The following is a 288,358-nucleotide window of genomic DNA, read 5'->3' on the forward strand; positions in this document are numbered from 1 at the left end:
ACAAGTTTCGGCAATCTAATGTCAGTAGTTCATTCAGCAGTTGCTGAATCCATAGCATCTTCCCAAACTTGGGTAGATAACTGGAAGCAGTGTGGCAGGCCGTTGGTCAGAAGGAGAGCTCTTCACTGTTAGTGTTAGACTTACATCATGCCCACAAGCTGGCAGCTTAAAGGGTGGGAGAAAGAATGTTTCAACATTTCAAAGTATAGTGAAAAAAGCAGCGAAATACAGTAATGTTAACTACCAAAATTTGTGAAATGATACCATACTGTTTCAAATGTCAAATTTACTGGAAACAGTAAAGTACCGGTAACTGGAGCGACCCTATCCCACATCCACATAATGCAAACTGGGTCTCAGCAAAAATGTGAATAAGACTTATAAACTCATTTTACCAAAAGAGATGACAGATGACTGTAAGAGTAAAACTGATTATGGTTCACAGTTAAAATATACTGATTATACAACCCCAAATAAAAAAAATTGAAACAATATACAAAATGGAAGTTAAAAAAAGATAGCCATGATTTCTAAATGTACTTTGACTTGTATTTCATTGCAGACAGTATGAACCCAAGATATTTCATGTTTTGTCTGGTCAACTTCATTTCGTTTGTTATACATCAATTCTTCTGTTTCAGGCCTGTAACACATTCTAAAGAAAGGTGGGACGAGGACAATTTAGGGTTAGTAATGAGGTAAAACAATTAAATAATGATGTGATGTCAACAGGTGACTGTAATCATGATTTGGTACAAAATCAGTATCGAGGAAAGGCCATGTCTTTGAGGAGCAAAGATCGGCTGAGGATTTCCAGTTTGTCAACAAATGCGTGAGAAAATAATTGAAATGTTTAAAAACAATGTTCCACAAAGAAAGATTGGAAGGGATTCGGATATTTCACCCTCTACGGTGTATAATATAATTAAACGATTCAAAGAATCTGGAAGAATTTTGGTGCATAAGGGGCAAGGGCACAAGCCTAAGCTGAACACCCGTTATCTTCGATCCCTCAGACAGCACTGCATCAAGAACCATCATTCATCTATAGTTGACACAACCACATGGGCTCGGGATTACTTTGGCAAACCTTTGTCACGTACTACAACATGGAGTTACATCCACAAATGCCGGTTAAAACTTTACTGTGCAAAAAGGAAGCCTTATGTTAACTGTGTCCAGAAGCACCATCAACTTCTCTGGGCTCAGAGGCATCTGGGATGGACCATCACACAGTGGAAACGTGTATTGTGGTCACACGAATCAGTATCACGTCTTTTTTTTGGTAAGAAATGGATGCCATGTGCTCCAAACCAAAGATGAAATGGACCATCCAGACTGTTACCAGGAACAAGTCCAAAAGCCAGGGTCTGTCATGGTATGGGGTTGTGTCAGTGCCCTTGGCAAAGGTAACTTACACTTCTGTGATGGCAGCATTAATGCAGAAATGTCCATTGAGATTTTGGAGCAACATATGCTGCCTTCAAGATGACATCTTTTCCAAGGATATTTCAACAAGACAATTCAAAACCACATTCTACACACAGTACAAAAGCATGGCTGCGGAAGAAGAGGGTGTTTGTTCCCTTTGTTCACATTTAGAGAATGTGTACGGTTTCACACCTTGAGAGAAGTGTTGTGAGATGGAATCAATCACAAGGTAAAACATCAAATAATGTGCTGTTGTATTGCTTTGAGTGCAGACTTTTGATAGAAGCAATAAAAATGGGGGTTCCATGGGGTCACAATAGCTGAAAAATTGTTGCAACATTCATATAATATAATGGGCAAAATATATATTTTGGTTTTTCTTTATAATAGTCTCCTTAATTCCTTATCTTATTTACAGTGTTTTGTTGTCATTTGCTTTTAAAGATAATATTAGTAACGTTGACGACAAATTGGAACCCAAGAACAGAATTTCTGCATATAGAGGCCCTGGCTAACACCACATTTACATAGTTGATATTACCTTTCATTTCCCATTTCTACTGTTACTCTAAAAAGCTTCTAGCAGTAATTCCTGAGGTCAGTTCTTTGATTATTTCTATTCTTTCATTTTATGAGATTATACTATTACTCTCAGTGTTTTATTCAGATATTCGAGAAATCAGTCAGTAGTGTAATCATGTGTAATAAGTCAGTTATTGTGGCACGTGGGCTATAAGTCATCAGGATTTTCCTATGAATCCCTTTCCTCTGATTCATTTCCTGTACCTCTGTTGCTTAGAAATCCTTGACTATAACCGTAACTTGACTGTGACCATTTTCAGGCAGTTACAAAGTCAGTGACAGATCACAGGTTGAGAATGTTTATTGTGTTTGCACAGATCTAATCTGATCAAGAAGGTGATTGGAGGAATTACATCTCACAGAGGTGTGGATTTTTTTTTTTTACAGTAACTCACATGGGAGGTTGAACAAATGACTAAAATACTCATTCATGCTTACGATCAGGTATGAGATGAAATATCTCAAGCAAACAATTCATACATGTCAACCTATACGGAATGTCCGTATTTTATACGGATTTGATTCAATAAACGTAGTATACGGGCGTACAAATAAAGTTATACGGATTCTTTAAAAAAACTTCAATATTTATTTAGAGCTATAATCAATTCCCACGATGATAAAAGAGCGCATAACATTTACAAACGTACTGTACACCACATAAAGCACAGACAGCCAGTAAAGAGTCTTATGAAATTGCGCGTTATCTTGTGGTAGCGAGACTTCCTTCCACTTTTGATCATGCGCACACCGCATTGCGAGAATCCCGCCAACCGGGAAGTAACATTTTGTTTGAAACGCGTATTTCCACCTGAGCGACTTTCACTAGCGACTGAAAAGATTCTGAATGGGCACTCCGGCAAGATCAACACAGACACTTGCTGTGACATGCAGCCTAGTGAGGTATTGGTGCAGTGTGCTAAAAAAGCTGTCATGGAGTACAATTCAGAACATTAGAGTGACACTTTGTGTTTTTGTCAAACATTGGAGCTTTGTATTCATTCTGAAGGTTTATTGTTATTAATATTGAATAAAAAGTAACTTGGATATATCATTGTTAATTATCATTCAAATTTTAGGTAAATTATTTTAATTTGCATCTTATAAGGATTTTATAAGGGAAATACGGATTTTGGAGGTTGGTTATACAGGTTTGATTGACCAAAGGTTGACATGTATGATAATTCAGTCTAACAAGTAAACAGACTCTGTGAAGCTTTAATTTGTTTCTGTTGGCTCTTTTACAAATAGCCAATGCTTCACAATATTAAGGTGTGTCCCAGATAGTACACAATCTCAGGAACACAACCATAAGGTGTGTACAAGTTATCATTTTTATCATTGTTACATATCTAACTTAAATGACCTCCAAAAACTGTTGAATACTCACACATTTCAGATAAAAGAGAGGCGTTTCATTCTGTGTAGTTTGTTTGTTTGGACATTTTTGAAATTGTTGCAGATTAATTGAAATAATACAAGTACAGATTCTGTGCATATGTCGTAAACACAATGGCAAGAGCAAGCCTTTATATTATGTGAAACAACATCTTTTGGAGTGCGTGTTTTAAACTAATATGAGGACTGGGGAAGAAAAGAAGGAGTTCAAATCAAACCTATAACATGGCATTTGGCAATCGGAAAATGATTGTACTTGTTAATATTTACTTGAGAAGTAAAGAAGGCATGTGTGCATGATAACCATTAAACATCAGGGTCAAAAAGTAGACTATTCTACGGCGTTTGCTTTGGCTTGCATATATGCGGAATTCAGAAGCATTGCTTTAAACACAAGAACCTTATTGGCGATTATTATACATACAGGACACTTTTTCCATGGAATAAAAACATTTATTTTTTTCGCAGTCCGGTTTCCATCAAATCCTGTGCTCTGATTGGCTGGTGAGCGGGTCTGTATCCTACGATACGGACCCCAGTTACGGACCTCTGGCAACTCGCTCGTTCACAACAACAGACATAGTAGCATTTTTTCTCAAAAATCTTTTTTTACAAGATTTATTTATAAGATTATCAGAAATCTTATAAATTTTTGCCAGCATCTCTCAGTATAATAGCATTAATTTTACAGCATGGATAGCGATAATGACAGTGTTCACAGCGAAAGCGAGTTTTACTACCCTGAGGAAGAAGAAATAAAAGAAAGCATTTCAGGAGAAAGCTAAAAGCCTGTAACTGTTGCTAATGCTGAGCAAAAACATGGCTGAATCCTGAATAACTCAATTTTGTATAAATAGGGGACTACATAGGCGGCAAAATGTAGTTTTTTTCCTGCCATGGAAGTGCACTTGTATACCGAGGAGGAAGCCATTTGCATTACAGCCGTGAATGAGGATTCAAAATGGCGGCTCGGCTTGGTTTTCCCTTACGGGCGCTCTCGTTTTCTGTTAGAATTTGGTAAAGAAAAAAATATATATATTATTTACCAGCTTAAGGTCAGTCCGTATGGTGAAATACCGTGACCTCGGCCCAGAGGGCCTCGCTCAGTACTTTCAAGACCTCGGTCACGGTATTTCACCATACAGACCTCCCAGCTGGTAAATAACATTTTTTTTTTTTGCGGTCCAGTTTCCATCAAATCCTGTGCTCTGATTGTCTGGCGAGCGGGTCTGTATCCTACGGTACGGACCCTGGTTACGGACCTCTGGCGACTCGCTCGTTCACAACAACAACAAACGTAGTAGAATTTTTTGTCAACATTTATCTTTTTTTTTTACAATATTTATTTATAAGATTATCAAAAATCTTATAAATTTTTGCCAGCATTTCTCAGGAGAATAGCATTAATTTTACAGCATGGATAGCGATAACGACAGTGTTCACAGTGAAAGCGAGTTTTACTACCCTGAGGAAGAAGAAATAAAAGAAAACATTTCAGGAGAAAGCTAAAAACCTGTAATTTGCTAACGCCAAGCAAAAACATGGCTGAATCCTGAATGACTCCTATTAGTATAAATAGGGGATGACATAGGTGGCAAAATGTAGTTTTTTTCCTGCCATGGAAGTGCACTTGTATACCGAGGAGGAAGCAATTTGCATTACAGCCGTGAATGAGGATTCAAGACCTCGGTCACGGTATTTCACCATACGGACCTCTCAGCTGGTAAATAACATATATGTATTCTATTACCTTTAAGCGGGTTTCATTCATTTGGCTTGACTGCATGCGATATTGTTAGCATATCGCTTATCCTACGTGTATTACGGCAATCTACCCAGTGGAGAATGAGTATTGAATATGGTTTTACGATATTGCATGGTTGTCAAGACATGACGTCATGTGTCAGACATAAAACTTTCACGTTAGTAAGCGACTGTGACAATTTGTAAACAAAAATGGCTGCCAGGTTTGCTTCATTAAATATGCAAGATTTCGAAAGAGAGATGCATTGAACACCGAAAGGAACGTATAATAATAATAACAATAATAATAATATTGGATGGCTTTTTTGTGGTATATCAGATATATTCCATTCAGCGAGCATGATATTGAACTCATCTTCAACTTGTTCAGTATCATGCTAGCTGAATGAAAATATTCGATATACCACTCAACAGCAGCCAATATTATTTAAATATTTGATTAATACAGTAATAGGCACCTCATATTTGTCCTTTAGTCTTTTAATCCTAGCTGCTGGTGTTGAAGGCTGTAAAAAAAAAAAAAAACATGGACAATGTAAGGTCTTAAAAAACTGAGACCTTTAACGCCCCTGCTGGCTGGCTGCAGTATAATGTGTAGCACCATTCCCCCCCTCATGTTTTGGTGACAAAATAGTCTATTTTCCATGCTCCCTTTCTTGTCATTCTATCTACAGCATCTAATTTGAACAGTTAGTTTTCCCTGTGCTGATATTTGCACTTTTTTTTTAAAATTTTGCCCAAGAAATTACGTTTTAAGGCGGCACGGTAGTGTAGTGGTTAGCGCTGTTGCCTCACAGCAAGAAGGTCCGGGTTCGAGCCCCGTGGCCGGCAAGGGCCTTTCTGTGTGGAGTTTGCATGTTCTCCCCGTGTCTGCGTGGGTTTCCTCTGGGTGCTCCGGTTTCCCCCACAGTCCAAAGACATGCAGGTTAGGTTAACTGGTGACTCTAAAATTGACCGTAGGTGTGAATGTGAGTGTGAATAGTTGTCTGTGTCTATCAGTGCGTTTACATGCACATAGAGAAAATCGAATTTCTGCCGTAGCTCGACTGAAATCGAAGTTCTAAATGCCATGGAAACACCTTAGCTCGGCTGAAATCGAACCGAACTGGATTTCTCGTAATCAAGCTACGGGACCTAGATTATGCAATTGTAGCCGAGCTACTTAGTGCATGTAAACCCTATCGAGCTACGTAGTCGAGCTACTTACTTCAGCACTGCCCCTTCCGGAAGTGACGAGTGACGAGACCACAAGCGGGAAACACAACAGCCTCGGTCGGCATGACAACAGTAGTAGTAGCGAGCAGCAGAAGAGGTCAGGAGGAACAACATCTCTCGATGTTGCTGTCCTCGTCGTCGTTCTTCTTGTGAACACGGAACTGATAACTTTGTTTATACTCTTGAATAGCTCTTCTTCATGACGACAACCAGAAGTGTACCAACACGATGGGGCGGGTAGCGCCACCTGTGGCTCGGGTGCACAATGTACCTCACACAATAGCTCGATTTCCTTGTGTGCATGTAGGATTGGATTTCTCTGGCACCCCTGCTGGGACCCTTAGCTCGATTACCAACAGTAGCTCGATTTGGATGTGCATGTAAACGCACTGTATGTGTCAGCCCTGTGATGACCTGGCGACCTGTCCAGGGTGTACCCCGCCTTTGGCCCGTAGTCAGCTGGGATAGGCTCCAGCTTGCCTGCAACCCTGTAGAACAGGATAAAGCGGCTACAGATAATGAGATGAATGACTTACGTTTTAAAATGTTACTCTACTATATCGTAAGAAGGTGTGGATACATTTGGGAATTACATGATTGGCAGCCTTGGTGACACACTGGATCTTGCTATTGGGAGAAGGGGGCGGACTTACCAAATAATTCATTGTACCTGACTTCAAGTCTCATCTCGACTGCGCAGACTCTGGCTCCAGATAGCAGCAGAAAGTCCCTAATGCGTAAACTCTGGCTACAACTTTGACAACATGGCAGAGGAACTGTGGCTTCATTTCTATAGAATGGAAGGGCATGGAGCCACACCGTCATGTTTTTTTGCAGTCATTGGGTGAGGTACCTAGCAGGACTATAAATATAACTTGGGATTTTCAACAAACACAGGCAATACACAAACCTTAGTTGTAATTTAAAGTAAAGTAAAAACAAAATGGGGAAAAGATTTGTACAACAGTTAACAGTAGTAGCCAGTGGTCTTGTACAATATTTGTCAATCATTAATTATTGAAGAATTACTTCCATAATTTAAATTGAAAAAAATTATTTCACAAAGGATAGCTTCAGTTATCATGGATTGTTATGAGGGAAAGAAATAATCTGCACATGCTGATTGACAAGGCAGAAGCTATGTGTCTGTCTGCTGCCAAAACAGACCCACTGGCTGACCGGTAGACATTTCCTGCTCCTGTCCTAATTTACACAATTAATCAAATAAAGTCAAATGATCCATCAACTACTTTTTAAACCAAGGTCTAATAAGCAACATAGACACACAGATCATATACCTACATGTGGTAAAATCTCTATTTTCTCATCGCTATCCATGTTTGAAGACTGATAGTCCAACAAGTAGATTAGATAATTGCAAAGTCAGGGTGAACCAATTTGCCCCTTGAGATAGGATTTAGAGGGATTTAAGGAATGGCACTTACATAATCAAACCATGACTGTAGCACTATTCTGAGCGAAGCTGTGTAATATCTGCAGACACATGTATGACAATGAAATTTCGGAATGAAAGCTGGTATTGTTGCTCAGTAACAAAGCAAGCACAATGCAAAGTATTCTCCATTGGCTGCAGCTCAAAATAAGGAGAAAGCTGATTAATAAAAAGTCAAATAATGCATATTGTCTACCTGTTAGAGTGCAACAGCAGATGGGAATATCTGAACAGTGTCATGTGAAGAGATTAATGTAGCTTTATGAAGGAGTTCCCTTCCAGAACACGTATAGTACAGGCACCATGAGCACTGAAGAACAGATGAGCGTGTTATAAGGACTATTAAAATCAACAGCTGATTAAACGATCACAGCTAAATCGAACTGTTTTATTGACCATGGAAACCTTTTAATTTAACGAACGCAAGATTATACTGTCCGAGATTTCATGATGCATCATAAAGATGGTTCATAAAAATATTGCAATAGCTGTGTGTATGTGTGTCCGTCTCAGCAGGAGCTCAGGTGTGTGTGTATGTACTGTATGTATGCTAAATAGACTGTATGTTCAGTTGCCTCTTAGTAAAAGAAATTGGTTAGCATTACCAAAGAGGATTAACATGAGTAGTTTTCCACTTATTAGACCTGACCTGACTGAAGTCTTATATCTGTATAATCCGACTGAAGTTCAGTTTAGTCCACTGTTTCTCAACCACTGGACTGCGGCCCATTAGTGGGGCACGATTTTTTCAAGTTCGAAGCCAAATACTAAATAGTTCAAGTTGTCGTAGTGTCTGAAATCCGGTAGCTGGTTTGATGTACACCTTTCAAGTGGAATAAATATATTTATGGGTAAATTAAGAATAGGTCTTTTATTATTGTCACATTCCTCCTTTTGCATTTAACCCCTGTGCGCACACGCGCGCAAACACACACAGAGCATGCACACACAGTGGACAGAATAAATAAATACATTTGTGGGTAAATTATATGGATCTGTGATGCCTGCTGGTTGAGAAGAGCAGGGAGGATTGAGAATCGAGCGGCTGTGGTTTGTTTACACCTGATATTAAAACTTGTAGCGTCTTAGCAACCATCACAAAGACGTGTACAAAGCCCAGAAATTCCTCCTTAAGCTGGGCATACACTGTGCGATTTTTTCAATCGCGGTATTCAGCTGCTGCTCACACTGTACGAGTGAATCGCAGGGGTAAACAGCACGCAGCTTACGATTCCTGTTCTCACACTATACGATCCGATGCTTGGATGCGATGCTCGGATCCGATGCTCAGGATTTCAAACAGGTTTGATTTTCATCCGATCGATCGGGAGGAGGTCGTGAGGTGTTAATCACTTGTCGTTACCCCATGTATACTACACGATCCGAGACACACGATTGAGCCAAAACTCGGCCCGATCTCCAAAATAGTCGCACGAGTGAAAATCGTGTCAAAATCGGGCCAAAAATCGCACAGTGTATGCCCAGCATTACCTGGACATAAATGATAAATCCTGTATCTTGTAGTGTTTTGATCCCCAGATCTTTAACCCAGCCATGTATAAAAAGGTGTACTGTGTCCATGTAGAACGATGTCTGCAGCACCAGGTAGTTTGGGTGGATGATTTTTCAGCTCATAATGAATGAATGAATGAATGACTTTATTTAAACATAAGTTGATCAGCAGAGCTGGTGGAGTCGTGCATGTACAGATACAAATAATTACAAATACAAAAGACTAAAAATAAACACAATCTTAAAAAAAACCCTTAATCTGTTGATTATGTTAATTATCTTCACATTAAGTTCATTAATAGTATGCATAACTATTGTCTTTGTATTTAGTTCCGGCTACAACTGAAACAAAATTTATTCTACTAATGTCAAATTTAACTAGTAAATCTTTCATAGGAAAAATCCTTCTTTGTTAGCGCGTAAGGATCTAATCCCATTGAGCGGTTTCTATATCCGCTTCTTCTGAGTGTAGTTCTTGGTTTTAATAACTTGCTTGTTTGCTGAACACAAACATGGCAATAAGTTCTTGTGTTAATGGACCAGACTCCACTTTTGGATCATTAATCCCTTTTGACTGAGAATGCCCTGCATGCATGGTTTTATGTCGGCTTCTGGCACATCCATACAGTTTTAAATACATTACCGAAAATTAAAAAGTTTGTTTTTATTGAATTTATTTAATTCCTGGGCTCCCATTTGTAACAGGAAGTGATGTCGCATCCCATTTAATATACTTTACAATAGATTATTAGATTCTAATTGAATAGATGACCTAAAATAATTGATCATCTTTTTTTAATGGGCCCCGACTCGTTAAAAGTATGAATAGGTGGGTTTCAAAGCAGAAAAGGTTGAGAACCCCTGGTTTAGTTGATATACAGTGATAAATTTGTGTTCACAACACCATGTGGATTTTTTTTCTTTAACATTATCAGCAGCTATCAGAAGTATTTGGTAACACAATTTTAGCCTAATTTGTAATAATCTTTCAACTGCCAATGGAGTAAGATTAATATATTTAATGTCATTTTAAATAAGTCAACAATGCTGATTATTGTAGGAATCAAACAAATATTTGACAATTTAGAATTTTTAAAAAAGGTACAGTGGTGCTTGAAAGTTTGTGAGCCCTTTAGAATTTTCTATATTTCTGCATAAATATGACCTAAAACATCATCAGGTTTTCACACAAGTCCTAAAAGTAGATAAAGAGAACCCAGTTAAACAAATGAGACAAAAATATTATACTTGGTCATTTATTTATTGAGGAAAATGATCCAATATTACATATCTGTGAGTGGCAAAAGTATGTGAACCTCTAGGATTAGCAGTTAATTTGAAGGTGAAATTAGTCAGGTGTTTTTGATCAATGGGATGACAATCAGGTGTGAGTGGGCACCCTGTTTTATTTAAAGAACAGGGATCTATCAAAGTCTGATCTTCACAACACATGTTTATGCAAGTATATCATGGCACAAACAAAGGAGATTTCTGAGGATCTCAATAAAAGCGTTGTTGATGCTCATCAGGCTGGAAAAGGTTACAAAACCATCTCGAAAGAGTTTGGACTCCACCAATCCACAGTCAGACAGATTGTGTACAAATGGAGGAAATTCAAGACCAGTGTTACCCTCCCCAGGAGTGGTCGACCAACAAAGATCACGCCAAGAGCAAGGCGTGTAATAGTTGGCGAGGTCACAAAGGACCCCAGGGTAACTTCTAAGCAACTGAAGGCCCCTCTCACATTGGCTAATGTTAATGTTCATGAGTCCACCATCAGGAGAACACTGAACAACAATGGTGTGCATGGCAGGGTTGCAAGGAGAAAGCCACTGCTCTCCAAAAAGAACATTGCTGCTCATCTGCAGTTTGCTAAAGATCATGTGGAGAAGCCAGAAGGCTACTGGATGAATGTTTTGTGGATGGATGAGACCAAAATAGAACTTTTTGGTTTAAACGAGAAGCAGTATGTTTGGAGAAAGGAAAACACTGCATTCCGGCATAAGAACCTTATCCCATCTGTGAAACGTGGTGGTGGTAGTATCATGGTTTGGGCTTGTTTTGCTGCATCTGGGCCAGGACGGCTTGCCATCATTGATGGAACAATGAATTCTGAATTATGGCAGCGAAGTCTAAAAGAAAATGTCAGGACATCTGTCCATGAACTGAATCTCAAGAGAAAGTGGGTCATGCAGCAAGACAACGACCCTAAGTGCACAAGTCGTTCTACTAAAGAATGGTTAAAGAAGAATAAAGTTAATGTTTTGGAATGGCCAAGTCAAAGTCCTGACCTTAATCCAATTGAAATGTTGTGGAAGGACCTGAAGCGAGCAGTTCATGTGAGGAAACCCACCAACATCCCAGAGTTGAAGCTGTTCTGTATGGAGGAATGGGCTAAAATTCCTCCAAGCCGGTGTGCAGGACTGATCAACCGTTACCGCAAACGTTTAGTTGCAGTTATTGCTGCACAAGGGGGTCACACCAGATACTGAAAGCTAAGGTTCACATACTTTTGCCAGTCACAGATATGCAATATTGGATCATTTTCCTCAATAAATAAATGACCAAGTATAATATTTTTGTCTCATTTGTTTAACTGGGTTCTCTTTATCTACTTTTAGGACTTGTGTGAAAATCTGATGATGTTTTAGGTCATATTTATGCAGAAATATAGAAAATTCTAAAGGGTTCACAAACTTTCAAGCACCACTGTAAATGAAATGCTATACATGAACTGTCTTCACAACACTCTGGACAAGAAATTCCAGCTGATTATTAACAGATGTTTTGTGGTTTTGTTTTGTTGCTGTTAACTCACTGGACACCTTGTGGATGAGAGACTGTTCATAGCTAACCTAAATATACTTGTGACATTCCAGTATCCAAAGCCACTTTATGCTCGAGTTGAGACTTATCTGTGCTATTCTCCCTGCCTGCCCATGCAAACCTGCTCGCTCACATGAGAAAAAGGGAAGGGTGGGGGTTGTGAAAGGGGCAGCAGTGAAACTAGCTGCACATGACAACCTGAGATAAAATCGTAAAAAGTAAAACCGTCAATCTGTAATGGTCCGAATGACTATTCTGCAGACAGAGGGTTAACAGCTTCTGTTTTATATATTCTGGTTCATACGAGGTTATAAATCATGAAAATGAGACACAGGCAAAATAAACAAACAGGAACATTCTAATGAAAAGTCTTTTCTAGCCAGTGAATCCAGTTTCTAAGATATAGAAACTGTTTTTGCTTCTTGATGAGGTGCCTATAGTCCTTTATTTATTTATATGTTTTTAAAAATATGCAGTTGAATAGCTTCCAGGTGCCTTTGCTGTTAACTTCCAGCTACAGATACAGTGGATATAAAGTGTACACACCCTGTTAAAATGACAGGTTTTTCTGATGTTAAAAATCAATAAATAAATGAGACCACAATAAATAATTTCAAAACTTTTCCCACCTTTAATGTGACCTATAACCTGTACAACTCCAATTGAAAAACAAAGAATACAAAACATACAATAAGCTGGTTGCATAAGTGTGCACAGCCTTAAACTAATACTTTATTGAAACACCTTTTGATTTAATTACAGCATTCAGTCTTTTTGGGTCAGAGTCTGTCAGCCTGCCACATCTAGACTTCCCACAGATTTTCGATTGGATTTAGGTCTGGGCTCTGGCTGGGCCATTCCAAAACTTTAATTTTCTTCTGGTGAAGCCATTCTTTTGTTGATGTTGGTGTATGCTTGGGGTCATTGTCATGCTGAAAGATGAAATTCATCTTCGGCTTTCTAGCAAGGGCGGCACGGTGGTGTAGTGGTTAGCGCTGTCGCCTCACAGCAAGAAGGTCTGGGTTCGAGCCCCGTGGCCGGCGAGGGCCTTTCTGTGCGGAGTTTGCATGTTCTCCCCGTGTCCGCGTGGGTTTCCTCCGGGTGCTCCGGTTTCCCCCACAGTCCAAAGACATGCAGGTTAGGTTAACTGGTGACTCTAAATTAACCGTAGGTGTGAATGTGAGTGTGAATGGTTGCCTGTGTCTATGTGTCAGCCCTGTGATGACCTGGCGACTTGTCCAGGGTGTACCCCGCCTTTCGCCCGTAGTCAGCTGGGATAGGCTCCAGCTTGCCTGCGACCCTGTAGAACAGGATAAAGCGGCTCCAGATAATGAGATGAGATGAGATGAGCTTTCTAGCAGACACCTGAAGGTTTTGGGCCAAAACTGACTGGTATTTAGAACTGTTCATAATTCCCTCCACCTTGACTAAAGCCCCCGTTCCAGCTGAAGAAAAACAACCCCAAAACATGATGCTGCCACCACCATGCTTCACCGTGGGTATGGTGTTCTTTTGGTGATGTGCAGTGGTGTTTTTGCACCAAACATACCTTTTGGAATTGTGGCCAAAAAGTTCAACCTTGGTTTCATCAGACCAGAACACATTTTCCCCGCATGCTTTTGGGAGTTTTTTTTTCTTCTTCAAAATTTAGCTGGGTCTGGATGTTTTTCTTTGTAAGAAAAGGCTTCCACCCCATAGTCCAGACATATGGAGAATACGGGAGATTGTTGTCACATGTAGTACACAACCAGTATTTGCCAGAAATTCCTGCAGCTCCTTCAGTGTTGCTGTCGGCCTCTCGGCAGCCTCCCTGACCAGTTTTTGTCTTGTCTTTTCATCAATTTTGGAGGGACGTCCATTTCTTGGTAATGTCACTGTTGTCCCATATTTTCTCCACTTCTTGATGACTATCTTCACTGTGCTTCATGATATATCTAATGCCATGGAAATTTTTTGTACCCTTCTCCTTTCAACAATGAGATCCCCTTGATGCTTTGTAAGCTCTCTGTGAACCCTGGCTTTTGCTGGAGGATGCAACTGAGTCAATGTCTAAACTTTAAACTGTAATCAAAGTCATTTTAATTGATGGTAGGCCTGTACCTAAAAAGACTGACTGCTGTAATTTAAATCAAAAGGTGCTTCAACAAAGTATTAGTTTAAGGGTGTGCACACTTATGCAACCAGCTTATTGTACTTTGAAAAAAATATATTGTTCCCTCTAACAGATTTGTTTGTTTTTCAATTAAATTGTACAGGTTATAGGTCACATTAAAGGTGGGGAAAAGTTTTGAAATTATTTATCATGGTCTCAGGTTTTTCTGATGTAAAAAATAATAATAATAATAATAATAAATTATTTTAACGAGGTGTGTACACTTTTTTCTATATCCACTGTACAACCCTGATTCCAAAAAAGTTGGGACAAAGTACAAATTGTAAATAAAAATGGAATGCAATGATGTGGAAGTTTCAAAATTCCATATTTTATTCAGAATAGAACATAGATGACATATCAAATGTTTAAACTGAGAAAATGTATCATTTAAAGAGAAAAATTAGGTGATTTTAAATTTCATGACAACAACACATCTCAAAAAAGTTGGGACAAGGCCATGTTTACCACTGTGAGACATCCCCTTTTCTCTTTACAACAGTCTGTAAACGTCTGGGGACTGAGGAGACAAGTTGCTCAAGTTTAGGGAAAGGAATGTTAACCCATTCTTGTCTAATGTAGGATTCTAGTTGCTCAACTGTCTTAGGTCTTTTTTGTCGTATCTTCCGTTTTATGATGCGCCAAATGTTTTCTATGGGTGAAAGATCTGGACTGCAGGCTGGCCAGTTCAGTACCCGGACCCTTCTTCTACGCAGCCATGATGCTGTAATTGATGCAGTATGTGGTTTGGCATTGTCATGTTGGAAAATGCAAGGTCTTCCCTGAAAGAGACGTCATCTGGATGGGAGCATATGTTGCTCTAGAACCTGGATATACCTTTCAGCATTGATGGTGTCTTTCCAGATGTGTAAGCTGCCCATGCCACACGCACTAATGCAACCCCATACCATCAGAGATGCAGGCTTCTGAACTGAGCGCTGATAACAACTTGGGTCGTCCTTCTCCTCTTTAGTCCGAATGACACGGCGTCCCTGATTTTCATAAAGAACTTCAAATTTTGATTCGTCTGACCACAGAACAGTTTTCCACTTTGCCACAGTCCATTTTAAATGAGCCTTGGCCCAGAGAAGACGTCTGCGCTTCTGGATCATGTTTAGATATGGCTTCTTCTTTGAACTATAGAGTTTTAGCTGGCAACGGCGGATGGCACGGTGAATTGTGTTCACAGATAATGTTCTCTGGAAATATTCCTGAGCCCATTTTGTGATTTCCAATACAGAAGCATGCCTGTATGTGATGCAGTGCCGTCTAAGGGCCCGAAGGTCACGGGCACCCAGTATGGTTTTCCAGCCTTGACCCTTACGCACAGAGATTCTTCCAGATTCTCTGAATCTTTTGATGATATTATGCACTGTAGATGATGATATGTTCAAACTCTTTGCAATTTTACACTGTCAAACTCCTTTCTGATATTGCTCCACTATTTGTCGGCGCAGAATTAGGGGGATTGGTGATCCTCTTCCCATCTTTACTTCTGAGAGCCGCTGCCACTCCAAGATGCTCTTTTTATACCCAGTCATGTTAATGACCTATTGCCAATTGACCTAATGAGTTGCAATTTGGTCCTCCAGCTGTTCCTTTTTTGTACCTTGAACTTTTCCAGCCTCTTATTGCCCCTGTCCCAACTTTTTTGAGATGTGTTGCTGTCATGAAATTTCAAATGAGCCAGTATTTGGCATGAAATTTCAAAATGTCTCACTGTTGACATTTGATATGTTGTCTATGTTCTATTGTGAATACAATATCAGTTTTTGAGATTTGTAAATTATTGCATTCCGTTTTTATTTACAATTTGTACTTTGTCCCAACTTTTTTGGAATCGGGGTTGTATATAGCATCTCCCAGTACGGTGTATATAATCTGCCGGAAAAAGAACACAATGCACTTCATGGTATGGTTATGGCTTTTTACAATACTGACGAGCCACAGCTGTAATAAGTGCTGCTCCCTTCCCACTGCCATCCTCAGACAGGATGAAATCCACCTCGCACTTGGGAGCAAGTTCTTTCACAGTGTCTTTCACAATTCTCGAGAAGCTGCAGAGAGAGAGAAAGAAAGAAAGAAAGAAAGAAAGAAAGAAAGAAAGAAAGAAAGAAAGAAAGAAAGAAAGAAAGAAAGAAAGAAAGAAGACACTTTTAATACACACACACACCACTGAAGAGCTCTGAAAACCAAAAACTAATGATCAGATGTAGGGAAAAATCAGAAACCTGTACAGTGACTGATATTGTCCCACATTTTACTCACTGTGGATGGAGTTTGTAGAGCGTCCCATCCACCCCCACAGTGATGTCCAGATGGTCCAGTCCTCGGTTCTCCCTGATTTTGTCAACAATAGCAGCCATTCCTGCACCGCAGAGCTGTGCAGCTCGGTGTGACACAACACCACACACTTCCTTAACGATGATACTGTCATTGCACGTGCTGTTCAGGCCCAAATGCTGCAGAATAGATCTGACTTGCAGTAGTGCCAAACGATCACTAGAAGAGGCCATCAGTAAATTACAGAACAGAATAGCGTATCAAAATAACCGTGATAATGTTGGCTCTATAACAAAGTTCATAAGATGTCTGAGCAAGCTAAGAGCGATTCTTATACATCTGAAATTGCCTTTTCACTCTGGTCATAACTGAAACAACAGTTTCATACAGCTCGTCTATATGACTACAGTTATCAAAATTTTACCTTTCAATCTGTGAGAGAAACTTGGTCTCAAAGATGCCTCTTGTTTTAAGAGGCTCTGTAATGTGGCCACGAAACAAAAGACCCCGCTTGGTGAGATCTATGAGAATCTGCCTGACAATTTCTCCCAGGTACATTCCACTGGTCATCTTCTCAAACCTGTGTGCACAAAATAACATGTTCAGGTTCACATTTCCTGTTTGCTGTATTTGGTAGAAAGGGGATTTATTCAGTATTTGCAGTAAAATAGAGACATCAACGACTTCCAAACCAGCATATAAATAGTGTAGGCTCTCATACATATGTCATATGACTTGTCTTGCAACAAGTCCAAGAGGGCCAATACTCTTATGATACAGTGCCTCCTTGTGGGCACACAACACTCACCACCGCAAATTAGGCACACTATATGGCCAAAAGTTTGTGCACAAAGCGAGGTCCATGAATACATGGTTTGCCAAGGTTAGAATGGAGAACGCAAGTGGCCTGCACGCAGCCCTGACCTCAACCCCACTGAACACCTTTGGGATGAATTGGAATATTGATTACATGCCAGGCCTCCTTGCCTAACATGCGTGCCTGACCTCACTAATGCTCTAGTAGCTGAATGAGAACAAATCCACAGCTATACTCCAAAAATTAGTAGAAAGCCTCCTCAAAATTGCGGAGGTTATTATAAGAGCAAAAGGAGACTAAATCCGGAAGGGGATATATAGGTGTGAATGTCGGTGTCCACATACTTTTGGCTAAACAGTGTATGTTTAAAAAAAAAAAACTTCTTCTGAATTGGGAACATAATTGAAAGTATTGATTTTATTTCTGACAACCCCAATTCCAAAAAAGTTTGGACACTGTGTAAAACAAATAAAAACAGAATGTGAAGATTTGCAAATCATGGAAACCCTAGATTTAATTGAAAATAGTACAAAGACAACATATCAAATTTTGAAACTGAGAAATTTTACTGAAATATATCCTCATTTTGAATTTGATGTCAGCAACACGTTTCAGAAAAGTTGGAACGGGGACAACAAAAGAATGAAAAAGTTGTCATGCTAAAAAAAAACAACAACCCTAATTTGGTTAATTGGTAACAGGTCAGTAACTTGATTGGGTATAAAAAGAACATCTCGGAGAGGCGGAGTCTCTTAGAAGTAAACATGGAGAGGGGTTCAGTGCTCTGTGAAAGACTGTGTAGGCAAACAGTGCAACAATTTAAGAATAACATTCCTCAATGTAAAATTGCAAAGAATTTAGGGATCACATCATCTCTGGTACATAATATCATTAAAAGATTCAGAGAATCTGGAGAAATCTCTGTATGCAAGAGACAAGGCTGAAAACTGACATTGGATGCCTGTGATCTTCAGGCCCTCAGGAGACACTGCATTAAAAGCAGACGTGTCTGTAGTGGAAATCACTGTATGGGCTCAGGAACACTTCAGAAGACCATCGTCTGTGAAAACAGTTCATTACTGCATCTACAGATGCAAGTTAAAACCATATATAAAGAATATCCAGAAACACCGCCTCCTTCTCTGGGCCCGAGCTCTCTTATGATGGACTGAGGCAAAGTGGAAAATTGTCCTGAGGTCTGACGAATCAAAAGTAGAAATTCTTTTTAGAAATCATGGACACCACGTCCTTCAGGCTAAAGAGGAGAGGGACCATCCGGCTTGTTATCAGTGCACAGTTCAAAAGCCAGCATCTGTGATGGTATGAGATTGCATTAGTGCACATGACATGGGTAGTTTGTACATCTGGGAAGGCATCATTAATGCTGAATGATATATACACGTTTCAGAGCAATATGCTGCCATCCAGACAAAATCTTTTTTAGGAAAGACCTTTCTTCTTTCAGCAAGACAATGCCAAACCGCTTTCTGCACATATTAAAAATGCATGGTTCCGTAGTATAAGAGTCCGGGCGCTAAACTGGCCTGCCTGCAGTCCACACCTGTCTCCTATTTAAAACATTCGGTGCATTATGAAGCACAAAATACGACAAAGGAGACCCTGAACTGTTGAGCAACTGAAAATGTATATCAGCCAAGAATGGGACAACATTTCTCTTTCAAAATTAGAGCAATTGTTCTCCTCAGTTCCCAAACATTTAGAGTCTTGTTAAAAGTAGAGGTGATGCAACACAGTGGTAACCATGCCCCGTCCCAACTTTTTTGAAATGTGTTGCTGACATCAAATTCAAAATGAGCATATATTTTTCAAAAAACAATAAAATTTCTCAGTTTCAACATTTGATATGTTGTCTATGTACTATTTTCAATGAAATATTGGGTTTCCATGATTTGAAAATTATCGCATTCTGTTTTTATGTACAGTTTACACAGCGTCTCAACTTTTTTGGAATTGGGGTTGTATAATGAATTGGACCAATTGATATAATAAAATTACAGAGAACATAAATATCCAATGTGGATGAATAAGCCAGCATGGCCACTCTTACCTCTGTTTTCCCGCATTTAGGGAGCCGCAGTCTACCTCACGGTCAAACCGTGTCCGGATATCCTCAATGTTGTCATTATCCCCAAAACCACCCCACTCAGTGTTCACACACATGTGCCCCTCATCCCCTTCCACTGTTTCAATGTTTTTCATGTGTTCCATGTAGCAAACATTGCTGCCAGTTCCTGCATAGTCAAGGAAAACCCAGACAAAATCCAAAAGTGTTTTAGATATTTTTTCAATAACATACTCTTCCAAAAGCCCATGATTGCTTATGTCCATATAATGTGATAATCTTCTCTTTTGATATTAACATAACAACAATGTCAATTTTGTCTTGTGCCTGCATGACTATAAAAAACTAGACAACATTGTGAACATTAAGAGCTGTTCTGAACTGACATAAGATTGAAGTCGTGCATGAGAGAGGACGACTTATTTTTTGGACAGGACGAGATAAAAACCATACCAGCAATTAGTCCAATTTCACAATTAGGATCTTCATATGCACATGTCATCATTGTGCCAACTGTATCGTTTACCACAGCAACAATATCAAGGTCAAATTCCTACAGGAACAGAATATGACAGAGTAACTCTGTGCAATGGCTTTACAAATAAGGATAGAAACACGTTTTTTAATGTACATAATAATGTATACATTTCACATCTTGTCTTACATTTCGTCTCTTAATGGCCTCTCTCAACATGTCCACCACATCATTCCCCTCACAGTGAGTAGCTTTGAAGCCCTTTGTCCAGCTCACCAAGATTCCCTGAAATATTTTGTACAGCTAATGACACTGTTTGATGCAACCATCAATAATCATCTGTTTTCATAGTGGTTCAGAGATGTTTTCATAGCTGAGATTAAGGCTCTGATAAGCATTGGTAATGCCTCTGTTACCTTATCTATTCCAGTCTGACTGCATGGAAATGAGAAGGTGAAGCCAAGGGGCAGGCAACTGTTTTTCATCCCCATGTAGTCCAGGAAATCTGAGATACAATGCACTATGTGATCAAAGAGCTGAAAGAAAACAGAACATTTATTAGCTATATACAGTGGCATGCAAAAGTTTGTGCACCCTTACTGAAAATGTCTGTTACTGTGAATAGTTACGTCAGCAGAAGATGAACTGATCACCAAAAGGCATAAAGGTAAAGACAACACATTTCTTTTCAGTGTTTTCTGCAAGATTTGTGTATTATTTTTGTTTTGTACAATTGGAGAGTGAAAAAAGAAAAGGAACACCATGCGAAAGTTTGGGTACCCTAATACATTTGAGTTCTCAGGTAACTTTTACCAAGGTTCCAGACCTTAATTAGCATATTGAGCTGTGGCTTGTTCAAATTCTTCATTAGGAAAGGTCAGATGATGCAGATTTCAAAGCTGTATAAATTCTATGACTCCTCAAACTTGTCCCTAAAATCAACAGCTATGGGCTCCTCTAAGCAACTCCCTCGCATTCTGAATAATAAAATAATTGATGCTCACAAAGCAGGAGAAGGCTACAAGAATGTAGCAAAGTGTTTTCAGGTAGCTGTTTCCTCAGATTGTAATGTTATTAAGAAATGGCAGTTAACAGAAACAGTGGAGATCAAGGTGAGGTCTGGAAGATGAAGAAAACTTTCTGAAAGAACTGCTCATTGGATTGCTAGAAAGGCAAATAAAAACCCGTTTGACTGCAAAAGACCTTCAGAAAGATTTCGCAGACTCTGGAGTGGTGGTGCACTGTTCTACTATGCAGCAACACCTGAACAAATACCGGTATGACCTTCATAGGAGAGTCATCAGAAGAAAACCTTCTGAAGTTTGGGTCTGAAGTTTGCAAATGAACATCTAAATAAGCCTGATGCATTTTGGAAACAAGTCCTGTGGACTGATGAAATCAAAATAGAACTTTTGGGCCACAATGTGCAAAGGTATGTTTGGAGAAAAAAGGGTGCCAAATTCCAGGAAAAGAACACCTCTCCAACTCTGAAGCATGGGTGTGGATCGATCATGCTTTGGGGTTGTGTTGCAGCCAGTGGCACAGGGCACATTTCATTGGTCGAGGGACGCATGGATTCGAATAAATACCAGCAAATTCTGGAAGCAAACATCACACCATCTGTAAAAAACTTGAAGTTAAAAAGAGGATGGGTACTACAATAAGACGATGATCCAAAACACACCTCAAAATCTACAATGGAATACCTCAAGAGGCACAAGCTGAAGGTTTTGCCCTGGCCCTCACAATCCCCCGACCTAAACATCATTGAAAACCTGTGGATAGATCTCAAAAGAGCAGTGCATGCAAGACAGCCCAAGAAACTTGTAGAACCGGAAGGCTTTTGCAAGGCCGAATGTGTGAAAATCCCCCAGGTAAGAACTGAAAGATTATTAGCTGGCTACAAAAAGTGTTTACAAGCTGTGATACTTGCCAAAGGGGGTGTTACTAGGTACTAACCATGCAGGGTGTCCAAACTTTTGCTTTGGGCCCTTTTCCTTTTTTGTAATTTTGAAAATGTAAAAGATGAAAATAAAAAAATGTTTTTGTTTAAAATATAAAGGGAATGAGTCATCTCTAACTTTATGCCTTTTGGAGATCATTTCATCTTCAACTTGCTTAACTATTCACAGTAACAGCAATTTTGACCAGGGGTGCCCAAACTTTTGCATACCACTGTAGCTTAATTTGAATTAACTATCATTTTTTTTATTATAACAAACTAATTCATAATGTTAATGTAATAATAATAATAATAATAATGCAATTTGAAATAGTGAACGTGGAAGCTGATTGCCAGCATTTACGTGAAAGAAGACATAAATTTGCACCTCCTCTCCAGTGCCCTGCATGATTTCCAGAGGGATGGCATAGATCTTGTTATACATGCGGACAGATTTGCGAATTCCGCTACGGATCTTCACCACCAACACTCTGAAGTTTGTTCCGCCCAGATCCAAGGCCAGAAATTTTCCAGTCTCTGGAGTAGGACCACCAATAATGGAATAAATCAGTATACAAATTGTCCATTTTAAATCAACACTCTTATAGCCATTGTAAATGCTCCAGTCAGAATTATCAAAGGGTGGGCCATGTCCTTCCTTAGCTAGCAGGCTTCCTCTGGCCCCAACTCTGTGTGCGCGCAAGCTTGCAGGTGATATGCCATTGTTTTTTTGTTTTTTTTAAAGATATTTTTTTGGGCTTTTTTTCACCTTTATTGGATAGGACAGTGTAGAGACAGGAAATGAGCAGGAGAGAGAAACGGGGAGGGATCGGGAAATGACCTCGGGTCGGAATCGAACCCGGGTCCCCGGATTTATGGTATGGCACCTGAGCCACGACACCCCATGATATGCCATTGTTAGGATGAAAAATATTGCTGTTAGGCAGAGTATGAGAAAAACAGCGAAAAGCGAGTATGTACTGTAGGTGAGGAAGAATTGGTGGCACATCTCTGTTTCAGCCCTCCAACATCTTAAACAAGATGATTTTAGAGGTGGTTTGGTAAATAAATTGTACTTGTAAATGTAGTTTTAGTGAGTGAGTCCTAATCTTACTTGAATAAATACAACCCCAAATCAGAAAAGCTTGGGACGGTTTGTTGAAATTGAAATTAAAACTAAAAAAAACAATGATTTGTAAATAATAATATTTGCCCTATATTGCATTCAAAACAATACAACAGCACATTATTTGACGTTTTACTTCATGAACTGTACAGTTTTTTCAAAATAAACAGCTATTTCAGTTTTCATTCTTGCAACACATTTTTAAAAAATTGGGACAGTAAAGCATTTACTACTTTATAATGTTGCCATTACTTCTCATGACACTTAACCCATTGACGCCTGAAACGCCTGCAAAAAAACATCTGCAAATGCCTAAGACAGTTTTTAGAAAAGGTCCCCATCTGCCTGAGGGTTTTCTGAAATAAAAATAATTAATTGAAAATGCCTATGAAAAATTCAATATCTCAGCCTCTGAAGCACATAGAGACATGAAATAAATTGCATTTAAAAGATAAAATTCTCTGCTTTTATTGGATCATGCTCATTCAGCATTAACACTAACATTTTTATAAAAAAAAACAAATCTCAGAGTCAGATGAGTAAAAATCAGTATTATATGATTCATTCATATAAAGAACGACATATCAACACAGATCAATTGATCTAAAAACATGTCAACACAGATTAATTCATCTAACATGGAACAAGGCACTTTGTCATGGGAGAAAGGTGGGAAAGGAGTGAGGAGAAGTGGTGAAAGTCCTGAGGAGGAACTGGAGGAAATGACCAGGGGAAACGACCGGAGGAACAAATTTCCAAAGACTGACACTGACCTCACACACACCCATCTTTTATACACACACACACACACACACACACACACACACACACTACTGTCGTAGAACGTGGTGCATGAAGCACTCGCGGTGCAGGGGAATATTGCACTGCCTGCATCCCATCAGTGTAGACCCCGGGCGCACATTGGTGCCAGTGTGCTTTTTGGCACAATCCCTGCAGGTCTTTCTCTTGTTGCTGATCTGGGCCAGATCATGCCCAGCTGAAGCTCCAGATAGGCTGGTGGGGAGCATCTGGTGGGGAGCACTTCTCTTGGTTATTGGGAAGCACAGCTCCATCGTTAAGTCCTCCAACCAGGCTTTGTAGCCACTCTTCCTGTACTTCCATTCATCTCCACCAGCAGATCTGGCAGCCACAAATGCATTGTAGCACGCCACAGACAAAAAATAAAAAAACAGCCTCCTCCACCACTTTGAAGACCTGTGATCGATTTGGTAGTACCCCACCATCTGGTCGAGCAGGTCTACACCCTTCATATGTTGCTGGTAGTCAGCAAGGCAGGCTGGCACCTTGACCTCCACCTGACGCTGAGCCTCGATCTTCCTTTTCACTGACCCCAAAGCCATGGGGTCATGGTGGTTGGACAGGACCATTACTGCCTTGGTGTCCTGCCACACGCACAAGGTCAGCTCATCCTGTTGAGCCACCCGATACTGATGCCTGGCCATGCCAGCCTGCTTGCTGAGCTCCTTGGTCTTCGGTAGGCCCCTTCTGTTTGCGCGCACCGTCCCACAAGCCTGAATTCCCCTTGCCTTCAGGTAAACCAGCAAGGGCACGCTTGTGTAGAAGTTATCCATGTAAACAGACAGGTGTGATCCGTAGTATGGGCTGGCCAGGTCGGTGACGATGCAGTGCGCCAGGTTGATCTCCGCCTTGCCCTCTGTGGCCCCCGTATACACCTGAAAGCTGGTGATGTAGCCAGTTGTACTTTCTGCCATCGCCCATACCTTCACTCCCCATTTTACTGGCTTCATGGGGAGGTACTGCCGGAATGCCAGCCGCCCTTTGTACTTGACCATGGACTCGTCCACGGTCACGATACCATTAACTTCATAAAGGGCCTGGTATTGGTTCAGGAGGAGGTCCAAGAAGCACCACAGTTTCCATAGCCTGTCCGATTTGTCCACTTTAGGGTCAGTGTTGTCTTGGAGATGTAGATATCTAAACATGATTCAAGATTCAAAAAGTTTTTGCTGGCTGGATTTCTTTATGATGTTTGATGTCCATGTAAACTTATGACGTGCATGTGTTGGCCATTATTGTTTTTATTTTTGTGTATTGTGCTATGCATATGAATTTATTTATCTATTCCATATGTATTGTTATTTAAGTTATTTATTTATAATTGTATTACTATATATCAATGTTGTACATTTGGGACATTTAGGTATTTGGGACATGTAGTTTTGCTTTATGATTCAGGATAAAGTAAAGTTACTGCCCAATACTGCTATTTATTATACTACTATTACTATTGCTATATACTGTTACTATACTATCACTAAAGCATAATCATCATTATTATTATTATTATTATTATTATTAGTAGTAGTAGTAGGCTTAGTAGAAGGCTCTAACACCACTTCGGGTACATTACTGGCCATGATGGAGACATCACTGCAAAATATTATTATTATTATTTAATAATAATTTATTAATTATTAATTTTATTATTATTAATAATAAATTAATAAAACCCTGCATCGTATGTCTTGCATTATGCAATTATACTGTATACTGCAGTAACACTAGTTTAAAAAAAAATCCTAGTTTTCATACTGCAGTAATTCGCCGAGGTTTTTTTTTTTTCATAAGGGTAACGCCACGCAATAAGACACAGAAGTCGTCAGAAGAGAGCGCAAGAATAAATAATTACCTCCAGATCATGTCGAAGCGATCTCGTGCCATCACTCGGGGGACATTTGTCTGATACAGCCACTTGCTCTGTCTCCAGTAATCCCGGCGAGTTGGTAGTTTCATTATCCCAAAAGTTATGCAGAGACCGATGAACGATTTCATTTCCTGTTTTGAGACGGCGCTCCACTTTAAGTTTGATGGTGTGTGACCGCGCGTCTGATCAGCATATACATTTGTCTGTGTCACCAACATATCCCAAACTTCCTCAGTGAAAATATTCGAAAATACATCTAAAGGGCTTGCATCTTCAGATATCGGCACCTTCAGCCCAGGTGTCCAAGTGAACTTTTGTTGACGTGGGGGGTGAAATCCATCTGACTGCCAGTCCACTTGGAAGCCTTGGAATTCCTCCTCCTCATCATCCTCTCGAAACAAATCCCACTCCTGTTCTCTATCTAAGGGGTCTTCCGGCACATCTCCCTCTATCTCTTCCTCGATTAAAATCTGTTCACCCCCCTCCAACTCCACATCACTTCCATCACTGTCACAGCATGTCTCCGCAGTAACCGCAGCCATTTTCGCCGGTGTTAAATAGCTAAACAAACGCACGTGTGCAGAACAGCGAGTATGGCTGATTGATTGACGTTATTATCGACAAATCACACAACACATTTTTGGTCACATGGTCTTAAAATATCGAAAACACCCACCACATGTGTATTTGAACTAATGATTGTGCATTACATGCTGCATGCGCCTTGAAAAAAATGACAAATCAACAATGCTGCGTTATGCAGCAACCAGCATTTGGGGCAATGTTGCGTTATGCAACAACCGGCGCTAGGGGCAATGTTGCGCGACGCAGCATCCGGCGTCAATGGGACGATGTTTAGGGACTGAAGATACCAAGTGATTAAGTGTTCCAGGTGTTATTTTGTCCCGTTCTTCCTGCTAACAGGTCTTAAGGTGTGCAACAATACAGGGTCGTCTTTGTCATTTCAAAATTCGCCACACATTCTGTATTGGGGACAGAGGGGACAGACATCCTCTTCTTCCACAGCCATGCCTTTATAATATGTGTGTGCAATGTGGTTTTGAATTGTCTTGCATTGTGTTGAAGTAGCCCTGGAAAAGATGTCATCTTGAAGGCAGATTATGTTGCTCCAAAATCTCAATGTACTTTTCTGCATTAATGCTGTCATCACAGAAGTGTAAGTTACCTTTGCCAAGGGCACTGACACAACCCCATACCATGACAGACCCTGACTTTGGGACTTATTGCTGGTAAAAGTCTGGATGGTCCTTTTTGTCTTTGGTTCGGCGCACATGGCATCCATTTCTTACAAAAAAAGACCTGCAATGCTGATTCATCTGACCACAATACACATTTCCACTGTGTGATGGTCCATCCCAGATGCCTCCAAGCCAAGAGACACTGTCTGAGGGATCAGAGATCACAGGTGTTCAGCTTAGGCTTGTGCCCTTGCCCTTTATGCACCAAAATTCCACCAGCTTCCTTGACTCGTTTAATGATATTAGGCCCCATAGAGGGTGAAATATCCAAATTACTTCATATCTTTCTTTGAGGAACATTGTTCTTGAACATTTCAATTGTTAGCTCATCCAGCCGACAGGCAATGAGCTTATCCTATCATGTGTTGTCCATCGTCCATCCGTCGTCTGGTGTCTGTCCGGCATTGTCTCATCTCATCTCATTATCTCTAGCCGCTTTATCCTTCTACAGGGTCGCAGGCAAGCTGGAGCCTATCCCAGCTGACTACGGGCGAAAGGCGGGGTACACCCTGGACAAGTCGCCAGGTCATCACAGGGCTGACACATAGACACAGACAACCATTCACACTCACATTCACACCTACGGTCAATTTAGAGTCACCAGTTAACCTAACCTGCATGTCTTTGGACTGTGGGGGAAACCGGAGCACCCGGAGGAAACCCACGCGGACACGGGGAGAACATGCAAACTCCACACAGAAAGGCCCTCGCCAGCCCCGGGGCTCGAACCCAGGACCTTCTTGCTGTGAGGCGACAGCGCTAACCACTACACCACCGTGCCGCCCCCGGCATTGTCTACATTTCACAAAAATCACTTCTCTCTCAATTCTTCACCAATTTTTATTCTTTTTGTCAGGAAGGTAGGTCTGCCTGGGGTGCATATAGCTTCTAGCCAAATTTGCATAATTGCAATTAATAATGAGGATATGGAGTAATTAAGGCCTAACGAGCAGTTTCCACACAAATCGCTTGTTCTCCCTCAATTCTGCACCAATTTTGATTCTTTCTGGCATGAAGGTAGATATTCCTAGGGTGTATAGAGCTTCTATATATCTTGCATAATGTGTGTATAGCTTGCAACATTTATTGTGCAAGGTGGCCCACTTTAGATTGTTCCTTCTGGACTAGACAGGGCCAGAGTGAGCTACACTAGGGCTTTTCAAAGTGTGGGGCGCGCCTCCCCTAGGGGGTGCCAGAGTTCTTCAGGGGGGGCGCAACGTGAGGAAAAATAAACCAGAATAAGTTACTATTGCGGACATTTAGCGAACTTCAGCTAGCCTTTGCCAGAGACAAAATGGATCGATTTTTAGTACCTAAAGCTACAGTGAGTGAGGAGACAGTCTGGGCCAAGCAAAAAAAGAAGGAAGTATGACCACGAATATTTAAAGTTTGGATTTTCATGGACTGGATCTGAAGATGCTCCACTGCCACAGTGTGTTGTCTGCCAAGAGGTGCTAGCTAACGATGCTATGAGATGTTTAAAAATGTGTAAAACAAGATGTTAAAAATAAAGCACAGATGTTTAAAATGTGTAAAAAAAAAAGAGGTTTTTAAAAAGCACAGATGTTTAAAATGTGTACAACAACCATTTTTTTAAAAAATACGAATGGAACATTAATGGTGCGTTCATGTGCTATGGGAATTATGGTAAATACCAAACGCCGACATGGAAAGCACACATGAACACCCCCTCTTGTGGTATTTTCCACTGGGCAACTCGTAGAAAATTTTGATACACGAGTTGCCGAGATGAGATGAACTTTAACCTTTTCAACATGGCGGCGAGCGGTACAAGACTAGCTTATGAACCAAGAAAGAAGTGGTTTTCACCTACGGAAAGCTGACTCTCACCTTTTAAATGAGTCATGTTATGTATATTATATTATTATAATAATATGTATATTATAGCCTAATACAAAATATTCTGTGGCTGTCCAAAGAACGCCAACAATGATCTAGATACTGGCTACTCTCATTGTGGCTACAGCCAAATTTCCAAAAACTGCGTGGCATTCAATGTGTTAAGAAAATCTCTACTTGTCATGATCAGGAAATATTCAGCATTATTTACCTTTTGACTTTTGATAACTCATATTCCTGCTGCAGCTGATGAACAAGGCAATCTATAATTGTTTTAGCCAAATAACAGGCCTGATTCTGAATCTGGTCCACCATCTTTAATTTGTCAACAACAACAAAAGCATGTGAACACAACACACTGGTAAATACCACTTCCCAACTGGAAAATATCATCTTCCCATAGCACATGAACGCAGCATGAGTATAGCAACAACAAAAATTGTAAAGGGGGGGGGGGGGGGGGGGGGGGGGGGTTGCTGTTGTTTATTTGCTCTCTGAGGGGGGGCTGACTCTCCCACACTTTGAAAACCCCTGAGCTACACTGTCATTAATGGTCTCGTTTTCTCATAGATTTGTTGACAAACTGGAGATCCTTGGCCCATCTTTGCTCCTCAAAGACTAGGCCATTCCTGAATACTGTTTTTGTATCAAATCATGATTACAATCACCTGTTTACATCACCTGTTTCAAATCACATCATTATTTATTTTACCTCATTACTTGCCCTAACTTGTCCCCGTCCCAACTTTTTTTGGAAGGTGTTGCAGGCCTGAAACGCAGGAATGGATGTATATTAACAAATGAAATGAAGTTGACCAGACAAAACATGAAATAGCTTGGGTTCATACCGTCGGAAATAAAATACAAGTCTAAGTAAATTTAGAAATCACTGTTTTCTTTTTTATTTGCATTTTCCATATCGCCACAACTTTTTCTGATTTGAGATTGTATGTAAAGACAGATTTTTAATGCCATTTTTTTGTGGCTAAATATCACATGCACTGCATGTAGTACACTACACAGGGTGTACAAGGCAATGATGTTTACCCCAGCTAGAGTACAAGAAACGGAAGCTTATGTATAATCTTGTTTTTAAGATCAACAATTAAAATTTCTTACCTGTGCCATCTGGAGTCCTGTAAACATATGAAGGCAACATTTTGACTGAGGCGGATCCATGCGAGTCCTTTTTGAGGCCACGCTCCAACTCCACTCGCATCTTATCTTTAACCTGTTGGAGCTGTGCAGGGCTGAGGGTGAATTCTGATAGCGTGTTGTCAATCTCTTTGCGCTGTGATGCTAGGCGTTGGGCAACTGCTGTCACCATGGCTGCCCCTTTCCCACTGCCACTCTCCGACAACACAAAACGGACATGGCACTCAGGCACCAGGCGGCGCACCACTTTATGAAGCCTCTTTGCAAACCTGCAAAATTCATTTACAATCGAGTGACTAAGATATTGTGAGTAATAGTGGTACTTGGGTTTGAGTCAGGTTTATTTGTTTTAAATGACAACAACTACAAGGAGCAAGCAAGCTATCATACTGGGGATGAGTTCGGTAGACTGTTCCATCCACGCCAACGGTGGTCCTTAGCATCTTTAGCTTCTTATTCTCTCGGATGCGTGTGAGGATGGCAGCTAGTGCAGCAGCACACAGGTTCGCTGACCTGAAGGACACAATGGTGCAAACATGCTGGACAGCAACACAGTCGTCCTCTGTGGGATTGAGACCCAGCTCTGTAAGGATATTCTTAGTGTTCTTCAGCCCATCTTTGTACCTGGAAGCAGAAACCAAGGAAACAACTAAAAGCTCCATACATTTTCCTAAAAACCCTTATTGATAACATCCATCCATCCATTATCTGTCACCGCTTATCCTGTGCAGGGTCGCTGGCAAGCTGGAGCCTATCCCAGCTGACTATGGGCGAGAGGCGGGGTACACCCTGGACAACTCGCCAGATCATCGCAGGGCTGACACATCGAGACAAACAACCATTCACATTCACACCTACAGTCAATCTAGAGCCACCAATTAGCCTAACCTGCTTGTCTTTGTGGGAAACCAGAGCACCCAGAGGAAACCCATGCAGACATGGGGAGAACATGCAAACTCCATACAGAAAGGCCCCCGTCGGCCACTGGGCTCGAACCCAGAACCTTCTTGCTGTGAGGCGACAATGCTAACCACTACACCACCGTGCCACCCCTTATTGATAATAGGTTTAATGAATTAATCACATATAATGTAGATTAGCAGAGATGTAAGGTTAGCTGAATTCTTATAGCTGAAACATTACATTACAGGTATTTAGCAGACGCTCTTATCCAGAGCGACATATAACAAACGCAGAGCAGCCTGGGGAGCAGTCGGGGGTTAGGTGCCTTGCCCAAGGGCACTTCAGCCATTCCTGCTGGTTCAGGGAATCAAACCAGCAACTTTTTGGTCCCAAAGCTGCTTCTCTAACCTTTAGGCCATGGCTCTTCCTCTCCATGAAACATAGTGCCAAGTAGAGCAACAAGTTAAAAAGAAATTCTTGGCAAACAACTTACTCTTCTATCATGCAGATGTGTTTAGTTTGAAATCTCCCTTTGATACGAAGAGCATCAGAGACTCTTCCTTTAAACAGCAGGCTTTGTTTAGCCATCTTCAACAGGATGAGCCTCACCAGTTCTCCCATGTACATCCCACTCACCATCTTCTCAAACCTTAGGAGACAAGAGCGTGTGACTTATTAACAATTAGAATCTTGATTGATAGGCTTCTGAAGGCGGGTCAATATTCCCAAATCTGTGTGAACACCACAAATTGTTTGAATCCAGAATTCATTATGAATTCGGTTCTACTTTTTCCAAAGGAAAATTTCGAAGAAACTACGGAGCAAATTGTATTTTGTGGCATTCTAAGTGAATGTATACTGACTGCTGCTACAAAATTGTGACAATCCGTCAAATAATTAATCAAACAGTTCTTTATTTAGTTAATGAAACCTCACAATTGTTTTCCAGGGTTGATGGAGGCTGCATCAATTTCCCGGTCAAAACTTGTAATGAAATCATCAAGTGCCCCATCATCTCCAAACGCTCCCCACTCTGTATTGATGCACATCCTGCCCTCATCTCCTTCCACCAGGTCAATGTGTCTCATCTCCTCCATGTAGCATGCATTAGTACCTGTACCTAAGGAAGACAGAAAACTGCCATCTTGATTGTACATTTATCGCTAGATAATGATATTACATGATTGTTGATCAGACTATACTTCAGGTAATGTTCAGACTTGGTCACTATGGTCTCACCTATGATGACTCCGACCTCACAATGCTGGTCGTCATATCCACAAGTCATCATGGTCCCCACTGTGTCATTGACCAGAGCCAGAACATCCACATCAATCCCCTGTTTTCATACACAACCCTGATTTTTAAAACCTTTTTATCTTTACACACACAAATATCAATCTAAATACTTTTTTAAAAAAGTTTGTCATACCCCAACTCTGTTGATGGCTTGCCTTAGTAACTGTACCACATTGATACCTCGAACACCTCTGGCCTTGTAGTTCTTTGACCATGAGAGCAAGACACCCTACAGTACATCATTTTAAAGACTGTATTAGGATTAAGGTGACTTGAGAGAAATTATCATGATATAGCTCTACAGTTCTGTGTAAAAGTTTTAAGCACGTGTAAAGAAATGCTGTAGACCAAAAATGGCTTAAAAATAATGAAATGAAATGTTTTGACGGGGCGGCACGGTGGTGTAGTGGTTAGCGCTGTCGCCTCACAGCAAGAAGGTCCGGGTTCGAGCCCCGTGGCCAGCGAGGGCCTTTCTGTGCGGAGTTTGCATGTTCTCCCCGTGTCCACGTGGGTTTCCTCCGGGTGCTCCGGTTTCCCCCACAGTCCAAAGACATGCAGGTTAGGTTAACTGGTGACTCTAAATTGACCGTAGGTGTGAATGTGAGTGTGAATGGTTGTCTGTGTCTATGTGTCAGCCCTGTGATGACCTGGCGACTTGTCCAGGGTGTACCCCGCCTTTCACCCGTAGTCAGCTGGGATAGGCTCCAGCTTGCCTGCGACCCTGTAGAACAGGATAAAGCGGCTACAGATAATGAGATGAGATGTTTTGACATTAAAACAATACTATAAACAGCAGTAAGCCATAATAAATGAAACAAAGTCAATATTTGGTGTGAGACAACCCTTTGCTTTAAAAAAAATAGTCTCAGGTCCAGTGAGTGCAGTTTTATAAGGAATGAGCTGTAGGTTTTACTGAGCATCTTACAGAACCAGCCACAGTTCTTCTGGACACTTTGACTGTCAGACTTGCTTCTTAATTTTTCAGCAAAACCCAGCAGCCTTCGTTATGTTTTCTCTTTTCATCTGAAAAGTGGTCTCTTATGTCATATGCTGCTCAGATACAAAAAAAAATTTCTGTAACATTTAATTTTGTGCTGGAAAACGAACATTTGGAAGTCTAAAATGTTGTTGTTGTTGTTGACTCGATAATGTAGAAGTAATAAAAGAGAAATCTATAAAGTTTGTATGAAAATATATGGGGCAGCTTGGTGGTGTAGTGGTTAGCACTGTCGCCTCACAGCAAGAAGGTCCTGGGTCAGGGCCGTAGCCAGGATTTTTCAAATACCGAGGTCAAGCATGGCTGACAGCATCGAAGCACGCGCCCCCCACCACCACCACCGGCAGAACTTAAATAAATAAATAAATGAATAAATAACAAACCAAGGATAGATTTGGTGGTGGACACATTTATTTTAACAATTCTAAAACTGTGGCACCATAACTGTGGTGTTTTATCTGACATAAAAGTAGAAAGGTAGTGAACTCTTGAACTGAGTATACATACCTAAAGTACCAGTTACCTAAAGTATTGGCATTATTTACATTGACGCATACACATGACAGAAAGGGTGTGAACTGCTGAATTGTAAGCTTTAGTATTACACCTTATAATAATAGTGTGATAGTGTGTGTGTGTGTGTGTGTGTGTGTGTGTGTGTGTGTGTGTGTGAGTGAGTGAGAGAGAGAGAGAGAGAGACAGAGTTTGTGTGTTATTTGTGGGTGTCTGTATGTGTAGAGACATTCTGAGCAGTAATGTAAAGGCATCAGTCTATCTGGCTGTCTTGAATTGAGATCCATTTGCATGCATTCTCTGAAACAGTGTTCTCACCGTTGCCTGTAATGTAAGTTTGGCTCACAACACATTTACTTTAACAATTCTAAAACTGTGCCATCAGAACTGTGGAGTTTTGTCTGACATAAAAGTCAAAACTGAACTGAACTGAGTGTATTGCTCAGCTACCTGAAGTATTGGCATTATTTACATTTCATTATCTTAAATTACATTAGAATGTAGAGCTATTAGTTCTGTGTGAAGACTATGTATTAGAGAGAGTGTGAGAGTGTATTATTTGTGTGTATGTGTGTGTGTCTGTATTTGTGAGTGAGTGAGTGAGTGTGAGAGAGAGAGAGAGAGAGAGAGAGAGAGAGAGAGAGAGTTATGTGCGCTCTATAATGCGATGTGACTATTAGCCTACGTTAGGTTAGGTAGGCATATGTGATAGAGCGTAGACTACACCCTGCCTGTTTTATCCAATACCCAACTTCCCCGGCCGACACTAGTATAGGCTACGTCGCGTGACACTGCGTTAGACACGGCAACGATAGAGATAGAGGCTGAGAGATTTCAGATGACATTAGACGAATGTGAATTTTATTGGGGGGAAATACAGATGACGTGGATGTGGACGCTGCATTTTACATTGATCACTGCTCGAATTCAGCGTAGACCAATTTGAAATTTCTGAAAAAAATACCGAGGACATGACCTCGGTGTCCTCGATGGTAGTTACGGCCATGTCCTGGGTTCGAGCTCAGTGGCCGACGAGGGCCTTTCTGTGTGGAGTTTGCATGTTGTCTGCGTGGGTTTCCTCCAGGTGCTCCGGTTTCCCCCACAGTCCAAAGACATGCAGGTTAGGTTAATTGGTGGCTCTAAAGTGACCGTTAGTGTGAATGGTTCTTTGTGTCTGTGTCAGCCCTGTGATGATCTGGCGACTTGTCCAGGGTGTACCCTGCCTCTCACCCATAGTCAGCTGGGATAGGCTCCAGCTTGCCTGCAACCCTGTACAGGATAAGTGGCTACACATGATGGATATATGGTGCCTAAACTTTTTGCACAGCAATTTAGGTACAATTTTCCCAAGGACTGAAATAAATAAAATGTATTTGCGCTTCTCAGGGCTGTATGAGATTCCTATAGGTGTCTGTACTTTGTGCTTTGTACCTCATCAAGTTTAGACTGGAGACAGGGGAAGGAGAAGGTGAAGCCCAGTGGCTTTTTCTTCTGATTGATGTTATTCTTCTGCATGAATGTTTTTAAAGACTCTGCCACATGATCAAAAAGCTGGAAGACAGATAAAGTGACGAGAACAAGGGTCAGCTATTTTGGTTGGTAACAGAAAAAATATTTTACTCTGTCTCATGTCTTTATCAGTATATAATATAATGACACCAGAAATCGTGTCAAAGCAGGTTATAGTTCAGTGGTGATTCAGTTCTTGATTGTTCAACAGCATCAGTTCCTTGTGCCAGGTGGGTAACCTTCCTGCCAACTGCAAACTAGTTATGAATGCATGATCCTTAAGTGCATTCACTTTGGACTTTGCATTGCAATCATGCTTCTTAAACTTATTTGTTCCAAGAGAACAGCCTGTATTTTAACTATACAGTGTCTTGCAAAAGTATTCATCCCCCTTGGTGTTTGTCCGGCTTTGTCACATTACAAGCTGGAATTAAAATAGATTTTTTGGAGGGTTAGCACCATTTGATTTACACAACATGCCTACCACTTTAAAGGTGCACATTTTTTTTTTATTGTGACACAAACAATAATTAAGATGAAAAAACAGAAATCTGGAGTGTGCATAGGTATTCACCCCCTTTCGTATGAAACCCCTAAATAAGAGCTGGTCCAACCAATTCACGTCATAAGTCACATAATTAGTTGATTAAGATCCACCTGTGTGCAATTAAAGTGTCACATGATCTGTCACATGATATCTGTATAAATCAACCTGTTCTGGAAGGACCCTGACTCTGCAACACGACTAAGCAAGCAACATGAAAACCAAGGAGCCTCCAAACAGGTCAGAGACAAAGTTGTGGAGAAGTATAGATCAGGGTTGGGTTATAAAAAAAAAAAAAATCCCAAACTTTGAATATCCCAGGGAGCACCATTAAATCCATTATAGCAAAATGGAAAAAATATGGCACCACTGCAAACCTGACAAGAGAAGGCTGCCTGCCAAAACTCACAGACCAGGTAAGGAGGGCATTAATCAGAGATGCAACAAAGACACCAACGATAACGCTGAGGGAGCTGCAAAGATCCACAGTGGAGTTGGAGTTTTATCGCATCACTCCTGTGGAGGACAGCCCCATGAGGACAGTTGAGGGTTACACCTGGAGGACCCTCTGGACTCTTACAGTAATGCTTTTATGGCTGAGGACTACAGTTGACTTGCTAACTTTAGGACTGCAGTTGTCATGAACAGTTTTGCACTCAAGTTTCCATCAATGAAGAGTTTATAACATCAACAAAACTGACTTCATGTTAAAACTGTTAATGTTGGGGGCGTCGTGGCTCAGGTGGTTAAGGCGCCATACCATGAATGCGGGCGACCCGGGTTCGATTCCGGCCCGAGGTCATTTCCCGATCCCTTCCCGTCTCTCTCTCTCCCGCTCATTTCCTGTCTCTACACTGTCCTATCCAATAAAGGTGCAAAAAGCCCAAAAAAATATCTTTAAAAAAAAAAAAAACTGTTAATGTTATAGTCATGCTGTCTGTTGTTGCCCAAATGAGGATGGGTTCCCTTTTGAGTCTGGTTCCTCTCGAGGTTTCTTCCTCATGTCGTCTGAGGGAGTTTTTCCTTGCCACCGTCGCCACAGGCTTGCTCATTGGGGATAGATTAGGGACAAAATTAGCTCATGTTTTAAGTCGTTCAAATTCTGTGAGGCTGCTTTGCGACAATGTTTATTGTTAAAAGCGCTATACAAATAAACTTGACTTGACTTGAGATGGGAGTATCTGTCCATAGGACCACTTTAAGCTGTACACTCCACAGAGGAGGGCTTCATGGAAGAGTGGCCAGAAAAAAGTCCTTGCTTAAAGAAAAAAATAAGAAAACATGTTTGGAGTTTGCCCAACAGCATGTGGCAGATTCCCCAAACACATGGAAGAAGATTCTCTGGTCAGATGAGACTAAAATTTAACTTTTTGGCCATCATAGGAAATGCCATGTGTGGCACAAACCCAACACTTTCCATCACCCTGAGAACACCATTTCTACAGTGAAGCATTGTGGGGATATTTTTCATCTGCAGGGACAGGAAAGCTGGTCAGGACTGAAGGAAAGATGGATGGCACTAAATACAGGGCAATTCTGGAGGAAAACTTGTTTGAGTCAGCCAGAGGTTTGAGACTGGGACGAAGTTTCACGTTGCAGCAGGACAATGACCATAAACATACTGCTAAAGCTACACTGGAGTGGTTTAAAGGGAAACATTTAAATATCTTGGAATGGCCTAATCAAAGCCCAGACCTCAATCCAACTGAGAATCTGTGGTATAACTTGAAGATTGCTGTACACCAACGCATCCCGTCTAACTTGAAGGAGTTGGAGCAGTTTTGCCTTGAGGAATGAGCAAACATCCCAGTGGCTAGATGTGCTAAGCTAATAGAGACATACTCCAAGAGACTTGTAGTTGTAACTGCAGCAAAAGGTAGCTCTACGAAGTATTGACTTGGGGGGGGATACCTATGATCTGGATACGCTCCCGATTTCTGTTTTTTCATCTTAATTATTATTCGTCACGATTTTAAAAAAAAAATGTGGTGGGCATGTTGTTTAAATCAAATGGTGCTCACCCTCTAAAAATCCATTTTAATTCCAGCTTGTAATGTGACAAAACAGGACAAACACCAAAGGGGATGAATACTTTTGCAAGACACTGTACATTTACCACTTCTTTTCTTTTCAATCACTAAATGATAAGTTTGGAATGAATCACAGTACGCACATCTGTTCCTCTCCCATTGAGAACCTCCCCAGGAACTGGAAATGTCTCGCTCTCCATCTGCACTTTTCTCTTCCCGTCCTCTGATACCTTCACCTGCAGGACTTTGAATTTGGAACCTCCGAGATCTAGTGCCAGGAACTCACCCTTCTCTAAATGTACCAAAATCACATAATGCAGTTGCTTATTTTAAAATCAAAATACATATAAAACACTTTAACATCTCCGTATCCTGTAGAGTATTAGATATGTTTTACCATTATATCTCATCTCATTATCTCTAGCCGCTTTATCCTTCTACAGGGTCGCAGGCAAGCTGGAGCCTATCCCAGCTGACTACGGGCGAAAGGCGGGGTACACCCTGGACAAGTCGCCAGGTCATCACAGGGCTGACACATAGACACAGACAACCATTCACACTCACATTCACACCTACGGTCAATTTAGAGTCACCAGTTAACCTAACCTGCATGTCTTTGGACTGTGGGGGAAACCGGAGCACCCGGAGGAAACCCACATGGACACAGGGAGAACATGCAAACTCCGCACAGAAAGGCCCTCGCCAGCCACGGGGCTCGAACCCAGGACCTTCTTGCTGTGAGGCAACAGCGCTAACCACTACACCACCGTGCCACCCACCATTATATATAATCATATACTATATAGTTTGGGCTTAAGTACTTCAATATGACATTTAACTCATGTGTGATGCGTACCTGAGCCATCAGGAGTGGAGCGGACATGTGTGGGTAGCATTTTGACTGTCGCTGCAGCGTTGCTCTCTTTAGACAGGCCTTTCTTCATCTCCACATGGAATCGAGACTCAATGTCCAAGAGCTGTTCATCAGACAGACGCATGGCATATAGGAAGCGGTCCACCTGTGTAAAACGTTATAAAGAAAGAAATAATTTGTTCAACAGGGCTGTAGGACTTTGGTATTGAACTTGAATCCAGTCACAACACCTTTTCTGTATTGACTTGCATACAGAAAGGTCTCAGACTTATTTGCATTTTGGCTTGGATTTGGGCATTGGTCTTACTAAATACTGTATGTTCTTGATCAGCAGCAAGAATTGCAAAAATAATATTTGGGTAATCTTTTCTTTCTGCATGCACAGAGATTGACAAGAAGTAATTATTTCTTTGAGAAGACATAGTCTAATAATTTGCACAATGCATGAAGGAAGCCAACTGAATGAAGCAAAGGTTTGGCACTGAAATGTGTTTGTTTTCGGCCTTGCTTTCATTTAGAATTGATCACATTCTCTAGTCCAAACATTTAAAGGTAGACTACCTTTTCAGATTTTTCAAGTGTAGGTCATAAAAAGAATTTTCCCTGATACCCAATTATTTTTGTTTAGTGGACTGAAAGCTTGAATTTGAATCACAGACTTCTAATTTTATTTATTTTTAAAATAGAACAATTAATGAATTTAGGGCCACATGGCCCTAAATTCTCCACTATTTTTTCCTGCTTCACTGTGACCCAATTCAAGGTACTACATCATGCATCACATGGTGGGCTTTTCGTGTTCGCACACGGCATTGTGGGATACAAATTTGAAACAGGAGAGAAAAATGGAGGACTTGAGTGTGCGAATGAAACGTGGAAGACCGACTACAGTAATGGAAAGCAAGAAGAAAAGATGTTATGTTGCGAAGGAAAGGAAACGCAGGACCAGACTAATAAATATCGGCGGTCAACGAGCACTTCGGTGTGATCAGCTGTTCGTTTAGCGACTAAATGATGTAACTGTCAATGCACGGTCAAGGTAAACCTGTAGATGGCAGTAATGCAACACTGTGGATGTCAGCTACCGTAAAACCCAAAAGAAGAAGAAGGTAAACCTGCGCATGCGCACACGGACTTCCTCTGTCTGCTTGACTGCGTGAAGCGAATGATTTCATGCACATTTGCTAGGCAATCCCCTCAAATTAAATAACTTCCCAGCCACAGAATGGCCTGTTTTTTGTGAGATGTTACAGAAGTAAACATATCTCACAAAGACCAAATTTCAAAGGAAACTACATTTCACCGATTTTATGAAATTGAAAGACCATGTAGCTTTAAAATGATGTCAAGAGTACCGTAATGCCAAAAATAACTACATTTCCATTACTTATTAACAGTGTTATTCCTGTGTGATGTTGGCACTGCTGCATGCCATTTCCTGGTTATCTACAAAAAGTGAAGGTTGAGTAATAAGAGAGAAACAAAAAAGTAATAATACTAGTGATTTGGACATTATTATTATATGGCATTTCAGTAGATAACATGGGTGTGCCTCTGTCATGAGGATAGCAGAGCAGTCGGAATGTCACATACGAATCAAACAAAGAAAATAAATAGTTATCATCACAGATTGCACATAATACAGCATAATAACTGTCTTATTAGTTCCTAAGAACAAGACGTGAAACTTAAATTGAAACTGATTCAATCTGAAAGCTGACCAAGAGGTCAAGGTCCTTAGTCTATATGGTCTTGGCAGTCTTTCCACACCACTGAGATACGGGACATATGAGGGTTAATGATTCGCCGGAGCACTATGGAACCATACTCACTACCAGCATCAGACGAGTGGCTCAGAACGATGTGAGTGGCCCACAAAACTGGTATGATCATACTAATGCAACCTGCTGTTTGATTTATGCAAGAGAACACAAAAACAGTTTGGAAACCAAGTAAAAAATTCTTGTCAATTTAAGTGTAATCAGGGAACCACAAATGCAAAAGATCACGTATTTGCAAAGTTTACAGCAATAGCATTTCGAATAAAGTTAAGAGAACTCAAAGCTTGCAAGTGAGTAATTTAAAAAAAACCAACCAAACAAAAAAAAAAAACCTTTTTGATCTGATCCTCCTGGAGCTTGGTGAAGTAAAAAGACAACAAGTGCACGGCGAACATCGTGACTTCTTGTGGTATCTTCAGATCACACAGACGCTTTTAGATATTGAAGTAAAAACACAAGAAAACCTCACAAATTAGATTCTCACAAATCCTCCCCAAAACGTGTTTTCTTCCCAGGTCTTGTTCCTTGTGCGTGCGTTTTGTTTTCTCGTGTTGGAGCTGCTGCTCTGTTTTCCTCCCAAGTGTCTTATCTTTTCTCTTGTTCAACCTGCTATTCCTTAGAGAGAGAGAGAGAGAGAGAGAGTATTAGGAGCTCTTCCACTCCTGTCGACCCCTCCCTCCTCAGGCTAAATCATTAATGGCCGAGTCTCCTCGTTCCTAGGTCGCCACTCTTACAGCTCTCCTAGCAGTGTGTTTGGCTCTGTTCCAGTCAGGACATTTTCCTCTGGGATCTGTGCAGTTGCCGTTTCATGCAAACAGACCGAGCACAACAATAGTTTAAAGAGATCTGACCTACACCACCCTATTTGAGCCTGTAAAAACATCCTCAAGGTGCAAAGGAAAAAGTCAGAACAAACAACTTTCAAGTCAGAACAGAGTGTTTATCTCGACTGATTTGGACTGAAGTGATCAGAAAGACGATGGTACTGTATTCCGGATCGTCTTCATTGTTCGTAGATGTCCCCAGATAATCAAAAGCCATTGATTAATGTCCCAGTTACACTTTAACCACCCTACAGTGTTCAAAGCTTTTCTATTCACAAGTTGGGAGGCAGGTTCACTGGCAGCAGTCCTGGGGTGGTGTAGTGGTTAGCGCTGTCACCTCACAGCAAGAAGGTCCGGGTTCGAGCCCCGTGGCCGGCGAGGGCCTTTCTGTGCGGAGTTTGCATGTTGTCCGCGTGGGTTTCCTCCGGGTGCTCCGGTTTCCCCCACAGTCCAAAGACATGCAGGTTAGGTTAACTGGTGACTCTAAATTGACCGTAGGTGTGAATGTGAGTGTGAATGGTTGTCTGTGTCTATGTGTCGGCCCTGTGATGACCTGGCGACTTGTCCAGGGTGTACCCCGCCTTTCGCCCGTAGTCAGCTGGGATAGGCTCCAGCTTGCCTGCGACCCTGTAGAACAGGATAAAGCGGCTAGAGATAATGAGATGAGATGAGTGTGGATGAATATATTCAGTTGTCAGCCATGGTTTAAATGCAGTTTCTATGGTTGCAGTAACTACTGGATTAAATGGCAGGTTCAGCAAACCAAAGCGTGAGAGGGCGATGCACTGAATCACCTCAGTGTTAAGCAATCACAGGGAATCTTTCCTGTGTAATTGGAAAATGATTTTCCCAACAAATATCTCATCTCATCTCATTATCTCTAGCCGCTTTATCCTTCTACAGGGTTGCAGGCAAGCTGGAGCCTATCCCAGCTGACTACGGGTGAAAGGCGGGGTACACCCTGGACAAGTCGCCAGGTCATCACAGGGCTGACAGACACAGACAACCATTCACACTCACATTCACACCTACGGTCAATTTAGAGTCACCAGTTAACCTAACCTGCATGTCTTTGGACTGTGGGGGAAACCGGAGCACCCGGAGGAAACCCACGCGGACACGGGGAGAACATGCAAACTCCACACAGAAAGGCCCTCGCCGGCCACGGGGCTCGAACCCGGACCTTCTTGCTGTGAGGCGACAGCGCTAACCACTACACCACCGTGCCGCCCCCAACAAATATGTATTCTGTAAAAAAAAAAAAAAAAGAGGCAGAAGTCACAGCAAAAATTTATTTTTGTTCTTCCCTTTTATGATAATGTGGGCAATGTGGTGGTGTAGTGGTTAGCACTGCCACCTCACAGTAAGAAGGTTCTGGGTTCGAGCCCAGCAGTCAAAGGGGGCCTTTCTGTGTGGAGTTTGCATGTTCTCCCCGTGTCTGCATGGGTTTCCTCGGGTGGTCTGGTTTTTCTCACAGTCCAAAGACATGCGGTTAGGTTAACATGGCACAGCATTGTGCTGAAGTGCCCTTGAGCAAGGCACCAAACCCTCAGTGCTCCCCGGGCACTGTAGCATAGCTACACACTGCTCTGGGTGTGCATGTGCGTGCGCATACTGTATGTGTTCACTACTTCAGACGGGTTAAATGCAGAGGATGAATTTCACTGTGCTTGAGTGTGCATGTGACAAAGTTTACTTCTTTATTGGATCATTTTCTTTATTCACACTACCCTTACCTCTAGTTTTCCTGACATGGTATTCATAGAATCATTAGGCCCTGCACCATCAGTCTCGTTTCAAATCCAGCATTTTATAAATGATTTGTAAGTACATAACAAGCACTTGGTATATAACAAAAACATGATCTGTAACTTTATTTTTTCATATTAGAGTCTAGATTAAAAAAAATAAAACTAGAGACCTGCACAGGTCTGAGCTCAGCCTTTTTCTGTGGAATCGCGACCTGAGGCTGGCACGCCAATGACCATCTTACGTTCTTAAACACACTCCAACTCGATTAAACATACACATACAGACAGGTGCCTCTGTAAGCTTCAGTCAAAGGCTGTGCCAAAAACACTTTCACCAGCATCGTGCTAAAAGTTTGTAGTGGGTTGATGCAAGATCATCATTTCTTTTTGATTGACAAGTTGTCAAAATTCCTTTCCTCTTTTTGACACAAACATGCTTATATCTGCAAAGAAAAAAAAACCTAGTTTCGGTTTTTGGATCAAAAATAAAGATGCTGGAAGCAGCATGTCGTGTGATTTTATCGTATAGAAATTTAAAATACTAGCAAAAATATTCAGAAGGGACATCACATGACCAGGCAGTAACCTTGAGTAAAGTAAACTTTACATGAGATTGTTCTCACAGAAAGATATGGAAGCTATGGCATAAAGGTTAGAGAAGCAGCTTTGGGACCAAAAGGTCACCGGTTTGATTCCCTGGACCAGCAGGAATGGCTGAAGTGCCCTTAAGCAAGACACCTAACCCCCAACTGCTCCCCAGGCCGCTCTGGGTATGTTGTACGTTACTCTGTATAAGAGCGTCTGCTGAATGCCCGTCATGTAATGGGAGACTCCGAGAGCTGTTTCACAATCAGGGTAAACTTTTCAGGTCCACAATAGTCCCCCCCCCCCAAAAAAAAAAAAATCAAACCTTGGATTTTTGTGTTTCTCTGCTGCCAAAAATGACTTTTTGAAATGGAAATTAACTGTGCAGAATTTCAGAGCTACAGGTCATATCCTGGGTGTGTTACTTGTGGTGAGAAGACAGCATAGAGTGCATTTCTAAAACTCATCTCATTATCTCTAGCCGCTTTATCCTGTTCTACAGGGTCGCAGGCAAGCTGGAGCCTATCCCAGCTGACTACGGGCGAAAGGCGGGGTACACCCTGGACAAGTCGCCAGGTCATCACAGGGCTGACACATAGACACAGACAACCATTCACACTCACATTCACACCTACGCTCAATTTAGAGTCACCAGTTAACCTAACCTGCATGTCTTTGGACTGTGGGGGAAACCGGAGCACCCAGAGGAAACCCACGCGGACACGGGGAGAACATGCAAACTCCGCACAGAAAGGCCCTCGCCGGCCACAGGGCTCGAACCCGAACCTTCTTGCTGTGAGGTGCCGCCCCATTTCTAAAACTGACCCGCTTTTTTGGAGTCCACAAGCGTGAGGTATATAAAGTGAAAAACTGTTGAATGATTTTTAACTACAGATTTTCAGGTACTGTGCAGCAGTGTTTGTATATGGTGGTAACTGTAATAACAACTGAAGCATTTACAATCCTTGTGGGTTTTCCAGAGAAGACACTTTTTTATAGACTCACATTTCAACCACACGTGAAGCTCTGCTGCAAAAGTCTCGCGTCCGTTTCAAATCCTGTCTTTTACTGCGCAACAGCAGAGTATTCTGCTTCAAAAGAGACATATTTTCTCAAAAAATCATTTACAACCTCATCATATAGCGAGTGTTTTCCAGAGAGGACATTTCTGACAGACAAAGGATGCTGTTGGAGGGACTTGGTTTACAACAAAATGTAACTTCCACTGAAATATCTTTCTGTCATGAATGAAAGTGCTGTATACGCCTTAACTTTGGTGACTGACCCCTTGAAAATGGTTCCTCCAGGAACCATGACGTTTCAGTTGTCAAGACAACGGAAAAACTAAAATACAAATACAAATACAAGAGCATTTTGTTTTGTGCACAAGAGCATTGTGACGTATCTTTCTGTTTTTGTATTTTAGTTTTTCCGTTGTCTTGACAACTGAAACGTCATCGTTCCTGGAGGAACCATTTTCAAGGGGTCAGTCACCAAAGGGTTAAAGGCGTCACGCAGTGGCGATAAAAGTCGCATTATTCTGCACCAGAATGCTTTCGAGATTCAAAATAAATTGACCGTCGATTTTTCAAAAGCTTCCCGCGGTTGTAATCGGTCCTTATTTGGTCATGCCCATCACTTGAAATTTCCCGCGTTCGCAGCGCCCCCTCTCGGTCAATGGAACAGCTGCGTGACGTCATACCAGTAACCACTCAGTGCAGTTGCAATGACGGACACACCAGAAAATAGGAGCGATGCTGAGGAAATTAGCTTTGATTTTACCGATACAGAAGAAGAAAATGGCCCACAAGTAGAGATTTTGACAGCTGAATGTCCTGGTGGTATCCAGCCTTACAGATTTGAACCGGAGTGCTCATCTTCAGAAGAAAATGAGGACAGTTCTGAAGACGACAGAAACGAAGACGAGAATGAAGACTGGCGACTTGAAGACTTGTTTTGGTTGGTTTCTCTGACTAAATCACTACTTATGTGTATTTTTAAAGACCATTTTCACTTGAATTAGAATGCTGTGTGATTAATCTATGATTGTGTAATACTGATAGCTGTAGGGGGTGAAAGTATAGCTAGAAAGATTGAATTCTAGCAACTTGACAGCTTGCGATCTCGCGAAATGCAGTGGGCCTTCTGATACAGTAGACCCCTTGATATTCCAGTTTTCATCATTTTCCTTTTATTGCGGTTGATTTTAACTTGATATTCAGTATGTTATAGGCTGGGAGTATTGAGCTTTGTATTGTATTGTTTAGTAAACGTACAATCGTCAGTAATAAGTGATAATTATTAGTTAAAGGCAGCTCTGTGGCATAAATCTATCAATTAATCTTCTGTCATCCATTTGCTAAAATTATGTGCCACATGTGTTAGCAAGACAACACTTCATGTGACAAAGAAAGATATGACAAATACATAAATGTATGAAAATCATTTTGTACAATTAATGATTGATACATAGAAACACTTAAAACATGTGTGGCAGCGGGGGCGTGGTCAAGCGCCGGTCTGTGACAGGAGGGCGGAGCCAGGGAAGGTGAGTGGCAGAATCATTACACCTGACGGTAATTAACCTGTGTTTTGTGTGTTTTCCCAGTCACCGCGCCCTATTTAAGGAGGCAGAGAAGAGCTCATCCCGGGATAAGAACACCGTGTGTGTGTTTCGCTATCAGATTAAAACTGGCGGTTATACTGAAAAGTCTGGCAATAAAAAGCCTATTTGCATCTGAAGCGTTGTCCTGCCGTCCTCTGTGCTCCACCCACACTTCAGAGAGCTCTACAGTGGTGCCAAAACCCGGGACAAGGTGGAGCACCAACCTCGCAGCCCCATGGAATCCTCCCCGTTCGCAGACCTGGCCCACGCCCTCGCCACGGCTCAGCAAAGCCAGCACCAGGCGCTCCGAAAAGAGCAAGAGCGGCGCTTCGAAGCCCTGGTGCTGGCCCAGCAGGAAGATCGCGAGGCGTTCCGGCATCTCCTTGCGTCGGCGGGGTCCACCAGCGCCCCGGCCGCGGGCCCGTCTCCCCTCCCCTCACGGAAGCGCTGGCGCTGTTGTTCTGGCGTGCGCCCCACGCGCTGGAGGACGGCCCGGCGAAGGTCCGCGTAGGCCAGCCGGCGAGGAGCTATAGCGCGGCCAGCTGCGCCTCTCCCGTCAGGAGGGGGAGGAGGCGCGCCGCGCGCTGCTCCATCGGCCACCCCGAGGCTTCGGCGACCTGCTCGAACAATGTGAGAAACGCCTCGGGGTCGTCCTGCGGGCCCATCTTGGTCACGGTGAGGGGAGACGGGCCCGCGGCCGGGGCGCTGGTGGACCCCGCCGACGCAAGAAGATGCCGGAACGCCTCGCGATCTTCCTGCTGGGCCAGCACCAGGGCTTCGAAGCGCCGCTCTTGCTCTTTTCGGAGCGTGACGAGCACCTGGTGCTGGCTTTGCTGAGCCGTGGCGAGGGCGTGGACCAGGTCCGCGAACGGGGAGGATTCCATGGGGCTGCGAGGTTGGTGCTCCACCTTGTCCCGGGTTTTGGCACCACTGTAGAGCTCTCTGAAGTGTGGGTGGAGCACAGAAGACGGCAGGACAACGCTTCAGATGCAAATAGGCTTTTTATTGCCAGACTTTTCAGTATAACCGCCAGTTTTAATCTGATAGCGAAACACACACGGTGTTCTTGTCCCGGGATGAGCTCTTCTCTGCCTCCTTAAATAGGGCGCGGTTACTGGGAAAACACACAAAACACAGGTTAATTACCGTCAGGTGTAATGATTCTGCCACTCACCTTCCCTGGCTCCGCCCTCCTGTCACAGACCGGCGCTTGACCACGCCCCCGCTGCCACAATGTGTTTTTAAAAAAATAATTTTTTTCTATCAATACCTAGCCATGACCTTGAAATCAGATCCATTGATAACAGTCACAAATAGTGTTCAGTGTTCGTTGTTACAGCCAAACACAATACACCAATTAGGCATTTTGTATCACAGAATATTAATATACATCATTTCATAGTGTTTTGAGTGTTCAAAACTATCCACAAACTGAATAAATCCACAAAATCCGCAATGTAAACAACTCTGGTAAACGCACGCTATAGAGAAAACATGGGGACAGGCCAGCATCAACCAAGGGAGGTTACTGGTATGACGTCACACATAAGTTGACCTAGTTAACGGCTGGCTGCCTAAATTTGGCTGTGCGCGTCAACTTTAAATGCTTGTAGCGGGCGCATCGTGACACTGAGATCGTGGGAAACCGAGGGGCTTGAATAACCCACCAAACCCGACATTTTGACACATGATATAGCCTGATTGCTGAAATTACCGCACGACGCCTTTAAAGTAAAACCTAGTTAGTGCTAAAAAAAAAAAATGCAATTCTGAATTTAAGTCGTAAAATCTAAGTGTAATAATTAAAGTAGAATTAAATGAAGTGACCACAAGGTCAAAACTGAGCCTACATTTGACTCAAAAATATATAAGCGCTTATAAGAGACATTAGTGCTGTAGGTAGGGCCGGTGTGTCCCTGTAAAATAAGTAAGTTAGAAGAAACTCCAGCATGTATATACACTGGACTGAATTGCAGGAGTTAGCTCTTAGACGGAAGCCATGGCCTAATGATTGGAGAAGCAGCTTTGGGACCAAAAGGTTGCTGGTTTGATTCCCTGGACCAGCAGGAATGGCTGAAGTGCCCTTAAGCAAGGCACCTAACCCCCAACTGCTCCCCAGGCTGCTCAAGGTATGTTGTACATCACTGTGGATAAGAGCATCTGCTAAATGGCATTAATGTAATATGTAATTGTGGCAGTGGGGGCGTGACCGACCGTCGGTCAGTGAATGGAGGGCGGAGTCAGGGAAGGTGAGTGGTCGTGTCAGTACACCTGTTATCAATTAACGTGTGTTTGTGTGTCTCTTCAGTGACTGCGCCCGATAAAAGGAGAGTGAGAAGGGGAGGACGGCGCCGAGGGCTCGATGATAGCCTGTGTGTGTGTGTGTGTGAGAGAGAGAGTGAGTGAGGTTTTGAGCCCTATGCTGAAAAGCAAAAATAAAAGAAACCCTATAAACGCAAACAAGCGCCTGCCGTGCTTTTGTGCTCCACCCACATCAGGGTCTTGCTACAGTAATGTCTCATCTCATCTCATTATCTGTAGCCGCTTTATCCTGTTCTACAGGGTCGCAGGCAAGCTGGAGCCTATCCCAGCTGACTACGGGCGAAAGGTGGGGTACACCCTGGACAAGTCGCCAGGTCATCACAGGGCTGACACATAGACACAGACAACCATTCACACTCACATTCACACCTACGGTCAATTTAGAGTCACCAGTTAACCTAACCTGCATGTCTTTGGACTGTGGGGGAAACCGGAGCACCCGGAGGAAACCCACGCGGACACGGGGAGAACATGCAAACTCCACACAGAAAGGCCCTCGCCGGCCACGGGGCTCGAACCCGGACCTTCTTGCTGTGAGGCGACAGCGCTAACCACTACACCACCGTGCCGCCTACAGTAATGTAATGTAAAGTAATTCAAAAAGACAACCATGATTGTGAAACAGCTCTTGAATCAAAACGTGTCTGCTTTCCTACAGACTGTTTGTTTTCTGGAGGAAATAAAAAAAGCATTTCATGTCCAAGTCACCACTATAAATTCAATATTATGTTTTAATAATGTCTTATTGAGAAGAAAAATGTCTCTCGTCCTCTTTAGAGGAGCAAATGGATCATGTGTGAATACAAAAACATAGACTCGGACATCCTGAACTACAACAAACCCAGAGTGAATAAAATCTTTTACATCTAAAGGAGGTCCTGGAAGCCCATGAAAAAAATAGTAGCGTGTTTTATTTGGAATCTAGTAGCACTGTTGGCTCACGTTCGCACACACACACACACACCCTCTCACATGTATACTACAATTTGAAGCTCAGGTTTCAGACACACATGTCCACATACAGCTGATAAACAGAACACTATTTGTTAAATAAGCCCCTTTATAAATGTAGAAAAAAAAGTGAGACCGATATCAAATGCCTCATTTCTTTTTCTTATTTTTGCTATTAGTCCCTGTAGGTCCACTGGGGTTCTGCGCTCTTGTCCACTCTTTCTGCAGCTGCTGTAGGAGCTCTGGTGTGAGCAGACCTTCCTGGACCAGACGAGCGCTGAGCGAACTGTCCGCCCCCCTCGGGTCCTGTTTAACATGAACATGGGATTTGGATCCCCGAGCTTTTCTCAGTCTCAGTCCAGGGAACGAGGAAGTTTTTGATTCAGCCGGAGAACCTGCAATGGTGCCTTGAGCTTCTGTGGCACGGATGAGCCGTGTAATGTTTCTCACTCCGACCTGAATGATGCTGTCAAGTTCCTGCTGGATCTCACGGACGAGGCTGGCATCAGGGAACATGTCCATGAAGCGATAGCTAGAAGGAGAATTCAGAAGGAAAATGAACAGACTGAACTGGGGTTTTTAGCCAAGTGGGTTTATGCAAAACTTTCAATTGTATACAAGAACACTGGAATGGAAATTCCATAATAACCAGAACATCAAGGCTGTAGTAGCTCATCTGGCCTGCCATCAAAACAACCATGATGACCAAAACGTCAAGCAGAACTGAAATGTGACGATGTGAGAGAGGACCAACCTCCACGACAAGTAGTTTACAACAGGAAAAACAAACAAACAAACAAAAGGACTAAATTTTGTTCCCCAAGGGAAGATCGACCCAAAACATCGATCAAAACTGAATTCACATGATAAATGAGAGAGGAGATACAATTCTAGTCAGAAGAAAATTTAAGTTGAACTAAATTTGTTAGCAAAAAATTGACAATACAATGGCCGAGTTTTGTCCAGAAGGTCTAGTTCTTTCAAATAAAACAATCAGAACTGAAATCCATTAAGAACGGAGGGAGGGAAGGAGGAGACGTAATTTAACTGAAAATAAAGTTGTCAACAAATGTGGTAAACAAATTGTTTACAAGAAAAATCAACAAAACAACCAACCAACCAAGTTTTGTTCCCTGCTGGAAGATCTACCCAAAACATCGATCAGAACTGAAATTGGGTGAGAACCGTGAGAGGAGATACAATTCTTGTGAGAAGTCGAGCTAATTAGCAATTCGTGAGCACAAATTTGACGATACAGTGACCAAGTGTTGAGCAGAATGACTAGTTCTTTCAAACAAAACAATCAGAACTGAAATCCATTGAGAATAAAAAGGGAGGAGACACGATTTAACTGAGAATAAACAAAGTTGTAAACAAACTGTTTACAACAGGAAAAACAACCAAGTTTTTTTCCTCGTGGGAAGATCTACGGGCGGCACGGTGGCGTAGTGGTTAGCGCTGTCGCCTCACAGCAAGAAGGTCCGGGTTCGAGCCCCGTGGCCGGCGAGGGCCTTTCTGTGTGGAGTTTGCATGTTCTCCCCGTGTCCGCGTGGGTTTCCTCCGGGTGCTCTGGTTTCCCCCACAGTCCAAAGACATGCAGGTTAGGTTAACTGGTGACTCTAAATTGACCGTAGGTGTGAATGTGAGTGTGAATGGTTGTCTGTGTCTATGTGTCAGCCCTGTGATGACCTGGCGACTTGTCCAGGGTGTACCCCGCCTTTCGCCCGTAGTCAGCTGGGATAGGCTCCAGCTTGCCTGCGACCCTGTAGAACAGGATAAAGCAGCTAGAGATAATGAGATGAGAATGGGAAGATCTACCAAAAACGTTGATCAGAACTGAAATTGGATGAGAAATGAGAGAGAAGATACCATACAATTCTAGTGAGAGGCCTGGAAAATTTGTTAATTTGGCCTAATTACTAACTCGTTAGCAAAAAATTTGACAAAACTCACTTTTTTTTTTCCCAGAGTGATAAGTTCTTTCAAACAAAACAATCGGAATGGAAATCTGCGGAGAACTGATGGAGAAGAGACGATTTACCGATGACGGACGCCACACCACGCTATGGCAACAGCTCATCAGTCTTACGGCCAGATGAGCTAATAAAGGGTAACAGTAACAGATTGTTGATTACAGGATTCCAAAGCAAGTCCATGTTTCAGTGTGTTCATGCTCATGCTGCAACTTCCCACTCCCATACTAAATAAGATGACAAGTTTTATGACTTCCAACATTGTCGTTGTTGGCATCCGTCTGTCTCAGGAGACAATGGTATAGCGCTAGGAACTGGAAGAGCACCTTCTAGAGTGACGGTCTCTTCCACACTGTCTACAAAGGTAGATGGTGCTCTTATAGGAGGCTGTCCTTGCATTCCTTCTGGTTCTCTTCTCAGTGAGCTGGACATTTCTGTGGTTCTCTGCCCTCCATTTCTAACTAAAGCTTTCCATTCATCACGACTGTCCGAGATATATTCCCAATAGGCCTGACAGCGCGCCGCTGCACTGATGAACCTCCCATATGTTTGTCTGGTTGAACAGCATGTTTTTGTTTGAGCTTAAGTGTTTAATCTACATAAAACTAGTGTCGATTCAATAATAAATAACATTTACGGAATATACAGTGGTGCTTGAAAGTTTGTGAACCCTTTAGAATTTTCTATATTTCTGCATAAATATGACCTAAAACATCATCAGATTTTCACACAAGTCCTAAAAGTAGATAAAGAGAACCCAGTTAAACAAATGAGACAAAAATATTATACTTGGTCATTTATTTATTGAGGAAAATGATCCAATATTACATATCTGTGAGTGGCAAAAGTATGTGAACCTTTGCTTTCAGTATCTGGTGTGACCCCCTTGTGCAGCAATAACTGCAACTAAACGTTTCCGGTAACTGTTGATCAGTCCTGCACACCGGCTTGGAGGAATTTTAGCCCATTCCTCCGTACAGAACAGCTTCAACTCTGGGATGTTGGTGGGTTTCCTCACATGAACTACTCGCTTCAGGTCCTTCCACAACATTTCCATTGGATTAAGGTCAGGACTTTGACTTGGCCATTCCAAAACATTAACTTTATTCTTCTTTAACCATTCTTTAGTAGAACGACTTGTGTGCTTAGGGTCGTTGTCTTGCTGCATGACCCACCTTCTCTTGAGATTCAGTTCATGGACAGATGTCCTGACATTTTCCTTTAGAATTCGCTGGTATAATTCAGAATTCATTGTTCCATCAATGATGGCAAGCCGTCCTGGCCCAGATGCAGCAAAACAGGCCCAAACCATGATATTAACCACCACCATGTTTCACAGATGGGATAAGGTTCTTATGCTGGAATGCAGTGTTTTCCTTTCTCCAAACATAACGCTTCTCATTTAAACCAAAAAGTTCTATTTTGTTCTCATCCGTCCACAAAATTTTTCCAATAGCCTTCTGGCTTGTCCACATGATCTTTAGCAAACTGCAGACGAGCAGCAATGTTCTTTTTGGAGAGCAGTGGCTTTCTCCTTGCAACCCTGCCATGCACACCATTGTTGTTCAGTGTTCTCCTGATGGTGGACTCACAAATATTAACATTAGCCAATGTGAGAGAGGCTTTCAGTTGCTTAGAAGTTACCCTGGGGTCCTTTGTGACCTCGCCGACTATTACACGCCTTGCTCTTGGAGTGATCTTTGTTGGTCAACCACTCCTGGGGAGGGTAACAATGGTCTTGAATCTCCTCCATTTGTACACAATCTGTCTGACTGTGGATTGGTGGAGTCCAAACTCTTTAGATATGGTTTTGTAACCTTTTCCAGCCTGATGAGCATCAACAACGCTTTTTCTGAGGTCCTCAGAAATCTCCTTTGTTCATGCCATGATACACTTCCACAAACATGTGTTGTGAAGATCAGACTTTGATAGATCCCTGTTCTTTAAATAAAACAGGGTGCCCACTCACACCTGATTGTCATCCCATTGATGGAAAACACCTGACTGTAATTTCACCTTCAAATTAACTGCTAATCCTAGAGGTTCACATACTTTTGCCACTCACAGATACGTAATATTGGATCATTTTCCTCAATAAATAAATGACCAAGTATAATATTTTTGTCTCATTTGTTTAACTGGGTTCTCTTTATCTACTTTTAGGACTTGTGTGAAAATCTGATGATGTTTTAGGTCCTATTTATGCAGAAATATAGAAAATTCTAAAGGGTTCACAAACTTTCAAGCACCACTGTATTGTTAATTTTGTGCGGCGTTGTGATGAGCTTTTACTTTAAGCGTTTTTTTAACGTTCTGTAATGCAACACACCAAATTTACAGGCGCCGCCGCCATCTTGGGTTTTTCAGTGATGATGTTAGTCACCAGTCCGTGTGTGGTGGTGGTGTTTCTAGCTCGCTCACTGTTGGTTCGATCAACTTGAAACTCATGATGGTCGAATCCCCCATACTGACTTGATTTTTCCAATAAAATGGGCTGAACACTTTGCTGTCTAGTGCCTGCGAAAGATCAGATCACTGAAGAAAATGTTGTATCCTTCCTAAAAATCCATGATTTTCCAAATATTTTTTTTCATGGAGAAAAAAAAAATGAGGTGTATAAATATCTGTAATACTGTTTTGAAGAGAATTAACAAAAGTTTGACCCTCTTACGCACAGCACACTCGAGCAGCACCGTCATTAGTCACGCTCGGTGTCCACAGTTTAAACTGAACATACCCGCTCAATTCTGGCTTTTGTTTAAACTAGTGCTGTCAAAAATGTCGCGTTAACTTGACTCAATTTTAACGGTGATAATTTTTTTATCGCGAGATTAACGCTCTGTGACATGATGTAGGTTTTTCATAAGCTTTTGAAACTGCCAGGAACTTGGAACAGAAACTTTGCTTAGAAAAACGATAGCAGCTAGACTGTAATGCCACGCCCCGCACAGCCAGAGTCCTCTGCCCTCCCCCCAAAGAACCAGCGTGGGCAGGGCACGCTAGCCCCACGCCTCGGGACGAAGAGCCACGGTGCTCGGCTTAGGTTTCGTTTTCCCATCGGCGGCTCCAGGCCGACTTTGCAGTGGCTGTGACAAGACGTGTTATGCTCTGCAATTAAAAAAAAAAAAAAACTTTGGTACAACGCAAGCCCATTCACTTTATGCTGAAAAGAGAATTACAATGGTTTTTCATGTGACAAAAATGTGCGATGAAATTGCGATTAATCGCGAGTTAACTATGACAGTCGCGACATTAATCGCGATTAAATATTTTAATTGCTTGACAGCACTAGTTTAAACACAAAGGACGTGTCAATTTCATTGATGTGCTACTTTTAAGCCCTCTCAGTGCATAATTGTGATCTACAAGAAACAGCCTTGATCTGTAATTCTTAAAATTCTAAATCTCTTTATTTTTGGCTTTTTGGTTGATTAATTTCTGATTGAGGTTTTTTTTTCTCCATGAATGGAAAATTAAACCAATAGAAACTGATTGACTGTTTGTGACCAGAGCAACAGACAGAAATGGAAATTTTATAAAAACACTAGATTTTCAAATGTTGATAACTTCGGTTTTTTTAGACATATTTACAAAATTAAATAAGTTTTCAATTCAGATCTTCACGCTCTTTAATTTGATACATTACACAACACTATGACAACTACTTAAAAAAAAAAAAAGGCCCGTCATTGCTACTGACGGGCCATTTTTTTTTACTGACCTTTTCCACCAAATCAGTTCCAGAGCTGGTTCGGGGCCAGTGCTGGTTCACAACTCGTTCAACTTGCGAGCCAGCTGAGAACCAGTTTGCTTTTCCATAGCTCGGGGTGCTAAGGGAAGCCACATCATTACGTCGCTGTATACGTCAGTTACGTCGCTACGTTTGCATAAACCTTGGCGTGAATATCGAAGCAACAACAACACAGAGAAGAAGAAGCAACAACAACAATAATAATGGATGACTTTGCGTTTGTACAGCTGCTGCTTCTCATCGCTTAAAAATGGCGACCTTTCACGGTCTGGCTATTGTTGTTGGTCTTAACAACTCCGCCCCCCCGCTGACGTAAGCGCTTCTTTCCTCTGGCCCAGCAGAGAGTTGGTGCTAGCCTGGAACCGGTTTTTCTGGCTCCAGAGCCAGTTCTTTGTCAGTGGAAACAGAAAACCTGGTTCCAAACTAAGCACTGGCCCCGAACCAGCCCTGGAACTGCTTTGGTGGAAAAGGGGCACCAGTTGTTAGTGTTGATGCCAGGTAGCTGTACTGTATGTCCCTTTTGCGGACATTTTTGTATCAAAGTTTTGGACGCCCAACTGAGCTAGATCCTGCACACAACTCCCTGTAAATTATGTCCCTTGGAATTTGTAATTCAACCTGGCTCCATTCGTCGAACATGACCAAGCCACTCGAGGCGTCTCAGGCTGAGAAGTGCAACCAAGCTAGGCATTCCAGCACGCTTAAGGACCTCCGTGTTAGCCATTTTCTCCTGCTACTTGATCTGGAGGATATGTCTGAGACGGAAGCTGTTGAGTTGCTTCTCTTGTATGGTGTATGTTGTCCAAAAGTCTCGTGTGCCGAGTACACAAGTTTGACAGACGCGTAGCTTGGTTTTCTCGATCAAACGGCAATTGTTCCAAACTCACTTGTTCCATGACCGCTGTAGCTTTGGCGATTCTGGAGCTCACTTTGGCCTCCAAGGAAAGGACGCCGATCTTGAGATGATAGACCCAACATATACTGGCTGATATTAGTTTTGGGATGAACCTTCAACAAACCCAAGTTTAGCGTCTGCCTGTATGTCATTTCCCAAAACTTCAAACAAGAAGAAAAACTTGACAATCTCACAATACCTGAGCCAAAGGTAGAGGTCCAGCACATCGTGCACAGCCTCCAGGTGAACAAGGTCCTTGATGTTTTTAGGAGGGACCAGTGGCCAGCCAATGTGTCGACACACCCAGGCAAAAGTCAATGGCTCATCTCTGCTGAACTGCCTAGCAAACTACAGACAAACACACACCATCAGGGGATTTTCACAGCATGCGCTACCTTAAAGGAGAACTGAAGGCAAATTTCATCAACATCAAAATTCTATTTCTCATTTTATTAAATATAGGAATGCATTTCTGACAGCTATTTTGTCGCTGCTATAGCAAGTTATGAATGTTTGAAATACGCTCTGTAATATATCAGTCCATATGTCAAAGCAATGGCCGTAAACGAGATTCGCTGAGACCTGTGCGAGACATCATAGGACGGAAGTAAAACGTACAGCGGAAATCAAACCGTGTCTGAAATCACTCACTCGTTCACTGCTCCCTATATAGCGAATTACTATATAATGAGCTCATTGGTAAAATGAAAACAAAAAACAAAAAAAACAACCGCTTTCGGACACTAGTCCGTCGCGCTGGTATTTACGTCATTACTGTCGCACGATTAAAACGTGCCAGATCAGTCGGCTGGTGGGTTTTCAAAATAATAAATACATGCATGTATTTTTGTGATAAATACATACAGTATTATACTGAGCGCATTTCCCACATTAAAGGTCTCATTGCATCGTTTTTTCATTAATTGTGCGGTGGTCTCTAGTATGAATGAATGCCCTGTGAGCCGGTTTTGGTGAAAAAAATGCTGTGGTTCTCCTGTTTCAGGCTGTTCTAGTTTGGTGGAGGAGTGGGTGGCGGGAGAACGACAGGATTTCAGCTCTTACTCATTAATATTCATGACATGTAAACGTGTTACCTCTGATTGGCTAACAGCACTGTGACGCTACCTCCAGTGGGTCAGAACAAGCGGATGTGGGTGTCTTTGTAAAAACTGTTTAGATTGGCTATTATGGTCTCGACATCGATGTTTTGACCAATAACAATGTAGATGTGGCAGCGGGGGCGTGGCCGAGCGGCGGTCTGTGAATGGAGGGCGGAGTCAGGGAAGGTAAGTGGCAGAATCACTGCACCTGACGGGAATTAACACGTGTTTGTGTGTCTTCCCCAGTGACCGCGCCCTATAAGAGGAAGGGAGCGCTCTCCCCAACCAGAACGCTTGTGTGCGCGCGCGAGGGAGTCGTTCATTTATTTATTTATTTAATTGAATACTCCCTGCGGCAGTGGCTCTCATCAAGGCACGAGGCACGGAGCGGAGCTCGCCTCGGGGGGTGTGGGGGGGAATAACGTCCCCTGGCTGGGAGCTGACGAGCCCTGGCAGCACTGGTTCGTTCGGGAGAGGGCAGGGATCGCTGGCTGCCAAGCCTGGGGAGGCTGGGACCTAGGGTTAGGGTTAGATGAATTACATCCCAAGGCGCGGAGCTAGCCTGCCCAGGGAGCACTCTTTCGTTCGGGAGAGGGCAGAGGCTGCTGGCTGCCAAGTCTGGGGAGGCTGGGACCTCGCCTGCCTGAGTTACGAGCGTGCAAAGTCGGGCTGGAGCCGCCGTTAGAAACGAAACTGATGCGGAGCACCACGCCGCACCTCGGGGCGAATTACGTCTCTCTCCTCGCGTTTTCTTCCCGTGGGCGAAGCCATGAATACTAATTTTCGAAGTGATGCAACTTCGTATGGCTTTTTCTGATCCGCTCGTTTTTCCCGACTATTTTCTTTCATAAGCTAATACAGGGAATGGGAGTAGAATTACATTTTCACATACAGCATACATATGCAACTCGGAGTGAACTATGGCATTTCAAAAAGAGCCAGTATTAAACGTTTTTGGTGGAAGGGCACCTTTAATCAATACAAAGTCCCTGCATCTTTTTTTTTTTTTAAATCAAGGCTGAATACTTTCTTCTTTGCCGCTGCCTTTTATTAAATCAAATTTGAGACTTCTAATTTGATTTCTTTCAGCGTGACCGCAAGGCATGATGGGATATATTGCTTTGGTTAGTGACCAACGTTGTACACTACTTTTCGTGATGCATTGTGGGATACTTTGAGTGCACTATATAGGGTGTAAATAATCCTCACTAAGGTTTCGGACAGCACTACAAAATGGCGTCCTCACTATATAGTGCCCTATATAGTGAGTAGGGAGCGATTTCGGACACAGAGAAAGTGACCAACATCTGCCAACGTTGTCAAAAGACACGTGCGCCCTCTTTCGAATGCTGACGTAATCAAGCCGGAAGTTTTGTTTGTTTTGATAGCGATCAGGAAAGTTTGAAAAAAGTAGGCAGTAATCGTCACTTAAACTCGTTTTTGTGCAATGTTTCGTTTGGAAAACAGTTTCCAAAATGGCGGCACCGACACCTGGCTGACACTTCACGTTTCGAAGTCTCGCGAAGATCGCGCGGATAAGCGACGCCTGCCGTGGACCAAACGAACTAAATTCAACATGGCTAAAAACCGAATAGGCTGATAAGTATAATATTTAATTGCGATTAGTTGCCAATACGAGTCACGATATAAGGTTACTAAAACCGAAAACGTAATTGAACAACACGTTAATTAAGAAATAAAGAAAGTTTTAAAATGACTTCAGTTCTCCTTCGATACATAAAGCTTAATTGGGACTTCTTGTACTATAAACAAGACCCCAAAGGAATGGCTGCTCTGAGCGACGAGCAGATCTTAGAGGGGTATAAATCAGGTAAACTAAAACATCACTATCCAGGGCAGATCTTCATACCCTGAACCACTGCCATGTCATTGTTCATCAGTACCTTCAGGAAGGACGTGCAAACGAAGGGCTGTTTCTTGTTGATGGGTGCTGTACAGAAGACGTAGCGAGAGCGCAGGTTTAGAGGAATGTGCTGGATCATGTCTGCCAGGAATTTGAAGTCCTCTATGTTGCAGACAAAGTAAAGGCCATCCACTTGTGAGAGACTCACAAATATATCCTGTTACACAGAAGGATCAGGAAGAAAAACGTAAGCCGTTTGCTTAGATTAACGATGCAGAAGTTCTTCAGGTTGTAAACGCTCACAATGAGATTGGAGAGCGTAGCATCGGGAAGGTGATAAGCAAACATCTCGATCTGTTCTGCAGTGGGATGTAGACCTGCAGCCTGAAACCACAAAGGAGAGATGTGTCAGGATCCCGTTCTTTCAGTGCAGAGATCACTGGATGGCTACACGAGGCAAAATTACACCGACAGACTTAAATGGCTTTTTTTTTTCTTTTTACTGGAACTCATTTCACTCTTAGGTCCATTGCTGACGCTGTGATGCAGTTCTGATGCTGTCTTTGCCGTAGTACGCTCAGCAAATTGCCTACTTAGGAATACAGTTTACTCACTTGCAATGTGGGTGGTAAAAGAGAGCAACTGGACTTGCTTGAAGATTCTTGAAGACGTTTCACCTCTCATCCGAAAGGCTTCTTCGAAGCCTTTCGGATGAGAGGTGAAACGTCTTCAAGAATCTTCAAGCAAGTCCAGTTGCTCTCTTTTACCACCCACAGTTTACTATGACCTGGATGACTGAGAATCTTCACACCCATGTTCACTTGCAATGCATGCTCTAGGTAGATGAACAGGAACGAACAGATGTTTCATAAGCACGTCTCACCTCCACTGGGTCAACAGATCTGCTCAGGATCTCTTTCAGCACAGGCAGATCATCGCGATGCATGGTGGTCACCTCTCCTTCTTTAAACATGGAACTAAAGCGACCTGCTCGGCCCGCGATTTGCAGAGCCTGAGAAGTGGAAATGGTGTCCATCTCTTTTTCCCCCTTCTCATTCACACTGGGCTTCACCAAGGAGTTAAATATTATTCTCCTGATGCTCCTGGTAAGGATGGAAACCTGGTGAGATTTCTATATGAAGCAAGAAAACTTGCATTCTAACAAAAAACAGCCCGAGTTCCATGAAATACCAGTACTGGGAAAAAAAAAAAAAAAAAAAGTGTCAAGGCATCAAAATGAAAAGATTACACATTGACAGTACTAGCTCCTGTCAGCATATTCCTTTGTATAGTCTGTGACATAAAATGCAGATGCAAATATAAGGTTCAGTTAGGCATGTAACGATTCATCCAATTCACGATTTTTTTTAATTTGCTATTCTTTATCAACTTGAATGTTCCTTTTGTTTAAAAAAAAAAATACAATAACATTTTACCCACATTTGTAAAGGTTGGAGTAATTTTTTTAAAAATAAAATCAAAAACGTTAATCAACAATTATACACTGAGCCTTAGGCGGCAGTGGCGGCTCCTGAATTTTTTTTCAGGGGGGGCAATTTTCCCCCCGTTACGTCTACACGGACCATAAATGTCCACAGGACTGAAGTAAATTGACCTAGGTAGCAAGTCAACTGTTCTACAGAATGTTCTGTAAATAGATTTTGTACTTCAAACTCCATGACCAGCAAGAATTTTACAGACTGTGCAACTTAAAGGGGTACCGAATATAATATATACAGTTGCTGATGTGACAAAGTAACGCATTCTTAAGTATTCTATCAAATTTATATACTAGAAAACAACGAAATATCTTGGTAATTGTAAATATAATACTTTATACGCTAAACCGCACAAGAGTCGCCATTTTTAAAAGACCGTGACGTCAGCGCTACCCACTGCACTAGCGGAACTCTCCGAAATAGAGGAGATAAGCGTGTAATCATGGCGTCGGGCGCATCAAGTGAAAGCGACAGCTCTGTCGAATCATACGAAGAGATCCCGCAAGACACACTGCAAGCAGGCTATGGCTTAGAAGGGTACCAGTTTGAACCTAGGAGAGGTACTATGTAGTGGAAGTTCATTATGTCTAACTATTAAAGCTATTTTAAGTTCGTTTCTTAAGACAAGGATTTTTTAAGATGTTACCTTGTTGACAGTTTCGGCGAGAATCTTCCGCCTTCTTCAAAACAGTCACCAGATGTCGAGTGGTGACGTGCCTTATCAGCTGATGTTACGCTACGGAGGCGTGAACGTCCCGCCCAATTTGACAGGTAGTTCACGCCTCCTGCTGTCAGGTCGCTCCTCCAGGACACATCTGGTGACTGTTTTGAAGAAGGCGGAAGATTCTCGCCGAAACTGTCAACAAGGTAACATCTTAAAAATCCTTGTCTTAAGAAACGAGCTTAAAATAGCTAGGAGAGGTACTCTCGACTCCGGTGATGAAAGAAGAGAAGAAAGCTTGGATGACGGCGAGGATGAGACCGATGCTGACCATGGGCATGGCGAGCGTGGGGCAGAGCGTCTGCGTGCAGGTGACACGGCGTGGTGCTCGTGCGGAAAATGTAACGTGGAGTTGCTCACGAGTCCAGCAGAATTTATTTGCTGCAATGAGATAGGCGCCACCCGTGGACTTGCGAAATCGTCGCCAGAGGCAGAAACAGGTATTTCACACGTGCTATTCCCAACCTCAATGAGCCAACACAACTGGGCACATACATACGTCATGAGTGTTACGCAGAGAAAATGAACGTGCATTCTGATTGGATAAAATTAATATCATGGCGGGCTGTTCAAACTGCGGAAATAGTTTGCTCGAGCTACTTTCAAAACACTATAACTTTCCAACCTTAGAACAAAAAAACTTTTGTAAGTCTTGAATAAGGTTTGTTAATGTGTGTTTTATTGTTATATTTACTCTATACTGTATATTGCCCTCTGTTCCCCTTTAAGGACAAACAGGAAAGTGCACTTACTGTAACAAAACATTGTAAATAGTTGGCTAACATAACAATAGCAGTTGAATAAATAGATAAGTGGATCTTTAGATCTTGCAATTACTGGTATTTACCAAGGATATTACCAAAGTGCTAACTCTCAGAGCAAAGTGTGGCAAATATAAAAATGCACATTGAAAACATCAAAAGTGAACGGATTGTGTGTGTGTGTGTGTGTGTGTGTGTGTGTGTGTGTGTGTGCGCGCGCGCGTGTCACGAAGTCAACCAAACCCAGAAAAACACCACGGTGACTGGAGCCCTCAGTTTCGTCTTTGCCTCGTAGAGCTAACTCAAACACTCCACAAAATTTCACGCATTGGATGAGCCGGTTTAATATATGCCAGTTCTTGCTCACCTCATCGTTGTGGCGGCGAACTGCTAGCCTGTAGCCCTCATCCGGCTGTGTAGCGATGTTCACTCTCCCAAAAGCCGGAAATTTCACGCAGCTGCCCATGTGAATCTTTGATGACTCGTGTTTTTTTATTTTCTCCGAGAAATGATGCATGTCCGAAACTCCAGTGACCGTCCAAGCAGTGTTGTCTGTGGAGCCACCTCCAGGGTGGGAAAGTAAGCAGGGGGAGCAGAAAACCGCTGAGGCGTCCTTGCAGCCAGCTCGCCAGGATTTGCGCTGGGACCATGTTGAAGTAAAACCTCGAGTATATGATTTCCCCCCCTTGTCGAAATTTGTTTTATGTTTAGATTTGGTCGAGGGGGGTCCAGCTTGTTTTGTTGCCAATTTAGCTCGATTTGATCGCTGACTAAATGGAACTTCTTTTAAGGACCGCGCTGAATTGCTTTCCGCATCCATCTCACCTCAGAAACTGAGCAGATCGAACGCAACTTTGCCGCGCTTCGCAGTGACGTAAGCACGTTAGGGCAAGCCCCCCCGGAACCCATAGAGATTGCATTGAAGTGTCAGTCAGGAGAAAAAAAAAAAAAAAATTAACATGGGACTCTATCAGTGAACTCTTGGGCGATTTTCAGCGTGACTGAAATCGCCCCAAAAGGGGCGGTACTCTAGAAGCAAGACCACCCTGATTAGACAATGATACCCAGAGACAGATTAAAACGGCCTCGAGCAGCGCTGGTGAAAGTTCGTTTTAAAAAAAGAAAAATCTTTTTTTTTTTCGTTTTGGCAGTGCGTCGCCCAATCGCCCTTATGCACCAGCCGCCCTTGTTAGGCGGATAATTGTTTTAGTATAAATATACGGTTGATTAAAAAAAAAAAAAAAATCATATTACGTTGAAAAGTTTCATCTATGCAGCTAATTTGGTAATCATATTCCTGACAAAGACTCTGGGATAGAGTTGAAAGCTTGGGTAAGCAAGCTTTTTATGCAGTACAAAGTATTTTAAAAAAATCACTAATTTTTTAAAATCTTCAAAAGCAACATGCAAATGTAACGCAAGCAGGCTTGTATGACTTATCTATGCCGACTCACAAAATACTTTGCTTTGAAATAGATAAAATAAATCACAAATCCACCTTAGCTTTGAATAGTTTTAGACCAAACTTTGTAGCATCTTTAGTGCTTTTAGGAACACCATTTTCTTTCATAATTTGTAATTCTTCCTCACTTACGGTGACGAAGCGACTGGCCGCCATTTTGCCAAGTCACTCGAGGTGATTATCAAGAAATAGTCCGAATCTCTCGACCGATCACTGCATGCGATTTTCTATAAAATCACCTGCGTATTTATATTAATAACAAATAGGCCTTTTCTTAATCAACTTTTATGAACTACCTGCATTTACTTCTCTTTTCTTTAGTTTTCAGCAGTCTGTAAAAACAGAGCTCCAATTTCCTGTCAAGTCTATTTGTTCAGTCAGTCATACAACAGCTACTTCCCACTTTTTTTTTGGTGGCATTAGAGCTGTGTTACTTCTGCCTACACTGAAGTCAGGTGTATTCCTGCTAACCATCGCCCTCTGCTGGCTAGGAAAAACAGAAGCCCCTTTTTACACAGCCTGTTCAAATCAATCATCAATCTTACGCCTTTATCCCGCCCTGTGGTCTGTGTAAAATGTCCGAATGCGGAACAGGGGCGTGATGATTTTTGGCATTTGATATTTGTTTTTGACATTTTTCTTTCCAAGACCAGCACGAATTCAAACATCTCCATCTATGGCATCTAAGGTCCACACTCCTTTCTGCCTTAAATCACTTCCTACTTCTCTTCACTTTCTCCTCCAAAATATTTCTGATCACACAGCAACTCTGCTTGCATATGAAGAGTTATAATAAGTGTACGGCTCATAAAAGCACCTCAGCACTCACATTGTTTTGAAAGCAAATGTCAGGATGCTTGGGGTATTCACATTTCTGATGCATTAGTATGCTTTACGTTACCCTAGGCACCAACACTCTGTCGTGACGCACGTCATGCCTTTGGTTGCGGAACGCCGTCATGTGTACAAACACACACCGACGTGGCTTTATTTGGTTCAGTGTAAACAATCAAAGCCGGAATATCAAGGAATCTTGATGTTCGTTTATTTGCACCAAAATGAACATTTGGACACACATACACAATGCCACTTTGCACCTGTCTTGGTCTTGTCATTTATGGTGTTTATTGTCCTTAGACAGCTATATGTTTAACTAGCTAAAGGTCTACTTAGACAGCTATAGATAGTTATTTATATACCATATGTTTTCTCTAGGGCGGCACGGTGGTGTAGTGGTTAGCGCTGTCGCCTTACAGCAAGAAGGTCCGGGTTCGAGCCCTGTGGCCGGCGAGGGCCTTTCTGTGCGGAGTTTGCATGTTCTCCCCGTTTCCGCGTGGGTTTCCTCCGGGTGCTCCGGTTTCCCCCACAGTCCAAAGACATGCAGGTTAGGTTAACTGGTGACTCTAAATTGACCGTAGGTGTGAATGTGAGTGTGAATGGTTGTCTGTGTCTACAGTGGTATGCAAAAGTTTGGGCACCCCTGGTCAAAATTGCTGTTACTGTGAATAGTTAAGCAAGTTGAAGATGAAATGATCTCCAAAAGGCATAAAGTTAAAGATGACTCATTCCCTTTATATTTTAAGCAAAAACAAATTTTTGATTTTCTTCTTTTATGTTTTCAAAATTACAAAAAAGGAAAAGGGCCCAAAGCAAAAGTTTGGGCACCCTGCATGGTTAGTACCTAGTAACACCCCCTTTGGCAAGTATCACAGCTTGTAAACACTTTTTGTAGCCAGCTAATAATCTTTCAGTTCTTACCTGGGGGATTTTCACACATTCGTCCTTGCAAAAGGCTTCCAGTTCTACAAGTTTCTTGGGCTGTCTTGCATGCACTGCTCTTCTGAGATCTATCCACAGATTTTCAATGATGTTTGGGTCAGGGGACTGTGAGGGCCATGGCAAAACCTTCAGCTTGTGCCTCTTGAGGTGTTCCATTATAGATTTTGAGGTGTGTTTTGGATCATTGTCTTATTGTAGGACCCATCCTCTTTTTAACTTCAACTTTTTTACAGATGGTGTGATGTTTGCTTCCAGAATTTGCCGGTATTTATTCAAATCCATGCTTCCCTCGACCAATGAAATGTGCCCTGTGCCACTGGCTGCAACACAACCCCAAAGCATGATCGATCCACACCCATGCTTCAGAGTTGGAGAGGTGTTCTTTTCCTGGAATTTGGCACCCTTTTTTCTCCAAACATACCTTTGCACATTGTGGCCAAAAAGTTTTATTTTGATTTCATCAGTCCACAGGACTTGTTTCCAAAATGCATCAGGCTTATTTAAATGTTCATTTCCAAACTTCAGACGCTGAATTTTGTGGCTAGGACACAGGAAAAGTTTTCTTCTGATGATTCTCTAAATAAGGTCATATTTGTTCAGGTGTCGCTGCATAGTAGAACAGTGCACCACCACTCCAGGGTCTGCTAAGTCTTTCTGTAGGTCTTTTGCAGTCAAATGGGGGTTTTTATTTGCCTTTCTAGCAATCCAACGAGCAGTTCTTTCAGAAAGTTTTCTTCATCTTCCAGACCTCACCTTGATCTCCACTGTTTCTGTTAACTACCATTTCTTAATAACATTACAATCTGAGGAAACAGCTACCTGAAAACACTTTGCTACGTTCTTGTAGCCTTCTCCTGTTTTGTGAGCATCAATTATTTTATTATTCAGAATGCGAGAGAGTTGCTTTGAGGAGCCCATGGCTGTTGATTTTAGGGACAAGTTTGAGGAGTCAGAGAATTTATACAGCTTTGAAATCTGCATCATCTGACCTTTCCTAATGAAGAATTTGAACAAGCCACAGCTCAATAAACTAATTAAGGTGTGGAACCTTGGTAAAAGTTACCTGAGAACTCAAATGTATTAGGGTGGCCAAACTTTCGCATGGTGTTCCTTTTCTTTTTTCACTCTCCAATTGTACAAAACAAAAATAATACACAAATATTGCAGAAAACGCTGAAAAGAAATGTATCATCTTTACCTTTATGCCTTTTGGTGATCGGTTCATCTTCTGCTCACTTAACTATTCACAGTAACAGACATTTTCAGTAAGGGTGCCCAAACTTTTGCATGCCACTGTATGTGTCAGCCCTGTGATGACCTGGCGACTTGTCCAGGGTGTACCCCGCCTTTCGCTCGTAGTCAGCTGGGATAGGCTCCAGCTTGCCTGCGACCCTGTAGAACAGGATATAGCGGCTAGAGATAATGAGAGGAGATATTTTCTCTATAAATGCACTATAAGGAACCTGAGGGAAACAGTACATCAGTGCACTGTGTACTTGTATATAGACGTACTGACAAAGCTTTCTTGAATCTTCTTTACGGCAGTATTGTGGAATATCTGTGTAAAAAGGGCTGGAGATTATGCAATTTCATCGAATCCAATTGTCATAAATTTGCATCACAAGTTATCAGCGCACGATATATCGTTACAAGTTTTTCAATATATACCTGTTAAAATACATACAGTATTCTCGGTCGATGCCTTTGAACAACTTGCAAATTTTGTTTCTAGTTCTCCATAATAGGGGTCGACCAATAATCGGCCTGGCCGATATATCGGGCCGATATTCTGCATTTTTAGGGTTATCGGTATCGGCCATAATTTCCACCGATATGCCGATAACATGCCTTTTTGCAGCCATTTCGTTCCTAACGCGACTGTCACTGCATGTCCTTCCCTGCACTCGCCTCTCTGAGTTCAAGAACACGGTCCCGCCCACCACAACATCTGATTTGTTTGGCACAAGAGATATAGCCAATCGACACGTGTAGCTAAACGCTGTGAACTGTTTCAAGGCGGCCGTACGGGCACTCGGGCAGAAGCAGATCCCACTTCAAGGTAAGGACACGCTGCTTTTGCCGCAATAAGTCACAAACACACAAGTTGCAAAAGCACAACATTATATGTTTACATTCTTCATCTACTACTCGTTAAAATTGTCCATTTGCATCTGTGTAGCCAGGCAAACTTAGCTTACGGAAGGAAGCACTTGAATTAGCCTACAACCAACTAGTCTCGCTGAAACTACATGTAATGCTTCCTTCACTACAATATAATCCTCCTAAATTGGGAAGATTAGGCTTGGGCATTAAAAGCATTAGAATGTAGATGGTTACTTGTTAAGTTGTTACATAATAGGGATTTGATTTTACTTTTTAAAAAATGCTGCAGGCAGCTCCCTACACTTGATTTGTTATTTAAAAACTACTTGAAGTTGGTAAGTCTTACTTGGTTCTTAGTGTAAAAGAATCCAGAGTGTATTTTCATTTATTTTCCACTGAAAATGGTGAGCTGTAATATAATAGGGAGTGATTTATTTTTTTATTGGTGAATATTTATTTTATTAATATTTTATTTCTCATTTTATTCTAACTAATGTTTGACTTTATTGTACAAATGCTGCTGGCATCTCCCTGCACAAAATTTCATGTTCAATTTTACAATTAAACATACATTTCATGGATATGAAGGTCTGTGTCAGTGTGCGCTATGTTTAATTTCATGTGAATTATAATGTTTACATTTATCGGTTGCACATATCGGTTATCGGCATCCCAATTCCATAATAATCGGTATCGGTATCGGCCCTGAGAAAAACATATCGGTCGATCCCTACTCCATAAAATCTGAATTTTCCTTATACACCGTTTTTAGTGTTCATTAATGTTCCATTAAAATATATCCACTCTGTTGCATCACATCACACTGAATCTTACCATTATTATTATTATTATTATTATTATTAAATTTCTTTTTTAAAATTTCCTCTCCATTGATCTTGGCCAATTCCTATCCACCATCCAGCTGTCTCCAATCATACAGCAGCCATCAACTGGGGAGGGTGAAGTCTATAACGTACTTCCTCCAACATTCATGAAACCGACCACATCTTTGCTAACTGCTGCTCATGCTACATCACAGGGCAGCATAACACAATTGGAGGAAATGGCTATCCACCCTCTTCGCATGCACTGTATGAGCTCACAGATTGTGATAGGTCATCCTTCCCACCCACACAGCACAGCCAATTCTGTTCTCTTGGACTCCCAGACACAGATGGAAACATTTCCCATTATCAAAATTCGGTCATAAAATTTCCTGCATTTTTTTTTTCCAGTTCTGGTATCACGGTACTTCATGTATCAATAATGAGGTACAAATCATACTACTGTAACACTAGAGGGAAATACTGTGAAAGACCGACACTCCTCAAAGGGAGCATGATTATATACAAGATGGCAGAAAACATACTCACAAGTTCAAACCCATTCCAATTGCATCAGTGGCTACGAGGATCTTACAGGGGTCATCTGGGTCATTGAACTTTTTTGCTTGAGCCAGCTTGGTACCTGTCAGTCAAAGTATTCATGTTGTTAGACCACAGAAAGACTGAATGACACATTGGGAAAACAATACAAAATAAATAAATGAGAATTGTGCAAAAATATACACCGTCAGCCATAACAGTGGCACCTGTCAAGGGGTGGGAGTCAGTTCTTGAAGTTGAGGTGTTGGAAGCAGGAAAAATGGGCAAGTGTAAGGATCTGAGCGACTTTGACAAGGGCCAAGTTGTGACGGCTAGACGACTGCCATTTTGGAGATGCTCAGACCCAGTGATCTCGCCATCACAATTTGGCCCTTGTCATTCAGATCCTTACACTTGCCCACTTTTCCTGCTTCCAACACCTCAACCTCAAGAACTGACTGTTCTCTTGCTGCCTAATGTATCGCACCCCTCTACAGGTGCCATTATAATGAGAGAATCAGTGTTATTCACTTCACCTGTTAGTGGTTTTAATGTTATGGCTGATCTGTGTATAATATATATTCTATCCACATTCACGGGATACGACCAATCGTGCACTCTGATTGGCTACTCTACTACTAGGCTATCAGGTCATATACTGTGAGTAGGGAAGAAGAAGAAAAAAAAAAATGGCAGAGCGTGCTGCTGGACCAACCGAGGACGAAATAAAAACTCTACTTGAAAACAAAACCCCCCAAAAATATAGAAAAAGGCAACAAAATATGGAATGAAAGTATTTGATGCTAAGAGTGTATCTTTTTTTATTTTCAAGAATTATTATTATGATAGAATTTTTCATGAATTGCTACTGTAACTTCGCCCGTTTGTTTACATTCTTCATCTTTAAGCATTAAAATTTGTTGAATTTTTTTTCTTTTAGACTGGTTCAAAAGCTCAAAGAAGTTTGAAAATTACATAACTGAACTGTCGAAGGAAGAATTAAATAAACGTCTAAAGCTATTCTATACCTCGGCAAGACGGCACTTTCTACAAAAAAACAACACTAAAGTCAATTCATGCAGCCATCGATAAGTTTTTAAGAAGTCCACCTAAGCGGAAATGATTTTGGCGGATGTTTTGTATAAAGTTTTTATTTATCAAATTTTCAAAAAATAAAAATGCTCTGTTTCTCAAAATCCAGTGAATGTGGATCGAATACAACAGTTATTCCACTCAATCTTATCATACATGGCTTATAGCCAACTCTGCTATCAGCTCATGTACGGCTCGATTTCGTGGAATAACTTATTTATTTTTTGCGCGGTCCAAATCCTGCGCTCTGATTGGCTGGCGAGCGGGTCCATATCGTACGGTACAGACCCCGGGCGACTCGCTCGTTCACAGCAACAACAAACATAGTAGCATTTTTTGTCAACATTTCTTTTTTTATAAGATTAATTTATAAGATTATCAAAAATCTTATAAATTTTTGCCAGCATTTCTCAGGAGAATAGCATTAATTTTACAGCATGGATAGCGATAACGACAGTGTTCACAGCGAAAGCGAGTTTTACTACCCTGAGGAAGAAGAAATAAAAGAGAACATTTCAGGAGAAAGCTAAAACCTGTAATTTGCTAACACTGAGTAAAAACATGGCTGAATCCTGAATGACTCCTATTAGTATAAATAGGGGACTACATAGGCGGCAAAATGTAGTTTTTTTTCCTGCCATGAAAGTGCACTTGTAAAACCGAGGAGGAAGCAATTTGCATTACAGCCGTGAATGAGGATTCAAAATAGCATTAATTTTACAGCATGGATAGCGACAGTGTTCACAGCGAAAGCGAGTTTTACTACCCTGAGGAATAAGTAGTAAAAGAAAACATTTCAGGAGAAAGCTAAAAACCTCTAACTTGCTAACAGTTTGATCTCATTAGTAAATGAGGCCCATTTTGGACCATGTTATCCTAATACAGAATATTACGCTCGGTAAGAACTTTAAACCAGTACAATCTCTCCTTCAAAGTTTCACCAAATGGCTTTATTTATGCAACATAAAGGTCATAATACTGTATAACTTTGGCCGAGCAAAAACATGGCTGAATCCTGAATGACTCAATTTTGTATAAATAGGGGACTACATAGGCGGCAAAATGTAGTTTTTTCCTGCCATTGAAGTGCACTTGTATACCGAGGAGGAAGCCATTTGCATTACAGCCATGAATGAGGATTCAAAATGGCGGCTCGGCTCGGTTTTCCCTTTCGGGTGCTCTCGTTTTCTGTTAGAATTTGGTAAAGAAAAAGTAAATATATTATTTACCAGCTTAAGGTCGGTCCGTATGGTGAAATACCGTGACCTCGGCCCTGAATACTGACCTCGGCCCAAAGGCTCAGTACTTTCAAGACCTCGGTCACAGTATTTCACCATACGGACCTCCCAGCTGGTAAATAACATATATATACACACACATACGTATATAAAATATATTCTATAGTAAGAGAATAGTTACAATATATTAGTTGGAAAGCACTACTCTGAAGTGAGTATATAACAGGTACAGTATAATAGAGGCTTTATAATAACATACTGGATAATATAATAATATTACTGGAGTTTTGGTGTACAAATTAACGTTCTATTATTTCTGGGACTCTTACCAGGTGGCAAACTGCCGTAAATGACAGCACATTCCAAGCCTCGGATCTCTATCTGCCTGCTCACAGAGTAGATGTCATTTTTGCTGAAACACACTATGCAGTCGCCGGGCTTCAGGTTGTCCAAATTCTCCACGGCATGGTCCGAGACAGAGAACGGAGTAAGCCGATTATAGTTACGCACCTTGAGGGTTAAGAAAAGGCTTTTTATGTTCAGGTTGAAATTAATTAATGGAAGAAAAAATGCATTAACCCTTTTCAACATTATAGATCTACTACTCCTACTACTGATAAATTCCTAAATCAAACATCCAGTGATCTTTTTTTAAAACCACATCCAAATATAAAACTTTTACTCAAACGGTGTGTGTCGTGTGTCTACTTGCAGAAATTTTTTTCTTGTCAAAGCAGATGTCAAACAGTCAAATTTAAACTACTTGTCTGAACATAGCCAAAGAACAGTCTCACCTCCATCTCCTCGCCAGTGGTGAACATGAGTTCAGTGATGAAGCTAATGGCTGCAGGTTCTCCACACACATGGATCTCCTCAGCACACAGACCTAATCATGTGAAAAACATGAGGAGAAAAAAAAATTTTCAGAAATTGAACGGGATACATAGAAAATCAACAATCAAGCATCATTTGAGTGACACATAGTTACAATCAGGCTTATAGTACTCAAGTCCGACTTGTACCCTAATTTTAAGGACTTGTGACTCGACTTGAGCACTGATGACTCGGACTCGTGCATTAACTGCATTTGGACTTGTAAATTGGAGACGAGAACTCGGGTTTTTTTTTCTTTATTTTTTATAAATAAAAATTTGGCATAAGATATTTATATCTACATTAATTTTTGTACTAATTTCGCGGAAGTGTGTCACACCTGCGCGCGTTGGCGCGTGCATCAGATAGACTCTCGGGCACGCTTCGGACAGCGCGCGCGCGCCAAATGGACACTCTTACATGCGCCGTAAACGACTCGCACCTGCACAGGATTAAGGCGCAATGAGCACACTGATATAAGAACTGTGAATACACACTTGCGTTGCGAAGTATTGAGTTGCGTTGCTGACACATTACCGAGCCTTATTTCCTGTTTGGTTTCCTGATCCCTGATTTCCTGTTTCTCGTCTTTGATTCTGCCGAGTCTACGATAGCCTGTTTGTGCCTCGCTCGACCGATTGCCTGTTTCACAGTTTTACGATTTTGCCTGCCGTTCTGGATTGTTTACCCATCTTCACTTGTATTAATAAACACACCTTCTGCACTTACACCCGTCTCCCAACCTCATCTCATCTCATCTCTAGCCGCTTTATCCTGTTCTACAGGGTCGCAGGCAAGCTGGAGCCTATCCCAGCTGACTACGGGCGAAAGGCGGGGTACACCCTGGACAAGTCGCCAGGTCATCACAGGGCTGACAGAGACAGACAACCATTCACACTCACATTCACACCTACGGTCAATTTAGAGTCACCAGTTAACCTAATCTGCATGTCTTTGGACTGTGGGGGAAACCGGAGCACCCGGAGGAAACCCACGCGGACACGGGGAGAACATGCAAACTCCGCACAGAAAGGCCCTCGCCGGCCCCGGGGCTCGAACCCAGGACCTTCTTGCTGTGAGGCAACAGCGCTAACCACTACACCACCGTGCTGTCCGCGTCTCCCAACCATCTGACAGAACACTTCACACTCCCTGATAAAGAGAATGCACATTCACCTGTTCATACGTCACGTTCAGGAACAAACTAATGTTAATGGCGCTAAAACAGCCGCCGTCAAATGGTGCAACTGGAGTGTTGTTCTCTGACTCGACTCAAAATTTTCTTGAAGGACTTAAACACCGGGGACTCGAGACTAGACTCGAAATTTAGTGACTCAACTACAACACTGGTTACAATGCTGCAAACCCAACAGGACACTTTTTGATGTTTGGACCACAAAATTAGGCTGCTGCTATGGAGAGAATTCCTGAGGCTTTAATATGGTTAAATACCTTTATTCCATCCACATTCACCAGACATGAGCAACTACGTGCTCTGATTGGCTACCAGCTCATATACCGTGAGTAGAAAAAAACAAAAAATGGTGGCACACATCAAGTCAGATATATCACTTTGTTATCAAGTATTTAAGAGAAACAGAAATAGCTAATGGGGCTTTTCCACTACCAACGCGGCTGAGTTGGGGTGAGCCGTGTGGTGCTGAGTCGGGCTGAGCCGTGCGGTGCTGAGTTGGGCTGTTGGAGTTGCATTTCGACTACAACCGCGCTGAACCGTGCTGGCTGGAAGTGGGTGGACACATTGGGTGGAGTTAGCGAAAGTGGGTGGACGTCACGTGATGTCGTTAGGCGGCGCAAACAGTGACATCAGTGACCTTTTAAGCGGTAGTCTCACGACCCGGATAGTAAACAATAAACATGGAGGACATGGAGTCGTTAGTGTTGCTGGTCTTGGTGCTGTGGCTTGTTGTCACCGACAACAGATACTGGCAAGAGCGTATAGATGAGGCGAGGCGCATAAGGCTTCGTAATTATTCTTCTTCCAGGTTTACGGTGTTTACAGATCCCAGCGTGCTCGCGGGGCGTGTGTGGGCATGTGAGGACACTCCTCCTCACCAATCAGTGCACAGGGGAGTGTCTCCTCACGCCCCTAACCCCACTCGGCTCGGTTGGGCTCACTTCAGCCCCACTCCAAAACCGTGCGAGTTTTGGGTGCTGAGTAAGGCTGAAGTGAGCTCAGTCGTGCTGCTCTGAGGTAGACGAAACGCGAGCCATGTTGGGCTGAAGTGAGCTGAAAAAGGTTAGTGGAAAAGGCCCATAAAAGAATATAGTCAGTCCTCCTCGCCCAATATTTCCTGTTCCACACTCCAGCCCAGTCGGTGGTGGTAATGCACCTTTAAGTTGGTTTGTCAACCACCAAAAAAGAAAAGAAAAAAAAAAAGAACCTCTAAAGAAGAAAATGGCGGAGCGTGTTACTGAACCAATCGAGGATGAAATAAAAACTCTACTCGGAAACAAAACCCCCCAAAAAACATGAAATAAAAGTATCTTTCATTTTTCAAGAATTATTATTATAGCATTTTTCACATACTGCTACTGTCATTTCGCCAGTTTGTTTACATTCCAAGTGGCAATTATTTTATCGGACGTTTCGTACAAAGTTTTTCTTTATTGAATTTTCAAAAAATAAAAACGCTCTGTTTCTCAAAACCCAGTGAATGTGGATAGAAAAAAAACAGTTATTCCGCTCAATCTCGTCCTACACAGCTTACAGCCAACTCAGTGCTACGTGCCTCGTCGGCTATCAGCTCATGTACGACTCGATTTCAAGGAATAACTGTTAAATACTTCACTGACAATCCAGATATTTAGAAAGTACAATCACCACAGTACACTTCAGCTGCATTTAAGCACTGTACTGTACTGACCCAGCAGAGCTCTAGTCCACGCCCATCCTCTGGCAGGATCTCTGATCATCTGAATCTCATCGATGACCGCTACTTCATCTGAACAGAGAGTCAACAGTCAGTTACACTTCATATAACAACTGAATGTAATTAAGCTCGAGTATTTTTCCTTATTCGAGTTCCACCACTCACATGGAGTTGTCACACTGCACATTTCAATGGTACAGGCTACATGATTAGATTGTTTCCCTTCTGGATCCACGAAGGTTCTCTCTTCTCCCGTCACTAGATCGCATGGTACACCCTAATAAAGTCAGAACCATTTCATTTTGTAATTATGCATACACACAAGGGTACAGTTTAATTAAACACAGAACTGCTGAAATATCACAAGCCAACTAGATTTTATTGCTACAGTTGTACAAATAGACTTTTCAGACAGATTTTCTTGTACTGTTCACATAAAACCAGGAGATCATTCTCATCTCATTATCTGTAGCCGCTTTATCCTTCTACAGGGTCGCAGGCAAGCTGGAGCCTATCCCAGCTGACTACGGGCGAAAGGCGGGGTACACCCTGGACAAGTCGCCAGGTCATCACAGGGCTGACACATAGACACAGACAACCATTCACACTCACATTCACACCTACGGTCAATTTAGAGTCACCAGTTAACCTAACCTGCATGTCTTTGGACTGTGGGGGAAACCGGAGCACCCGGAGGAAACCCACGCGGACACAGGGAGAACATGCAAACTCCACACAGAAAGGCTCTCGCCGGCCACGGGGCTTGAACCCGGACCTTCTTGCTGTGAGGCGACAGCGCTAACCACTACACCACCGTGCCGCCCCCAGGATATCATTGTTAAACAAAAAATAAATAAATAAATAAATAAATAAACAAACCCAACTTACCGCAGTGTTACTTTTTTCAAAGATCTCATGCGCCAGAAGCTTGAGCGGACCGCAGTAAACGCCAGATTTTGCCTCCAGGTATCTCTGGATGGCGTGGTAGGTCTTACCGCTGTTAGTGGGACCCGCATGGAAAATGATCTTCCGCTGAATAGCTCGGGCCTCAGGATACCTACAAACATGTTCATGATTATGAAAGAAGACAATTCAGAAATTTGACAGAGCCACTAATCATCCTGGACTTTTTCTTCCATGGCACATACAGAAAACCAAAATGGGCCACTGGAGATTATAATAAGTAGAAGCTCAACTAAACTATATTACACTGTCATTTATTGGTTTGTTTGAAGATTAAAAAGCACATATTGATTAATATAGTTACAATAATAATAGTTACTGAAGATGAATGAATCACAGTAATTATTCTATCCACATTGACCAGATATGAGCAATCGCGTGCTCCGATTGGCTACTCTACTACTAGGCTATCAGCTCATATACCATGAGAAAAATGAAATGGCGGAACCATCCGAGGATGAAATAAAAACCCTATGCGCAAAAAAAAAAAAATGTATAAGGGCCCGTTTACACGAGGACGCTGTCGGGTAAAAACGACTAAATATTTTATCGGAAGTGCCTTTCGTCTACACGGGGACGGCGTTTCCGAGGCTGAAAAACGGAAAAAATTGAAAACGCCTTCCAGAGTGGATAAGTTAAAAACAGCCCCCGTTGCATATCCGTCTAAACTACCCAATACGCGAAACTCTGCTCGGATCTGCTCACGTCGGGTACGCGTTTACGTCATACATATGTCATATACTGTACATGCCAGCCCGGGAAGTAAGAAAGTAAGTAAAAAAGTAAGAGCATGTCTGATTACATCGATCCAACGGACCTTCAAGCTGCTCTGGCAGCTTTAATAAACGTCCAGGAGTCCTTCGAACATCTATACCGAATCTGCACATATACCGTTAATGAACAGAGGCGGGTATAGTATGCTCTTACTTTTTTACTTACTTTCTTACTTACCATAGCCAGAGTAGTCAAAGTTTTCGCGGTGCAGATCAGACAAAACGGAAGACGTTGCGCATGCGTGCAGACATAGCGGAGGTCTTTCACAGCACCACCTAGCCGCCTGGCATGCACATCCAATTGAATTCCACACATTTATGCGTCACCGTATAGACGCAGATTTCCTCCTTGAAAATGGTCGTGTAGACGCGGAAAAAAGTGAGAATGAAAACGGACTTTTGTGTTTTTGTTTCAGACCGTCCCCGTGTAAAGTGGGCCTAAGAGTATTTAATGGCAAGAACGTATCTTTTTTTAAATTTTTCAGTAATTATTATTAAAGCATTTTTGACAAATTGCTACCGTCATTTCACCAGTTTGTTGACATTCTAACCGGAAATGATTTTGCTGGACGTTTCATATAAAAGTTATTTTCATCAAATTTGCAAAAAATAAAAATGCTCCATTTCTCAAAATCCAGTGAATGCTGATATAATAAAACAGTTATTCCACTCAAATCTCGTCGTACGCAGCTTACAGCCAATTCAGCACTACGCGCCTCATCGGCTATCAGCTCATGTACGACTCGATTTTGTGGAACAAATTATATTTGTTAAAATGACCAAAAGTAATTGACTGATACAGTTGTGGGCAGAACCTTGCATTCATGGACATGAATGTCATGACAATACTGGGTTTTCAATGATTTCTTTGAACTGTTCTTTTTCTGTGGCACAATGACTGTATAACATGCATCTTTAATAGAAAAAAATATTAAGAACGTGGTACACAAGTTTTTTTTTACCTTACAGTATTTTGGGTTTTCTGAAACCAACACAAAGTCAAAGTTATACAAACAGCACACCTAATATTTGGTTAAATGTCCCTTAAAAAGTTTCATCTTAACCGGACACTTTTGGTAACCATCAACAAGCTTCTGGCAAAATTCTTGTTGGATATTTGGCCACTCTTCTTGGCAGAATTGTTGCAGAGTTCAATTAAATTTGTGTTTCCTGGCACTGACCCGACTTTTAAAGTGCATATTCTGGACCAATTTCGTGTTTTTTTTTTTTATGAAAGTATGTCCCTTTACACACTCATCCAGAAGGGTAATTTTGCACAAGGCCATCTGTCTACAGCAGAAAAAAATAAAACAAAACGCATCTGGAAAAATCCCAAGGGAGTCTGGAGCCAGATTCGTGACGTCACCTGCGGAAGCGCCAGCAGGCTGCGAGAGCTTTGCACGGTTTCAGTGCACAGCCTGTGTAGACCAAGCGCTCCCATTTCTCTCTCATTCAGTGCATTTACATGCACATCCAAATCGAGCTGCTGTCGGTAATCGAGCTAAGGGTCCCAGCAGGGATGCCAGAGAAATCCAATCCTACATGCACATAAGTTAATCGAGCTATTGTGTGAGGTACATTGTGCACCCGAGCCACAGGTGGCGCTACACGCCCCATTGTGTTGGTACACTTCCGGTTGTTCTCATGAAGAAGAGCTATTCAAGAGTATAAACAAAGTTATCAGCAGTGTTGCCAGATACTGCTGACGTTTTCCAGCCCAAAACATGTTCAAATCCGCCAAAAAGCACTTAAAACCGCCCAATCTGGCAACACTGGCAGTTCTGTGTTCACAAGTTCCGTGCTCAAGCTGTTAGGCTTGCTCTAACAGACTGTATGGCTACAAACTGTCCTGCGCAGACCACTGTTTTGTAAGACAACTTATTTTGCACAATTGTATATTTTTCTAAAGTCCATTTTTTGCTTACAATTTAACTTATGTCTTAATAAACACAGTTAAATTGTTTTGTTTTTATTGACATTCTTCAGATGTTGGACATACACACACACACACACATACATACATACACACACATACATACATATATATATATATATACACACACACACACACACACACAATATATATATATATATATATATATATATATATATATATATATATGGGGCGGCACGGTGGTGTAGTGGTTAGCGCTGTCGCCTCACAGCAAGAAGGTCCTGGGTTCGAGCCCCGGGGCCGGCGAGGGCCTTTCTGTGTGGAGTTTGCATGTTCTCCCCGTGTCCGCGTGGGTTTCCTCCGGGTGCTCCGGTTTCCCCCACAGTCCAAAGACATGCAGGTTAGGTTAACTGGTGACTCTAAATTGACCGTAGGTGTGAATGGTTGTCTGTGTCTATGTGTCAGCCCTGTGATGACCTGGCGACTTGTCCAGGGTGTACCCCGCCTTTCGCCCGTAGTCAGCTGGGATAGGCTCCAGCTTGCCTGCGACCCTGTAGAAGGATAAAGCGGCTTGAGATAATGAGATGAGATGAGATATATATATATACACACACACACACACACACACACACACACACATACATATATATATACACACACACACACACACACACACATACATACACACACAAATACAATGACTTGTTTATGTACACAATTCACAGCTATGCAACAGCTGTATAGATGTATTTGGTGATACAGTAAGTGAGCTAAATTTTAACAGTGCAAACAATGCCACAAAAAGAAAAGATTCATGCCGTTGTCATGCCGACCGAGGCTGTTGTGTTTCCCGCTTGTGGTCTCGTCACTTCCGGAAGGGGCAGTGCTGAAGTAAGTAGCTCTAATACGTAGCTCAATAGGGTATACATGCACTAAGTAACTCGGCAGAAATCGCATAATCTAGGTCGTGTAGCTCGATTCCAAGAAATCAAGTTCGGTTCAATTTCAGCCGAATTAAGGTGTATACATGGCATTTTGAACTTCGATTTCAGTCGAGCAACGGCAGAAATTCGATTCTCTCTATGTGCATGTAAACGCACTGATTGTCCGGTCTTTTGGAAAATGATGAGTACTAATCCCATCAAGATTGGTGTTGCTGGGGGCGTCGTGGCTCGGGTGGCTGGGGCGCCGTGCCGTGGGTCCGGGGACCCGGGTTCGGTTCCGGCCCGAGGTTGTTTCCCGATCCCTCCCCGTCTCTCTCCTGCTCATTTCCTGTCTCTGCACTGTCCTGTCCAGTGAAGGTGAAAAAAGCCCCCCAAAAAATTCTTTAAAAAAAAAAAAAGATTGGTGTTGCTACACCCTCCTATGATACATCTGTTAACTATTTTAATAATTACGTGATAACGTTGAAGAAATTTGCAGAAAATCACCAGGTCGTTTTCTCATAAACAAACCAGCGCTGACGTAGGATTCAGAGGGAGGCCCCCTTTTATTAAATACGTATGCTGTGTAATCATTTTGCCACAGAAAAAGAACAGTTCCGAGTCATCACTGAAAGCCCAATGTTACCTGACATTCATGTCCCTTTATGCAAATTTCTTCCCACAACTGTACACTATATAAAGCTAAATTAAATTACATTATGGTTTTTAACTACAAGAGAGGCTGCAATTTATGCCCACTTGGGTTGTTTATAATGCTACAGCTCTCAGATCAGAGCTTTCTGACTACTGACCAGAACATCAAGGATGTAGGAGCGCATCTGACCTGCCATCAAAACAACCATGACGACCAAAACGTCAAACAGAACTGAAACGTGACAATGTGAGAGAGGACCAACCTCCATGACAAATTGTTTACGACAGGAAAATCAACAAAAGGACTACATTTTGTTCCCTGAGACAAGATCGACCCAAAACATCCATCAGAACTGAATTCGCATGATAAATCAGAGAGGAGGTACAATTCTAGTCAGAAGAATTTTTTTTTTTTTTAATAGTCATCAAGAATGCAAAAGTTGTTTTATTGTATACAGTTAGGTCCATATAGATTTGGACACTGACACAAATTTTGTTTTTTTACCTGTTTACTGAAACATATTCAAGTTATAGTTATATAATGGACATGGACATAAAGTCCAGACTTTCAGCTTTCATTTGAGGGTATCCACATTAAAATTGGATGAAGGGTTTAGGAGTTTCAGCTCCTTAACATGTGCCACGCTGTTTTTAAAGGGACCAAAAGTAATAGGACAGTTGACTCAAAGGCTATTTCATGGGCAGCTGTGGGCAACTCCTTCGTTATGTCATTCTCAATTAAGCAGATAAAAGGCCTGGAGTTGATTTGAGGTGTGGTGCTTGCAATTGGAAGATTTTGCTGTGAAGAAAATATGCGGTCAAAGGAGCTCTCCATGCAGGTGAAACAAGCCATCCTTAAGCTGCGAAAACAGAAAAAACCCATCCGAGAAATTGCTACAATATTAGGAGTGGCAAAATCTACAGTTTGGTACATCCTGAGAAAGAAAGCAAGCACTGGTGAACTCATCAATGCAAAAAGACCTGGACGCCCACAGAAGACAACAGTTGTGGATGATCGCAGAATAATTTCCATGGTGAAGAGAAACCCCTTCACAACAGCCAACCAGTGAACAACACTCTCCAGGAGGTAGGCGTATCAATATCCAAATCTACCATAAAGAGAAGACTGCATGAAAGTAAATATAGAGGGTTCACTGCACGGTGCAAGCCACTCATAAGCCTCAAGAATAAAAAGGCTAGATTGGACTTTGCTAAAAAACATCTAAAAAAGCCAGCACAGTTCTGGAAGAACGTTCTTTGGACAGATGAAACCAAGATCAACCTCTACCAGAATGATGGAAAGAAAAAAGTATGGCGAAGGCGTGGCACAGCTCATGATCCACAGCATACCACATCATCTGTAAAACACGGCGGAGGCAGTGTGATGGCTTGGGCATGCATGGCTGCCAGTGGCACTGGGTCACTAGTGTTTATTGATGATGTGACACAGGACAGAAGCAGCCGGATGAATTCTGAGGTATTCAGAGACATACTGTGTGCTCAAATCCAGCCAAATGCAGCCAAACTGATTGGTCGGCGTTTCATAATACAGATGGATAATGACCCAAAACAAAGCCAAAGCAACCCAGGAGTTTATTAAGGCAAAGAAGTGGAATATTCTTGAATGGCCAAGTCAGTCGCCTGATCCCAACCCAATTGAGCATGCATTTCACTTATTAAAGACTAAACTTCAGACAGAAAGGCCCACAAACAAACAGCAACTGAAAACCGCTGCAGTAAAGGCCTGGCAGAGCATTAAAAAGGAGGAAACACAGCGTCTGGTGATGTCCATGAGTTCAAGACTTCAGGCAGTCATTGCCAACAAAGGGTTTTCAACCAAGTATTAGAAATGAACATTTTATTTACAATTATTTAATTTGTCCAATTACTTTTGAGCCCCTGAAATGAAGGGATTGTGTTTAAAAAATGCTTTAGTTCCTCACATTTTTATGCACTCATTTTGTTCAACCCACTGAATTAAAGCTGAAAGTCTGAACTTCAACTGCATCTGAATTGTTTTGTTCAAAATTCATTGTGGTTATGTACAGAACCAAAATTAGAAAAATGTTGTCTCTGTCCAAATATTTATGGACCTAACTGTAGATAAGTGACAGTAACAGTATTGTGCAGCATTTCAGCTTAATACATGAAGTTCACATTGTGCGTTGATGTCTTACTGAACTGTATAACCTCTTAAATTACTGCTGTGCTTACACTGCCATCAGAGATAAGTCACAGTAAAAATGTAGAAATTGCTGTAGAAGCTGGTACAGTTAGAGTATGTCGGAGGCCAAGCTGCAGGTGAGACCGGTACCATCGGGTTCCACGTTGAGCTTCTTCACCACGCCGTCCTCAACAACCATTGCGTATCTCTTGGATCTCGTTACCAAGTACCTTCAAAATGTCATCATTGTCCAGAAAGAGATCCACTGCCGCAGTGAAGGCTCCTGTGGGATCTGCCAGCATTCGCACCTTGCCATCTGTGCCATGTTCCTTTCCCACGTGGCCATGACAAAAACACGTCGTTCGCAGAGACGCAGGCCACCTCCTGAATACCACTGCTCCTCAGCTTTTCAGCATCAGCCACGAATCCTTGGAGATGCGTCTTGGAGCATCCAGGAGTAAAAGCTCCCGACACTCCAAACAGTATCCCCTTTTTGCCTTTGAAGAGTTGAGCGATGGAAACTTTATTTCTTGGTTCTCCTTCCTGGACCTCCACAGCTGGCAAACTCTGTCCAACCTTGATGGGCATGTTTACAGTGACTGCAGTGTGAAGTGGTCTGATGAAATTAAACACACGATATCCTCGAAGCAGCATCACTGTTCAGCGGATTTTATCGTCAGAAGAAAATTTAAGTTGAATAATTTGTTAGCAAAAAAATTGACAATACAATGACCGAGTTTTGTGCAGAAGATCTAGTTCTTTCAAATAAAACAATCAGAACTGAAATCCATTGAGAAGTGAGGGAGGGAAGGAGGGAGGAGACACGATTTAACTGAAATAAACAAAAAGTTGTTAAAGTTGTAAACAAATTGTTTACAAAAAGAAAAACAAACGACCAAGTTTTGTTCCCCGAGGAAAGATCTACCCAAAGCATCGATCAGAACTGAAATCAGGTGAGAACTGCGAGAGGAGATATAATTCTAATGAGAAGTCCCAAAACTAGTCAAGTTGACCTAATTAGCAGTTCGTTAGCAAAAAAAAATTGACAACACAATGACCAAGTGTTGTGCAGAAGCAGCTAGTTCTTTCAAATAAAACGATCAGAACTGACATCCATTGAGAGCTGAAGGAGGAGATACGATTTAACTGAAAATAAACAAAGTTGTCAACAAATTGTTTACAACAGGAAAAATCAACAACCAACCAACCAACCAACCAAATTTTGTTCCTCATGGGAAGATCGACCAAAACATCGATCAGAACTGAAATCGGATGAGAAATCAGAGAGGAGATAAAATTCTAATGAGTGGCCTGGAAAATTTGTTCATTTAGCCTGATTAGTAACTCGTTAGCAAAAATTTTGACAAAACAACAACCAAGTTTTGTGTGGAGTGACGAGTTCTTTCAAACAAAACGATCGGAAAGGAAATCCATGGAGAATTGACGGAGGAGATGCGATTTACCCGAATTGCGGACGACGGACGCCACAGCATGCTGCGGCAACAGCTCGTCGGCCTTATGGCCAGATGAGCTAATTACAAGTTGATAAAGGTATAAATAGTTTCTACAAATTAAAATGGTAATTTCAATATATGAACACCCTGCTACACACCTAGACAAAGAATACAAAACAAAATATAGTTTCCAACTTCCCCTACCAGTTCGCTGGGACCCGCAAATCACTAATCTTGCGCAAGTCATCCATGCAGTCCAGCATGGGAAAGATCTGTTTGGCGTGGCGCATAAAATACGGGAAAATATCATCAATGTGTCCTGGAAAAAGCACAAGATAAGATAACAATCGGCATGATTTCAACAGATTTGCCTGGTCACAGTTGAATCTAGAAGTGCTTGTGGTGTCTCGGTACTCACCCGCTCCATAGCAGATGTCGCTAAGAATAATGTGCAGATCAGCACCAAGTGCGTTCAACTCCAGAATATACTTTCTGAAGCTAATAAAGGCCTGGTGGAAGAGACGAGCTGGAAATGAATGGGAGAAAAAAAAAAAACAGCATCATGAGCAGTGAATACAGAAACAAGTACCTTGACGAACCTGAATCAGGTCAAGATCACCGTGTTATTCTTTACGATTTAATGCAAGCACTTTCACATAGCCGGGTTTCTAGCATGTCGACTTCTTGGTTTAGGAGCTACATGTCTGATGTCAACTTTAAATAAATCTGGGTTACACAGTCATGTTCACAGACACCTGGAGTCTGGCACTGTTTGCTGTTTCCTGCTTCAACACACAAATGCATTAAATCAGGTGTGTTAAAGCAGGGAGCTCGCCAAAACGTGCTGGGCTACAAATACATGCCATAGTTACGTACACTTGAGGTTCACGTGCAAACCTTTGTGCTTTGTTCATGGCAACCGCTCTTTAAATTCCATCTGAGCAATAAACACTCACTGGCCACTTTAATGGGAACCTGTTCTTGATTTTAAGATTCCTGTTCTTGGCTGCAGGAGTGGAACCCAATCTGCTGTTGCATGCTGAGATGCTTTTCTGCTTACCACGGTTGCAAAAGAGAGTGATTATATATATCCTTCCTGGCAGCTTGAACCAATCTGGCCATTTTCCTCTGACCTCTCTTAACAAGACGTTTCAATCCATAGAACTGTCGCCCATTGGATGTTTTTTGTTTTTCGCACCATTCTGTGTAAACTCTAGAGACTGCTGTGTGTGAAAACCCCAGGAGATCAGCAGTTTCTGAACTACTCAAAGCAGTCTGTCCACCATCTGGCACCAACACCCATGCCACAGTGAAAGTCACACTTTTGCCCCTTTTCCTCCAAAGCAGTTCCAGGTCTGGTTCGGGGCCAGTGCTTAGTTTGGAACCAGGTTTTCTGTTTCCACTGACAAAGAACTGGCTCTGGGGCCAGAAAAACCGGTTCCAGGCTAGCACCAACTCTCTGCTGGGCCAGAGGAAAGAACCGCTTATGTCAGCGGGGGTGGCGGAGTTGTTAAGACCAACAACAATAACAAGACTGCGAAAGATCGCCATTTTTAAGCGACAAGAAGCCGCAGCTGTACAAACACGAAGTCATCCATTATTATTATTGTTGTTGTTGCTGCTGCTGCTGCTTCTTCCGTGTTGTTTTTGCTTCGATATTCGCGCCAAGGTTTAAGCAAACGTAGCAACGTAACTGACGTATACAGCGACGTAATGACGTGGCACCGCGAGCTATGGAAAAGCAAACTGGTTCTCAGCTGGCTCGCAAGTTGAACGAGTTGTGAACCAGCACTGGCCCCGAACCAGCCCTGGAATTGCTTTGGTGGAAAAGGGGTATTTGAGATCACAATTTTTCCCGCTCTGATGCTTGACGTGAACATTAACTGAAGCTCTTGATTTGTATCTGCATGATTTTATGCATCGTGCTGCTGTCAAGGGATCGGCTGATTAGAGAACTGCATAAAACAGCAGGTGGATGGGTGCTCCTAATAAAGTGGCCAGTGAGTGTAGCTAGTTAGCTGCTCATTACATTCCAGGCATTTAGCAGATGCTCTTATCCAGAGTGATGTACAACCCCTAACAGCCTGGGGAGCAATTGGAGGTTAGGTGCCTTGCTCAAGGGCACTTCAGCCATTCCTGCTGGTCCAGGGAATAGAACCGGTGACCTTTTGGTCCCAAAGCTGCTTCTCTAACTATTAGGCCATGGCTACTCAATTTTAAAAGCTTAAGTAATTCAACATGGCATACTTAAATATTAAGATAAATACCACAAATTTATATTAAAAAAAAAAGTCAAACGTACTCTGGACAGTATATACTGAAATAATACTACCTTTTTTTTTGTTTTTTTTTAAAAATAGGAATAACAATGAAACGGCATTTCACTATATCTCCGATAGTGCCACAAATCTGACACAATGCCTGTACAAGGGACAGATAAGTCACTTATTGGCAACATAACCAACTGATTTCACTTTTATTCAGCAGCTTGCATCAGCCAAGTGCTTGTCAGGTGTGCTGCGCTTTTAATACTCGTGGATTACTCATACAGTAGTCGTGGGCAAAAGTTTTGAGACTGACAAATTTGGGTTTTCACAAAGTTTGCTGCTTCAGTGTTTTGAGATCTTTTTGTCAGATGTTTCTATGGTATACTAAAGTACAATTATACGCATTTCATAAGTTTCAAGGGCTTTTATTGACAAATACATCAAGTTTATGTAAAGAGTCAGTATTTACAGCGTTGACCCTTCCTTCTTTTTCAAGACTCCTGCAGTTCGCCCCTGGCATGCTGGATATCAGCTTCTGGGCCAGATCCTGACTTGATGGCAACCCATTCTGTATAATCAGTGCTTGGAGTTTATCACAATATTTATTTTTGTTTGGCCGCCTGCTTTTTGAGGATTGACCGCAGGTTCTCGATGGGATTAAGATCTGGGGAGTTTCCTGGCCATGGAGCCAAAATTTCAATGTTTTGTCCCCCGAACCACTTTTGCCTTGTGACACGATGGTGCTCCACATCATGCTGGAAAAAGCATTGTTCATCACCAAATTGCTCCTGGATCGTTGGGAGAAGTTGTTCTTGGAGGATGTTTTGATACCATTCTTTATTCATGGTAGTGTTCTTAGGCAAAATTGGATGAGAAGCGACCCCACACATGAATAGTCTCAGGATGCTTTACTGTTGGCGTGACACAGGACTCACGGTAGCGCTCACCTTTTCTTCTCCAGACAATCATTTTTCCAGATGTACCAAACAGTCTGAAGGGGGCTTCATCAGAGAAAATAACTTTTTGCAGGACTTTCTGCGGACTGTAGAGCAGTGATTCCCAACCACTGTGCCGCAGCACATTAGTGTGCCGTGAAAGATCATCAGGTGTACCGTGGGAAAGTATACAATTTCATTTAATAATTGTTCCGAAAATTATTATTTATTTACTGTAAATAATTTGTCTTCGTTCGTCTATGCCAGCGACGTATAGTGAAAGGCAGAACAATTAAATACTCTTCCAATAGATGGCAGCAGGTAGCTAATTAACCTATGGCTGGTGAATGTGAGTGTGAATGGTTGTCTGTGTCTATGTGTCATCCCTGTGATGACCTGGCGACTTGTCCAGGGTGTACCCCGCCTTTCGCCCGTAGTCAGCTGGGATAGGCTCCAGCTTGCCTGCGACCCTGTAGAACAGGATAAAGTGGCTAGAGATGAGAGATGAGATCTACCTGTTGCCATTCAAACAACAGAATTAGTAATGCTTCGGGTGTGACAACGGTGACAGTGATGAATAAATATTTGAAAAGAAAAAGTACACAATCCAAACTGGGTCCTGGAGAAAATTCTGACCCAGATGAAGGCCCTAATATGAGTAGAGGTCAGAAGAAAGCAAAAAAGGTGATTTTCCACAACCTATCTATGCGAGCTGGGCTTTTCAAGCATGACTGCTATAAAAACTAAAAAAGGAGAGTGACTCAGAGCTGTTGAGGAAGATCTTCGTGTGTGTCTTTCTTCAATTCCTGGGAGTATATCAGCTTTGTGTGCAACTAAACAGGCCCAGGTTTCACACTGAGTAAGTAAATCGAGACTAGATGATCATATTTCATTATATATACTTTCTGTGACATTTTTTTGTTTGGTGGCGTGCCGTGGGATTTTTCAAATGTAAAATATGTGCCGTGGCTCAAAAAAGGTTGGGAAACACTGCTGTAGAGGACTAGGGTGAAGTTATTTTCTCTGATGAAGCCCCCTTCAGACTGTTTGGGACATCTGGAAAAAGGAGGAAGGGTCAACACTGTAAATATTGACTCTTTGCATAAACTTGATGTATTTGTCAATAACAGCCTTTGAAATTTATGAAATGCTTATAATCGTACTTCAGTCTACCAAAGAAACATCTGAAAAAAAAAAAAGGATCTCAAAAACACTGAAGCAGCAAACTTTGTGAAAACCAAAATTTGTGTCAGTCTCAAAACTTTTGGCCACGACTGTATTTGGACATGATGACAGAAGGCCGATAAATTATCTTACTGTAAATATAATGCACATTTTGTCAGAGGAATGGGCTTCACTGGAATACTATCGATTCTCAAAGAAAAGCCAGTTAACCAGGCTATGAAAAAGATCTGAAATGATCACAAAGCAAATGGTTGATCAGTCTTTTCAGTTACAGTGAGGAACTCACCATCAAGCCCCTGATCAGCGGCAAGCTTCTGCATCTCTTTCCTTTTGTAAAACCTGTTCAGCACTTTGAGAAGTTCACCTGTAACACACGACAATGATAAAGCTGAGAACAGTAACATACACTGAGCTGCCAGGTTATCAGGTCAACCAAAAAGATCAGCACACGAATGGCAGAGACATGGTAGTTACGTGGGTTTTGGTCAAGGCATTCAGATTCAGCTGTGTTGCCGGATTTTAAACACAGTGTACACTTACTAGCCAAGTGCATCATGTACAATTTGTATTCGTTGTCAGTATTGCTGATGACTGGATATTTTAGGTTGACAAACTTCTCCCCAATTCTCCAGTGTGTAAAAATCCCGACAACGCAGCACCACCTGCTCGTACCTTTGCCACATATCCGTACCAAAGTCTCTACCATGGTGAGAATCATTACTTAAATAATATTACAGCAAAGTCCCTCCTGTGCTGGGACCTGATCTCCCCAGGCAGTCTCCTGTCTCAGTACTAACCAGGCAGCACCGATCTCTGTTTCTATAGCCCTCGGCCTCTGACATATTACAAAGCTAGGGTTGGGGGGGGGGACAGGCCTCTGGTAACTGCAAGAGTTTGACTCCCTACTCGTATCTGTGTTGCGGCATGCCTCACCAGATAGGTATCATTTTGATAATGGTCTTTGGTACGACCCAAGCACAACTCATGATCTCCCAGTCGAGAGGCAGATAGGCTAACCACTAGGCCAACTCGTGGTAATATTACAGCAAGGTACATAAAAAATTATCCATGGTAGGTGTACCTGGTAAAATGCAGAGTACAATATAGAGAGTAGCATATAAACTAAGTATTTGGTTGCTCAATAGTTAACATTCAGGGTTACTGATCAGGTCAGGGGTTCAGGCCCCAGAGAGGAAGACTCTTAACCCTCTCTGCCCAGGGACGCCGTATCATGGCTATGCTCGGACCCCAGCTTCCTAACTAGTTGGGCTATGAAACTGGGGGGGAGGGAATTTCACTGTGCTGTAATACATGTGACAAATAAAGGCTTATTATTATTATTATTCATTCACAAGCAGGTGTTGTGCTGTTTTTCTTGAAAGAAAGCAAGTCATAACAAATGACCAAAGGTTCCTTTCAAATCTTCTCCCGTCACATTTCCGACACTTTTCCCAAATCCTGGCTGTCCCCAAGAGCGCGGTCTTCTGCAGCAAATCTGTTCAAATCTCTATTCCCAGCTTTTCCAACCACTGATTCAATTTCTTTGTCACTGCGTCTAAGGCGCCAACAACAATTGGAACTATTTCCACCTTCTTCACACCCCAAAACTGTGCTACCTCTCTTTTCAAATCTTGGTACTTCTCTATCTTTTCGTGCTCTTTAGCGGCCACCCTGCCGTCACTCGGGCATGCAATGTCAATCATTACACACATTTTATCTTTTTTGTATATTATTATTATTAATAATAATAATAATAATAATAATAATAGCTGTGTGGCAGCACGGTGGTGTAGTGGTTAGCGCTGTAGTGGTTAGCGCTGTCGCCTCACAGCAAGAAGGCCCGGGTTCGAGCCCTGTGGCCGGCGAGCGCCTTTCTGTGCGGAGTTTGCATGTTCTCCCCGTGTCCGCGTGGGTTTCCTCCGGGTGCTCCGGTTTCCCCCACAGTCCAAAGACATGCAGGTTAGGTTAACTGGTGACTCTAAACTGACCGTAGGTGTGAATGTGAGTGTGAATGGTTGTCTGTGTCTATGTGTCAGCCCTGTGATGACCTGGCGACTTGTCCAGGGTGTACCCCGCCTTTCGCCCGTAGTCAGCTGGGATAGGCTGCAGCTTGCCTGCGACCCTGTAGAACAGGATAAAGCGGCTAGAGATAATGAGATGAGATGATAGTTGTTTTTGTCTACTTTATTACTGTGGCCTTAACAGTAAAACTCCCAGCAGAAAAGTGAAGCTAGAATATTTTGATAGTGGAAATTGTCTTGTCAGAAAATGCTTTTAGCAGAAATGGATAAGTAGCATATTTTGCTCAGGTAGTTTAAGTGAAGTGCACATGCACGTGACAGAGCTCAGTGTTCTGACCTATCTAAAATCTGGAGAGCTCACAGGCTCGTCAGAGTGAAGCCATTTGGCCGCCATCTTACCACTCCCATCGCAGAGCTGCGCAGTCATTTACACTACTGGAACTTACACAAAACTGAACAAGTTATTTACACTACCTTTCAAAAGTTTGGGGTCACCCAGACAATTTTGTGTTTTCCATGAAAAGTCACACTTTTATTTCCCACCATAAGTTGTAAAATGAATAGAAAATAGTCAAGACATTTTTCTGGCCATTTTGAGCATTTAGTCGACCCCACAAATGTGATGCTCCAGAAACTCAATCTGCTCAAAGGAAGGTCAGTTTTATAGCTTCTCTAAAGAGCTCAACTGTTTTCAGCTGTGCTAACATGATTGTACAAGGGTTTTCTAATCATCCATTAGCCTTCTGAGGCAATGAGCAAACACATTGTACCATTAGAACACTGGAGTGAGAGTTGCTGGAAATGGGCCTCTATACACCTATGGAGATATTGCACCAAAAACCAGACATTTGCAGCTAGAACAGTCATTTACCACATTAGCAATGTATAGAGTGGATTTCTGATTAGTTTAAAGTGATCTTCATTGAAAAGAACAGTGCTTTTCTTTCAAAAATAAGGACATTTCAAAGTGACCCCAAACTTTTGAACGGTAGTGTATGTAGTTGGTGAGGAAAAATTACAAGAAAAATGCCTGCACGTGCAGCAGTGAACTGTACAAACTGCCAAGTCAAAGGTTGTGGACAGACATTTCACTTGTGAGTATTGATAGTGCATGATCATTTTTACACGTGTGCACAGTGCCATTTGCGTGGACCCCTTATAGCATTTTATAATGGTTTGCAAGAGTGAAAGGAAAACAAAACAAAACAACCCCCCCCCAAAAAAAAAAAAAATCACTCATCGTCTTGTCTGTTTTTGTTGAAAATCTGACATTGATATCTGAGATGAACACTGTAACTGCCAGATTTTCGATGAAAATGTCCCAGACTAGATCAAAGCCAAAAGTCTAGATATGTTTAATACTGAATGTGAGAGCTCAAGCTCAATGGCTCAGATTCCAAAAGAAAAATGAACTGATGAAATAAGCCTCAGTGGGCTAAATGAAAGAAGGACCGTAGCCTTAGGCAGAAATGCCAGCGAGGGACGCAAATAAAAAGAGAGATGTTATTGTTCTAGTTTGGTCAATAGTTATTTCCATTTACTTAAGACTAAGCACACCTGCTTGCACAAATTGACAAAATGGACACGAGTGTCTGTTTTAACTACATGATTTTAATTTAAATTGAGCGCAGGTATATTGATGAGTACTCTTAAATCAGCGTTGGTCATATTTCCCAGTCAATTACTTATTTCCAGGACGGTGTCCGATATATGATTTCCTGTACAAAAACCCCCCTGAAAAAATCCCCATACAAATAATTATAGTAGTAAAAGAGCGGTTCAAAAAAACCCCAAAAAGATCAGAGACTGAACTGGAAAAGGAAAGCACAATAACAGTGAAAAGGAGCGCTATAAAGATATGTAAGGAATGGAGGTAAAGTGAAGAAAAGAGGAGGAGGAGGTAATGAAAGGGGGGTGAAAAAGTCAGGAGATACTTTTCTTAGGGCAAATTTGATCGGGGACGGCACGGTGGTGTAGTGGTTAGTGCTGTCGCCTCACAGCAAGAAGGTCCAGGTTCGAGCCCTGTGGCCGGCGAGGGCCTTTCTGTGTGGAGTTTGCATGTTCTCCCCGTGTCCGCGTGGGTTTCCTCCGGGTGCTCCGGTTTCCCCCACAGTCCAAAGACATGCAGGTTAGGTTAACTGGTGACTCTAAGTTGACCGTAGGTGTGAATGTGAGTGTGAATGGTTGTCTGTGTCTATGTGTCGGCCCTGTGATGACCTGGCGACTTGTCCAGGGTGTACCCCGCCTTTCGCCCGTAGTCAGCTGGGATAGGCTCCAGCTTGCCTGCGACCCTGTAGAACAGGATAAAGCGGCTAGAGATAATGAGATGAGAAATTTAATCAGATACAACGGTTTAAAGTGCATATCACGGGTAAATTCAGGAGCAAGATCAATGTAATTCTCCTATTTTATATTAAACTTTGGTCAAATATCGGTCACATTTTGCATTCTCTACAATTTTTTTTACCTTGCGCAATACCAGAAAAATTCAGTTGAAATCAAGCCATTTGAGGTGAATTGGTCCGCCTCTGAAAAAACTTGGCATTTGGATTTCCCAGGAAACACTGATTTTCGTGACGTCGCGTGCGGGACGCCTCCCTCTGAATCCTACGTCAGTGCAGGTTTGTTTATGAGAAAACGACCTGGTGGTTTTCTGCAAATTTCTTCAACGTTATCACGTAATTATTAAAATGGTTAACAGATGTATCGTAGGAGGGTGTACAGGCATGAAAACGGGTCAGGGGTGAAAAAGGTGAGAAGGGTGCGCGAGTGGTGACGTGGGTTCTGGTGTTGTTTTATTTTGTTTGGGGGGTCCTCCCCCAGAATAAATATTATAGCCTCCTTACTAAGTATACTGTATTGACATTTGCACAAGGACATACAGTACAAATTCAAATACATCTAGTTATAGTGAAATTATGCCCTGGAAAAAAATTTGAATAATAGAACGAAGAAAGTGGAGAACACACAAGGAATAGTGATAATTTTTTCCTTTTATTTGCCTGGACCACCAGTGTCTCCATGGCCCGTTTTCGCTGAGTTGCCACATGTTTCAGCCTTGCCCGCTTCTCTCCTTCAGCAGTCTGTTTCTTGGCCTGCTGAGCACTGCAAGTTGCTTGAGAGCCATACTTGCTCTGCTGCTTTTCCTCCTTGTTCACCCTCTGCTGGTGTTTGTATGTGGCTGCTGCAGAGTTAATGTTCTTGCACAATGTTCTGTCCACTTCCCCAAACTTCACGTCCTCCCTTCTAAAGAGCTGCATAGCTGTCTTCCCCCTGGACATCAGCGTGTACTTGACCGTCTGTATTGCATTAAATGTTTCCACATTCATGTTGCCACTCCTCTGATCAATTACATCATTCATCAGACTAAATGAGGACTCGACTCTAGGTCCATGAAAGATGGAGAGGCAACACTTAACCAGTGCACCCAGGGAGGGGTACTTGTCTGGTTTGTCGAAGACATGACCCCACCACTCCACGATGCTCTCTCCCTCCTTGAAGCTGGGGATGGTCAGGTCAACACTGAACCGCACAAGTTCCCTCTGGATATCCTGGTCTGCTGGCAAGAGGTGCCCCAGCATACCACTCAGCCTGCCGAGATATGGAAGTACCTGCAGCTTTCAGTTCTTTTTAAATCAAGGCTGAATACTTTCTTCTTTGCTGCTGTCTTTTATTAAATCAAATTTGAGACTTATAATTTGATTTCTTTCAGCACGGACAGCACTACAAAATGGCGTCTCCACTATACAGTGCCCTATATAGAGGGCTACCGCGTGATGTCACCGTACCGCGAGATTTTGTTAGGGCGCCATATTGGAAGACCTCAAGTACATACATACATACATACATACATACATACCTCACAATATAAAACAAACTACGAGCGAGAGTGAAGTGACACGATGGCTGATAATTCTGGTTATGTGAGTAGATTACCAGCTGCAGAAAGGGCACGGTATGTGGAGAAACTGGCTGTGATTGATGGGTTTGACCCATATGATAAGACTCGGGGCAAGGGAGAATGGAAACATAAGGAGGACCGGACACCAATTCTGCCATCTGTTTGCTACCCAGACATTGTAAACTATTTGTTGTTTACACCCAGTGCCTACACTGCTGATGACTTGAAGGCCTACAAAGGGCTACAGGCTTACAATTATGTTGTTAGCGGCTTGGTTCGTGATATTACAGCTGTTGTTAAGAATAACCTACACATAGTTCTGGCCAAGGTAATCTTGTTGATATTTATCTTTTAATAATATATCTTCTCAGTTGAAAAATTAATACTTTTTGTTACTATTAAGGTATCCATAATTTAGGTTAATTTATCCAAATTATACATATGTATTTATGATATATGCCTACACAACAACTATGCTTTATTTATATAATAGGAGGGAGAGCAAGCTCCAAACCATCCTAAATTATTATTATTAAATTGTAGAAGTCCGGGAGGCTTGCTCCTCATCCAGTTATCAACTTGGGGCCAATTTAGCATGTTTTAAATCTGAATTTCTTGCGTTTGCTTACCTCAAAGTGTCCGCAGATCATGCACAGACTTATCCATTATATCCACAGTTTTTTGCCAAGTCTCACACAGGTTTCTTTCAAGTCTACTGTTGGGCCAATAAATCATAAATAAAACAGCTCAGATTTGTTTAAGTCGTTTGCCACCCCACTTTATTCTCGTGGGTTCACATACCGCTGCCATTATTTCCCCCTAATCACGAGTTTGTTGGTCTTCCAATATGACGCAGGGTCTGTTTACTTCCGGTTTCGGGTGACGTCAGTGAAATCCCTCTATAGTGAGTAGCGAGCAATTTCGGACACAGGGATTGTCAAAAGACGCACGTGCCCTCTTTCAAATGCTGACGTAATCAAGCCGGAAGTTTTGTTTGTTTTGATAGTGATCAGGAAAGTTTGAAAAAAGTAGGAAATTCAGTCCGATGACTCAATCCAGCTTCCAGCGGTCTGGTCTGCACTCTGACTGATGTATGCACGCTCTGGCCAGCAGGAGAAGAGGCGCGAAATGATGCCGCTTGCCCTTCGCAGCGAGATGTACTCGTCGCTATGGCGTCAATATCAAAGCAGGAGGAGGAGGCGCAAACCGGCACAAACTGTCTATGGGTGTGAAGCGACCTCCTTGCCCTTTGGGTCAATATCAACCCCCCCCCCAATTTTTTTTCCCTCATCGGATCTACACGATTCACGTAGGTCACCCATTTTGGTTTCAAAACGGCGAATTTTGCCGAAAGGTGAGGGATTTTCATGCATGGTGTAGCAACACGAATCTTGATGGGATTAGTGTTCATCGTTTTCCAAAAGACCAGACAATGATAGAAATGGGAGCGCTTGGTCTACACAGGCTGTGCACTGAAACCGTGCAAGCTCTCGCAGCCTGCTGGCGCTTCCGCAGGTAACGTCACGAATCTGGCTCCAGACTCCCTTGGGATTTTTCCAGACGCGTTTTGTTATTTTATTTTTTTCTGCTCTAGACAGATCGCCTTGTGCAAAATTACCCTTCTGGAGGAGTGTGTAAAGGGACATACTTTCATATTAAAAAAAACCCCCACGAAACTGGTCCAGAATATCGTCGCTGTCAGTTCAAAACTTGCTATGTGACAAGTTAGGGCAAACTGGGTTCTCTATGCTGATTGGTCAATTTTGACCTCATGCTTCCATTTATGCTAATTAGAAAATGGAAGGACCAATGGATAATCCAGCAGAGACTAGATTCAATCCCTTTCATGTGATGGGTCCAAGGCTACGTTCACACTGCAGGCTGAAGTGACTCAAATCCGATCTTTTCGCCCATATGTGACCTGTATCCGATCTTTTATTGACAATATGAACGACACAGATCCGATTTTTTCAAATCCGACCCAGGCCGTTTGGATATGTGGTCCTAATTCCAATTCCTATCCGCTCTTTTCATATGCGACTTCAGTCTGAACCGCCAGGTTGCATTCATCCGACTTACACGTCATCAGCAAGCCACAAACGTCACTATTCTGCGCTGAAGTAGGCGGTGGGTCTCTCAAAAAAGTTACAACAACATGGCGCATAATCACGGGCGCAGATAGAGTGTGGGACGAGTCATATTTAAATTCACCTCGTTCGGTCCCCCCCACTTATAGGGAGGAAAAAACGTCTATGCTGTCTTTCTTTGCATAAGGCAAGCCTCATGGAAAAATCAAAAGACTAATTACCATTCGGTTTATTGAGGTGCACAGCAGTATATACATAGTTGCAACAACTCACATAAAACAAAACAAAGACTGATATTCGGTTGGTTGAGCTGCGTAGACTGCACAGGTTGCGAGCTCGAGCTTGGTTGCTATGGTTACTAACAACAAGTTTGACAGGCATATCGGGGTTGGGGTTGGTTTGCTGGCAGCTTTGTCCCTCCCCAGTTTTTTGTCCCTCCCAGTTCCAAAAACGTATCTGCGCCCCTGCGCATGACATCAATGCAAGGGACGCTTCGGGCTGTGAAGGTTCTGAATCTTCTCAATGGAAGGACGCAGAGGTTAGGGAGCTGATTTCCATTTGGGGGGATGCAGCTATTCAAGCTAGATTGGATGGGTCATACCGCAACCGGGCGGTTTTACTTCCGTAAACACTGGCCATGCTCACTGCGTGTGACGTCGTCGTATCCTGCAATGCGCATGCGGAACACTTTTAGGTCGCTTTTCGTTCATACTGAGGATCACATACAAGTCGCATATATTTGTTAATGTGAACGACCTCACAAAAAAATCGGGTTTCACAAAAAAATCGGAATTGAGCATTAAGCCTTGCAGTGTGAACGTAGCGCAAATAAACTGTGTGCACCTAGTGGCGCACATAGCAGATTCTGCACACAATACTCTTAGTCACTCAGATTGCACACGGGAGGTTTTGCATGTCTAAAACCTTGTGTGCAAATATCTGACATGCAGAACCTCTTATGTGTTCTCAAGGATGATTTTTTTTTTTTTGCAATTTACGCTAATATAATGCTGCAATTAGCTATTTTGATGGATATTTAACTGACCAAGCTAATAATAGAACAAGTAAACTTTTACTGGCTTCTCAGCTTGTTATTTCAGAGTTTTATTCAGTTTTTTACGTCTCCTGTAAAAAAGGAAAAATGTCACATAGCAGGTTTTGACCTGACAGCGACGATATGCACTTTAATACACAAGCCAAATACACGCGATGGGAGTGGTAAGATGGCGGCCAGATGGCTTCACTCGGCTCTGAGCTCTCTAGATTTTATATAGAGCTCAGTGGTCAGAACACCGGTGATCTGTCAACACTCATCTTTCGATTTCGTTTCTCAGGTTCGATACGATGGTGACGAATGTTTTAATACTTCACAGTACACCCGGGAATTTGCTCGTTTACTGTTGCGTCACTAACATCAAGGTACACAAGCCAAATACACGCGATGGGAGTGGTAAGATGGCGGCCAGATGGCTACACCGGTGATCTGTAAACGCTCATCTTTCGATTTCGTTTCTCAGGTTCTTACTGTACGGTCAGTTCACAACCACGGACATCTCCTGGTTAGCCGTGTAGCTATACTGTTATCACTTCTGCTCATTAACAAACAGCACTGGCTCTGATATTACACATGTAACGAGATCATATAGCTTCATTAGCATCCCCAAACCAAACCCCTGTTACTTTTGTCAAGTGGCCGCGTTAATTCCGCTCCCACCGCTCCGTCTGCTGCGGCGTCGCTTTTCACCGCCAGCGGGACGAACAGAGAGGTGTCCGGGGGTCTGCATGAGCTGCCCGAAGACGCAGATCTCCGTGTAGATGAAGAGCTCAACACAAGCCTCGGTGCTCCACACACATGCCCCACAGAGCTGGATGTGATCACACAGGCCCTGCGCTGGAAGTGTGTGCGCGTCAGTAAATAAACACAGCGGTGAACAGACATGATTAAAACATCAGCACGGCTCTCATCTCCACCGACCGACCACTTAATCTGTCACCCAAACGTACAAAACTTTCATATTGTGACACAACACTAAGCTAAACCATACTGTTCAATAGAAAATCCTAAGGTCAGTCAGCGGCAGCGTGTAAAAAGACCCCAGAGATTTTGGTGTCTAATATAATGCCTGCTGGATATGATATGAAATATATTGTAGAAATCAATAAGCGCAGCTTGGAAGAAAAGAACAAATGCACATATTTAAAAATTTTAACGTAGTCATCACAATTATATTATTTGATAAATAAATAAGTCTGAAATTTAGAGTTATTTTAGACAGGCATCTTTCAGTGAACTTAAATCCCCCCAATGATGTAGTCACTATTTCTATACGGTTGATGCTAGCTATTTATTTTATTTTACAATAAAGACAAACAAGAATAGAAGTCATTAATACAATCGAAACAAAAAAAATTAACATTTCAGCCAGGGGGGTTATTTAACTTAGGGATGGGCGATACCAAACTTTTTAAATTCGATACAATACCGATACCTTCTGTTACAATTTTTACGACCTATACCGATACTGTACTACTCTATGGGTATTCAAATCACATGACACGTGCTGGCAACTAATAACAAATTTATAACAAGTAAATAAAATAAAAATGTGTGTATTAATACATTTAAAATACAGGAAGTTTTACAGAAATACTATATTATTACTATATAAATATGAATAAAATGGGGCGGCACGGTGGTGTAGTGGTTAGCACTGTCGCCTCACAGCAAGAAGGTCCTGGGTTCAAGTCCAGCAGCTAGCGAGGGCCTTTCTGTGCGGAGTTTGCATGTTCTGCGTGGGTTTCCTCCGGGTGTTCTGGTTTCCCCGACAACCCAAAGATGCAGGTTCGGCTAATTGGTGGCTCGAAATTGACCGCGAATGTGAGTGTTAGATTAGATTAGATAAAACTTTATTGATCCCTTTGGGAGGATTCCCTGAGGGAAATTAAGATTCCAGCAGCATCATTACAGATAAACAGAGAAAAGAAATGGAAAAAACTCATCTCATTATCTCTAGCCGCTTTATCCTGTTCTACAGGGTCGCAGGCAAGCTGGAGCCTATCCCAGCTGACTACGGGCGAAAGGCGGGGTACACCCTGGACAAGTCGCCAGGTCATCACAGGGCTGACACATAGACACAGACAACCATTCACACTCACATTCACACCTACGGTCAATTTAGAGTCACCAGTTAACCTAACCTGCATGTCTTTGGACTGTGGGGGAAACCGGAGCACCCGGAGGAAACCCACGCGGACACAGGGAGAACATGCTAACTCCGCACAGAAAGGCCCTCGCCAGCCACGGGGCTCGAACCCAGACCTTCTTGCTGTGAGGCAACAGCGCTAACCACTACACCACCGTGCCACCCCAAGTATTTACATATACAAATATAAAAAGAACAAGAGAGGGGGAGGGGGAGGGAGGGAAGAGATATTGCACTTTATATTGCACATTGTCCGGTATTGTTTATTGTTAGGCTAGGCTACTGCTCCTTCCCGTCCTCTGTCCTCCTGTTACCCCTCCTCCCCCCCAGAGAGGAGTTGTACAGTCTGATGGCGTGAGGGACAAAGGAGTTTTTAAGTCTGTTCGTCCTGCACTTGGGAAGGAGCATTCTGTCGCTGAACAGGCTCCTCTGGTTGCTGATGACAGTGTGCAGAAGGTGACTGGCATCGTCCATGATGTTCAATAGTTTGTCCATAGCCCTCTTCTCTGCCACCGTCACCAGAGTCTCCAGCTTCATGCCGACCACAGAGCCGGCCCGCCTGATCAGTTTGAATGGTTGTCTGTGTCTATGTGTCAGCCCTGTGATGACCTGGCGACTTGTCCAGGGTGTACCCCGCCTCTCACCCATAGTCAGCTGGGATAGGCTCCAGCTTGCCTGCGACCCTGTAGAACAGGATAAGCGGCTACAGATAATGGATGGATGGATCTCATCTCATCTCATTATCTCTAGCCGCTTTATCCTTCTACAGGGTCGCAGGCAAGCTGGAGCCTATCCCAGCTGACTATGGGCGAAAGGCGGGGTACACCCTGGACAAGTCGCCAGGTCGGATGGATGGATGAATAAGATGAATTTCCAACAACATATAACATGCACATTTGCATTTTCTTTCTGTCAATCTTCTTAAACAGGTCATGACTTTTCCAAAACAAACAACATAGGCTTCCTTCATATTCAACTATTAGAGCTTCCTGAGAGCAATGTTCAGAAAAAAAAAATATATATATACACTGTATTTTCTTTGCTAATGGCAATTGAAATAGTAACCATATTCAATTCCATCTCTGTCTCTTGACCTAATCAACAACCTGATACCTGACAAATGCATTCCCTTCTCTGAACCTTACAAAAAAAAAAGGTCATAAATGATAACCTAAAACAAAATGATCCTGATCATGAAAACTGCTTTGATATAATGTAGTATCCTCTGCCCTAGCAGCCAATATATGAGTCCCAGTGTTATTAGAAATCACGACTGGCTCTGGCTCGCACATCAGATTACATTTGTGATGTAAACAGGGTGTGTTGGTTTTACATGTTTGAAGAGGTTACTCGTATTGCTGCTGTGTGGCACATTCTTGCCACAAATAGTGCGTCTTACTGTAGCTCTGTCTATAGATATAAAAAGTAACACCACACCACACTACATTGCCTTTGGATTTATGAATATGATATTTTGCGAGTGTTATGATCAAACTGATTCTATAGAATTCTTGTTTTGTTGCTGTTATTGTAGAGAACAAATAGTACATTTTCCCCAAAAAAAGACAGAACTCAATGTATATTATCAGTAATAAAGCAGGACACATCTTTCCAAAAATTAGTAGTACGGTTGGATTTAATTTTGAAGGCTCTTCCATATAACTTTTGGTTCACAGAAACTGTCGCAGGACATCAGTGTTTATTAGAGTGAGTTATTTCTCATTCATCTCATTATCTGTAGCCGCTTTATCCTGTTCTACAGGGTCGCAGGCAAGCTGGAGCCTATCCCAGCTGACTACGGGCGAAAGGCGGGGTACACCCTGGACAAGTCACCAGGTCATCACAGGGCTGACACATAGACACAGACAACCATTCACACTCACATTCACACCTACGGTCAATTTAGAGTCACCAGTTAACCTAACCTGCATGTCTTTGGACTGTGGGGGAAACCGGAGCACCCGGAGGAAACCCACATGGACACGGGGAGAACATGCAAACTCTGCACAGGAAGGCCCTCATCGGCCACGGGGCTCGAACCTGGACCTTCTTGCTGTGAGGCGACAGCACTAACCACTACAACACCGTACCGCCGTGAGTTATTTTATAAAGATATTTGTTTGGTTTTCCTACTCAGGATAAGAATCTGGAGGAAGGGTGCGTTTGTGATTAACCTAATTCTCTTTCTGGTAAAAATGTCACATTCGTCAGTGCGAGTTTTCTAAAAGAAGTCTTCTTTCCACTGTTTTTATAAACATTACACAGACATAATATTTTAAAGAGGAACAAAACACAAAAATAAACTCCTTTATGCTGACAGATAATATCCATACAAGACGTGTTTGAGTGTTCACTTGTTCATATTTGTACTTGTATACTGTGTAGAGATTTTATTTTAAAAGAAAAACAACGTGCCTGGGCGCTGACATCTTACTCTCTCCAAATTACGCGAGAGAATCTGAGATTGTGACGTCACTTACACGCTATATGACTTACCAAGGCTGAGATCTAGTGGATATATCGCTTCTAAATTGTTGTAAACAACCCTGAAGATGCCCAAGTATCAAGCGTTTCAGCGTAAAAATAAGCCTGATCATTGAAGCAGCGAATGAACACTCACCCAGCCTTTGGGAGCTTTTTGTTGCCTATAAACTCCATCTCCATCCATACTCAGTGGTCCACCCGCCAAACCATTAAAAATTTCCTTGTGTTTTTATGTGACATGCTTTTTTTTTTGTATTCACTGAGAAAAGCAATATTTTTAGACGGCAAGAATCACATTGCTACGGCAACAGGATTGTTTACTAGTATATGTGTCAGTGCTGCGTTGGCATTATCTAGCCGAGTGAGACTTAAATTTCACAAAAATGAAATCTGTTAATTCGTGGAGTTTGTTGCCAGTAAAAATCACATGGTTACAGAAAATTTCTGAATAGATTTTTAGAATCAGGAGCCTTTATTTGTCATATATACATTACAGCACAGTGAAATTCTTTCTGTATTTAACCCATCTGGAGCAACAAGTACGCGTGCACACACAGAGAGAGAGAGAGAGAGTGTGTACAGTGGCACCTGGGGATTTTTTAAAGAGTTGGAAGCCTTTATTTAATGGCTCCGTGTAACGAAAGCAAATGGCATTCTATTGATCCGGTGTCAGAGCAAATAGATGCATACAAATAAGCCTATTTTTAGCAATAGCATAACTTTTAAAATGGATAACTTATAAAGTTTTATTTTTTTTTTTTTAAAGATATCTTTTTGGGCTTTTTTCACCTTTATTGGATAGGACAGTGTAGAGACAGGACAGGAAATGAGTGGGAGAGAGAGACGGGGAGGGATCGGGAAATGACCTCGGGTCGGAATTGAACCCGGGTCCCCGGATTTATGGTATGGCGCCTTATCCACCTGAGCCACGACGCCCCCATAAAGTTTTATTTTTAATTTAAACGTGCAGAGGGCACATCAGGGCACTTGCCGTGATCGGCAAACAGCATTTAATTTTGGGTTCTGTTTGCCGAAGTTACAATAAAAGTGTTGTAAAACAAGGACTTTTTGTTGGGAACAGCTTTAACGTAACCTTGCTGGGCATATTCTTATCGTCTGTTTTTCAACTCCTGGCATTTATCTTTTGCTAACTGATTGTTCTGACTTTGCTTATAAAAGTTCATATATGGCTATTAAAATTATTTTTTTAAATCCTCTTTTGAAGGATCTTGTTGCACAATAATGAGCCTATTCTTCAAATAAATAAGTAAACAAATAAGGGAAATAAAAGGAGTTAGAGAAGAATTATTTTCTTGGCAGATATTAATGGAACCGGATGTGGTAGTCCATCAGCCTCCAGGTTCGACGTGTTGCGTGTCCTGAAATGGTTTTCTGGCACGGTTATAAATAGTGGCTATTGTGTTTTTCTGTCAGTTTGAACCATTGTAGCTATTCTCCTCTGACTTCCCTCACCACCACCTGCGGACCTGCTGCTCACTGGATGGGTTCGTTTTGTTTTTGATACCATTCTGTGTAAACTCTTTCTGAAGTATTCAAACTCAATGTCATGGTTAAAGTCAGTGAGATGACATTATCCCAATTCTGATGTACACATTAAAGCCATAAATTTTATGCATTGTGTTGCTGCCACTTGATTGGATAATTATATGAATATGCAGATGTACAGGTGTTCCTAGTAAAGTGGGCATTGAATATGCATTTATTTACTTAGATACATGTTTATGGTCCACAATAACATTGTACTATTTGTAGCAATAGTATACGCATTTAGTTTGTAGTAGGTATTTCAGATCATGTAACTGTGGAGAAGTCTTAAGTTCCTTCATTCAGTTGTTTTTCGTATCGCTTATCTTTTGTGGGTTGCAGCTGAGCTGGACCCAATCCCAGCTGACTTTGGGTGAGAGGTGGGGAGTAGCCAGTTGATCTAATCTGCATGTCTTTAGACTGTTGGAGGAAACCCATGCAGGCACAAGGATAACATGCAAACTCTGTACAGAAAGGCTCCAGTCAACTGGCTGGTTCGAACCCAGAACCTTCTTGGGGTGAGGCGACAATGCTAACCACTACGCTGCCCATCCAAAAAGCTATCAAACACAATTAAACACCATATTGCCAAAAGTATTTGCTCACCCATCCAAATTATCGGAATCAGGCGTTCCAATCACTTCCATGGCCACAGGTGTATAAAATCAAGCACCTAGGCATGCAGACTGTTTTTACAGTTTGGAGCTGGCCCCTTCCTCTTCCAACATGACTGTGCACCAGTGCACAAAGCAGAGTCCATAAAGACATGGATGACAGAGTCTGGTGTGGATGAACTTGACTGGCCTGCACAGAGTCCTGACCTCAACCCGACAGAACACCTTTGGGATGAATTAGAGCGGAGACTGAGAGCCAGGCCTTCTCGTTCAACATCAGTGTGTGACCTCACAAATGCGCTTCTGGAAGAATGGTCAAAAATTCCCATAAACACACTCCTAAACCTTGTGGACAGCCTTCCCAGAAGAGTTGAAGCTGTTCTAGCTGCAAAGGGTGGACCGACGTCATATTGAACCCTATGGATTAGGAATGGGATGTCACTCAAGGCAGGTGAGCAAATACTTTTGGCTATATATATATATATATATATATATATATATATATATATATATATATATATATATATTTTTTTTTAAAGCCAAGCCTATCCCACATGGTTGACCGATGTTGTAGTCACATAAAATGCAGACAGATTTGTTTACCAGTATAAACTTGCTTTTTTATTTGACAGATAAACATATTGAGGCTGGATATGTACATTTTTTCCCCCCCAAGGTCCACTAACAACTGATTTTTTCATCTGCTTCACTTCATTTCTAATATTTGTAATGCATTACTGCAGCAGCCATTGCAGATGGGAAATGCCATTCCTATAGTACTGTAAGTTATAAACGTCAATATTGTTCATTATCATAACCCTAACGGCTTGTATGCTGGTAAATCAACATCCAAAGGAATGTATTCTCTCACCGTCTTTGAGAAAACCGGCACGTTAGCAACAGAATGAAAATTTGATGAACGCTGTTATAGCAGAACCTCGAACAGGTCATACAACAACATGACTCATTTCATCATAAGCTTATGGTTACTTGTACATATAAACAGATGGATGAAACGGCTGCATGTGGTATTTGGAAAAAAAAGGAAACAGTTAATACTCTAAAATGAAAAGCAGCGCAGCCTGCATGTAGATCTGCTATGGGATTGAGTGATATCAACAAGAAAAAGAATATTTAAGTGTGACCTATGTGGCCAACTCTGAACATAACCATTTACACCCCATGGGCTGTACGTTTCATAAACTGCACACAATTCCATCCTAAAAGAAACTCATCATTTTGATTTGAAGTTTTAAATCCAAAGCCTCTTGCAAAAAAAAAAAAATTGAATATTTTAATGCTATACACTTCTATATCTATCTATATTTCTTTTTCCCAAAAAGTACTTACAATAGGGAGACTTTATCTATTGCAATAAAGGCTTAAAGATTAGATGCTAAATAAGTTATTATTTTTTACATATTAGAGTGTTTGAAAAATCTGGTATGGCACTGTAGCCCGGGTACACGCAGAACACATTTCATTTCTTGACTTTTGAACAATGACCCCACAGCCAACATTCACCTAATAACCAAAGATTCATTTCAACCAGCCAGCATGCAGTGATATCCTCTCTAAAGTGAAGTCAAGTACAATATATACCTTTATATCTTGGATGGCATTGATTTATCTGCAGCTTCAAAAACAAGCAAGTGCTTTTAAAAAAAACAAACTTCTTCTAGTGAAGAGTGCAAGCCCCGAAATGTACTACAGGATTTTACATCATAGCTTCTGTTCCAGTGCTTTCTATAGTGTGGAAGAAGTCCTTAAATGTGAACAAACTGGTTGCTGTGGACGGCGGATTGGACACAGCGAAGGCAGGCACAGACACGGCCGATCACCGCTTAGCTGTGAGGAGTGGAGGTGGACATGTTTGGTGGGATTTGCACTCCTCTCCTGTGACTGGCCACTGCGGAAACGTGTCCATGGCTGGCTGCTTGCTCACATTTCAGGCTGTTCGGCAGAGAGGCTCGGTCGTGACTCCGGGGACTCGTAACGCTGATGGAAGTTGCGTTTTCGGAGCTTCTCAGGAGCTTTTCGCCACAAAACAATCTCCTGATTTAGAAAATAAACAGGTATATTTATCTTCAAAATTAGAGAGATGCCTTTATATCCACATGAAAACATTTCACTCCTTAATTAGGGAGTTGAGGAGCGAAACGTTCAAGAAATCAATTAGTTTAAGTTCATAATACAAGATCGATCGTCTTGGGTTACTACTAGATAGAACAAAAGTCCTCAGAGTGCACAATATCCCCCGCTGGCAACTATGCCATAACTCTGGTAAAATGTGACCGAATTGAATGAAATTGCAATATGCACATTATCGACATATAGCAAAGAATCCTGTAAAGTTTCGTGAAATTCCTCCAAAAATTGAGAGAGGAGTTGATTTCAGAAGGTGAGTACCCTTCCCGGGACGGACGGACATCACCACGACATAATCTCCCTTCAGCCCTTTCGGCCAGCGGGGGATAAAAATTGTGAGGGAAGTTGATTTCAGAAAGCAAGCACACCTTGATGAAATTGCCAAAGTATAAAAGTTTGTTAATAACCAAGGGCATAACTCTGGTAAAGTTTGCCCAAATTAAACGAAAGTTCAGTATGCGTATAACTGTCATATAACAAAGCCTTTTGCCAAGTTTCATCAAATTCCTCCACAAAGTGTGAGAGGAGTTGATTTCAGAAGAACGTACACCCTCATGAAATTGTCAAAGTACAAGTTATTCAATCAAGGGTCAAAACTCTGGGAAAATTTTCACAAATGAAATTAAATCGCAAGATGCGTATTACCGTCATATAACAAGGCCTTTTGCCAAGCTTCGAGAAATTCGTCCAAAAATTGTGAGAGGAGTTGATGTCAGAAGGCGAGCACACCTTCATGAAATTGTCAAAGTACAAGGCTGTTAATCAAGGGCTGTAACTCTGGTAAAATATGACCGAATTGAACAAAACAGCATGCATACTACTGACATATAACAATGCCTTTTACAAAGTTTGGTGAAATTCCTCAAAAAATTGTGAGAGGAGTTGATTTCAGAAGGAAAAACACACTCTTATGAAATTGTCAAAGTATAATTTTGTTAATCAAGGGCTGTAACTCTGGTAAAATGTGACCCAATTTAATGAAATTACAGTATGTGTATTACTGACATACAACAAAGAATCCTGCCAAGTTTCATGAAATTCCTCCAAAAATTGAGAGAGGAGTTGATTTCAGAAGGTGAGCACCCTTCCTGGGACGGACGAACATCGCCGCGACATAATCCCCCTTCGGGCCTTTCGGCCAGAGGGGGATGAAAAATGACTTGGATGACTGAAAAGCTTTAATAGGCGTAACTATTGAGATCATTTTACCTGCTGTTTGAAATATCTTCTGTCCTCTTCATCCACCAGCACCAAATTTAGGAAATACCTCACAGAGAACTTCTTGTTTACATCCCTCATTGTCGCTGTGAGGTCATAGCCGGCCAGGAAGAGCCGTATGGGAATGGACTCCCCTAGCAAATGCATTGATGAAACAAAATTTCCATCACATTACAATGCAAACACCACAATACTCTATAAATGAAAGTATCTGTTATGCTGTCAGTGTGCATCCCTCATCAGTTTGACCATTATTTAATCATAACCCTAGGTTATAAAAAAAACTACAACAATTCATAATAAAACAAATAAGGCCCCCCCCCCAAAAAAAAAAAAAAAAAAAGGTGTTTTTCAGGTAACATGAAATACTAAAATAAGGGCGGTAGGTAGGAAAAAGTTTTTTTTTTTTTTCCTTAATTTTTTAAAATTTTGTTCGAAAAAATGAACACAAGTAAACATCTTACAAAATAGTATTTTGGCACAGAATCCTTTATACCACACATCATAATAAAATAAAAGTGTTTTAAATCTTTAAACGAATAATAAAAAAAAAAATATCGCGAGAGTTCGAGTTATGATCTACGGAAGCGTATTGCTGCCACACTCAAAAAAACTGGCTTAGAATCAAGTAATTACATGAAAAGATATTGTTAAAGTTATCACGTTTTTACAATATATTTATCATGTAATAACATAACATCACGTAATTTCATGATATTTTCATGTAATAACATGAAAATACCTTATCAAGAAATAACGTGAAAATAACGTCCTAGGCTAGGCTACTTCCATTAAAAGCAGCTGGCCTAGCCTAGCCTACTGTAGAACTTGGGTCGAGCAAAAACACCGAGCAAAAACATGGCTGAATGACTCCTATTTGTATAAATAGTGGACTACATAGGTGGCAAAATGTAGTGTTTTTCCCTGCCATGGAAGTGCACTTGTATACTGAAGAGGAAGCAATTTGCATTACAGCCTTGAATGAGGATTCAAAATGGCGGCTCGGCTCAGTTTTCCCTTCCTCCTTCAGTATACAAGTGCGCTTCCATGTTTATGCAGGAGGGCTGATAGAAGTGGCGAAACATTTTACTTTTTATCGTTTCTTTCACAACTTGAATGCGTTGAAACAAAAAATTATGACAAACTAACGCCGCTTACACTAAAATATCGAGGGAAATTTGTAATAAAAACTTTACGGTCGGCAATTTCGCCGCCGAAATTCTCGGTCGGTCGGGTTACCAGAAACGCACTATTTTTTTTATTTGGCCTAAGCATTATCTAGAAAACTTTTTTTTGCATTTTAGAATCAGTTCAAATTACATATATATTTTTTTCACAAAACTAATGTCTAACACTTTCAAGTCAAGCTTGCCTTTCACTGGTGCTCCATCCATAATCTCATACTTTGCCACAGTTTCCGTCTCTGTAGTTGTGCTCGGCCCTGTCAGAGGAATGTCACGTGACTTATTATGGAACTGTAATATGCTGAACTACAATACAGCAAGAAAAAGACAATGAAAGTATTCAAAAGACTGTCAAGTCTAATTTTTATCTGCTTCAGATCTCACCAATTCCTGTCATTTCTTTCTTGATTAGCTGAAGCTCCATGTGTTGGATTTTGATTCGAACCAGTAGAAAGTATATTTTACCCACAATTACATCTTTCAGGTGGTATCTGTTAGAAAGTAAGACGACTAATGTTACTTCAGAATTTATCAACAGTGAATTTTTTCCCCCCAAACCTACATTAATCTCATTAAATCAGTCAGTAAACAGCTCTTTAAACCTCTGCAACGTATCGAGAATACGGATAAAAGGTCTTGGATATATACACAAGATGACTTACTTGGACTTGTTGTACTCAAACTCTATGTGGAGGCAGTCCTCAATGCCCACTTCCATCTTAATGGAATTGTTCACATCTGGGTAGGTGGCAAGCTGATGAACAATGAGGTCATACTCCTTGACCAAATCAGAAAGCCTCCTCACTATGGTTACTTTGAGGAAATACCTGTTTAAACAAAAACACACACACTTAAAGCTAGACTGCCTTCTGAATTTTTCAAGTGCAGGTCATAAAAAGAATTTTCCCGACACCCAGTTATTTTTGTTTAGTGGACTGAAAGCTACTGAATTCGAATCACAGACTTCCAATTTTATTAGTTTAAAAAAATAAATAAATAAATAATAATAATAATTAAAGCCGCAAGCGGCCTCGACGGGCCCTCGCGCCAGCGGCCAAGGGGGGCGGGGGCATGCGTCCCCGCGAAATACCTTCCACAGCTTCTTTGGCAAGAGACATTACTCCCACAATGGTGACAAAGCACAGAATTGACACAGAGTACACGGTGCGCTGAGATGTTGTCATGGACAGAACATTTTATGCCATGGCTTCCCAACCAAATTAATGTATTTACCTCATCAGTCACCAAGCTATAGCTACATAGGATTGTCTTCTGTTAGACATCTATTAGTCTGTATGTAACGCTACAACACTTGCTCCCGACTGCCTACCCATTCCCCACAAGTCATGTGTGTGTAAGGCAACCAAAACAACATACTCCTGGTGCCTCATGATTGTAAACAACTCTCCTGCAACTGCTACAGCGCAATGAGCGCCCCCAGTGGTCCACAAGTCATGTGTGTTTAAGGCAACCAAAACAACATACTCCTGGTGCCTCATGATTGTAAACACCTCTCCTGCAACTGCTACAGCGCAATGAGCGCCCCCAGTGGTGAAAGTTCACCAAATTTGGTATACATGTCAAGGGACCTATGAAGAGTTGTTTTGTAAAGTTTGATCAAGTTTGACCCATCAGAAGCCGAGATATAAATTGTTGCCTGAAAACAGCGCCCCCAGTGGCAAAAGTTCACAAAATTTGGCACATATGTCAGGTGACCTGTTAAGAGTGTGCGTATCAAGTTTGATCAAGATTGAGAAAATAGAAGATGAGATATTGATTTTTGAAGAATAAATTTTTTGGTTTCTCCCATGTCAGTAGGTGGCGCTATGCTACAACACTTGCTCCCGACTGCCTACCCATTCCCCACAAGTCATGTGTGTTTAAGGCAACCAAAACAACATACTCCTGGTGCCTCATGATTGTAAACACCTCTCCTGCAACTGCTACAGCGCAATGAGCGCCCCCAGTGGTGAAAGTTCACCAAATTTGGTAAACATGTCAAGGGACCTATGAAGAGTTGTTTTGTAAAGTTTGATCAAGTTTGACCAATCAGAAGCCGAGATATAAATTGTTGCCTGAAAACAGCGCCCCCAGTGGCAAAAGTTCAGAAAATATGGCACATATGTCAGGTGACCTGTTAAGAGTGTGTGTATCAAGTTTGATCAAGATTGAGAAAATAGAAGATGAGATATTGATTTTTGAAGAATAAATTTTTTGGTTTCTCCCATGTCAGTAGGTGGCGCTATGCTGCACATGAGCGATTATGAGTTGGAAAAATAAGTGTCTACAACAGCAACGTACTATCACAAGGTAGTGGTGTGAAGGAGAAGCATTATGGAATTATTTACCAAAAACCTGTTTTGGAGCAATTGCGTTGGCCAAAAACAGCGCCCCCCATGGACGAAAATTCCCAAACTGAGGTGTACATGACATGGGAGGTAGTAAGAGGGTGGCCGTGAAGTTTGACCAAATTTGAGGAAAGATTGGATTTTTTGCCCAAAAATAGCGCCCCCAGTGGCGAAATATCACAGAAATTGGGTAACATGTCAGATGCCCAATGAGTGATTTGCGTGTGAAGTATGAGCAGTTTTGAGCAATTTGAAGATATGTTATGAATTTTTAAGCATGTAAAATTTTGCATTGAAAATTGATTGACGTATAACTTCTGAACGGTTTATTCTACGTGAAACCTATTTAGGACCTTTTGTCAGCCATGTCTGTAGATGATGTGTATCAATTTTGGTGACATTCCTATGAACGGTCTAGGAGGAGTTGCGCCGTTTTCGTGGCCATGCATTTCGCACAAAAGTGAAATTACCTTACTTCCTGTTGGGCATGGCTAATGCATTGGCATTACATTTTTGTCCGGCTTAGTGAGATACATATGCATACCAAATGGCATGCCACTACTACAAACTACATGGCAACCAGGCACCTTAATGCGGGAGGCCAAAATCACAATGAGTTAGGGGGCGCTATAGAGGCCCTGAGGCCCGCCTGGATCTGGGCTTCTGGTTCTCAGTAGCGGTGGGAGTCTAAGAAAAAGGAGCCAAATTTCATGCGATGTCGACCATGGCAAGCGCCCCAAAAAGGGTCTTGTAAAGAGTTTGCTTGCCAAGTTTGACAAATCAGAAGCTGCAATATCATTTCTGCCATAACCCGCACCCCCAGGGGCGAAAGTGCACAAAATTTGGCGTACATGTCAGGTGAGCTATGAAGAGTTTGCGTATGAAGTTTGATGACAATTGAGTAAACAGAAGATGAGATATAGATTTTTGAAGAATAAATTTTTTGGTTTTTCCCATGTCAGTAGGTGGCGCTATGCTGTACATGAGCGATTATGAGTTGGAAAAATAAATGTCTACAACAGCAACGTACTATCACAAGGAAGTGGTGTGAAGGAAAAGCATTATGGAATTATTTACCAAAAACCCGTTTTGGAGCAATTGCGTCGGCCAAAAACAGCGCCCCCCATGGACGAAAATTTCCAAAACGTGGTATACATGACATGGGAGGTAGTAAGAGGGTGGCCGTGAAGTTTGACCAAAATCGAGGAAAGATTGGAATTTTTGCCCAAAAATAGCGCCCCCAGTGGCGAAATAGCACAGAAATTGGGTAACATGTCAGAAGCCCAATGAGTGATTTGCGTATGAAGTATGAGCAGTTTTGAGCAATGAGAAGATTTGTTATGAATTTTTAAGCATGTAAAATTTTGCATCGAAAATTGATTGACGTACAACTTCTGAACGATTAATCCTACGTGAAACGTATTTAGTAACTTTTGTCAGCCATGTCTGTAGATGATGTGTATCAATTTTGGTGACATTCCTATGAACGGTCTAGGAGGAGTTGCGCCGTCTTCGTGGCCATGCATTTCGCACAAAAGTGAAATTACCTCACTTCCTGTTGGGCGTGGCTAATGCATTGGCATTACATTTTTGTCCGGCTTAGTGAGATACATATGCGTACCAAATTGCATGCCACTACTACAAACTATAAGGCAACCAGGCACCTTAAAGCGGGAGGCCAAAATCACAACGACTTAGGGGGCGCTATGGAGGCCCTGAGCCCCGGCCAGGTTTGGGCTTCTGGTTCTGAGTAGCGGTGGCAATTCTCGGAAATGGTGCCAAATTTCGTGCGTTTTTGCCCATGGCAAGCGCCCCGAAAATGGCCCAACAGCGGAGAAAAATAAAGAAGAAGAAGACGGAAGAAGAAGAAGAAGACGGAAGAATAATTAAAGCCGCAAGCGGCCTCGACGGGCCCTCGCGCCAGCGGCCAAGGGGGGCGGGGGCATGCGTCCCCGCGAAACACCTTCCACAGCTTCTTCGGCAAGAGACATTACTCCCGCAATGGCGACAAAGCACAGAATTGGACACATGGCAACGATAGGGTCTCGCACTGTACGGTGCTCGGGCCCTAATAATAATAGCGCCCTAATAAGGGTCTTGTAAAGAGTTTGCTTGCCAAGTTTGACAAATCAGAAGCTGCAATATCATTTCTGCCATAACCAGCACCCCCAGGGGCGAAAGTGCACAAAATTTGGCGTACATGTCAGGTGAGCTATGAAGAGTTTGCGTATGAAGTTTGATGACAATTGAGTAAATAGAAGATGAGATATAGATTTTTGAAGAATAAAATTTTTGGTTTTTCCCATGTCAGTAGGTGGCGCTATGCTGTACATGAGCGATTATGAGTTGGAAAAATAAGTGTCTACAACAGCAACGCACTATCACAAGGTAGTGGTGTGAAGGAAAAGCATTATGGAATTATTTACCAAAAACCCGTTTTGGAGCAATTGCGACGGCCAAAAAACAGCGCCCCCCATGGACGAAAATTCCCAAAATGTGGTATACATGACATGGGAGGTAGTAAGAGGGTGGCCGTGAAGTTTGACCAAATTTGAGGAAAGATTGGAATTTTTGCCCAAAAATGGCGCCCCCAGTGGCGAAATATCACAGAAAGTGGGTAACATGTCAGAAGCCCAATGACTGATCTGCGTGTGAAGTATGAGCAGTTTTGAGCAAGTAGAAGATTTGTTATGAATTTTTAAGCATGTAAAATTCTGCATTGAAAATTGATTGACGTATAACTTCTGAACGGTTTATGCTACGTGAAACGTATTTAGGAACTTTTGTCAGCCATGTCTGTAGATGATGTGTATCAATTTTGGTGACATTCCTATGAACGGTCTAGGAGGAGTTGCGCCGTCTTCGTGGCCATGCATTTCGCACAAAAGTGAAATAACCTCACTTCCTGTTGGGCGTGGCTAATGCATTGGCATTACATTTTTGTCCGGCTTAGTGAGATACATATGCGTACCAAATGGCATACCACTACTACAAACTACATGGCAACCAGGCACCTTAATGCGGGAGGCCAAAATCACAACGAGTTAGGGGGCGCTGTAGAGGCCCTGAGGCCCGCCTGGATCTGGGCTTCTGGTTCTCAGTAGCGGTGGCAGTCTAAGAAAAAGGAGCCAAATATCGTGCGTTGTCGACCATGGCAAGCGCCCCAATAAGGGTCGTGTAAAGAGTTTGCTTGGCAAGTTTGACAAATCAGAAGCTGCAATATCATTTTCGCCATAACCAGCACCCCCAGGGGCAAAAGTGCACAAAATTTGGCGTAGACGTCAGGTGAGCTATGAAGAGTTTGCTTATGAAGTTTGAAGACAATTGAGTAAATAGAAGATGAGATATAGATTTTTGAAGAATAAATTTTTTGGTTTTTCCCATGTCAGTAGGTGGCGCTATGCTGTACATGAGCGATTATGAGTTGGAAAAATAAGTGTCTACAACAGCAACGTACTATCACAAGGTAGTGGTGTGAAGGAAAAGCATTATGGAATTATTTACCAAAAACCCGTTTTGGAGCAATTGCGTCGGCCAAAAACAGCGCCCCCCATGGACGAAAATTCCCAAAACGTGGTATACATGACATGGGAGGTAGTAAGAGGGTGGCCGTGAAGTTTGACCAAATTTGAGGAAAGATTGGATTTTTTGCCCAAAAATAGCGCCCCCAGTGGCGAAATATCACAGAAATTGGGTAACATGTCAGAAGCGCAATGAGTGATTTGCCTGTGAAGTATGAGCCGTTTTGAGCAATCAGAAGATTTGTTATGAATTTTTAAGCATGTAAAATTTTGCATCAAAAATTGATTGACGTATAACTTCTGAACGGTTTATCCTACGTGAAACGTATTTAGTAACTTTTGTCAGCCATGTCTGTAGATGATGTGTATCAATTTTGGTGACATTCCTATGAACGGTCTAGGAGGAGTTGCGCCGTCTTCGTGGCCATGCATTTCGCACAAAAGTGAAATTACCTCACTTCCTGTTGGGCGTGGCTAATGCATTGGCATTACATTTTTGTCCGGGTTAGTGAGATACATATGCGTACCAAATGGCATGCCACTACTACAAACTACATGGCACCCAGGCACCTTAATGCGGGAGGCCAAAATCACAACGACTTAGGGGGCGCTATAGAGGCCCTGAGCCCCGGCCAAGTTTGGGCTTTTGGTTCTGAGTAGCGGTGGCAATTCTCGGAACTGGTGCCAAATTTCGTGCGTTTTCGCCCATGGCAAGCGCCCCGAAAATGGCCCAACAGCGGAGAAAAATAAAGAAGAAGACGGAAGAATAATAATAGTGAACTCTTACAAGAACAATAGGGCCTTCGCCCATAGGGCTCGGGCCCTAATAATAATAATAAAATAACAATTAATTAATTTAGGGCCATGTGGCCCTAAATTCTCCGCTATTTTTTCCTGCTTCACCATGACCCAATTCAAGATACTACATCATGCATCACGTGGTGGGCTTTCCCTGTTCAAGCAAGGCATTGTGGGATACAAATTTGAAACAGGAGAGAAAACTGGAGGATAAGAGTGTGCGAATGAACCGTGAAAGACTGACTACAGTAACGGAAAGCGAGAAGGAAAGACAACGCAGGACCAAACTAATAAATATTGGTGGTCAGCGAGCACCTTGGTGTGATCAGCTGTTTGTTTAGCGACAGAATGAAGCAACCGTCAGTGCACAGTCAAGGTAAACCTGTAGATGGCAGTAATGCAACACTGTGGATGCCAGCTGCTGTAAAACCCAAAAGAAGGTAAACCTGCGCATACGCACACGGACTTCCTCTGTCTGCTCGACTGAATGAAGCGAGCGATTTCATGCACATTATTTGCTCAGGAATCCCCTCAAATTAAATAACTTCCCAGCCACAGAATGGTCTGTTTTTTTTTTTTTAAGATATTGCAGAAATAAAAATATTTTTTTCGCGATCTGGTTTCCATCAAATCCTGCGCTCTTATTGGCTGGCGAGCGGGTCCATATCCTATGGTACGGACCCCGGTTACGGACCTCTGGCGACTCGCTCGTTCACAACAACAAACATAGTAGCAATTTTTGTCAACATTTATTTTCGCATTTCTCAGGAGAATAGCGTTAATTTTACAGCATGGATAGTGATAATGACAGTGTTCACCGCAAAAGCGAGTTTTACTGCCCTGAGGAAGACAAAATAAAAGAAAACATTTCAGGAGAAAGCTAAAAACCTCTAACTGCTGCCAACGCCAAGCAAAAACATAGCTGAATCCTGAATGACTCAATTTTGTATAAATAGGGGACTACATAGGCAGCAAAATGTTGTTTTTTTTCCTGCCATGGAAGTGCACTTGTATTCCAAGGAGGAAGCCATTTGCATTACAGCCGTGAATGAGGATTCAAAATGGCGGCTCGGCTTGGTTTTCCCTTTCGGGCGCTCTCGTTTTCTGTTAGAATTTGGTAAAGAAAAAAATAAATATATTATTTACCAGCTTAAGGTCGGTCCATATGGTGAAATACCGTGACCTCGGCCTTGAATACTGACCTCGGCCCAGAGGGCCTCGCTCAGTACTTTCAAGACCTCAGTCACGGTATTTCACGATACGGACCTCCCAGCTGATAAATAACATATCACAATGACCAAATTTCAGAGGGAACCAAATTTCACCGATTTTATGAAATCGAAAGGCCGTCTAGCTTTAAATGTCTTGGCATGTTCCGTAAAATTTCTCGTTTTCTGATGTACCATCATCAGCCACCCTTATTCAGATCCCTCCCACTGTATAAGCGAGGGGAAGACGTCCTTACATCAGTAAAACGAGACCCGACTAGACAAACTTCCTCTGCCTGTCTGAACAGCTCAGGCCCCGGATGTGTTCAAAAGAAGACCAAAAGACTCGTGTATTTGCACTGGCATTAGAGTCCACTGACTCCGAAGCACGAGTTGGTCTGGATAAGAGCATCTCAAATGCCATAAATGTGAACGTTCACAAAACTAAGCCTCACTGATCAATTCTGGTTTTTTGCTCAGGTCAGATTTGCCCATCTTGACAGTTCACGTTCATAATTACAACTGACCTGTATCTAACGGTCATATCAACGCATCTGTCCTCTGAAGTACGGTAGCACACATGCACATACAGTTAGGTCCATATATATTTGGACAGTGACACAAATTTTGTTTTTTTACCTGTTTACTGAAACGTATTCAAGTTATAGTTATATAATGGACATGGACATAAAGTCCAGACTTTCAGCTTTCATTTGAGGGTATCCACATTAAAATTGGATGAAGGGTTTAGGAGTTTCAGCTCCTTAACATGTGCCACCCTGTTTTTAAAGGGACGAAAAGTAATTGGACAATTGACTCAAAGGCTATTTCATGGGCAGGTGTGGGCAATTCCTTCGTTATGTCATTCTCAATTAAGCAGATAAAAGGCCTGGAGTTGATTTGAGGTGTGGTGCTTGCATTTGGAAGATTTTGCTGTGAAAAAAACATGCGGTCAAAGGAGCTCTCCATGCAGGTGAAACAAGCAATCCTTAAGCTGCGAAAACAGAAAAAACCCATCCGAGAAATTGCTACAATATTAGAAGTGGCAAAATCTACAGTTTGGTACATCCTGAGAAAGAAAGCAAGCACTGGTGAACTCATCAGTGCAAAAAGACCTGGACGCCCACAGACAACAACAGTGGTGGATGATCGCAGAATAATTTCCATGGTGAAGAGAAACCCCTTCACAACAGCCAACCAAGTGAACAACACTCTCCAGGAGGTAGGCGTATCAATATCCAAATCTACCATAAAGAGAAGACTGCATGAAAGTAAATACAGAGGGTTCACTGCACGGTGCAAGCCACTCATAAGCCTCAAGAATAAAAAGGCTAGATTGGACTTTGCTAAAAAAACATCTAAAAAAGCCAGCACAGTTCTGCAAGAACATTCTTTGGACAGATGAAACCAAGATCAATCTCTACCAGAATGATGGAAAGAAAAAAGTATGGCGAAGGCATGGTACAGCTCATGATCCACAGCATACCACATCATCTGTAAAACACAGCAGAGGCAGTGTGATGGCTTTGGCATGCATGGCTGCCAGTGGCACTGGGTCACTAGTGTTTATTGATGATGTGACACAGGACAGAAGTAGCCGGATGAATTCTGAGGTATTCAGAGACATACTGTGTGCTCAAATCCAGCCAAATGCAGCCAAACTGATTGGTCAGCGTTTCATAATACAGATGGACAATGACCCAAAACATAAAGCCAAAGCAACCCAGGAGTTTATTAAGGCAAAGAAGTGGAATATTCTTGAATGGCCATGTCAGTCACCTGATCTCAACCCAATTGAGCATGCATTTCACTTGTTAAAGACTAAACTTCAGACAGAAAGGCCCACAAACAAACAGCAACTGAAAACCGTTGCAGTAAAGGCCTGGCAGAGCATTAAAAAGGAGGAAACACAGCGTCTGGTGATGTCCATGAGTTCAAGACTTCAGGCAGTCATTGCCAACAAAGGGTTTTCAACCAAGTATTAAAAATGAACATTTTATTTACAATTATTTAATTTGTCCAATTACTTTTGAGCCCCTGAAATGAAGGGATTGTGTTTAAAAAATGCTTTAGTTCCTCACATTTTTATGCAATCATTTTGTTCAACCCACTGAATTAAAGCTGAAAGTCTGAACTTCAACTGCATCTGAATTGTTTTGTTCAAAATTCATTGTGGTAATGTACAGAACCAAAATTAGAAAAATGTTGCCTCTGTCCAAATATTTATGGACCTAACTGTACTGGTACATTTTTGCACGAGTCATCTGCGGCACCAACAACAAAAAACATCTTAATTGTGAGACGACTCATGGACGCACTAGTAGCTCATGCATACATTGCATTTTGCTCTGGAAGACAGCAGATGGCCAGTTTTTTTTTTCCGTTTTCACAGTTATTGTAACGCTTATCCATTGTTGTTTTGCCACACTGCCAGTGTTGGCTGATGAACATGGCGCTCAGAGCACGTTTGGCGTATAGACAAAAAGCCACGTGAATTCCGATCTGACTGTTCTCGTTCACATCACATGGCTGCGACTCAGATACGTACATATGATGGGGAGTTAAATCTACTTTGAAAAGATTTTATTTCTGTGTCCATACAGCCCTGGGGAGGGGAAAAATAAATAAATAAATCAGACCTGTCTCACATTAAGGCAAACCATCAGATTGGAGTCACTTCAGCCTGGTAATATGAATGTAGCCCAAGAACAAGACAATTAAAACTTGGCAGATCCAGGGATGTCCACAAGCACCGGCGACTGGAGATTTTCTCTGCCTACACAGACAATCTGCACCGGCTACTCAATCCCAGAAAAAAAAAAAAAAACACCCCAAAAACCCTTGCCTTTCAACATTCAAGCGATTTTCATATCGTCCCTGCTGCCCATAATTTGCTGCAAATCCAATTATTTCACCATTAAATAGTCTTCGATTTGGGTCATGACTGGAAGCGACGCCATATTTGTCAATCGATTCTCTAGCTCTGATTGGCTGAGTCAGACCATGCCGTAGCATATGCACAGACATGCCAACCCTGTATGATAGCAAACCGTAATGGTTGTTTTGAGATATTTGTCCATGTCTGCCAACGGCAGACATTATGCACGCAAAGTGTGCATGGGGGGGGGGTTCGGAAAATTTTATAAAATGCATTCAGAAATGGTGACCTCTGGTGGCTTTTTACAGTGAAAATAAAGGGCAATCAGTACCATTTGAATACTTCATCTCATCATCTCTAGCCGCTTTATCCTGTCCTACAGGGTCGCAGGCAAGCTGGAGCCTATCCCAGCTGACTACGGGCGAAAGGCGGGGTACACCCTGGACAAGTCGCCAGGTCATCACAGGGCTGACACATAGACACAGACAACCATTCACACTCACATTCACACCTACGGTCAATTTAGAGTCACCAGTTAACCTAACCTGCATGTCTTTGGACTGTGGGGGAAACCGGAGCACCCGGAAGAAACCCACGCGGACACGGGGAGAACATGCAAACTCCACACAGAAAGGCCCTCGCCGGCCCCGGGGCTCGAACCCAGGACCTTCTTGCTGTGAGGCGACAGCGCTAACCACTGCACCACCGTGCCGCCCCCATTTGAATACTTATAATATTAAAATCATACAACTTCAGTTATTCTGTCAAACTTCAAAAATATTTGCAAATGAACATAAAAAGACTGTTTTTTTAGAATATATATTCTGAAAAGAAATCAAATGATTATCAAATAACTGAACTTTATTATATAACTTCAAGCAACAAGAAGTGTTTTCTCTCAAAAATGACAAATTACAATATAAAAATATCAGCAATTAACAAAACATTGGTTCAAACACAGTACATGTATTTATTAGAATTTTTGGTCCCTTTGCAAAACTGTAAATAAACATATCTTATCTATAACAGTAATTAAATACACTTGTGTTTTAGGCACATTATAATGAGTTGCTCATACAGTGCCAGTCCTATGCTGGAAAATGTCAAATGCATATATACTAAGAATTTTGCTAAAGCAACGAAAATACGAGTCGCTAACAACTGATTTCCATAACTTGATCACATAATAGACTAGAGATCTACAGACTTACCTTCGAAGCGATTTTGGAGTCGGGAAACATGGCTTTAAAGAGAGGCCCAATGTGATCAGCTGTGGCGATTGGCAGGTTGTGTTCCACGAGAAAATTTGTGAATAAAACTTCAGCTTTTGTCGCGCTGTCAATCGAGGATCGATCAACGAACATCGAGGTGATCGTCCGGTTAGCACTTCCAGATTTGGCCAAAGTTTGATGCGAGACAGAACTCATGTGTTGTCTGACATCGTAAACACCGGAATGTGCTACAGAGAAATGGACATTACATACGGTACACAACGCATGACTCGCAGATTTTCCTGATTTTGTGATAACTGGATACAAGGTACTGTATTCCTCTTTAAATTTTGGGTACACGGTCTTAGTTTTGCCGATCGTTTTTCTTGCTTTTTTCGGCGGCGGGTCAGACGGATCGGCTGAGCTGTCAGCCATTTTTTGCTTCTTCTAAAGTACAAAATGTGCGCGGGGCTCTTATTGGTCGAAATTTGATAAAATTGCTGAGGTTAACCAATCAGAGACCGTGTTTCTAAAGCATTGGCTGACATTCTAGTAATAGCGCCCTCTGCCGGGAGACTGGGAAATCGCAAGTGTGGGAATTCTGGCGGCAAATTTGAAAATATCAATTATGAGCAAAAACCGTAATAATCGACTTCAAAGTCGTAATAGCGTAATTGGACCACCGAAACCGTAATGATTACGGGCAAACCGTAATGGTTGGCATGTCTGTATGTAGTTATGTTACAGAGCCAGGCAGCGCACTACAGAGGGTAACTGAGAAAACCAAGTGCACACACATCGAGAGGGAAATTTCATACATATTTCGCAGGGAAATAGTAATTTATTAAGCTGAAAATGCACCAGAAGGCATGTGCAAATTTCTTGGAGAATGCTGCGGATCATTAGACACGGACCCGGTTCAATAAAAGCATAAAACCCTGGAAGAAACTGAGAATATTCCACATAACTGCAATATTTTTGTAAGATATTTGTTGGAGCAACAGACAAGTCTACTGCTCCCATATTTCCCCAACTTATAGACAGACCCAACCACACTTTTTTTTTTTTGCAAAAAAAAAAAAAAAAAAATTACCTTTCTGGATCATCGTAACTGAAATAATATACTTTTATCTAACAAAATGTGTGTTAGACAGGTTTAATCTACCAAAACCTCCCAAAAACGTTTGAATCGTAGCTTAGACTAACCTCAGTCGCACGTTAGCTCCAACATAGGACTCGTATGGCTTCTCCACTTGCATGAACTCAAAGTCATAGCTGCGATTCTGGGTCAGCTCCCCTGGAAGAGCAAGCTCCTTCACCAGGTTCACAAACTCGTGTGTGTTGCTTTTATCACTGAACAGTTCTACATGACAAAACAGGAAATCGCAGTCATCAGTGCTAAACCGTTTGAACCAACATCAACACATCTCTTTTGGGACATGAACATTAGTGAGAAACAAATATTTATAGAACAATTAGACAGCAATTTCTGAACAGGCTGCTCTGTGCTAGATTTACACAAAGGGCAGCACTTGATCTTTTGCTCCCCCCCATGTGACAACCACATGCTTTCTTAATCCTTCTGCAATACAAGTTACAGTACACACACATTCAACTTTCAGTAGGGGAATAACTGATCATATTTAACGTTAGCCCACAAAACACTCCACGGGAACTGTGTGTCGTCATGACTCACCAATCTGGCCGACAAACTCTATCCGAATTCCCTGATGTTCAAGCCGCTTGCCAGTTTGTTTTACACTGAGGTTTACCTTGCGGGGAAACAGAAATTATTGGTTTGTGTGTGTGTAAGGAATCTTCTCATTAAATTATTACTTCATCACCAATTTCTTAGAAAACATGCTCATTTTATACAACTCTGTCATCTGTGAAATATTTAAAAGGAAAATAAATTGTTTACTAGAAATACCAACTACTAGTTTAATAAATATCATTAAAAAGACAAAACTACAATAAACAGCAAAACTTTCCGTTTGCATGAATATTTATCTAATTTTCCTAAACAAGACATGCCAACATTGCTAAGAACAAAATTCTAATAAGCTTTTAACCAGAATTTTAACACAAACGCCCTAAGCGGATGTTGATGGACAGAACAGCTCCATACCAACAGCATAAATGATAAAACACATATTTGGTGATATTTAATTGCATTCACAGGGCTCGACATTAACTTTTAAACCCACTTGCCCTGGGGGGCAGTAGGGGTTAATTTCCACTTACCCCCTATTTTGCTTACTTTTTTTTTACTTTTTTTTTTAGGAAAACCATAGAATAGTTGTGAATTGCAACACAAAATGAAGATCACACATTTTTATTATTAAGTTTGGCTATTGGTTACTTTTTACTTGTAACGGACAATATCAATTTTATCCAAAATAGTTTTTCCTGGGGCGGCACGGTGGTGTAGTGGTTAGCGCTGTCGCCTCACAGCAAGAAGGTCCGGGTTCGAGCCCCGGGGCCGGCGAGGGCCTTTCTGTGCGGAGTTTGCATGTTCTCCCCGTGGGTTTCCTCCAGGTGCTCCGGTTTCCCCCACAGTCCAAAGACATGCAGGTTAGGTTAACTGGTGACTCTAAATTGACCGTAGGTGTGAATGTGAGTGTGAATGGTTGTCTGTGTCTATGTGTCAGCCCTGTGATGACCTGGCGACTTGTCCAGGGTGTACCCCGCCTTTCGCCCGTAGTCAGCTGGGATAGGCTCCAGCTTGCCTGCGACCCTGTAGAAGGATAAAGCGGCTAGAGATGAGATAGTTTTTCCTGCCTTAGTCGGTTTATTTCCATTTCACATGCATGCAGCTGTTGTAAAGTTCAGTGTATTTGTGTAGAACTCTCTCTGACTGTAGGTTCATTACTCAATGTAGAAATCAAAATAGAAATTTATAAAGTTTGTATGAAGAAAACAATAGGGTGCCAAGACTTTAACAGTACTGTGTTTGAGAATATTTATACATCTTTTTTTGTTATATTATCCACCTCCTAGGTTTAAAAAAAAAAAAAAAACTTTTTTTTTTTTTTACCTAGGAGGTGGATAATACGGTATTTAAAAAAAAAAAAGGGGGGGGGGGGATGATGTATAAATATTTTGCACAGGACTGTGTTTCTCTGATAACAGAAACAAGGCTCCAGCTTTCTCTGCTCTTAATCTTTTCTGTTCTTTCAGGATTTATAGCGCATGTCGCTCCTTGTTGAGTTTTTTATGCCCGAGTTGTTTGAAACCAATCTGGGTTTTTTGTGTCGAATAAGGAAGTGGCTAGCCTAGTAAACTAGACCCACCCGCCTAGCGGCCAAAAATATTTTTTGCCTAGCGAGTGGGTCTAGCCTCGCACCATATAAACAAAAACACCCCGGGCATCAAATCGTGCCCGCCGATCACAACGCAAGGTTTTTGTTTGGATTCTTTGGGCGGGCTTTTGCAGGAGTGACGACAAAGCTGCGCGACGCTGGAGAAAGCACAACAGGAAAGATGGCTACGGCTAGTGAACAGCGCTTGTTTGACTCCGCTTTGGAATCAGTTTTAGAAGAATTAGACTTGGAGTTTTCGTTGAAACATGAGCAGGAAGAGGCTCTCCGCTCATTCCTTTTCAAGAAGGACGTTTTCGCTGTTTTGCCGACCGGCTATGGCAAAAGTCTGATCTACCAGCTGGCTCTGCTCGTAGCCAAAAGGATGGGGCTAGTTTGTGCAGTACGAAGAATTAATAAACAGCTTTGAAACATTACTTTTTGATTGTTTCTTATTTTCCCGTTATTTTAAATTTAAGGGAAATTATTTCACCAAACACCACTAAATAAAAACTCTCAAACAGTTTAAGCAAACCCTTGAAAAACACTTGGAAAAAAATTTGTATGTGGTACAGACTCCAAACTTGTGGTCATTATCTCCAAACTTCTTAATATCTAGAACCTGTTTATTAATTAATACGCATTTTGAAAAATTATTTAATTTCAAGGCCTCCCCCACTGCTTTCTGTCGCTCTGACTACGTCACAGTCACTGTTGCGCTGATTGGTCAGAGCGTTGGCCTATACGCACAGAGACAGTTTGAAAGACAGCGGTTTGTTCCTCCTACCCGCTTCGGAAATGTCTACGGATCGAGGCCAGACTAGCACCACGTTCACACTGCAAGGCTTAATGCTCAATTCCGATTTTTTTGTGAAATCCGATTTTTTTGTGAGGTCGTTCACATTAACAAATATATGCGACTTGTATGTGATCCTCAGTATGAACGAAAAGCAACCTAAAAGTGTTCCGCATGCGCATTGCAGGATACGACGATGTCACACGCAGTGAGCATGGCCAGTGTTTACGGAAGTAACCTAAAGTTTCCTGTGTATGACAGTAGCCAGCATGGAGTACCTGGCGATGATGCAGTTGTTGTTGCGACGGAGCCAGAACATGCACAATAGCCTGATGTTAAGGAGGAGGTTGTGAAGGAAGAGGGCAAGGGTTTTGGCCCAGGCATTCTGCGGGGTAGTGACTGCAACCTCCGTTCAAAGGAACATCAAAGCCATGTTGTTGTAACTTTTTTTGAGAGACCCGCCGCCTACTTCAGCGCAGAATAGTGACGTTTGTGGCTTGTTGATGACGTGTAAGTCGGATGAATGCGACCTGGCGGTTCAGACTGAAGTCGCATATGAAAAGATTGGATAGGAATCGGAATTAGGACCACATATCCAAACGGCCTGGGTCGGATTTGAAAAAATCGGATCTGTGTCGTTCATATTGTCAATAAAAGATCGGATACAGGTCACATATGGGCGAAAAAATCGGATTTGAGTCACTTCAGCCTGCAGTGTGAACATAGTGTAAATATTCACATTTAGTCTGGCTTGCCAGGCTAGGAAGTGGCTTCACCTGTAAGAAAATCAAGCGCTTTCATGAAGGAGCTAACTCGAATGCGAGCAGAAAAAAAACTAACACGAGATTCTTAAGCAAACTCTTCCATCCTCACTTCCGACTTTGTTTTTGTAAAATACATTTTAAATACAATTGTGAATTTCTCTGGAGTTTTCAGGCTGAGCTCCTCTCTTCGTATTCTTTAACCACTCAGTTCCTCGTTGTTCTTGAAGCATTTGCTTCTATTTGTTAACATTTTTCTTGATAGTGGGGAGACGGTAATGCCTTTTATCTATTTTTCTGTTTGAACAGGCAAAAACAGCGCAAAAATTACCCATGTTGAAGACAGATTAAGTTTTGCTTGCATGAAAGACGGTGTCTGTCTGACCCCAGCTGTAATTATCACGTGATGCGTGACATCATGCACAAGGGGTCTATAAACAGTATGTGTACCATACTACAACAGCAGGATTATACAAAATAACCTGCAAAACAGTAAATGAAACCGAGACTAAGAAAACAGCCAAGGCATAATGGCGGATACGTAGTGAGGGACGCTTTTAGGAACTGAAATAAAAGATCAAAAAGATTAATTTTTCTAGTGCTAGTTATATGCTCATTCTAACTTGCCCAGTTGAGCATGTCGGGGACATATCCCACTTGCCCGAATGCATGTTTCGCTTGCCCCGGGCAATCGGGCAGTGCTTAATGTCGAGCCCTGATTCTGTAAAAATATTTGGATTTATTTATTTATAGTGGCTAATCCTCCTTTCTTGCAGCTAAATTGCGAAGGACGCAGTTCAACATGGCTGAGTCGAAGGCATACAAAGGCGCCACAGGCAGCTGCCAATATAAGCAACCAAATGAGTGTACAAGCTTACTTTATACAACTGTAACAAAATGAACATAAGTGCATGTCTGCTGTGTAATCTGGTCCGTGTCCATATTACTATACAGCACATAAGATGTAGTGAAAGATATTTAGTCAGTTTTACTGATTAACTGACTCATGACTAACAGGAAAACTTCAAATATTTTTCTGCCCAAATAGGAGCATGAAATTCTTAAAAATAAATAAATAAAAAATACATAAAAGCACTAAAATAAAATTATAAAACAAAGATTTTAATGCTCAAATGGTGGCACGTCACATGTCCGACCCAGCCAGACTTTTCTTATAGCAAGGTAGACCAAGTGATCATGTGATGTGGTTGAGTCACGCATCAGTACTGTTAGCTCTGACTGATTTTTTTTCAAGCCATGTTCTTTGCTGGCCAAAAAAAAAAAAAAAATTATATAATATAAAAATATAAATTTAATATACTATAGATGTTCGCGTACTTGAATTAAAGCTGCATTTTTCGATTCTAATCCAATACATTTTGTCAAAAAAGCTGGTTTTCATACACAGACCTGGCTCTTTAAATGGGAATCAAACAAAGTGCCTTGGACTGAGCCACACAACACTATTCTAGGCAATCACCAACAGGGGGCAGAGCATTCATGCTCACATAGAGGACAGGAGGAAACAGAGTGGGCGAGATGGGTGAAAGAGCACAGTGGGAGCAAGAGGTACAGCGATTCACACTCCAGACCAGTTGGTGGTGGTAATACAAATTCATTCTTTGAGAACTGCTAATAAACCTCAAAGAAGGAGGAAGAAGAGAGGCCTATTAGCCAGGCGACGCAGCATCATAAGCGGTGGGTACGTGAGGAAGTGGAAAACACAAAACCATAGCCGGCTGGCTCTCCCGCCCATCCTACTTTCCAATGGCTGCTCCCTGAACAATAAGCTGGACTACATCTGACTCCAGCAGAATACTCAATGGGAGTTTATTCAGCTAGACGGGCTCACCACGTTCTGTACTGACAGAAATACGTCTCTCTGAGGTAAAACTCAGGCTTGTGTGTTTTCAACAACAGCAGAATGGTGCAAGAACTTGGTGTTAGGTTCTAGTTACTGCTCATCGTTTCATTCATATTAGACATGTATACTGGCCATTTTTTAATTCATTTTATTTACTTTTTTTTCCCCACTTTTACTATTGCCCTGTTTTAGTAATTATCTTGTGATGTTTGCACGTGTTCTGTATGTAATTTTATGTAGCCTCATGTAGTGCTCCATTTTTGTTTGTAGCACCACAGTCCCGGAGGAACGTTATGCGGTTTCACCGTGTACTGTACCAGCTGTATATGGTTGAAAAGACAAAGCCACTTGATCCTGGTATTTGTTCTTATGCTTGCAAAAGGTTTTATTGCCACATCAACCTAAACACACAGGTTTGCAAGCACAGTGGAGTTATTTGGATTGATGCATAATTTTAAATGTTACGCTAGGTAATATTACTTTCCTTGCTAGCTGAGCTACAAACCTACGATCCTCTCTATGGTTACTGTTGAATTTTTACAAAACTACTAACTAACTAGTTTTTACTTCCTTGTGGTTTGGATAACGTGTTTGTGTGCTTGCATGTTGATGACATTTTGCATTAGAACACTTGTTTTGTTTCAGCTATGAGCGAGACATTCACTGAATTATGTCAAACGTCTCTTTTGGTCAGCTAGGCTAGCTGTTAGTGTCGTTGCCTCGACTATGCACGTCCATGAATTTGGAGGGTGGAGTTTCTGAAGCAGCACTGAAGTGTGTGTGTGTGTTTGTTTGGCTGTTGATTTTGAATATCGACAACCTTTCTCCAGAATTGATGACTCGCCTTTTAAGGGAATAGTTCAGCATTTTTAACCTGATCTACGACATTTTACAGGGTACGTGCAATAACCATGGACAAAAATTTCAACGTTTCTCTGGAAAGGGTACGTCTAAAGACAGTATTTGGAATATTTCATGAACATTTAAAATGGTCAACACTTTAATTCTTCAGCCAGACATATTTGTAAATTAAGCTCTAAAACATGCCCTTTCAGAGATTAGCCTACTTCTTCAGAGGAAGGATTTGTGGTTCTTGTGGACATCATTATAGACATGCTGGTAAGTGTGTCCCAATTTGTGTCCATGGAGTCGTAATACACTACACATGCAGTGGGTAGAGATAAGGTTGGAGAATTCTTTAAATATGCAGAACCATAACGCTAAATGACAGAATAATTAGCGTGTCAGATGTACACACATTATCAACCAGAGAAAAAACATTAACTCCCCCCCACTCAGTGAAGAAACAAGGCAATGACTCACCTTTCCGGAAACTGACTCTCCATCATAAAATAAGTAATGTTTCTCCACTTTCCCATCTTCTGTCTTCAGTTCGGCTGTTTTTCTGCTCTCTGCATCGTTGAGTACAACATCAATGTCACACACAGGACCAAACAGACCACCGAGGAAACTCTGAAAGACCACCACCACAAAAAAAAAAAGAAAAAAAAGAAAAAACCACATTGTGATCAGTCTAAGCATGGCTGATAACACCCATTCAGAGAGACATTTAATTCACTTTTTACACAAATAGGCAGCTCGAAAAGACAAGAATTTAACTATTATTCTGTCTTAAGGTAATGGCTTAGCTGATAGGAAAAGTGCTTGTTACTTGGATTTCCCAAACAAACAATCCATTTCCTCTCTTCAACAGGATTCTGTTATTTATTTGAACTCTTTAAAACATCACTCAAGCTGAATAATCCTAATCGGAATGTACCAATCCCTGAAAACAGCTGACTGTTCATGGCTAATACTAATCTGAAACGATGGTTATCAGGCTGGAAATTACACATTTCCTAATCTGAATGTCATGATCATCTAACTCCTATTTCAGCTAATTGCACAACACAATCATGCATGAGCTACTCAGGCCAAGTTTACATTAGACCGTATCTGTCTCGTTTTCTTCGCGGATGCACTGTCCGTTTACATTAAAACGCCTGGAAACGGGAATCCGCCAGGGTCCACGTATTCAATCCAGATCGTGTCTGGTCCGGTGCTGTGTAAACATTGAGAATACGCGGATACGCTGTGCTGAGCTCTAGCTGGCGTCGTCACTGGACAACGTCACTACGACATCCACCTTCCTGATTCGCTGGCGTTGGTCATGTGACGCGACTGCTGAAAAACGGAGCGGACTTCCGCCTTGTATCACCTTTCATTAAAAAGAGTATAAAAGTATGAAAATACTGCAAATACTGATGCAAATACTGCCCATTGTGTAGTTATGATTGTCTTTAGGCTTGCCATCCTTCCACTTGCAAGTGGTAAGTGACGCGCATGCCTGACATGCACCGAGATCACACACAGAGTGGCTCAGTCCCAAATCACTGCTTGTGCGCTCCACTCATGCGCTCTGTGAGCTGCGCAGGGCCGGAGTGCGCACCCTCCAGAGGGCACTCGCTGTTCAGGGCGGAGTGATTTGGAGCACAGGATGCCTGCGGAGCCGAGCGTATCCGTGTATTGGCGTTGCTGTGTGCACACTAATCGTTTTAAAAACGTTAATCTGATGATCCGCTGATACGGTCTAATGTAAACCCCACCTCAGTCACACACAGGAAGTCACGATCAGATCAGTATCAGGTATCATGTGATGCTCAGAATTTTTCAATCACTATTCCGTTAACGGTAGACTACCTCTCAGATTTTTCAACTGTAGGTCATAAAAAGAATTTCCCCCAACACCCAATTATTTTTGTTCAGTGGACCGAAAGCTACTGAATTCGAATCACAGACTTCCAATTTTATTTTTTAAAATAGAACAAATTAATGAATTTAGGGCCATGTGGTCCTAAATTCTCCGCTATTTTTTTTTCTTGCTTCACCATGACCCAGTTCAAGATACTACATCATGTATCACATGGTGGGCTTTCCTCGTTCGCGCAAGGCATTGCGGGATACAAATTTGAAACAGGAGAAAAATGGAGGACGTGAGTGTGCGAATTAAACGTGAAAGTCCGACTACAGTAACTGAAAACGAGAAGTAAAGACGTTATGTTGTGAAGGAAAGGAAACTCAGGACCAAACTAATAAATATCGGCGGTCAGCGAGCACCTCGGTGTGATCAGCTGTTCATTCAGCAACAGAATGATGGAATGGTCAGGTCAGTGCAAGGTCAAAGGTAAACCAGTAGATGGCAGTAATGCAACACTGGATGCCAGCTGCTGTAAAACCTAAAAGAAGGTGGTGCTAAACCTGCGCGTGCGCACACGGACTTCATTTGTCTGCTTGACTGCGTGAAGCGAGCGATTTCATGCACATTATTTGCTCGGGAATCCAGTCAAATTAAATAACTTCCAGCCACAGAAAGGCCTGTTTGAGATATTACAGAAATAAACAAACATATCACGATGACTAAATTTCAGAGGGAACTAAATTTCACCGATTTTATGAAACTGAAAGGCCGTCTAGCTTTAAAAATGGAACGGAGTTGTTACAGAGCAACAGGTTCACAATTTATTAAAATGCATTTCTGTCCATTACCATCTTCCTGTTTATTTATTTTTTTAACCTGTTCAAATTCCTTACTCCAGTGACTCGCCCTACATCATACAACACCAACCCCAATCTCTCCATGCAGGGGACACGACTGCACTGCGAACCCTTTAGGTTAGCAATCCACAACAGCTGTAAACATGTTTCACTGCTTTCCCTGCTGCTGCTGCCGCCGCCACTCCGAACACGTTTAACACATTATCATACACGAAGGCTGGCGGCACGGTGGTGTAGTGGTTAGCGCTGTCGCCTCACAGCAAGAAGGTCCGGGTTCGAGCCCCGTGGCCGGCGAGGGCCTTTCTGTGTGGAGTTTGCATGTTCTCCCCGTGTCCGCGTGGGTTTCCTCCGGGTGCTCCGGTTTCCCCCACAGTCCAAAGACATGCAGGTTAGGTTAACTGGTGACTCTAAATTGACCGTAGGTGTGAATGCGAGTGTGAATGGTTGTCTGTGTCTATGTGTCAGCCCTGTGATGACCTGGCGACTTGTCCAGGGTGTACCCCGCCTTTCGCCCATAGTCAGCTGGGATAGGCTCCAGCTTGCCTGCGACCCTGTAGAAGGATAAAGCGGCTAGAGATAATGAGATGAGATGAGATACACGAAGGCTGTCAAACATGCAGAACAACATGGCACTGCTGACCAGAACTAAATTAAGCAACTATAATTTTGGCTAAGCAGCGGTATACACTGTCACGCTAGGGTTTTTTTTTTTTTGGACTTAACACACCACTAACTTGTAAACACTCCCGGTCATATTACACGAATGTGATATGTATTGACAATGTGAGATTTTTTGGTCTTTTTCAAAAATTATACTTCTATGAAAGAACAATACTTGTTTTTTGTTATATTTAAAAAAAAGATGTGCAAAGAGAATCTTGGACAAAGATTTATCATCTTTTTCCTGTTTATATAACAGGAAATTACCCAGATGCTGTGAACCAGTGGCAAGAGCAAGTTTGGTTGAGTGTGTAAAGCTTGACTGCATTCTTCCTATTGGCTGATCGCTTATCGCCATTGTTGATCTAGCAGTGGCTAGACTTTGCTTGGAGCCAGTCTAGAATGGAGAAGCAAGACGCCTCCTTCCCTCCACTAGTCTGGGTGTTCGCCTTGGGCAAGTGATAGCACACCTTTGCCTCCCTGCTAGGGAAACGGCTATACCGGCCCCCGCTGCCTTGTGGCTTCCTAGTCTTGTTAAGGCTTCAGGAGTTAACCTCGAGGAAAAAACCGGAGTGGGACCCCGTAGGCGGTTGGTTTTTATAAGATAAATTCCTCCCGGCAGTCCCTGCAGCCAAATGGATGCCAAACGTACTGCTTTGCTTTCCTTTGGACCACATCTGTAAGGCCGAGAGGGGGATCTTGGTTTTTGGGCAAACCTCGATCTCCATATTCACGCCCAGGCGTACGTAACTGGAGAGGACACTTCATTGCCATTCGACCTGAATTGGCAGAACCAACACGGGAGACAGCAGTTTACGAGTTATAAGTCTAGTCCGATTGGCGTAGGACATGGCGCTATGGGTTGTCTCTGACGGTGGGAGGAATCATCATGTTCCATTGGTCAGCTACCGCCCGCCTCAAGCTGGGCAGCCCACAGCCAGTAAGGTGCTGACCCGCCACGTTCTGTCTGCTCCATTGGGTGCGTGGAGCTAGGGTAATAACCGAAAAGCAGATTGTAAACCACGTACCAGGCAAGAATCATAGGAAAAAAAAAAAATCACAAACTCAACGCTTGCGACTGGCAAGCTGGAATATCAGGACTATGACCCCTGGTTTATCCGAAGACCTGCATCTCATTGACGATAGTAGAAAAACGGCCATCATTGATCGTGAGTTGGCACGGCTCAACATTGATATTGCCGCGCTGCAAGAGACGCGCCTATTATCCAACGGAAGCATAAAAGAGCATGATTACACGTTTTTCTGGCAAGGCAAGAAACCAGGTGAACCCCGAGAACACGGAGTTGGCTTTGCCATCAGGAACACACTGACACCTGTGTTTGACCTTCTTCCTAATTCATCACACCAGACAATATCTGCCCGTCTGCAAACGACCATGGGACCCGTGAATATCATCTGTGCATATGCCCCGACACTGTGTGCTACAGAAGAGAGCAAAAGATGTGTTTTACGAGGAGCTGGATACTGCCATCAAAGGGTTACCCAGCTCTGAACGCTTGTTCCTGCTTGGCAATTTTAACGCCAGAGTCGGATCCGACCATGACTCTTGGCCAAGCTGTCTTGGGCATTTTGGCATTGGCAAGTTGAATGCTAACGGACAAAGGTTGCTGGAGCTTTGCTCTTATCATAACTTGTGCGTTACCAACACGTTCTTTTCCACCAAGCCGATCCATCGTGTTTTCTGGCGCCATCCAAGATCCCGCCATTGGCATCAGCTTGACCTTATTATTACGCGCAGAAGCTCGCTGAACGACGTTTGCATCACTCGTAGCTATCACAGTGCTGATTGTGACACCGACCACTCATTAGTGAGAAGCATAACACGATTTCTGCCGAAAAAGATCCATCATGCTAGGACGAACAGGCGCCCTCGTATTAACACTGCTAAAATTGGCATCGGTGAGCTACATTCCAGATTCGTGGAGTCCATTGAGGAGGCATTTGCGAACAGCCCTACTGGCAGTGTAGAAATCTGTTGGCGTTATATTCGAGACTCATTGTATAACTCCTCCAATAAAGTATTTGGTAAATGTGAGCAAAAAAGCGCTGATTGGTTTGAGGAGAACATTGCCAGCCTGCAACCTGCCATTGAGGCAAAACGATCAGCACTCTTGCACCACAAACGCAACCCATCAGACCAGTCACTAGAAGCCCTTAGAAAGGCCAGAGGGGATGTGCAGCAGATCGCGCGAAGATGTGCCAACGACTACTGGGTCAATCTTGCCACGGGTATACAAAATGCGGCTGATAAGGGCAACATTTGAGGCATGTACGAGGGTATAAAAAGGGCCTGTGGGCCCAGTATAGCTAAGACGGCACCACTCCGAACATCTACGGGTGAAGTGATATTGGATCGTGGCAAGCAGTTAGAACTGTGGGTAGAACACTACGTAGAAATCTACGCGAGAAAGAACTCAGTTAAAGAATCTGCTCTGCTAGCAATTCCTGCTCTCCCCGTCATGGATGAGCTTGATTCTCCACCTACACTCCAAGAACTTGCTGAAGCCGTTGACCATCTTGCCTGTAGGAAAGCCCCAGGTGAGGACGGTATCCCCTCAGAAATCTTGAAAGCGGCAAAGAATACAATAATGCTAACCAATCTTTATGAGCTCCTCTTACTGTGCTGGGATGAAGGCTATCTACCCCAAGAAATGCGTGACGCATTGATTATAAATGTGTATAAGAACAAGGGTGATCGTAGCAACCGCGATAGCTTCCGAGGTGTCTCTTTACTCGTCACCACTGGCAAAGCCTTTGCTCGCGTAGTATTAAAAAGGCTACAACCTCTTGCTGACCAGGTCTACCCTGAGTCGCAGTGCGGCTTCAGAGCAGCCCGTTCGACCATAGACATGATATTTTCCTTGAGACAGCTACAGGAAAAAAGTGTCGGGAACAGAGGCAACCCCTCTATATTGCTTTCATTGATCTGACCAAAGCTTTTGACTTGGTTAGCAGGGATGGCCTTTTCCAGTTACTGCAGAGAATAGGGTGCCCACCCAAGCTCCTCAGTATCATCATATCCTTTCATGAAGGGATGGAAGCCAGAGTTCAACACGAAGGTGATTTATCAGCCTCTTTTCCGATTAGTAGTGGGGTTAAGCAGGGTTGCGTACTTGCTCCGACGCTGTTCGGCATCTTTTTCTCTATTCTCCTGTCCTATGCTTTTGACAGCTCTGTTGACGGAGTATACATCCATACGAGAAGCGATGGCAGCCATTTCAACCTAGCTCGCCTCCGCGCAAAGACAAAAGTACGGAAAGTCTTAATTAGAGAATTACTCTTTGCTGACGACGCTACCCTCGTAGCACACTCGGAAGAGGGGCTACAACGCCTCACCAACCGCTTTGCCTATGCATGCAGAGACTTTGGCCTAACCATCAGCCTGAAGAAGACAAAAGTCATGTGCCAGGACGCAAGTGCTAAACCAAATATCGTCATTGATGGCCACCCCCTTGAAGTGATCAATAACTTTACCTATCTTGGCTCCACAATATCAAGCAATTTGTCTTTGGACAGTGAGCTAGATAAGAGAATCGGTAAAGCTGCGACTTCAATGTCCCGCCTCGTTTCAAAAGTCTGGGAAAACTCTTTGCTGACTATACATACCAAGATGTTAGTGTACAAGTCGTGTGTCCTCAGTACCCTGCTCTACGGGAGCGAATCGTGGTCCCTCTACGCTCGCCAGGAATGGAGATTGAATACGTTCCATCTTAGAAACCTGAGGCGCATCTTGGGCATCTCATGGCAAGACCACGTTACCAACAAATCTGTCCTCGACGCTGCTGGTATCCCTAGCATGTTTGCTCTTCTCTCCCAAAGACGCCTTCGTTGGCTTGGCCATGTGATTCGTATGCAGGACGGCCGTATTCCAAAGGACCTTTTATTCGGAGAACTCTCCTCGGGCTCAAGGCCCACTGGCAGACCCTACCTGAGGTTCAAGGATGTGTGTAAGCGTGATCTAAGGGTCTGTGACATCGACCCTGGCCAACTAGAGAGTGGTGCGCTAGAGAGAGGACGGTGGAAAGCTCTGGTGGCAAGTGGATTGCAGAGAAGCGAAGATCTAAGAGAGTCCTCGTGGGCGGAAAAAAGATCGCGTGCGCAACTGCGGAGGACTGTGTCCCATGACGATCTTACCAACATATGCAACAATTGTGGTCGAGTCTGTCTATCCCGCATCGGACTATTCAGCCATCAAAGATACTGCCACTCCCAATTGTTACTATGACATTGTTACGTACTATCCATTGTCTCTCGAGACAGAAGGATGCCACAGATGATCCCACCCATGCACTGTTTTAAAATGAGAAACATCTCTGAACAGTTGTGTGTGTCAATGACTGTTCCCGGATATCCACGAGGTAGAACCTCTTAGGCGGCAGAGAAGACTGCTCATAATGCAGCTTGCTGTAGTGATGGTGATTTTGCTTCATCTCCACGACACCAGCTTGCAGGTGCTGTGTAAAGCGAAACCCTATTGGTGAACACTGCTTTGACCAGTGATGTCGTCTTTGACTGGAAGCTTGAGCGTGTTTGCAGATAGGATGCATCATCTCTCTGAAGCTTGGACGTTTGTGCCAAATTGAGGCCCTGGTCCATAAGTGCTCTCAAATGTCATGGATGGTTTCAAGAACAAGAGAACGTAATGGTCTGCAGTTGATTTCAGGTGGGCCTGGCAGTTTGCCTTAAACAGCTGAAACTGTAGATGAGCTCCATGTGCTTTGGATCAATGAGCTTCTTGATCAGGACTATAAGCCTATGCATGAAGATATGGGAGCTGCCCAGTAAGAGGTCCTCTGTTTCATTGTAGAACTGGTTGACTCGGTGCTGGACTCCATGGACCTGTGAAGTTGTGCCTGTATAGCCTAGGTCACAACCAAACGTACGATTTTTTGGTTGTGCGATTTTTGGCGTTTCCCAAATCGCTGCGTTTTTTTTGTTCATGGAGAAAGACGCACGTTGGCCATAAGTTTGTCTTGCAACCTGAAAAAAACGTAAGCGCCCGTAGAGTTTGTTTGACGTGACAAAGAACCTCTGCGGCCGGTCTGCGGCCAGTCTACGGCTCGAAAATCAGCATGTCACACGCGCGCCCTCTGTACGTTTCTTGTGTTTTTTGCACGTAGACCGGCCGTAGGAGCACGTACGGCCGGTTGTGACCGAGGCTTAACTGCTTACTGTTGAGACTTAAAGATTTAAAATACATTATTGTCTGTTATTTGTTGTGAGACTGCATTATTTAATAAACCTGCATGGTCAACTTTTGCTTTCATTGTTAAAAGAAATAAAAATAATTAAAAAAAAAAAAAAAAACTTAGATGGCAGAGGTCTACAGGCCTTTCAATTACATGAAACCTGCGACGGATAATGTTGTAGGCGCCCAAAATATGCTACCAAAAGTAAAAAAAAAAAAAAAAGTTGATTAAATAAACTTGGCTGCATAAAATCCAACGTCTTGACTTTCTTCTTTAAAAACACCAAAATTAACAAGAATTCGCATGCATTTCTCGTAATTAATGCCAAATCCGCACCATTCCCATGTTGTTCCGGGTTCGTCGAACTCGCCGTAAGCCTCGCGCAGAGCACGAATTCTCCATCAATGGTGATCGGCACGCCATGATTTCATGGAAGAGTGAGACTCGCGCACCAATGACCAGAGCGAGATTTGCACATTAGGTAAAGCTTCTTTCTTCTTCTTTTTTTTTATTGTTTTATGGCGGTTGGCAAACAGCTTTTAGGTGCATGACCGCCATCTTCTGGACTGGAGCATGAACCAGAATATTTACTACACCACTATGCTAAATTCTCCTAATAATTCCTGTATATCATTTAAAAACCTAAAAATAGCCCTTTATCCCACATTATCTGACCTCAACTGCAATATCTCTCCGTTATCTAGTGTCATACGACTGAAATCAGGTAAAAGACTGAATAAAAGGGAGCTATTCAGGACATGACTGTGCGTATTTATGATACAGCTTGCATCTTAAATCCACACAGTTGTGCAAGTGTGGGTGGAATCAGTGACTTGGAGCTTGGGCCTCTTGTTGATGATGGTCTTAGACGCTGGCCTTAGACGCTGGCCTTTCATTTAAACGGAGATCTTTTACCCGACTACATGCTGTGAATTGCACTGCCGATTCTTGTGACGCGACTGAAAAACCTTTTGCGTCACAGGTCTGCGACAGGTTTGTCTCTTTGATGGCAACAGTGCAGAGCTTGCTTTTTCATTCACAGGCTCCTTTCCTCAGGCCCCAACGCATCTTTTAAATACTAACTAACTGTATTCTAATTATTTTTGTCATGTACATCAAGAAGGATTAATGCTGTAGACATTTTCCAATAAAAAGGTAAAAATAACATTCATAGATTTCTTTATTTATTCATAACTTTGTAGCAGTAGCAGGTTAAACACAGAGCGCTGGGAAAGCAGCACTTTGTGCGTGCAGAAAAGCCCAAATTACCCTGTATCACGACAGAAAAAGCCCAAATTCAGAAATACATAATTTGGGCTACACCCTGTAATTGGTCTACATTCCTCGATCATATTTTGCCAATTCAACCTCCTTCAGTACAGACAGATCAAAACCCATCGCCCATTTAAACTTCACGCTACATCATTCCACCGGACTTGATGGTATGTAAATACAGTGTGTAAGACCCACCCTGTGTCTGAAATCACTCATTACTCACTATATAGTGAGCTCGCCATTTTGTAGTGCTGTCTGAATGTATAGTGAGAATCATTACACCCTATATAGTGGACTCATAGTATCCCACAATGCATCGTGAAAAGTATAAAACAACCGATGGTCACTAACCAGGCCATATATATCATGCATTGTGGTCGCGCTGAAAGGGGAAGGGGGGATGGACAGAGGAAGACACATTATAAACGGACATTCAGGTACAATTAAAAAAAAGAGTGAGAGAATAGAAAATAAGCTAAAATAGAATAAAACAGATAAAATACAAGAATAAAAGTTAGAGTGCAGAGCGAGGAATTAATCAAAAGCCTCAAATCTGATTGAATAAAAGGCAGCGGCAAAGAAGAAAGTATTCAGCCTTGATTTAAAAAAAAAAACTGAAAGATGCAGGTACTTTGTATCAGGGATCTCATCTCATTATCTCTAGCCGCTTTATCCTGTTCTACAGGGTCGCAGGCAAGCTGGAGCCTATCCCAGCTGACTACGGGCGAAAGGCGGGGTACACCCTGGACAAGTCGCCAGGTCATCACAGGGCTGACACATAGACACAGACAACCATTCACACTCGCATTCACACCTACGGTCAATTTAGAGTCACCAGTTAACCTAACCTGCATGTCTTTGGACTGTGGGGGAAACCGGAGCACCCGGAGGAAACCCACGCGGACACGGGGAGAACATGCAAACTCCGCACAGAAAGGCCCTCGCCGGCCACGGGGCTCGAACCCGGACCTTCTTGCTGTGAGGCGACAGCGCTAACCACTACACCACCGTGCCGCCCTGTATCAGGGATGAGAATGAAAAATATTTAAAAAGTCTGAAAAAAGCCAGGGGTTTGGGGGCCGCAGGCACCCAGCGGGGCCCAGGGGCAGAGCCCCGGTGGGGGCCCAGGGGGCGGGAGCTAATGATTTTTGGCTATTTTTTTTTTTTTTTACCCCAAAACCATTAATTTTATCAGCAAAAAGTTGCAATTTAATTTGGAAATAAATTCCCCATCTTGGTGGACTACCAGGTGAAAATGATTAAAAACAAGTCTCTTGTACCATATTAATCAATTCACATTCAATGATTAAAAAAAAAAATCAATGCACCTTTTAATATAAACGAGCTCTACAGTATTAGATTTCTGCATTTTTGCTATTCATGTCTTTGAATACTCTAATCCTTTAAAATGAAGTGTAAACCAGAAAAAAAGTTCGATCATATAATTCTCTTAAGCTTTCTTCTGATGTTATCATGGTCACAGGAGGTCTTGCATATTAAGCAGGCAACATTCAACATCACTCATCACTTCCCTTTCAACTGTTGTGTGCACTAACTAGGTTTTATCTGGACAGGATGTTGTGTAATGTAATACAGATACCATAAGATCAAGATGGTGATTTTGAATTAAAGAACAGGCATGTACAATTGGCATTACATATTGGAAATTTTTTTTAAAAATCAAAAACTACAAGTTCATCTCGGCCTAAAAAATTTGGGCAGACGCTCCCGCGTGGCACATGCCAGCAATCCCCCCTGTCCCCCTATGAAATGGGCAATAAGTAGGAGAGTTATACGTCGTATCATACCTAAAATTTTATCAGAAATATAGATATGAGACTATTGGCCCTTTTCCACTACCCTTTTTCAGCTCGCTTCAGCCCGACACGGCTCGCGTTTCGACTACCTCAGAGCAGCACGACTCAGCTCGCTTCAGCCCTGCTTAGCACCCAAAACTCACACGGTTTTGGAGTGGGGCTGAAGCGAGCCAAACCGAGCCGAGTGGGGCTAGGGGCGTGAGGAGACACTCCCCTGTGCACTGATTGGTGAGGAGGAGTGTCCTCACATGCCCACACACGCCCCGCAAGCACGCTGGGATCTGTAAACACCGCAAACCCGGAAGAAGAATAATTACGAATTACGAGAATTTCTGAAGCCTTATGCGCCTCGCCTCATCTATACGCTCTTGCCAGTATCTGTTGGCGTTGTCGGTGACAACAAGCCACAGCACCAAGACCAGCAACACTAACGACTCCATGTCCTCCATGTTTATTGTTTACTATCCTGGTTGTGAGACTACCGCTTAAAAGCTCACTGATGTCACTGTTTGCGCCGCCTAACGACATCACGTGACGTCCACCCACTTTCGCTAACTCCACCCAATGTGTCCACCCACTTCCAGCCAGCACGGTTCAGCGCGGTTGTAGGTGAAATGCAACTCCAACAGCCCCGCTCAGCTCGACTCAGCACCGCACGGCTCAGCCCGACTCAGCCGCGTTTGTAGTGGAAAAGCGGCATATGATTCTCCCCAACATGCTACATTAGATAAGCTAACCCCATTTATAAAAGATACACACTTATGACATGTATTTGAGATACACACACACACACACACACACACACACACACACACACACACACACACACCATGGCATTGATTTGTGCGATATACATTATAAATAACATAATGAATCATTGAACAGGCAAAATAATTTTCGACCTACCTTTGTTTTTTGGTGTATATGTGAAGTTCGATAGTCCTTGCCCCTCTACTAGCGTAGTTTATCATGTCAGAACACAATGAGCAAAGTACTTTTCCTGGGATGTCTATTTTCCATATGTGATCACCGAGCTTCATTGTGACAGTCTGCTCGTTGATCTCGACATTCAGTGTTCTGAACGGCGATTGCAAGCCACGCGTGGAGAGCATGCGTACTTGTGTTTATAGACTGCACGCGATGGGATTTCCCGAAAATTCTACCGCAAATAAGTCGAACATTGTCGCAAAAGTGAATGCTAATTACGACATGTCGAAAGACTCGAGTGTGTTAACCCGGAGCCCACCAAGAATCAAGATGTTATAAGGTGACCACAGATCATTAACCACACACCCCCGAAAATTTCTCAACGGATTTACATCGATCTCAAAAATGATCATTTTGGTCTGAAAAAGTCGGAAATCCGCCGATCGGCGGAAAATTCTCATCCCTGTTTGTATTTATTAATGTGGGAAATACACTCAGTATAATATGGATTTATTATTTTGAAAACCCACCAGCCGCCTGATCCGGCACGTTTTAATTGACAGCAATGACGTAAATACCAGCGTGACGGACTAGTGTCCGAAAGTGTTTTTTCATTTTACCAGTGAGCTCACTATATAGACATCTTTATAGTAACTCCCTATATAGGGAGTAGTGAACGAGTGAATGATTTAAGACAGGAATAGTCCTCTATATAGAATTTCCTAGATAGTGAGTAGACAGTAGTGAATGAGTGAGTGATTTTGGACACAGTCTTGGATCATTTTTACATGGCGTTTAAAGGAGATACGCAGAACCGTGGCCTCACTTTTTGTTTATAAATGCCTTGAGACCTCAAGAATGGCACAGGAATAGTTTTAAGCGTTAACAATAAATCTAATATAGTAATTTTTACGATTAAAGTGATTTATGTAGGTAGCGGTCTGAGCGAATGACCATGACTTCTGTGACATCACAGCAAGAAGGCTATCAGTCTCATCGCCATTTCCGCTATACTAAAACACAGAGCTGGCTGCAACTTCAATCCTCCATTTTGAGCTAATTTATCGCCATGCCATGTCGGTGTTGCTGGCGGGTGCAGCAACAAGACAGAAGGTGGGATTTATGTTGCATTCATGGCCCAAGAATGTTCAAACTGCAAAGATTTGGACGCGTTTTGCAAGAAATTCACGGATTGGGCACCTATGAAGTGGTCTGTCCTCTGCTCTGCACATTTTACTGAGGACTCGTACGAAACCTCTGATCTGTTGAGGAGCGTTGGCTATAAGCCCGTATTGAAAGAGGGTGCAGTACTAACAATTAAAGGAAAAGAAAACTCCAAGAAAAGGAAAGTAAGTCCAGTTGCACCAGTTCTCCCAGAGTGTGAGCCGAGCAGTAATGGCGGAGTAATCAGTATGGAGAAAACAGACAGCAAGTAGACCAGTCATCAGATTTCTCCGCTGGATATGCTTGCCTCAGCAGCAATATCTCACCCTTACATGGAAAAAGCGAATGAACGAAGAACTGAAAGTCAGATTGTTTCAAAAACAATCGGCCACAAAATCAGCCTTCAAGAAGCGAGAACACAGATGGGTAAGATGCAACTCTCATTTGGTTACATCACAACAAAAACACTTCTTGTTTACCTGTATTTAGATTAATACATGTAATTTGTTTTGTGTATTTAAGTTACCGGTACAAGATTATTTAATTTACTTGAGAATGGGATTGTCTCAGTTCATCTGATTATTTAATTAGCCTTTTACGTTTTATCAGTGAAAATGCATGCATGTACATGTACAGTGAATATTTAAAAAAAAATGATAATTTCAAAACTTTTCCCACCTTTAATGTGACCTATGACCTGTACAATTCAATTGAAAAACAAATCTGTTCGGGGAAAAAATATAAAAAATAAAAAACGTACAATAAGCTGGTTGCATAAGTGTGCACACCCTTAAACTAATACTTTATTGAAGCACCTTTTGATTTAATTACAGCATTCAGTTTTTTTGGGTTGGAGTCTGTCAGCCTGCCACATCTAGACTTGGCAATATTTGCCCACTCTTCCTTGTAAAAGCGCTCCAAATCTGTCAGATTGCGAGGGCATCTCCTGCGCACAGCCGTCTTCAGGTCACCCCACAGGTTTTCGACTGGATTTAGGTCTGGGCTCTGACTGGGCCGTTCCAAAACTTTTCTGGGGTCACTGTCGTGCTGAAAGATGAAATTCCTCTTCAGCTTTCTAGCAGACACCTGGAGGTTTTGGGCCAAAATTGACTGGTATTTAGAACTGTTCATAATTCCCTCCACCTTGACTAAAGCCCCTGTTCCAGCTGAAGAAAAACAACCCCAAAACATGATGCTGCCACCACCATGCTTCACCGTGGGTATGGTGTTCTTTTGGTGATGTGCAGTGTTGTTTTTGCGCCAAACGTACCTTTTAGAATTGCAACCAAAAAGTTCAACCTTGGTTTCATCAGACCATAACACATTTTCCCACATGCTTTTGGAAGAGTTGATGGGTTTTTTTGCAAAATTTAGCCAGGACTGGATGTTTTCTTTGGCCCTACCGCATAGTCCAGACATATGGAGAATACGGGAGATTGTTGTCACATGTAGTACACAACCAGTACTTGCCAGAAATTCCTGCAGCTCCTTCAGTGTTACTGTAGGCCTCTCGGCAGCCTCCCTGACCAGTTTTCGTCTTGTCTTTTCATCAGTTTTGGAGGGATGTCCAGTTCTCGGTAATGTCGCTGTTGTCCCATATTTTCTCCACTTTGACTATCTTCACTGTGCTCCATGGTATATCTAATGCCATGGAATTTTTTTTGTCCCCTTCTCCTGACTGATCCCTTTCAACAATGAGATCCCTTTGATGCTTTGTAAGCTCTCTGGGAACCCTGGCTTTTGCTGGAGGATACAACTGAGTAAATGTCTGAACTTTATTTGGAGTTAATCAGAGTCATTTTAACTGATGGTAGGTGTGAACCCAAAAAGACTGAATGCTGTAATGAAATCAAAAGATGCTTCAACAAAAGTATTAGTTTAAGGGTGTGCACACTTATGCAACCAGCTTATTGTAAGTTTTTATTTTTTATGTTCCCCCCCCCAACAGATTTGCTTCGCCCCCAATTGAATTGTACAGGTTATAGGTCACATTAAAGGTGGGAAAAGTTTTGAAATTATTTATCATGGTCTCATTTTTTTACATCAGAAAAATCTAATCATTTTAACGTAGTGTGTACACTTTTTATATCCACTGTCTGTTGCACAAGTTATAACGCCCATCCTGTTTTAATGAGTCATATGAGACTGTCAGTTCAATTCCATCCGATTCTCTCGACAGCTTTGTTCTCTGGCTTTATTTCGTAAGGTGGGGGCCTCCGTGGCCGACGTGTTACTATCGGATTCACTTTCCGATGGTTCGAACTGATCTGGTTCTACATGTATAGCAGTAGCATGTACACACTCCAATTTCAGGACTATCGCAGTCAGATGCATTACTATCTGAGGAATCCGAAGACTCTCCAATTAATCTGAACGAAGAGGCCATTGCAACCACTCTCGCCTGCCGAGTCCGGCTTTGGTCTATAGCACCAGTTCCCGCTGTGACATCACGCACTCAGGGCTGGGTGGCTCAGCTGGGCAGCTCAAATGCCAACTTTGCGGTCGATTTTAACTCCATCCATCCATTATCTGTAGCTGCTTATCCTGTCCTACAGGGTCGCAGGCAAGCTGGACCCTATCCCAGGGTACACCCTGGACAAGTCACCAAGTCATCACAGGGCTGACACAGAGACAAACAACCATTCACACTCACATTCACACCTACGGTCAACTTGGAGCCACCAATTAGCCTAACTTTGGCCTGTGGGGGAAACCGGAGCACCCGGAGGAAACCCACACAGACATGGGGAGAACATGCAAATGCCACACGGAAAGGCCCCCATTGGCCACTGGGCTCGAACCTAGAATCTTCCTGCTGTGAGGTGACAGTGCTAACCACTACACTACACCACCATACCGCCGCCCCTGATTTTAACTCTCAAAAATTCTCTCATCTCATTATCTCTAGCTGCTTTATCCTTCTACAGGGTCGCAGGCAAGCTGGACCCTATCCCAGCTGACTACGGGCGAAAGGCGGGGTACACCCTGGACAAGTCGCCAGGTCATCACAGGGCTGACACATAGACACAGACAACCATTCACACTCACATTCACACCTACGGTCAATTTAGAGTCACCAGTTAACCTAACCTGCATGTCTTTGGACTGTGGGGGAAACCGGAGCACCCGGAGGAAACCCACGCGGACACGGGGAGAACATGCGAACTCCGCACAGAAAGGCCCTCGCCGGCCACGGGGCTCGAACCTGGACCTTCTTGCTGTGAGGCAACCGCGCTAACCACTACACCACCGTGCCACCCTCTCAAAAATTATACCGGTATATTATTTTATTCCCAATTATGCAGCATACAAGAGTCCTTTGGGCAGCACAGTGGTGTAGTGGTTAGCGCTGTCGCCTCACAGCAAGAAGGTTCCAGGTTCGAACCTGGCAGCTGGCGAGGGCCTTTCTGTGTGGAGTTTGCATGTTCTCCCCGTGGGTTTCCTCCGGGTGCTCCGGTTTCCCCCACAGTCCAAAGACATGCAGTTAGGTTAACATGGGACGCCCTTGGGCTGAAGTGCCCTTGAGCAAGGTACTGAACCCCTGACTGCTTCCCGGGCGCTCTGGTGTGGCTGCCCACTGCTCCGAGTGTGTGTGTGTTCACTGCTTCAGATGGGTTAAATGCAGAGGATGACTCTCACTGTGCTTGAAGTGTGCATGTGACAAATAAACATTTCTTCTTTAATCACCCTTCTCCAAACTGGCGCACGTGATCTGAGAGCACCTGTTCTGTGTCACGTGCACACGCATGCGGGGTTTTAAACATGATATTTCCGGTTCCGGTTAACGTTTTAAAAACATCCGTGAAAGAGATTGAGTGTAAAAGTTTCCAAAGACCCAAGGATTTGAGAGTGTGGGTGCACTTTAAATTACAGTAGCATGAGCACCAGAAAAGGCAAAAATACCTTTTCATGTTTCTTAAATATAAATCTATTTTGTGGGCGGCACGGTAGTGTAGCGGTTAGCGCTGTCGCCTCACAGCAAGAAGGTCCGGGTTCGAGCCCCGTGGCCGGCGAGGGCCTTTCTGTGTGGAGTTTGCATGTTGTGTCCGTGTGGGTTTCCCCCACAGTCCAAAGACATGCAGGTTAGGTTAACTGGTGACTCTAAATTGACCGTAGGTGTGAATGTGAGTGTGAATGGTTGTCTGTGTCTATGTGTCAGCCCTGTGATGACCTGGCGACTTGTCCAGGGTGTACCCCACCTTTCACCCGTAGTCAGCTGGGATAGGCTCCAGCTTGCCTGCGACCCTGTAGAACAGGATAAACTGGCTAGAGATAATGAGAATGAGAAATCTATTTTGTTATTCCAGCCATGAAGTGATCCGACAGTTTGAGAAAAGGTTTCAGCTGGAATCTGGACTTGTTCTGTGTCGGAGAGCATCTCAAGAAGTGATCAATAATAATTAAAAACGGCTCCTTAGAGGTTCAGACCTCATCGACACTCGTTAAATGAGACACCAGAACATCTGACAGCTCAGGACTTTGCACACTTCTCTCAAATATTTTCACACCTTCATATCACAAACACCCTCTCAGAGGCTAATGCACTGCTTTCTTTCACTGTTTGTACCAGCTAGCAAATTATTAGATTAGATTCACTTTATTCATCCCAATTCGGGGAAATTCACGTATTACAGTAGCAAGAAAATGTCAAACAGATAACAAATAAAACTGAAATAAAAATTAGACAAACGAAGGATTAAATACAGAGGGATATTTGCATTATCTACCGTGAAAAAGTATAGAAAAATCACACACATCTATGCTAAGCTAGTTTAATGTTGTTAGCATACATGCTACAGCTGAATTATATTTGGACATTTGACTAACGCCTATTTTTATTTATTTATATATATATATATATATATATATATATATATATATAAAATAAATAACATGTTTATTAAATAAAAAAAGATTTCACATAATGACCAGTTTGAGTATTGACTATCTTGCTAGCATTACCGCTAAGATCCACACCCATTCAAATCAACGGTATGGCTGAATCCCAAATAAGCGGCTAAGGAACAAAAAGTGCTCTTCACTGGGAGCGGAAATCATGATGCTAACCCCTTTGTAGTGCACGGATGTAGGGAGGAAGTGGATATTTGGGGTTCATCCAGTCCGCACTTCCTTGGACGGCCTTGTTTTGACCAGTTCAGTACCTAACGTTACTTTCTCATCGGTAAACAGAATGCAGATATTTTTGCCTTTCCTGCTGGCTGACTCACTTCACCTGTAAATGTTATAAAGGTATAAATACAGCCCTTGGATTGGACTGTTCCCGAGCATTAAATACAATCCCTTACCATTTCAGCAGGTCAGCTTTTCCTTCTTGCAGTCCCAATGAGAGCTTGGTAGTCCGAACTGCACGAGCGCTCCCGTGTGTGAGTCTGGGAACATTGGGAAAGAAGAACTGGAGATATTTCAAAACAAAAGTCTGTCTTTGCCTTGTTGGTGTCAGCTGTATGTGTATTATATTATATTATATTATATTATATTATATTATATTATATTATATTATATTAAAATCTACAGCACTGTGCAAAAGTCTTAGTCACATGCAAAGAAATTGTGTAGAACAAAGATGCCTTTAAAAATAATGAAATTAAATGTTTATGCATATAACAGGAAACAGAAATTAAAGTCAAAATATAGCTTTGTTCTGATACAATATGCTGCTTTCTTTACTGATATACAAACATTTTAGTGTTTAATTTTGTGCTGGAAAACTAATGTTTGGAAAAGTGAAATGTTTTTGTCCTGACATGATAATGTCTCATCTCATCTCATTATCTCAAGCCGCTTTATCCTTCTACAGGGTTTTGGGCAAGCTGGAGCCTATCCCAGCTGACTACGGGCGAAAGGCGGGGTACACCCTGGACAAGTCGCCAGGTCATCACAGGGCTGACACATAGACACAGACAACCATTCACACTCACATTCACACCTACGGTCAATTTAGAGTCACCAGTTAACCTAACCTGCATGTCTTTGGACTGTGGGGGAAACCGGAGCACCCGGAGGAAACCCACGGGGAGAACATGCAAACTCCGCACAGAAAGGCCCTCGCCGGCCACGGGGCTCAAACCCGGACCTTCTTGCTGTGAGGCGACAGCGCTAACCACTACACCACCGTGCCGCCTAACAAAGCTTGTGCTTAATAATAATAATAATAATAATGAGCCCAAGACTAAGGCGGCACGGTGGTGTAGTGGTTAGTGCTGTCGCCTCACAGCAAGAAGGTCCGGGTTCGAGCCCAGCGGCCGGCGAGGGCCTTTCTGTGTGGAGTTTGCATGTTCTGCCCGTGTCCGCGTGGGTTTCGTCCGGGTGCTCCGGTTTCCCCCACAGTCCAAAGACATGCAGGTTAGGTTAACTGGTGACTCTAAATTGACCGTAGGTGTGAATGTGAGTGTGAATGGTTGTCTGTGTCTATGTGTCAGCCCTGTGATGACCTGGCAACTTGTCCAGGGTGTACCCCGCCTTTCGCCCATAGTCAGCTGGGATAGGCTCCAGCTTGCCTGCGACCCTGTAGAACAGGATAAAGCGGCTAGAGATAACAGATGTGTGTGTGCGTATGCAGATTTTGATTTCAGTGTCTGAACTACCCGGGAGCTTGAACAAATAGGTCTTAATTAAAAGCAGGGAAGAGACTGTATTTACACGTGGAGCAGTGATTAGTAGATCACTTCATGGATTAACCAATATTTTCCAAACAATGTTAAACATCCATCCATCCATTATCTCTAGCTGCTTTATCCTGTTCTACAGGGTCGCAGGCAAGCTGGAGCCTATCCCAGCTGACTACGGGCGAAAGGCGGGGTACACCCTGGACAAGTCGCCAGGTCATCACAGGGCTGACACACAGACACAGACAACCATTCACACTCACATTCACACCTACGGTCAATTTAGAGTCACCAGTTAACCTAACCTGCATGTCTTTGGACTGTGGGGGAAACTGGAGCACCTGGAGGAAACCCACGCGGACACGGGGAGAACATGCAAACTCCACACAGAAAGGCCCTCGCCGGCCACAGGGCTTGAACCCAGGGCCTTCTTGCTGTGAGGCGACAGTGCTAACCACTACACCGCCACGACGCCCCAATGTTAAACAATATTAATATTAATAGTAATATCCCTATCTCATTTGAGATATCTTAAAAATAATCATGAAATGTTCTTAAAAGAAAAGTGACAGCTGAATTTCTAGCTGCACAGTATGAAGTGCTCAGAATATGTGGCCCTTGCAACATTCCTGTTACAGTGACACCATGTATAAACTGTGTAACTGTTAACTGTGTAAATGCAAACTGTGCAGTTTATTTTCCCTGCTCTTTAAATGAAGCCTAAATTACATAAAGAAATGAACATCCCGCAGTGCAACTCATTGAGCTAATAAACTATTTAGCTGCCTTTTACACTTCATCACCACAGACTGTTCTTTATCTTTAACTTTCAAAATCCTTTGTTTCAGTCTTCAAGGAACACATCCATCCATCCATCCATCCATCCATCATCTATACCGCTTATCCATCAGGGTCACAGGTGAGCTGGAGCCAATCCCAGCTGACTTTGGGCGAGAGGTGGGATTCACCCTGGGCAGGGCTCACACAGAGATGAATAACCAATAACACTCACATTCACACCTATGGGAATTTTAGAGTAGCCAGTAGACCTAACCTGCATGTCTTTGAACTGTGGGAGGAAACTGGAGCACACGGAGGAAACCCATTCAGGCATATGAAGAACATGCAAACTCCACGCAGAAAGGCTCCACTCGGCCACAAGGTTCGAGACCAGAACCTCCTTGCTGTGAAGCGACAGTGCTAACCACTGCACCACCGTATTACCTCAAGGAATACAACGCCATAAAATCACACAGTCTTTCATTCAATAAACATGTCACTTATCTGCGACTTTTAATATCTACTGTCAGGTGCTTATAGTTGAAAGTTGTATAGTTGTAGTTGAAAGGCAACCTGCAATTACAGAAGGTAAGAAAATATTTAAATAATATTGGCTGGCGTTGAGTGGCATATCAGATATATTCCATTCAGCTAGCATGATATTGAACGAGTTGAAGATGAGTAGCTGAATGGAATATATCAGATATACCATGAAAAAAAGCCAGCCATTATTATTATTATTATTATAGGCGGCACGGTGGTGTAGTGGTTAGCGCTGTCGCCTCACAGTAAGAAGGTCCGGGTTCGAGCCCCGTGGCCGGCGAGGGCCTTTCTGTGTGTAGTTTGCATGTTCTCCCCGTGTCCGCGTGGGTTTCCTCCGGGTGCTCCGGTTTCCCCCACAGTCCAAAGACATGCAGGTTAGGTTAACTGGTGACTCTAAATTGACCGTAGGTGTGAATGTGAGTGTGAATGGTTGTCTGTGTCTATGTGTCAGCCCTGTGATGACCTGGCGACTTGTCCAGGGTGTACCCCGCCTTTCGCCTGTAGTCAGCTGGGATAGGCTCCAGCTTGCCCGCGACCCTGTAGAACAGGATAAAGCGGCTAGAGATAATGAGATGAGATTATTATTATACATACACATTCCTTTTGGGTGTTCAACGTGTCTTTCTTTTTCAAAATTCTCTCAAAATCTTCCATATTTAACGATGCAAACCTGGCAGCCATGCTTGTTTACAAATTGTCACAGTCGCTCGCTAGCATGCAAGTTCATGTTGTCTGGACACCCATGCAATATCGTAAACCATATTCACCGCTCATTCTCCATTGGGTAGAGTGCTGTCGTACACGTAGGATAAGCGATATGATAACAATCTTGCATGCTGTCAAGTCAAATGAATGAAACCTGCAAGAAAGGAATAGAATGCAAGTTTTTATTCCATCGAAAAAGTGTCCTGTATGTCTAATAATTATCTCATCTCATCTCATTATCTCTAGCCGCTTTATCCTTCTAGAGGGTCGCAGGCAAGCTGGAGCCTATCCCAGCTGACTACGGGCGAAAGGCGGGGTACACCCTGGACAAGTCGCCAGGTCATCACAGGGCTGACACATAGACACAGACAACCATTCACACTCACATTCACACCTACGGTCAATTTAGAGTCACCAGTTAACCTAACCTGCATGTCTTTTGAATTGTGGAGGAAACCGGAGCACCCGGAGGAAACCCACGCAGACACAGGGAGAACATGCAAACTCCACACAGAAAGGCCCTCGCCGGCCACGGGGCTCGAACCCGGACCTTCTTGCTGTGAGGCGACAGCGCTAACCACTACACCACCATGCCGCCCTAATAATTATCAATACCGAATTTGTCAAACATTTGTTTTGGCAATATACTGCTGCTTTCCCAGTTCAAAAGAAAAGCTGTGCCATATTATTGGACTGTGACTGGCCTCTTTAGTAGAGAGTGCAGTTAGCACTATAGCTCATCTTTTCCCTGCACAATGTGTGTAAATTCTTACCTTCTACCCTTCATAGGCATCAGTTTTTCACCACAGGACGGCAGTTGTCAGTGAGATATATCTGTGACGAATCTCAGTCATCCAGGTACATAGTGGTTGGTTGAAGAGAGCAACTGGACTTGCTTGAAGATTCTTGAAAACGTTTCGCCTCTCATCCTAAAGGCATCCTCAGTTCTGTCTGACTAAAGGGAGTATCCAGTATTTATCCTCTCATGGATCATCATAGAATCCGAATCAATGATGGTCAACCTGGAACGACCATCATTGAACAGAGGTGGGTGTCTATGACATCTTTAATCAGCCACCTACAATGCAGCCATCAGCATTCTGATTCGGATTCTATGATTATCCATGAGAGGATAAATCCTGGATACTCCCTTTAGTCAGACAGAACTGAGGATGCCTTTAGGATGAGAGGCGAAACGTTTTCAAGAAGCTTCAAGCAAGTCTAGTTGCTCTCTTCAACCAACTATGTACCTGGATGACTGAGATTCGTCACAGATATGTTTCTACGCACTTTGGGATGAGATCCCTTCGACTGGTGCGGGAGTATGAGAGGACTTCCAGAAAACTGGCAGACATCTTAGCCAGAGAGGATCGTTCATTTTTGTCAACCTGGAACGACCATCACTGAACAGAGGTGGGTGTCTATGACATCTTTAATCAGCCACCTACAATGCAGCCATCAGCATTCGGATTCGGATTCTATGATGATCCATGAGAGGATAAATCCTGGATACTCCCTTTAGTCAGACAGAACTGAGGATGCCTTTAGGATGAGAGGCGAAACGTTTTCAAGAAGCTTCAAGCAAATCCAGTTGCTCTCTTCAACCAACCACAGTTGTCAGTGAGGTTTTAAAAAAATACCAGCAACACACACACACAACCATGACATCCCTACTGTTGTGTGCTTCATGGTGCTCCATTTCCACTGATGAATGTACAGGGTAGAGGGGCATAAATTTTCCATAGCACTGGATCAGCTACATTCATAAATTAAAATTTTACTTAATGTCATGTAAAGTATTGAAGAGAGGTGCAGCTAAACATGACGTCACCTTTGTAACCAGTGTAACTCACTTTTCTAACAAATCACAACTAATCTGTTAGGATTTTATGGGTATTTTGCATTCAAAACATCCTATTGACATTTAGTCCTGGACAAACAGTGAACAAAACTTTCCATTCATCATACCAGAGTTTGAACTTTCTTATATAAAGTAGGCTAAAGCTCAAGCGACACAATTTTCTCTGGGTGCCAAAAAACAGGTCATCAGAATTTACTGTCAGAGGAAGCTCGTTCGAGATGCTCAGCATGAAAGTGTGATAACACCACTCTTACAAAAAACAAACAAAACCAACAGGAAGTCTAAAAGAGCAGCCAGTAACTCGTGTGTCACCTAAATAGTAAGGTTGTCTTCAGGTTGGCTTTCTCTTCTGCAGCAGCACGACAAAGGTTATCTGACAAATGGGAATACGATGACTTAAAAATTTGATCTGTCGACAGCCACTAAGAATGGGTCGCTGATATAGAACGTGAAGAATACTTTGCCAAGCGAATGCTTTATTCCACAGTGAAACCAACTCCTCACTTAGCTAGAAGAGAAACTAAGTGTTCCATTATTTATGAGAACAACATAAGAGTCTCTCGGTGATCTATAGTGAAAAATTAAAAATAACTAAATATGCAAGATTATGTGACATAAAAGTATCAATAAGGAAAAGAGACCATCCTTTCCTTGGACTTTTTAATTGAAAAATAAAATGCAGTGGAATGAAACCTCATGAGAGGTAAATACTAAAACTGTGCTGATGAATTTCATGCACCTGCTACTGATTACAAGTGAATAATAATCATAATAATAATAATAATAATAATGCATTACAAATATATTAACAAATTACCAGGAAAAAAGCTTAGAGCAATTGCACAGGATTGTTTTCTCTTAAATGTCAAGGACAAATAGCATTTATATAAAGAAAAAAAAAGTGGTAGACTATAGTAAAAACATTTATATTTAAGAAAATGAAATTCCAGTTTATACTCACAATATGTCTTATACAACATAAGATAGGGAAGCACATAAAAATTCTCATATAATATATTATTTAAAGTGATACATTTACTCTCATAAAAATATCTTCGGGGCATAAAAGAATTAACACTTAAGGAATGTATTGGATCATCTGAACTCACACTTTCTGTCTCAACATGCAGCGCATACCATAAAGTAGTCCAGTACAAATGAACATGTGCTCATATCAAAGATAGAGAAATAGAAAAAATACAGCATTTTAGGGGCTTTAGGGCTTCTTATCCTGAGAGTCAATGCAAGACTTAAGTGATATTCGATGGCAGATTTTCAGCTCATTCGATTATATTATCCTCACGCAGATCTTCAGCAGACAGCAAGGGTTTCACCAGCTCGGGGGTTATATAGTTGGAGTAATCAACCTCAAAACCGCTCCCTTCCACCTCATTTGTGCTCTCCTGTTCCGGCCCTCCTGGACCACTTTCACGCTCTTTCCGGCTTAAATCGGGTATGTTGAAGGGGAAGAAGTCACCAGAGCCATTTCCAGACTCTTCAGCCTCAGAGCTCTCTTCACTGCTCTCGACAGAATTACTGCATAAAAAAAAAAACAGAAACACAGTCAGGCTCAGCCAACATCCTGCTGGTCTTCCGGTCTTTTTTTTCCCCCAAGAAGCAAGGAATGTTCCTTGACCAGTCCTCCATTTTGTGTGCTTTGTTCAAGACAACAAAGCCGTTAAAGACTATTAATGGCTGTGCATTAGAAATAAATGACTGCATCATTTAATCAAATTCTTCAGATAAAAATGTAGTTCATGATTTTTTTTTGTGTGTGTGAAACAGAGTGAATATGTATTGCTCAAACCAGTGCAGATGAACAGAAAGCATTCTAATATGGCACCAAATATAGAGAAAGGGGATTGAATGTAAAACATTTTCGATGCAGCATGGGTTTAATAATGGGTCTATTTACTAAACCCATGTGGTCAGAAAGATAAGTTATTTTAAATGCAGCTGAACAGCAATATTTGATGACAGTGACGCAGGGACACAGGACGAGGCTTCCTATGTTGTGGGCGTTGGACTTTTAAGCTGCTTCATGTGATGTGTGTTCTGAACTTAATAGAAATGAAACAAAAATTACATCGAAATAACTGAGTATTACCAGATTATTCATATTTACTAGCTATTCTAAGCGGCTGTGTAACTCAACCACAAAGATGTGTATCTGTTTCATGTCTACAAGAAAACCTCAGTGCCTTTTATGGAAGAACAACTTAACACACACTGCTGTTTTTTTAATGACAACAGCTAAAATATTCTCTTAGACTTAACGTTTGTATGTAGAACTGTCTGATGTGTGAAAGACTTAGAAAAACTTCTACTGATGAATATCAGATAACAAACACAACCATTTACAGTAGCCATATGTTCATATTCCATCGTTTTTTATTCTTTGTCATTCTTTCTTTCTTACTTACAGAAACACAAAGGTCAGAATTTCAACTACAGTTGAATAAACAGTTAATAAACAGTAAAACATTTGATAACAATACTGACAAAATGTGCATTAAGGAGTAAGGAGAAAAGTCGACTGAAACAAATGATCCTTTCATGGTCATCATTAGCAAACACTGTTGTTGAGTGTTAAGTGGAAATCACTCGACAGGAAGTTGCCTAATGGGCTAAGTTTGCCTTCCTGCCTCTACAGTGGTTGAAGTGCCTTAACTGTTTCCAAACCACAAATATTTGACGTTTAAATGCTTATGTAATTTTGTAATACTATCCAGTCGAAAAATACGGTTTCTTGCAATTGTAAGGTCCCAAAGTCTCACTTCTTCTTTTAGTTTCTTTTGTCAAGAACAGGACACCCAGTGTCCCCTCACAGATCAAAATTTTCTCACTTAAGCCAATCAGCCATGATGAACCAACTGTAAGTGTGTTCTGCAAAGCTGCGTACATGATTTAGTTTGGTTGCAACACTCGTCTGAGGAAAATATGATCATCATTATAAGCATTACAGGAAACTACTGAGTGGAATTAATCTCAGGGTAACATCAGTTTTCTGACATGAAAATATGACGCAACTTCCTGTCCGCCCAAGCTCTTGTCAGCATGTAACACGACAACCCATGGAGGACTTCTTTACAGGAAAGATACCAACATCCAGAAACTGGTTACTCACATGTCCTTTACGTTATGAGCAGGAAGGCGATGATGTTGTGCAGGCAGATCGATCTGTGGGCCCCTTTGTTCCACACAGTTTGCATTTTTGCTGTCTGGTTTGCACTTCAACCACATGTACCTGCCTTTCGTTGGAGCTCCTGAAAACAAAAATAAACGAAATGACACCAAGAACATCAATGTCCAACAATCCACAATGACAGTCAATTATGATACGTTTTAAAACATATCATCATCATCATCATCATCATCATCAATAATAACGATATTACATTGTTCTGCCGTATCTCATATTACACTGAATAACATGAATATTTATTTTCCTTTTCAATCATGTCGCCTCACATCCGTCGTGTGGTTGAAGTCGTGTCTTTTCTTCTTCACTCATCCTTTTATTTCAGTCATCATAACACAATCATCATTTCCGTGTTTTGCCAATGTGAACAAATACGAATCTTGGTCTGGTTGTTCTGTTGACAATTTGTGTTATGATGACTGAAATAAAAGGAGTATTTTAATTCTTTAAATAGGCAAGACAGTGCTTTGGGGCAAAACATGGAGAGGTAAGAGATGAGTGAAGAAGAAAAGACACGACTTCAACCATACGACGGATGTGAGGCGACATGATTGAAAAGGAAAATAAATATTCATGTTATTCAGTGTAATATGAGATACGGCAGAACAATGCAATATCGGTATTACTGATCATATTATAACAGGTAACCGATATTTTTGTGTCAGAAAGGCTTATTTATTGGAAAGTTATCGAAGTGAAATGATAATATCGACTTCCCTTGTGCCAAAGGGACAAGGGACACTCTTACGCAATAAGAGTGTTATAAAGGGGGCTAATTAGCAAAACAGCTAATTAGCCCTTCTTTTTTTTTTTTGCTGTAAAAGAGTTTAACAGTAAAAACATGGCCAGGTTTTAGTCTCAAAGCTCTTTGGGACTTTCTGTACCTCAAACAGCTATGGACTTTTCATTTTCTCACAAACTAACAGGCCAAAATCCTGCCATTTAGGGAATCCTACTTTTATAATATTTTACAAAGGATTATAAAGTCTAGAAAGTAGTTCTTATGTGTGTGTACGCTACAACATAATTTATACTGATAGGCAAGCCAGTGCTTTGGGGCAAAACATGGAGAGGTAAGAGATGAGTGAAGAAGAAAAGACACGAATTCAACCTCACGACGGATGTGAGGCGACATGATTGAAAAGGAAAATAAATATTCATGTTATTCGGTGTAATATGAGCTGGGCAATACGGCAGAACAATGTAATATCGGTATTACTGATCATATTATAACAGGTAACCGATATTTTTGTCAGAAAGGCTTATTTATTGGAAAGTTATCGAAGTGAAATGATAATATCGACTTCCCTTGTGCCAAAGGGACGCAATAAGAGTGTTATAAAGGGGGCTAATTAGCAAAACAGCTAATTAGCCCTTCTTTTTTTTTTTTTTTTTTGCTGTAAAAGAGTTTAACAGTAAAAACACGGCCAGGTTTTAGTCTCAAAGCTCTTTGGGACTTTCTGTACCTCAAACAGCTATGGACTTTTCATTTTCTCACAAACTAACAGGCCAAAATCCTGCCATTTAGGGAATCCTACTTTTATAATATTTTACAAAGTATTATAAAGCCTAGAAAGTAGTTCTTATGTGTGTGTACGCTACAACATAATTTATACTGATAGAATAATTTAAAAAAAAAGTACCTACCGAGTACATTATCCGATAACAGGTATATGAGGATGAGTGTTGATAAAGTCAAACTGTAGTAAAATCGCATTATGACGGTTTTTTCTGCTTCTTCTTCCTTTCTGACTCCAAAGCGCGTGAAGATGTGCGGGCGCGCGCGCGGTCGCTCAATTTTTACACTGACAGGAAGCCCCGCCCACGTGTGCGTCATCACCCGAGCACGTCTGTACATAGCATACTGATGTGTACATGGAGGACAAACCTATTGACACACATTCACTCGGCCTTGTATCGGGTAAACCTACCGTACACACTACATATACACACGGATTTGTGGACACTCATATCACACACACGCATTTGTGGGTCTTCCCGAAACTGTTGTGATAAAATTTGGAAGCACACAATTGTATAGAATGTGTGTGAATGCAGTAGGATTACAATTCGCCTAGAGGCCCAGACATGTTCCAGCATGACAATGTGTAGTGCACTAGGGCTGCTCGATTATGGCAAAAATCACTGTCATGATTATTTTGGGGTGGCACGGTGGTGTAGTGGTTAGCGCTGTCGCCTCACAGCAAGAAGGTCCAGGTTCGAGCCCCGTGGCCAGCGAGGGCCTTTCTGTGCGGAGTTTGCATGTTCTCCCCGTGTCCGCGTGGGTTTCCTCCGGGTGCTCCGGTTTCCCCCACAGTCCAAAGACATGCAGGTTAGGTTAACTGGTGACTCTAAATTGAGCGTAGGTGTGAATGTGAGTGTGAATGGTTGTCTGTGTCTATGTGTCAGTCCTGTGATGACCTGGCGACTTGTCCAGGGTGTACCCTGCCTTTCGCCCGTAGTCAGCTGGGATAGGCTCCAGCTTGCCTGCGACCCTGTAGAAGGATAAAGCGGCTAGAGATAATGAGATGAGATGAGAAAATTTCTCTCAAAATGCGTTGCTGGTGTCGCAAAGCCATCACGAACCCTTTTCAAGCCAATTTCCCTGAGACAGGAAGTGCGAGCCAGTATCTCACTGGGCTGCGACAGCCTGCGACTAGTTGGAGACGCAACAATTGAGGTAAAATATGCGAATATCAATTAAGTGTGATTCCAAGTGAAAATTGTCGCTAATTCGCATATTTTACCGCAATTGTTGTGTCTCCAACTAGTCACAGGCTGTCGCAGCCCAGTGAGATACTGGTTTAACGAAGAGACAGGAGGCAAAGTTGGAGGTGGCGGAGTTGAGGATGTTAACGTTTGCGATGGGAGGTTGGACAGGATAACGAACGAGCACGTCAGAGGGACAGCACATGTGGAGAGCTTGGGAATTAAGCTAAGAGAGCTATGAGACTGAACATATCCTGAGAAGAGATGCAGAGCATGTTGGAAGGAGAATGTTGAGGATGGAGCTGCCAGGAACATGAAAACGAGGAAGGCCAAAGAGGAGATACATGGATGTGGTGAGAGAGGACATGAAAGTGGCAGGTGTGGTAGAGAAGAATGCGGAAGACAGGGAGCAACGGAGACGAAAGATCCGCTGTGGCGACCCCTAATCGGGAGCAGCCAAAATAATAAGAGGATTGAGATCATGATTATTTAGATCATGACCATTTTAGTCTTGGGTATGGATAATTTAAACTGCAACCGGTGGTGAGTGTCAGGTCCAGGAGGACTTGAGTATTGGGGAAAGTGGAGTTACCCCTTAATCACCATTGCTCCCAGGTCAAGTCAAGTTTATTTGTATAGCGCTTTTAACAATAAACATTGCCGCGAAGCAGCTTTACAGAATTTGAAGGACTTAAAACATGAGCTAATTTTATCTCTAATCTATACCCAATTAGCACACCTGTGGCGATGGTGGCAAGGAAAAACTCCCTCAGACGACATGAGGAAGAAACCTTGAGAGGAACCAGACTCAAAAGGGAACCCATCCTCATTTGGGGAACAACAGACACCGTGACCATAACATTAACAGTTTTAACATGAAGTCAGTTTCGTTGATGTTATAAACTCTTCATTGATGGAAACTTGAGTGCAAAATTGTTCATGACAACTGCAGTCCTAAAGTTAGCAAGTCAACTGTAGTCCTCAGCCATAAAAGCGTTACTGTAAGTGTTCAGAGCATCTTCCAAGTGTGACTTTCAATTGTTCACATGGGGTCGTCCTCCACAGGAGTGATGTGACGAGACTCCGACCAGACATAGGGCACCAGGATGGATCAGGCAGGTCCGAGAAGCAGAAGAGGTCAGCATCTCGATCTCAGGATTGACATGTAACTCAGAGGGGCAGATTGGGGGGGAGAGACACAGGTTGTTAGGTATGGCCAATGTCACCTGAATAAGTAGGAACAATATACACTTTGCGCTGAGTACAAGCAGGGACTTCGACAAAACTATGACAGCATAACTAAAAGGGGAGAGCCAGAAGGTAACACAGGCATGAGGGAGCCCCGGGACATAAAGCAGCAGCCACTACACCGTCAACAAACTCGAATGAGCAAGCGAGTGGAGTGACAGCATCCATACATCCCAGTTTACCAAAACACTCTATGTCTGAGGACCCTCCAGATCTACACCTTTACCTCATAAACACCATTAACAAAAGGCTTGACTAAACAGATATGTTTAGTCCCAGGTCCGCTCTGACCCGGAGTGATAGCACCTGCCTGGGTTCCAGCAATGAGTTAAATAGTACATCACCAATAAGGCGCTGGCAGCAGGGTGCTTTTCGGTACACTGTGGCAGATGAATCCAACAGAGTCAATGGCATACCACCAGATGGCATGCGGAAGAGCCACTCAAATGGCCAACGGATGGCATCACTTGGCAAGTCAGTTGTCACTGTGGGGCAACTTCCATACCCATCAGGTCTGTGGCACTTTTGTGCACCACTTGGCATCAGGGATGGAGGTCCAGAGAGACAACGTGATGGGGGCATGGCATTGTTTGTCTTACCTTACTGTGCAAGGTGCTTTGCTAGGAGAGGATAATAGTATGGGAGAGCTCACAAGGCCAGACATTCCATGGCAGCTCAACCGGGACATTCGTGCCGCTGCTCTGGTGTGGGCCTCACGGCCCATCTGTGTTTCTGTGCATCCTAATGAAGCACTCATCATTGCTAGCGATGGACAGCCGATGAGCATGATTATTTAACATGATTACTCATCGACTGGGTGGCATGGTGGTGCACTGTCACCTCACAGCAAGAAAGTTCTGGGTTCGAGCCCAGTGGCTGACAGGGGCCTTTCTGTGTGGAGTTTGTATGTTCTCCCCGTGTCTGCGTGGGTTTCCTCCAGGTGCTCTGGTTTTCCCCACAGTCCAAAGATATACAGTTAGGCTAACTGGCTACTCTAAATTGCCCATAGGTGTGTATGTGTGTGTGTGTGTGAGTGCGCAGAAAGAAACTGGCCACCATACTTGCTGTAATTCTGGCCAAGTTAACCAAACATAGTTCGCCTCAAGCCCCGATCAGGTTCAGCAGTGATAATGATGACTCATTGATTTTGGAAACATCATGCATGTATTGAAAAAAAATATATTACTAAGGGAGCAGCTGTGGCCTGAAGGTTAGAGAAGCAGCCCTGGGCCCAAAGAGTCGCCAGTTTGATCCTTATTATGGGCAGGAAAAATGTGAGGAGAGTTGAGTGAATGAACAGCACTTACCCTCTGTATCATGGCAGAAGTGCCTGTGAGCGAAGCACCTAACTCCCACCTGCTCCCTGGGCACTGTAGCATAGCTGCCCACTGCTCTGGGTATGTGTGTGTGCTCACCGCTCACTTGTGTATGCATGTGTGTGTTCACTACTTCAGATGGCTTAAATGCAGAGGAGGAATGTTGCTGTGCTTGAGTTTACATGTGATGAAATAAAGGTATCTTCTATTATTATTAATAATAATAATAATAATAATAATAATAATAATAATAATAATAATAAATATCCTGTTAGCCTCAGACGTCACAAAGACACTTCATAAACCTTTAAATATTCGTGTCTGACATTTTCAAGATTATTATTTTTTAACAATAAAGTTGTTAAATATAATGTTGTTTAATAGCCTAATGAAATCTATAAAACAGAATCAAATCAGTGACTTAGAATGCTAGCTCAGTATAGCATAGTGCAATATAACTTAGTATCGTTAGTATAAATCAGTATTTTAATAACGCACATGCAGTTACATGACTCACCTGAGGACTTACTGAGGACTAACAAGCTTTTCTCATGATCTTAGACCTGGTACGAGCTGAACTAAACTTGCAAGTTTGGGCTTTGAGGGAGGGGAGAAAATGCACGGCTGTAAAGGAAAGGGGTGCACTGGATTTATAACACAAAATAAAATAAGAGCACAGGAATGGTTTTCTCTCAATTATCTTGTTTTTAAAATTGTTGGAAGCCAAAATCGTAATTGAAAATAACATTTGATTAATTGCTCTGCCCATGGTTTGCCAAGGTTGGTGTGGAAGAACTTGAGTGTTCTGTTCAGAGCCCTGACCTCAACCCCACTGAATGAACTGGAACACTGACTGCACGCCAGGCCTCATTACGTCAGTGCCTGACCTCACCAATGCTGAATGAGCACAAATCACCACAGTCATACTCCAAAATCTAGTGTAAGACATCTCAGAAGTGTGGAAGCTATTATAACAACAAAGAGAAAATAAATCTGGAATGAGAACAATCTGGAATTAAAGCCGCAAGCGGCCTCGACGGGCCCTCGCACCAGCGGCCAAGGGGGGCGGGGGCATGTGTCCCCGCGAAAGACCTTCCACAGCTTCTTCGGCAAGAGACATTACTCCCACAATGGCGACAAAGCACAGAAATGGACACAGAGTACACGGTGCGCTGAGATGTTGTCATGGACAGAACATTTTATGCCATGGCTTCCCAACCAAATTAATGTATTTACCTCATCAGTCACCAAGCTATAGCTACATAGGATTGTCTTCTGTTAGACATCTATTAGTCTGTATGTAACGCTACAACACTTGCTCCCGACTGCCTACCCATTCCCCACAAGTCATGTGTGTTTAAGGCAACCAAAACAACATACTCCTGGTGCCTCATGATTGTAAACACCTGTCCTGCAACTGCTACAGCGCAATGAGCGCCCCCAGTGGTGAAAGCTCACCAAATTTGGTATACATGTCAAGGGGCCTATGAAGAGTTGTTGTGTCAAGTTTGATCAAGTTTGACCAATCAGAAGCCGAGATATAAATTGTTGCCTGAAAACAGCGCCCCCAGAGGCAAAAGTTCACAAAATTTGGCACATATGTCAGGTGACCGGTTAAGAGTGTGCGTATCAAGTTTGATCAAGATTGAGTAAATCGAAGATGAGATATTGATTTTTGAAGAATAAATTTTTTGGTTTTTCCCATGTCAGTAGGTGGCGCTATGCTGTACATGAGCGATTATGAGTTGGAAAAATAAGTGTCTCCAACAGCAATGTACTATCACAAGGTAGTGGTGTGAAGGAAAAGCATTATGGAATTATTTACCCAAAACCCGTTTTGGAGCAATTGCGTCGGCCAAAAACAGCGCCCCCCATGGACGAAAATTCCCAAAATGTGGTATACATGACATGGGAGGTAGTAAGAGGGTGGCCGTGAAGTTTGACCAAATTTGAGGAAAGATTGGATTTTTTGCCGAAAAATAGCGCCCCCAGTGGCGAAATATCACAGAAATTGGGTAACATGTCAGAAGCCCAATGAGTGATTTGCCTGTGTAGTATGAGCAGTTTTGAGCAATTAGAAAATTTGTTATGAATTTTTAAGAATGTAAAATTTTGCATTGAAAATTGATTGACGTATAACTTCTGAACGGTTTATCCTACGTGAAACGAATTCAGAAACTTTTGTCAGCCATGTCTGTAGATGATGTCTATCAATTTTGGTGACATTCCTATGAACGGCCTAGGAGGAGTTGCGCCGTCTTCGTGGCCATGCATTTCGCACAAAAGTGAAATAACCTCACTTCCTGTTGGGCGTGGCTAATGCATTGGCATTACATTTTTGTCCAGCTTAGTGAGATTCATATGCGTACCAAATGGCATGCCACTACTACAAACTACATGGCAACCAGGCACCTTAATGCGGGAGGCCAAAATCACAACGACTTAGGGGGCGCTATAGAGGCCCTGAGGCCCGCCTGGATCTGGGCTTCTGGTTCTCAGTAGCGGTGGCAGTCTAAGAAAAAGGAGCCAAATTTCGTGCGTTGTTGACCATGGCAAGCGCCCCAATAAGGGTCTTGTAAAGAGTTTGCTTGCCAAGTTTGACAAATCAGAAGCTGCAATATCTTTTTTGCCATAACCAGCACCCCCAGGGGCGAAAGTGCACAAAATTTGGCGTACATGTCAGGAGAGCTATGAAGAGTTTGCGTATGAAGTTTGATGACAATTGAGTAAATAGAAGATGAGATAAAGATTTTTGAAGAATAAATTTTTTGGTTTTTCCCATGTCAGTAGGTGGCGCTATGCTGTACATGAGCAATTACGAGTTGGAAAAGTAAGTGTCTACAACAGCAACGTACTATCACAAGGTAGTGGTGTGAAGGAAAAGCATTATGGAATTATTTACCAAAAACCCGTTTTGGAGCAATTGCGTCGGCCAAAAACAGCGCCCCCCATGGACGAAAATACCCAAAACGTGGTATACATGACATGGGAGGTAGTAAGAGGGTGGCCGTGAAGTTTGACCAAATTTGAGGAAAGATTGGATTTTTTGCCGAAAAATAGCGCCTCCAGTGGCGAAATATCACAGAAATTGGGTAACATGTCAGAAGCCCAATGAGTGATTTGCGTGTGAAGTATGAGCAGTTTTGAGCAATCAGAAGATTTGTTATGAATTTTTAAGCATGTAAAATTTTGCATCGAAAATTGATTGACGTATAACTTCTGAACGGTTTATCCTACGTGAAACGTATTTAGTAACTTTTGTCAGCCATGTCTGTAGATGATGTGTATCAATTTTGGTGACATTCCTATGAACGGTCTAGGAGGAGTTGCGCCGTCTTCGTGACCATGCATTTCGCACAAAAGTGAAATTACCTCACTTCCTGTTGGGCGTGGCTAATGCATTGGCATTACATTTTTGTCCGGCTTAGTGAGACACATATGCGTACCAAATGGCATGCCACTACTACAAACTACACGGCACCCAGGCACCTTAAAGCGGGAGGCCAAAATCACAACGACTTAGGGGGCGCTATAGAGGCCCTGAGCCCCGGCCAAGTGTGGGCTTTTGGTTCTGAGTAGCGGTGGCAATTCTCGGAACTGGTGCCAAATTTGGTGCGTTTTCGCCCATGGCAAGCGCCCCGAAAATGGCCCAACAGCGGAGAAAAATAAAGAAGAAGAAGAAGACGGAAGAATAATAATAGTGAACTCTTACAAGAACAATAGGGCCTTCGCCCTATAGGGCTCGGGCCCTAACAAGCAAACATGCTTGTGATGGCCAGGTGTCTACAAACATTTGAACATACAGTGTACAAACACTATAGATTTACAATTAATGACTGTAAAATAGTACTGGACTGTTTGAAAATCGAGGAAAGGACCACCACAGGATCATGGCTGATCAGTATCTTGGGTGCTCCAACATTCTCAGGACAGCAGTGACCCACGGAGCAAGCTCACTTTAGCATCATCCAGTTACATCTGTACATAATTATACACAACCCTTTGGGAACTCAAAGTTCTCTGTAGAGTATCACCCTATCAGAGAAGGATCCAAGTATGATGCCTTGGTAAGAATGTAGGACAAGATATTTGATTTGTTCTTTGGTGCAAAACAAATTAAAATGAGCATAATGATATTACTATTGGCGTCATTGTTGCTCTATGGATCCTAATAATCAACAAATTTGGTCAAAATGCCTACAAATTACATTACCATTAGATAAATACAGTAGGGTTCATTAAAGGAAAAATGTACGCTCAATATATATTTAACAGCTATTCCACGAAATCGAGTCATACATGAGCTGATAGCCAATGAGCAGTGTCACGCCGAGTTGGCTATAAGCCATGTACCTGTACGACAAGACTGAATGGAATAACTGTTTTGTTCTTTCCACATTCACTGGATTTTGAGAAACAGAGCACTTTTATTTTTATTTTTTGCAAATTCGATCAATAAAAACTTTATACAAAATGTCTTACAAAATAATTTCCGCTTATAATGTAAACAAACCGGCGAAATGACAGTAGCAATTTGTGAAAAATGCTCTAATAATAATTCTTAAAAATAAAAAAGATATGTTCTTACCGTCAAATACTTTTATTCCATATTTTGTTAGCTTTTTTTTGTATTTTTTGTGGTTTTGTTTTCGAGTAGAGTTTTTATTTCGTTCTCTGTTGGTTCAGCAGCACGCTCCACCATTTTGTTTTTCTCTACTCATGGTATATGAGCTGATATCCTAGTAGTAGAGTAGCCAATCAGAGTGTGCGATTGCTCATATCCAGTGAATGTAGATAGAATAATAATCTTTATAATTAACACATTCCATAGCTCATTTGAATACTTGATTCTAATTGGTCAATTATGGCATTCTACAATCTGTTATTTCTGTATAACAGACCGTTGCTCTGGATCACATCATTAGCAGAAGCAATAAAATAATTTTTAAATGGGTAAAATCATTTTTAAATCAATATTTTGTGTCAAATTATTGATTTCTCTAGTAAGTCCTTGGTTGGTTTAGCAACACGCTCCACCATTTTGTTTTTCTCGACTCGTGGTATATGATCTGATAGCCGTGTGATCTTCCAGGGTGTGTTTAAATTCCAAGTTAACTTTTTATCCTGAATTTGCTTAAAAAAACCTTCTTTTATGTTTATACTGTTTTCACTTTGGTTAATGGTTTCCTTTATTACTCATAATATTTCCATTTCCTGTTGATAATGGCACTAGTGGCATTTATTACTTGCTTCATATCTACAACAGTTGTCCCTAAAGAGAGTGAGGCAGCAGCTGTCCAGCTCTTTCACCTCCTCAACTGTATACTCTGCTCAAACAGATCAGATTTCAAAGCTGCAAATTTAGACCAATGGATGGATGGATGGACGGACGGACTTTCATATTACTAGCGCAGTCAACACCATCATGCTTGTCATCTCATAGATCACTGACTAGCTTAATCTCTTGCTCTTGTGCTTTTATTTTTAGGCGCAAACAGTGAAACCTGACCCTTATTATGTATGCTTGAGATTTCTGTCATCTTTCTCCTACCAAATGACATTGTCACTGTACTAGTAGTCATGTTCCTGTGTGATGCCATTTAATTGTTACCCCTTTTCCACCAAATCAGTTCCAGGGCTGGTTCGGGGCCAGTGCTGGTGCTGGTTCACAATTCGTTCAACTTGCGAGCCAGCTGAGAACCAGTTTGCTTTTCCATAGCTCGGGGTGCTAAGGGGAGCCACGTCATTACGTCGCTGTATACGTCAGTTACGTCGCTGTATACGTCAGTTACGTCGCTGCGTTTGCATAAACTTTGGCACGAACATCGACACAACAACAACACGGAGAAGGAGCAGCAGCAACAATAATAATAATAATGGATGACTTCACGTTTGTACAGCTGCTGCTTCTTGTCGCTTAAAAATGGCGACCTTTCGCGGTCTTGCTATTGTTGTTGGTCTTAACAACTCAGCTCTCCCTGCTGACGTAAGCGGTTCTTTCCTCTGGCCCAGCAGAGAGCTGGTGCTACCCTGGAACCAGTTTTTCTGGCCCCAGAGCCAGTTCTTTGTCAGTGGAAACAGAAAACCCGGTTCCAAACTAAGCACTGGCCCAGAACCAGCCCTGGAACTGCTTTGGTGGAAAAGGGGCATGTGTTTCAGGGTGCAGGTTTTTTTTCAGCCTGCGTGAATTCAACATGGTACCAACAACCATGCCATGGTCAAAGTCACAGAGACCATATGTCCCCCCATTCTGATGTTTGATGTGATCATTAACTAAAACTTTTGACCTGTATCTGCTTGATTTTTTGCATTTTGTTGCTGCAATATGATTGGCTGATTTGATAACAGGTGTACAGGTGTTCCTATTAAAGTCAGGTAAGTCTTGCAGAAATAATTTGTGCACATCTGTAAGATCCAGATATCTTTTTTTGGGGGGGAGCCATAGCCTAAAGGTTAGAGAAGCAGCTTTGGGACTAAAAAGTCATCGGTTCAATTCCCTGGACCAGCAGGAATGGCTGAAGTGCCCTTGAGCAAGGCACCTAACCCCCACTTGCTCCCTGGGTGCTGTAGTATAGCTGTCCCCTGCTCTGGGTATTTGTGTGTGTGCATGTATTTACTGCTTCAGATGGGTTAAATGCAGATGAGGAATTTTGCTGTGCTTGAGTGTACATGTGACAAAAATAAAGGCTTCTTCTTCTTCAATAGGAGTAATACCGTGATTCGAGGAGAGAACTGAAGTTACAAGGCTTATTTCAAAGGTATTAATTGTGAGCTTGTGCTACTCATATGAACACACCATCAGGTCAGGTGTATCTGATAAAAAGATGAGTGTACACCCTAACCTTGGGTACATTAGGTACACCCAATAACCCAGGTACAGAGTGTACAGTACATATTTATTTTGCTCAATCTTTGTACAGAGTAAGACAAGTCTACTGCTTAAAGCTGTATATTAATAAAACAAAACAGCTTGTCAAAATATTACACCATATTTGCAATGGATAGGTGGTGTCTTGAATCTTGGGGAGTTTCCTCTTTCAGGCTAATGTTTTTCCATGAGTAGGAGGAACTGTTTCATAGTTAAGTGAAATATGGAACAAGTCCTTTGACCTGACCATTCAGGAGAAAGTGAGTTCCAGGAAAAAAAAAAGCAAAGCAGGTTTTATTTTAAGTCACTTTGCATCATTTTTTTTTGTATTTTGATACTTCTTCTTTTAACAATTAATATTTTGTGATTTTATTCAATACTGTTTTACTATGAGACAAAAAATAACCCCATATATACAGTAGGCTTACTTCAAGAGTTGCTCATAATCCTTTGACAGTTACTCGCCAAATATTTGGAGGTTGGCTTTGGCGCGGCTGTGCGAAGACTGGTTAAGGGTTTTGACTTGAGCAAAAACATGTTGCAAATCATCTGCTGAAATGTCCTGGAGGCCCCTGCCCCTTTGCCGTTGACATGGACACGGACAGAGGCTCTTTTATTCCAGCTTCCCTTTCCATGCCAAATCCAACAAATCATGACACGCTGCTTTGTGAACAGCATACTGGAACTTTCCTAAGATCTTACAACTTCTTGAAATCCTTATTGCCACAGCCCTTTTCCTGTTATGTCTTCATTTTTCTATTTAATCAGATTTTCGCAAGAGCGTAACTCAAGGGTGATTTAAGGCCTGAATAATCAACAATCCCTTTCCTTCTAAAAATAGAGACACTTCAAAATGTGGACTACCCTGGAATCTTATTCTGCCAGTAATATAATATAAATAGAAATGTGGGATGCCACAATGGCATTTTGACAAAATCATTTATTCATATACACTCACCGGCCACTTTATTAGGAACACCCATCCACCTGCTGTTTTATGCAGTTCTCTAATCAGCCGATCCCTTGACAGCAGCACAATGCATACAATCATGCAAATACAAATCAAGAGCTTCAGTTAATGTTCACTTCAAACATCAGAACGGAAAAAATTGTGATGTTCACTGTGGCATGGGTGTTGGTGCCAGATGGACTGGTTTGAGTATTTCAGAAACTGCTGATCTCCTGGGGTTTTTACACACAACAATCTCTAGAGTTTACACAGAATGGTGCGAAAAACAAAAAAACATTGAGTGAGTGACAGTTCTGTGGATGGAAACGTCTTGTTGATAAGAGAGATCCAAGGAAAATGGCCAGATTGGTTCGAACTTTTTTGCCAGGAAGGATATAGTAACTCATACTGTATAATCACTCTTTATAACTGTGGTGAGCAGAAAAGCATCTCAGCATGCAACAGCAGAAGACCACATTAGGTTCCACTCCTACCAGCCAAGAACAGGACTCTTAGAATCAAGAACAAGTTCCTATTAAAGTGGCCAGTGAGTGTATATAGGGAATTTTCTCATGTTGACTGTAATAACAGGGCGGCACGGTGGTGTAGTGGTTAGCGCTGTCGCCTCACAGCAAGAAGGTCCGGGTTCGAGCCCCGTGGCCGGCGAGGGCCTTTCTGTGCGGAGTTTGTATGTTGTCCGTCTGGGTTTCCTCTGGGTGCTCCGGTTTCCCCCACAGTCCAAAGACATGCAGGTTAGGTTAACTGGTGACTCTAAATTGACCGTAGGTGTGAATGTGAGTGTGAACGGTTGTCTGTGTCTATGTGTCAGCCCTGTGATGACCTGGCGACTTGTCCAGGGTGTACCCCGCCTTTCGCCCGTAGCCAGCTGGGATAGGCTCCAGCTTGCCTGCGACCCTGTAGAACAGGATAAAGCAGCTAGAGATAATGAGATGAGATGAGACTGCAGCAGGGTATCACCTGACATCTGTACCTGTCATATGCAAGATGATACGTAATAATAATTAAAAAAAAATAATCTGTGCTTCTTTTCAGGATAAATGACATGGACCACTTTGGGACTCTTTCAAGAACTCGTGAAAGGTTTTCAGTGCTTAGTGGTTCGAAGCATTACTGTAGCTCTAGTAATGTTCTGTGTGCCATTTGATCTGACAAAAAGTTTCTTCCGCCAGGATAGCTTCCATCTGCTTCCATTTCTCTGCCATGTTATCCTCTGAATATTATTTTGCAATGCCCATGATTTGTTTCGTAATGTCTCATGATATTAAATATCAAATGCTGTAAAAGGCTCTTGACATACGAGGCACATGCATTTACAAAATTAATATGCAGTTAATGGTGTAGCTCGAGAAAAACAAGCTTTTGCGGTTTAGTTAAGTCTGCTACTGCTGCCAAGTGAAAGGAAAAATTGCAATGTGTTGCCTGGCAGGCCACCCATCATATATTCTAAAAGAGAAGCCACGGGCCAATTAACATCTGTCCACAGGCTGCATTTGGCCCTGGGGACAGAATCTGGATACCCCTGATTAAAGTATCCTTGATCTGGGAAAACGTGCTTTTTAAAGGTTTGCCATAAGGAGTGCCAGATACTGGTTATATAGATTGATGCTTGGGTCAATCTTCTTTGCTAATTTTATCAGTGGTTATGGAAGGAGACCCTTCGGAAAATGACACACAGGTTTCAATGAAAAATCTGTGTGCGTCCATCGTGAGCGTTGATGACCACTAGCACTCTTGAGTTGTTATATTTTGTGCTTCCGTTGGTGGCTGATGAGGCCTATCCGGGCACGGAACAATCTCCTACAAGTTGGACAAGCGTGAAGAGTTGCTGTAGAGGTGGCACTGCTCGCCGTGTGCTCCTTTTCCTCTACATCAGTTTTGTGTTTCTCTTTGGCATGTATGCCTCCAGAATTAATGAGCCCTCAGCAAGTAGAGCGATCTCAGGCGGCTTGTTCCCATGTATCAATGTTGATGTTGAAGGATTTCAAACAGTTCTTTAAATCTTCTTTGCTAATTTGATCAGTGGTATGGATGAGACCCATCTGAAAATGACACACAGCCTTCATTGATAAATAACTTCATAATCAAGCAACACGTTAACCCGAGGGGAACCGTCAGGGCCTTCTAGTCCTTCAGAGATGGCCCAAACATATCAGCATTTCAAATGTTATATTTAATTTCTTTCATTTTTTCATAATTTCATTATAATTATTCTCTTCTAATTTGGCCTCATTTTCTATCAAATTTGCTTCAGAAATGAAAGGGTTACTGTCCTGAAAACATTAAAATCGAGTTATCCAATGAGATTTTTTTGTTGTTGTTGTCTCTAGGTTGAGAAGAGTTTCGAGCTGGGTCGCTCATTGGTTAGGACTTCGTTGCCTGGATAGAAGGCCATGGCAGTGTATGTTTATGTAGGAAGTGAATTAACCAATCAGATTTTGATTTCTAGTGGGAGGGACCAAAAATTTATCGCCCTCGGCCTCCTTGAAGACCAATGCTAGCTTACCTGCGACTCAGCGCCATCAGCGCAGCAGTGAAGTAACCTTCCAGCCGGTGTAGCGTTCATCAGTAATGTTAGCGAATGCTAATAAAGCGGTCAAGCCAGTGCTATCAAGAGCAAGTAGCACAGGCTAACAGAAAAACTAAGATTTCTGTCTCCAGACTCTTCTTCCACATATGCTCGTCACAGTAATTTTCACTCAGACTTAAGTATTAATTTGCCTGTGTAATTTACTTAGTTACGTTTAAAATCAACATCGACAGCTACACACAACGGAGTGACCTGGCAGCCTGCCGCTATTCCCTTGCAAAATCCTTCTGTTGCCTTTTCGGTGTGTCTGGCTAAGTTTTGGCTGAGCTGAAGTCCCAGCTCTTAATAGTAACTGCACTAATGTTAACGCTTTACTCATTTATCATTTACTCATAGTAAAACAGAAGGATAGTTTACACCAGTATTTTTCAACCACTGGGCCGCGGCCCATTAGTGGGCCGCAATTTTTTTTTTTTCAAGTTGAAGCTAATTTTTTACTCGTAGTAGGGTACAATTGCTGGGCTGCATCCGACGTCACATCCACCTCATTAAACTATGGTCACACTACAGCTTGCAATGCTTTGCGATGGGCTATTGATTAAAATGAGGCGTTTTGGTGGTGATGCATGGTGATATAGACGTGAGCTAAAAGTTATGGTCACACAGCAGGTGAACACTTGACTATCACGCCTTTGCACACTTGAGTCTGGCGCAGCTCGAGCGGCCACGTGCGTTCAGAGATTGTTGCGCGCCCTCTTGGGACCTAATCGTTATGGGAAACGCCTGATACTGATTTGAGCGCAATCACAATGCACAGATACGGACGCCGTTTTCACGGAGGCTTTGCGAGGTATCATCATCACTGTCACATTTGTTCCTAGCCATGTTTATAATGCTGTTTAAATACTCTTTTTTATGATTCTGCTTCCTATTTTGCTTTTGTAAATATCACACCTGCTAATAAACACTCTTTCTGCACTTAGATCAGTCTACTGTTGTCTATCTTGTAGTGTCCTGATCCCCAGATCTTTAACCCAACCACATATAAAAAGTTGCGCTCCTCCATGCTCTTCCAGGTTTTCGTCTGTGTGTCCGTGTAGAACGATGTCTGCAGCACCAGGTAGTTTGAGATGTTGAGGAACCCAACGGATGGATAATTTTCCAACTCGTAGGAAAAATCCTTCTTTGTTAGCGTGTAAGGATCTAATCCCATCGAGTGGTTTCTATATCCATTTCTTTTGAGTGTACTTCTTGGTTTTAATAACTTGCTTGTTTGCTGGACGCAAACATGGCAATAAATTCTTGTGTTAATGGACCAGACTCCACTTTTGGATCATTAATCCCTTTTGACTGAGAATGACTTGCATGCATGGTTTTATGTTGGCTTCTGGCACATTCATACAGCTTTAAATACAATACCTGCAATTAAAAACAGTTTGTTTTTATTGAATTTATTTAATTCCTGGGCTCCCATCTGTAACAGGGAGTGATGTTGCATCCCATTAATACACTTTACAATAGATTATTAGATTCTAATAGAATAGATGAGGGGGCGGCATGGTGGTGTAGTGGTTAGCGCTGTCGCCTCACAGCAAGAAGGTCCGGGTTCGAGCCCCATGGCTGGCGAGGGCCTTTCTGTGCGGAGTTTGCATGTTCTCCCCGTGTCCGCGTGGGTTTCCTCCGGGTGCTCCGGTTTCCCCCACAGTCCAAAGACATGCAGGTTAGGTTAACTGGTGACTCTAAATTGACCGTAGGTGTGAATATGAGTGTGAATGGTTGTCTATGTGTCAGCCCTGTGATGACCTGGCGACTTGTCCAGGGTGTACCCCACCTTTCGCCCGTAGTCAGCTGGGATAGGCTCCAGCTTGCCTGCGACCCTGTAGAACAGGATAAAGCGGCTAGAGATAACGAGATGAGATGAGAATAGATGAGCCAAAATAATTGGGGATCTTTTTTAACGGGACTCGTTACAAGTATGAATAGGTGGGCCTTAAAGCAGAAAAAGTTGAGAACCCCTGCTTTACATAGTTTAAATATATTCATTTGGTAAACATTTTTATCCAAAGCAATTTACAACCAAAGCAGAGTCTAATCCAAGCTTAGAGCCAAGCTGTCGAGGGTTAAATGCTTTGCCTACAGGCTGCTCAGCAGCTCTCTGGAAGTCCTAGGATTTCAACTCTCGTTAATCAGCCTTAAGCATTGTACTCCATGTCAATTGCACTTTGGAACAACTGTGTGGTCGGATGTTCACAGCTCTGCAGTGACCCAGTGTGTGTGGATTCTTGAGGAGGCGTGTGCTTGCTTTCATTTTCCACATTGCTGTCATAAGCTGGAAAAAGGCTTTACTGCTCCTCTGCAAATTGATTATGACTAACGTGGAAGTCAAGCTAAATTCACATCAATCATGTGAAAGACTGCATCACTTTATTGGCACAAAGGAAATGTTACCACAACTGATTAGCCAAACCAGCAAACTCAGCTTGTATCAAACACATTTCAGCCGACATGAAGCTCTCATACAGCCAGGAAGTGGTTTTTAATCTACTCACAGGAAATGACAAAGGTATTTTATTCAAGACGTTGCCAATTTGTTCATCATAACTACACAGAACAGGTATATTACGATTAGTTAAAGCATTACACATATTTGTATGGTGTTACAATTTTTTTATGCAATATATAGATTATATACATAAATACAGATGAAAATAAAACAAAAACGTATCAGCCCAGAACCCGAGAAGTCGTTTACTGTCTTAAGTAAAATCATTTACTGTATGTTTGACTGTCTAACAAGTAGGAGGTTTCAACACCTCAGAACTCCTCAGCATTATGAACACTGCTCACCCATTCCATGACACAGTACACAGCCACAGGAGTACTTTAAGACTCAGGCCACCAAAAAGCAAATCTGAAAACCACAGATCTTCCTCCTGCTGGCAGGACTACAACTCTTCCCTTTCCGCAGGCAGGGATTCTTAAAAATGCTACATACTGTTGAGTTAAGTGTGTTTGCACATGTAGATACAAAGAACACTTCTATTTATATTAACCATTATAGGTTTTACACACAGGGGCGGCAGGGTGGTGTAGTGGTTAGCGCTGTCACCTCACAAGCAAGAAGGTCCGGGTTCGAGCCCCGTGGCCGGCGAGGGCCTTTCTGTGCGGAGTTTGCATGTTCTCCCCGTGTCCGCGTGGGTTTCCTCCGGGTGCTCCGGTTTCCCCCACAGTCCAAAGACATGCAGGTTAGGTTAACTGGTGACTCTAAATTGACCGTAGGTGTGAATGTGAGTGTGAATGGTTGTCTGTGTCTATGTGTCAGCCCTGTGATGACCTGGCGACTTGTCCAGGGTGTACCCCGCCTTTCGCCCGTAGTCAGCTGGGATAGGCTCCAGCTTGCCTGCAACCCTGTAGAACAGGATAAAGCGGCTAGAGATAATGAGATGAGATGAGAGGTTTTACACACTTATCTAATCAGCCAGTCCCTTGGTGGCAGCATAAAATCTTGTAGATACAAATCAAGAGGGGCGGCACGGTGGTGTAGTGGTTAGCACTGTTGCCTCACAAGCAAGAAGGTCCGGGTTCGAGCCCCGTGGCCCTCGAGGGCCTTTCTGTGTGGAGTTTGCATGTTCTCCCTGTGTCCGCGTGGGTTTCCTCCGGGCGCTCCGGTTTCCCCCACAGTCCAAAGACATGCAGGTTAGGTTAACTGGATAATTTAACTTGGTTAAATTGACCGTAGGTGTGAATGTGAGTGTGAATGGTTGTCTGTGTCTATGTGTCAGCCCTGTGATGACCTGGTGACTTGTCCAGGGTGTACCCCGCCTTTCGCCCGTAGTCAGCTGGGATAGGCTCCAGCTTGCCTGTGACCCTGTAGAAGGATAAAGCAGCTCGAGATAATGAGATGAGACAAATCAAGAGCTTCAGTTAATATTCAATTCAAACATCAGAATGGGAAAAATTGTGATCTCTGTGACTTTCACCGTGGCATGGGTGTTAGTGCCAGAAGGACAGACTGGTTTAAGTATGTCAGAAACTGCTGATGATCTCCTGGGGTTTTCACACACAGCAATTTCTAGAGTTTACACAGAATAGTGCGAAAAACAAAAAACATTGAGTGAGTGACGGTTCTGTGGGCGGAAATGCCTCGTTGATAAGAGAGGTCAGATGAAAATGGCCAGATTAGTTCAAGCTGCCAGGAAAGATATAGCAACTCTTTATAACCATGGTGAGCAGAAAAGCATCTCAGCATGCAACAGCAGAAGACCACATTGGGTTCCACTCCTGCCAGCCAAGAACAGGACTCTTAGAATCAAGAACAGGTTCCTATTAAAGTAGCCGGTGAGTGTATATCACGGGCGATTGCTCTAAGACAACGAGGGAGGCTCAGCCTCCTCTAAAAATGACGAACATCGTGTAGGATGAATTGCGCTAGGCTTATGTTATAGCCGACCTTGTAACATTGCTATTTCAGATCCAGAATCATAGAAATATATGTGCTAAACCCAACTACAGTGTGAAATCATTCCGTTATAACTTTCCCCAGTTCGCCTAATGTGTGCGTGAGTTTTTCCCCCTCGTGACAGCGCGATGCAGCCCAGCCTCAGTGGACTTCAATGGCATTTGGGAGCGATGCGCTTTTCAATCTCAAAATGCAAGACGGTTATTGGACAAATACTGCGAAAACGCCCGCCCACGGACTCCCAGCCTCACAGTGGGAGGGACATGGCAAAGCTTTCCGCGAGGAGACTGGTGATTGGTGACAGCGGCCAGATATTTTCTTTGATTGACAGCTCGTTTCAACTATAGACAGGCAGCGGTGAATTTCAGTTCAATCCCATGCGGATTCGCAAGTGCTGTGGTGTATTGTAAGAGATCAGCTTACATTTCGATTTCATTCATTACATACGGTTTCTACCAGCTTTTTTAGTTTGGATATATTTTCATTGTAAATAAAGTGTAAATATAGTGTTGTCAAGTTTGCTCTCTTAGTTCCAGAAATTTCATTTATTTGAGTGACTGAACTTGAACTTGAGGGGGCTAGTCAGCTAGCAAGAAAGCTGCGCATGGATGCCAAGCATTGCTGATTTAATTTTGGCGAAGCCATTTGCCAGTCTTCCTTTCGAGGAAAAAATTTAAATTAAAGAGCAGGGTAGACCAACGCCTCAAATTGACTTGGTGTAAAAGGTAGGGAATAATACTCGTTCCTCTAACCGACCAGCCTCCCCTGTTTGAAAGACTACCAGCCGCCACTGGTGTATATATTTATATTTTATCAGTTCTATTCATTGCTATTTGTATTGTCTTGATCAAGTTGGCAAAAAAAAGGCCTTCAAGGTTAATAAAGTCCATCTTATCTTTTCTTGATGCTTTACATTTTTGGACAGTGAATCTGTTTTTGTGAGATGATTTCCTGTGTGTTACTGTGATGACAGAAACAGTGTCTCTTGCTAAAGGGGAAATTGCACCAAAAACAGTTAATGCGTCCAAATTCACCAATAGTCTTGTTTCGTTACAAAAGCTACAAATATCAGCACAAGGAAATACTTACAGGAAATAAGTGTTATGGTAGCCTTCTGTATTGATTTACTGTGAATAGGAAAACAATCAATAATGGAACATACATCTCTCACTGCAACGTGAGAGGTTACTATTGCACCATATGAAACAAGAGTGTAGAGGAAGATTGCTTGCGCAGTCAACAGTGGCAATTCTGCAAGATTAATATCCCAACCTTCTGGTCATTAGCACAGAAACAAACAGTGTCACATTGGTTCGCTGGATGATACATACAGTGGAATGGCAAGCCGAATTGTTGTTTTTTTATCCACTGAAGACATTTGGGTTTGAAATCAAAAGATGAATATGAGACAATAGATCAGAGTTTCAGCCTCCATTTCCTGATATTTACATCTAGATGTGTAGAACATGGTGCCTTTGGTGGCAGACCACCCAAATTTTAAGTGAGCAAAAGTATTTTTTGCAGCATATAGAAGGCTAGGACTAGCTGGTCATTGCTATAGGCATCAAGAACTTCCAGCAAGCCAGCTGGTATTTTGGGAACCACTACATGGCCACAGAGGAAGAGGTTGCCCTCCAACAACCCTTGTCGATACATTAAAAAGAGACTTGGGATTGGAGAACACTACTGAGCTGGTTACATGTATGAGGGACAGATATGAATGGAAAAAGAGGTGTGTGGCTCAGCTGAGGCTGAACTGATGATGAAAAGTATTGGAACAGACAGCCCTACCATTAAGAACACTTAATACTTGGTTGCATATCCCTTGCTCGCAATAACTGCATCAAGCCAGTAACCCACTGACATCACCAAACTGTTGCATTCTTCTTTTGTAATGCTTTTCCAGGCTTGTACTGCAGTTTCTTTCAGTTCTCCTTTCAGTCTCCCCTTCAGGAGGTGAAATGCATGCTCCATTGGGTTAAGGTCTATAGTGATTGACTTGGCCAGTCTAAAACTTTCCCTTGATGAAACTCTTTGTTGTGTTAGCAGTGTGTTTAGTTTGGATGCATTTCTATGTAAATTGGCAGGCAATGTTCCTGGAGACTTCTGAATTCATTCTGCTGCTACCATCATGAACCCATTTCAGAAGCAGCTATTTTAGCACAAGTCATGGACACTACCTCCATCGTGCTTGACTGATGAGTTCATATGTTTTGGATTGTGAGCAGATCCTTTCTTTCTGCACACTTTGGCAGAGGTTAATCTTGGTGTGGTGTGTATGTGTTTTGCACAAGGGTGGGTGTGATGCGCCTAGTGTAGTAGCGTAGTGTAGATGGTGCTTGCATCCGCTTGCTTTCAGCTGCTACCGCTGCCTAGCCCTTGGGCGAAAAAGGGAGCTGAGTGCGCAAGTCTCCCCTGGCAGTACATAGCTTCATCACCATCAAGGGCTCCTGCAGTGCCTCCTCGTGGCACCACATGGTAACTGGGTGCCTTGTGGCCCCAGGTTGAACCTATAGGGGATCTCAGAGGAGCTTGGCCCCCAGAGATATGGGGTGCAGGGCCACTGGCGAGTGGACATGCCCTGGCCCCCATCAACCAAGCCGCAACTATGGGTCAAATAGTTGGATAGGTGAGGTCCATTAGCCTTGGCTGGCGGCTCACCTAGGAGAAGGTACTCCCAAAACAAACCATGGACAGGTCGGGTCCAAAAGCCTTGGAAGGCAACTTACCTAGGAGATGGAAAAATCCAAGAGAAAAACCAACAGCTTCCCAGGCTGGAAATTGGGTTGAGCATAGGGCCAACTACCCACCTTGTAAAAACAGAAAGTTCCAAAAACATCAATGACAAACACTAATCATCCATGGAGAGTGGTCGTTGATAGCCTATGGCCCGCCAGGGGCTATAGGCCTAAGTAAGTAATTAATTTTCGTTTCAGAACTTTTGTTTGTTTTCAGAGAACATGCTTGTTCTCTGTATTTCTTCACAAATTTCAATCTGTCCTTCTGATTCTTACTGCTTATGAGTGGTTTTCATCTTCTGGTATGGCCTCTATATTTCTGCTCTCAAAGTCTTCTTCAAACACTGGATTGTGATACCTTCACCTCTGCCTTGTGAAGACTGTTGTTGATGTCACTGACCATTGTTTATGGGTTTTTCCTTCATAGAGCTCAAAAAGTTTCTGTTATCAACTGCTATTGTTTTCCTTAGCCAACCTGTTCAATGTCTGGTTGTTAGTACACCAGTGGTTTCTTTCTTTTTCAGGACATCCCAAATTGTTGTACTGACTACGTCCAATGCTGAATCAATGGCTCCAATAGATTTTCCATCTTTTTTCAGCTTCAGAATGGCTTGCTTTTCTCCCATAGACACCTCTCTGGTCTTCATGATGGTTTATCCTTTTTAGCAACAAATGCAGTCTTCACAGATTAAACCCAGGGCTCAGACCAAGAGTAGACATCCAGAACTATAAACTGTTATAGAACTATAAAATGTAGACATTCAGAGCTGTAAATACAAATCAATCAATCTAACAGGACACACCTGGGTGCCAAGAAACACACGACAGTCACATGTTTCACTCTTAAGATCGCCTTTTATTATCCCACAAGGGGAAATTTACAACAAGGGGAACTTTACAATTGATATTTTTGATCACTTGGAAAAATGGGTAGGTTCAAACAAAGGTGCCAAGTTGTTCAACACATCTAGATGCAAATTTCAGGAAATGAAAGTTGAAATTCTATTACATTTTTTTTAAAATCACAAAACCAAATGTTTTCCCTGTATAGCAAAACAATAGAATAGACCTTGTCATTCTGATACTTTCAGACGGGCATGTAGCTATGGTAGTAAAGTGCTACATCTAAGTACTGTTTGTCTAGAATTGTCTAGACCCCTGTCTTATTGACAATTGCTGGTGTTACACATTTTTTAAATATAATTTTGAGTGGTCACATGAAAGCAATCATGGAGTATAATTAGTTTGTTTGGGTACGGCTTCAGTCTAGGACTCAGTCATGTCACACCAGACAGCAAAAACAAAGAGCCAGTTTAATCCTTTTCATCTGTAAGGGTGATGTAGACAACTACATTACATCATGATTCTGAGCTTGATGGAAAAAACAAACCAGCAGCTTCTTTTCTGCTTTTCCTTTCTTACACACAGCAACTGAAACTATGGGGATTTCTCTCTGACATCTTATACCGTACCAGTTTCTAGAAAAAGCAGGGTTTTTTGGTTTCCGTTGTCCCCTATTAGTTCACTTGGTCTTGTTAGAATAACAACAGAGTGGCAGATAATGTACTTTCTGGAATAATGAACAACAGAATTTATTATAATAAACATCATGAGTCATAAGATCACAGTCTACAAGATTCGCAAAAAAAAAAAGAGCAAGCTAATGATACGGTAAATGATAATCAATATTCCCCAATTTTGTACACTTCATTTTAACACACATGCAACTTGAATTGTCCAGTATAATCAAAAATATTACATGATCTGAAAAACTACTAAATCACAAACAAAAAGTGTGCTTTTTAGCTCTTTAGAGAAGGAACAATGACGAAATGAAAGTGAATGTAGTGGCTTAACTGGTGTACAGACATTTCCCTTTTCAAACATTTATGCCATGTACACACGTAGCCGGGTATTTTTAAAACCGAACATTTTCCCCCCCTCCGTTTATAAAAATGTTTTATCCACACCACCTTGTCTTCGAAAAAAATCCCTTCCACACATAACCGAACATCTGCGTTTTCAATCACATTCATAAGCATTCCCAACCTGTAGATGGTTATTTCCCCAAATCCTACCCCCTAATCACATCGCCTGTGCTCTTGGAGCAGTAGTTGGGCTTCTAAAATTAAACATGTAAATAGCACCTGCACAATAATTAACGCTTTCAAGGCACTACTCCGATCCATTACTCTTTAGCTAGCCGCACACTACGCCGATTTTCAGCGTACCGAGCCAACTGAAGTCGCGAGTCAGGCGTAAAGACTAGTTTTCGATGGTATCGACTCATCTCACAGCCGATTCGAAAAACTAATCGGGAGCCAGACTGATCGGCGAGAGTCGCTAGCAATAGCCAATCATATCTTTCGCATATAACACGTGACATCATTAAACACAATTTCTAGCGCGAGAAATACGTGTTGGTAGCACCTAATGCAGGTATATACTGTAATTCCATAGACTGAAGCTTTATCCATAGACACAGTGGGCTGGAAAGCCACTCTGCTCAAGTTGTGTGGCTGAATTCCAAATCGCTTTAACTCCCCTATATAAGTGCACTATTTAAGGTTGGGAATAATAGCTCATGCAGCCTAGATAGTGCGCTACATATTCCGTGTTGTGTCATTTGTAATTCAGCCTGTAGCATCTTCAAGTGTTGGATTTAACAGTAACTATATCCAATAGCCAATCACAAAGCTATTGTCACGTGTCGCTTCAATCGCGACTGCAGTCGTAAACAGTCGGGGGATATGTGCGTGCCCTGTCGGGAGTCGGCTCTGAAATGGGTCGGTTCGGTACCGCGTGGATCTCCGTGGTGTGCGGCTAGCTTAAGTCCATGCTTAATCTGGCCTCTGCAGTAAACAAAGGTCGCACGTTTGACGTCAGGGCAGATTTGTTGTCATTTTTTTGGCGCAGATTGTGACGTTCTAAAACGCAAACCTCCGGTTATCTCTGTCTACACGAAAAGGCATACACGGAGTTTTCAAAAATCTTCACTTTGCCCGGAGTTTTTTTAAATATTCGTTTTTGATGTGTTTTCATGTGGATGACAGGCCAAAACGTAGAAAAATATCTTCGATTTAGCAGATACCCGGCTACGTGTGGACGGGGTCTTAGTGTGCTAGGAGTTTGAGATTTTCAAAATCATCATTCCAAGATCCTGAATCATAAACAAGTCATCTAAGGCTACAGGTTATGTCATGCTTCCTTATTACCAAGAATAACGGTAAAGGAATATACCAAGTTTGTTATGCTAGAATTCTTAGAAACAAAATTTTTATCCTTCAAACTTGTCAATAACTGAACCATTCAAATCTATTCAGAATATTCCCAAGTCATTCTGCTACAAATATAGTAAATTGAGAATAAGAAAGAAAAAAAAAAAACACGGTGAATTCCAATCAAAGCCAATTAACTTCTAAACATGCAAATAACTGCTGACCAATTTTGGTACTTTCCAGAGGTAATGAGCCAGCACAAGAGCTGGAGTTATTTCTGTACACATCTTATGACAACTAACATATCATTCCTAAACAAGTAGCTAGATTACACAGCACCTTAATAATAGAAACTTGTTTGGGTACGTCTGCTCTGAAGAAATAAACAGCATCTTAAATGCTGTGTAATAGTTCCCAGTCCACAGAAAGGAAATTATCAGTTAGAAATGAGCAAGAGACAGACGCAGAGCTCCCCCATTAGTCATCACACAGGTATAACATCAGTTTACAATGCCTTGCAAAAGTATTCATACCCCTTGAACTTTTTCACATTTTTCCACCTTACAACCACGAACTTAAAAGTTTTTTATTGAGATTTTATGCGATAGACCAACACAGAGTAGCACATAATTGTGAAGTGAAATGAAAATGATAAATGGTCTTCAAAATTTTAAACAAATAAAAATCTGAAAAATGTGGTGTGCATTAGTATTCAGCCCCCCTGCGTCAATACTTTGTAGAGCCACCTTTTGCTGCAATTACAGCTGCAAATCTTTTGTGGTATGTCTCTACCAGCTTTGCACATCTAGACACTGAAATTTTTGCCCATTCCTCTTTGCAAAATAGCTCAAGCTCAGCCAGATTGGATGGAGAGAGTCTGTAAACAGCAATTTTCAAGTCTTGCCACAGATGCTCAATGGGATTTAGGTCTGGACTTTGACTGGGCCATTCTAACACATGAATATTCTTTGATCTAAACCATTCCATTGTAGCTCTGGCTGTATGTTTAGGGTCATTGTCTTGCTGGAAGGTGAATCTCCTTCCCAGTCTCAAGTCTTTTGCAGCCTCCAACAGGTTTTCTTCCAGGATTGCCCTGTATTTAGCTCCATCCATCTTCCCATCAACTCTGACCAGCTTCTCTGTCCCTGCTGAAGAAAAGCATCCCCATAGCATGATGCTGCCACCACCATGTTTCACAGTGGGGATGGTGTGCGCAGGGTGATGAGCAGCGTTAGTTTTCCGCCACACATAGCGCTTTGCATTTAGGCCAAAAAGTTCAACTTTGGTCTCATCTGATCAAACCACCTTCTTCCACATGTTTGCTGTGTCCCCTACATGGCTTCTGGCAAACTGTAAACGGGACTTCTTATGCCTGTCTTTCAACAATGGCTTTCTTCTTGCCACTCTTCCAAAAAGGCCAGATTTGTGGAGTGTACGACTTATAGTTGTCCTGTGCACAGATTCTCCCACCTGAGCTGTGGATTTCTGCAGCTCCTCCAGAGTGATCATGGCCCTCTTGACTGCTTCTCTGACCAGTGCTCTCCTTGCTCGCTCTGTCAGTTTAGGTGGACGGCCATGTCTTGGTAGGTTTGCAGTTGTGCCATACTTTTTCCATTTTTGAATGATGGATTGAACAGTGCTTCTTGAGATGTTCAGAGCTTGGAATATTTTTTTTTATAACCTAACCCTGCTTTAAACTTCTCCAGAACTTTATCCCTGACCTGTCTGGTGAGTTCTTTGGTCTTCATGATGCTGTTTGTTCTTCAGTGTTCTCTAACAAACCACCGAGGCCTTCACAGAACAAGTGTATTTATGCTGAGAGTAAATTACACACAGTAGGACTCTAGTAACTAATTAGATGACTTCTGAGGGCAATTGATTGCACTGGATTGTATTTAGAGGTATCAGAGTACAGGGGGCTGAATACTAATGCACACCACATTTTTCAGATTTTTATTTGTTTAAAATTTTGAAGACCATTTATCATTTTTGTTTCCCTTCACAATTATGTGCTACTCTGTGTTGGTCTATCACATAAAATCTCAATAAAAAACTTTTAAGTTCGTGGTTGTAAGGTGGAAAAATGCGAAAAAGTTCAAGGGGTATGAATACTTTTTCAAGACACTGTACCACAAAACTGATGAACCAATAATCAAATAAACATTGCTTTTTAACATCCATAAGTACTGCAAGGGACTACGGATGATTAATGAACTAATGATCACATTAAAAACATTTAGCTTTGTGCTCATTACACGACATTACAGGCATTTCACAGATGCTGTTATCCAGAGCGATGTACAACATGAAACCCTTTGTTGTGTTAGCAGTGTGTTTAGTTTGGATGCATTTCTATGTAAAATGGCAGGCAATGTTCCTGGAGACTTCTGAATTCATTCTGCTGCTACCATCATGAGCCTATTCCAGAAGCAGCTATTTTAGCACAAGTCATGGACAATACCTCCATCGTGCTTGACTGATGAGTTCATATGTTTTGGATTGTGAGCAGATCCTTTCTTTCTGCACACTTTGGCAGAGGTTAATCTTGGTGTGGTGTGTATGTGTTTTGCACAAGGGTGGGTGTGATGCGCCTAGTGTAGTAGCGTAGTGTAGATGGTGCTTGCATCCGCTTGCTTTCAGCTGCTACCGCTGCTTAGCCCTTGGGCAAAAAAGGGAGCCGAGTGCGTAAGTCTCCCCTGGCAGTACACAGCTTCATCACCATCAAGAGCTCCTGCAGTGCCTCCTCGTGGCACCACATGGTAACTGGGTACCTTGTGGTACCCAGTTACCATGAACTGGAGTTGTTTCTGTACGCATCTTATGACAACTAACATATCATTCCTAAACAAGTAGCTAGATTACACAGCACCTTAATAACAGAAACCTGTTTGGGTACGTCTGCTCTGAAGAAATAAACAGCATCTTAAATACTGTGTAATAGTCCCTAGTCCATGGAAGGGAAATTATCAGTTAGAAATGAGCCAGAGACAGACGCAGAGCTCCCCCATTAGTCATCACGCAGGTACAGGGGCATCAAAAGCATTTTTAATGTGGGGGGGACACACTGGTGGGGGGCCTGGGGGTCCTCCCCCAGAACATTTTTAATTAATTAGATGCCATTTCCTGCATTCTGGTGTATTTTTTTTTTAAGTTTTTTTTTTACCTTTATTATTGGATAGGATAGAGACAGGAAATGAGCGGGAGAGAGAGACGGGGAGGGATCGGGAAATGACCTCGAGCCAGAATCGAACCCAGGTCCCCAGACCCATGGCATGGCGCCTTATCCACCCGAGCCACAACGCCCCATTCTGGTGTATTTTTAACAGGTTGTTAAACACCTAATTTTACTTACAAAAGTCACTTAATTCAATGACTATTTTAGAGACTCAACAATACGTCCTCATTCAACTAGTCCATATATTCATCAGCCTGTTTTTAAACCCACTGCTCTGCCTAAGATAAATGAGATGAATGTGACACAATTTATCACCAACAATGACTTTATGGGTGCATTTTACTTTTTATTTTGTGTTTCCTTTTTTATTTAGTTTTAGATGTAACACAACATGCCACTGTGCCAAGCAATAGTGACACTCAACTGTATGTTTAAAAATAAGAATATTAATAATTTCACACAATGAACAGGCATGACATGGCATCATGCAAACTTCATAACGCAATCACACTGTGTCAAGCAATGGTGACACATAAAAAATAACTTCACACAATGAACAGGTGCAATTTTGTTAACCACCAACAGTGACTTTAGTGGGTGCATTTTACTTTTTTCCGATTTAGTGATAGTCATAACAAAAATGACATGGCATCATGGAGTCTTCATAACACAAAATTACACTGGGTCAAGCAATGACACATAAAAGAGAACTTCACACAATGAACAAGTGCAGTTTTGTCAACCTACATGCAATGGTGGTACTACAGTAACATTTACAGATTAGTATAACAAATAGATTTATAGATATAACTCCTTCTTCCATTGGTGCCACCACAATTTCTACCACTTCATAACTTTTATCCCCCTTTCCTTCACAATCCACCTGGAATAACATCCATCTCTCTCCATTGCTTTCCTTTCTACTATTCCTTCCCCATACACTGATTTCCCATGTTACTTTCCAGAAAACTGCCAAAGACCAGACAAAACAAGTTCTTCAAATCACAACAGGGAATCAATAAATATCATCAGGCCAAAAAAAAAAGTGTGTTTTTCCGGTTACGTAGATTTCAAAACTAGGGTCGGTAGGCAGGCATTTTTTTTTTTGAATTTTTTTTTTCAAGATGGCTGCCATAACCTATATTTAGACAGGAATAATTTCACAAAATATAATGAATTTCTTTGTAGGTCACCTGAGTTACCACCTTCTGATGAATCTGATGCAGCATGAGACACCTTTTAACATGAATTTTTCTGTAAATATAACAGCTCAATACACCATGAGAGAGAGAGCAGCCCCGCCCCTCTCTGCTCCCTGAGTGCAGCTCGTCGCCTTGGTAACGGTGCAGGGAAAAGACACAATATAACAAGCAAAGAGCGCTTTTTCTCAGAGTTCCCTCTCCTCGAACAACGCTGATTTACACGGAAACAGAAGGAGCTATTCACAAAATTCTTTCACATGGAGTGCTACAAGGCTCCCATGAACACATTAATGTAATTTTTTTTGTCCTTAGTGTAAAAAATGTGGACACTAGAGCGAGTTAAAAACAAGTGACTTTTCTGATTTTGCAGTAAAAGCGCTGCCACGTTTATAATGGGAGTCTATGGGAGAGCGCGGCTGTCCTCTCCTTACTTTCAGGCTTCTCATTCAAAAACTGTAAATCCTATCGCTCAGGGAGACACTTGTCTTGATTCACACAATGTGTGACTACAACTTTTGAGAAAATTGTGTGTGTCGAGTGAAAATTGTGGCTGAGAAAACAGTTTAAATGAGAAAGTTAGAGCTTTTTTTTTTTTCAAGCTGCCTACACTCTAAACTCCTGAGTGCCACTGGTGTGTAACGCAATAGACACCCATTATAAAGTCTGAATTTCTCCAGATTTGCTCATGGTGTTGATCTGTGACTGATCAAAAAGTACAGAACCCAGCAAAAAAGTTGAATGCCAGATCCACACAGGAGAATTTTGTCTCCGTTTTAAAGTTTGAATCATGTCTTTAGGTGAAAGACAAAATAAGCGTTATCTCTGCTTCTGTTCCCTCCTATAACAAGCAAAGAGCGCTTTTTCTCAGAGTTCCCTCTCCTCGAACAACGCTGATTTACACGGAAACAGAAGGAGCTATTCACAAAATTCTTTCACATGGAGTGCTACAAGGCTCCCATGAACACATTAATGTAATTTTTTTTGTCCTTAGTGTAAAAAATGTGGGTTATATGTAAACCCACGCGGTTGGGTTATATGTAAAAGTCGCGACTGGGAAAAAAACGAAAAAAAGTTTAGGGTCGGGCGGTACAGATTGGGGTCGGTCGGGTAACCGGAACCCCCCCCCCCCCCTTTTTTTTTGCGCCACTGGTGTGTAACGCAATAGACACCCATTATAAAGTCTGAATTTCTCCAGATTTGCTCATGGTGTTGATCTGTGACTGATCAAAAAGTACAGAACCCAGCAAAAAAGTTGAATGCCAGATCCACACAGGAGAATTTTGTCTCCGTTTTAAAGTTTGAATCATGTCTCTAGGTGAAAGACAAAATAAGCGTTATCTCTGCTTCTGTTCCCTCCGACGGCCCCGACACACTACTGCCTCCGCCGAGTGCGCGCGCGCACACCGCATGTCGGTGCCGCGGATGAATTACTCTCCCTTGATCAGCGAAGTCTGCAGGGAATTTGTGGTTATTATCGGTACAAACAGCGCGAATCACAACTTAAATGAGTGCGGTTCAGTTTGACATTATTGTCAGTCTGTTAGATAAAATTTAATTTTATTAAAATCGAAAATTAATATTTAGAGCCTGTGGGCTACAAAAATAAGTCATTAAAGTAGCCGGCTGGACTTAATTGTGTAGTCGGCTGTATGGCCGGCAGCCGGCGCTTGTGGAAAGCCCCGATTTTCCCAGTGAGTGACAAAAACTTCCGGTTCACGCGGTTGGGTTATATGTAAAAGTCGCGACTGGGAAAAAAACGAAAAAAAAGTTTAGGGTCGGGCGGTACGGATTAGGGTCGGTCGGGTAACCAGAACCCCCCCCTTTTTTTTTTTGCTTCAGAGCAGACTTGACCTCATTCTTGGCATTACAATAAGGTCGGCCTACTGGGTTTGAATTAAATGATAGCTAACATTAAGCTAGCTGATACATCTCCTAACATTGACTAGCCAGCTAACGGCACTAACATTTCCATTGGGACAAAAAAAAAACCCTCTGTCCTATAGGGAAATTTTGACTGACTTTCCGCTTCTTTGTAAATAATTTCCTTATGTCCATTGCAGTGGCAGCTGCTGGTTTTTAAAACAGGGGAAGCCCATTTTCATTTTACGCATTGATCGTAAAACCTGTAGGCCGGATATCAAAGCATAGAAAGGTGTGCCCCATTAGCATAGTGAACTAGACAACCCTACCTAGTGGCAGAAAGTATTTTTGCTTGTACATTTCATGTTATAGTCTGGCTTGCCAGGCTAGTGCCTCATACAGGGGTGATAGCGTTCCGGCGCCGCGCCGGATTTCCGACATACCGCGGCGCCGGAAAAAAAAAAAAATCTAGTTCGCCCATTATCCTGTGTCATTCTGAGATGCGCAGATAGACAGTAAAGGGAATTCGATTCCCTTTACTGTCTATCTGCGCATCTCAGAATGACACAGGATAATGGGCGAACTAGATTTTTTTTTTTCCGGCACCGCGGTACGCCGGAAATCCGGCGTGGCGCCGGAACGCTATCACCCCTGCTCATATCCTTAATCAAAAATATCAAACATCCAAAAATCACTGGCTATTCAACGAAGAGCCTTGAACATCATACCCTGATATGCAACACAGAGTCTTTAACACAACACCCAGCTGTGCAACACATCCTTGAACATCTTCTGCAACACAGTCTGGAAATTCATAACCAGGTAGGCTATGCAACACACAGAACCTTGAATATTATACCCAGGTATAACCTATAACACAGAGCCCACCATTCTCTTAACATTACTGAACAATATACACACTTCAGATTCATGAACATGAACACTATTTATACACAAATTCTGCCCTCCGCTCCTTTTCCAGAAAATGGTCTGTGACCCTGTCATACCAGCTGGTTGTGCTTTCCAGAGACTTCACCAATTTCTGTTAGCAGCTAGCACTGCAGATCCCAATAAGGCTCAAGCTAGCCTACAACCAGATTGAACTACAAATGAAATAAACGAGTGAATTCACGAATGATCAAAATGATAGAATGGATGAAAGTTAACAGAGCACAACGAGTAATATTTACATCTATTTACAGAGTAATGTACAGAGACATCAATGAGAAGAAACGTTTATATGAAAAGAAATTCGGACAGCACTTTGGCACACGACTACACTTTCTTGACATCCACTAGGGACTGACTGATCATACTTCCGTGTTCCTCGCCGAAGTACCGCCCTCCTCATGTCTTTCAAACACTACCTCCAATAATCCTTTATCAGCCCGGCTTCTTGTCCCTCCCACTGTCTCGTTTAGTCCCAGAGAAGCCCGGCTTCCCTGGAAGTGACGATTTTGTTGATTTTAACCAATAACAACTAGCCGAAATTGGCTGTTCAGAGCCGTCTCGTAGACTGCAACGGATACCCGGCTGCCAGTCAGTGTTGCCAGATACTGCTGACGTTTTCCATCCCAAAATATGTTCAAAACCCGCCAAAATGCACTTAAAACCGCCCAATCTGGCAACACTGCTGCCGGTCCATAGAGCCCATTGAAATAAGAAAGGTTACAGCCTGGCAGCAAAGGTGATTCTCGTAGCGAACTGCAAGTTCGTCAGACATCACTCAAATAAGTTACAGGATAGTTATGAACATAAATACAATCTTGGGCATATATGTTATGCAAGTTATTGTTTTAATGAGAATTCAACGTCGTAGACGCCGCAGTTTGGGGAGAGAATTTTAGGGGAAGCTCGGCTTCCCTTGTTGTCTCTGAGAAATCGCCCCTGGTCCATTGTGTCTGGGGAGGGAGCAAATACTGCAAACAATTCATCATCAACCAAGAATACCCCATTAGGCTAAGCTTATTTCATTGTTTAGTTGAACATTAATTTAACGTGGCCTAGGGTTAATTTTGAGGGCATATAACAAAAGAATAAGGTTTTAGCAAAAGCTAGACATTGTGAGGTGGCAATGGGGATGACGTCACCTCCTCCACTTTCAAGCAGCTACACCTTGCATCAAAATTTCTCTGCTTGCACTGAGATTCACTTCACTTGCGTGCGCGGAGTTGTTGTAGGTAATGCCCGGAAAACCCCAGAGTGGACTTTCAGTGGTATGTGTATTCTCTTATCGATCAAGTGGAATGGATTCTTTCACGAAGCAACAGAAACGGCGCTGGGTGAACTAATATTTTATGTTAAATGTGGGGGGTCCAAACGAAGAATTATGAAATGTGAAGGGGACACGTCCCCTTCACATTCAATGGTGGCGACGCCCATGCACAGGTATAACATCAGTTATAAAAACCACAAAACTGAGGATGAACCAGTAAACAAATAAACATTGCTTCTTAAAATCCATAAGTACTGCAAGGGACTACGGATGATTAATGAACTAATGATCACATTAAAAACATTTAGCTTTGTGCTAATTACACAACGTTACAGGCATTTCACAGATGCTGTTATCCAGAGCGATGTACAACATACCCAGAGAAACCTGGGGAACAGTTGGGGTGAGGTGCTTTGCTCAAGGGCACTTCACCCAGTCCTACTGGTCCAGTGAATCAAACCAGTGGCCATTTAGTCCCAAAGCTGCTTCTCTAACCATTATTCCCCAGAGCTCACTCTCCACATGCTAAGAGAATAATACTGAGCAATATACACTCCCCGGCCGCTTTATTAGGCACACCCATACACCTGCTGTTTTATGCAGTTATCTAATTAGCCAATCTCTTGACAGCAGCACAATGCATAAAATCATGCAGATACAAATCAAGAGCTTTTCACTCCAAACATCAGAATGGGAAAAATTGCAATCTCTGTGACTTTCATTGTGGCATGAGTGTTGGTGCCAGCTGGGCTAGTTTGAGTATTTCAGAAACTGCGGATCTCCTGGGGTTTTCACATGCACAGTCTCTAGAGTATACACAGAATGGTGGGGAAAAAAAACAAACAAACAAACAAGCAAAAAAAAAAAAAAAACACTGAGTGAGCAACAGTTCTGTGAGAGGAAACGTCGTTGACAAAAGAGGTTAGAGAAAAATGGCCAGATTGGTTCGAGCTGCCAGAAAGGATATAGCAACTCATAGCAACTCTACAGCCGAGGTGAGCAGAAAAACATCTCAGCATGCAACAGCAGAAGACTAGCAGTTATCAAACCCCTGATTAAAAAACCTGACCTCGACCCCTGTCAGCTGTCCAATTATATAGGCTATCAAACCTCCCCTTTATCTCCAAGATCCTAGGAAAAGCTGTAACACAGCAGTTATGCTCATATCTACATAGGAATAACATCCATGAAATGCATCAGTCAGGATTTAGACTTCATCATAGCACAGAGGCAGCACTGGTTAATGTAGTAAATGACCTACTGTTGGCATCTGATCAGGGCTGTGTCTCCCTGCTTGTATTGATTGGCTTTAGTGCAGCCTTTGACACCATTGATCATTCCATTCTCCTGGATAGACTAGAAAATGTTGCAGGAATTAAGGGAATGGCCCTCTCCTGGCTCAGGTCTTATTTAACTGATTGCTACCAGTTTGTTGATGTAAATGGTGATTTTTCTAGACGTACTGAGGTAAAGTTTGGTGTTCCACAAGGTTCTGTCTTCGGCCCACTGCTGTTTTCTTTATATATGTTACCTCTAGGTGATATTATTCATAAGCATGATATTAGTTTCCACTGTTATGCTGATGACACACAATTGTATGTTTCTGCAAAGCCAGATGAGAGAAACCAGCTTAACAGAATTGAGGAATGTGTAAAGGACATTAGACACTGGATGCTTATTAACTTCCTTCTGCTTAACTCTGACAAGCCTGAAGTACTTGTACTAGGACCACATGCAGCTAGAAATAGATTTTCTGATGACACAGTAACTCTGGATGGCCTTTCTGTTTCTTCACGTGCAGCAGTAAAAGACCTCAGAGTGATCATTGACCCCAGTCTTTCATTTGAAACTCATATCGACAACGTTACCCAGATAGCTTTCTTTCATCTCAGAAATATTGCTAAGATAAGAAATTTAATGTCACTACATGATGCAGAAAAGCTAGTTCATGCTTTCGTTACCTCCAGGTTGGATTATTGCAATGCCTGACTGTCTGGATGTTCCAATAAGTGCATAAACAAGCTCCAGTTAGTTCAAAATGCAGCAGCAAGAGTCCTTACTAGAACTAGAAAACATGACCCCATCACCCCCGTCTTATCCACACTGCATTGGCTCCCAATCAAATTTCGTATTGATTATAAAATACTACTACTGACCTTTAAAGCACTGAATGGTCTTGCACCACATTACCTGAGCGAACTTCTGGTCCTCTATGACCCACCACGCCTACTTAGACCAAAAGGTGCAGGCTATCTGCTGGTACCTCGTATAGTGAAGGCTACATCAGGGGGCAGAGCCTTTTCTTACAAAGCCCCACAGTTATGGAACAGCCTTCCAAGTAGTGTTCGGGACTCAGACAGTCTAGGCTGAAAACATATCTGTTTAGTCAAGCCGTTTGTTAAAAGTTTTATTAGGTAAAGGAGTAGATCTGGAGGGTCCTCAGACAGTGTGTTTTAGTAAACTGGGATGTATGGATGCTGTCAGTCCCCACTCATTCGCTCACTCGGGTTTGTTGACGGTGTAGTGGCTGGATGCTTTATGTTCCAGAGTGCCCTCATGTCTGTGTTACCTTTTGGCTCTCCCCTTTTAGTTATGCTGTCATAGTTAGTTTTGCTGGAGTCCCTGCTTGCACTCAGCGCAAAATGTATACTGTTCTTACTCATTAGGTGACATTGGGCATACCTAACAACCTGTGTTTTCTCTCTGCCCCCCGTCCCTCTCAATTATGTGTCGATCCTGAGACACCAGCAAGATGCTGACCTCTTCTGCTCCTCGGACCTGCCTGATCCATCCTGACACCCTGTGTCTGGCTGGAGTCTCATCACATCGCTCCTGTGGAGGACGGCCCCATATGGACAGTTGAAAGTCGCACTTGGAAGATGCTCTGGACACTTACAGTAATGCTTTTATGGCTGCGGACTACAGTTGACTTGCTAACTTTAGGACTGCAGTTGTCATGAACAGTTTTGCACTCAAGTTTCCATCAATGAACAGTTGATAACGTCAACAAAACAGACTTCATGTGAAAACTATTATGATTCTTCTGTTTTCACAGTTCTACTTTGTGACTCTATAGGACACAGTTATAGAAGTGAGTTATTTATAATCATACTATCTGTTATCACCCAAATGAGGTTGGGTTCCTGTTTGAGTCTGGTTCCTCTTGAGGTTTCTTCCTCGTGTTGTCTGAGTTTTTCTTTGCCATCACCACCACAGACTTGCTCATTGGGGGATAAAATTAGCTCATGTTCATCTCATTATCTCTAGCCGCTTTATCCTGTTCTACAGGGTCGCAGGCAAGCTGGAGCCTATCCCAGCTGACTACGGGCGAAAGGCGGGGTACACCCTGGACAAGTCGCCAGGTCATCACAGGGCTGACACATAGACACAGACAACCATTCACACTCACATTCACACCTACGGTCAATTTAGAGTCACCAGTTAACCTAACCTGCATGTCTTTGGACTGTGGGGGAAACCGGAGCACCCAGAGGAAACCCACATGGACACGGGAGAACATGCCAACTCCACACAGAAAGGCCCTCGCCGGCCACAGGGCTCGAACCTGGACCTTCTTGCTGTGAGGCGACAGCGCTAACCACTACACCACCGTGCTGCCCAGCTCATGTTTAAAGCCTTTAATTTTCTGTAAAGCTGCTTTGCCACAATGCCTATAGAAATAAATTTGAAACTTGAGAAGACCACACTGGGTTCCACTCCTGCGAGCCAAGAACAGGAATCTTAGAATCAAGAACAAGTTCCTATTAAAGGGGCCAGTGAGTGCATGTTTATTTTGTATACCAAACACAAGAACAGATAGTGCACCAAGCACTCATTCATTCTCTGACAATAAGCACTCTATCTTAGGCAGGGTTATGATGGATCTGAAGCCAATCCCAGTAAAAAAAACAAACAAAACAAAAAAAACAAATTTATCGTAGTCAGTCAGTCAGTCAGTCAGTCAGTCAGTCAATCTATTAGCATGTTATTTGGGAAGAAACTTCTCTCTCTCTCTCTCTCTCACACACACACACGTGCACACACACAGTAACCCAAGCTGTGGCTCAAACTGGGGACCCTGGAGCTGTGAAACAGTAACAACAGCCACTGCAAAACCCTGCTGCCCACCAAGCACTCAGCTGACAATTTCAGGCCGGTAAGAAATTTTTTAAAATGGTGTCATCCAAATAAGAATGAGTTAGGCAAACTAATGAAAACAAATCAATCATTTATTTATTATGCACAAATGCATTTCACAGTTACATTATAATTAACATTGCTATCACTATTGAACATTTCTGAATGGATGTGATGGACATGACAAATCACTGTACTGCTGGATAAATTAGTCACAATTGAATCATGCAGTTCAGCCAAGAAAGTACAGGAAAAGCTAGTCTGCTCCCAGGTTTGTACAAGCAAAGGTGAATTAAAAGGGAGCTAGACCAGATTAGGAAAACTGGGTGTCACTAATATGGAGACTGGTAAATGTGTACAGTGGCGCTTGAAAGTTTGTGAACCCTTTAGAATTTTCTACATTTCTGCATAAATATGACCTAAAACATCAGATTTTCACACAAGTCCTAAAAGTAGATAAAGAGAACCCAGGTAAACAAATGAGACAAAAATATTATACTTGGTCATTTATTTATTGAGGAAAATGATCCAATATTACATATCTGTGAGTGGCAAAAGTATGTGAACCTTTGCTTTCAGTATCCGGTGTGACCCCCTTGTGCAGCAAGAACTGCAACTAAACGTTTCCGGTAACTGTTGATCAGTCCTGCACACCGACTTGGAGGAATTTTAGCCCATTCCTCCGTACAGAACAGCTTCAACTCTGGGATGTTGGTGGGTTTCCTCACATGAACTGCTCACTTCAGGTCCTTCCACAACATTTCCATTGGATTAAGGTCAGGACTTTGACTTGGCCATTCCAAAACATTAACTTTATTCTTCTTTAACCATTCTTTGGTAGAACGACTTGTGTGTTTCGGGTCGCTGTCTTGCTGCATGACCCACCTAGCCTGGCTAACGCGACTTCAAAGCTCTCCGAGCATTTGGTCTGGCCAAGCTATTAAGCCAAACCGTTTCCCAGAGCCCGTGGTTGACCCGCCTCCCTGAAATGCCTCAGTTTGCTACTGGTTGAAGCCAGAAAAGGCTGTGACGAAGCTTAAACCAATCACATCACTCTTTCCTCTGACATATGTGACGTGACGGAAACTGCTTGAGTAACAGGAAGAAGAAGGAGGAGCTGAAGAGGAAGAGGACGATAATAACACGAGCAGAAATGGAGAGAAACTACTTTTGTCGAACATGTAAAGTTAACATGTGAGTGGCGGGTGTATATTCGCATTGTAGTGTCTTATTTGAAAGAAGGACAAAGCCGCAGTCGATAGCGGAACGACTCGAGAACATTGGCCTCACTGTTTCCCAGGACATCGGAAAGTCTGAGAGAATGTGTCCGAGATGTGTTAGTACTCTCACGCGGCTCGAACGGGACCTGCCTGTTTTTCGACAATGGGAGAGTGAGTTTGCGGGAGCCACCGGAGCCACGTCTGAAGCCCCCACAGAAAAAAAGACCACAAGAGCCAACACCATCCAAAACGCCACGCAAAATAAAAAAGGGACGTCCAAGCTCGGCTAGTCCTGGAGCCCCTCAGAGCTCCTCTCGGAAGAGCATTGCACAGGTGAGCTTTCCTTAATCCGATACATGAGCTGTGAGTAAAATGTAAAACCACAAAGCAGCCTAGTCTGTTTATCATGGCACTTGTATGACATGTTATCTTTGAGCCCCATTGATTTGGCTACCAGCAGGGCTAACTGGTAGATTAAACTCTTACCGAAGCCGGTCAGGAGCAAGGCGAAAACGTCCTTCCTTTCAATAAATACCTCCAGGGCTGCTCTTTGCTCCGTTTTCAATGAGAACTTCCCGTTGAATGCTTTCAATACAGCATCTACCGCTGTGTTAAAGGCTTGCCGCTGCTCCATGTTCGTGATGTGAATGAAGCGCTTCCGGCATAGATTCTGTAAACAATCTATGGCTTCCGGTCGCAGTTCTACTACGTCACTGCCTTGAACACGCCTCTACCCAGGGCCGTTGGAGATGCTCAAAGTTGATTGGGTCCCGATTTTTCAGGAGCTTGGAAATGCTGTAGATAGCCTGCCTGGCCAGACTAAGCTCGGAACAGGCCCTCGTGTTGCGTCACGCTTAGGATGGGCGGGCCCAGGCTATGACCCACCTTCTCTTGAGATTCAGTTCATGGACAGATGTCCTGACATTTTCCTTTAGAATTTGCTGGTATAATTCAGAATTCATTGTTCCATCAATGATGGCAAGCCGTCCTGGCCCAGATGCAGTAAAACAGGCCAAAACCATGATACTACCACCACCATGTTTCACAGATGGGATAAGGTTCTTATGCTGGAATGCAGTGTTTTCCTTTCTCCAAACATAACGCTTCTCATTTAAACCAAAAAGTTCTATTTTGGTCTCATCCATCCACAAAACATTTTTCCAATAGCCTTCTGGCTTGTCCACGTGATCTTTAGCAAACTGCAGCCGAGCAGCAATGTTCTTTTTGGAGAGCAGTGGCTTTCTCCTTGCAACCCTGCCATGCACACCATTGTTGTTTACTGTTCTCCTGATGGTGGACTCATGAACATTAGCCAATGTGAGAGAGGCCTTCAGTTGCTTAGAAGTTACCCTGGGGTCCTTTGTGACCTCGCCGACTATTACACACCTTGCTCTTGGAGTGATCTTTGTTGGTCGACCACTCCTGGGGAGGGTAACAATGGTCTTGAATTTCCTCCATTTGTACACAATCTGCCTGACTGTGGATTGGTGGAGTCCAAACTCTTTAGAGATGGTTTTGTAACCTTTTCCAGCCTGATGAGCATCAGCAACGCTTTTACTGAAGTCCTCAGAAATCTCCTTTGTTCGTGCCATGATACACTTCCACAAACGTGTTGTGAAGATCAGACTTTGATAGATCCCTGTTCTTTAAATAAAACATGGTGCCCACTCACACCTGATTGTCATCCCATTGATCGAAAACACCTGACTAATTTCTCCTTCAAATTAACTGCTAATCCTCGAGGTTCACATACTTTTGCCTCTCACAGATATGTAATATTGGATCATTTTCCTCAATAAATAAATGACCAAGTATAATATTTTTGTTTCATTTGTTTAACTGGGTTCTCTTTATCTACTTTTAGGACTTGTGTGAAAATCTGACGTTTTAGGTCATATTTATGCAGAAATATATAGAAGGGTTCACAAACTTTCAAGCACCACTGTATACATTCTGATCTACTAGAATGATGGTTTAGAGTTAAAGTGAGACAGAAGTAGTTTAATTTCCATGTCAGCTTTCATTATAGCCTGTTATCATCTTTACAAAGTGATCACTATTTCATCTTATTTGGATGCGGCCAGTCTACACTGTATTCTATTGATCTTCATAGGAAGGAGGGACACCATTTCTTCAATCAGCTCCAGTTCAGTTTCCATAGCTTTCTTGGCTTCTGGGTGCTCCTCACAATACTGCGCAACGAAGTTGTATGACTCCAGTGAGAGGCGGAGATTCTCTAGTTGAGTGGCCAGATTTCCTGAGATGATCTTGGACTGAAGTCGAGCAATACGAAACTTAGCCACCAGTGCCGGTCTCAGCAGATCATCTTCGAGTTTTTCAGGAAACTTGCCCTCTGGTGAGCGGATGGAGTCAAGGAACACTTGGTAGTACTTGATGGATGCTGAGCACAAGTGGTTGAATTTCTTTATGATGTGGGCGTCTGGCTGGTCCTGCTTTTCAGCCACGGCCAGTTTTAGGTCCATCATTTCGTAGAAGGTCTCGGCGAGTTCGAATTGCAGCTGTCGGCTGATCAGTAAGTAGTACTGAGCGTTCAGGTCTTTGCAGATGGGCTCGAGCATGTCCACGCGCCTCTTGTGCATTTTGCAGCGGCGCTCCAGGTCCTCCTCAAAAAAGGCCAGGACTTTGAAAAGAGCGCTATGATCCTGAAGGATCTCAATGTGGTCAGTTACGTGACCATCCATCTCGAAATACTCCTTGGCCTGCGTCACGTAGCTTTGACCCACCAGAAAGATGGCACGGGCTTCTTCAAAGTTCAATGGAAATATGCAGCTCACCTTCTCTTCCTGGCTGCAAATTGAATCGAACGTGTCAGCGGAATCAAAGAGAACTGCTGTTTTCCTTCCTCTCTCTTTTTCCTCTTCCTCGTCACGTCGGGCTCTTTGCAGCTCTTCCTGTCGGTCCAGGTCTAACTCACCAATGCTGTCCTGAAGCGGGCAGAGAGAAAACATTCAGATTCCTTTAACAACCACCACCTAAAGACACACTTCCACCTGTGAACATGAGTGGAGCAAAATTACCTCCAGAAGCTTTTTGGCATCTTGTAACAGATTAAGGCAATATTTGATCCAACATCTTGCAATTTCAGCTCGTTTCTGACGCAGTTGCTCACGTTTTTCATATTCAGCTTCACCTGTCAAAGAACAAATAAAGTTATAAGTTCCACATCAACAGAGAAATTCAGGTTATTTTACTGTATTGATTTATAAGAAGGGGCGGCACGGTGGTGTAGTGGTTAGCGCTGTCGCCTCACAACAAGAAGGTCCTGGGTTCGAGCCCCGTGGCCGGCAAGGGCCTTTCTGTGCGGAGTTTGCATGTTCTCCCCGTGTCCGCGTGGGTTTCCTCCGGGTGCTCCGGTTTCCCCCACAGTCCAAAGACATGCAGGTTAGGTTAACTGGTGACTCTAAATTGACCGTAGGTGTGAATGTGAGTGTGAATGGTTGTCTGTCTATATGTGTCAGCCCTGTGATGACCTGGCGACTTGTCCAGGGTGTACCCCGCCTTTCGCCCGTAGTCAGCTGGGATAGGCTCCAGCTTGCCTGCGACCCTGTAGAAGGATAAAGCGGCTAGAGATAATGAGATGAGATGAGATTTATAAGAAAATATTAAAGCTGTAAAGCGCTGCTGAATGCTCGATTCTGATTGGTTAGAGGGTGTAGTTCAGCTGCAAGGTTTATATTAAAGGGGAACTGAAGGCAAATTTATCATCAAAATTCTATTTCTCTCATTTTATAAAATGTAGGAATGCATTTCTGACAGCTATTTTGTCGCTGCTATAGCGAGTTATGAGTGTTTGAAATATGCTCTGTAATATATCAGTCCAGATGTCAAAGCAATGGCCATAAACGAGATTCGCTGAGACCTGTGTGAGACATCGTAGGACGGAAGTAAAACGTACAGCGGAAATCAAAGTGACCAACATCTGCCAACATTATCAAAAAAGACACGCGCGCTCTCCTTCGAATGCTGACGCAATCAAGCCGGAAGTTTTCCCTGTGTCCGAAATCGCTCCGTACTCACTATATAAGGCACTACATAGTGGGGATGCCATTTTGGAGCGCTGTCTGAAACCTTAGTGAGGATCATGTGGGAAATGCACTCAGTATAATATGTATTTATCATAAAAATACATCCATGTATTTATTATTTTTGAAAACCCATCAGCTGCCTCATCCGGCACGTTTTAATTGTGTGACAGTAATGATGTAAATACCAGCGTGACGGGCTAGTCCTTATCCTGTCGTCTTTCCAATTCTTCTCTACTCCACGTTGGTTCGAAGTCGTATGGAATAATCTCCATCACTGACGAAGCTGGCAAATCTCGAAATTAATCCAAATTGGAATTATATGGCGATCTGGCCACTGTGTAAACAGTTTTCAAAATGGTGGCGCTGACACTTCACATTTGAAGTCTTGCTCAAGTCTCATGAAGATCGCGTGGATAAGCGACGCCTGCCGCGGACCAAACGAACTACATTCAACATGGCTAAAAACCGAAAAGGCCGATAAGTGTAATATAATACGCCAATACGAGTCACGATATAAGGTTATAATAAAACCGAAAATTTAATTGAATAACACGTTAATTAAGAAATAAAGCAAGTTTAAAAATGACTTCAGTTCCCCTTTAATACACGTGTTCTAACATGTTACTGTTTAAATAGCAATTTACGCAGATGCGTATGGTGGACAGGCCACTTAAATGGATTACAAAACGTAAAATGTTGATATGGCGACGTATTCTGTGCGGAACTGTTTGTTTAGCATTTTTTGGAAGGCGTGTCCACTGTCAGTGCTTTCTAAAGGCAGGTATACACTGCGATTTCAGGCTGTACCAGACAAAAGATACGTGGCACTATCTGGTCGTGGCTCCAAAACGGTGGTCCAAACAGAGCGTGGGAAAAGATTCTGACAGTGTCAGAAATTTAAGATGATGATCTCACAAAATGACTGTTGCTACAATCTACATCTCCCGACCAACCAATAGGAATGCAGCATGAAAGGACGCACAGATCAACACAACACGGGCACCAACCCCAAACTGATTCTCGATTCTTGCTTTGCTTCATTGTTTACCACTATAGCAGCGCAGATGGAGGACACACACTAATGACATTTTAATCTTGTATATTGACTTGTACCGCAGCCTATGATTCAGTAAGCGTTTATCACATAGTCTACATACATCAAACTTGATGTTGTCCCAAAGCTTATTAGATCCATATCATACAGTGTGGCTCACAATTAACTTATCCAGTTGCTGAAATCTCACAGTCTGTAGGCACCATAAGAATCAGAGATAAGACTGCAACTTAAAATTTTCTGACATGGGAGAAAAAAAAAAAAAAAAAATTCAGAACAAAGGAGTTTATGGTTTCTCAGTAACACGACAAGCTGCATTTTTCTGTCTTATTAACTTCAAGGGAAAGGGGAAACAGAGGCTGTTGAGGAAACGCCTTGTTTATAGTTGTTATAACACTGTGATGACAGGAACCATCTTGTTCCATAGACATCCCATGACATTAAATGTCACTATAAAAAGATAAAGTGTGGCATGCTGGTCTTTAATAAATAACCAATTAGCATTGACAAATTAATGTTGTATATGAGAAATAAAACCCGTCAGAAAGTGCGGTTATTGGAAAATAACCAAATCCAGCGTGGTAACCACTCTGCATCCTGCCATATCACACCATTCTGTCGTCATTGTTTCCTATAACAGAATACCCCCATTGTGTTTGGTTCCTTACTTGAGTATTAAATACACACTGTCCAGCAAATAAATAAATAAATACACAAACAAACCTCACACACTATTTTATTGGACTGCCTTTAGCTTTGATTATGGTGTGAATTCTCTGTGGCATTGTTTCAACAACCTTATACAATGTCAACATTTATTTCCATCCAGAGTTGCATTAATTTTTCGTCGAGATCTTGTATTGACGATTGGAGAGTTGAACCACTCCAAAGTCTTCTCCAGCACGTCCCAAAGACTTTCAACGGGGCGAAGGTCAAGACTCTGTGGTGGTTAATTCATTGTGAAAACGATTCCTCATGCTTCCTGAGCCACTCTTTCACAATCCGTGCCCTAGTTTTGTGTCATCAGGGGAAAGAAAAAAAACAAAAAAACAAAAACACTCCGTTGAGGTAATTCAGTACTTTCGGGTCGTCAGCGGACTTCATTTTATTGGCACATAGTGTTGCTGAGCCTCGACCTGACCAACTGAAGCAACCCCAGATCATAACACTGCCACCAGAGGCTTGTACAGTGGCCACTATATATGACGGGGTGCATCGATTCATGCGCTTCCCGTCTTACCCTGATGCACCCATCGTTCTGGAATAGAGCAAATCTGGACTTATCAAACCACATGACCTTTTTCCATTGCTCCAAAGTCCAATCTTTATGCTCCCTAGCAAATTGAAGCCTTTTCTTCTAATTAGTCTCACTAACAAGTGACAAACTTTTTCACTAACTTTTGTGACAGTGTTGATAAAGCTAATCTGCTGAATTCATTTTTCCACTCGGTATATACTACTCATGATACAACACCTCCAAGTACTGACAATACTCCAACTGTAACATTTACTTCTCACTTGCCAAGTATCCAGCTCACTTCTGATGGTGTGATGAAAGTTCTATACTTGTTGGATCCAAAGAAAGCAAGCGGACCTGATGAAATCCCTGGGATGATTTTAAAGAACATGGCTCAAGTTGTTGCACCATCATTGTGTCGACCGTTCAATTTGTCTCTATCTTTAGGAACAGTTCCTAAGAAATGGAAATGCGCCAACGTAACACCTATTTATAAACGAGATGATGCATCTATCGCTGCTAATTACAGACCGAGTTCTCTACTGAGTATCATTTCCAAAACGCTAGAACGGTGTGTCTTTGATCATTATCATTTGTCTCCTTATCTGTACCACCTACAACATGGATTCCAAAAGAGGAAATCAACAGTGACGCAATTAATTACAGTCTACCATGATATTGTGGAAAATATAGCCAGTGGTAATGAAGTTGACGTGGTTCATCTCGATCAAAGGCATTCGATAGGGTATCACATCAATTGCTGTTATCCAAACTGCAGTCATATGGGATCTCAGGATCTCTACTTCAATGGTTCAAGAGCCATTTGTGTGATAGACAGCAGCGTGTCGTCTTGGATGGTGCCTATTCTGATTGGTTACCCGTATCATCTGGTGTTCCTCAAGGCTCCATACTTGGACCACTGCTCTTTCTCATCTATGTCAATGATATGCCGGATTATGTCCAAGGTGACTCCAAACTTGCCCTCTTCGCTGATGACTTAAAGTTGTACAAAGTTATCAAATCTGAACCATGTAAGGAATCCCTTCAAGATGACATTGATTGTATTTTAATCGCTGGAGTGTTGATTCATTCATATCATTCAACGCTTCCAAATGCAAAGTTGTCAACATGTCTAAGAAAAGAACCCAAACTGTTAATTACCAGTACCATCTTGGTAATCAGGTCCTTGAATATGCAACTGAAATAAAAAGACCTTGGTGTTACTGTGTCAAGTGACCTAACATGGAACAAGCACATCGAGGATAGGTGTGCGAAGGCGAACAAGATCCTAGGATTGGTGAAGAGAACTTGTGGAAGACACATTAAAGAGGTAGCAACGAGGAAGACTTTATATTGCTCGCTGGTAAGACCGCAGCTCAAGTACGCCTCCAGTGTATGGTCACCATATATGGAATCAATTTTGTTCCAAAATGTTCATACAATACTTTTGAAATATCAAACAAAAACGACAAATCAAAATGCAAAAAAAGTCAATTTTTTTAGACTGGCGAACAAATTATTTGTGTAATTGTGCAAAATATCAGTCTATTACGCTTCAGAAACCTTTTATTTTTGTTCCGTGTCTTTCTCAGTTTTGTTTGACGTAATTTATTTTGGTTGCGATTCCAGCTTTTTCATTTGCGCTCCCTGACTTTTTGCTTGCAGTTTTGGCACAAACTTCACGTGTGGGCGGGCTGTCCAGGAATGCATTCCCATTGGGTAACTTGTGTTTGACTGACAGCTACGCTCAGCCATTCCCTACTCGGATTTTGGCGGACTGTTTGACGAGTGACCGATCCATTGACGGTAAACAAGGATCGAGTGGACTTCAGTGGCGACTATGATACTGAATTAATTCAACAAAGTGTAAATTCAATATCATAGTCGCCACTGAAGTCCACTCGATCCTTGTTTACTGGTCACTCGTCAAACAGTCCGCCAAAATCCAAGTAGGAAATGGCTGCAACAGCCTCCGGGGAATGGCTGAGCGTAGCTGTCAGTCAAACACAAGTTAGCCAATGGGAATGCATTCCTGGACAGCCCACCCACACGGGAAGTTTGTGCCAAAACTGCAAGCAAAAAGTCAGGGAGCGCAAACGAGAAAGCTGGAATCGCAACCAAAATAAATTACATCAAACAAAACTGAGAAAGACGCGAAACAAAAATAAAAGGTTTCTGAAGAGTAATAGACTGATATTTTGCACGATTACATGAATAATTTGTTTGCCAGTCTAAAAAAAATTGACTTTTGTTTTTTTGTATTTTGATTTGTCGTTTTTGTTTGATATTTCAAAAGTATTGTATGAACATTTTGGCACAAAATTGATTCCATAACCATACACTGTGAAATACATCAACCTAACTGAAGATATTCAACGTAGGGCAACAAAGTTTATTCTGAATTATCCAGAAGACGTGCTACATTGAAAGACTCCGCGTACTTGAGCTCCAACCACTGGAGCATAGAAGGAACATCACTGACCTTATTCTTCTATACAAGATAAGAAACGACTTTGTTGATTCTGACTTCAAACAGCATCTGCTACCATCTGCATCCTCTTACAACACAAGGAACTTTGACAGAAATAACTATACTCAGCCTCAACACCACAAGCAAACCTATTACAGAGCCACCTTCCTCCCAAGAACAGTTGGTCTCTGGAATAAGCTTCCAACCGAAGCCAAGTCAATGAAATTGAAACTATCGCAATTTAAGAAATATGTAATTAGCTATGATCATAATCAACTGTCACAGTACAAACCTCATTAATTCTTTACTTGACTATTGAACCCTATTTTATAGCTCATAAACTTTGATAATTTAAAACAATAAGATTAAGTTATATAAAGATTTATTAATACACACACACAAATTTTATATATATATATATATATATATATATATATATAAATAAATGTTATATATATATATATATATATATATATATATATATAAATAAATGTTATATATATATATATATATATATATATATATATATATATATATATATATATATAAATTTTATTTATATATATATATATATATATATAAATTTTATTTATATATATATATATATATATATATATATATATATATATATATATATATATATATATATATATATTTTTTTTTTTATAGGAGAAGTTTATCAATTGGGACGAAAGTCCTGTAGCTTCTACCTGTCACAAAATTGTGTTTTAGAAATGTTATTATTACTTGATTCTAGTTTCATTTTATCTTTAACTGTATTTATATACATTGTGACAAATTAAAAAAAAAAATTTCTTCTGGCCACACAGCTGTTTAGTCCCAATTCTATGAGTTCTCGTCGTATTACGCGTGTGGAAATGCTCTTACTTTCACTATTAAACACAGCCATGAGTTTTACTATTGATTTTTTATGATTCAGCTTATCAAAGTGTTTAAGTGATCTCTAATCACTGTCAGTCAAGATTTTTTCCCCCACCACATTTCTTCTGCGAAGTTGACGTTCAGCACCATCCTTCCAGGTTTTAAAAGGGAACTGAAGTCATTTTTAAACTTGCTTTTTTTCTTAATTAATGTGTTATTCAATTAAATTTTCGGTTTTATTATAACCTTATATCGTGACTCGTATTGGCATATTATATTACACTTATTGGCCTTTTTGGTTTTTAGCCATATTGAATGGAGTTCGTTTGGTCCACAGCAGGCGTCGCTTATCCGCGTGATCTTCATGAGACTTGTGCGAGACTTCAAACGTGAAGCGTCAGCGCCACCATTTTGAAAACTGTTTACACAGCGGCCAGATCGCCACATCATTCCAATTTAGATTCATTTCGAGATTTGCCAGCTTCGTCAGTGATGGAGATTATTCCATACGACTTCGAACCAACGTGGAGTAGAGAAGAGTTGGAAAGACGACAGGATAAGGACTAGCCCATCGCGCTGGTATTTACGTCATTACTGTTGTACAATTAAAACATGCCAGATCAGGCGGCTGGTGGGTTTTCAAAAATAATAAATACATGCGTGTGTTTTTGTGATAAATTCATATTATGCTGAGCGTATTTCTCCACATAATCCTCACTAAGGTTTTGGACAGCGCTACAAAATGGCATCCCCACTATATAGTGCCCTATATAGTGAGTAGGGAGCGATTTCGGACACGGGGAAAACTTCCGGCTTGATTACGTTAGCATTCGAAGGAGAGCGCGTATGTCTTTTGACAACGTTGGCAGATGTTGGTCACTTTGATTTCCGCTGTACGTTTTACTTCTGACCTACGATGTCTCGCACAGGTCTCAGCGAATCTTGTTTACAGCCATTGCTTTGACATATGGACTGATATATTACATAGCGTATTTCAAACACTCATAACTTGCTATAGCAGCGACAAAATAGCAGTCAGAAATGCATTCCTACATTTTATAAAATGAGAGAAATAGAATTTTGAGAATAAAATTTTTTTCCTTCAGTTCTCCTTGAATAATTCACTAATCGGTTCTTAACCCAATTCCAGTAATCTCCTTAGTTGTTTTCTTTGCTTAACGCAAGCCAATAATTTGACCCTTCTGAAACACTGGTACTTTTCCATGACCACAGATATGTCTTCCGACATGGTTATTTAAGAAATGAGAAGCTACTCACCGCATCAGTAAGGGTTTAAAAAAAAATAAATTATTACCAGCTGAAACACATTAATCACTGCAGTAATTATCCAATCAAAGGCTCTTAAGCATTTGCTTATTTAAATCCAAATGGTGACTTTCTTTAGTCAGGCAGTGCATGTTTACTTTTATGAGACCCCACTGTCTTTATATGAGGATCACAATTACATTCTCATATCATAACAGTGGAATTTTAATCCAAATAACTTCCTGTTTGAAGACAGTGGTCCGGTTCTATAAACTTGGTGCCAGTAAACACAAATAGAAGGGGAAATTAAAAATGCAGGCAACGTTAGAGTTCAGGTCTTAAGACGTTAAACATACTTTCTTTGGCAGCAGCCTCTGAAGGGACTTCTCCAGCCAGGTCAGCAATGACATTAGCTGCAGCCAAACAGTGTCGTGCTTCCATGAATCGCATCTAAAAACAAGAACAAAACAACTTAAGAGTGACAATTAAGGAGTTAGTGTTTCAAAGGTAATGTCTGCTTTTATTCCTTTATGTAGCTGTGAACAAACTCGACTATGAAGAGAAAAGAGAAAACAAGTGCAGGATGTAGATGGAATGCAGGTGAGACCTGAGAAGCAGCATAAGCCCTTTTACATAGCCTGTTCAAGGGGGAAATCTGCCTTTATTCTGCGTCGTGCTCTGTATAAAACGTCCGAATGTGGAACAAGGGGTCGGTGTTGTGCCTCTGAGCCAGAACAGAGTCGGAATCTGTGTAAAAGGGACAGCCGGCATGGTGGGACAGGGGTGCGACATTTTAGACCTTGATTTTCTTCTTTCCGAGACCAGCGTGAATTCAAACGTCTCTGTCTACGGCATCTACAGTCCATGCGTCTTTCTGCTTCCTACTTCTCTTCACTTTCTCCTCAACATATTTCTGATCCACAAACATTTCATGAGTCTCTCCACTCCTCTCTTCTTCGCTTACCCCCCCCCCCCAGATTTTTCAAGTGCAGGTTCTAAAAAGAATTTTCCCGACACCCAATTGTTTTTGTTTAGTGGACCGAAAGCTACTGAACTCGAATCACAGACTTCCAATTTTATTAATTTTTTTCCCCTAACAGAAAAATTAACGAATTTAGGGCCACATGGCCCTAAATTGTCCGCTATTTTTTCCTGCTTCACCATGACCCAATTTAAGATACCACGTCATGCATCACGTGGTGAGCTTTCCCCGTTTGCGCAAGGCATTGTGGGATACAAATTTGAAACAGGAGAGAAAAATGCAGGACATGAGCGTGCAAATGAAACATGGAAGACCGATTACAGTAACGGAAAGCGAGAAGAAAAGACGTTATGTTGCGAAGGAAAGGAAACGCAGGACCAAACTAATAAATATCAGCAGTCAGCGAGCACCTCAGTGTGATCAGCTGTTTGTTTAGCGACAGAATGATGTAACCGTCAGTGCACGGTCAAAGCTAAACATGCGCATGCACACACAGACTTCCTCGGTCTGCTTAACTGCGCGAAGCGAGCGATTTCATGCACACTATTTGCTTGGGGAATCCCCTCAAATTAAATAACTTCCCAGCCACAAAATGACCTGATATTTTGTGAGATCTTACAGAAATAAACATCTCACAATGACCAAATTACAGAAGGAACTAAATTTCGCAGATTTTATGAACTCGAAAGGCCGTCTAGCCTTGAGACTATTACTTTACTTAAACATGAATTATTTAATGAACGTGATCACATGATGCTCAGCGACTTTGCTTGTGTTTAAAGAGTGGTGTACACGCACATAGCTAAATACCAAGGTGTGCTTCTTGACATCAAGATCACAGAATATCTGTGTAAAAAGATCTATTGATGAGAAGCATTTCTCACACCTGGTTTTTGGTCCTACTGCAACACAGCTCTTTTCACATTTATTTCTGAAGACGAGGCACAGACCTATAGCTACGGGAAATAGGTGTCAGTGGTTTCCTCTGTCCCTTTTTAGAAAGGTCTTCTGGTTAAAAGTAAGAACCAGTGTAAAAAACAGCATTGAGATGAACTGAATTTGATTATAAGCAATTCAAGTTGATCAGTTTTCTCCGTGAAAGATCTGGATTGCGGAAATAAAGTCTGAATTCTGAATTTCGTGGAATAAAAATGCAATCATACAAGCACAAACAGGACTCATGAAGAGACAGTTTAACAAAGGATGTATTAAATATGATTTAAGGAGTAGCTGAATATTTAAAAGACACTAAAACTTACCTTAAAAGAATGCAAACGCTTACCTTGGTGATATAATACTGCGACAGTGTGGCAGCATTGATGGCCCACTCGAGTGGCACAAACTGGCTGAACTTCAGCTGCCTCTGCAATGTGCTGTGACAGTACTGCCCCGATTTCTCATACTGACCCAGATTTTTATACACTTGAGCCAGATAATAAAGTGTGTGCGTGTATGCCATTTCAAACCTGCCAAGATGAAAAGATAAAAAAAAAAATTAAAAAAAAAAGAAACCGATACAAACATCCTGATTAGAAAGAAAAATGCATATGAGAAGTAGCTCACCTCCTCATTCTCTCTTGTTGGGATGGTGCATCTTCCTCGAGCACGAAGAAATCGACCAGATCCAGTGGTGGTTGGCCATCCTAGAATGTTAAACATGAAGTACTTGATATTTCACATCATCCATGGATAGCTTTCACTATATTCTGATCCACTGACTGTGACTGCTTGTGCTTTCAACCAAAATTAAAGCTGGAAATAAAATCCAGTCATTTCCCCTCTCAAACTTCATAACATCAGCACTTAATCTTACATTGTGCAAGTCGTAGATCTTACAAGATGCGCAACATCCCTATAATAACGTCTTTTATTCATTCATCTTGAGTAAGCACTTTATCCTGAAGAGGGTTGTGATGGATCAGGAGCCTACTGGATTGTTTAAATGTCGTGGTTTCTAAAACAATGCACAGAAATTCTCATACAGAACAATTCTCAATTAGTGTTCACAGCACACAAAAACTGAAGTCATTAGCAAGAGGACTCGCTTCCTCTGCTATATCTGTATCACAAGGATCATGGCACAGACTAACAAAAGACACATTGTGAATCCTCTGTGCAGCATTATTATCTTTACATAGAGTCCTGTGCAAAGGCTTGCTTTTTTTTTTTTTAATGCCTCCGCCACCTTAAGGTGCAGGAGGCATTATGTTTTCGGGTTGTCCGTCTGTCCGTGCATGCGTCCGTCCGTCCCGAAACCTTGTGAACACGGTATCTCAAAGGCTAATGAAAGGAATTTCACCAAACTTTTACCATTTGTGCGCTTTGGGACAAACATGAACTGATCCCTTGACCTGTGGTGTCCCCCAGGGGTCGATCCTTGGACCATTACTATTCAACCTTTATATGCTCCCACTTGGACAAATTATCAAGAACAACTCAATTTTGTATCACTGCTATGCAGATGACACCCAAATTTATTTTGCTCTATCACCTAATGACTATGCCCCCCTTGAATGTCTCTACCAGTGTATCGACCAAATCAACAAGTGGAGGTCACAAAATTTTCTTCAGCTGAACACAGATAAAACAGAAGTAATTCTATTTGGGAAAAAAGATGAAAGACTCAGGATTACCACTATTCTTGACACAAAGGTGATTAAAACAAAAGATATGGTTAAAAATCTTGGTGCTTTCATTGACAGCGAGCTAAACTTTGACAGTCACATGAAAGCAATCACTAAATCGGCATTTTATCACCTAAAAAACATTTCCAAACTAAGAGGACTTGTCAAAAAATGATCTGGAAAAACTTATACATGCCTTCATCTCTAGTAGGGTTGATTACTGCAATGGCCTTTTCACAGGCCTGCCAAAAAAGACTATCAAACGACTTCAGCTGGTTCAAAATGCAGCGGCTAGGGTTCTCACATGAACAAAAAGAACAGAGCACATTACTCCAATTCCAAGGTCCCTTCACTGGCTTCCAGTAAGCTACAGAATTGACTTTAAAGCATTGCTGCTGGTGTACAAATCTCTAAATGGTACAGTACAGGGCCCAATTACCTCTCTGATATGTTGCAGCGGCCTAACCCAATCAGATCTACCAGATCGCAGCAGCAAAATTTACTGGTAAAACCTGTTGTTAAAGCAAAGTGTGGTGAAGCAGCTTTTAGCTACTATGCAGTGCAGCTATGGAGCCAACTCCCAGAGGACATTAAAAATGCTCCTGCTGTTGGCAGCTTCAAATCTAGACTAAAGACCAAGCTGTTCTCAGATGCTTTCTGCTAACCGATTAATATCATCTTTACATGTTTTAAACTTAACTTTTACAGTCTAAACTTTACTCAACTTCTATTTAATTCTGCTGTTTTTTTACTGAACTTTTACTTCATTTTATTATTGTACTTCTACTATTGTTTAATTCTTATTTTTTTCTCTCTTCTTCACCCTTTATTTTATGTAATTTTATTTTCTATTGTTTACCGTTTTGCTTTTACCTCTGTAAGGTGGTGTTTACATTAGACCGTATCCGTATCGTTTTCGTTGCGGATGCACTGTCCGTGCACATTAAAACGCCGGGAAACGACTCCACAGGCAGAACAATTTGAATCCGCCAGGGCCCACGTATTCAACCCAGTACGTATCTGATCCGGTGCTGTGTAAACATTGAGGAACAAGGATACGCAGTGCTGAGCTCTAGCTGACGTCGTCATTGGACAACGTCACTGTGACATCCACCTTCCTGATTCGCTGGTGTGACATCCACCTTCCTGATTTGCTGACGTTGGTCATGCCACGTTGGTCATGTGACGCGACTGCTGAAAAACGGCGCGGACTTCACTTCCTGCTATTTGTGTGTGTACGCGAATCGTTTTAAAAACGTTAATCTGATGATCCGCTGATTCGAAATAATGTAAACAGGGCCTAAAGCACACTGAACTGCCACTGTGTATGAAATGCGCTATATAAATAAACTTGCCTTGATTAGATTTTGAGGTTAAAAGGGCTAAGGTCAAGGTCACTGTGAGGTTAAATGTCTGTCCGAAAACCTTGGGAACACGATATCTCCAAGGCAAATGAAAGGAATTTCACCAAACTTTCACCATTTGTGCGCTTTGGGACAAACATGAACTGATCAGATTTTGAGGTTAAAAGGTCACAGATCAAGATTACTGTGAGGTCAAACGTCCATCCCCAAATCACAACTTAAGGCGTGTAGTCTACCAGGCGGAGGCATCCCCATCGACGCCGTTGGCGTCGAGTTCTATCTAGTTTTAGTGAAAACTTTGTTATAGAATTTTATGGCTTCTGCATCATCGTGTCAGTAGGAAAAACGTTTTCGATTTCCAAACATTTAATTTTGTGCTGGAAAAGTAATATTCCAGAAAAATATGTTTGTATGTCAGTAAAGAAAGCAGCATATTACTGCATGTAAGACAGCACTTTACAGACAAAAAAGCAGAATGAAGGCTGCTGGGTTTTGCTGCAAAAATATGAAGCAAGCATGACAGGCAAAGTGTCCAGAAGAACTGTAGCTGGTTCTGTAAGATGCTCAGTAAAACCTACAGCTCATTTCCTTATAAAACTGCACTTACTGTACCGGAGATTGCTTTTTTGTTTTTAAAGCAGAAGCGTCGTCACAACAAACATTTACTTTGTTTGATTTATTGCTTACAGTTCTATATACACTGATCAGCCATAACATTAAAACCACTGACGGGTGAAGTGAATAACAATGATTGATCACTGTGGCGGCATGGTGGTGTAGCGGTTGGCACAGCAAGAAGGTTCTGGGTTTGAGACCAGTGACCGATGGGGCCTTTCTGTGTGGAGTTTGCATGTTCTCCCCCTGTCTGTGTGGGTTGCCCCCACAGTTCAAAGACACGCAGTTAGGTTAACATGGGGCAGGCTTGGGCTGAAGTGCACTTGAGCAAGGTACCTAACCCCCAACTGCTCCCTGGGCACTGTAGCATAGCTGCCCACTGCTCTGAGTACGTGTGCGCATGCGTGTGTTCACTGCTTCAGATGGGTTAAATGCAGAGGACGAATTTCACTATGCTTGAGTGTGCATGTGACAAATAAAGGCTTCTTTTTCTCATTACAGTGGCATCTGTCAAGGAATGAGATATATTAGGCAGCAAGAAAACAGTCAGTTTTTGAAGTTGATGTGTTTGGAAGCAGGAAAAACGGGCAACGGGTGTAAGGATCTGAGTGACTTTGACAAGCACCAAATTGCGATGGCTAGATATCTGGGTCTGAGCATCTCCAAAATGGCACATCTTGTGGGGTGTTCCCAGTATACAGTGGTTAGTACCTACCAAAAGTGGTCCAAGGAAGGACAACCGGTTTACCAGTGACAGGGTCATGGGTGTCGAAGGCTCACTGATTTACATGGGGTGCGAAGGCTAGCCCATGTGGTCCAGTCCCACAGAAGAGCTACTGTATCGCAAATGATGAAAAGATTAATACGGACACCTTTCTGTTTTAGTGAGCATTAACCTTTTCATCATTTGCGATACAGTAGCTCTTCTGTGGGATTGGACCACATGGGCTAGCCTTTGTGCCCCATGCAAATCAATGAGTCTTCGACACCCATGACCCTGTCACTGGTTCACCGGTTGTCCTTCCTTAGATCACTTTTGGTAGGTACCAACCACTGCATACTGGGAACCCCCCCCCCAAGATGTGCTATTTTGGGTCTGAGCATCTTCAGTCATCTCGCCATCACAATTTGGCCCTTGTCAAAGTCACTCGGATCCTTACACTTGCCCACTTTTCCTGCTTCCAACAACTCAACTTCAAGAACTGACTGTTCTCTTGCTGCCTAATATATCCCACCCCTTGACAGGTACCATTGTAATGATATAATTAACAGGTTTCCATGAAATCAAGTCGTGCATGAGCTGATAGCCGACGAGGCACGTAGCACCGAGTTTGAGTGGAATAACTGTTTTATTATATCCACATTCACTGGATTTTGAGAAACAGCGCATTTTTATTTTTTGCCAATTCGATAAACAAAAACTTTATACAAAACGTCCGACAAAATTGTTTCCACTTAGAATGTAAACAAACCGGTAAAATGACAGTAGCAATTTGTGAAAAATGCTCTAATCATCATCTTCTGGCTGCTCCCGATTAGGGGTCGTCACAGTGAATCTTTCGTCTCCGTTGCTCCCGGTCTTCCGCATCCTTCTCTACCACACCTGCCACTTTCATGTCCTCTCTCATCACATCCATGTATCTCCTCTTTAGCCTTCCTCGTTTTCGTGTGCCTGGCAGCTCCATCCTCAACATTCTCCTTCCAACATGCTCTGCATCTCTTCTCAGGATGTGCCCATAGCATCTCAGTCTCATCTCTCTTAGCTTCATTCCCAAGCTCTCCACATGTGCTGTCCCTCTGATGTGCTCGTTCCTTATCCTGTCCAACCTCCCATCGCAAACCTTAACATCCTCTACTCCGCCACCCCCAACTTTGCCTCCTGTCTCTTCGTTAAGGGTACGGTCTCCAATCCATACATCACAGCTGGTCTCACTACTGTCTTATACAGCTTACCTTTCACTTTTGCTGGGACTTTATCACAAATGACTCCCGAAATCCTTCTCCAACTGCTCCACCCTGCCTGCACTCTCTTTCTCACCTCACTAATCGCAGCCCCCATTTTCCTGCACAGTTGACCCCAGGTACTTGAATTCACCAACTTTCTTTACGTCTACTCCTTGCATCTTCACTACACTCTCATCCCCATTCTCACTGATGCACATGTATTCTGTTTTGCTACTGCTCACCTTCATTCCTCTTCGTTCCAATGCATCCCTCCATCTCTCCAAACCCAGCTCAACCTCCTTTCTACTTTCACCACATATCACAATATCATCCGTAAACATCATGTTCCGTGGTGACTCTTGCCTCACTTTGTCCGTCAAGCTATCCGTCACTATGGCAAACAAGAAAGGACTCAAAGCAGATCCTTGATGAAGTCCCACCTTCACCTTGAACCATTCAGTCGTTCCAACTGCACACCTCACTGCTGTTTCACTGTTCTCATACATGTCTTGCACCACTCTAATATACTTCTCATTCACTCCACTCTTTATCATACAATACCATAACTCATCTCTCGGCACTCTTTTTCTTCTCTATTATAAATTTAAATGTGGGCATTGAACCCGGACAGCATTACCGCCACCTCCAGTATCTCCAGTTTCTTTAGGTGATAGAGCTGAACCGAATTTGTTTGATACCTCTCCATCTGTACTTCTCCATTAACATTCTTAAAGTGCATATCACGGGTAAATTCAGGAGCAAGATCAATGTAATTCTCCTATTTTATATTAAACTTTGGTCAAATATCTGTAACATTCTGCATTCTCTGCAATTTTTTTACCTTGCGCAATACCAGAAAAATTCAGTTGAAATCAAGCCATTTGAGGCGAATTGCTCCGCCTCTGAAAAAACTCGGCATTTGGATTTCCTGGCAAACACTGATTTTCGTGACATCGTGTGCGAGACGCCTCCCTCTGAATCCTACGTCAGCGCTGGTTTGTTTATGAGAAAACGACCTGGTGGCTTTCTGCAAATTTCTTCAACGTTATCGTGTAAATATTAAAATGGTTAACAGATGTATCGTAGGAGGGTGTAGCAACACCAATCTTGATGGGATTAGTGCTCATCGTTTCCCAAAAGACCGGACAATGAGAGAGAAATGGGAGCGCTTGGTCTACACAGGCTGTGCACTGAAATTGTGCAAAGCTCACGCAGCCTGCTGGCGCTTCCGCAGATAACGTCAAGAATCTGGCTCCAGACTCCCTTGGGATTTTTCCAGATGCGTTTTGTTATTTTATTTTTTTCTGTTGTAGACAGATGGCCTTGTGCAAAATTACCCTTCTGGATGAGTGTGTAAAGGGACATACTTTCATATATTAAAAAAAAAAAAAAAACACGAAATTGGTCCAGAATATGGCCTTTAACCTCCTAGGGCTTAGCGGTCACATGCGTGGACAGCACTTTATAGAAATTCGGAACAAGAATCCACATATGTGGACATACTTTTTCTCTAAAAGTACATCTTATCAAAAGATGATGCTTAGTTTTTATTCTAATCAGGTTCTAATAAGCCCAAATAGCAAAGAGAAATAAAAAATGCATGTAAAAAAAACAGCTTGGGCCTTAGGAGGTTAAAGCAAAAATTGCATCTGACGTTCTCTTCCTTGGCATAAACCCATACTGCTGTTCACAGATTGCTACCTCTCTTCTCAATCTCGCCTCCAATACCCTTTCCCATCAATTTTTTCATGAAAAGTGCTATAATAATAATAATAAATAATAATAATAATTTTTGAAGAAAAAAAATATGTTCTTACCATCAAATACTTTCATTCCATATTTTGCTGATTTTTTTTAAGGATTTTGTTTTTGAGTAGTTTTTATTTTGTCCACGGTTGGTTCAGCAACACGCTCTGCCATTTTGTTTTTAATCTACTCACGGTATATGAGCTCATATCCGAGGAGTAGAGTAGCCAATCAATCAGAGTGCAGGATTGCTCATATCCAGTGAATGTGAATAGAATAATTATTCACTCCACCTGTCAGTGGTTTTAATCTTATGGCTGGTGTGTGTGTGTGTGTGTGTGTAAATAAAGTGCAGAAAGATTAATTTCATAGTTTTTAGAAGGCATCCATACTTGCCAACCCTCCCGATTTTGACAGGAGGCTCCCGATTTTAGCCTCCGTCTCCCGCCTCCTGATTGTATTTGTTAAAAACTGGATAATTTCCCGGTTTGGGGAAATCCCTACCGCCAAGTTAAAAATACTTCCGATTATGTCCAATCAGAATCATATGAGAAAAACACTGCTGACGTCAACTGATTTTTAACCAATCAATGAACAGAACGACAGTCACTTCTGTAATGTAGTCTGACATTTTTTTTTTACAAGCGGTCATACATCATGGCCACTAAACCCAATACCAAATGGCAAAAATATGAATGCAAATACCAGGTTGCATGGGAGAATGAATCTCCATGGATAAGCAAATGTTCGACCACCCAGCTACACATTTTAAGGTAAAGATGCCTTAAATCAGAATATAATGGACATTTGAGTGTGAAATTAAACTAGTCTTCCATAGCATTTCAGAAACAAACTGTACAACTTCTAAAGTGTTTAGTGAAATTTTGCATGACAGAGAATGTGTTTGGTGAGTGTATTTGAGTAGTGTGGGAGTGTCTTAGTGCTATTTTGAATTTATGTTTGAAAGTTTTAAGTGAAAGCTTACAAGTGAATTATCTGGAAAGGGATTGATTTTGATAGCGTTTTGAGGTTTTAAGTGAAAGATTACTAGTGAGTGTATTTTGGTCGGACTAAAATTCTGCATTCGAGTGAATTTCTTTGTGGAGTATATTTTGATAGTATGGTAGTATTTATAGTGCCATTTTTACATTTTGTTTGAAAACTTTTCAGTCAAAGTTTGCAAATGAGCAAATTCCTCTGATGCATTCCGATAGGATTTCTAGCGCTTTTTAAAAATTCTGTTAGAAAGTGTTGAGTGAGAGAGATGCACTTTAGTAGTACTAAGACACTGCAGTATTTATTTAATTGAGTTGTTACTATTTTGGTTAAATCTTATTAAAATTTAATTTATATATGATATTCTAGTTCTCTGTATTTTTGCATGAGCTTACAGAAGGAAAACATTTGATGCAATCCAATAATACTTTCCTTCACTGTGACTATTTTAAGAAATTATAAACATTCTTCTAAAGCATCACTTGTGTTATTTTCTGTGGGTCTCTGTATGTATACAATATTCAGGCATGAGATTTTTAAGCTAAAAATCTGATTTAAGACTTCCCTTTCATTGTTGTTATACAACCCCGATTCCAAAAAAGTTGGGACAAAGTACAAATTGTAAATAAAAACAGAATGCAATAATTTACAAATCTCAAAAACTGATATTGTATTCACAATAGAACATAGACAACATATCAAATGTCGAAAGTGAGACATTTTGAAATTTCATGCCAAATATTGGCTCATTTGAAATTTCATGACAGCAACACATCTCAAAAAAGTTGGGACAGGGGCAATAAGAGGCTGGAAAAGTTAAAGGTACAAAAAAGGAACAGCTGGAGGACCAAACTGCAACTCATTAGGTCAATTGGCAATAGGTCATTAACATGACTGGGTATAAAAAGAGCATCTTGGAGTGGCAGCGGCTCTCAGAAGTAAAGATGGGAAGAGGATCACCAATCCCCCTAATTCTGCGCCGACAAATAGTGGAGCAATATCAGAAAGGAGTTCGACAGTGTAAAATTGCAAAGAGTTTGAACATATCATCATCTACAGTGCATAATATCAAAAGATTCACAGAACCTCTGTGCGTAAGGGTCAAGGCCGGAAAACCATACTGGGTGCCCGTGATCTTCGGGCCCTTAGACGGCACTGCAACAGATACAGGCATGCTTCTGTATTGGAAATCACAAAATGGGCTCAGGAATATTTCCAGAGAACATTATCTGTGAACACAATTCACCGTGCCATCCGCCGTTGCCAGCTAAAACTCTGTAGTTCAAAGAAGAAGCCGTATCTAAACATGATCCAGAAGCGCAGACGTCTTCTCTGGGCCAAGGCTCATTTAAAATGGACTGTGGCAAAGTGGAAAACTGTTCTGTGGTCAGACGAATCAAAATTTGAAGCTCTTTATGGAAATCAGGGACGCCGTGTCATTCGGACTAAAGAGGAGAAGGACGACCCAAGTTGTTATTGGCGCTCAGTTCAGAAGCCTGCATCTCTGATGGTATGGGGTTGCATTAGTGCGTGTGGCATGGGTGTCTTTCCAGATGTGTAAGCTGCCATCAATGCTGAAAGGTATATCCAGGTTCTAGAGCAACATATGCTCCCATCCAGACGACGTCTCTTTCAGGGAAGACCTTGCATTTTCCAACATGACAATGCCAAACCACATACTGCATCAATTACAGCATCATGGCTGCGTAGAAGAAGGGTCCGGGTACTGAACTGGCCAGCCTGCAGTCCAGATCTTTCACCCATAGAAAACATTTGGCGCATCATAAAACGGAAGATACGACAAAAAAGACCTAAGACAGTTGAGCAACTAGAATCCTACATTAGACAAGAATGGGTTAACATTCCTATCCCTAAACTTGAGCAACTTGTCTCCTCAGTCCCCAGACGTTTACAGACTGTTGTAAAGAGAAAAGGGGATGTCTCACAGTGGTAAACATGGCCTTGTCCCAACTTTTTTGAGATGTGTTGTTGTCATGAAATTTAAAAATCACCTAATTTCTCTTTAAATGATACATTTTCTCAGTTTAAACATTTGATATGTCATCTATGTTCTATTCTGAATAAAATATGGAATTTTGAAACTTCCACATCATTGCATTCCGTTTTTTATTTACAATTTGTACTTTGTCCCAACTTTTTTGGAATCGGGGTTGTATTAAAATTCAAGACATACATGTTATTTACCAGCTGGGAGGGCCGTATCATGAAATACCGTGACTGAGGTATTGAAAGTACTGAGCAAGGCCCTCTGGGCCGAGGTCAGTATTCAAGGCCGAGGTCACGGTATTTCACCATACGGACCGACCTTAAGCTGGTAAATAACATGTATGTCTTGAATATATGTACTTCCATGGCAGGGAAAAAAAAAAAAAAAAAAAAAAATTACATTTTACCGCCTATGTAGTCCCCTATTTATACAAAATTGAGTCATTCAGGATTCAGCCATGTTTTTGCTCGACCAAAGTTATACAGTATTATGACCTTTATGTTGCATAAATAAAGCCATTTGGTGAAACTTTGAAGAAGAGATTGTACTGGTTTAAAGTTTTTACCTAACGTAATATTCTGTATTAGGATAACATGGTCCAAAATGGGCCTCATTAACTAATGAGATCAAACTTTTAGCAAGTTAGAGGTTTTTAGCTTTCTCCTGAAATGCTTTCTTTTATTTCTTCTTCCTCAGGGTAGTAAAACTCGCTTTCACTATGAACACTGTCGTTATCACTATCCATGCTGTAAAATTAATGCTATTTTGAATCCTTATGCACGGCTGTAATGCAAATTGCTTCCTCCTCGGTTTTACAAGTGCACTTTCATGGCAGGAAAAAAAAAACTACATTTTGCCGCCTATGTAGTCCCCTATTTATACAAATTGGAGTCATTCAGGATTCAGCCATGTTTTTACTTGGTGTTAGCAAGTTACAGGTTTTTAGCTTTCTCCTGAAATGTTTTATTTCTTCTTCCTCAGGGTAGTAAAACTCGCTTTCGCTGTGAACACTGTCGTTATCGCTGTCCATGCTGTAAAATTAATGCTATTCTCCTGAGAAATGCTGGCAAAAATTTATAAGATTTTTGATAACCTTATAAATAAATCTTATTAAAAAAAAATGTTGACAAAAATTGCTACCATGTTTGTTGTTGTGACCGAGCGAGTCGCCAGAGGTCCGTAACCGTAGGATACGGACCCGCTTGCCAGCCAATCAGAGCACAGGATTTGGACCGCGAAAAAAACAAGTATAATTTCAGATTTTTCACTCTGAGCTCTCTCATGCCTGATACATGAATCCCATAACCTAGAGTAACTGATGGAACAATATAATCAATTCAAAAAGTCTTTAATTGTATAAATTTAAAATGGTTTGCAATTAATTGAGATCCATTGTTTTTATCGTTTCAACCGCGCATCAGACCCTCGGCCAGTTGAAAAGGCCGTTCACGCACTTTTCTCCCCCCATGAGAACATATCTGTGAAGATTCTCAGTCATCCAGGTCATAGTCAACTGTGGGTGGTAAAAGAGAGCAACTGGACTTGCTTGAAGACGTTTCACCTCTCATCCGAAAGGCTTCTTCAGTTCTGTCTGACTAATAGGGAGTATCAGGTATTTATCCTCTCATGGATGAAAAGCAGTCCTAAGGTGTTGTTGAGCCATCTGGGGGATGAGAGGATAAATACCTCATCCGCTTTATCCTGTTCTACAGGGTCGCAGGCAAGCTGGAGCCTATCCAAGCTGACTACGGGCGAAAGGCGGGGTACACCCTGGACAAGTCGCCAGGTCATCACAGGGCTGACACATAGACACAGACAACCATTCACACTCACGGTCAATTTAGAGTCACCAGTTAACCTAACCTGCATGTCTTTGGACTGTGGGGGAAACCGGAGCACCCGGAGGAAACCCACGCGGACACGGGGAGAACATGCAAACTCCACACAGAAAGGCCCTCGCCGGCCCCGGGGCTCGAACCCGGACCCTCTTGCTGTGAGGCGACAGCGCTAACCACTACGCTACTGTGCCGCCCCATGACATGGAATGACGTTCGCAATTTGTCGCAGCCCAATGAGATACTGGCTTTAATGAACAATAAAGTAGTCGGATTCTTATTCTGAAGTCTTTCTTCTAATCTCATCATCTCTAGCCGCTTTATCCTGTTCTACAGGGTCACAGGCAAGCTGGAGCCTATCCCAGCTGGCTACAGGCGAAAGGCGGGGTACACCCTGGACAAGTCGCCAGGTCATCACAGGGCACAGACATAGGTCATAGACACAGACAACCATTCACACTCGCGGTCAATTTAGAGTCACCAGTTAACCTGACCTGCATGTCTTTGGACTGTGGATGAAACTGGAGGAAACCCACACGGACAACATGCAAACTCCGCACAGAAAGGCCCTCACCAGCCACGGGGCTCGAACCAGGACCCTCTTGCTGTGAGGCGACAGCGCTAACCACTACACCACTGTGCCGCCCCGTGACATGGAATGACGTTCGCAATTTGTCGCAGCCCAGTGAGATACTGGCTTTAATGAACAATAAAGTAGTCGGATTCTTATTCTAAAGTCTTTCTTCTAATCTCATCTCGTTATCTGTAGCCGCTTTATCCTGTTCTACAGGGTCGCAGGCAAGCTGGAGCCTATCCCAGCTGACTATGGGCGAAAGGCAGGGTCCACCCTGGACAAGTCGCCAGGTCATCACAGGGCTGACACATAGACACAGACAACCATTCACACTCACATTCACACCTACGGTCAATTTAGAGTCACCAGTTAACCTAACCTGCATGTCTTTGGACTGTGGGGGAAACCGGAGCACCCGGAGGAAACCCACGCGGACACGGGGAGAACATGCAAACTCCACACAGAAAGGCCCTCGCCGGCCACGGGGCTCGAACCCGGACCTTCTTGCTGTGAGGCGACAGCGCTAACCACTACACCACCGTGCCGCCAGGATGAATACCTGATCCTTCAAGAATCTTCAAGCAAGTCCAGTTGCTCTCTTTTACCACCCAGAGTCCCCCATGAGAATTTTGAAGAAAGTTGGCAAGTATGGGCCTCTGTGCTCTGTAGCAGTTGTGTGTGCTGAGAGATGGATGAGGATGATGCAGTGCAGTGTGGGGGATGGGGGGAAAAACGCTGTGTCACCTCTTTCATATACTGAACATAAATGGACTCAGCCGTTTCTAAAAAGCCTTGAGCTTTCTCGGTTTCGTCTCGTCCGGCCCATAAGATGCCAAGCTGGTTCTAGGAAGGAAAAAAAAGAGACAAAAAAATACAATTAAAAACAAAATAAAACCAAAGAGAATCAGCAGCTAGCTTGTTAGCTTCCAAATACACACAGAAAGCGACTGGGCGTGGCAAGCCAGCGGGTTGCCATGGCTACGGTCAAACCAGCATGCTAATGCGCTGCAGTAGTATGGCTGTTTGTTTTGATTTACTAATTAGAACGTTAGTAGTGATTAGCCATTTACCCGGACTTGTATGAACAGCGAGACGTTTTCCCGTGTCACCGTACACTCCTCCAGTAATTTCATACAGTTCAGTAAATACTCTTCGCCTGCAGAGAGCTCCTCGGTTTCGACATGGTTCACCCCCAGATGATAGTCAATCATCCCGAGTTTGGCGGCTTGGAGTCCGGCTCGAGAGTCGCCTGCGTGCGCTTGTTTCACTCCTCCGTTTATCGCCTCCCCGTCTCCGGCCTCTCGGTCCTCATCGACATCGAAATTCTTTACCGTGCAGTAAATCTCCTTCAGCAGCTCCCTGGCTTTATATTTCGAGCGGAAAGGGTCGTTTTCGGGATCTTTTCGTGATTCTGTTTCGGAAAGATCTTGGGCGAGGCGGAATTTCTCGCACACCGCCCTCCATTCTCGACTGTTCGGGGAAGCCATGTTGTTCTTCAAGTGACAACAGCGGCAAGTAACTGCCACCAGGGGTCAGTGTAGAGCCGGTTGTATTGTAATTCGCATACAGACCTTCTTCTCTGATGCGGGCATCGAACCCGGACAGCAGTACCGCCACCTCTAGGTTCTTTAGATGATACCGAATTTGTTTGATAACATTAAAGGAGCACACTGTAATTACCTGTAACTCAGAACCATTGTGTTTTTGTAAGCTAAGAAAGACTTCAGAATCAGAATAAGAATCCAACTACTTGATTGGCCAGTATCTCACTGGGTTGCAACAAATTACGAACGTCATTCCATGTCATGGGGTGGCACGGTGGTGTAGTGGTTAGCGCTGTCGCCTCAAAGCAAGAAGGTCCGGGTTCGAGCCCCGTGGCCGGCGAGGGCCTTTCTGTGCGGCGTTTGCATGTTCTCTGTGGGTTTCCTCTAGTTTCCCCCAAAGACATACTGGTGACTCTCTAAAGTGAGTGTGAATGGTTGTCTGTGTCTATGTGTCAGCCCTGTGATGACCTGGCGACTTGTCCAGGGTGTACCCTGCCTTTCGCCCGTAGTCGGCTGGGATAGGCTCCAGCTTGCCTGCAACCCTGTAGAACAGGATAAAGCGGCTAGAGATAATAAGATGAGAAGAAAGACTTCAGAATAAGAATTCGACTACTTTATTGTTCATTAAAGCCAGTATCTCACTGGGCTGCAACAGCTTGCGACAAATTGCGAACGTCATTCCATGTCATGGGGCGGCACGGTGGTGTAGTGGTTAGCGCTGTCGCCTCACAGCAAGAAGGTCCGGGTTCGAGCCCTGTGGCCGGCGAGGGCCTTTCTGTGCGGAGTTTGCATGTTCTCCTCGTGTCCGCGTGGGTTTCCTCCGGGTGCTCCGGTTTCCCCCACAGTCCAAAGACATGCAGGTTAGGTTAACTGGTGACTCTAAATTGACCTTAGGTGTGAATGTGAGTGTGAATGGTTGTGTGTGTCTGTGTGTCAGCCCTGTGATGACCTGGTGACTTGTCCAGGGTGTACCCCGCCTTTCGCCCGTACTCAGCTGGGATAGGCTCCAGCTTGCCTGCAATCCTGTAGAACAGGATTGTGGCAGCGGGGGCGTGGTCAAGCGCCGGTCTGTGACAGGAGGGTGGAGTCAGGGAAGGTAAGTGGCAGAATCACTTCACCTGAGAGCAATTAACCTGTGTTTGTGTGTCTTCCCAGTGACCGCACCCTACTTAAGGAGGGAGAGCGAGAGCAGAGGGGCGCTCTCTCGAACCAGACGGCTGGTGTGTGTGAGTGAGAGAGTGTTTGCGACTGAAAAGTGCAAATAAACCAGATTATTAACCTGAGCTCTGTCCTGCCGTCTTCTGTGCTCCGCCCATACATAAGAACCGCTACAAGGATAAAGCAGCTAGAGATGATATGAGATTCCATGTCATGTCCAAAGACATGCAGTTAGGTTAACGTGGGGCAGCCTTGGGCTGAAGTGCCCTTGAGCAAGGTACCTGACCCCTGACTGCTCCCCGGGTGCTCTAGTGTGGCTGCCCACTGCTCTGGGTGTGTATGCGTGTGTGTTCACTGCTTCAGATGGGTTAAATGCAGAGGATGAATTTCACTGTGCTTGAAGTGTGCATGTGACAAATAAAGGTCTCTTCTTCATTCATGAGAGAGTTTCAAAAGTATCTTGAAACATTCGCGGGGCTTCTCAATTTCCTCACATGAGTCGCAAAGTGTTGCTCCTTTGTGGCTGAAATTTTGAACGTTTTCAAAAAATTAGTGCGACAAAATTTCTCTCAAAATAGCCGCAAATGCGTCGCTGGTGTCGCAAAGCCGTCGCAAACCCTTCTCAAGTCAGTTTCCGTGATGCTTCCTCTACCTGCCTGCTTGCTGAGGGAAAGCCGGGCTGCGACAGCCTGCGACTAGTTGGAGACACAACAATTGAGGTACATTACGCAAATATCAATTCAGTGTGATTCCGAGTGAAAATTGTCGCTAATTTTTTTTTTTTAAATTCGCATATTTTATCGCAATTGTTGTGTCTCCAACTAGTCGCAGGCTGTCGCAGCCCAGTGAGCTACTACCCTAAACTTACATAAAATGGAAAATTGTCTTTGGTACTGGTATGGAAGACAAAAAGACAAATACATCATGCATCCTACTTCAATAGGATAAAGTTGGCGACTTGTCCAGGGTGTACCTCGCCTCTCGCCCATAGTCATCTGGGATAGGCTCCAGCTTGCCTGCGACCCTGTAGGACAGGATAAGTGGCTACAGATAATGGACGGACAGACGGATGGATGGATAGTGCACTCAAGTAGTGTACAACCGATGGTCACTAACCAAAGCAATATATCCCATCATGTATTGTGGTCGCGTTGAAAGAAATCAAATTAAAAGTCTCAAATTTGATTTAATAAAAGGCAGCGGCAAAGAAGAAAGTATTCAGCCTTGATTTTAAAAGAACTGAAAGATGCAGGAACTTTGTATTCATTAATGTGGGAAATACACTCAGTATAATATGCATTTATCACAAAAATACATGCATGTATTTATTATTTTGAAAACCCACCAGCCGACTGATCTGGCAGGTTTTAATTGTGCGACAGTAATGATGTAAATACCAACGCAACGGACTAGTGTCCGAAAGCGTTTTTTCATTTTACCAATGAGCTCACTATATAGCAGGGCTGTAGTCAAGTCCACCTTAGTCGAGTCCAAGTCAAGTCCGAGTCCAAAGAGGTTCGAGTCTGAGTCCAAAGAGGTTCGAGTCTGAGTCAAGTCCGAGTACAAAGAGGTTCGAGTCCGAGTCAAGTCCGAGTCCAGGACAGCAAATACAAGTCATATACTTGGAGCATCAAGATAATAACTTTGGGTTATTACTAACACAGTGTCACAGTACTTATGGTTTGTGTATATATACAAACAATAGCTTGTACAATATAGCTTCACTCATACAGTAAGTGTGAAAAATTATTACCAGTATTATACTGTAAGTGTGTACCTGTGGTTAGAGTATGCCTTGCCTGAAAAAAAAAAACTGTACATGCCGTGAGTGTAATGAAATAAGTAATTTTTATTTGAGCATTAACTGTAACAACCCCCCCCATAGAATCATTTGTCAACATTAATCAACAGTCTCACTCACTCACTCATACTCTCACTCACACACACACTCTCTCTCTCTCTCTCTCTCACACACACACACACACCTCAAGAGGGTGGAGCAAAATGAATTGCATTCAATGGCTTGTTTTAACAAACAAAAAAACAACAACAAATACAGGTAAATCAAGGGAAAGTAAAGGAAGGCAAGTCTGGTTAGGTAAGTAAAGCTACCATCTCTGCTATTAAATCAACAATGTCCATCATCACCAAACATGCATTTTGCAGACAGGCATCTCTAAAAAAGAGATTTGTTGCATTTCAAAAACATGAGCGAGGAGAGCATTTCCGCTCCAAGACTGGCCCTATGGGGCCTCATAATCAACCCTCCAGCACTGAACACTCTTTCTACTGGCGCAGAAGAAGCGGGTACGGAAAGCACTTTTAGAGCTAGGGCATGCAAATGGCTATATCTGTCCTTGTTTTTGCACCAAAATGCAAGAGCATTCCCAATTCAGGCACAACCACAAACGTCACCTGAAACTGCGCTGCACGTAGTTAATATTGTAACTTAATTCTCATTTAGCATCTAAAGTTTTACCTGATGAAAAAAATACTAACGTAAGGAATTGTAGCGTCGTATCCGTATCTTCCATTGGCCAGTGTTCGCTACTGTTAGCACAAGATAAAGCTAAGCACTTTCTAACTGTCACTTACCTTGCTGGGTGGTTCCTCTGCAGGTGTCTGTTAAAATTGGACGTCGTCCCAAGCGTGTCTGAAATTGTTTTTTTGCAGAATCTGCAGTCTGCCCGGTGTTTCTTTTTCTGATCTGTTGTTGAAAACTCATGGTGATTTGTGTAGGCGAATTTAATTACCCCCGAATTAGCCGACATCTTCGCTGTATAGGCTATGTGTGAGAGAAAACAATGAAGGTCGCGCGGGAAGATAATAAAACACATATTTAGAATCTTAAAGTAACAAGTTCAAGTGTGAGACTCTACCATTGGTTGGCGGATTCCTTGGTGGACTTGACGAGTCCTGCAGCTATATTTAGCGAGACCACTAGGGGAGTCCGAGACAAGTCCAAGTCCAATTACAAGCGAGTCCGAGTCAAGTCCAAGTCCATCAAAAAAACGTCTCAAGACGGACTCGAGTCCGAGTCCGGACTCGAGTACTACAGCCCTGCTATATAGTCCTCTATATAGTAATTCCCTATATAGGGAGTAGTGAACGAGTGAGCGATTTCAGACACAGGGTCTGTATTCAGCCAGGTGAGCATGCATGAACAGAGCTAGCAGAGTTGGAAAATTCAAGAGACAACAGCAGTCATGTGCTTTCAAAATGCAGTGGCCCATATGTAAACAAAAATAGTCAGTTGGATTCTGGGAAGGATGAGCTGGACCCTTTAAAGGAACAGTCCACCCAACTTCCATAATGAAATATGCTCTTATCTGAATTGAGACGAGCTGCTCCGTACCTGTCCGAGCTTTGCGCGACCTCCCAGTCAGTCAGACGCAGTCAGACGCACTGTCACTCCTGTTAGCAATGTAGCTAGGCTCAGCATGGCCAATGGTATTTTTTGGGGCTGTAGTTAGATGCGACCAAACTCTTCCGCGTTTTTCCTGTTTACATAGGTTTATATGACCAGTGATATGAAACAAGTTCAGTTACACAAATTGAAACATATATAATGACAGGCGTACTAACACCTTCTGCGCGCTTCGGCAGTGCATTGATATCTGAGCTCCGTATCAATGCGCTGCCGAAGTGCGCAGAAGGTGTTAGTATGCCTGTCATTATAGTGCGGACTTTCCATAGCATAGAAAATCGCCACGTTTCAATTTGTGTAACTGAACTTGTTTCATATCACTGGTCATATAAACCTATGTAAACAGGAAAAACACGGAAGAGTTTGGTTGCATCTAACTACAGCCCCAAAAAATACCATTGGCCATGCTGAGCCTAGCTACATTGCTAACAGGAGTGACAGCGCGTCTGACTGCGTCTGACTGACTGGGAGGTCGCGCAAAGCTCGGACAGGTACGGAGCAGCTCGGCTCAATTCAGATAAGAGCATATTTCATTATGGAAGTATGGTGGACTGTTCCTTTAAAGGCAAAAAAATAAACTCCTTTATACTGACAGATAATATCCGTACAAGACATGTTCGAGTGTTCATTTGCTCATATTTGTACCTGTATACCATGTACAGATTGTTTTTCTTTTAAAATAAAACATCCCTGGGTGCTGCCATCTTACTCTCTCTCTGAGTTTCAAATATCGCACTCTGAGTACAAATTACCGAAAGAATCTGAGATTATGATGTCACTTACCCACCACCTAACTTACCGAGGCTGAGATCTAGTGGCTACATCGCTTCTAAATTGTTGTAAACAACCCTGAAAATGCCTGAGTGTCAAGCGTTTGGCTGTAAAAATAAGCCTGGTCATTGAAGCAATGCACACACACACACACACACCAGTGAGCAGTGAGCGCACACATATCCAGCCAGCCAGCTGTCACGGTGCTACTCACGGTGTTTTTTGTTTTGTTTTTTCAAAAAAATTAATTGCATTTTTATGTGACATGCTTTTGTTTGTTTTTATTCACTGAGAAAAGCAATATTTTTAGACGTCAAGAATCGCGTTGCTATGATAATGTTCTAATTATAACCTTAGCCTCGCTTTTGCCCATAGCAATAAGCATATCCACATCAGTCTTAATCAATGCATCTTTTGCAAGCCAATCTGCAATTTCATTCCCTACAATAACCACATGCTCTGGGATCCAGCAGAAATGCACTATTAAACCAGCTAACTTAAACCTAGATAATAAACCTATAAAGTTTTTAATGCAGTATCTTTTCTCTCAGAATGCAATGGCATCAAGCTAAATAATGTTGCAGAAGAGTCATATAGTACTAATGTCTTTTTTAGTTTTAATCTTTTCCATCCATTCTAGCCCCATAACCATAGCTGCTAACTCAGTAGTACAAACAGACAAATTGTGTGAAATCCTCAAGGAACACTCATACACTTGCTGTTTTATACAGTTATCTGATCAGCCAATCCCTTGACAGCAGCACGATGCATAAAATCATGCAGATACAAATCAAGAGCTTCAGTTAATGTTCACTTCAAACATCAGAATGGGAAAAATTGTCATCTCTGTGACTTTCACTGTGGCATGGATGTTGGTGCCAGATGGACTGGTTTGAGTATTTCAGAAACTGCTGATGTGGGGTTTTCACACACAACAGTCTCTAGAGTTTACACAGAATGGTGCGAAAAACAAAAAACATCCAGTGGGCGACAGTTCTGTTGGTGGAAATGCCTCGTTGATAAGAGAGGTCAGAGGAAAATGGCCAGATTGGTTCTAGCTGCCAGGAAGGATATAGCAACTCGTAGCAACTCTTTACAACCATGGTGAGCAGAAAAGCATCTCAGCATGCAACAGTAGAAGACCACATTGGGGTCCACTCCTACCAGCCAAGAACAGGAATCTTAGACTCAAGAACAAGATCCTATTAAAGTGGACAGTGAGTGTATTTAGGAATAATTATGCTTATTCACACATACCTATGTAGGTGTAATTAATGATTATGGATATGTAGATTGGTATCAAATGATCACTCTTTAATAATTACATGAAATCAGTCTCATTAAATTTGAAGGTTAATAGTTAAAATGAATCAATCCTATTGAATCGTTTAATTTGACTCATTTGAATTGAATCATACCATAGAATCAGTCTCATTGAATTGGTTGAAGTGAATCATTCAGTGAATCATTCAATGAATCATTTAGTGAATCATTTAAAATTGGATAATTCAAAGTTTACCACTTACCAAACTGCATCTAATTAATTATTCATACACCTTAGGAGTTCTTTGACAATGTGGGCGACTTCAAAGTATTGTAAACAAACAATGACACAGTTTTAATAATAAGAGTTTATTATAAAAAAGATAATAAAGATTTTAATAAAAAGAAAAGGAAAAATTTGAACAATCTAATAGCAGCAGAATTGAAATCTTCTGTAAACAGAGTGTGTGTGTGTGGGTGTGTGTGTGTGTGTGTGTGTGTGTGAGAAAAGAGAGAGAGAGAGACCTTGGCTCTCTCTCGAAGTTGGAATGCGTCCGTAACCAGGACGTGCTATCTGCAATCTTGGAGGAGGGGAATCCTCAAAGTTTAGTGAGCACGTGTGTGTGTAAGCAGTTTTAGCTTGTGAGCTAACTGAACAAAAGAATTTCTAACTAGCCATGTGCTTCCAGGCCTAGTGTGTAAAAGCTGAAGGCTTTAATTAAAATTAAACATTCAAACAGTCATCTGTAGTTTATATGGCTTTAAATGTAAACAGGAGAATTACTATCAAGGTTGAATTAAACTCAGGACTTATGATGTTTATCTAATACTGAGATACAGGACCACGTGTTCAAACTTAGTGTGTGGAGGCAGGGCCCAGATCTGCTCCTTGGAGAACAAAGGAGCTGGCTCTGCTTTGCTATCTAAAACACGTGTGAGGCCCAGTGGAAGGGAAACTTTCCAGCCAGCCAACTCTCTTAACTTCCTAGTATTACCCAAGTTACTGAAATCTTAATGAGATCAGGATATGAGTGAGTAATGAATTCAGGATGTTAAAAGGAGAGAGAGAGAGAGAGAGCATGCAACTTATGGATTAACCAATTTTTAAATCAACAAACAAATGATAGAGAACCAAGATTCAGTGTATACACTTCGTTTAACTTCATACAACTTCACTTCTTACTACTTCCTAAGACTTAAACTTCTATTTGCCCAATGCCTTTCTTACTGCAGAGGAAGTTTGTCTTCTGTCTGAAGTTGGAGGCTCGAGGAAGTTGCGCGCGCTTCCTGAGGTCAGAAGTCTTCGGTGAGGGAGAGAGAAGTTCTGAAGCTTTCTTTGGTGATCTTCGTAGTTGATAAGACAAAGTCTTTGTTCAACACCGTGCACGGATTTAAAAGAAAAAGAAGAGAAGAGCTCTTTAGAAAACTGCCTTTGCTCGCAGCCGCGTACGCGTTTAAAAGACAAGTGATACTTGCAAACCGGTTAATAACTTGCTTGAGTTGATGATCGCGTGTTTCCGATATCTACTTTGATCAGGAGCAGATTAAAGAAGGAAATGCGCTGTTTAGACGTCTGATGATGAGTTCTCTTTTTAGGTCAGTCTCGGTTAGAGTCCGACGCGAAAGAGCAAAGATGGCTGTGTTCCAAGTCCTTTTGTTGAAACCTGAGGAATGTGTACGTGATCCCGCCCAGGCGTGACGTAGTCAACGCAGAAGTTGCCTGGTAGTTGTAGTTCTTAGACCAAGATGGCGGCATGATACCTACACCTACTACCTGGCTCCATAGATCCATCTGTATACACCCATTCAAATGAAGAAAACCTTTCTAACACTATATAATTTGATAGGTTCCAAGATTTCATTGTTACATCTATCTTCTAATAACCTAAGATCTGTTATTGGCTTATCAACTTTCCAGGGACTGAAATGTCACTAGAGAGCAAACTAAATGAAGATAGACCTCCTAAAGAACAAGGGCGCACTTCGATTATCAGTGTATTGTGTTTATAAATATTAAATAGTTAACTAAAAGACAGGCAGTTCCACTGAACTCCTTGGAGTGAAAAGGTCAGGAGTACTGAATGCCTCGAGGGAGGAGGTCGAAGAACACCTCCGTAAGGTGCACAGTGATCCAAGGCGAGAGGAGGAGCTAAACCTGGAAGGAAGGCTGAGCTGTCCAGAAGAGCCAGCCATTTCATTTGATGATGGAGAGCTTAGATGGCAGGAGGTTAATGACTTCATCTGGAAGGCTAGGGGAGGATCTGTACCGGGGCCAAATGGGATTCCGTATAAAGTATACAAGAACTGTGAGAGGTTGAGAAGACGTCTTTGGAGGCTACTTAAGTTAGTGTGGAAGAAGAACCAGTTGCCAGACAGTTTTCTTATTGCCGAAGGATGCTTTATTCCCAAACAGGAAGACTCTTCCAGCCTGAAAGATTTTCATACAATCTCACTGCTGAATGTGGAGGGTAAAGTGTTCTTCGGCGTTGTGGCAAAGAGGCTAACACAGTTTTTGATAAACAACAAGTACATTGACACCTCAGTACAAAAAGGTGGAGTCCCAGGAGTCCCAGGTTGTATTGAACACAACAGCATAATCTCCAAGATCATTGAAGATGCTAAGAGGAACCAAGGAGATCTAGCAGTTCTATGGCTCGATCTAACGAACGCTTATGGCACAGTGCCACATAAGTTGGTTGATTACACACTTAAAGCCTACCACGTCCCTGATAGGGTTCAGCTGCTCCTCCAGAACTACTTTGGAAAATTCAGGATGCGCTTCTCCTCTGGAGACTTCACTACCAATTGGCAGAGGCTGGAGGTTGGAATCACAATAGGGTGTACCATCTCAGTGATCCTCTTTGGAGCAGTGATGAATCTCCTGGTTAAGTCGGTGGAGAAGCCGAGACGGGGAGCTGTACTGTCAAGTGGGGTCCAACAGGTCCCAGTTAGGGCCTATATGGACAACTTGACAATCACGGCAAGGTCAGTCCCGGAGGGCAGGTGGATCTTGGAGGACTTGGTGGAGCTCACTGCTGCAGCCAGGATGGAGTTCAAGTCATCAAAATCAAGGAGTTTGGTCCTGAAGCGGGGTCGTGTCCAACATCGCTTCAGGTTCAAGATAGGTGAAGACACCATCCCCACGGTAACAGAGAAGCCTGTTAAGAGTTTAGGGAGGTGGTACAGAGCTGACCTGAATGACAAGGCAAGTGTAAAGGAGATGCTCAGCCAAGCAGAAGAGTGGCTGCAAGCCCTGGAGAGGAGTGGCCTACCGGGGAAGTAGGTATAAAGTATGGGGTTACCAACACGGCATCCTACCAAGGCTTTTGTGGCCACTGCTTGTGTATGAGGTTCCTTTGACAACAGTGGAAACTTTGGAAAGGAAGATCAATAACTTCCTTAGGAGATGGTTGGCAGTCCCCAAGAGTTTTTGCTCCTTAGGGCTGTATAGTTCTGGGAGTAAACTACAACTACCAATCACATCTGTCGTGGAGGAATTTAAGGCAGCCAAGGTCCGGTTGGTCATGATGTTGCGCGACAGTGATGATCAGGCGGTGCGACAGGCAGACATCACTGTGAAGACAGGTCGGAAGTGGAGAACTAGCGGAGTGCTGAGGGAAGCGGAGGAGCGACTGCAACATGCTGACATCTTGGGTACTGTGACCCAGGGGAGGTTGGGCCTTGGAGTCATCACCCGAGCAAGCTGGAAGAAGGTGAAGGCAAAGGACTGTAGGAGAATAGTACAAGAAGAGATCCGGGCTGTGGAGGAAGAGAACAGGCAAGTTAGGGCAGTGGCGATGAAGCAGCAAAGCAGCTGGACCCGGTGGGACAGTGTCTGGGGAATATACCTCAGTTGGAAGGACATCTGGAACATGGAGGGGCATCGGTTGAAGTTCCTTCTGAGTTCTGTGTATGATGTGCTGCCAACACCAACTAACCTGCAAAGGTGGAGGCTGACAGAGGATCCCTTCTGCGCACAGTGTAAGGGACCAGCAAACCTGGAGCACATCTTGTCATCCTGCAAAGCAAGCCTGACCGAGGGAAGGTTTAGGTGGCGCCATGATAAAGTGCTGGCGCAACTGGCCGATGGCCTGGAGAAGGCGAGGAAGCGGAAAAGAGTCAAGGCCCACAACAAAGGGCCCTGCTTCATCAGCTTTCTCAGGCCTGGGGAGAAGGCAGGCAGGGAGGACAGGTGTGCAGGTATTCTTGGCACAGCAGAGGACTGGGAAATGAGAGTTGACCTGGGTAGGCAACTCAGGTTTCCTGAAGAGATTGCTGTCACCAGCCTCCGACCAGATATCGTGCTCTGGTCCCATGCAACAAAACAGGTGGCCTTGATAGAGCTAACGGTACCCTGGGAGGAGAGGATTGAGGAGGCACATGAACGCAAGCTGGGGAAGTACCAGCCCCTCCTTGTAGAGAGCCAGCAGAGGGGGTGGAGAACCTGGAACCTACCATTGGAGGTGGGTTGCAGGGGGTTCCCAGGGCAGTCCCTTTGGAGAGCACTAGGACAGCTTGGGGTTAGGGGTGTAACCCGTAAGAACTTGGTGAACAGCATCTCAAAGCAGGCGGAACAGGCATCTAGGTGGCTGTGGCTAAAAAGAAGTGACCGGTGGCTAAGCCAGGCTGGCAGAGAAGAGGGGAGACAGAGATGCATGGCAGGTTCCTGAATGACAGAGGGAGCAGTTCCAGGACGCTGGTTCTGCTGTCAAGCCCCACTGAGGTGTCATGGGCTTGTTGACAAAACACCGGTGAGGTGGGGTGCCCACTTGAAAACCCTGTGAAGTCTACAGGTCTTCGTCGTGCAGCTCTGTTTTTAGTTGAAGACGTCTGAGGGGAGCGACTTCTATGCTAGCCACCACACAGAAGGAGCAGGCCTTAATGCCTGCCAGGTGCGGTGGCCATAGGCGGTTTTAAATGGGGGCCAGAGGGGGCCAGTGCCCCTGTAAAATTGCTCCTGGCCCCTGTTGTGGCCCCTGTGCTGAACAGATAATAAGATTTATTAATTTCGACGTGCGCTGGCTCGAAGATCGGAACTGACATGACGGAGTGTTCTACATGGACTCCTTAAAGCGCTACGCGCATACTGTTACCTGCAGCAGAAAGACCAGCAGCAGCGCGAATTGTAAACTTCGGACGTGAGTGATAACAGCTGTCACGTCCGAAGTTTTTTGATTGAAAAGCCATCAGATACAGTAGCGTTGACACATTTCACTGAGCCATATAAAGAAGTATTTTTTGAGCTCTTTAGACTATGCAAAATAGCTGTGGCACTCCCAGTGAGATCTGCCTCTTGTGAGCGGAGTTTCTCCACTTTGAAACTGGTGAAGACCTACCTCAGATCCACCATTAGTGAGGAGCGTCTAAGCAATCTTGGTGTGCTCAGCATTGAATCCAGAAGGTCCAAGGCTTTGAACCTTGATGCATTTGTAGACCGTTTCTCAAGGAGTCACAATCGCAGAATCTTGTTGTTGTAGTGTTTCAGCCTGCTGTGAATGCTATAGGGTGATTCTGAGACCACTGTATGTGAATTTATTTTTTCTTTCTATTTTTCCCCCCTGCTGTACATAAAGAGTGAGATGACAGTGTGATTTAGATAAAGATAGTGATTGTACATTCAAGTCTCATGCTGTGAAAAAGAAAATTCATTCATGCTGTGAATTTAAAAAGTGTCATTGGACAGATAAAAGGTTCATTGTATGCAAAAATAGAAATCTTATTTTACAAAAAAGAGAAACATGGTTTTAAGATTTATTGAGCACAATTTAATTTATGTTTAGGCTATTGAGACAGAATGTTTATCTCATTGTATTTATGCTCAATGTATTTTGTTTTGGTTTTAAATAAACTAAACAAAACATTTTGAACGCTTAAATATTGCCATGTTTTTTCCTTATATGTGCCCCCCTGAAAAAACACTGGCCCCACCTCGGCCCCCCTAGTAATTTTGGTCTAGAACTGCCACTGGCGGTGGCTGCGGTACAGAGGTGTGACCAGAATGGCATGTGTGGGTGGGCAGTTAGCTCATCTGGGGGGGCAGAAAACAATACCTGAAAAATCAGTGGAAAACCACTACTACAATTACTAGGCCTAATAGTCCAATAATAATAATAATAATAATAGTAATAATTCAATTCGCTAATCAAAATATGGTCACACTAGCGTAAATCATGACCGTCAATTTTGTTAACAGTGTGGAATTTTTTTATGAAGTTTTTTTTTTTGTTTGTTTGTTTTTTTGTTTGGTTTTTTTGTAAAGAAAAAAACCTAAACTAACTTTTTTTGAAAAGCCTGGCTATGCTGAATGGAAATTTAAATGATGACATTGAAAATGTTGGGATGCACCATCTACTGGTCTTCATGAATAGCTGACCTTTGACCTGGACCATTATCTACAGTACAAGTCTGCGGTTACACTTAGCAAATTCTGAAACAAATTCATTCATGTCTAGATTTTCTGTGATTTCCTTCTCATGTGCCAGAATGACTAAATTTTTCTTCCTTGAATGCAGCATTGTTCTGCATAGTGGAGTGAGGATGCGGTTCAAGGTGGAGAAAGAGCTTTCGCATGCAGCTGAAGACACGCCAATGACAAGTGCTGTGACATATATTGAATGCAATATGGGGAAGGCCTCTTTGTACTGCTGAATGCATTTGCATGCTTCAGAGAGGTTAGCATCAGTTGACAATTTATTGAGCAACATTGCTTTTGCCACAGAAATTTCATTTTGCAAGCTTATGCTGTTAAGCTCTGTGCCTGCAAGCACCTGAAGTGGTTTCAGGAGAGAGGGCTCAAGAAAGGACTTTGATTTTGGCAGGAGAAATGATGTGGACCTCATCAGTTCAACATTTCTCTGAGAGAATCTTGTCTCCATCTCTACAATAGCTCTGTCAAGAATGTTTAACATGGCCCTTTTAAAAGTTTGATTAGGAGCTATTTGGTCATCAGAATGCCCAAGTGTTGACAAGACAACGCTATCACCAAGCTGTGAATTAACTTTGCGTTTTCTTTTAGGTGGGGGCGAATTGGTAGGCCTACTTCCACCCTGAGAGAAATGCTCCTGCCAGAATGAGTCACTCCTCATCTCCTTCAGAGTAGCCAGTGAAGCTGTCACCACCTCCCCAGCAGTGCACATATCCACTGCTTGGGCCTGCAGAATGGCATTAGCTGGTTTCAGTGCACCAAGGACCTGAAGGAGGAACTTTCCTGTGTTAAAGAAACACTGTCGTTTTAATTGGGTCGAAAGACCCAATGCCTCTGTGCTGATGTCAAAAGGAGCAGTGTCATCCTCTGCTACATCTGAGAGAAGCCCTCTGATTGTGTCCTCATTGGTGACAATGGACTTCGTGACCTCATAATGACTGGTCCACCGTATTTCCAGTAGTCGTTTCAGTGTAGGTGTGTTGTATGTGTGTGCAACATAATGTCTGTGACAAAATGTGTTTAAAGAATTTGACCAGTCAAAGAACTTCTTTGCCAGGGGTTCTGCTTCCATTGCGTGAACCACTGCCAAATGGAGCTGGTGGTTATAGCAGTGCACGTATGGAATGTACTTCCCCACTTTGTTTTGCAACAAAGCTTGGACACCACCCCTTCCCCCAGACATGACAGACGCACCATCATAGCACTAAATTGTCTGGTCTGTAACCCAGGTCAGTCAAATGTGAAAGAATGTGGTTGGAAATGTACTCAGCATCAAGCTGATGTAGTTCAATTAATCCAATTAGGTGTTCCTTGGGGACAGAGTTTTGGACAAATCTAATTACTACAGACAAATTCTCTATGTTACAGCGATCTCTGGTACCATCACTTTTAATGCAAAGTCCAGGAGAGTCTGCTTTCTCGTATCTGGCATGGATATTGTTTAGCACCATTTTGGTGAGGGTTTCAATTATTTCATTTTGTATTACGTTTGACGTGTATTTTGCATTGTCTGGGATATGTTTTACAATTTCTGCCAATTTCTCATCTTTTTTGACTGTATATTCAAAAAACTTCAGGAAAAGTCCCTCCTCCCCACCCTCGTGATTGTGACCACGCAGAGCCAGTTCATTGACAGCCAGGAACTGAACGGCCTCCCCAATGCTCTTCACATAGTACCTGTTTTTTTCTATCTGCGTTTGACCCAGCAGGTGAGCTATGCTTTCACCCGTCTCTGCCCGACGCTGGTGTTCCTGCCACGCAGACGTTGATCTGACGTGCGGGAGACTCGACGCATGTTTTTGGAGGCCGGCGTCTTTTTCAAGGGCTTTTTTCCAATTTGTGAAGCCACGTTTGGTAAATATATCTTCGCGGTCCGAATGTGAAATGTTAAATTTGCGGCAGGCAAAGCAAAAGCTGGCATCGCGGATAACGGAATACTCGAGCCACGGTCGAGAATGATACCAGCTTGCACTAAAGCACCGAAGGGTTTGTCCAAATGGGCGCTTGGGGTAATTAGTTAAAATAGGCTGGGACGGGCTATCCATATTTAAGTCGGAAGGGATGTGCACATCAGAGGTTTGGGAGGACTGCGTACTTTGTGAAATGCAGGGGTTTTGAGTTCCTGAAGCGGCCACAGAACTGCAGGATGGCGCAGACCTATTCAGATCCTGTGAAGGGCTTTGCTCCGCTTTGGCAGCAGCGGTGCTGGGCTCAACAGCGGAGTCAGAAGCTTGCGCAGCGACGGGGCGGACGAGGTCTGCTTTTTAATGAGCCACTTATGCATGTCTTTTGGTGTTACGTACTAGTTAATAAAATGTTTTAATAACGTCTGTGTGGGTTATGCTTAGTGGCTGGCTGCCTGCCTAGGCTGGCAATTCAACTAGCTAGCACAGTCTCCTAGTCTTAATAATAGCAGGCTAGCACAGGCAGACTGCTGTAACTAGCTGACTTATCTACACAAATCAACAAGTAAATTAAACGAACAAGCTCAACTCAACAAAAACTACTACCACTACTTTGTGAAAAGATGACAGAGAAGAACGAAATAGGAACTGTATGGGCACAAAGTAAACTCCCGCACAGCGCTGTGCTTGCTAGTTGAATGGAGGAGGACTGACACGCCCCCTATTCAAACAAACCAACTGGAAAGCAGTTTTGACGATTGTTCTGCCCCTTAAGGTTACGGAGGGGGGAAACACGATAACAAAAAATAATTAAAGCTATAAACTTTGCAGATATATGCTGTTTTTAAATCAACACCAGCATTTATTCTACCAATACAAGACACAAACAGAGATCATAAATCGTGGCCTTTTTTCTGGCCAGTTTTCTTTGGATGGACAGGGCATTTCTCAGGGGGGCAGGACTTGTCCCTGGGGGGGGGGCAGTGCCCACCCCAGCCCCCCCGTGGCCACGCCCCGGCTGCGGTATATCCTACCGTGTAAAGACATTAAATAGTTAACTAAAAGACAGGCAGGAGAACAAGATCAGGTAATAAAACAGATCAGATAATGATACACTGAGAATTCATCAGGTAATAATTAAAATACACAAACTGAAAGGGCCGCGTGGGTTTCCTCCGGGTGCTCTGGTTTCCCCCACAGTCCAAAGACATGCAGGTTAGGTTAACTGGTGGCTCTAAATTGACCGTAGGTGTGAATGGTTGTGTGTCTCTATATATCAGCCCTGTGATGACCTGGCGACTTGTCCAGGGTATACCCCGCCTTTCGCCCATAGTCAGCTGGGATAGGCTCCAGCTTGCTTGCGACCCTGTAGAACAGGATAAAGCGGCGAGAGATGATGAGATGAGATGAGATGAGAATTCATCAGGTAATAATTAAAATACACAAACTGAAAGGGCTGCGTGGGTTTCCTCCGGGTGCTCCGGTTTCCCCCACAGTCCAAAGACATGCAGGTTAGGTTAACTGGTGACTCTAAATTGACCGTAGGTGTGAGTGTGAATGGTTGTCTGTGTCTATGTGTCAGCCCTGTGATGACCTGGTGACTTGTCCAGGGTGTACCCCGCCTTTCGCCCGTAGTCAGCTGGGATAGACTCCAGCTTGCCTGCGACCCTGTAGAACAGGATAAAGCGGCTAGAGATAATGAGATGAGATGAGATGAAACTGAAAGGGACCATATTTGCAAATTTGGTTGGTCTTTTAGCTCGTTAGATGGTTTAAGTTAGTGTAGGACAACCTTTTACCCTGCAGTAAGAGCTCGGTTTTTATCTAGCTTAGCTCTCAAGCTAACATTAGTCAGTTAAATTGACTCCATCAGCCTCAGCCACACACATCTCACTACAGAGCACATTATTTACTGTCACATGTGGTCTGTATGCCATATATCGGTATAATCAAAATTGATTTGCTGAGGACAAGTCTTCACATGCTTGTCACCTAAGAATAAACATGACTATGAAAGATGCTTTTTAGTTTTTTATATTTAGTCTTTAAGAACTCTGAGAACCACTTTAGAGTCACTTTCTCAAGATCTATATTACAGATTAAAATACAAGTTAAGTCAGTGATGTTTAGAGAAGTTTTACCTCAGGTTATACACTACATTCATTATTCATTCCACATTAAAAACACTGAAGTCTGTGGAAGAAAAAATCTTGCTCATTCATGGAACACTTTTCAATCCAGTTCAGATAACATACGAACAGTGCAAAGCCAAGAAAACAATTTGATAAATACAGATTGATAGAGGCCATTATTTGAGTTTGACCAATTCATTTGCTCAGCCCAAAACCATTCCCGTTACATAACTGATGTTTCAGATTTAATTTTTGATCATGGAGTATGTCTGTGTTGCCTCAGTTATGGAATGCTCAATTAGTGATGTGAAAAAATCTGAGCTGAGACACATGATTAGCCACAAAGAGCAGCAGAATGTGTATGTATGGAATAAAGATAGGGTGACCAGATTTCCCGAAACTAAAACTGGGACACGGGCGGCACGGTGGTGTAGTGGTTAGCGCTGTCGCCTCACTGCAAGAAGGTCCGGGTTTGAGCCCTGTGGCCGGCGAGGGCCTTTCTGTGTGGAGTTTGCATGTTCTCCCCGTGTCCGCGTGGGTTTCCTCTGGGTGCTCCGGTTTCCCCCACAGTCCAAAGACATGCAGGTTAGGTTACAGCGGTTCCCAAAGTGGGGGTCGCGACCCCTTTGGGGGTCGCGGAGGGACTCCAGGGGGGTCGCGGAGAGACGGGACTGTTTGCATAACACAGAAAAAAAAACGGGCATTGGAATGTTTTGAATGGCGTCGGAATGTTGGTAATGCGTCAGTGTATAGCTGCCACGGTCATTAGAATTCAATTGCTCCCTTTCACTCAGTAATCGCGCTCCGCCCTTGAATATTAATTCCATTCAATTTATGCTAAACCGCCAATCTGTTGGATTGCTCTGATATTGTTGTTGTTATTAGCAAACCCTCCTCCTGTGAATACAAACTGTATAAAACAGGTCCCTATTTTGAGATTCAGAACAAAACATCGGACGGCGACTTTATGACAACATGGCCAAGTTTCTACGCGTGCTTCCTACAAAACGCAAGGCTGCTGCACAGGACGAGTTCCCATGCACTTCGGCAGCGAAAAAGATAAGGCGGTATGATGATGCATACATCGAAGTGGGCTTTACGAGCACATTGGTGGGTGGTGAGGAACGACCGCAGTGTGTTCTCTGTCTGAAGGTGCTGGCGACAGAAAGTTTAAAGCCAAACAAGCTGAAGCGTCCCCTGGACACGGCACACCCCGAGCACAAGGACAAGCCGGTTGAATTCTTTCGGCGGAAACTTTTGAACTTTCAGGCACAACGGGTGAACTTCACTAAAGTTGCATCTGTCAATGTCAATGCCCAGCTCGCCTCCTACAAAATGGCCTACCTCCTTGCGCAGAGCAAGAAGCCACACACAGAAGCGGAGGAGGTGATCCTGCCCTGTGCCATTGAAATGGTGAGGACCATGGTTGACGAGGCAACAGCAAACAAGTTACGGGTGATCCCCCTCTCAAATAATACGATTGGAAGACGCATACATGACATCGCTGGCGACATTGAGGAGCAGCTCACCGACCGAGTACGTGCAAGCACCCGGTTTGCTCTGCAGGTCGACGAAGCCACTGACAGCAACCAAGACTGTTTATTAATCACGTACATCCGTTTCGTTGATACAGAGGACATGAGAGAGGATCTGCTATTCTGCAAGGAGGTGAAAACACGAGCCACTGCTGATGAACTGTTCCGAGTGATTGTCACTTATTTGCAAGAGGCAAAATTGAAGTGGGAGTGCTGTGTTGGAGTGTGTACGGACGGGGCTCAGGCTATGGCTGGGAAGCGCAGTGGGCTACAAGCGCTCATAAAGCGTGTGTCCCCCAATGTGCAGTGGACCCACTGTATGATTCACCGAGAAGCGTTGGCATCGAAGCAGCTGAGTCCCGAACTGAACAAGGTGATGACGGACGTAATCGCCACTGTCAATTATATCAAAACGCGTCCTGTTAAAGCTCGACTCTTTACTGCTCTCTGTGAAGAAATGGGCTCCAAACACACGGCAGTTCTGTTTCACAGCGAAGCGCGATGGCTGTCACGTGGGAAGGTATTGAACAGGGTGTTTGAGCTGCGAGAGCAGATACGGATTTTTCTCGAGGAGGAGAATCATGCACTGGCACTCTGTTACAACGACGAACGGTTCCTGATGACAGTTGCCTACCTCAGTGACATTTTCCAAAAACTGAACGAACTGAATCTGCAAATGCAAGGACCCAACACCCATCTCCCTCAGCTTGTCGCTAAAATGCAGTCATTTACAAGGAAATTGGAACTGTGGGGAAAGATGATTGAGGAGGGAACAACAGATTGCTTTCAGAACTTGCATTCATTTCTCCATAACACCAACAGTCACAACACAATCATGCCATGCATTCGTTCACACATTTTTGCCCTCCAACAACATTTTCAGAGGTACTTTCCTGTTATGGATTTGGCACACTATGAATGGATCACAGACCCCTTCAATACAAGGCCACCTGCTCATCTCAGTGTTACTGAACAGGAACAGTTCATTGATGTGACCTCAGACATAGGATACAAACAGCAGTTTAGGGCCAAGTCACTGTCTGCCTTTTGGATTGGGGTGGAAAAAGACTACCCACTGTTGGGTGGAAAGGCTGTGGCCATACTCCTCCCTTTTGCCACATCCTACCTCTGTGAGGTGGGCTTTTCTGCAGTGGCCTCCATCAAGACCAAATACAGGGCAAAGTTGAACATTGAAAACGAACTAAGGGTGGCGATCTCACAGTTATCACCAAGATTTGAAAAACTCTGTACTGAAAAGCAAGCACACACAAGTCACTGAAAAAATATTCTGATGTTCTGTGTAATGTTCTGTTTTATTATGATGTGCAATGCTCTTTTGTGGATAATGCTCTTCTGTGAATAAAAAATAGCAACTTTAATATCCGTCTGATTATTATTATTATTATTATTATGGTTATTATTACTACACTACACACTGCATAATGGGTGGTGGTGGTGGTGGGGGGGGTCAATGTCAGGGGGTCCCAAAAATATTCTGAAGTCCAAAAGGGGCCCCCAGCCAAAAAGTTTGGGAACCACTGGGTTAACTGGTGACTCTAAATTGACCGTAGGTGTGAATGTGAGTGTGAATGGTTGTCTGTGTCTATGTGTCAGCCCTGTGATGACCTGGCGACTTATCCAGGGTGTACCCTGCCTTTCACCCGTAGTCAGCTGGGATAGGCTCCAGCTTGCCTGCAATCCTGTAGAACAGGATAAAGCGGCTAGAGATAATGAGATGAGATGAGAAAACCGGGACATTTTGCGCGTGACCGTGATACTCGTGCATGCACACGTGTTTTGATGTAAACATGTGCTGGCTCAAACCATGGTTCAGACAAGTGCTTTTATCATTTTGTAGAAGCTCACTTTTATCAACATTTCAGAGAATAATCAAGTATTTTTTGTTATCTACATGTACTTCTATCACAATTCAGTTAAAGTAAGAAAATCAGACAACAGATGTGATGATAGGGAATAGGCCAATAGCCTAAATTTCAACTGATTTATTTCACCTTTGTGAAAACGCCAAGAAAATGCATTGCTTGCATATTAACATCAACATTTTATGCGATGAACTTTATTTTTAAACAATAGGCTATGCATTGTAACAGGAACGAGCGCATGAGCCTAATCGGTCACCTCCGAACCTTTACCCAAAATGCCTCTGTTTAATCTTAACCAGTATAGGCTATTAACTATTTTGAAAACGTGAATCCTGAGTTGACAACGGACATCAAACAAGTCAAGACAATCTGTGATACAGATTAAAGACAGATGAAACAGATGAAAGACAACAAAAAATGTTTCAGAAACACAGCCACCCAACCAACCCACCCACCCTAGAAGATGCCATTTTATAGAAGAAACCGTTATTCATCACATGCACACTTCAAGCACAGTGAAATTCATCCTCTGCATTTAACCCATCTGAAGCAGTGAACACACGCACACACTCAGAGCAGTGGGCAGCCACACCAGAGCGCCCGGGGAGCAGTCAGGTGTTAGGTACCTTGCTCAAGGCAACTCAGCCCAAGGCCACCCCACGTCAACCTAACTGCATGTCTTTGGATTGTGGGGGAAACCGGAGCACCCGGAGGAAACCCACACAGACACGGGGAGAACATGCAAACTCCACACAGAAAGGCCCTCGCCGGCCGCTGGGTTCAAACCCGGAACCTTCTTGCTGTGAGGCGACTGTGCTAACCACTACACCACTGTGCCGCCCCGGTAAGTATATTATTGCATATACATGATGAGTGAATTTGCTTCAGTAGCGCTTTATTGCCCGAGAGCCTGCTGTGAAACTGTGAGCAAGTATTGTCAAAATTGGCCCGGGTAATGAGCAAGGCTTTGAGAGTAGGCACGATCATGCGATTCCTCTCGTCAGTCCAGATTTGCTCACGAGTGAAAATATTCGTTCAACTGGAGCATTGGTGCCAGGTAGTCACATGGCAAACTGGCAAAGCTGGCTGACATTGCTGTAAGGAATCTCCCTACTCTTGAAGTGCGCGAACATCTCCGCCTAGTGCTCATCCGTTTGGCATTGTTGCGTAGTAGTTGACAGCCGCTAGCGAAAAAAACCCGTTATAACGCGGCATCTATATTGCAACATTGTACAAATAGATACATTGTAAGGTTGACTGCGCACACACGCACATTGATGCTGAATTGCTAGAAGCTTTACTGACATCTCGTTGGCTATATATGATCGCTGTAACCGGGACAATTTGTTAGTGTTTGGTGTAAACCGGGACATTTCAGCATCCCGACGGACCTTTGTCGGGACTGGGGACACGCAACTCAAAATCAGGACTGTCCTGGTCAAACCGGGATGTCTGGTCACGTTAAATAAAGAGTCTCACTGATTATTGTTCAAAAGTGAAACCAGAAGAACAAGGAAGATCTTCCACCACAGACCATCACTGGTACTAGTTTCTCAGCAGTCACCAGGTCCCCTGTGTCCAATGACTCTCGTTACACATAACCACACTGTCAGAAATAGGGGTAGAGTAGGAGTCTATTTCTGTCCCCCAAGGTACAATTTACACTAATGTACCCCCTAGGGCTCATTATTGGACTTCAAGGTAACTAAAACAGCTTCTTTCCAAAAGCCATAACCGCCCTGAACTCGGATATGCTCTGACTTTATAGTCTATTTATTTTACTATGTTACTAATTTATAATGTGCAGTACTTTATAAGATGACTCTCTATGCAGTACTTTTATAATGTGCAATACCACACTCCATAATGTGAAACGCAACACATTTACCTCAGGACTGTGCACCTTACACACAGCACATACACCTCAGGACTGTGCACCTTACACACAACACATGCACCTCAGGACTGTGCACCTTACACACAGCACATACACCTCAAGTCTGTGCACCTTACCTTGCAATACTTCATAATGTGTAATATTTTATCTTATAATGTGACTCTCTTGTGCAATAATTTATAACGTGACTGTCTCTGTGCAATACTTTATATGTGCAATACCTCACTCCATAATGTGTAACACAACACATACACCTCAGACTGTGCACCTTCCCCCCCTTCCCTCCCCTCTCTCCACGCTATTTGCACTGTTATTGGAGATGCTTTAATCTCATTGTACATGTGTATAGTGACAATAAAGGTATTCTATTCTATTCTATTCTATTCTATTCTATTCTATTCTATTCTATTCTATACAGTGTCTTGCAAAAGTATCCATCCCCTTGGTGTTTGTCCTGTTTTGTTGCATTACAAGCTGGAATTAAAATGGATTTTTGGGGAGTTAGCACCATTTGATTTACACAACATGCCTACAACTTTAAAGGTGAAAATTTTTGTTTTATTGTGACACAAACAATAATTAAGATGAAAAAACAGAAATCTGGAGTGTGCGTAGGTATTCACCCACTCAAAGTCAATACTTTGTAGAACCACCTTTTGCTGCAATTACAGTTGCAAGTCTCTTGGGGTATGTCTCTATTAGCTTAGCACATCTAGCCACTGGGATTTTTGCCCATTCCTCAAGGCAAAACTGCTCCAACTCCTTCAAGTTATATGGGTTGCGTTGGTGTACAGCAATCTTCAAGTTCTGCCAGATTCTCAATTGGATTGAGGTCTGGGCTTTGGCCATTCCAAGACATTTAATTGTTTCCTTTTAAACCACTCCAGTGTAGCTTTAGCAGTATGTTTAGGGTCATTGTCCTGCTGGAGCGTGAGCATGGCCAGTCTCAAATCTCTGGCCAACTCAAACATGTTTTCCTCCAGAATTGTCCTGTATTTAGTGTCATCCATCTTTCTTTCAGTCCTGACCAGCTTTCCTGTCCCTGCAGATGAAAAACATCCCCACAGCATGATGCTGCCACCACCATGCTTCACTGTAGGAATGGTGTTCTCAGGGTGTTGGGTTTGCGCCACACATGGCATTTCCCATGATGGCCAAAAAGATCAATTTTAGCCTCATTTGACCAGAGAATCTTCTTCCATGTGTTTGGGGAGTCTGCCACATGCTGTTGGGCAAACTCCAAATGTGTTTTCTTAAGCAATGGCTTCTCTCTGGCCACTCTTCCATAAAGCCCAACTCTGTGGAGTGTACGGCTTAAAGTGGTCCTATGGACAGATCCTCCCATCTCCACTGTGGATCTTTGCAGCTCCTTCAGTGTTATCTTTGGTGTCTTTGTTGCATCTCTGATTAATGCCCTCCTTGCCTGGTCTGTGAGTTTTGGCAGGTGGCCTTCTCTTGTCAGGTTTGTGGTGGTGCCATATTCTTTCCATTTTGCTATAATGGATTTAATGGTGCTCCCTGGGATATTCAAAGTTTGAGATATTTTTTCTAATCCAACCCTGATCTATACTTCTCCACAACTTTGTCTCTGACCTGTTTGGAGTGCTCCTTGGTTTTCACGTTGCTTGCTTAGTAGTGTTGCAGAGTCAGGGTCCTTCCAGAACAGGTTGATTTATACAGACATCATGTGACAGATCATGTGACACTTTGATTGCACACAGGTGGATCTTAATCAGCTAATTATTTGACTTATGAAGTGAATTGGTTGGACCAGCTCTTATTTAGGGGTTTCATACGAAAGGGGGTGAATACCTATGCACACTCCAGATTTCTGTTTTTTCATCTTAATTATTGTTTGTCACAATAAAAAAAAAATATTTACACCTTTAAAGTGGTAGGCATGTTGTGTAAATCAAATGGTGCTAACCCTCCAAAAATCCATTTTAATTCCAGCTTGTAATGCAACAAAACAGGACAAACACCACGGTGGATGAATACTTTTGCAAGACACTGTATGTGCCTTTTTAGGGTCAAAAAGGTGCATATATTTTCCCAATCAGTATATAAATAGTACAAATAAATACCTGAGAGGGTATTGCTCCAGTGACAAGTCATTGTACCCTTAAAGGTGCAATAATGTACTTTGTTTTCTCATCTCATCTCATCTCATTATCTCTAGCCGCTTTATCCTTCTACAGGGTCGCAGGCAAGCTGGAGCCTATCCCAGCTGACTACAGGCGAAAGGCAGGGTACACCCTGGACAAGTCGCCAGGTCATCACAGGGCTGGCACATAGACACAGACAACCATTCACACTCACATTCACACCTACGGTCAATTTAGAGTCACCAGTTAACCTAACCTGCATGTCTTTGGACTGTGGGGGAAACCGGAGCACCCGGAGGAAACCCACGCGGACACGGGGAGAACATGCAAACTCCACACAGAAAGGCCCTCGCCGGCCACGGGGCTCGAACCCGGACCTTCTTGCTGTGAGGCGACAGCGCTAACCACTACACCACCGTGCCACCCTACTTTGTTTTCTCAGAGAGCATAATGAATATAAACCTCAGAACAGTTACAAAATTGTGCACTGGACCAACACCATAGGGTGTGTACACATTATTAACTACACCTGGCTTTGTGATAAGATTTACAGGTGCTAGGCTTTCAGCCAAAATCTAAACACTCTGCAGTGCAGCATACCCAATTCCACTACAGCTGGTGCAAGTAATAACATTCCAGCAAGACGTACACTCCACAGTCAAAAGTATGTTGATACCTGACGACTGAACATCGCATTCCAAATCCATGGGCAATAATATTGAGTTGTTCCCCCTTTGGTGCCAATCTGTTTTGCTCCACTCTTCTGAGAAGGCTTTTCACTAGATTTTGGAGTGTGGCTGTGGGGGGAATTGTTCTTGTTCAGGCACAAGAGATCAGGCACTGATGTTGGGTGAGAAGGCTTTGCATGAAGTTGCTGTTTCAATTAATCCCAAAGGTGTTCATTGGAGTTGAGGTCAGGACTCTTTGAGTTCTTCCACTCCAAACTTGGTAAACCGTGTGTTTATGGACCTTACTTTGTGCACAGGGGCATTGTCATGCTGGAACAGGTTGGGGCCCCATAGTTCCAGTGAAGGGAAATTGTAATGTAACAATTTGGGGGAAGACCCTCTTATAGGTGTTATGGGCAGTTGTCCACATACTTTTGCCATATAGTGTATAAAGTCTGCATATTGGTAATGTGTGGCCACTCGCATTCTCATAGCATGCGAATCAAGCCTCATGCCATTGAATAGTTTGTGAGGGAGCCAAGTGACTAGTTTTGTGACTAACTTTAGTTTTAGTGCTTCTTCATGCGAGATGACTTTTGTGTAGCTCAACATCTGCTGTCCAGTTATCTAGATAAAGTAGTATTGCAGACCCTGGTATTGCACACATTGTGTAAACACTCTGGGCACCAAAGTTAGCTAAAAAAGGAAAGGTCTGTGACTCTGCTGATGTGAGAATAGAGAAATTGGCTGTTATTACACAGCATTTGGAATATGCAAATGTATCTTTCAACTGCGCACTTCCTTATTTAACCACTTTCTTATCTAAATTCATAATTTTTTTCTCTGTCAGTGAAACTCATCCCATCGCTCTCCCTTAGACTTTCTGTTAAGTATCATACAAATTGTTCATTAGTACATACAGTACCAGTCAAAAGTTTGGACACCCTTTCTCATTCATAGGTTTTTCCTGTATTTGGACTATTTTTTACATTGATGTCTTCAGTATTATTCTACAAAACTATGGAATAACATATGGAACATATATGGAATTATGTGGTAAACAAAACAGTGTTATAAAACCAAAATGTTTCATATTTTAGATTCTTCAAAGTAGCCAGCGTTTACCTTGATGATGCTTTGCACACTACTGGCATTAACCAGCTTCATGAGGTGGTCTTCATCTTAACCAGCTTCATGAGGTGGTCACCTGGAATGCTTTTCAATGAACAGATGTGCCTCGTCAAAAGTTAATTAGTGCAATTTCTTGTCTTCTTAATGTGTTCAAACATCAAACAGTAAATAATAAACATACAGTAAATAGCCCTATTCCACAACTGTAGCAACCCATGTTATGTCAAGAACCGCTCAACTAAATGAAGAGAAATGACATCCATCATTACTTTAAGACATGAAGTGTCTTTTAATTCATAAAACAAAGAAAAAAAACCCCACATTGACTTAGAAGGTGTGTCCAAACTCTTGACTAGTATTGTAGATCAGATGGAAGTCTTTTTTTTTTCCTTCGTATTTGCAATTCAGTCTTCAGAAGTGAAATCTGTGAATGGATGGCTGAGAAATGATTGTTAGCAATATCCTGAATGTTTCTCTTTAAAGAGAGTGGGTCAACAAGAACATGTTTAATCATGCAGCAAAACTCATCAGAAGATGTTGAAATCTAGCAAAATAAGTAGAAACTCTAAAATATGCTGACCCACTCAATTTAGCTAAAGACTAACTAACTGTTCCACAGCACTAGTAAAAATGTCCAGTGGAACATACTGTACACCTCGTGCCTGTTTAATAAAACAAACGAACAAACAAGCAAACACTGGATCCGAATAAAAATCCGTATCCTAATTGTGCATCGTGATGGAGGGAATGTAATGGTGTGGAGCTGCTTTGCTGGAACCTTCCATTCAGGAAAATCTATAGTGGAAAGTCATGATGTGTGTCAGATCTAAACTAAAATGAGGTTGGCTCATACAATAGCAATGAACCACAACACAGGAGTAAATCATCAACACTGCAGTAATTTTGTTTGTAACAAGAGCTTACACACAGAGCTGACCTCACTGGGTTGGAATGCTGAGTTGGAAAACACCAAGTATGACATCCCTAAAATATTAACCAGGTGAAAGTGTTTTCTGTGGAGGAATGGGGCAAAGTTCCCACTAATGAGGTACAGGACAGATTAATACAGGTTATTTCCCACAAAACAGGTCCTCTACTTCTTGAATATAAGCAACTGCAACTGTATATTTTGTCATCAACATTTCTGACAGTTTAAAAGATTTATTCAATAGATATATGGCCCTGTAAAGTGTATTTATCTTTATATTTAAAGCCTGTCTTTATTTATGATGTTACGATTGATGATTTACAGGAAACCCAGATCACATTTCAGTCAGAACTCATTCAGAAATCCAAACCTTTCTTTACACATTTAAATTTGTACTTCTTTATTCTTAATGTGTTTTGCCCCATTGGCCTACATTTCTGCTCTAGCTGTATTTCATAACCTTTGTGTTTGCTTGTGGGAAGTAACACTTACAGTTCGCCTCCTGTAGGTTAACACAAATCATCTCTGTCTTTGTCAGATAGACATTTTAGGCAGTATGTTAAACAGTGTTTTAGGAAGTGACGTTGTCTCACACTAGAAGGAAATGGAGCGTTTCTTTTAATATGTGTAACTCAAGAGCTGCTGACTTTCAGAGTCTGCATACAGAAAATATATATAAAATTTTTTTTCATCTGCTTGTAAAACTGAATAAAGGATACAATTTTATAGTTATAGAACTGGATCGTGTTATTAGATTTGGATACTTCTAACTGAGACATAAGGTAAGTAAACCTAACCATAGATGAATTTATTTACAGTAGAGTGCAAAGTTTTGCATCCCTTTAGAACAAAATGAAGAAGTCAAAGAAGTGTTAATTTTATACCAACAAGACATTTAGCGTGTTAGTTTCGACAAATGTTCCTTCACTGTAAAACATTTCAATTTGGTTTAACTTGGAAATGCCAGTTCACCTGCTCCCTTGAAAATGCAAGTGAACTCAATTTGACGATTACCTTTGTTTCAACTCAGAAAAAGTCTCAATTAGTCAAGACAACTAAGTAATTCAAGTCTATCCTTTGAAAACTTGCACAGATTAGTTCAAATTAAAACACTTTTCAGAGCTCACTGAGTTAAACAGAAAAAGTAAGTGGACATAACTAAATAAGGCTGAAATGTTTTATAGTGTTCATTATAACAAACAACAGTAATGGTCTAATAATAATAATAATAATAATAATATCTCAGTTCAGAAGTTGGCATCTCTCTCTTTCTGAATGTGATAAATATTCTCTCGTAATCTGTATGCCAACCCTTTGCTTTTATAACGTCTTTTATCTTACCTGAACAACTTTAGGATCCTATTAGTTATAATATGCAGACCCCTGTAGCCCACCCCAGCACATTTTTCTTGACATACTGTTACAGTTCTGGTAGCTGTCTTCTACTTCTTTCGTCAGACATCAGTTTTAAGAAGGTCATGTCAAAACCTTTCTACGTATTTTTATATTCATTTTGCGTCATTTTTTGGACTGTTGCATTGTTGTTGCATACACCCACATCTCTCTCTCTTTTTTTATTTTTTAACTTCTTACCATTGTTGTTGACATTATTTCTTATGGACTGTTTCTCTATTCAAAGACCACGAGAGACACAAACATAAAAAGAACCTTAAAACCAGTAGATACACGTATTAGACAGAGTAAATAATGCAAGTTTTGGAATTTGCCGACTGATGTCATCCTTGCATTTTGCTTAGATTGCTGTTGATTGCATGCTCTGGGGATAGGACATATCAAGGTTACACAAGAACAATGACTCCGTTCATACTTTAGATAAAGGTCCAGTTTATTTTTAAGCCACATTTAGTTTCATTTCAACAATCTAACTTCTGGGTTTACAGCACAGAAAAAGTTGCACTTTAGTCTATTTTAGGGATGTGGTGTGTGTGGGTGTTATCAGTTCAAGTGCCCGAAGTCACAGGACATTAGGCATAAAACATTTTTACAAGTTGGCACAGGTACCTGTACCTGAGAGGAAGAATCATTATAACTCTTCTTTTGCAGCAAACCCTGGATGCTCTGCCATGTGCTCAGTGTTAATTGTGCACACTAGTGAGGCCCAGGACTGGGCCTCATACCTAAAGATCATCCTGGAGGCATCGCATCATTTCCCACAGAATTCTATTTCTTTCTATCTTTTGGATGGAGAACATTCAATGCAAGATGAAGACTATTCGATTTTCAGCACCAGCCAGTGCATCTTGCTTTTGATCTCGGTAGCATTTATAGATATTCAAAGTGAGCCAGGGGTGCGGAACGGCTTGAAAAAGTTTCTATATCCTCACAGTAAAATCGTTGCATTTTTGTGCGGCGTCTCTGAAAGCGATGGTTTAATGGACTGTTTTGAAGACTGGAATAGTTGGAGAAAGCTCGATTCAGATGATGAGCCAGCACTGTATATCGCCACAGTTTGTGAAGTTGTTGAAGAAGGTATGTATTTCTTTATTAAGAAAAAAAATCTAGCAGTTTTTCACTTTGCCCTCTTGGAAAATACTTGGAATTTCTTTTGGATTTTAGAAAGCTAGACCTATTAATCATCCAAATATTATAAGAACTCTTGAGGAATCTTTTTTTTCCTAAGTAGGTAGTACTTAGGGCTGTAGAAAAATATTTCGACAACACTTTATTTCCCCAAGCTGTTTTTGTCTTTGTTAGTTAGAAATATAAAATGATATCATTAAAGTTATTAGGATTCAGCAGAGACTTTATAATGTGAGAATCTGTTTCTTCAAAGAAAACGTTACTAATCTTGAGGACAAAGAGATGCGTGAAAACAAAATCACATCACCAAGACAAAGTATGGATCAGCCAGCTCTAGACGAACCTCAGCTCCATTCAGATCAGTTTCACTCACCAGAGGAAGCTGGGGATGTTTCTGATAGAAACTTGACTCAATCCAGGAGTCTATCTGCATCAGAAGAACAGAAAGCATGCCTTACTGTCCAACCTAACAGAATCCTTAGTGGGGTAAGTATTCAGGACTATTTTTCAAGGCACTGAGAAATTCTGATGTTAAGCCTAAAATGTGAAGGCAACCCATTTGATTCATTTCTAGCTACTTTTTCACAGGACTGTCTGTGCTGCATACTTGTGACATTGAGATCACACTTCTTTTGTCGCTATATCAGTTTCACAGAAAGCACTTGCATTTTTTCAGCTTTGTACATATGCCTATATGAAAATATGTTACATGTGCTCGTCAATATATTCGCTGGCATCGTATAATGTGAAAATATTATTTCCTCTCCACATTTCCAGACCCCAGTGGATATTTATTTCATCATGGTAAACAAGTTGGACAGTCAAGACAATATCGAAGTGGAGTTTTGTTGTGAACATTCAACAAAACTTGTGTCGGGAACTGCTGTGAACGAATATATTGTTACAGTTCAGTCACCTGGTAGGTTTCAGATCCGAACAAAGAACTTCTTGTTTTTAGTTCCTCTGCAACTTTTCACTTTTAAGATCATTTGCATGTTATTTTGGGTAAATTTGTTTATGCTTACACTTTGAAAAGTCGTCATGTAGTTGCAGCTGGAGCTGCATGACATCGTGAGATTATAATTGCAGACGACATTACTTCACTCTTTTCAGATATCTTGGGTGTTATCAGATGCAGAGTTTTGCCCATAATATTTGCCTTAGAAAATCTCAGAAATTAGAAATTAAATAGTATTACATCTTGTGTCTCTGTAGTGCTTTAATGTATATATTATATAGTGCATAGATTATTTTCTAAAACTATTTAATCGTTATCCTTTCAGATATGCCAACTGGGGAAGTTACTCTGCATCTGTATAGTAATGAGTCGATTGTATGTTCAACAACTGTGACATACTACACAGAAATGGAAGAAATTAGCAATTATCTTGAGAAAGTTATGGACCCTGTGAATTTTATGTGTCAGGTAATTATTTCCATTTGTTACAGTTCATCAAGGTACTGACTTGACATGTTAGGCTGGATAAACATGAAAAGACTTTACACTCTCTCTTTTGTTTTTCTGCCCAGTTAAACACCTTTTTATTGGTTACTGGTGAAAAAATATACAGTACATACACTGATCATCCATAAAATTCAAAACACTGACAGGTGAAGTGAATTACATTGATTATGTTGTTACAATGGGCGGCACGGTGGTGTAGTGGTTAGCGCTGTCGCCTCACAGCAAGAAGGTCCGGGTTCGAGCCCCGTGGCTGGCGAGGGCCTTTCTGTGTGGAGTTTGCATGTTCTCCCCGTGTCCACGTGGGTTTCCTCTGGGTGCTCTGGTTTCCCCCACAGTCCAAAGACATGCAGGTTAGGTTAACTGGTGACTCTAAATTGACCGTAGGTGTGAATGTGAGTGTGAATGGTTGTCTGTGTCTATGTGTCAGCCCTGTGATGACCTGGCGACTTGTCCAGGGTGTACCCTGCCTTTCGCCCGTAGTCAGCTGGGGTACGCTCCAGCTTGCCTGCGACCCTGTAGAACAGGATAAAGCGTCTAGAGATAATGAGATGAAATGTTGTTACAATGGTACCTGTCAAGAGAGAACAGGAGCAAGAGAACAGTCAGTTCTTGAAGTTGATGTGTTGGAAGCAGGAAAAATGGGCAAGTGTAAGGATCTGAGTGACTCTGACAAGGGCCAAATTGTGATGGTTAGATGAGTGGGTCTGAGCATCTCCAAATTGGCACATCTTGTTAGGTGTTCCTGGTATGCAGTGGTTAGTACTTACCAAGGAAGGACAACCTTCAGTCAGTGTTTTTAATTTTATGGCTGCTTGGTGTATATTTCAAACTATCCAGTTTGTGTTTCTAATTCTTAAATCTGCAATTTTGTCATCTTTGACCTTGAACCTCAATTAGAAGTACAACTTTTTCCTCATTTTTAAATACAAAATATACTGTAATCATTTTCTAATTTACACTGGTGTCTTCTTGCTGAGATAAATGATGGCATTTGTTTTTCAGGCATTCAGTATCACGTCCAGTGCATCAGAGGAATTGGATAACTTGTTTACAGATTCCCTCAAAAACCAGATGCCTCCAAATGGACTAAAAGTATTTGGAATTAATCAGCTTCAAGAGGACATTACAAGTGAGTCTGTCTGTCTGTCTGTCTGTCTGTCTGTCTGTCTGTCTGTCTGTCTGTCATCCAGCCCCCCCTTTATTTGATTTAATTTGCATTAAAAATGGATGATTTTCCCATGTACACTATATGATGTGAATGGGATGGTACATGGTATAGTATTTTGAATTATGAGCTAAGAATGAGTATCACAGAGAAACTGGACGATCACATATTGAAACTTGCTCTGTTTGGACGTTCAGATCAGCGGGATGTGGAACTCCCAACATTACTTCACTTCTCGGCAAAGTACGGATTAAAAAAGCTGACAAGCACATTGCTGCAATGTCCTGGAGCCCTTCAGGCCTACAGCACAGCGAACAAGAATGGGGATTACCCAAATACACTGGCTGAGAGAAGTGGTTTTCCTGACTTGAGACAGTTTATGGATGACTATGTTGTAAGTACATGAGGGTCTTTCTGCAAATTTAAATATTTGCATCACATTAAAAGTTTATCATCAGAAATCTCATGACGTTTTTGAACGTCACTGTTTTTGAAGTGACTCATGAAATGCGGTTGTCTTCATGGCTTATAAGTCATGTTTCTGAAGTGTATCTTTACACTTTATATAAATAATTACGGTAATACACAGTGCCACAATCAGCACTGTCCATCAAGCAGAATTATTAAGAGCCTGTATTCATATTATTCAATCCGTTATGCCCTAATCGACATTCCACACTTTACATAAACTGTTGATGCCAATGTCAGTTGTGTTAATGCTTTTTGTATTGTGAAACTATCCAGGAGACCATAGACTTGGTTAAGTCCCACATAGAGGAATCCATAACAACTCCAGAAGATGAGGATATTTATGAGCCAATGGCAAATTCATCACAAAATTTTGTTGCCAAGTTTTCTCTTCAGGAAGACATATATGAGTCCATGATGCAACTCAATCCTGACATGCAGTTGTGTAAGTTAACAGAAGCTGTGTACAATGTGTGGCATTAGGTGTCATAAGAATCAGTAAAATACATGTACATTATAATAACAGGGCGGCACGGTGGTGTAGTGGTTAGCGCTGTCACCTCACAGCAAGAAGGTCCTGGGTTCGAGCCCCGGGGCCGGCGAGGGTCTTTCTGTGTGGAGTTTGCATGTTCTCCCCGTGTCCGCGTGGGTTTCCTCCGGGTGCTCCGGTTTCCCCCACAGTCCAAAGACATGCAGGTTAGGTTAACCGGTGACTCTAAATTGACCGTAGGTGTGAATGTGAGTGTGAATGGTTGTCTGTGTCTATGTGTCAGCCCTGTGATGACCTGGCGACTTGTCCAGGGTGTACCCCGCCTTTCGCCCGTAGTCAGCTGGGACAGGCTCCAGCTTGCCTGCGACCCTGTAGAAGGATAAAGCGGCTAGAGATAATGAGATGAGATGAGATTATAATAACAAAGAAAATAGTAATTTGTCCAATTATTACAATAATAATTTGATGCATCATTTCAGAGAAAGCCTCTGTGACTAAAATACAACTGCATAAATAAAATGCATTATGTGATTTATTTCTCTACAGATGAAGACTTGGACAGTTTGGACAGTTCTTTCAATGAGTCTCAACCAGAAGACGCTGTGCTGAGAAAGTTTTTCGAAGGTGAAAGGACAGAGACATGAACATCACCTATTAACTCAGAAAACATGTCCTGGTCTGAATTATTTAAGATATTTAAGTAGAAAGTTAAGGTTATTTTTTTGTTTAGTGTTTTTTTTTGTACTATTTTGACTTTTAATAAGGTAGAATTGCTTTACAGTTCCAGTCAAAAGTTTAGACACACCTATTCATTCGAAAGTTTTTCTGTAGTATTTTGATTATTTTCTACATGGTAGAAAATTACTGAAGACATCAAAACTATGAAATAACATGGAACATATATGGAATTATTCTATCCACATTCACTGGATATGAGTAATTGCACACTCTGATTGGCTACTCTACTACAAGGCTATCAGCTCATATACCATGAGTAGATAAAAACAAAATGGCGGAGCATTTTGCTGAACTAACCAAGGATGAAATAAAAGCTCTACTCGAAAATAAACCCCCTAAAAATACAAAAAAAAGCAACATAATATGGAATAAAAGTATTTGATGGTAAGAACATATCTTTTTTTATTTTTCAAGAATTATTATTATCACATTTTTCACAAATTGCTTCTGTCATTTCGCTGTTTTTTTTTTACATTCTAAGCGGAAATTATTTAGTCGGATGTTTTGTATAAAGTTTTTATTTATTGAATTTGCAAAAAATAAAAATAAAAAGGCTCTGTTTCTTAAAATCCAGTGAATGTAGATAGAATAAAACAATTATTCCACTCAATCTCGCCATACATGGGTTATAGCCAACTCAGCGCGACACTGCTCATTGGCTATCAGCTCATGTACGACTTGATTTTGTGGAATATCTGTTAATTATGTGGTAAACAAAAATGTGTTTACAAAAATAAAATCTGTTTCATATTTTAGATTCTTCAAAGTGTCCGGCGTTTACCTCGATGACGCTTTGCACACTATTGGCATTATCTTAACCAGCTTCATGAGGTAGTCACCTGGAATGCTTTTCAATTAACAGATGTGCCTCGTCAAAAGATAATTAGTGCAATTTCTTGCCTTCTTGCCTTCAATTTCTTTACTTCTGTAACGCACATTGAACTGCCACTGTGTATGAAATGTGCTATATAAATAAACTTGCCTTGCCTTGCCTTCTTAGAGCGTTTGAGATCAAACAATAAACAGTAAATAATAAAATACAATAAATAGCTCTTTTCCACAAGTGAAGTAATCCATATTATGTCAAAAAATGCTCAACTAAGTAAAGAGAGACAACAGTCCATCATTACTTTAAGACATGAAGTGTATTTTAGTTAATAAAACTAAAGAAAGACAGTTGAATTATAAGGTGTGTCCAAACTTTTGACTAGTTTTGTCAAAATATGTGGAATATGATTGATGGAAAAAAGGTGACTATTGAACATTCTGAATATCCATGTGAATATTCTGTTAATTTTATGTAAGAATAATGACTTCCCTAGTACTTGATAGTAGATTTATTACATGTTTGGGTTGCACATTATATTTGCGGTTGTGACTGATGTGCTATTTCTCCTAACGGGATTACTATCATTGTAAATTCAAATGAGTACATACGCTTTAATGTGCAGAAACTATGCAACACTACTGGGACTTACAGTATGTATTACAGTATGTACTATTATTTTTATATAATCAACATCTAATATTTTACTTCAGTAAATGCAAAGAAGCATTCTGAGACCGAAGACGATCTCGGAAATGATACATACTCTGGTAGAAGAGTCGATGAGACTGAAGAGGAAAACCTAGAAGACAATGTGGAAAACTATGAGGAGGAAGATGATGAGGACCCATATAAGTGCTGCTATCCAGATGACATTTATGACACCATTGATGATGAAGAAAGCTTTGCATCTGTAATCGTGAATCGTCCACCAGCCCCGATACCTCGAACATGCACCTCTTCAGAGCCTGAGGAATGCAAAACCTATATTTCAACAGGTAAGACACAAACATGTACCACAAATACTCCACAAATACACGCTCTTGATATATATATATTTTTTTTAATTTTCAGATTTCTTTGGTATAAACAACTGTTTCCATCAAAATATGAAACTATTTGGTTCTGCAGATTGCATGTGCTCTTTGCTCTGTCTTTTAAATCTGATTAACATCAACCACATTAAATATTTTTGTGTGTGTTTTGAAATATGTTTTTGCAGTTTTCTCCTCCAAGAACCCGCTGTATTCAGAGAACAGCTGCAAAAAGGACCAAACTCCTCAAGGTCTGAGTTTAAAAGTATTTTTAAACTCTTAAACCAGGCATCGTGATAATTAATTAATTACAAGACAGTTGTAAAGTGGACTAAAAGTGTAATTCTCCATGTCCTGTCTAACACCAGTGAGACCAGTGCCAGAGCGAATGCTCAGCAGTGGCCACGATCCCTATGCTGGCATGAAGACCCCGGGTCAGAGGCAGCTCATCTCCCTGCAGGAGAGGGTGAAGGTGGGCGCTCTCACTGTGGAGGAGGCAGTACAGGAGTTTAAAGCCTGGCAGTTTGACCAGGAAAAACGATCCCAGTCCATCCGCTTCCAGCAGGTACTGACAGAATAAAAGCACTGTGCAATACAGACACAGTGAGCGACACAATTTAAATCAGGCAGTTAATATGTGTGTGTGTGTGTGTGTGTGTGTGTGTGTGTGTGTGTGTCCCCATATCTAGGAAAATTTACAAAAATTACGAGACAGCATCATCCGACGTAAAAAAGGAAAAGGTGGCAAAGTGCTTGGTATGACCTTCATTTCAGACCAATTTTAATTCCGAAAGAGTAAAATACAACTGGTAAACAAATAGAATGGTGTTAGCCAGTGGAAGGCGTTGGTTATTTTTTTATTTGCAGAGGACATTATTTGCCAGCTTCCCTAGGACTCTTCTCACCTCACTAGGATCCTTCTTTATATTTAGTTTACTAGCAACCTTCTATATGCCTTCTGTATACGTCACTAGGTGCCTTATTTATAGCACCTTAATATGAGTATAGCATCTTTATTCTCACATGACTGGTTGCCTTCTTTATGTCAAATTTACTAGAATTAACTTTGTATTTTGCTTCTTTATGACCCATCTTTAGACCTAATTTACAAGGTCCCTTTGCTGACTTTACTAGGATCCTTCTTTATACTTCCTTTAGGGCCCTTCACTATGCCTGCTTTACTAGGACCCTTCACTATGCCTACTTTAGTAGGACTCTTCATTATGCCTGCTTTACTAGGACCTGTATTTATGCCCACTTTACAAGGACCCTTCTTTATACCTGCTTCACTAGGACCCTTCTTTATACCTGCTTCACTAGGACCCATCTTTATACCTGCTTCACTAGGACCCTTCTTTATACCTGCTTCACTAGGACCCTTCTTTATGCCTGCTTCACTAGGAACCTTCTTTATGCCTGCTTCACTAGGAACCTTCTTTATGCCCGCTCCACTAGGAACCTTCTTTATGCCTGCTTCACTAGGTCCCTTCTTTATGCCTGCTTCACTAGGACCCTTCTTTATGCCCGCTTCACTAGGACCCTTCTTTATACCTGCTTCACTAGGACCCTTCTTTATACCTGCTTCACTAGGACCCTTCTTTATACCTGCTTCACTAGGACCCTTCTTTATACCTGCTTCACTAGGACCCTTCTTTATACCTGCTTCACTAGGACCCTTCTTTATACCTGCTTCACTAGGACCCTTCTTTATACCTGCTTCACTAGGACCCTTCTTTATACCTGCTTCACTAGGACCCTTCTTTATACCTGCTTCACTAGGACCCTTCTTTATACCTGCTTCACTAGGACCCTTCTTTATACCTGCTTCACTAGGACCCTTCTTTATACCTGCTTCACTAGGATCATTCTTTATACCTGCTTCACTAGGACCCTTCTTTATACCTGCTTCACTAGGACCCTTCTTTATACCTGCTTCACTAGGACCCTTCTTTATACCTGCTTCACTAGGACCCTTCTTTATACCTGCTTCACTAGGACCCTTCTTTATACCTGCTTCACTAGGACCCTTCTTTATACCTGCTTCACTAGGATCATTCTTTATACCTGCTTCACTAGGACCCTTCTTTATACCTGCTTCACTAGGACCCTTCTTTATACCTGCTTCACTAGGACCCTTCTTTATACCTGCTTCACTAGGACCCTTTATTATGCCCGCTTCACTAGGACCCTTCTTCATGCCTGCTTCTTATCCACTTGTATTACTGTTAATTCCTTTAACAGCTCTGTACTAAGATGGTATTCTGCCTTAACCTATAGATTGCTTTGGATAAAAATGTTTGCCAAAAATTAATTAAAGTCAAATAAATACATCATTAACTTTTAACATTTCATCACTATGCAGATGCTATCTTGAGTTACATGTAGCCTCATTTTGTTTTCATGAACTGTTGAGCGTTTTACACAATAGTCAGCTGTATTTATCTTTTGTATCACCTTGTGTTTGTTTCCTGTTTTTTTAAATCAGATCTGGATATAACTGCTCCTGTACAGAGGAACCTGCGCTGGGGATCTCATATGAATGTTGAATGTTCAGTGTACGTCCCAGCTTCTGGCTCCCTCACCCAACCCCCCTCTGTAAACCGACCACCACAGAGAGGAACTTGGCAGACAGGAAGTACATCCAGCACATCTAGTGAGTAACGCCACATCACATTTTGAATCATTTCTCATTCATATATATATATATATATATATATATATATATATATATATATATATATTTTTTTTTCCACTTTCCGTAGTTCGTTCTTTCTAACAGTATATGGTGATAAAATGTATGGTTACATCCTCTGAAAGGTTGAGCTATGTTACTAAGTTAGTAACTTACTATAGTAAAGTTACTATTAATATAGTAACTTTGTCACTGTGACTTCTATAAATGGAACTTGATAATAATAATAATACAGGAAATGTTATTACGTAAACCTATGGCACACAAACTTGCACTGAGAATGATTTGCGAACTTAATAATTTCTGCACTGGTTCTATAATGGTCTCTTTCCACTGATTGATAAGACAAATAGCATATTATTCAGAGTATATTAATGTTTTACATGCTATATTTTGCCCAGCTTATTATGATTTAGCCAACATGAGTTTTTTTTTTGAAGACTTGAGCTGCATAAAGCCAAGAACATAAGAAGATCAACTCTCTAAAACAGCTATAAAAATACATACATACATACATACATAAACTTTATTTCAGACACCAGAAGTCCATATGGCATTTAAATATTAAAAAAAAAACAGTATAAATGATAAATTAAGACAAAAAATAAAAGCAAAGAAATAACAACAAGCACATATGTAAGGACAATTATAAAAAAATATAAACTCTCGCACCAATGCCTCCTAATCCTGGACGTAAAACGGTAACAGCTTTTTAGTGGACTGGCCAAGGCCTCAATTATAGCATTCTCAGACCTATCTATACGACATATAAAACTATACATTAAATGTCTTAAAAGTGCCTCAAAAGTTGGCACTGCAGAGGACACAAATAATTCACTGGCACTATGCCACCTAGGGACCCTGAGTAACAGCCTCATTGCATCATTATATGCTACCTTGAGTCGCTGCATACTACCCTTTTTAAAGCAGGACCACAATTGAGAAGTGTATAAAGGTGTGATGTACGTTCTGAACAAGGAGCATTTCACATCATTGGAGCACATAGAAAACTTACGTATAAGCATATTAGCTTGGGAATAAATTTTACATCTCTGTCTATAGATGTCCTTGTCATCTGACCAGTCATCAGATATGACATGTCCAAGATATTTTATTTCATCACACACAGCAAGAGCAATATTATTACACAGCAATATTATTACATCAATAATATCGATGTTTGCTTTTTACATGTTCATGGGTATCTGTGATCTAAACAGGCAGTGGCAGCAACAGGCTGAGTACGCTGAGCACCATCAGCAACAGCAGTGGGGCAGAAGAGCTAGAGGTAAACACCGTGTCTTTGCCATGTCTTTCTATCAGAATAATAATGTTTACTAAAGTCTTTAAAATGTCCACATTAAAAAAAGTTATATTTTATTTTACACTGCATGAAATGATTTGTTGTTTCAACTTAAAAAAGTTAGTAACTGGGCTGCGTTAAAAATTTTGAGTTTGTTGAAATTAATATTAGGGATGTCCCGATCCGATCACGTGATCGGAAATCGGGCCCGATCACATGGTTTCAGACTCGATCGGAATCGGGCATTGCCTCCCGATCAGGGATCGGATATATATCTATATAATATATTCTCATTTTTAACACATCAATAGCTATGCGTTGGCACAGAGTGAGACCAGACCTCTTGTCTCAACACAGCAACATCAACACGTGCGGCATGACATCACTTTGTAGCGGAGACGCTATTGGTTATTGGCTGCCTGTTGCCGGCAAAGTTGAACACGGAAGCAGTTCGAAGCGGAAAGCAAAGCATGAGATCATTTTTTTTTTTCGTTGGATGACAAAAGAAACGGGCTCAAACCTGAAAGGGTAGAAATGCTTGTTTTCATCAAGAAAAACGTTCATTTCCTTAATTGAAATTACTGTACACCACTGTGAGATGCGTTCTTAAAAGCAAATTACCGGCACTGTGGCACTTTATTTTTTTTATTTGTTTACGTTCCTGCCAGGTATTTTAAGGTTATTTTTTTTAATTTGTTATTTATTGTTCAAACTGCCTCACGTAAGTGCTCTGTTTGCTAACGGAGTTGTTCGATGTTAAAATAATGTCTCTCATCTCATTATCTCTAGCCGCTTTATCCTTCTACAGGGTTGCAGGCAAGCTGGAGCCTATCCCAGCTGACTACGGGCGAAAGGCGGGGTACACCCTGGACAAGTCGCCAGGTCATCACAGGGCTGACACATAGACACAGACAACCATTCACACTCACATTCACACCTACGGTCAATTTAGAGTCACCAGTTAACCTAACCTGCATGTCTTTGGACTGTGGGGGAAACCGGAGCACCCGGAGGAAACCCACGCGGACACGGGGAGAACATGCAAACTCCACACAGAAAGGCCCTCGCCGGCCACGGGGCTCGAACCCAGGACCTTCTTGCTGTGAGGCGACAGCGCTAACCACTACACCACCGTGCCGCCGTTAAAATAATGTGTTAAATAAAAAATGAGGAACATCCTGGATCCGTTTCTTTCCTCGTCTTTATTTTTTATGGATTATAAGAAGTATCGGATCGGGACTCGGTATCGGCAGATACTCAAAATCAAATGATCGGTATCGGATCGGAGGCCAAAAAAACCTGATCGGGACATCCCTAATTAATATAGCAAGTTAACACAAGGAAGCAAACAATTTAGCTTACTATATGAATTTCGATGAACTCAAAATTTTAAGGCAGCCCGGTTACTAACTTTTTTAAGCTAAAACAACAAATCATTTTTTACAGTTTATTTTATTTTGGGGGCTCTTTCATAATGTATAATAATGCAAACCCAAAATGAACTTCTCTTATGTCATATGATCCTTAAAAACAATTTACAGTATGAAGCCTGGTATAAATATAAAATCATGCATGTTTCTCTTTCTGGATGAAGGAGCCTCAAGAGAATGTTCTTCCTCCGCCTCGACCACCACGACCAGCAACTGAAACTCCGCCCACACTCCCACCTCCCAGAATCCCACCTCGCTTACCTGATCGGTGTGTATTTTATTCTGCGTTTCCACTGATTCAGAGCATTTTGGGATATTGAAGGATAAACACAGTTCATTCTATGGACTCAATGTCTTTACTCATCAGTTCTTAAAATCTCCACATAATGACGGATCATTCTTAAGAATGATTTCGCTCAAAACAGTGAGGGGAAATGCACAAAACTACACAGTAAAAATCATAGTGTCAATTTTACTCTTTAAGAGTTGAATTTAACTCTCTGTCAGATAACATTTGGTCCCACTCAAAATCAGTGTAAAATTTACTCTATAGCCAGTGTAAGATTTTTAGAGTTAATTTTACTCTATTTTGTGTCAAAATTAACAATGAGGTGTGTAAAAATATTTAACACTATAGATAGTGTAAGATTTTCAGAGTTAATCTGACTCTATATTGTATTTTCGCGGGGAATCATCACCCTGCAGAGTAGATTTTGTCGTTGTGTGCAAGTGGGAATTAACTCTCACTTTTGACACTACCATTTAGACGATTTTACTCTGCATAGTGTTATAACTACTCTATCCAGAGGAAAATAGGTTTACACTGCAATATTGACACTCCATTTTTTACTGTGTAACGTTCTCCCTACAGCAAGTTATAGACACCTCCAATACATGTGTGAGTGTTTTTATGTCATAAACCATAAGCAATGTGCAGTCAGGAAGTGGCAAAAAGAAAGCAAAATACAAACAAGTCCCTCAATATAAACTTCGGAAAAAAAAAAGAGTTCAAAGGAGACTAGACAGAGGCGATTAGACTAAAATTATTAAATGTTTTTTATAAGAATATTTCAAATGCTAAAAATCTGTACTAGTTTAGTTTAACTATAAAGATTATAGGTGTTGTGTTCTTGACGGATGTGACAGGAAGCTCCGCTTAGTGAAAAGAAGGTCTTAACTTTCCTCTGTGTGGCAAACCATAATTAGAATCCGATACTCTTTCAACCACAAACCAAGCTACTATAAGATGCAACTGTACGCTGAAATATTTTCTGCATCTCTATGAATCATAAACTAATATGTAATAAGTAATGTATTATATACTTTATCTATACCTCCAGTAGGTTGTGTAAATGTGGTGTTTTTGTGTGTGTGTTTTTTAAGAGGTACAGGATGTTGTGGTTTAAAGTGAACTTACTGTAGATGTACTGTAGATTAACCTTAATTAAGTGATGTACAGTAATGATGATGAGAAAATGCAGGTTTTCAATCTTTTAACACATGGGGAAGCCATGGCCTAATGGTTAGAGAAGTAGCTTTGGGACCAAAAGGTGGCTGGATTCGATTCCCTGGACTAGCAGAAATGGCTGAAGTGCCCTTGAGCAAGGCACCTAACCCCCAACTGCTCCCCAGGCTGCTCTGGGTATGTTGTACGTCACTCTGGATAAGCGCGTCTGCTAAATGCCATTAATGTAATAATTTTAAATACAGTTTAAATACAGGTGCTCTCCCAATAACCATCCTGCTCCGACAAAATATTGCATAATAAAATGAAGCTGTAAAAAGTCACTACAGAATTGTCAGGAACTATAACGTGGTCTTAAACTGCTCGTACTTGCATGAGTGGGAATCTGATGATGAAATACAGGAAGTCAGTTCTATATTTAAAGTGCATGAAACAAGAAGCTGCCTCCACATCTGTATTTCAAAGTAACCACTTGAATATCTTTAATGGAAACAAAACTTTTAAGGCATGCATGTTGATATAACTGTATCTGTATAAACATGACATATACTTTGTCAAAAAACATGTAGGACATACAGGTTTACGTTACATTATAGGCATTCGGCAGACGCTCTTACCCAGAGCGACATACAACATACCCAGAGCAGCCTGGGCAGCAGTTGGAGGTTAGGTGCCTTGCTCATAGGCACACCACCCATTCCTGCTGGTTCAGGGAATCAAACCAGTAACCTTTTGGTCCCAAAGCTGCTTCTCTAACCATTAGGCCATGGATTCCTAAGTCTAAAAGTAATCAATTTAATACAGTATAGTAAAGTTATGTTGAGTTACAGAAGTAAATCGAAAGCACATCCATATTTTATGAAATATCAAACACAAAGATCCATGACATGCACACAAATATTTAATATACTGTACTTACACCTTACTGAGAAACTACTGAAGTACTAACGCTCAGAGTGACTTAGAAAAGCTGTTAGGACTAGGACTGTTTTGGCCTCTAGAGGCCGCTGTTATTTCCTTTTCATGTCGTGTTTATTTTGGCCTCTAGAGGCCGCCACTGTTCCTGTGTTTTGTGTTTGTGTTAATTGCCTAATTATCTTCACCTGTGTCCTTAATTAGTTTGTCTATTTATACCCCTGAGTTCAGTCCTCTTGTCACGGAGTCTTTGTGCTGTTATGTTTATCTCCAGTTTCCTTTGTACTGTGTTTTTTGATCTTCTTAGCTTTTGTATTTTTGCACTTTGCTTTTCTTTTGGATTATACTCTTTGGGTTTTTTTTGTCTTTTGTTTTGCCTTGTATATAGTGTATATAGTTTAAATAAACCTTTTGATTCTTTTTCTACTTCCGCCTCACGCCTCTGCATTTGAGTCATCCCCCTGGTGGCCTAGTGGGGGTTTGCTGGATTATCACACCAACGAACCAGGTTCGAATCCCAGCAAAACCCTAACAGAAAGACTCCGTCATGACCGACTCAGCAGAGGCTGCTTCAACTGTCTATCCGGCCAACCTTCAGGGAATTATGGCAGCTTTGACACGCTTCGGAGCGACCATGGATGCTCATGGACGTACGCTCACCAGCCAACGTGAGGCCCTCGCTCGCCACGAGGAACTGCTTCAGCAAATTGGGAAAAGGACCGCCCCGTCCAGCCGAGGGAGGGTTGTGACGGGGCCTACCCTCTCTCCCGGACTCCCTGGCCAAGGAATCTACATCCCGGTCTCCATCTCCTGGGGTGAGTCTGTCCACTCTTGTCAAGCTTTGATAGACTCAGGGGCGGCTGGGAACTTTATGGATATTCACTTCGCCCAAAGCATCAATATTCCGACTGCACCTCTTGAAGTCCCACTGTCTGTGTCTGCCCTCGATGGCCAAGCGTTAGGTGATGGAAGAGTCACCCAAGTTACTTCTCCAGTTTTCCTCCAGTCTCAAGGTCACAAGGAAGAAATATCCCTGCACCTGATTCCTTCACCTGAGTTCCCAGTTATTCTAGGCCTTCCTTGGCTTACTCGCCACAACCCTCGCATAGACTGGGTAACAAGCCAGGTTGTGGAATGGGGCCCTGCATGCCATGCCTCTTGTCTGCTCTCTAGCTCTCCTGTGTCTCCTGCCGAGCCCCCTGATCTCACCGAGTTATCTCAAGTTCCCACAGAGTACTGGGATCTCAAGGAGGTATTCAGCAAGAGCAGGGCCGCCGTTCTTCCTCTGCACCGGGCCTACGACTGTGCCATCGACTTGCTCCCTGGGACGACCCCTCCTCGTGGCAGACTGTTTTCACTCTCTCAGCCAGAACGCAAGGCCATGGAGGAATACCTCAAAGATGCCCTGGTCTCTGGGTTTATTCGACCCTCCACTTCACCTGCTGGAGCCGGCTTCTTCTTTGTCGGCAAGAAGGATGGGGGGCTCCGACCATGTATTGATTACAGGGGCCTGAATAAGATCACTGTGCGCAACCGATATCCCCTTCCGCTGATGTCCACAGCTTTCGACCTGCTCCAAGGCGCCACCGTCTTCACCAAGTTGGACCTACGGAACGCATACCACCTCATCCGTATCCGACAGGGAGACGAGTGGAAGACTGCCTTTAACACCCCGTCTGGGCACTACGAATACCAGGTGATGCCCTTCGGACTCACCAACGCACCAGCTGTTTTTCAGGCCCTAATCAACGACGTCTTAAGGGACATGATTAACCTATACGTTTTTGTCTACCTCGACGACATCCTTATCTTTTCCAAGACCGTGCAGGAGCACCGCCACCATGTCCGCCAGGTTCTCCAGAGGCTGCTACAGAACAATCTGTTCGCCAAGGCCCAGAAATGCGAATTTCATGTTCCCGAGGTCTCCTTTCTGGGATTTATTGTACGGACAGGCCAACTCCAAATGGACCCTGCCAAGACCCTGGCCGTCCGGGATTGGCCTACTCCCAAGTCCGTTAAGGAGGTTCAGCGGTTCTTAGGATTCGCTAACTTCTACCGCAAGTTCATCAGGAACTTCAGTTCTGTGGCAGCACCCATGTCAGACCTCACCAAAGGGACAGGTGGATCTTATGGCTGGTCTCCTCAGGCAGAAAAGGCGTTCAAAGACCTCAAGGACCGCTTCTGCACGGCACCCATTCTGGTTCTCCCGGACACCTCCCAACCATTCATCGTGGAGGTGGACGCCTCGGACAGTGGTGTCGGCGCGGTGCTCTCTCAACGTTCGGAAGGAAAGCTGCACCCCTGCGCTTACTTCTCCCACCGTCTGAGTCCTGCTGAGTCCCGGTACGATGTGGGGGATCGAGAACTGCTAGCGGTCAAACTGGCCCTTGAGGAGTGGAGGCACTGGCTGGAGGGAGCACAACATCCATTCCTGGTTTGGACTGACCACAAGAACCTGGAGTACCTCCAGCAAGCCAAGAGACTGAACCCTCGACAGGCTAGGTGGGCCCTGTTTTTCAGTCGGTTTGACTTCACCCTCTCATACCGCCCCGGCTCCAAGAACACCAAACCTGACGCACTGTCCAGACTGTTCTCTGCCACTAACAGGGAGAATGAAGTCGGGCCTATTATCCCTGTGTCCCGGATTGTGGCCCCTGTCCGCTGGGGTATTGAGGAGGCTGTCCGACGAGCCCAACGCCAGGACCCCGGTCCTGGGACGGGGCCACCAGGCCTCTTGTACGTCCCACATCAAGCCCGGGCCAAGGTTCTCCAGTGGGGTCACTCTTCCCCTCTCACCGCCCACCCGGGAGCTCGGAGGACCCTGGACTTCCTGAAAAGACGCTTCTGGTGGCCTAACATGGAGAAGGAAGTAAGGTCATTTGTCCTGTCCTGTGAGGTTTGCACCAGAACCAAGAACCCACGACAGCGTCCCCAGGGTCTCCTGCATCCTCTGACCATTCCCCGGCGTCCCTGGTCCCACGTGGCAGTCGACTTTATCACGGGTCTCCCTGAGTCACAAGGTAACACGGTCATTTTGGTCTTAGTTGACAGATTCTCCAAGGCCTGCCGCTTCATACCACTGTGCAAACTCCCCTCTGCTCTTGAAACTGCGAAACTTTTGTTTAATCATGTCTTCCGAGTCTTTGGTCTTCCACAGGACATCGTCTCAGACCGAGGGCCCCAGTTCTCCTCCCGAGTGTGGCACGGGTTCTGCAAGGTCATCGGAGCCACTGCCAGCCTCTCCTCTGGGTTTCACCCACAGTCCAATGGTCAGACGGAGAGGCTCAACCAGGACCTGGAAACCACCCTGCGAGGCCTGGCTATGGATAACCCGACATCGTGGAGCACCTGGCTGCCATGGGCGGAGTACGCCCACAACACCCTGCAGTCATCGGCCACCAAGCTGTCGCCATTCCAGTGCCAATTCGGGTTCCAGCCACCTCTGTTCCCGGACCAGGAGGAGGACGTGGGGGTGCCCTCGGTCAACCAATATGTGAGACGGTGTCGCAAGACCTGGAGCAAGGTCAGGAAGACCCTCATACAGACCTCCAGAACCAACCAGACTCAGGCCAACCGCCATAGAAGACCTGCACACGCTTTCCGCCCTGGGCAGCGTGTTTGGCTGTCCACTAAGGACCTTCCACTGCGGGTGGAGAACCGCAAGCTTGCTCCTCGCTACATTGGCCCCTTCAAGGTGGTGCGCAGGGTGAACCCTGTCTCCTACCGGCTCCAGTTGCCCCGGACTCTGAGGATCAACCCCACTTTCCATGTTTCCCTGTTACGGCCCGTACTGACGTCTACGTATGCCCCTGCCCCGAGGAACCCCCCACCCCCCCGCATCTTCCAGGGGCAGACTGTGTTCACTGTGAATCGCCTGCTTGACTCCCGCCGGGTCCGCGGCGGGTTGCAATATCTGGTGGACTGGGAGGGCTATGGTCCTGAGGAGCGCTGCTGGGTTCCTGCTCGGGATGTCCTTGATAAAGAACTATGTCGGGACTTCCATTCGGCCCATCCGGATCGCCCTGGGAACGTCAGGAGACGCTCCTAGAGGGGGGGGGTCCTGTTAGGACTAGGACTGTTTTGGCCTCTAGAGGCCGCTGTTATTTCCTTTTCATGTCGTGTTTATTTTGGCCTCTAGAGGCCGCCACTGTTCCTGTGTTTTGTGTTTGTGTTAATTGCCTAATTATCTTCACCTGTGTCCTTAATTAGTTTGTCTATTTATACCCCTGAGTTCAGTCCTCTTGTCACGGAGTCTTTGTGCTGTTATGTTTATCTCCAGTTTCCTTTGTACTGTGTTTTTTGATCTTCTTAGCTTTTGTATTTTTGCACTTTGCTTTTCTTTTGGATTATACTCTTTGGGTTTTTTTTGTCTTTTGTTTTGCCTTGTATATAGTGTATATAGTTTAAATAAACCTTTTGATTCTTTTTCTACTTCCGCCTCACGCCTCTGCATTTGAGTCATCCCCCTGGTGGCCTAGTGGGGGTTTGCTGGATTATCACACCAACGAACCAGGTTCGAATCCCAGCAAAACCCTAACAAAAGCTTCTTAAATGTTCTAGCATTAAAATGATTTAAAACTCACATTGCCACAATGCAAATTTTATTGCTCTGTGGTGCCTTTGTAGTCAATGGTCTGAGCTAATGAGCTGCTGGATGAGTCCTTGATCAGTTGTAATTTTTTTTAAAAAAACACAAAACCATACATTTTAAACAGGCGAAGTTGTAATATGTATTAGAATCTGTCATGTTGGTTTCACTGTTTAGCTTAAACTAATTTTCTGGCTATCTAGACCATTAATCATCATACGCTCACCAGCCATTTTAACAGGAACTTGTTCTTGATTCTAAGATTCCTGTTCTTGGCTGGCAGGAGTGGAACCCAATCTGCATACTGAGATGCTTTTCTGCTCACCATGGTTGTAAAGAGTTGCTATGAGTTACTATATCCTTCCTGGCAGCTCAAACCATTCTGGCCATTTTCCTCTGAGGGCTCTTATCAGCAAGGAGTTTCCACCCACAGAACTGCCACCCACTAGATGATTTTTTGTTTTTCACACGATTCTGTGTAAACTCGAGAAACTGTTGTGTGTGAAAACCCCAGGAGATCAGAAGTTTCTGAAATACTCAAAGCATGATTTTATGCATTGTGCTGCTGTCAAAGGATTGGCTGATTAGATAACGGCATAAAACAGAAGGTGGATGGGTATTCCTAATAAAGTGGCCAGTGAGTGTATATAATACTGTTTTTTTTTTTTTTTTAAACTGGACAAACAATTTTGCTTCAAACTAAATGACTTGTTTGAAAAACAGCTTGGTTTACATTTTTTATTTATTATTTACAAGATACAATCCAAGCATATTGTATGACTATATAGTTCTTGCTCAAAGTTTATCATCCTCTGCTAGTAGGGCAAAATGTACGCATTTATGAAATATCAAAATGAACAACTTTTAACTGTTTTATTCTATCCATATTCACTGGATTTTGAGAAACAGAGCATTTTTTTTTTGCAAATTCCATAAATAACAAGAGTGCTCGCATAAAAAATTCTCCGCTGGCAACTATACCATAACTCTGGTAAAATGCGACTGAATTGAACAAAATTCCAATATGTGTATTACTGACATATAACAAAGAATCCTGTCAAGTTTTGTGAAATTCCTCCAAACATTGTGAGAGGAGTTGATTTCAGAAGGCGAGTACCCTTCCCGGGACAAACGGACCGACATCGCCATCCCCCTTTGGGCCTTTCAGCCAGCAGGGGATAAAAACTTTATTAAAAAAAAAAAACCATCCGACAAAATAATTTCCACTTGGAATGTAAACAAACCTGCAAAATGACAGTAGAAGTTTGTGAAAATGCTATCATAATAATAATTCTTGAAAAATAAAAAAATATACACATTCTTACCATCAAATACTTTTATTCCATATTTTGTTGCTTTTTTTATTTTTGGTTTTTTTTTTTATCGAGTAGAGTTTTTATTTCATCTTCAGTTTGTTCGGCAAAAATGTGCCACCATTTTGTTTTTCTCTACTCACGGTATATGAGCTGATATCCTTGTAGCAGAGTAGCCAATCAGAGCGCACGATTGCTCATATCCAGTGAATGTGGATAGAATAATATAAGTTGTTTTGGTTAAATGTCTGCTTAATGAGTAAATTCAAATATACCGTTTTATCTCCAGGTATCCAGAGAGCATGCTAAATGAGCGGTACGTATCAAGTCCAGCTCGTCACCTCTCCCACGCTCCTCCACACAGAGCCATTCCTCCACCACCCACAACACGACGGCCACGGTGATAACCACTTCTACCTGACTCTTGCTTACTATTGTGCCACTTTTACCAAGCCTATGGAACTCAAACGTGTAAAAGACTTTTCATAATGAAGAATGCTAAAGTTTGCCATCTGGTGGCCACGAGTTTTAAAGGACAGCTGGAGGACTACTGCAGTGAAAGACCTGGGGAGTGGTTCTGGGAAAGGCACTGATGTTACTTTTTGTCTTTTGTTATTGTTCTTCAATAGCACAAATTTTGCCTAAAATTAGAGCAGTGTAAATAATGATGACATTGATTTTAACATGTTAAATGGATCACTGTTTCTGCTTTGATTAAATCATTTTCCATGTCCCAGCCTCTACAACCTTCAGGACCTAGGAACTGTAGGTTATTTACAGTTTGTATGTAATGTTTTAATCCAATCGAATTAACACATTTCTCACACCATATAATTTACTATTTTTGTTTGTATTTAATACGAGTACTATATTAACTTTTCACTTCTTCCCAGAAGTGTTTGTCTCCATGACATGTGAACTGGACAGGAAACTAAATATGAACTGATAATGACACTGATGATTGTAACAAAAGGAAACTGATTTAAGGTTATTATTGTTCACCTGCTAGTCTGCACAACATTGTTCAAATTAACTGAGTATAGCTTCAAGTTTAAAGCATTTCTTTTCTGAAAGACAAATATAAAGAAAGCTGTATGAAGTAGAAATAGCAGCTCATGGTCACATTATTTTTTTTAAAGATATTAAATATGTACACCAGGCCCAGCTCCACAGGGGACTAGGGTGGGCCTGGCCCACCCACCCAAGAGGAAGAGAGAGAGAGAAAATTTGTGTTATCACAAGGATATATATTTGTATTTATTTATTTTATGATACTTCAACTTATCCTCTCTGTGGATAAGTTTTTAAAACCAGCTGGCTTGGGGTTTGTCTGTTCAACTCATCAACATATATATTCGGCGTCATGGTGGTGTAGTGGTTAGCACTGTCACCTCACAGCAAGAAGGTCCTGAGTTCGAGCCCAGCGGCCGGCGAGGGCCTTTTTGTGTGGAGTTTGCATGTTCTCCCCGTGTCCGCGTGGGTTTCCTCCGGGTGCTCCGGTTTCCCCCACAGTCCAAAGACATGCAGGTTAGGTTAACTGGTGACTCTAAATTGACCGTAGGTGTGAATGTGAGTGTGAATGGTTGTCTGTGTCTATGTGTCAGCCCTGTGATGACCTGGCGACTTGTCCAGGGTGTACCCCGCCTTTCGCCCGTAGTCAGCTGGGATAGGCTCCAGCTTGCCTGCGACCCTGTAGAACAGGATAAAGCGGCTACAGATAATGAGATGAGATGAGATGAGATGAGAATGCTAAAGTTTGCCATCTGGTGGCCACGAGTTTTAAAGGACAGCTGGAGGACTACTGCAGTGAAAGACCTGGGGAGTGGTTCTGGGAAAGGCACTGATGTTACTTTTTGTCTTTTGTTATTGTTCTTCAATAGCACAAATTTTGCCTAAAATTAGAGCAGTGTAAATAATGATGACATTGATTTTAACATGTTAAATGGATCACTGTTTCTGCTTTGATTAAATCATTTTCCATGTCCCAGCCTCTACAACCTTCAGGACCTAGGAACTGTAGGTTATTTACAGTTTGTATGTAATGTTTTAATCCAATCGAATTAACACGTTTCTCACACCATATAATTTACTATTTTTGTTTGTATTTAATACGAGTACTATATTAACTTTTCACTTCTTCCCAGAAGTGTTTGTCTCCATGACATGTGAACTGGACAGGAAACTAAATATGAACTGATAATGACACTGATGATTGTAACAAAAGGAAACTGATTTAAGGTTATTATTGTTCACCTGCTAGTCTGCACAACATCGTTCAAATTAACTGAGTATAGCTTCAAGTTTAAAGCATTTCTTTTCTGAAAGACAAATATAAAGAAAGCTGTATGAAGTAGAAATAGCAGCTCATGGTCACATTATTTTTTTTTAAGATATTAAATATGTACACCAGGCCCAGCTCCACAGGGGACTAGGGTGGGCCTGGCCCACCCACCCAAGAGGAAGAGAGAGAGAGAAAATTTGTGTTATCACAAGGATATATATTTGTATTTATTTATTTTATGATACTTCAACTTATCCTCTCTGTGGATAAGTTTTTAAAACCAGCTGGCTTGGGATTTGTCTGTTCAACTCATCAACATATATATTTGGCGTCATGGTGGTGTAGTGGTTAGCACTGTCACCTCACAGCAAGAAGGTCCTGAGTTCAAGCCCAGCGGCCGGCGAGGGCCTTTTTGTGTGGAGTTTGCATGTTCTCCCCGTGTCCGCGTGGGTTTCCTCCGGGTGCTCCGGTTTCCCCCACAGTCCAAAGACATGCAGGTTAGGTTAACTGGTGACTCTAAATTGACCGTAGGTGTGAATGTGAGTGTGAATGGTTGTCTGTGTCTATGTGTCAGCCCTGTGATGACCTGGCGACTTGTCCAGGGTGTACCCCGCCTTTCGCCCGTAGTCAGCTGGGATAGGCTCCAGCTTGCCTGCGACCCTGTAGAACAGGATAAAGCGGCTACAGATAATGAGATGAGATGAGATGAGATGAGATGAGAATGCTAAAGTTTGCCATCTGGTGGCCACGAGTTTTAAAGGACAGCTGGAGGACTACTGCAGTGAAAGACCTGGGGAGTGGTTCTGGGAAAGGCACTGATGTTACTTTTTGTCTTTTGTTATTGTTCTTCAATAGCACAAATTTTGCCTAAAATTAGAGCAGTGTAAATAATGATGACATTGATTTTAACATGTTAAATGGATCACTGTTTCTGCTTTGATTAAATCATTTTCCATGTCCCAGCCTCTACAACCTTCAGGACCTAGGAACTGTAGGTTATTTACAGTTTGTATGTAATGTTTTAATCCAATCGAATTAACACGTTTCTCACACCATATAATTTACTATTTTTGTTTGTATTTAATACGAGTACTATATTAACTTTTCACTTCTTCCCAGAAGTGTTTGTCTCCATGACATGTGAACTGGACAGGAAACTAAATATGAACTGATAATGACACTGATGATTGTAACAAAAGGAAACTGATTTAAGGTTATTATTGTTCACCTGCTAGTCTGCACAACATCGTTCAAATTAACTGAGTATAGCTTCAAGTTTAAAGCATTTCTTTTCTGAAAGACAAATATAAAGAAAGCTGTATGAAGTAGAAATAGCAGCTCATGGTCACATTATTTTTTTTTAAAGATATTAAATATGTACACCAGGCCCAGCTCCACAGGGGACTAGGGTGGGCCTGGCCCACCCACCCAAGAGGAAGAGAGAGAGAGAAAATTTGTGTTATCACAAGGATATATATTTGTATTTATTTATTTTATGATACTTCAACTTATCCTCTCTGTGGATAAGTTTTTAAAACCAGCTGGCTTGGGGTTTGTCTGTTCAACTCATCAACATATATATTCGGCGTTATGGTGGTGTAGTGGTTAGCACTGTCACCTCACAGCAGGAAGGTCCTGAGTTCGAGCCCAGCGGCCGGCGAGGGCCTTTCTGTGCAGAGTTTGCATGTTCTCCCCGTGTCCGCGTGGGTTTCCTCCGGGTGCTCCGGTTTCCCCCACAGTCCAAAGACATGCAGGTTAGGTTAACTGGTGACTCTAAATTGACCGTAGGTGTGAATGTGAGTGTGAATGGTTGTCTGTGTCTGTCAGCCCTGCGATGACCTGGCGACTTGTCCAGGGTGTACCCTGCCTCTCGCCCATAGTCAGCTGGGATAGGCTCCAGCTTGCCTGCGACCCTATAGAACAGGATAAGCAGCTACAGATAATGGATGGATGGATATATAAAATCCCCCCCCCCAAAAAAAAAAAAATCTCCCTAGTCTACCCTGTTACTGAGAGCTGGAGCCAGGACTGATGTACACAAACAACTATATGCTCTCTTAGAAAGTTCCTCACAGGCTCTTTAAATAGTAAATGGTCCTGGATTTCTAAAGGGTATTTATTCTGAATACTTTCTGAATGAGAAACCCCCTGTTGTAGGGTACTACCTAGAAACTTTGAAGATTCCCCAAGAGGGACAAAGTTGCTGTAATGTGATCGGAGATTTACAGTGAAACTCTGCCTTTGCCAACAAGTTACAACTGGGTCACTGTTGGATCTTCTAGCAGAACAATGATTTAAAACAAGTCCATATCAACACAAAAATGATACAATGACCAGAGTCATGGCCTTCCCAGTCACCTGAACTTAACACCAGTGAAAACCTGTAAGATGGGCTGAAGACATCCACAAGACAGGACTCTAACCTGGAAAGATTGTGTATCGAGAAGCAGTCTGATTTTTAAAAAAATGTTTTGCAAGAAAGTTGGGATGGTAAAGTGTTTACCGCTTTATAAAGTTGCCATTCCTTCTCACAACACTTAAAAGATGCTTAGGCACTGAACACACCAAGTGATTAAGCATTTTAGGTGTTTTTCCCCTCCATTCTTCCTGCAAACAGGTCTTTAGGTGTGCAACAATACAGGGTTGTCCTTGTCCCATTTTACGTTTCAAAATTTGCCGCTCATTCTGTATTGGGGACAGGTCAGGACTGTAGGAAAACCAGCCGAGCATCCGTACCCTCTTCTTCTGCAGCCATGGATCTGTCATGTGTGCAGAAGGTAGTTTTGCATTGTCTTGTTGAAATATACATGTCTTGAAATATAAAATATGTCTTGAAGGCACATTTGTTGCTCCAAAATCTCAATGTACTTCAGCACTTCTGGACAAAATTAACATAAAGCTTCCTTTTTGCACAGTAAAGTTTTAACTGGTGTTTGTGGATGTAACTGTATTGTAGTACTTGACAAAGGTTTGTCAAAATGATCCTGAGCCCATGTGGTTATATCAACTATAGATGAATGACGGTTCTTGATGCAGTGCTGTCTGAGCGATCGGAGATCACGGGTGTTCAGCTTAGGCTTGTGCCCTTGCCCTTTACACAGCGAAATTCCTCCAGATCCTTTGAATCGGTGCATATCCAAATCCCTTTCTATCTCTCTTTGCAGAACATTGTTTTTAAACACTTTAATAACTTTCTCACACATTTGTTGACAAACTGGAGATCCTCGGCCCATCTTTGCTCCTCAAAGACTAGGACTTTCCTGGCTACTGATTTTGTACCAAATCATGATTACAATAACCTGTTGACATCACCTGTTTCAAATCACATCATTATTTAATTAGTTTACCTCATTACTAGACCTAAATTGCTCATGTCACAACTTTTTTAGAATGTGTTGCAGGTCTGAACTGCAGAAATGGATGTACAGTACTGTGCAAAGTCTTAGGCACATGCAAAGAAATACTGTAGAGCAAAGATGCCTTCAAAAATAATGAAATTAAATGGTTCACCATAAAAAATACTATAAAGAGCAGTAAAGCAGCATGGTGGTGGTTTTGGGTGGCGTAGTGGTTAGCACTGTTACCTCACAGCAAGACGGTTCTGGGTTCAAGCCTAGCAGACAGTTGGGGGGCGGTTATGTGTGTGAAGTTTGCATGTTCTCCCTGTATCTGTGTGGATTTCCTCCAGGTGCTAAGGTTTCCCCCACAGTTCAAAGACATGAGGTTAGATTAGGTTAACACCCCAGCCTTGGGCTGAAGTGCATTTGAGCAAGGTACCTAACCCCCAACTGCTCCCTGGACACTGTAGCATGGCTGCCCACTGTTCTGGGTATGTGTGTGTGCTCATTGCTTCAGATGGGTTAAATGCAGAGAGGAATTTCACTGTAGACTGGTACCAAAATCCAGAATTGTGACACCCAAAGGCATTTTTGAGACAAAGTCGGCAAACAGTCTTATTTTGTCAATTTGGGTGTGCCGAATTCAAATCTGCAATATGCCGAGCTCTATCTGACCTCTGTTGACCTCTAGAGGTCATTGAACTTTGGGCCTGTCTGAACCCAGTTTCTCAGCTTTCTAAGGAATGAAATGTACTAAAATGATTAATGAAGTTAGCAAATGGCCTTGTTTGTTAAATGTTTAGGTGCTGAATTCATTTTTCATTTGTAAAACGACATATGACCTCTGATAACCTCAAGGTCATTAAACTTGGCCTATAGGCCTATGCATTTAACGACATTTTTAAACTGACTTTACTCCCCCAAAAAGAATATGAACAGACAAAAAACAAATAGAAAGGAACAAATACAACATTAAATGCCAGTCCATGTACATGTGACTTACTTTTCACAATGAGAATGCCGAGGCGATCACCTTACATAACATTGCATTACATTTAGCGGTTATTGTTTATACAAAGCTACTGAAAAAAGGACAGATTCAGCAGCATACAAAATGTGGGGGCATACAGGGTATACAGGTTAATCAGGGTTAGTATATATGAGAGTTTTTTTCTTTGTTGTTTGTTTTGTTTTAAACGGGGTAAAGCCTTTACAAAAAACAAACAACAAAGAAAAAAACTCTCATATATACTAACCCTGATTAACCTGTATACCCTGTATGCCCCCACATTTTGTATGCTGCTGAATCTGTCCTTTTTTCAGTAGCTTTGTATAAACAATAACCGCTAAATGTAATGCAATGTTATGTAAGGTGATCGCCTAGGCATTCTCATTGGGAAAAGTAAGTCACATGTACATGGACTGGCATTTAATGTTGTATTTGTTCCTTTCTATTTGTTTTTTGTCTGTTCATATTCTTTTTGGGGGAGTAAAGTCAGTTTAAAAATGCCGTTAAATGCATAGGCCTATAGGCCAAGTTTAATGACCTTGAGGTTATCAGAGGTCATATGTCGTTTTACAAATGAAAAATGAATTCAGCACCCAAACATTTAACAAACAAGGCCATTTGCTAACTTCATTAATCATTTTAGTACATTTCATTCCTTAGAAAGCTGAGAAACTGGGTTCAGCTGAGACGTTTACAGGCCCAAAGTTCAATGACCTCTAGAGGTCAACAGAGGTCAGATAGAGCTCGGCATATTGCAGATTTGAATTCGGCACACCCAAATTGACAAAATAAGACTGTTTGCCGACTTTGTCTCAAAAATGCCTTTAACTCCTTAAATAAGCACTTTTTTGAATTTTGGTACCAGTCTACTGTGCTTGAGTGTACATGTGAAAAAGTTCTTCTTCTTCTTAAACAGCAATAAATGGAACAAAGTCAATATTTGGTATGAGACGACCCTTTGCTTTAAAAATAGTCTCAGGTACAATTAGTGCAGCTTTATAAGGAAATGAGCTGTAAGTTTTTCTGAGCATCTTGCAGAACCAGACATGGTTATTCTGGAGACTTTGACTGTCATATTTGCTTCTTATTTTTGCAGCAAAACCCAGCACCCTTCATTATATTTTTATTTTGTCTGAAAAGTGTCTCTTATGTAACATGCTGTTTTCTTTACTGACCTACATTGTTCTGTAACATTTAATTTTGGGCTGGAAAACTCATCTCATCTCATTATCTCTAGCCGCTTTATCCTGTTCTACAGGGTCGCAGGCAAGCTGGAGCCTATCCCAGCTGACTACGGGCGAAAGGCGGGGTACACCCTGGACAAGTCGCCAGGTCATCACAGGGCTGACACATAGACACAGACAACCATTCACACTCACATTCACACCTACGGTCAATTTAGAGTCACCAGTTAACCTAACCTGCATGTCTTTGGACTGTGGGGGAAACCGGAGCACCCGGAGGAAACCCACGCGGACACGGGGAGAACATGCAAACTCCGCACAGAAAGGCCCTCGCCGGCCACGGGGATCGAACCTGGACCTTCTTGCTGTGAGGTGACAGCGCTAACCACTACACCACCATGCCGCCTGCTGGAAAACTAATACTTGGAAATCTAAAATATTTTTATGCTGACTTGATAATGTAGAAATCATAAAAACCTATAACAAAGTTTGTACTTAAAAAAAAGGATGCCTAAGACTTTTGCACAGTACTGTATATTAACAAATGAAATGAAGTTGACCAGACAATATATGAAATATCTTGGTTTCATATTTTCTATAATGAAATCAAGGTCAAGGTTTTTTTTTATTTCCCATTTGTGCATAAACCAACAGCTCAGACACACTGGAATTTTTGTGCAGGGCTCTCTCAGTTAACAGATTAGAAAATAAAACAGTATAACAAAAATATAAAATATAGAAACACTATACAATACGTGGGGGGGAGAAAAAAGTTATATGCTCAACATTTTAAATACAAGTATTAAACAGAAGGAGAGGGCAAATGTTAAATAACATTAATAAAATAAAAGGCTAGTCCTGAGTGCTGTTCCTGGATTATTAAAAGAGGGGAAAGATATATGGAAATATTGCACATTTTGGGAGGGGAATGAAAGTTATGTGGGGATATTGCATAGTTAAAATATTGCACATTTATCAAAGGGTATATGACACATAATCCTGTTTCACAGATAATAGTATATCACGTATTGCATATGACAAGTGAAGTGAGGTAGTAATGGTTATTGTTACACTTATTCAGTAATTTTGTTTTGCCATCAGTCTGACTGACAGGGAAGAAGCTGTTGAAGAACCGTGTTCTATGAGTGATGATGCTGTCCGATCTGCTGTGTCTCAGGTTGTACGTGCAGTGTTTGTGTCTGAGCAGAGAATGAGCTGGGTGGAGTGAGTCTCTGATGATTCCCTCTGCTCTTTTCCGACAGCGTTGCACATACATAGAGTTCATGGAAGGAAGTTCTGTCCCTATGATCCTCTCCGCAGTCTTTATGACTCTTTGCAGAGCCTTCCTCTCTGCCTGTGTGGTGTTACCGTACCAGACGGTGATGCCTGCGGTGAGGATGCTCTCTATCAGTCCTCTGTAGGCCAGGGTGAGAGGGCGATGGTTCAGACCAGCTTTCCTGAGCAGCCTGATGAAATAAAGCCTTTGCTGGGCTTTTTTCACTGTGGCTGTGGTGTTAAGAGTCCAGCTCAGGTCAGATGTAACCTGCAGTCCCAGGAATCTGTAGCTGTCGGCCCTCTCCACCACAGTCCCTTTGATGATGAGAGGCTGTAGAGGGGGAGGATTCTTCCGAAAGTCCAGTATTATTTCTTTGGTCTTGTCTGTGTTGAGGATGAGGTCGTTCTCCTCTCCGTAGACAAGAATGTTGTTTACCAGGGTCCTGTACCCTGACTCGTTTCCCCCCTTGATGAGCCCCAGAATAGTGGTGTCATCAGCATATTTGATGATGAAGGTGTTGTCCTGGGTGGAGACACAGTCATGGGTGTACAGGGTGAAGAGTTTGGGGCTAAGGCAGCAGCCCTGTAGGGATCCTGTGCTGACTGTGAGCTCAGCAGACACCTGTCCTCCCATTGTCACCACCTGTGGTCTTTCTGTCAGGAAGTCCAGAATCCAGTTGCAGGTGGGAGTTGGGACGCCAAGGTCTGTAAGCTTCTCAATCAGCTTGCCCAGGCAGATGGTATTGAAGGCAGAACTGTAGTCCAGGAAGAGCATCCTGGCATACAGTGCCTTGAAAAAGTATTCATACCCCTTGAACTTTTTCACATTTTTCCACCTTACAACCACGAACTTAAAAGTTTTTTTATTGAGATTTTATGTGATAGACCAACACAGAGTAGCACATAATTGTGAAGTGAAACGAAAATGATAAATGGTCTTCAAAATTTTAAACAAATAAAAATCTGAAAAATGTGATGTGCATTAGTATTCAGCCCCCCTGCGTCAATACTTTGTAGAGCCACCTTTTGCTGCAATTACAGCTGCAAGTCTTCTGTGGTATGTCTCTACCAGCTTTGCACATCTAGACACTGAAATTGTTGTCCATTCTTCTTTGCAAAATAGCTCAAGCTCAGCCAGATTGGATGGAGAGCATCTGTGAACAGCAATTTTCAAGTCTTGCCACAGATGCTCAATGGGATTTAGGTCTGGACTTTGACTGGGCCATTCTAACACATGAATGTTCTTTGATCTAAACCATTCCATTGCAGCTCTGGCTGTATGTTTAGGGTCATTGTCTTGCTGGAAGGTGAATCTCCTTCCCAGTCTCAAGTCTTTTGCAGCCTCCAACAGGTTTTCTTCCAGGATTGCCCTGTATTTAGCTCCATCCATCTTCCCATCAACTCTGACCAGCTTCCCTGTCCCTGCTGAAGAAAAGCATCCCCATAGCATGATGCTGCCACCACCATGTTTCACAGTGGGGATGGTGTGTGCAGGGTGATGAGCAGTGTTAGTTTTCCGCCACACATAGCGCTTTGCATTTAGGCCAAAAAGTTCAACTTTGGTCTCATCTGACCAAACCACCTTCTTCCACATGTTTGCTGTGTCCCCTACATGGCTTCTGGCAAACTGCAAACGGAACTTCTTATGCCTGTCTTTCAACAATGGCTTTCTTCTTGCCACTCTTCCAAAAAGGCCAGATTTGTGGAATGTACGACTTATAGTTGTCCTGTGCACAGATTCTCCCACCTGAGCTGTGGATTTCTGCAGCTCCTCCAGAGTGATCATGGGCCTCTTGGCTGCTTCTCTGACCAGTGCTCTCCTTGCTCGCTCTGTCAGTTTAGGTGGACGGCCAGGTCTTGGTAGGTTTGCAGTTGTGCCATACTTTTTCCATTTTTGAATGATGGATTGAACAGTGCTTTTTGAGATGTTCAGAGTTTGGGATATTTTTTTTATAACCTAACCCTGCTTTAAACTTCTCCAGAACTTTATCCCTGACCTACCTGGTGAGTTCTTTGGTCTTCATGATGCTGTTTGTTCTTCAGTGTTCTCTAACAAACCACTGAGGCCTTCACAGAACAAGTGTATTTATGCTGAGAGTAAATTACACACAGTAGGACTTTATTAACTAATTAGATGACTTCTGAGGGCAATTGATTGCACTGGATTGCATTTAGAGGTATCAGAGTACAGGGGGCTGAATACTAATGCACATCACATTTTTCAGATTTTTATTTGTTTAAAATTTTGAAGACCATTTATCATTTTCGTTTCACTTCACAATTATGTGCTACTCTGTGTTGGTCTATCACATAAAATCTCAATAAAAAACTTTTAAGTTCGTGGTTGTAAGGTGGAAAAATGTGAAAAAGTTCAAGGGGTATGAATACTTTTTCAAGGCACTGTATTTTCTGCTGCTTTCCAGGTGTTGCAGAGTGTGGTGTAGGGCACATCCATTATCCTGTGCAGAGTCGCAGGCAAGCTGGAGTCTATCCCAACTGACTACAGGTGAGGTACACCCTGGATAAGTCGCCAGATCATCACAGGGCTGACACATCGAGACAAACAACCACTGACACTCACATTCACACCTATGGTCAATTTAGAACCACCAATTAGCCTAACCTGCATGTCTTTGGACTGTGGGGGAAAACAGAGCACCTGGAGGAAACCCACGCAGACACGGGGAGAACATGCAAACTCCACACAGAAAGACCCCTGTCGGCCACTGGGCTCGAACCCAGAACCTCCTTGCTGTGAGGCAACAGTGGTAACCACTACATCACCATGCCACCCTGAATAAAATGCAAGTCAAAGTAACTTTAGAAGTCACTGCTTCGTTTTTTAATTTGTTTTTTCCATAATCGTCCTAACTTTTTCTGATTTGGGGTTGTGGTATCAAATATTCTGTATTCCAAAAGGTAAAAATAGCTTTTTTTCCCCTGAGCAGTTGAGAGTTAAGAGCCTTGCTCAAGGGCCCAGCAGCGGCAATTCGTGACCTTCTGATTAGTAGTCCAATGCCTTAAAGGACATGGGACATAAAAAATAAATGCACGCTATATCAGTTTCTTTCCATTAAAAATATGAAATAATTGCATCAACAAATACAAAATTATCTATTAAATTCAGCAAAATCGTTATATTCGTGATGATTATATGGCATTTCTGCTCGAGCTCCGATATGCATATTTTACAACCGGAAGAGCCGCTGTCACGTGATCATACGTCACAAAAACTTTCGGGCACAGCACAAGCGGGTAGATGAATATGGAGAAGTGGATGACAAGAAAATTGTTTTTATAGTCTTTAACGTACATTGAACATCATGGTGTATTGTGCTGCTTATGGTTGCAATAATTCCAATGGGAAATGCCCTGGAGTAAGTTTTTTTGCATTCCCCAAGGACCCGAAGCTGAGGAAAGTGTGGGCTCACTACTGTCGTAGAAAAAACTTTGTACCTACTGTTTCCCACAAACTGTGTTCGGACCATTTCACTGAGGATTCTTTCAACATTAATACTCAGGTACTGAGCGATATTAATTGCCAAGCCAAATTTAAGAGGTTACTTAAAGATGGAGCCGTTCCCAACGTCCCAATTCAGGAACAAGACGGCGGAGTGAAACCCAAAGTGCTACGGCTACTACGAGCTAAGCGACTGAAAGCCGAGGTAAGGATTAGTATTATAATTTTGGGTGTATCAATTATTGATTATCATAATTCTGACTCATCTCTTTTGCCAAACGGCGTAGTGTTGTTGGCTGTGTGATGGCGTTTCGCCATTTTGAATGTTTTCATCTCGGACTCTGGAAGCATTGTATCCAGGGTTCGAATTATAAATTTGACCCTATGGGGGTCTCTATTTAAAAAAAAAAAAGCAATGCATTCTCGCTCTCCTGGACCAGCGCACTTTTGCGCACTGCAGTGCACAGCTTTCACACACAGGCGCGCGCATGCACGCACGCACGCACACACACACACACACACGGTGTTGCATATATATATATATATATATATATATATATATATATATATATATATTATTAAACAAATTATATATATATATATATATATATATATATATATATATATATATATATATATATTGTTAAACAAAGGAAGATCGTTGTGAGATAGAGGACAAGTCTTCTTCGGACTTAACTTCACATTCGATTTCGCAGGCTGCAAATTTCAGTTTGCGCGCATAGTGGTGTGGTGGTGAAGTACAGCCGTACATGTTGCGGTTTAATAACACGTTCAATACAAAGTTATGGCTGCATGGTGATCGGAAATGAAATGAGTTTTATTTATATTTATATGGTGATATAGGCTATTCAAGCTTATTATGGTGATATATGACGTATTTGAGAGACTTCCACAGAAAATTAAGTTTGCTTCTTTCATGGGAGCCTGAGGGAATGGGAGCTCAGCTCCCATTGGCTCCCACGTAATTCGAACTATGATTGTATCTCAATCAATTTCAAAAAATATCAGCAAAAAAAAAACTAGCTTGCAACGGACTTTAGCTAGATCTATGATGAACTTTCAATGTATGATACAAAAATAATACTTCTTTCAACAGATCATTAGCCTTTGAGCAGAATTGTTTTTAACTTACCAGGAAGTGTTATCAAGCCGACCGCTTTCAGTTTCATGGGGATTAAATGAACTCTCACTCTCAGAATCATCTGACCCGTCAGAGTAAAGACAAGATCCATGTTCATGTGAATTTCCAGCTATCGGTTCGAACTGATAGGGTCTAACTTCACATCTCTGTGAAACATCGGGAATATCACTGTTGATGGTGTCCATTTTGGTAACCTGTTTACATTAGATTCCCAAGCGCTGGCTCCTTGGAAAGTTTTTGTGACGTCACGGGTCACGTGACCACCTAGCTAATTAACGAATCATTGTTTTACGCTGATGTATAAAAAAGTTGAATAATGTGATGATTTTCACATTTTTGACGCCCTGCAGTGATTTAGATGGCATTTCTTATGTCCTTTATACATAATTATACCCAGAAAAAAATCCATGTCCCATGTCCTTTAACCACTGAACTACCACTACCTGAGTGTGTGCACAAAGTCCCGTTAGATGCACATTCCCATCTTGCTCCCAGGATAGACTCCAGATTCTTCACAACCTTCATCAGGATAAAGCTTCTTGAAGACAGATGAATCAATCAACCAACAACACTGTAATTTACAAATTCCACAGAACTTCTAATTAGGAAGGAACTGGAGAAAAACTGTCTCAAGGTTTATATAAAATGTCTATGTGAAAACATAGCTTGTGATTTTGCAGTTTTTCATAGCAACTATCCCCAGTATTGAATTAATGCCTTCATTAAAAAAAATACAAGTCCATTTGGATATACCTGAGCTAATAGTACACTGTTGGAATTTAACTCTTAACCTATTGACTCATAACCTAACACAAAGCCCATACACCTGGTGGCACAACAACATGCTCACATGTGTAGCAGCAACAAACAACAATGCATAACCGCTACCTCCTGTAAACAACCTCACTTAACATTTGTCAGGAAAGCCCAGAATCATTCTGAGCTCCTCACACCTACACCTAGGTGCATGGGCGTCGCCACCATTGAATGTGAAGTGGATGTGTCCCTTTCACATTTCATAATTCTTTGTTTGGACCCCCCCACATTTAACATAAAATATTAGTTCACCCAGCGCCATTTCTATTGCTTCGTGAAAGAATCCATTCCACACGATCGATAAGAGAATACACATACCACTGAAAATCCACTCCGGGTTTTCCGGGCGTTACCTACAACAACTCACCGCATGCAAGTGAAGTGAATCTCAGGGCAAGCAGAGAAATTTTGGTGCAAGGTGTAGCTGCTCGAAAGTGGAGGAGGTGACGTCAGCCCCATTGCCACCTCACAATGTCTAGCTTTTGCTAAAACCTTATTCTTTTGTTATATGCCCTCAAAACATGGACGTCACTAGGATTGAGAGATGGGGGGGGCTTAGCCCCAGGAGTGTGTTCAGTAATGCGCGCGCGCACTGAAATTTTTTTTATTGCTCCTACATAGGCTTCGTCAATTATTCATTATTTGAAGAACATTTATCAGACATGGCAATGTACAGGAGGCCTACAGTAGCCTATGACTGTTCTCATTCTCATCTCATCTCATTATCTGTAGCCGCTTTATCCTGTTCTACAGGGTCGCAGGCAAGCTGGAGCCTATCTCAGCTGACTACGGGCGAAAGGCGGGGTACACCCTGGACAAGTCGCCAGGTCATCACAGGGCTGACACATAGACACAGACAACCATTCACACCTACGGTCAATTTAGAGTCACCAGTTAACTTAACCTGCATGTCTTTGGACTGTGGGAGAAACCGGAGCACCCGGAGGAAACCCACGCGGACACAGGGAGAACATGCAAACTCCGCACAGAAAGGCCCTCGCCGGCCACGGGGCTTGAACCCGGACCTTCTTGCTGTGAGGCGACAGCGCTAACCGCTACACCACCGTGCCGCCTATGACTGTTCTCATTAAATTAAATTATTATAAAATAATCATTAATTCATTAAATATTTTGTTGTGTAGGCCTACTGTATGTAAGCTGGCCTATCTTTAACATCCAATGAGACTAGTTTAGACTATAGGCGAAGCCTAGACAGGGAATACAAGTCAAGTTGGCCAGAACTGAATATGAAATAAGGGGCTAGTTTATGCCATGCAAGACGGTTAATTCAACAGAAACACAGGTGCACTAAAGGCGTTGATCAGACAAGAGCAGCTGAGTGGCCCATCACTTGCCATTTGCTTTTATCCAAGCTTGATTAAGGCATATAAATATGGGGATTACTTTATTTTCACTCTTATATCATTCAATTGGAGGTGGATAGCCTACTGTGCATGTTGTCTTTTTTTATTTTTAATTCGGTGGGTTTTTGATAGCCTGCACATCAGTGCTGATATGGTGACTTCTGACACACCCACCAAACGAAAGAAAACAAACTCGGAAGCCTACTGCAAAGGCCAATGCGGTCACAATGTTTTGAAATGTTTTCCTGCAGTTTCCATTCTT

At 42.2% G+C, this 288,358-nt stretch overlaps 6 protein-coding genes and 1 pseudogene across 9 annotated transcripts; 1 reads left to right on the forward strand and 6 right to left on the reverse strand.

The window, feature by feature from the left end:
- Positions 1-15,791: 15,791 nt before the first annotated feature.
- On the reverse strand, positions 15,792-56,406 carry hkdc1 (hexokinase domain containing 1). Of its 2 annotated transcripts, XM_060926321.1 has the most exons (18): positions 56,326-56,406; positions 38,671-38,833; positions 37,958-38,106; positions 35,163-35,282; positions 32,355-32,450; positions 32,162-32,261; positions 31,859-32,042; positions 31,416-31,571; positions 30,410-30,643; positions 29,984-30,288; positions 22,322-22,470; positions 20,408-20,527; positions 20,181-20,276; positions 19,970-20,069; positions 19,502-19,685; positions 17,041-17,196; positions 16,602-16,835; positions 15,792-16,390 (listed from the first exon to the last, which is right to left on the reverse strand). In XM_060926321.1, the coding sequence occupies exons 2-18, from the start codon at positions 38,810-38,812 to the stop codon at positions 16,252-16,254; spliced, it is 2,664 nt and encodes an 887-aa protein (XP_060782304.1). In that variant the 5' UTR covers positions 38,813-38,833; positions 56,326-56,406; the 3' UTR covers positions 15,792-16,251. The 2 variants fall into 2 exon arrangements, with proteins under 2 accessions (XP_060782304.1, XP_060782305.1); XM_060926322.1 differs by lacking the exons at positions 15,792-16,390; positions 16,602-16,835; positions 17,041-17,196; ... (2 more) ...; positions 20,181-20,276; positions 20,408-20,527 and adding an exon at positions 29,577-29,633 and having other exon boundaries at positions 22,415-22,470.
- Positions 49,268-98,165, reverse strand: supv3l1 (SUV3-like helicase). Its single transcript, XM_060926323.1, has 15 exons — positions 97,775-98,165; positions 88,372-88,449; positions 84,117-84,224; positions 83,903-84,017; positions 75,762-75,930; positions 75,039-75,150; positions 74,868-74,945; positions 71,904-71,995; positions 71,439-71,619; positions 68,789-68,882; positions 59,974-60,193; positions 59,394-59,474; positions 59,131-59,307; positions 56,326-56,474; positions 49,268-50,039 (listed from the first exon to the last, which is right to left on the reverse strand). The coding sequence occupies exons 1-15, from the start codon at positions 98,031-98,033 to the stop codon at positions 49,658-49,660; spliced, it is 2,295 nt and encodes a 764-aa protein (XP_060782306.1). The 5' UTR covers positions 98,034-98,165; the 3' UTR covers positions 49,268-49,657.
- LOC132888740 (peroxiredoxin-5, mitochondrial-like) lies at positions 82,199-82,913 on the reverse strand (annotated as a pseudogene).
- A 6,369-nt stretch (positions 98,166-104,534) lies between the features above and the next one.
- Positions 104,535-147,178, reverse strand: vps26a (VPS26, retromer complex component A). Its single transcript, XM_060926324.1, has 9 exons — positions 147,089-147,178; positions 128,498-128,647; positions 122,151-122,226; positions 121,661-121,817; positions 109,153-109,317; positions 108,875-108,981; positions 108,679-108,747; positions 107,298-107,440; positions 104,535-105,995 (listed from the first exon to the last, which is right to left on the reverse strand). Exons 1-9 carry the CDS (start codon positions 147,089-147,091, stop codon positions 105,882-105,884), a joined length of 984 nt encoding a protein of 327 aa, XP_060782307.1. The 5' UTR covers positions 147,092-147,178; the 3' UTR covers positions 104,535-105,881.
- A 5,765-nt stretch (positions 147,179-152,943) lies between these two features.
- Positions 152,944-157,281, reverse strand: srgn (serglycin). The gene is made up of 3 exons (XM_060924828.1): positions 157,147-157,281; positions 155,425-155,563; positions 152,944-153,833 (listed from the first exon to the last, which is right to left on the reverse strand). The coding sequence occupies exons 1-3, from the start codon at positions 157,214-157,216 to the stop codon at positions 153,578-153,580; spliced, it is 465 nt and encodes a 154-aa protein (XP_060780811.1). The 5' UTR covers positions 157,217-157,281; the 3' UTR covers positions 152,944-153,577.
- A 39,975-nt stretch (positions 157,282-197,256) lies between these two features.
- kifbp (kinesin family binding protein) lies at positions 197,257-222,514 on the reverse strand. The gene is made up of 7 exons (XM_060926325.1): positions 222,075-222,514; positions 221,749-221,847; positions 208,862-208,941; positions 208,581-208,764; positions 206,673-206,766; positions 198,400-198,512; positions 197,257-198,306 (listed from the first exon to the last, which is right to left on the reverse strand). Exons 1-7 carry the CDS (start codon positions 222,489-222,491, stop codon positions 197,428-197,430), a joined length of 1,866 nt encoding a protein of 621 aa, XP_060782308.1. The 5' UTR covers positions 222,492-222,514; the 3' UTR covers positions 197,257-197,427.
- Positions 222,515-225,714: 3,200 nt separating this feature from the next.
- pik3ap1 (phosphoinositide-3-kinase adaptor protein 1) lies at positions 225,715-273,729 on the forward strand. 3 transcript variants are annotated; one of them, XR_009655079.1, is made up of 18 exons: positions 225,715-225,804; positions 251,839-252,264; positions 252,569-252,801; positions 253,093-253,234; positions 253,599-253,741; positions 254,783-254,909; positions 255,143-255,339; positions 255,690-255,858; positions 256,450-256,527; positions 258,181-258,465; positions 258,690-258,752; positions 258,870-259,066; positions 259,191-259,257; positions 260,987-261,154; positions 262,414-262,481; positions 264,091-264,194; positions 271,157-271,531; positions 272,497-272,583. XR_009655079.1 is itself a non-coding variant. In XM_060926326.1 (17 exons), exons 2-17 carry the CDS (start codon positions 251,859-251,861, stop codon positions 272,609-272,611), a joined length of 2,562 nt encoding a protein of 853 aa, XP_060782309.1. In that variant the 5' UTR covers positions 225,716-225,804; positions 251,839-251,858; the 3' UTR covers positions 272,612-273,729. The 3 variants fall into 3 exon arrangements, 2 of the variants coding, with proteins under 2 accessions (XP_060782309.1, XP_060782310.1); XM_060926326.1 differs by lacking the exon at positions 271,157-271,531 and having other exon boundaries at positions 225,716-225,804; positions 272,497-273,729; XM_060926327.1 differs by lacking the exons at positions 225,715-225,804; positions 271,157-271,531 and adding an exon at positions 250,336-250,556 and having other exon boundaries at positions 272,497-273,729.
- The last annotated feature ends 14,629 nt before the right edge of the window (positions 273,730-288,358 follow it).

Source organism: Neoarius graeffei, chromosome 7 (assembly GCF_027579695.1).
Source record: "Neoarius graeffei isolate fNeoGra1 chromosome 7, fNeoGra1.pri, whole genome shotgun sequence".
In the NCBI taxonomy this organism is placed as follows: Eukaryota; Metazoa; Chordata; class Actinopteri; order Siluriformes; family Ariidae; genus Neoarius; species Neoarius graeffei.

Excerpts from the sequence above, each read along its gene's own strand:
- hkdc1 (XM_060926321.1), bottom strand. The coding sequence starts at position 38,812 with ATGCGTCTGTCTGATGAACAGCTCTTGGACATTGAGTCTCGATTCCAT. Across the intron at positions 32,262-32,354 it reads AAGCCATCAACAGAGTTGGG|GGGATTGATGTGGATGTTCT; the intron begins GTATGACAAACT and ends GTATGAAAACAG. Across the intron at positions 16,391-16,601 it reads CTCTACAAACTCCATCCACA|CTTCTCGAGAATTGTGAAAG; the intron begins GTGAGTAAAATG and ends CTCTCTCTGCAG.
- supv3l1 (XM_060926323.1), bottom strand. The coding sequence starts at position 98,033 with ATGTCTGTTCACCGCTGTGTTTATTTACTGACGCGCACACACTTCCAG. Across the intron at positions 88,450-97,774 it reads AACGCGGCCACTTGACAAAA|GTGAACTTCTCAAAGTGCTG; the intron begins GTAACAGGGGTT and ends CGTGTGTTACAG. Across the intron at positions 50,040-56,325 it reads GACCTCTACCTTTGGCTCAG|CTATCGCTTCATGGACATGT; the intron begins GTATTGTGAGAT and ends TTCTCCTTCTAG.
- vps26a (XM_060926324.1), bottom strand. Across the intron at positions 109,318-121,660 it reads GGAGCTAACGTGCGACTGAG|GTATTTCCTCAAAGTAACCA; the intron begins GTTAGTCTAAGC and ends TTGTTTAAACAG. Across the intron at positions 105,996-107,297 it reads GAAGATATTTCAAACAGCAG|GAGATTGTTTTGTGGCGAAA; the intron begins GTAAAATGATCT and ends TTTCTAAATCAG.
- srgn (XM_060924828.1), bottom strand. The coding sequence starts at position 157,216 with ATGCGATTTTACTACAGTTTGACTTTATCAACACTCATCCTCATATAC. Across the intron at positions 155,564-157,146 it reads GTTATCGGATAATGTACTCG|GAGCTCCAACGAAAGGCAGG; the intron begins GTAGGTACTTTT and ends TTTTGTTTTCAG. Across the intron at positions 153,834-155,424 it reads GCTCATAACGTAAAGGACAT|TAATTCTGTCGAGAGCAGTG; the intron begins GTGAGTAACCAG and ends TTTTTTATGCAG.
- kifbp (XM_060926325.1), bottom strand. The coding sequence starts at position 222,491 with ATGGCTTCCCCGAACAGTCGAGAATGGAGGGCGGTGTGCGAGAAATTC. Across the intron at positions 208,765-208,861 it reads CAACAAGAGAGAATGAGGAG|GTTTGAAATGGCATACACGC; the intron begins GTGAGCTACTTC and ends TCATCTTGGCAG. Across the intron at positions 198,307-198,399 it reads ATGCCAAAAAGCTTCTGGAG|GACAGCATTGGTGAGTTAGA; the intron begins GTAATTTTGCTC and ends TGCCCGCTTCAG.
- pik3ap1 (XM_060926326.1), top strand. The coding sequence starts at position 251,859 with ATGTGCTCAGTGTTAATTGTGCACACTAGTGAGGCCCAGGACTGGGCC. Across the intron at positions 252,802-253,092 it reads CTAACAGAATCCTTAGTGGG|ACCCCAGTGGATATTTATTT; the intron begins GTAAGTATTCAG and ends CCACATTTCCAG. Across the intron at positions 259,258-260,986 it reads AAAAGGTGGCAAAGTGCTTG|ATCTGGATATAACTGCTCCT; the intron begins GTATGACCTTCA and ends TTTTTAAATCAG.